The 288,358-nt window shown below is 39.6% G+C and overlaps 2 protein-coding genes and 1 pseudogene across 2 annotated transcripts; 2 read left to right on the top strand and 1 right to left on the bottom strand.

The window, feature by feature from the left end:
* Nucleotides 1-58,212: 58,212 nt before the first annotated feature.
* On the top strand, nt 58,213-260,578 carry EFHC2 (EF-hand domain containing 2). The gene is made up of 16 exons (XM_063660208.1): nt 58,213-58,235; nt 58,377-58,510; nt 89,410-89,598; nt 129,180-129,330; nt 140,706-140,929; nt 151,534-151,785; nt 153,072-153,185; nt 153,578-153,716; nt 159,769-159,937; nt 166,603-166,745; nt 169,400-169,596; nt 172,297-172,427; nt 229,501-229,698; nt 231,693-231,785; nt 244,072-244,177; nt 260,071-260,578. The coding sequence occupies exons 2-16, from the start codon at nt 58,469-58,471 to the stop codon at nt 260,170-260,172; spliced, it is 2,250 nt and encodes a 749-aa protein (XP_063516278.1). The 5' UTR covers nt 58,213-58,235; nt 58,377-58,468; the 3' UTR covers nt 260,173-260,578.
* Nucleotides 91,709-92,949, top strand: LOC129025345 (ribonucleoside-diphosphate reductase subunit M2-like; annotated as a pseudogene).
* On the bottom strand, nt 113,025-118,455 carry LOC129025344 (putative deoxyribonuclease TATDN2). The gene has a single exon (XM_054473116.1). It carries the CDS (start codon nt 117,882-117,884, stop codon nt 115,926-115,928), a length of 1,959 nt encoding a protein of 652 aa, XP_054329091.1. The 5' UTR covers nt 117,885-118,455; the 3' UTR covers nt 113,025-115,925.
* Nucleotides 260,579-288,358: the final 27,780 nt, after the last annotated feature.

The following is a 288,358-nucleotide window of genomic DNA, read 5'->3' as shown; positions in this document are numbered from 1 at the left end:
TGGATATTAATTTTGTAATGGTTCACAATTGTGAGAGCTGATTTAGGCACCACTTTTGTTTCTAATTACTGTGGTACTGCATATTCCTAAGAATAAAGAGTAAATTAGAAATAAGCAATAATATCATAGTGATTGTAAACCAAAAGAAACAGAACATGAGATGGTTCAATTCTATCACTTTATGTTAGCACTTGGAGTTTGTGTTTGTTTTTAAATTTAAAACGGTGAAGCAAAGTAGAAACTGTGGCATCTATTTTTTTTGTTTTTTAGGCTAGCCAAGTAAAGCAGTGGGAGTGGAAAAGGAACAAAGAAATCTATAACTGCTTGTGATCAATTAGTTGTAAACACTGCTGCATGCACACCAGCCTGTGATATTTGATATTTTTGATGGTGAGTGAAAATATTAGTTCATACATGAAATATATTCGTGTATTTAAATAACATTGTTGTCTCAGTTCAATTGGGGTGTTATAACAAAATACCATAGGCTGGGTAGCCTATAAATAAAAGAAATTTATTTCTCACCATTCCGGAAGCTGAGAGGTCCAGGATCAAGGCACCCACAGATTCAGTGTCTGATGAGGGCCCATTTTCTGACTCATGGATAGTGCCTTCTTACTGTGTCCTCACATGATGGAAGGGCAAACAAGCTTCCTCAGGTCTCTTTTACAAGGGCACTAATTCCATTCATGAAGGCTCTGCTTTCATGATCTACGCACTTCCCCGAGGCCCACCTCCTCATACCCTCACAATGGGGGTTAGGATTTCAACATACGGCTTTGTGGGACACAAACATTGAAACCATAGCAATTTTGAAATTTGAAATGTATTATTTTTAATTGTTAATTGCTCATTTTTAAGCTAAAAATCAAAACAATAATGATTACTACATTTTCTCATATAGAGATGGATGTGTTAAAAAAAGGATCTACTCTTGAGTGTCACATTCAGTAGGTGGGTTACTGGTTTGACCAGAGAACATTTCCTTACACATTACTCCTTCCCATCCATACATATCCTTTTTTATTTAAAAAAACATCATAAACAATACTGTGACCTCTACTGACAGAATTTAAAGTAGTTCAAATCATGGACTGTGTCCAAGTCCACACAGAAAAGTTCTTGTAATTGCCTCCTAAAGCAAAACGCCCACAGCTTCTGAGAACATGACTCGTGGTGAACTCACCCTGTCCATGGCAATTATGACAACATTCATTCCCACACAGAGAAGACTTAATCAGAGCCAAGGAATGTACCTCGGTGCCTGATAGAAAAAGTACCATCTCAGTGCAAATGTGTTTAAGTAATTAATTCCAGGCTAGAGAATGATGGTACTGAAACTAAGACACTTAGAAATAAATCAAGCCATTTGTAAATTCTGTAACTTGGAGGGCAAATGCCATTTTGTGAATGGGAAGTTTGACATTGGACACTCTAATTAAATGAGCTTGGATACTTTATAGGATAAATCTATGGGCCTAAAATCAAAGAGCATATAATGAAAACTTGCTATAACATGGTTACTTTATGTGATAGGCGTCACTCTTACCCCGTCCCTATATTAATATGGAGAAAGTTCTGCCGTATGCCTGACTGAATAAGCATATTCCCTCTAGAGCATATAGAGTGAAGTCCATATGCTTCCCCGGGGATGTTCCTTCTATTTCTGAACTGTTTCTTGGCTCTCAATAAATACACGCTTTATTTTGTTTGTGTATGTATTTGACCTTACTAGTTTTTTAAAAAAATTTTAGTTATCTTGCACTATCATTTATTGTAATATCATATGTCTATCTCGAGTGGCATTTCTTACAATCTCTAACTTACAGATCTTTATATAGATCCTTCTCCTTCAAAATTGTTGAAACCATAAAAAGCATCAGAATGTAAGTACTCATATCATACCACAAATCTTTATTTTTTTATTCTTATGCCGTTAGAATTCCAAACTATTTTAGATGGCAGTTCGGTATCTGAAATGATTAATCTACCCATTCTTTGCACATAGCTATTTGTATGAAACACATAGTCTTTAAACAGGCAAGTTATCAATAGGTGCAACATTTAAGTACATGAAAATCTCATTGCAAAACGACTCCCTACTTTGAATCTGTGATCTTACGGTCTTTTGGATGCTACTCTCCTCATCCAGAAAAAAATTGTTCATGTGCAAAAGGCCTTTGGGCATAACATGACATTTACAATGCATAGAGTGTGCATTTCATGTTTATTTCTCATGTATTTCCCTGGCTAAAGACTAATATGCAATCTACAACATCCAAATAAATGATTTAACGTATTTTATACAACACATGTTCAAGTAATTAATTTTCTCATGGAAATGTCATACCATTTAACTCATAGTTACGAGCCAAATATTTGTGCAGTAGTTGGTAATGAATATATGCATAATCACAGATTGCCCTATTTTCTTTGTGTTCAAATGTAATTTAAAGGGACAGAATTAGGGTGCAGCAGACTTCACATTATTTAATGCTTGATACATAGTAGGTTCTCAATAACTGCTTGTTGGATGAGTAAATACATGATTGAACTGTAAACAGATTTTTACCAAATCTTATGAATTTAGGTTTTTGGTTAGTTTTATTAGAGTTGTATTATTATATTATGAACACAATTAACTGTGTGTGATATGTTTTGAAAATACTTGGTTGCCAGAGAATGAGGGAAAAATAATTATGGATATATATAAGCAAAAAAAGATATAAAAACTTATTTATATGCATCAAGTAAGGAACATCTGTATCAGTCAAGTTATTTCCAGCAGCAAGTAGCAGAAATAAGGCTCAAACTGGTTTAAAAACAAGAAAATCCATTACAGTTGAGTATCCTTAATCTAAATATCTGAAATCCAAAATGCTCCAAAATGCATTGATATAATGCCACGAGTGGAAAATTCCACACATAAGTATTGAAAACAAACTTTGTTTTATACACAAATTTATTTAAAATAGCATATAAAATCACCTTCAGTCTATGTGTATAAGGTGTATATGAAAAACAAATGCATTTCATGTTGAGACTTGGATCCCATCCCTAAGATATCTCATTATGTATATGGAAATATTCCAAAATCTGAAAAAAATTCCAAATCCAAAATAGGTCTAGTCCCAAGCATTTCAGATACAGGATACTCAACCTGTGCCATGTCCAAAGGTAATGCAAGCCTTAGCGCACACTGTGTAGGCAAATAACAGCATCCACTCCAACAGTATCCTTCTTTAGAAGAGGAACTGAACTAGTCAATCAAGAAGTACAGGAATACCTTGGAGATATTGTGGATTTGGTTTCAGACCACCACAATTAAGCGAATATTACAGTAAAGCAAATCACACAAATTTTTTGGTTCCCCAGTGCATATAAAAGTCATGCTTACACTATACTGTAGTCTATTAAGTGTGCAATAGCATTATGCCCAAAACAAAAAATGAAAAATGTTTTATTGCTAATAAATAAATGAAATAATGAAAAAATGCTTTATTGCTAAAAAATGCTAACGATTATCTTAGCCTTCAGTGAGCTGTAATTTTCTTGCTGGTGGAGAGTCTTGCATCAATGCTGGTGGCTGCTGACTGATCAGGGTGCCGCTTGCAGAAGGTTGGGGTGGCTGTGGGAATTTCTTAAAATGAGAAAACAATAAAGTTTGCCACATTGATTGACTTTTCCTTTCACAGAAGATTTCTCTGTAGCATGCAAGGGTGTTTGATAGCATTTTATCCACAAAATGTCTTTCAAAATTGGAGTCAATCCACTCCAACCCTGTTGCTGCTTTATTGACTAAGTTTATATAACATTTGAAATCCTTTGTTGTCATTTCAACATTGTTCACAGCATCTTCACCAGGAGTAGATTCCATCTCAAAAAACCACTTTCTTTGCTCATCCATAAGAAGCAACTCCTCATCCATTCAAGTTTTATCCTAAGCTAGCAGCAACTCAGTCACATCTTTAGGCTCCACTTCTGATTCTAAGTCTTTTGCTATTTTTACCACATCTGCAGTTACTTCCTCCAAGTCATTGATGAGGGTTGTAATCAACTTCTTCCAAACTCCTGTTCATGTTGATATTTTGACCTTCTCTCATGAATCACGAATATTTTTAATGGCATCTAGAATGGTGAGCCCTTTGCAGAAGGGTTTCAATTTACTTTGTCCAGATTGATCAGGGGACTCACTCTCTATGGCAGCTATAGCATTACAAAATGTATTTCTTAAATAATAAGGCTTAAACTCAAAATTACTCCTTGATCCATGGGCTGCAGAATGGATGTTGTGTTAGCAGGCATGAAAACAGCATTAACCTCCTTGTACATCTCTATCAGAGCTCTTGGATGACCAGGTGTATTGTCAATGAGCAGTAATATTTGAATGAAATCTTTTTCTTTTCCTGAGCAGTAGGTCCCAACAGTGGGCTTAAAATATTTAGTAAACCATGCTATCAACAAATGTGCTGTCTTCCAGGCTTTGTTATTTCATTTATAGAGCATAGGCAGAGTAGATTTTGCATAGTTCTTAAAGGCTCTAGGATCTTTTGAATGGTAAGTGAGCATTGGCTTCAACTTGAAATCATCAGCTGCATTAGTCCCTATCAGGAGACTCAACCTGCCTTTTGAAGCTTTAAGCCAGTCATTGACTTCTCCTCTCTAGCTATGAAAGTCCTAGATGGCATCTTCTTCCAATAGAAGACTGTTTCATATAGATTGAAAATCTATTGTTTAGTGTAGCCCCCTTCATTAATGATCTTAGCTAGATCTTCTGGATAACTTGCTGCAGCTTCTCCATCAGCACTTGCTGCTTCACCTTGCACTTTTATGTTATGGAAACAGCTTCTTTCCTTAAACCTCATGAACCAACTGCTCTGCTAGCTTCCAACTTTTCTTCTGCAGCTTCCTTATCTTTCTCAGCCTTCATAGAATTGAAGAGAGTTAGGGCCTTGCTCTGAATTAGGCTTTGGCTTAATCCTAATCCAGAGCAAGGCCCCAGTTCTCTTCAATTCTATGAATGTTGTGGCTGGTTTAGTCTTCTATCCAGACCACTAAAACTTTCTCTACATCAGCAATAAGGCTGTTTTGCTTTCTTCTCTTTCGTGTGTTTACTGGAAAGGCACTTTTAATTTCCTTTAAGAACTCTTTTTTTGCATTTGCACCTGGCTAACTGGTACAAGAGGCCTAGCTTTTAACATATCTCAGCTTTCCGCATGCCTTCCCCACTAAGCTTAATCATTTCTAGCTTTGGATTTAAAGTGAGAAATGTGCAACTCTTCTTTTCACTTGAACACTTGAAGGCCATAGTAGGGTTATTAATTGGCCTAATTTCAATATTGTTGTGTCTTGGGAAATAGGGAGGACTGAGAAGAGAGAGAGAGAGAGACCAAGATGAGGGAATGAGCAGTCGGTGGAGCAGTCAGAACACAGAAACAACATTTATTAAGTTTGTCATGCTCTATGGGTGAAGTTCATGGTGCCTCAAAGCAATTACAATAGTAACATCCAAGATTGCTGATCACAGACTGCCATGACAGATAGAATAATGATGAAAAAGTTTGAAAGATTGTGAGAATTACCAAAATGTGACACAGAGACAGGAAGGGAGCACATGCTGTTGAAAAAAATGGCATTGATAGACTTGCTTGACACAGGGTTGCCACAAATCTTCAGTTTCTAAAAAACACAGTTGTCTGTGCAGCACAATAAAGTGAAATGCAATAAAACAACATATGGTGTATTCCTATATCTCCATAAAAATAAGGATGTATTCTCTCCTGAAGATACATTCATCAGTGAATTAAGGAAAAGACGACAGGGTGGGAGAATGTAGCCAGTCTGTCCCAAGTCATTATTATTTGTAAAAAATTCACTTTCCCAGCCAGGCATGGTGGCTCATGCCTGTAATCCCAGCACTTTGGGAGGCCGAGGTGGACAGATCACTTGAGGTCAGGAGTTTGAGACCAGCCTGGCCAACATGGTGAAACCCTTTCTCTACTAAAAATACAAAACTTAGCCCAGTGTGGTGGTGGGCACCTGTAGTCCCAGCTACTTGGGAGGTTGAGGCAGGAGAATGGCTTGAACCCAGGAAGCGGAGGTTGCAGTGAGCCAAGATTGTGCCACTGCACTCCAGCCTGAGCGATAGAGCAAGACTCTGTCTCAAAAAATAAAAATAAAAATAAAAAATTCACTTTCCCTTGGTTGATATTTATGAAAACTCCATTATGCTTTAGTTTAGTTTTTTTTTTTTTACCTGCTACCTAGTCTGTCTCTCTTTTTCCTTTCAAGAGTGATCTTCATATTCTTTATATCATTTCTTGAACAAAAAAAAAAGTCTAAGAATTACCAAGACTCTTAATCACTTCCTGCAGGTTTTGTAACTTCTTCAACTAAACTTGATCTGGAGGAAAAAAAAAAAAAGCCCTATCATCCCCATTCGTGCTTATTGAAAATGGGTTTATCAGGTGCATTCTGTAAGGATTTCTTCCCCCCACAGTTATTTAACATTTCCTGAAATTACTCAGATGAATGACTTGGATGGGAAACCCTGTACCTACAGCCTGGATATCATAATTGACCACATCCGGTTTAAGAGGCAAATAAGTGGTGGGTGGGCCCTCTAAAGGGCACACTTTCAGGGCTCTGGCCACTTGGACAAAGCGATAGAGATCAAATTAAAGTCTACTGAACCAAACAAAGGAATTTTGGAAAGCAAACCATGCAGGCTCCCAGGATCCATTCACTTTCTGTTCAGCCCACTACACATTTTTGGGTGACTATAATAGTCAAATAGGTACAGCTTGTGGTTTTTTTGAAAGAATTCTTGCCTTTTTGTTAAGGTCTTGCTTTAAATAAACATCATGACCAAACACTAAGGAAAGCAAAGTCCCATATATGAAAAGAAGAGAAATAATATTGTCTTCTTATTTTTTTAATGCCTCCATCTTTTTCCATGCATATACTGTATAAAATTTTTCTTATGAAAAATGCGGCCTTTGGCCAGATGCAGTGGCTCACGCCTGTAATCCCAGCACTTTGGGAGGCCAAGGCAGGTGGATCACCTGAGGTCAGGAGTTCAAGAGCAGCCTGGCTAACATGGTGAAACACCATCTCTACTAAAAATACAAAAATTAGCCAGGCGTGGTGGCACATGCCTGTAATCCCAGCTACTCAGGAGGCTGAGGAGGAGAATTGCTTGAACCTGGGAGGCAGAGGTTTCAGTGAGCCGAGATCATGCCATTGCTCTCCAGCCTGGGCAACAGAGCGAGACTCCGTTTCAAAAACAAGCAAACAAACAAACAAAAACAAAGAAAGAAAAATGGGGCCTTTTTTGTTGTTTTTGGCCAGGATTTGAGTTTCTATTATTGTTATTTTGTAGAAGCTTCCTATGGAAAATGGGGCCATTCTTAGGTAAAATTTTGTGTCCTGTCTTTCCCACACTTACGCATTTCTCCATGTTACTAATAGTATTCAGAAAAATGATTTTAAATAGTCATGTCATAAGCCATGCTATCTAAATACCACTATTAACTTAATTATCTCCTTTTAAATGTATTATTTTAAAAAATTTTAGAGCCAGGGTTGCGCTCTGTCACCTAGGCTTGAGTGCAGTGGCATGATCATAGCTCACTGCAGCCTGGAACTCCTGGGCTCAAGTGATCCTCCTGTCTCAGCCTCCTGAGTAGCTGGGACTACAGGCATGTGACACCATGCCTGGCTACATTTTAAACTTTTTGTAGAGATGGGGTCTCTTTTTGTTGCCCAGGCTGGTCTCCAACTCCTGGGCTTAAGTGATCCTCCCACCTCGGCCTCCCAAAGCACTGAGATTACAGGTATGAGCCAACGCACCTGGCCTTTTAAAATCCTTTACTTTTATTTTTAAACGGAGATATAATTTATGACTTGAAATGCAGAGATCTAAAACACACAGTTAAATGAGTTTTGACAAATGCAAACACACTCTAATCAAGATAAAGAATATTCCCATCACCCCCCAAAATGCCCTCGTGCCTCCTTTGATGGAATATTCCATCTCCTTGCAACCACTGTTCTGATTTCTATGAGCACAGATTTGTTTTGCCTGTTCTCGAACTCCATATAAGTAGAATGATACAGATATACCCTTTTATGTCTGGCTTCTTTTTCACTTAACACTTATTTTGCTTAGATTCACCCATGATGTTGTGTTTATTAGCAGTTCATTCTTTTTCACTGCTAGTAATACTCCATTGTATGGACATATCACAATTTGTTTCTTCACCACTTGATAGACGTTTGAGTTGTTTCCAATTTGAGTCTATTGTGTATAATACTACTCTAAACATTTTTTCTTTCAAATCAATTTTAAAGGAGGGTGAGAAACGGTAAAAATGATTGCTGCATTAGTGATGATTTTCTTTTGTAAGAGGAGCTACAGAGAAGCAGGGAATGCAGTTGAAACACTGGGGGTAGGGCAGATGGATGAAAAATGAAATCAAAGGGGCTTTTCAGAAAGCTAATCCAAGGGGAAAATTAATTTCCCCTTAGCAAGGATACGAAGAGGCAACAAACAAACAAACAAGCAAGCAAACAAACAATTAATGATGAAGAAATGAGAAAGGAAAAACCTACAAAAGTGAAATAAGTAAAAAAGAATTAGAATCATGATACTTCTGTTTTTAATCATGTTCTTCAAAAACTCTTGGAATGAAGACAAACAAACTTTTGAGCCTCTTCCATGGGGACTTCAGCCCTTCACATGTTCCTGATGCTCTAATGTTTCACATTAGTTTTTTCTATGGGCAACGTTCTTTCCTGTCCCTGCCAGAGTAGAAGAGTGTTCAAAGCAGCTTTGATCAGGGCAGCACACTCAAGGCACTCTGTAAGGGAAGCCAGGAGGCTTTTTAATTTAAAAATAAGTGCTGCTTTGTCTCCCATGTTTCCTTAATTGAGGCAGAAGCTGAATCTGGGACACAGCTTGGTGGGATATTGGCTATGACATGGTCACATGGAGCCTGGATTCTGAGCAAAAAGAGGCTGTGTGTGTGTGTGTGTGTGTGTGTGTGTGAGCAGTTACAGGGAAGTATTTTCAACTGTCAGGCCTGTCAGATTAAGATGTCTGAATGGGCTATGAGAGAGAAATAACTGAATCCACATTAACTGTACTCTTTGTAGAAATTTTGCAGCAGGATTTAAATGCCTTCAACCAGAGACAGAGGGAAGCAAGGAGAGGAAAAAGGGCCAAGGTGGCTACAATTGCTTTTATCTTAAAGAGACTCTGCAGGCCTGAGACTTGAAAAATTGTTTTTTTCCAGTGATGTTGCCAACATTTTAACCTAGAATATCCTTCTCTTAAAATCAGAGAAGAGGCACAACAATAATTACAGGAAATAGGAGGAAAGAAGAATGAGGAAATATACAAAGTATATGTGAAGACATTGCTGGTGAAATTGTATGGGGCCTTCTGGCATTCTACCTGCCTCCTCCACATGGGTTTGAAGTAAATTTGATAGTTAAAAGCATGAAAGGAGGGAAGAGAATGGTCTGCAGCAGCAGTCTACAGCTATTGAAAGGTGTTAACACGGAGGAAGATTTATTTAGTCTATAAATCCCAGAAGACACAACCATGCGAAATACAGTACAGTTTACAAAAATTCTGATTAAAAAAGAGGAAAAATGTTTTGATGTTAGAACTATCGGAATACAAAATAAAATAACATATACAGACACACTTGGAGGAGTAAAAGTGTTATGCAGATTCAAATCATCAGTATTATTCTTCCCTTAAGGGAGATGGTGGTAATTCCACCATTAAAATGCACCAGAGCAGTTATGTAGATAACCTATCCCATAGTGGCTGCTGATACCAAAATACAGGTCCCAAGTATCCTGGGGACCAGGGGAGATCACAGTGTATGTTGAGGTCCCTCAAGGGAAGAAAAAATACTCTCTCTGCTTTCCCAAATTCCCAGGAAATTTGGGAAAATTTGATGGGCTTTGCTGCTCCCTGATGTAAATGGCTGCTTCTGTTGAAAAATCTGAAGTGATTTATGTGATTGAGGCCATTGCTTGGTTTGAGGTGATGAGTTAGGTTAGACATTAACCCTTCAAGAAACTTGCTGAATTATCAGCTATTAAATGTTAGAGCATATTCCTCGCAGGAATCAGGCTGGAGTGGGGGATTTTTCCACTTTAGGTGTTTGAGAGAAATCAGAATGGTGCATACGAGTGTGAAAGAGAGTTCTCTCTGGGAGGCCCTCCCCCAACTTTTTTTTTTTTTCTCGAAGACAATGTCTCGCTCTGTCGCCCAGGCTGGAGTACAATGATGCAATCTTGGCTCACTGCATCCTCGACCTCCCAGGTTCAAGCGATTCTCATGCCTCAGCCTCCTGAGTAACTGGGATTACAGGTGTGCACCACCATGCCTGGCTAATTTTTGTATTTTTACTAGAGATGGGGTTTCGCCATGTTGGCCAGGCTGGGAGGCCACTTTCCTATAGAAAGTACAGTTTTCTGTTCCATTGCATAGCCTGGGGGTGGGAGTTGCAGGGATTTGCAGTAATAACAGTCTCATCTCTTTTTAAGTTCATCTTATATTCCGTGACCTTTACATCTGTTATCTTGTTTAATATTCACAACAACCCTATAAGGTAAGACTTTACAAGTGAGTAAACTGAGACTCACAGATAGTATATAATTTGACCAGGGTTACAGAATTAGGATATAGACAATTAGAGATTAGAATCCAGCCCTATCTGACTTCACAAAGCCGGTGCTTGCCTCATTTCACCATTAGTCTGTCAGGGGATAGTGGTAGCTCTCCTCCCTGCACTGTGCTTCAATGTCTGGGTTTTCATCTGGGTCCTTCCAGAAGCAATTCTTTTAAAAAAATAAAATAAAATAAATTTTGGCTGGACAGTGGCTCATGCTTGTAATCTCAGTTCTTTGAGAGGCCAAGGCAGGAGGTTTGCATGAGCCCAGGAATTTAAGAGCAGCCTGGGCAACATAGCAAAACTGTCTCTACAAAAATTTTTTAAAAATTAGCCGGGTTTGGTGGTGTGCACCTGTAGTCCCAGCTACTCAGGAGGCTGAGTCAGGGAGGTCAAGGCTGCAGTGAGTCGTGATTCTATCACTGCACACCAGCCTGGGTGACAGAGCAAGACCTTGTCTGAAAATAAATAAATAAATAAATAAATAGTATTGTGTATATTTAAGGCATACAACATGATGTTATAAGATATATATACATATACATATATACTAAAATGGTTACTGTAGTGGAACAAATTAACATATCCATCACCTCGAATTGTTACCCATGCTCCACCTCTCTATCCCCTACACCCACCCCACCCCATGGCAAGAGCAGCTATAATCTATCCATTTAGCAAAAATCTTAAGTAAAATACACTATTGTTAACTACAGTCTTCATGTTATGCATTGGATCTTTCAACTTGTTCATCCTTCCTACATATCTGCTACTTTGTATCCTTTGACTTATATCTCCCCATTCCCAGGCCTGGTAAACACTGTTTTATTCTCTCTCTACATATTTGACCTTTTACAAACTATTCCACATATAAGTGAGATCGTGCAATATTTTCCTTTTTTTCCCCTCCATTCTCTCATGTGAAATATTTTTCTTTCTGTGTCTGGCTTATCTCACTTAGCATAATGTCCTCCAGGTCCACTTGTGTTGTGGCAAATGGTGGGATCTCTTCTTTTTCTTGAGAGAGACAGGGTCTCTCTCACTCTGTTGCCCAGGCTGAAGTGCAGTGGTATGATCATGGCTCACTGCCGCTTTGACCTCCTGAGCTCAAGCGATGATCCTGCCTCAGCCTCCTGAGTAGCTGGGACTACAGGTGTGCTTCACCATGCCTGGATAATTTTTAAAATTTTCTTGTGGAGATGAGGATTCACTATGTTGCCCAGGCTGGTCTCAAACTCAGGAAGGCTCAAGCCTCCTCATTTAAGGCTGAATAACATTCTATTGTGGGTGTATATGTGTGTGTGTGTACATATATGTACACATATATGTACATATATGTACACACACACACACCCCACAGTTTATCCATCTGTACATTGATGGACAAGTAGGTTGTTTCCATATCTTGACTATTGTGAATAGTGCTGCAATGGACATGGAGTTGCAGATATCTTTATGAAGTGATGATTTCATTTCCTTTGGGCATATACACAGAAGAGGGATTATTGGGTCATATGATAGTTCAATTTTGTTGTTTTTTTGTTTGTTTGTTGCTGTTGTTTTTTTTTGAGACAGTTTCGTTCTTGTCTCCCAGGTTGGAGTGCAATGGCGCCATCTCAGCTCACCGCAACCTCCGCCTCCCGGGTTCAAGCAATTCTCCTGCCTTAGCCTCCCGAGTAGCTGGGATTACAGGCATGCACCGCCAAGCCCAGCTAATTTTGTATTTTTTTAGTAGAGATAGGGTTTGTTCATGTTGATCTGGCTGATCTCGAACTCCTGACCTCAGGAGATCTGCCTGCCTCGGCTTCCCAAAGTTCTGGAATTACAGGCGTGAGCCACCGCGCCTGGCGATAGTTCTATTTTTTTTTTTTTTTTTGGGACGGTGTCTTGCTCTGTCGCACAGGCTGGAGTGCAGTGGTGCGATCTCGGCTCACTGCAAGCTCTGCCTCTGGGGTTCAGGACATTCTCCTGCCTCAGCCTCCCGAGTAGGTGGGACTACAGGCGCCCGCCACCACGCCCAGCTAATTTTTTTGTATTTTTAGTAGAGACGGGGTTTCGCTATGTTAGCCAGGATGGTCTTGATCTCCTGACCTCGTGATCCGCCCGCCTCGGCCTCCCAAAGTGCTGGGATTACAGGTGCGAGCCACTGCGCCCGGCTGATAGTTGTAGTTTTAAGTTATTTAGGAACCTCCATACTGTTTTCCATAATGGCTGCACTAATCTACATTCTCACCAACAGTATACAAGAGTTCCCTTTTCTCCACACCTTTGCCAACACTTATCTCTTCGTTTTAATAATAGCCATCTTAACAGGTTTGATGGTGTATCTCACAACGGTTTTGATTTGCACGTCCCTGATAATTAATGATGTTGAGCACCGTTTCATGTACCTGTTAGCCATTTTTATGTCATCTTTGGAGAAATATCTATTCAAGTTCTTTGTCCGTTTTTAAATTGGGTTATGTGTTTTTGCTATTTAGTTGTATGAGTTCTTTATAAATCTTGGATATTAATCCCTTATCTGATATATGGTTTGCCCAGGGTGCTGGCTAACTTGGTATTTAGCCTTAACTGACTCACGTATCCCCAGCCCCCATATGAGAGTGGAAGGGAGTCCAGGTGCCATATTGCCAGGAGGGAAGACCACTGTGTTGTGCAGAGAGAGAACAATGGTGTTACTTTTCTTACCAGAGGAGTCTTTCTTAGACATATGATTGCCCAGAAACCCAGTGATGCTCACTATCTATAGGGAGATACAAAAACAAATTATATATGACAATTGCTGGAGAGGATGGGGGTATGAGAGAGGATATGCTGATTCTTCTAGATGCTGTGTTCCAGCTTCTTTGTATGTTACATAACATTCTCAAGGCTCTCCCAGGTCTCTTAGCAATTAACACGTATCATTAAAATCTTATCTACAATTATACTCCCCAACATAAATTGTAGTTTCAAGCTTTTCCTGGTCTTTCCTTCCCTAAGCACACAAGTAATTCAGAGGCCTGCAAAATAGACTAACCCCATAGGGGATTTGATATCCCAAATCACACTGAAATCTCGAATTTCACCCAAATTTACCAAGAAGGTGAAACTTTAAAATAAATCCCACTGAAGCTCAAACGTAGAGGTTGGTAAGCTGTTACTGTTAGTTTGTTCAATACTTTTAGTAACAGAAAAATTTCCCTGAAAGTAGCCAAAGAAGTAACTGGGCTCAACGACAGGATGAGAGGGCCTGCTCAAAGCCATCAGAGTTACATTTGAGACACAGACATAAGGATACTTCCAGAGAAAACAAACTGCTTCTATATTTATTGGGTTGTTTGAAAAAAGTAATCTGAGGATTCTAGTATTTGGACATGCAAATCCAAATGTAGTATTCTCTATGGATTACATCGTATGACTTCTCAAAAAGTGGAAGTTAAGTGTGCCACTTAAATAACTGATTTTCTTGCTAATAAAAATCCAAATTCCTAATCAAACAAGACACACTCGTTGAGTCAAATACTCTTTGGGACTAAGTTATTCAATTGTAAACTAGGCATCTTGATAATTTCTTAAAATTTTCTGGGAAATTTAGGAAAAGTATTCAGTAAGTCATTTCTTCAGGAAACAAAGTCAACTTTTGGTCTGAAAACTACATGAAGTTTACATAAGCAGAATGTAGTTGAGGCCCCAGAAGATCTCCGATCCATAAAAAATCATGGTTCTTTTTATATTATGTTCACTCTTATGTGTACACTTTTATATAACAAGGATCATACTTTTTGTATTGTCTTATAACTTGTTAGATTTACTAAAAAATATGTGGTAGATCTTTGAGTGTCAGTCATGATTAGTTGGCATCTTAACAGCTGCATAGTATTCCATTTGGATATATTTACATAACTGATCTTCTTCTGATAGATATTTAGGCCATGTTCAATTTTTCCCTATGATAAATAACATCTACCATAATTGAGGATTTACTATGTTCCAGGTACTATTCTAAACACTTCATATATAATAACTGCTTTAATCCTCATAGTAAGAATTATAAAGTAAATATATTACTAACCCATTACTGATGAAAAAACTGAGGTGAGAGAGGTAAGCAACTTGTCCAAGATTGTTCAGCTGGTAAGCAGCTACAGTATCAGTACTGATGATCAAACTCAACACCCTTTCCCAACCCTTTCTCCTTTATCCACCTCCACCATTACACTAGAAAAACACCTTCTTTGCAGCTGGGAGAAGTCAATGAGACATACAAAGAAGGCTGCTGGGAGCTTCTTGCAAAGACTTTGCATTTCTTGCAGTCTTGAACATGGAAGAGATAATTTAAGATGATGCAGCTATCTCACCATCTTGCAAGTATAAGGAAAAGGTCAAGGGAATTGCAGAGATGCTAGACCTGACATTGTCAAGCTTGAAACCAATGTCAGGAGCTGCCTGCTTTTAGACTTCATATAATGTGAGAAAAATGAACTCCTATTTAAACCATTGCTGATTTGCTTTTCTGTAACTTGCTCCTAAGGCATTCCTACCTGATACGTAGTCATCCCTCAGTATCGGGGAGATTCGTTCCAGGACCCCTTAGGGTAGCAAAACCTGTGATGCTCAAGTTCCTTATACAAAATGGCACATTTCATCTGCACACATCCTCCTATATACTTTAAATAATCTCTAAATTACCTACAATATTTAGTACAATGTAAAGATTATGTAAATAGCTGTTATGCTGTATTGGTTTTTTATTTGTATTATTTTTATCATTGTATTATTATTTCTTATCGCTCTCTTTTTTTTTTTTTTTTTTTTTTTGAGACAGAGTCTCACTCTGTCACCCAGGCTGGAGTGCAATGGCACAATCTTGGCTCACTGCAACCTCCTCTTGCCGGGTTCAAGGGATTATCCTGCCTCAGCCTCCTGAGTAGCTGAGATTACAGGTGTGTGCCACCACGCCTGGCTAATTTTTGTATTTTTAATAGAGACGGGGTTTCACCATGTTGATCAGGCTGGTCTTGAACTCCTGACCTCGTGATCCACCTGCTTCAGCCTCCCAAAGTACTGGGATTACAGGCGTGAGCTACAGTGCCCAGCCATCTCTATTTTTAAATATTTCCCGTCTGCAGAACCCATAGATAAGGAGGGCCAACTGTATTCTTGGAGTGGAGCAGGGACTTGGGTCAGGCGGTCTGCATCCAAAACCCATGTTCTTAATCTCTGCACTGTTGTACACACGTGTATATCTAAACAAGCTGGGACAAACATCTCTGTGCACACATACTGTTACAAGAAAGAGGTCCCAATCCAGACCCCAAAAGAGGGTTCTTAGATCTTGTGCAAGAAGGAATTGGGAGTGAGTTCATAGAGTAAAGTGAAAGTAAGTTTATTAAGAAAGTAAATAAATAGGGCCCGGCACGGTGGCTCACGCTTGTAATCCCAGCACTTTGGGAGGCCGAGGCGGGTGGATCACGAGGTCAGGAGATGGAGACCATCCTGGCTAAAACGGTGAAACCCCGTCTCTACTAAAAACACAAAAAATTAGCCTGGCCTGGTGGCACACGCCTGTAATCCCAGCTACTCGTGAGCTTGAGGCGGGAGAAGTGCTTGAGCCCAGGAGGCAGAGGTTGTAGTGAGCCGAGTTTAAGCCAATGCAATCCAGCCTGGGCTACAGAGTGAGACCCCGTCTCAAAAAAAAAAAAAAAAAAAAAAAAAAGAAAGTAAAGAAATAAAGAATGGCTACTCCATAGGCAGAGCTTTAGCATGGGCTGTTCACTGCTTATACTTATGTTACTTCTTAATTATATGCTAAACAAGAGGCAGATTATTCATGAGTTTTCCCAGAAAGGGGTGGGCAATTCCTGGAACTGAGGGATTCTCCCCACTTCCCCCAGCCTCTTAGAACATATACGGTAACTTCCTGAGGTTGCCATGGCATTTGTAAACTGTCATGGTGCCGGTAGGAGTGTCTTTTAGCATGCTAATGCATTATAATTAGCATATAAAGAGCAGTGAGGACAACTAGAGGTCACTTTCATCGCCATCTTGGTTTTGGCGGGTTTTAGCTGGTTTCTTTACCTTATGATGTTTTACCAGCAAGGTATTTGTGACCTGTATTGTGTGCCGACCTCCTATCTCATCCTGTGACTTAGAATGCCAAACCTCCTGGGAATGCAACCCAGTAGGTCTCAGCCTCATTTCACGTAGCCCCTATTCCAAGATGGAGTCACTGTGGTTCAAACGCCTCTGACAATACCTCTTCTCTTGCTGTTTTATTAAGAAACGCCTCTGACAATACCACTTCTCTTGCTGTTTTATTAAGGAAGAAAAGTTTCCAGGATTACCTATCAGACTCTCTGCTTGTGTCCAAACCAAACAACATAGATAAAGGATGGGGGAGATAAGTTTCAGCAGCAGCATGCGTGAGAACGATTGAAGTAATTTAGTATAAAGAACATTCCTTGGGTAATCTGTGCGATGCTGAAAATGCTAACTTGACCTGAGGTGTATGTAGAGAATTGTGATGTCTCCATGGAAATGTGGTGTTTAGCTCTGACAACACAAATGAAGACATTTTCTGACAACAATATGCTGAGTGAAAGAAGCCTTACAATAAAGAATGCTGTCTTATCACAGGTGCATTGAGAGGCAGATACCAAGACAACATTAAATGGGTAAAAATTTTATCAAGGAAAATGACCAAGAGAGAAATAGAGAGGGAGCTGGGAAAAGCTGGGAGAACTGAATCTTTCCAACTGCTTATAAAAGCTTTGACTAGGTCCTTGTGTAATCAAGAGAGCAGCCTGGGCTAGGCACGGTGGCTCACGCCTGTAATCCCAGAACTTTCGGAGGCCGAGGCGGGCGGATCACCTGACGTCGGGAGTTCGAGACCAGCCTGACCAACATGGAGAAACCCCATCTCTACTAAAAATACAAAATTAGCCAGCTGTGGTGGCCCATGCCTGTAATCCCAGCTACTCAGGAGGCTGAAGCAGAAGAATTGCTTGAACCTGGGAGGCAGAGGTTGCAGTGAGCCAAGATCACACCACTGCATTCCAGCCTGGGCAACAAGAGCGAAACTCCATCACACACACACACACACACACACAAAGGAGCAGCCCAGAAGATGGGCCACCAGGGATTTACCAACAGGGTAGGAGGGCACCTATTTCTTTGCCCTTGTTTTCCCCAGGAAGCAACATACGAATGGAGGAGGAAGTTTGGGTCTAAGGAAAGTAATAAAGTGTTATTATTACTATTTTGCATAATAACAGGAGGCTTGCAAATCAGTGCAATCAAGAATTAAGAAGGAAAAGATTTTTTGTAGAAATACCTTAAAACATTTAAAAGTAACGTGGTGGTGGAAGTGGTGGTGGTATGTGAAACAAAGAGAGGGAGAGAAAGATCCATTCACCAGCTGCCTGTTAGATAAACGAGATTGAGAAGACACTGTGCCGTGCTCTCTGATACCAGCCTGGGAACGCCCACATCTGCCCTGAGCGGCTGTGCAGGGCTTGGAGTCACTTTGGAGCAAATCATCCGGGAGAGAGGGGCTTCGTATATAGCCAACCCTTTCTTATCTACCAGGTGACTTACTGGGGTTAGACACAGCTTAGTACAGTTTTAATATAGATTCTCATTCTGAAAAGTAAGGATAATCTGTTATCTCCCTTTTAAATGCATCTAAATGCTTTAACTATAATGAAGGTTTACTTTAAGAAATTTGTAAATCTTCTTTCATGTGTAGTTTAAATCTACGTCTAAGGGACTCATCCACGGTGAAAACAGAAAGCAGCTATTGATCATCCTTCATACCATTGTGTTTCTTGTGCTTGGAAGCTTTTATTTTTTTATTTTTAAATCCCTACCTTTCATTTTTCTCCCTTCTTAGATAATTAATCCCAGTTTCTTAAGTTTAGTCCTTTCTTTTAAATCTTGGGCCTTTGAATTCTAGTAAAGTGTTTTGCCTCTTGAGGTTACACTTTCTTTTTCAGGGAAGTTACAGAAAGATTACATTGTTCACTTGAAAGTTGTTAAAAGGTTTAACAGTCTCTTTGCCTTTTACGTCCAATTTCTAGGTTCCTATCTTGTTGAGAACAGCTATACTGTTTTGTCAATTACCTTTTTTGTTTGTTTTTCCAAAAATAAATTTACATTCTCATTGAGTTTTCAGGAAAGTTGTTTGGAGTACGGGGCCAGGATGAAGACAAGGCAAGGAGGCCCTCCTCCTGACCCTGCTAGGGTGGTTTAAATATGGTTTTGACCAGAGGCCTGGAGATGAAATACATAACCCTCTGGGTTCTCTCTTGCTTCATAGATCATGGATCATCACTGACCTATGTTCATCCTATTCTGTTGAATCAGGCATGTTCAATAAACAACATTGACCCTGGGGAGAAAAGAATTGCTTCTTAAGGAATACAGGACCTGTAAATATTAAAGGAACGTTTTCTCTCACAGGGATTGTGGTCAACCAAACTCTCTCCAGTGGGAAGTGGATTAACTCAGAGCATCAATCTAATTAGAGAAGCCATAGCAATGGTCCTCAAGAGAGGAAGACCTGGAACAAAATCACCCAGGGAACTACACACATTGCTTCTCCCCTTCTCCCTACCCTCCAGGGTCTGATGGGGGTGAGCATGGCCCAGGGGAAATGGGCACCAGTGGTTTCGACCTGTTTCCCAGGCAACACAGAGACGCAGCTCTCCCTCACCCAACTGGGAATCACTGGGCAAGAGACATACCCACTGTTACTTATGAAAGTTTAAGAGACATACTCTTGATTTTACTTGTAGAAATTTATCATGCAGAAACACTTGTACATTCAATCAAAGATAAATGTGCAAGAATGGGAATTATAGCACTCTGTAATAGTAATGTTAGTAATAATAGTAATAACCTTGATGTACATTAGTAGTGGACTGGTTAAATTTATGGTTTAGTCATACTGTGGAATTCTGTGCCTTGGTTAGAAAAAATGAGGTCGGCCAGGCGCGGTGGCTCACGCCTGTAATCCTAGGACTTTGTGGGGCCTAGGTGGGCGGATCACTTGAGGTCAGGAGTTCAAGACCAGCCTGGCCAACGTGGTGAAACCCCTGTCTCTACTAAAAATACAAAAATTAGCCGGGCACGGTGGTGCACACCTGTGATCCCAGCTACTCAGGAGGCTGAGGCAGGAGAATTGCTTGAACCTGGGAGGTGGAGGGTGCAGTGAGCCGAGATCATGCCATTGCACTCCAGCCTGGGCAACAGAGAGAGACTCTGTCAAAAAAGAAAAGAAAAAATGAGGTCGATCTTTATGGTTCCAATTTTAGTATATGTGCTGCCAAAGCAAGCATGTGTTCGATCTTTATGCACTAACATGGAGTGATCACCAAGGTATACAGTTGGGTGGATAAAGTAAGTGGCAAAATGATATGTATAATGTGATATTTTTGTAAAACAAACAAGAACAACCAGATTCTTTGTATACATTTTTAAGTGTATAAAAAATTATGGCAAGAGATACACAAATTCCTAGCACTGGTTGCTTAGAAGATGAAAGTAGAATAGGGTGGAACTTTCGATTTTTAAAGTGGACTTTGGAATTTGAACTTTTTTTACAACTAAAATTTATTCATGAATTATTTTTGTCCAGTGAAAAAGTCAATTAAAAAAAAATTAGGCTGGGTTCAGTGGCTCATGCCTGTAATCCTAGTACTTCAAGAGGCCAAGGCAGAAGGATCATTTGAGCCCAGGAGTTCAAGACCAGCCTGGGCAACATAGCAAGATCCCATCTCTAAAAAAAAAAAAAATAGCTGGGCATGGTGGTGCATGCCTGGAGTCCCAGCTACTCGGGAGACTGAGGTAGGAGGATTGCCTAAGCCCAGGAGGTTGAGGCAGCGGTGAGCTGTGATTGTGTCCTACACTCCAGCCTGGGCAATACAGCAAGGCTCTGTTTCTAAAGAAAAAAAAAAAAAAGAAAAAAAAGAAAAAGGAAAAGAAAAGAAAAAATGCCCGAGAAGTTTCCTTTGCCTCACGTGGTCCTCAGTCTCCTCTCCGTTACCCTTATGAGCCTCAAGATGACCCTGAGAGGTAGCATTTTCCAGATTTTATCCAAGCCAATCATGATTTCTCTGTTTTGTTTGTTTGTGTGTGGCGGGGGAGTGGGGGAGGTTGAGAAAGATTCTCACTCTGCCACCCAGGCTGGAGTGTAGTGGTACAATCACGGCTCACTGCAGCCTCCATCTCCCAGATTCAAGTGATCCTCCCACCTCAGCCTCCTGAGTACTTGGGACTGTAGGTGCATGTCACTGTGCTTGGCTAATTTTTAAATTTTTTTATTATGTAGAGATAAGGTCTCACTATGTTGTCCAGGCTGGTCTTGAATTGGGCTCAAGTGAACTTCTTGCCTCAGGTGTCGAAGGTGCTGGGATTATCAGCATGACTGGGATTATCAGCATGAGCCACGGTGCCGGGCCTCTCTGTTTTGAATACAGCTTAAAATGTGGACTTAAATTACGAATAAGTAATTCTTAGTCACAACAGGTCAGGCCCTCATAATCCCCCAATGGGATTAGCCAGCGTCTTCCCAAATGGACTCAATGTCTTCCATTGCAACTCCCTTTAGTGTGTCCCAAGAGATATTTCTTCCTAACATAAACCTCAACACATCTCTTTCTTGCTTAAAATTCTTCCAGGATTAAACATTGCCTACAGGACAATATCAAAATTCACAAGCATAATTTCCAAGTCCCTACACAATCTGGCCTCTGACAATGTTTTCAGTTTTACCTCCTGCCACTTGCCCTACCCTTTGGCAAGCTAAGTTAGTGACAATTCCTTGAACATGCCATTTGTTTTCATTCTTTGGGTCACTGTACATGTGGAATACTGGGGTTTCTCTGATGAATTCCTACTTATCTTTCTAAACTGAATTCATGTATCTGAAACCTTTTCTGATCCACTTAAACTCTATCTCCTCTACTTACTCTATGTCCTGTATACCTGGTGCTTTAGATATTTGTGTTTTTTTAACCTGTTTTATTTTTATTTTGTTGTCGTTGTTGTTTTTGTTTTCTTTTCTTTTGAGACGGAGTCTCACTCTGTCACCCAGGCTGGAGTGCAATGGCGCGATCTTGGCTCACTGCAACCTCTGTCTCCTGGGTTCAAGCCATTCTCCTGCTTCAGCCTCCTGAGTAGCTGGGATTAGAGGCTCTCACAGCCACTCCCAGCTACTTTTTAAATATTTTTAGTAGAGACAGGGTTTCACCATGTTGGCCAGGCTGGTCTCGAACTCCTGACCTCAGGTGATCCACCCACCTCGGCCTCCCAAAGTGCTGGGATTACAGGCGTGAGCCACCGTGCCCAGCCTTTTTAACCTGTTTAATTGTCCCATTAGACTTTTAACTCCTTGAGCATGGTGACTTTGTTTTCTTTAATATTTGTATATCCAATACCCAGAAGGCATATGATAGACATTAAATAAATGTTTAGTCCACGAATAAATAAAAAATGAATACATAGTCAATTTAAATAAATTTGGGGAAGATAAGGATTTGAAGAAGAGCATGTGCAAGAGAGTCATTATTTGAAATAATCTCCTAGGAGTAAAAGTTGAAGGCCATTGATCTGCAAGATTTGGGTGCCAGATGACATAGAAGAATTCTCAGGAAGTAAGAGACTTATTTGAATAAAATGTGATTATCATTGATTTCAAATATTTCTTTGACTTGGAAGCTTTGACTTTGCTTTATATAGGATTGTATGTTACAGACACATCAACTACACAGCAAAGAAAAAAAGAGGTAAAAATCAGACTCATACGCAAACTCAGTACTAAAAATGTAGTTGCAATTCCACACACAACAGATGAGGTGTGGACTTAAAAAAAAAAGTGACTGAAGTGAAGAAGAAATGTTGCCCAGAGGTGGATTTTTATTTTTGTTCTTTTACTAAGTACCTGCATATAAAAATTGATATTAAAAGCAGCTGAAGCAAATTCTAATGGGTGGGGAATGATTTTAAAACAGAAACAGTGGGCCACCGCACTTTCTTGTAATTACTCATCTGGGTAAGGGCTTCAAAATGTATTAGCCATAAAGGAAAGACTTCAGACAGACATCTGCAACCCAAAATGCTTAGGCTGTTTCAATTATGATGACTATTTTAAGTAATCACTCACTCACTCTCTCTCTCTCTTTTTTTTTTTTTTTAGATAGAGTCTTGCTCTGTCACCCAGGCTAGAGTGTGGTGGCACGATCTCACTTCACTGCAACCTTCACCTCCCAGGATCAGTCGCTTCTCCTGCCTCAGCCTCCCAAGTAGCTGGGATTACAGGCACCCACCATCACACCTGGCTAATTTTTTCCTTTATATTTTTAGTAGAGATGGGGTTTCACCATGTTGGCCAGGCTGGTCTCGAACTCCTGACCTCAAATGATCCACCCACCTTGGCCTCCCAGTGCTGGGATTACACCGTTTCCGATCCTTCTTTCTCTCTCTCTCTCTCTCTCTCTCTCTCTCACACACACACACACACACACACACACCCCCTCAAGGCCCAAATATGTGTTGATTCATTTTACTAAAAGGCCTTTGCTTTAGATCTTAAGAGATGGGAATAATGACACAAGCCATGAGGAGAGGAAAAAAAGCACCCATGACATAAACTGTTACCTCAGTGCAGTAAAAAGTTAACATAGAGTCCTAACTGCTCATCCTTAGAAAGGCTTGCTCACAAGGTTGGCTCTTAGCTGGTATCCCAGAACTTGAATTTCAGGAGGGTTCCTACCATTTCTAGAATTGGTAAGAGTGGCTCACTGTGCCTAAACTTCATGCAAGCAATGCGGTTTATGCTGAACATCTATCTGCTTTCCTTCTGGGAGTCTGGAATTTGGGTACCTGCCAGGCAAGGGGTACTTCCATGAGCAGCCCCCCAGGAAAAGCCCTGGGTGCTGAATTTCTAATAAGCTTCTTTGGTAGACATTTCAGAACTCATTGCTGGGGAAATCAAATACATCCCTTGTGACTCCACTGGGTGAAGATTCTTGGAAGCTTGCTCCTGGTTTCCTCCAGAATTCACCCCCATGTGCCTTTTGCTTTTGCTGATTTTGCTTTGGGTCTTTTGGCTGTGATATATCCGAACCATGAGTATAACGGTATGCTGAGTCCTGTAAGTCCTCCTAGCAAATTACGGAAACTGGATAGTCTTTGGGGTCCCCCACTCCTCCAACACCAGTTTGGATGCTTTTACAACCTTACTTGAAAATTATTCTTATTTAATACTCTCATACCCTCTCCTAGCATATTTTCCTCTTGGATGTGCTGCAAATATCCAGTCACAGAAGAGCCAGCATTTAAAAACAAATCTCATTGTTACATACATAGTCCTACAAAACAAAATATAGCTAGAAGTTAAAATTTCCCCCCAAATAAGCCAGCCATTTCTGTCTAAACTTAAAAGTATTAGAATATTGTAAATGAGTTGATGAACAAATCCGTAGGCAATTGCCATCTTTTGGGAATATTCAGTTTCCCTGTCAAGTCACCTGCCAGACTTTCTAAAAAAGAGGAACGTCTGAGATTTCTTTTTTTCTCTTTCCCAGCTGGCAAATCTCTACTCAGCCATTGTGTTAGTCTGCTCTTGCGTAGGTATAAAGGAATACCTGAGCCTGGGTAATTTATAAAGAAAAGAGATTTATTTGGCTCACGGTTCTGCAGGCTGTAGAGGAAGCATGGTGCTGGCATCTGTTTCTGGTGCAGCCTCAGCAAGCTTACAATCATGGTGGAAGGCGATGGGAAGCCAGCATGTCATATGGTAAGGGTGAGAGCAAGAGAGAGGGGAAGGTGCCACACGCTTTTAAACAGCCCGATCTTGCATGAATTAACTGAGTTAGAAGTCATTCATTACTGCAAGGAGGCACCAAGCCATTCATGAGGGATCTGGCCACATGACCCCAACACCTCCCACTAGGCCCCACCTCCAACATTGGGGATCATATTTCAACATGAGACTTGGAGGGGACAAACATCCAAACCATATCAGCCTTCGAAATTTATTTCAGATGTCTCCTCCTCAGTGCAGTCTTCTTTTGTAAAAAAAAATTAACTTTTATTTTAGATACAGAGGGTACATATGCAGATTTGTCACATGGGAATAGTGTGTGATGCTGAGGCTTGGAGTATGGATCCCATCACCCAGGTAGTAAGCATAGTACCCAATAGATAGTTTTTCAACCCTTGCTGCCCCCTCCCTCCCCCCTCTGGTAGTTCCCAGTGTCTATTGTTCTCATCTTTAAGTCCATGTGTACCCAGGGTTTAGCTCCCACTTATAAGTGAGAACATTTGGTTTTTTGTTCTCACATTAATTCGCTTAGGAGTATGGTCTCCAACTGCATCCATGTTGCTGCAAAATACATGATTTCGTTCTTTTTTATGGCTGTGTGGGATTTTATGATGTATATGTACTACATTTTCATTATCCAATCTACAATTTATGGGCACTTGGGTTGATTCCATGTCTTTGCTATTGTGAATAGTGCAGCAGGAACATATGAGTACATGTATCTTTTTGGCAGAATAACTTATTTTCCTTTGAGTAGATACCCAGTAATGGGACTGCTGGGTCGAATGGTAGTTCTGTTTTAAGTTCTTTCAGAAATCTCCAGACTGCTTTCCACAGTGGCTGGACAAATTAGCATTCCCACCAACAGTGTATAAGCATTTGCTTTTCTCCACAACCTTGCCAGCATCTGCTGTTTTTTGACTTTTTAATAAAAAACATTTTGATTGGTGTGCAATAGTATCTCATTGTGGTTTTGATTTGCATTTATCTGATGATTAGTGATGTTGAGCATTTTTTTCATATGTTTGTTGCCTGCTGATATGTCTTATTTTGAGAAGTGTCTGTCCATGTCCTTCACCCATTTTTAATGGGGTTATTTGGGTGGTTTTTTTTTTGCATGTTGTTTGTTTAAGTTCCCTATAAATTCTGGAAAATGAAATACTTAGGAGTATAGCTAACCAAGGAGGTAAAAGATCTCTACAAGAAGAACTAAAAAACACTGCTGAAAGTAATCAGAGACGACACAAATAAATGAAAAAACATTCCATGCTCATGGATTGGAAGAATCCATATCATAAATATGGCCATACTGCCCAAAGAAATTTATAGATTCAATGCTATTCCTATCAAGCTACCAACGTTATTCTTCACAGAATTCGAAAAAAAAAAAACTATGATAAAATTCATATGGAACCAAAAAAGAGCCTGAATAGCCAAAGCAATCTTAAGTAAAAAGAACAAAGCAGGAGGCATCACACTATCCAACTTTAAGCCATAATATAAAGCCCAGTAACCCAAACAGCTTGGTACTGGTACAAAAACAGACACGTAGACCAATGGAACAGAATAGAAAACTCAGAAATAAAGCCACACACCTACACCATCTGATCTTTCACAAGGCTGACAAAAACAAGCAATGGGGAAAGTGTCCTCTATTCAATAAATGGTACTGGGATAACTGGATAGCCATATGTAGATTGAAGCTGGACTCCCACCTTTCACCATATACAGAAATTAATTCAAAATGGATAAATATTTAAATAAAAAACCTCAGATGATAAAAATCCTTGGCTGGGCACAGTGGCTCACACCTGTAATCCCACCACTTTGGGAAGCTGTGGCAGGTGAATCACTTGAGCCCAGGAGTTCGAGACCAGCCTGGGCAATATGGGAAAACCCCCTCTCTACAAAAAATACAAAAATTAGTAGGGTGTGGTGGCTTGTGCCTGTAGTCCCAGCTACTCAGGAGGCTGAAAGGATCACTTGAACCTGGGAGGTGGAGGTTGCAGCGAGCCAAGATCATGCCACTGCACTCCAGCCTGGGCAACTGAACAAGACCCTGTCTTGAAAAAAAAAAAAAGAAAAAGAAAAAAGGAAAAGCAAATAAAATCCTATAAGACAACCTAGCAAATACTCTTCTCAACATTGGCCTTGGCAAATAATTTTTGGCTAAGTCCCCAAAAGCAATTGCAACGAAAACAAAAATAGACAAGTGGGACCTAATTAAACCAAAGAGCTTCTGCACAGCAAAAGAAACTATCAGCAGAGTAAACAGACAACCTACAGAATGGGAGAAGATATTTGTAAACTCAGAGCGGCCTTGTAAACACCACCAGGCTAAGTGGGCCCTTCCTTTATCACTTTGCACGTTGTATTTTGTGCCCACCTCTTCTGTATACTGATCGTGTTACATTAAGATGGCTTCTCTCTCTCTCTCTCTCTCTTTCTCTCTCCAGAACTTTGAGGTTCAAGACTATATCTAACCATCCACCAATTCCCAAAGCATATCTAAGTAGGTGACACAAAGCAGGGACCCAGAGATTGTTGTTTACCATAGGGGAGGAAAAACTTCTTCCACCCTCTTAGTGTCTCTGGCTGGGTCTAAAAACTGCACTGACAAAGTGAAATTAACAGGAGAAAAATCACACAAATGTATTTGATGTAAGTTTTATGTGACATGGAGCCTTCATAAGGAAATAAAAACCCAAAGAAACTGTTAAACCTGAGCAGTCCTTTCTGTACCTGCTGTTTCTCAAATTCCTTCGGCTTAAAACATTCAATATGCCAAGATGCCATATTTTGGGGTTACTGTGTTCTGAACTCCATCATCGCATAATATTAAATGAATCATTAGGCATCTATTTAATTCACAGATCAAATATATTTGTGTTTGAGGGACACAAATCTTTTATGACTTGTGGTACTCTGAGATATAACTGAATGATCTTGAAAATTTTTTGAAAACTGTAGAGCATTATATTACTTTTGATTTTTAGTAATTATCATCATCATTGAGAGTTTGTATTATTATTATTACTGTATAAAAATACAAGTCCTGGAATTTTGAAAATCTGAAGTTGAGCGTTACTGTTCTAGCTGTTGCTGTGGAGCCAGACAATATCTCATTACACAATATTTCATCTTTTTAGAAACTGACCAAACATGATCACAGAGGAAGCAGCAAAGGCATAACAGTTGTACTACTTCAAGGCAAACCAGGTAACAAGAAAGTACTATGGGCCAGTGGCTCTGGTCTCTTAAAGATCAACAAGGACCTCCTACTTAGCAAATACAGTGGCCTTTTCACCTTCAACTCTCTGCAGTGTCTGAAGCTGTTGCCTTCCTGTTTCTTGAGAGACTCTCTTTCTTTGCTTTCTAGGACCCTGCACTCTATTATCCACCTTCCAGTTTTTCTGTCCCTTCTCTACTGTCTTCTATGGCTTTCCTTCCACCTCCCACCCCTTAAATGTGTTCATTCCATGATATTCTATCCATAGCCCTCTTTTCTTTCTATTCCCTCCCTTAGGAAAGAAGATAGTTAACAATTATTAAGCATTTACTATTTAATTTAATCCTCAGACTATGGTATAGGTATTATCTCCATTTAAAGATGAGGAAACTGAGGCCCAAAGAGGTTAGGTAAGCAGTCCAAGACCACATTACTCACGAGGATAGAGGCTGGGATTGAAACTCAGACAATCTGGTTTCAGAGTCCAGGCTCTTAACCACTCCATCACTCTTTCTAGGCAGCATCTATGAAGCAGGACCCTTTGGTTCAGTCTGGAAACCATTTGTAGTAGAATGCTGAGTCTGGAAGACCTGAGGATTGTCTGGTTTCTTGTGAATTCCTGAAAGGAATCTCGATCTCAAAATCAGTTTATTTAAAACAGAAGCCGCCATTTACTCTGAAGTTGTGAGACCAGGCAATTGAAAAATTCTTGGCAACACTGATCTCACACTTGTTTCCCTTATGACTCTCCTGTCTCTGTTATTAATGCTACTGTTCATGCTTTCATCAGACACCAAATCTGAGTTATCTTTGGGTCTTTCTCTTTCATTTTCCAAATCCAATCTGTCTAGTTTTGAACATTCATGTATATAATTTGTCTTCCATATTCACTTCAAATCTCCCTTGTTATTTCTCATCTGTTCTCATCTGTTTGTAATGAACTCCCAACCTGTCCACCTGCCTCATTTTACCTTCCTTTACCATTCTATAGAGTAGATCTCTACTGGCTGATAAATAATAGCCTCACTCCTTAGCCTCACTTATAAGCCACTTCTCAGTTTGGTGTCAAATCATCACATTCTCAGCCTTATCCTATCCCCAACTCCAACCCAACTGTTCCACCTGTCAATTCTTTTTTTGTTTTGTTTTGTTTTTGTTTTTGTGACAGAGTCTCACTCTGTTGCCCAGGCTGGAGGGCAGTGGTGCAACCTCAGCTCACTGCAACCTCCGCCTCCTGGGCTCAAGTGAGTCTCCCACCTCAGTAGCTGGGACTACAGGTGCACACTACCAAGTAGCTGGGACTACAGGCACACACCACCAAGTAGCTGAGACTACAGGCGTGCACCACCAAGCCCGGTTAATTTTTTGGATTTTTAGTAGAGATGGGGTTTCACCATGTTGGCCAGGCTGGTCTCAAACTCCCGACCTCAGGAGATCCATCCTCCTCGCCCTCCCAAAGTGCTGGGATTACTGGCATGAGCCACCATGCCCGGCCTCCTGTCAATTCTTGAATGAGTCTTGGGCTTTTCCTTATGTTTTTCCTTTTATCTGGAATGTTCTTTTCACCATGTCCACATATTGGAAGTCCACTCACTCTTTAAGGCCATTCTCTAATGCCAACCCCATTCATTAAGTCATCCATCCATCTATTCATCTATCCACCCTTCTTTCCTTCCTTCCTTTCCTTTCCTTCTTTCTTGTTTTCTTTTCTTTCTTTCTTTTCTTTTCTTTTCTTTCTTTCATCAAATATTTAATGTCAGACACTGCTCTAGGTTATCAGTGCAAGCATGTCCAAGGCTTAGCCTCGCTCTCCAGACATCCATAGTCCCACAGGGAAGAGAGATGGGTAATATAGAGCATGCTGTAATCAACACAGGCACATGGTGGCAAGGGAAGAGAGCAAGCAGATCAGCTAACTCTTCTGAAGGGGATACAGGAGGAAGGCATAATGATGGAGGCTTAACAGATAAGTTGTTTGAGCTCCATGACTGTATCAATTCAAAGTAACCTCTTAACCCTCCACTTACTTTCGGTAAGACATAGACATCACAACCATCATGCATTGCATAATACCAGGCACACTGTCATCTGTTGTGAAAAATATTTAAGGGAGGAATGAACACATTTCTACCAGATTGTAAGTTCCTGAAAAGCGGAGGTGGTGGTTCTCTTAGATTGCATTCTGTAAAGTGCCCACTAAGTAATCCTTCAATTAGGTACATCTGTTAAATTCCATTGATTGGAATTAACTTTTCAGTTGGGCACATCTGAATGCAGGGGAAAGCTTATTTCAGGATTTAAGAAATATTTGCATCACTTTAAAGGAGCTTATTAAATTCTAAAAAAAAATCCAATTTAAAAGCCTTTTTATTGAACCAAGAGTGAAAGTAATGAAAACCAATTTTGTGAAGTGAAAAAAACAGTGAGACTCTTAATAATAATTGTTTTTGAACTCCCTATTGCTTGACTCAATACATTTTGTCTCTAGGTAAAACTTTTCCATCCTCTTGGGAACTCCCTAGCCAATCCCAAAGTTACACAATAATTGAAGTTGTTAACTACTCTGCCAAGTGCAGATCATTTGCCTGGGAGTTTGAATCACTTTTAAAAGCTTGCTAATATTGCTTGTGGTGAAGAAACAGTTCATGGATGGTTCAGAAAATTCCTGCAGATTCACTTCAGGTTTTTTTCTCAAGTTAAATTAAACTATTATTAAATTTCATATGTTTTGTTAGACATAGCATGTCTAGTCCAACTGTATTCTTATGAAATTACTTTGGGGTGTCTGGATGTGTTATATTCTCTATATCCATCATTGGATCTGTTGACATTGGCTAATTCCACATGATGAGACTCTGGGGGATTTGTACTTTGATGTATTTCTTGATTTTTAAAAAATAAACAGCATTTCTCATTTTTATAAAATCAATTATGTCATTACTTGATTTAAAAAATTTTACTCTCTGTGTTTCAGATTCAATTCAGACAACAAAAGCCTATTGAGTTTCTACTATATGCTAAGATGCAACGTTGAACAGGATGGGGTCTATTCCTTCAAGGACATTTTAGCTCAGCTGGAGAGAAAAACATATTCATGGACAAAACATGTATGCTGGCAGTATGCACAGGGGACAATGGGAACAGAGGAGGAGGTCTCTTAGAAGAGAGAGCCCTGGCATGACAAGGAGGACAAATAGTAATTGACCAGGAGGCTGGGGGCAGGAAAGGCAGAGGTTCCAGCATGAGCGAAGGGTTAGAGGTAAGAATCAATGTGGTTTATGTGGCTCACTGCAAGCCTCACTAGGATTGCTGGTGAATAACGTGCTTTTTGAGACAAGGTCTCACTCTGCCACCCAAGCGATCTTCTCACCTCAGCCTCCTGAGTAGCTGGGACTACAGGTGCCCAGTTCATTTCTATACATTTTGTGGATAGATACAGTCAGTATGGGTACAGTGCTGGGTACAGTCAGTATGGAAAGATACTAGAGAGGTGTCCAAAGACCAGCTCAAGAAGGGCTTCCTCGCTACTCCAAGCCAGCCATGCCATGCTAGGGAGCTTAGCAGGAAATGAGGCACCATGGAAGGGTTGTGAAAAAGGAAGTGACGTGGTCAGATTTGCAATTTAGGTAAATCATTCAGGTGGTACCAGGTATGGATGCAAGGCAGGCAAGACTAGAAGCTGAGACCACTTGGGAGGTTTTTTGCTATGATTCTTAGGTTGAATTAAAGCAATGAAAGCAGGAGTAGAGAAATGAGTGGTGGGTTTGAAGCATATTTTAGTAGGTGGAATTACCAGGGCTTGGTGTTTGATTGCTGTGGAGGGTGAGAGGAGAGCCATAGGTTCATCCTCAGGTTTCTGGTTGTGTGTCTTTTGCTAAGATGAAAGACAGGAGATAAATTTCAGGGGAAAGAGTAATGAGCCCTGTTTTGGACTTTTTGGATTACAGGGGCCAATGGACCACCCAAGAGGGCCCATGCAGCAAGAATTTGGATGGAGTATTCTGTAGGGGAGGAAAAAATATTTTTTTCCTTCTACCCTCCTAGGTTCTCTGTTTGGGGCTCTATGAATTAGGTTGACAAAAGACAGATTAACAAGAGAAAAGCATACATATTAACTAAATACAAGTTTTATATGACATGAGAGTCTTCATAAGGAAGTGAAGAGCAAAGAAATCATTAAATCTGAGCATCTTTATACTGGTGTGATAAAGAGTGAAGAGTCATGAAAAAGTGTGATAAGATAGAGTGGTATAAGCTAAGGATAGTTAACTGGGGGAAATTTAGCAAGGCCTGTTCATTTGGATTCTTCTTGGTGTCCCATCTTCGGAGATAAGGATGCTTCTTTCTTCTGGATCTAGGGAGGGCACCTCTCACATGAGGGTCTTCAGACCTGCTTCAGGGGAAGGTCAGAGAGTCCTTTCTCTACCTGCTGTTTCTCAAATTCTTTCAGCTTAAAATATTCAATATACCAAGGTGCCACACGTTGGGGTAGCATGTTTTGAGCCCTGTTGATTCTAAAGCTTAGGGGACATTTCTGGGCTAGGGCATAGATTAGGAAGCACTTATGGTTAAGTGCATGAGGTCAAGTCGTATCAATCAGAGAGCATGTTAAGAAGTTATAGACTGAGGATGAGAATCAGGGAGATTGAGAGAGGAGCGTGAAGGAGACACAGAAATAACATTCAGGGGTCATGAAAAGAGGCCCCGGAGAGTGCAATGCTATTGAAGCTGGGGCACTAGGGACTTTCTAGGAGGAACTAGTGGACCCCAGTGTCAACTGCTTCAGGACAATCTAGAAGGTAAAGACAGTAAATGTCGGGGCCAGGCACAGTGGCTCATGCCTGTAATCCCAGCATTTTGGGAGGCCTAGGCAGGCGGATCGCCTGAGGTCAGGAGGTCAAGAACAGCCTGGCCTGCAAGGTGAAACCCTGTCTCTACTAAAAATACAAAATTTAGCCAGGAGTGGTGGCATGCACCTGTAATCCCAGCTACTTGGGAGGCTGAGGCAGGAGGATCGCTCAAACCTGGGAGGTGGAGGTTGCAGTGAGCCAATATCGTGGCACTGTACTCCAGCCTGGGTGGCAGAGTGAGACACTGTCTTAAAAAAAAAAAAAAACAGTAAAATGTCCATTGGGTTTGGCAATCAGGGGTTCATTTGTAACCTTTGTCAGAGAGGTTGCAGCAGGTGAAAAAAAATATTCTAACCTTGACCTGCGTGAGGGCAGGCCTATGGGTAATGGGAGATTTATTTCCCAACTTAAGCCAGTCCAAGTCAATTAAGCGTCTTTATACAGTCATGTGTTGCTTAACAACAGGGATAGGTTGTGAGAAATGCATCATTAGGGTGAGAGGATGCAGACATCATAGAGTGTCCTAACACAAACCTAGATGCTGTCGCCTACTACACACCTAGGCTATATTGTATAGCCTATTGCTCCTAGGCTACAAACCTGTGCAGCATGTGATTGTACTGAATACTGTAGACAACTGTCACACAATGGTAAGTATTTGTATTTCTAAACATAGAAAATACACAGTCAAAATATGGTATAAAAGATAAAAAAAGATACACTTGTAAAGGACACTTACCGTGAACGGAGCTTGCAGGGCCAGAAGTTGCTCCTGGTGAGTGAGCGAGTGGTGAGTGAATGTAAAGGCCTAGGACATTGCTGTACACAACTGTACACAACTGTACACTTTATATACACTGTCCACTTAGACAACACTAAGTTTATAAAGATATTTTTTCTTGGCTGGGCACAGTGGCTCACGCCTGTAATCCCGGCATTCTGAGAGGCCAAGGTGAAAGGATTTCTTGAGCCCAGGAGTTTGAGACCAGCCTGGGTAACATGGCGAAACCCATGTCTCCACAAAATGTACAGAAATGAGATGGGCGCCTGTAGTCCCAGCTACTTAGGAGGCTGAGGTAGGAAGATCGCTTGGGTGACAGAGCAAGACCTTGTCTCAAAAAAAAAAAAAAAATTTCTTTTTATTTCTTCAATAATAAATTAGCCTTAGCTTACTATAACTGTTTTACTTTATAAACTTTTTTTTTCATTTTTCTTGTTTTTGGGATGGATTTTCACCCTTGTTGCCCAGGCTGGAGTACAATGGCATGATCTCGGCTCACTGCAACCTCTGCCTCCCAGGTTCAAGTGATTCTCCTGCCTCAGCCTCCTGAGTAGCTGGGATTACAGGCATGCACCACCACGCCTGGCTAACTTTGTATTTTTACTAGAGACAGAGTTTCTCCATGTTGGTCAGGCTGGTCTCGAACTCCTGACCTTAGGTGATCCACCTGCCTTGGCCTCCCAAAGAGCTGGGATTACAGGCACGAGCCACCGCGCCCGGCCAACTTTTTCATTTTTTAAACTTTTTGACTCTTTTATAATAAAACTTAGCTTAGAACACAAACACATTGTATAGCTATACAAAAATATTTTTTCTTTACATCCTTATTCTATGAGGTTTTCTCTATTTAAAATTTTTATAAATGACTTTTTTCCTTTTTATACTTTTTTGTTAAAAATGGAGACATAGGCACACACACTAATGTGTGCTAATGCCTAGGCCTACACAGGGTCAGGCTCATCCATGTCACTGTCTTCCGCCTCCACTTCTTGTCCCACTGAAAGATCTTCAGGGTCAATAACACGCATGGAGCTGTTGACTCTTGTGATAACGATACCTTCTTCTGGATACCTCCTCAATTACTTGCCTGAGGCTGTTTTACAGCTAACTTTTTTTTTTTCCAATAAGTAGAAAGAGTACACTCTAACATAACAATAAAATCATTTTATGGTATAGTAAATCCGCAGACCAGTAACATAGTCATTTATTATCATTATCAAGTTTTAGGTACCGTACGTAATTGTATGTGCTAGATTTTCATACAACTGGCAGTGCAGTAGGTGTGTTTACAGCAGCATCGCCACGGGCATGTGAGTAATTCATTGTGCTATGGCATCACAGTGGCTAATGCATCACTAGGACAATAATAATTTTTCAGCTCTATTATAATCTTATGGGACCGCTGTCACATATGCAGTCTGGCATTGACTGAAATGTTGTTACGTAGTGCATGGCTGTATCGCCATTGCTGGTGAGGGGAGTGCATCTTAGGGTGCCATTCCACTCAGAGTGTAGCCCCTGTAGGATCCCAGCCTTGTCTGGGCCCCGGGCGTCTCTCTTGCTCCTGCAGCCTATAGACTTTAGTAGTGTCCTAGTTACTGAGGTTGAGAAACCAACCTGGGATAGAGCAGCTGACACCATCATTGCCTGCTCACTACTCTGATTCTCAGCATCCTCTACATATTTGGATCCTACGAGTTTCCTTACTTTCATCAGACTCAGCTATCTATTTAAAAGGAATTTATTGCTTTTTAAATCCAGGCTTTATACATGCCTCCTAGTGTTTAAAAGGATATCTATTGTATAATATTGCCAGAAATGAAAGCACAGTTCTTGTTCTGTACATTTATTAAATACATTGCATGTACATAGTTTTTCTTTAGCCCCACGTCTATCTTATTTTGTTGCTTTACCACCTTGCCTTGAGTTCTACCTTTATTAAGTTCTTCTAAAGCCTAAAATACTCTTGTGGGGATTTTTTTTCTATTCCTTGTTATGAGGTATTATTCATTCAATATGTTGCCAAGTTCAATTTTTTTTTTTTTTTTTTTGAGACAGAGTCTCACTATGTTACCCAGGCTGGAGTGCAGTGGTGTGATCTCAGCTCACTGCAGCCTCCACCTCCCAGGTTCAAGCGATTCTCCTCTCTCAGCCTCCCAAGTAGCTGGGACTACAGATGCACACCACCACGCCCAGCTAATTTTTGTATTTTTAGTAGAGACAGGGTTTCACCATGTTGGCCAGGCTGGTCTTGAACTCCTGACCTCAAGTGATCCGCCTACCTTGACCTCCCTAAGTGCTGGGATTACAGGCGTGAGCCACTGCACCTGGCCCAGGTTCAATTTTCTAATATTTTATTTAAGATTTTAGCATCTATATTATAAGTGAGATTGACTTGTAGTTTTTTTCTTATTCTTTTCTTCCTAACTTTTCTCTTTCCCTTTTCCACTCCCTCCCTTCCTTCCATTTTTTCTCTTTTTGTCTGGTACTCATGTTAGGATTTTGCTAGTTGGCATCACAGAGAGTTGGAAATGATAGATTTGTAAGTTCTTTAACAGTATAACAAGAGAGAACCTGTTCTTTAAAGAGCTAAGAGACATCTCTCACCAAACCTTCTGGACATGCTAACATTTTTGCATATTTTTGGTTACCTTTTACATTTCTTCAATAGTTATTGGTTTATTCAGGTTGTTCTCTTTTTATATTAAAATTATTACGTAGTCAAAGGATACAAAATTTCGGTTAGACAGGAGGAGTAAGTTCAAGAGATCTATTGTACAACATGGTGGCTATAGTTAATAACAAAGCACTGTATACTTGGAAATTGCTGAAATTGCTAAGAGAGTACCTTTGAAGTGTTCCTACCTCAAAGTATGTGAGGTAATGCATATGTTAATTAGCTTGATTTAGCCATTCCACAATGTATACATATTGCAGAACACCATCTTGTACACCATAGATATATACAATTTTATTTGTTGATTAAAGAGAAAAAATTAAAAACCCATTGAATTATACACTTTAAATGGCTGAATTCCCAGCACTTTCGGAGGCCGAGGCAGATGAATCACCTGAGCTTGGGAGTTTGAGACCAGCCTGGCCAACATGGTAAAACCCTGTCTCTACTAAAAATACAAAAAATTAGCCAGGCATGGTTGCAGGCACCTGTAATCCCAGCTACTCGGGAGGCTGAGGCAGGAGAATCGCTTGAACACAGGAGGCGGGGGTTGCAGTGAGCCGAGATTGCACCATTGCACTCCAGCCTGGGCAACAAGAGTGAAACTCCATCTCAAAAAATAAATAAATAAATAGGTAAATTGTTTAGTATGTGAATTATATATCTCAATAATGCTGTGACCAAAAATTACCATATAATAAAATTGACTGTTTTTTCTTTTGATGTACAGTTCTATGAATTTTAATACATGTAGATTTGCGTTACCCCGCAACAATCAGCATACAGAACAGTTGCAATGCCCCCTAAACTTCCTTGTGCTCCCTTTATAGTCACACACTGCCCTCACCTCTAACTTCTGGCAACCATAGATCTTTTCTCCATCACTGAAGTTTTGTCTTTTCAAGAATGTCATGTAAATGGGATCATACAGTGTGGAACCTTAAGTCGGGCTTCGTTTTCTTAGCAAATTGCCTTTTAGATTTATCCATGGTGTTGCATGTATTGAGAGTTCATTTTTATAGATGATTAATAGTTAATTTTATGGAGGTACCATAGTTTGTTTATCCGTTCAGTCATTGGAGGACATTTGTGTTGTTTCCAGTTTTTGGCAATTACAGTGAAAGCTGGTGTGAATATATGCTTACAGGTTTGAGTTCACACAGGTGTTTGAGCATATGTTCTCATTTCTCTAGGGTAAATGAAAGGAGTGGGATATCTGGATCACATGATAAGAGTATGTCTAACTTTATAAGAAACTACTAACTCAGTTTCCAGAGCTGCTATACTGTTTTCCATTCCCATCAGCAATATATGAGAGTTCCAGCCTCACCTGTTTTTGTTCACTTGCCTTGTCTTTAAGTTTCTCTGTAATGTTGATGGTGGCTTGTTTCTGTATGTGTTCGATAAATATTCATTGTGAGCTTTTGTGGCTGAAATCCATTTTTACTTATTTGGATTGTGATCTGTTGTACTTTCTGTAAATGATGATTGATATCGTTCAACCCCTCTGGAAAATCTTTAGTCAATACAACTTTGAAGGTTGCTTTTTCAATGTTCTAATTTTTTTTTTTTCTGGAACTCTATTAAGCACATGTTGGATCCTCTCATGCTTTTCTACCTGCGTCTTTTTTTTTTCATTCATAAATTCCAGTCCTTACCCTCTTTGTTTTGCATCCTGGGAAATTTCCTGTCTTCCAAGTCACCAATTCTCTCTTCAAATAAATCTAATTCTTTAAATTGTCCATTAATATTTTAGTTTTAGTGGTTACATTTGTCATTTCTAGAGGTCATATTTCAATTATTCCTCATCTTGTTTGATAATATATTGTCCTTTTCTCAAATTCTTATTTCTTTACTTTAAACATATTTTAAACATATTTATGTTACAGTCTTTATTTCTGATATGATTTTAACACCTGCTCTAATTTTTTGCTTTTTTACTCCTATGGTTCTCTCTCTCAGAAAAGAAAGAGGTAAGAGCATCTCTTCTTTGAAGGAAAATAGATCAAATAATGAGGGTACACTAAGAGCCCAGACCTCAATATATGCATGTAAGAAATCTATACTTGTACCACCTAAATCTACAAGTAATGAGTAAAATGATTCTTAATTTGGTAACTGGGAGGCAAGGAAGAGATCAGCTTACCAACCTGTTCTCTACAATTTTCTGTAATGGAGCTGCCAGTAAACATTGGTGAAATAGTTTTTCTAAATTGCATATTTCAAACTCTGTTATTTTTGTTTGTTTTTTTCTTTGTTTGTTTTTCAGATTATGCCAAAATTTGTAGATCACAGAAAATGGAAAATTATTATGAAAATTATATTCCATATAATATGCTTTGAATACTTCCTGCATGGAGAACTTTTATGAAAACCTCAACAAAAAACCACATTTTAAAATAATTTTAACACATATGTTTATATGCCTAGATATTACTCTCTCAGTCTCTGATCTTCCTGTTTCTAAAACAAAATTTAAAAACAAAGTGGAATTTATGGAGTGCATATTATGTGCATGCTACAACTCTAAGTGCTTTATGTATATTTTTCATGTAATCCTCATGACCATCCATTTTATAGATGAAAAACTAAAGCACAGAGAGGAAAGTGATTTTCCCAAGATTCCTCAGCTACTAAACAGCAGAGCTGGAATTTGAACACATGCCTTTCTTTCTTTAAGTCTTGTTCTTTCTAGGAAGTCATTTGACTTTGGTAAGAAATATTGATAATTAAGGGAGTTGCTTGCCGAGGCTTATTCTCCAGTTCGCTGCTTTGCCTCTTTTATAATCTCCCGTAAGAGAACTCATTTTCAGTTTTTTTTTTTTTTAATTATACTTTAAGTTTTAGGGTACATGTGCACAAAGTGCAGCTTAGTTACATATGTATACATGTGCCACGTTGCTGTGCTGCACCCATTAACTCGTCATTTACATTAGGTATATCTCCTAATGCTATCCCTGCCCCCTCCCCCCACCCCACAACAGGCCCCGGTGTGTGATGTTCCCCTTCCTGTGTCCAAGTGTTCTCATTGTTCAATTCCCACCTATGAGTGAGAACATGCGGTGTTTGGTTCTTTGTCCTTGCGATAGTTTGCTGAGAATGATGGGACATGGATGAAGCTGGAAACCATCATTTTCAGTTTTATAGTCATCTTGTAGCAGGACGAGTCGCAGACAAAACTCCTCAGACACCGGATTAAAGAAGGAAGAGGTTTTTTATTTGGCTGGGAGCGTCGGCAGACTCGTGTCTTAAGAGCCGAGCTCCCCGAAAAAGAAATTCCTAGCCCTTTTAAGGGCTTACAACTCTAAGGGGTCTACGTGAAAGAGTCATAATAGATCAAGTAAGTGTGAGGAACGTGACTGGGGGCTACATACATTGGCTAACAGAACAAAAAGTTTTACAGTGCTTTCTCATACAATGTCTGGAATTTACAGATAACACCAGTAGTTTTGGTCAGGGGTTAATATTATTATTATTTTAACCACCAGGGCCAGGTGGTGGCGCCAAGGTCTTCTAGCTATTTATCTTCTGTTTCTTTCCAACTTTTTGCTTTCTCCCTTTTCTCCTGTCTTATAAACTAGGGAAAAAGGGAGGTAGGGGAGAAACTGGGAAAGAGAACAGGAGAAGTGGTGGTCTCATACCATAATCTGTGTGTAGCTTACTCCCAAATATTCTATCTTCACTCCTAACATCTCCTTTAAACTCCCCTGAAATCTAATATCAAAGATGTGAAACTGGATGTTACCTAATGAGTATCAAGAGGCACAGTTGTGTAGTAGTAAGGTGCAAAGGCCTTGCATGTGGACTGCCAAAGTTTGAATCCTGCTTCTACTACTTGCCAGATGGGTAACTTGGGCAAATTGCTCAAATTCTGTGTCGAAATTTTCATTCATAAAAAGAGAATAAGATAAATTTGCTATTATATCTTAAACATATAATTTCTAAAACTAATCTCTTCAATCTCCCCCTAAAAGCACATCATCCCTCTTTCTAACCTCTCCCAACCATTAGATTTGGGTTCTTTCTTGTCTCATTAGCCCCTACAGCCCTTCTATGAAGTGTTTTGAATCTACCCCTTTCTTTCCAGTTCCTTGGCTACAGTACTTTACTTCTGTATGTATTAAGAACTTTTTTTTTTTTTTACTCTGTTTTCAGGCTTTTTCTAAGGCCTTTTCTCTTTTAATGCATTTTTGTTCATATAATACGCTTTGAATACTTCCTGCATGTCTCTGATTCTTTGCTATTTTTTTTTAATTCTTTCTTTTCTGATGATGAATTGTGAAAAATCCAACTGTTACAGAACAGAGAAAATGAAAGACTGCCAAACTTGCCCTTGGATATGACCACTATCAACAATTTGGTGCACATTTTATTTAATATTAAACAAAATCACTATTAAAATTTGGTGCATATTTTATTTAATATTATACATATCCATTGTTAACTTTTTGGTGCATATTTCCACTATTATCAATTTGCGCATACTCTATGTAATATTTTATGTAACCACTACTAACATTTTGGTACATACTTAATATTACACGTAGGGCTTTTCAATATTATCATTTAACCATATATGTTGTTGACATATTTCCATAGTAGTGATATAGACCTATCTCGTTATTTTTAAAAAATTGGTTTTATTCAACATGGTACATGTATACCTGTGTAACAAACCTGCACATTATGCACATGTACCCTAGAACTTAAAGTATAATAATAAAAAAAAATTGGTTTTATTTGGCTGGGTGCGGTGGCTCACGCCTGTAATACCAGCACTTTGGGAGGCCAAGGCAGGTGGATCCCCTGAGGTCAGGAGTTCGAGATCAGCCTGGCCAACATGGTGAAACCCCGTCTCTAACAAAAAGTAGCCGGGTGTGGTGACACATGCCTGTCGTCCCAGCTACTCGGGAGGCTGAGGCAGGAGAGTCACTTGAACCCAGGAGGCGGAGGTTGCAGTGAGCCGAGATCGTACCACTGGACTCCAGGCTGGGTGACAGAGCGAGACTTCATTGCAAAAAAAAAAAATTGGTTTTATTTAATGTTGATTGAACACAAAAGAATATTTATGAAATTTGTGTAAGTTATAAAGAATTTTTATACAATGATCACCCACATTCATACCACCCTGTTTAAGGAATAGAATATTATCATTACTTTTAAATTTCTATTCCCTTTCCCCTCAAATGTAACCTGTATCATTTATTTCTATTTATCATTGTCTTGCTTTTCTTTGTAGTTTGCATATATGTTTGTGTAACTAGACAATGTATCGTTTGCTTTTGCATGTTTTTGAGATTTATATAAGTGAATCATTCTGTATGTTGTCTTCTGCAACTTGACTTTTTTCCTCTCTACATCATGTTTCTTTTAGGATTGTGACTGTAATAACGTTGAAGAGAATTGATATCTTCATGATTTTGAGCCTTTCAACCCATAAATGTTATTTAGCCATTTATTTAGGTCTTCTTTAATACCTTTCAATATAGTTTATGATTTTCTCCCTAAATGTCTTGCCCATCTTTTGCTAGATTTATTCCTAGATCCACATCACTTTTTTATATTATTATTAATAGTCTTTTTAAAAATTAGTTTTCTAGCTGTTTGTTGTTGGTAGATATAAATGCAGTTGTTTTTTTGATGGACTGAAGCCTCTATTTAATGTCTAGAAAAAGGAAAACAACACATTTATTGCTTTTTGGATACATGACAACTTCCGTGAAATTCTATAAATTTGGTTGGGAAAGATGGACACAAACTTCAGGAGAGTGTTATTTAGAGAGGCAGAGGGAAAGGAATTAAGGAGAGGCACAAAGAGGGCATTAATGGTATTCATAATATTTTATTTCTTTTTGGAGTAAATATGGTAAAATATTAAGATTTGTTAAGGCTTCATAGCTGGTACATGAGTGATTGTTTTATTATTCTTTGCACTTTTTGGAAACAGATCATAATTTTAAAAATAAAATATGCAATGTTAGACATATGCTCAAGATAAATTACTTTTATGATGGATGACCTCAGAATCCATTTAATTCCATCAATTATTCTAAATTGGACATTGCAAAATGGGAGCAGTGTGCTGAATTCAAGCTCCAGATGTAATTTTTTTGTGCCCTATGATTAAACAAATGGATCAGTAAACACCAAAGATTTTACATTAGAATCTGGATTTCAGAATTCTCTTAAAACATTAGAAAATCTGACCATACTGTATTTCCATGTGGTAATAGTCAATTAGATATAAGTAAGTATTGGCTGTCTCTATGTGTTTATATCATATTATATTATATTATATTTATCATTTAAAGATTTCAAATATTTTCAAAGATAGAGAGAAGAGCATAATAATCCCCCAGATACCCATCATCGGAATACAGCAATTTTTGGTTCATGGTCAATTTTATCTATTTATTAATTTAAGAGGCAAGGTCTTGCTCTGTTGCCGAGGCAGGAGTACAGTGGCATTATCATAGCTCACTGTAATCTTGAACTCCTAGACTCAAGGGATCCTCCTGACTCAGCCTCCTGAGTAGCTAGGACTATAGGTGTGCACCACCAGCCTGGCTAATTTTTAAGTATTTGTAGAGACCAGGGGTCTTGCTGTGTTGCCCAGGCTGGTCTCAAACTCCTGGCCTCAAGTAATCATTCTGCCTCAGCCTCTAGGAGTGCTGGGATTATAGGCATGAGCCACCATACCCAGCCTGTTTTTTATTGTTAAAATTTTATTTTTTAATTGACAAAAAACTATATATATTTATCATGTACAACATGATGTTTTGAAATATGTATACACTGTGGAATGACTAAATTGAATGCTAATTAACATATCCATTACCTCACATATTTATCTTTTTTTGTAGTGAGAACACTTAACATCTACTCTCAGCAATTTTTAAGAATGCAATGTTATTATTATCTACTTTCTCAGCAATTTTTAAGAATACCATATGCTGTTATTAACTATACTCACCATGTTGCTCAATAGATCTCTTGAACTTATTCTTTTTATCTAATGGAAATTTTGTATCCTTTGGCCAACATGTCCCCAACCCTTCCTCTCTCTCTCTAGCCCCTGGTAACCACCATTCTACTCTCCGCTTTTGTCAGTTCAACATTTTTAGATTCTCTATATAAGTGAGATCATGTGGTATTTGTCTTTCTGTCCCTGGCTTATTTCACATAACATAATGTCCTTTAGGTTCATGCATGTTGATGCAAATGACAGGATTTTCTTCTCTTTAAAGGCAGAATAGTATTCCATTATATATATGTGTATATATATACACACACACCACATTTTCTTTATCTGTTCATCTGCTGATGGACACTTAGGTTGATTCAATATTGTGAATAATGCTACAATGAACTTGGGAGTGCAGTTATCTCTTCAACATACAAATTTCATTTCATTTGAATATATACCCAGCACTGGGATCATATGATAGTTCTATTTCTTTCTTTCTTTCTTTCTTTTTTTTTTTTTTGAGACGGAGTTTTGCTCTTGTTGCCCAGGCTGGAGTGCAATGGCATGATCTCTGCTCCCTGCAACTTCCACCTCCCAGGTTCAAATGATTCTCCTGCCTCAGCCTTCCGAGTAGCTGGGATTACAGGCACACGCCACCACGCCTGGCAAATTTTTGTATTTTAAGTAGAGATGCGGTTTCACCGTTTTGGTCAGGCTGGTCTCAAACTCCTGATCTTAGGTGATCCACCCGCCTCATCCTCCCAAAGTGCTGGGATTACAGGCATGAGCCACCGTGCCCGGCCTGATATTTCTATTTCTGAGGAACCTCCATGCTGCTTTCCATAATGGTTGTACTAATTTATATTCCCACTAATAGTACACAAGGGTTTTGTTTTCTCCACATCCTCACTAACATTTGTTATCATTCACTTTTTTGATAATAGCCATTCTAACATGTGTGAAGTGGTATTTCATTGTGGTTTTACTTTGCATTTTCCTGATGATTAGTGATGTTGAACATGTTTTCATATACCTGGCTACTTGTATGTCGTCTTTTGAGAAATATCTATTTAAATCTTTTGCCCATTTTAAAATAGGGTTACTTGGTTTTTTGCTATTGAGTTGTCTGAGTTCCTTATATATTTTGAATACTAACTCCTTATCAGATGGTTGGTTTGCAACTAACTCCCATTCTGTAGGTTCTCTCTTCCCCCAATTGTTTCCTTAGCTCTGCAGAAGACTCATGGCCAATTTTGTTATATCTGTTTTCTCTGTTCTCCTGAATTCTAGATTATTTCAAATTCTAGATTATTTCAAAGCAAATACCAGATACTTCATTTCATCCACAGTATTTTATTTTATTTTATTATTTTATTATTTGAGACAGAGTCTCACTCTGTCATCCAAGTTGGAGTGCAGTGGCATGATCTCAGCTCACTGCAGTCTTCGCCTTCTGGATTCAAGCAATTCTCCTGCCTCAGCCTCCTGAGTAGCTGGGATTACAGGCACGCACCACCATGCCCAGCTAATTTTTGTATCTTTAGTAGAGACAGGGTTTCACCATTTTGGCCAGGCTGGTCTCGAACTCCTGACCTCAGGTGATCCGCCTACCTTGGCCTCCCAAAGTGCTGGGATTACAGGCATGAGCCACCACGCCCGGCCACATCCATAGTATTTTAGTATTTATCTCTAAAAGATTAGTACTTTTAGAAACAATAACCACAATATTATTGTCACGCCTAAAATCGTTAACAGTAATTCCTTAATATAATCAACTATCAGTCAGTATTCAAATTCTCCCAATTTTCTAAACTTTATTTTACTGTTTGTTCAAATAGAAATTCAAATAAGGCTCTTACATTGCACCTGCTTAATATGTTTTTGAAATCTCTGGCATCCGGTAGTGAGATGTAGACCAGCAATGTCCAATAAAATTTTCTGTAATAATCAAAATATTCCTTATCTGTGCTGTCCAGTGCAGTGGTAGCTACTAGCCCTATGTACTATTGAGGCCTTGAAACATGACTAGTGCAACCAAAGGAATAGATTTTTAATTTTACTTAATTTTAATTAAGTAAAAATGTTGGCTTGGCACGGTGGCTCACGCCTGTGATCCCAACACTTTGGGAGGCCAAGGCGGGCAGATCACAAGGTCAGGAGATCAAGACCATCCTGGCCAACATGGTGAAACCCCATCTCTAATAAAAATACAAAAATTAGCTGGGCGTGGTGGAGCATGCCTGTAATCCCAGCTACTCAGGAGGCTGAGGCTGAAGAATCACCTAAACCAGGGAGGCGGAGGTTGCAGTGAGCCGAGATCGCACCACTGCACTCCAGCCTGGCGACAGAGAGAGACTCCGTCTCAAAAACAGACAGACAAACAAACAAACAACAACAAAAATGTTTACTGACAGCTTTATTGAGATAAAATTCACATGCCATAAAGGTCACCTTCTACAGTACACAATTCAGTGGATTTAGTACGTTCACAAAGTTGTACATTGTTCACCATCTACTCCAGAACATTTACATCACCCCTAAAATAAGCTCTTTAGCAGTCACTTCTCATTCTCCCCAGCCCCTGCCAACCACGAAATCTACTTTCTGTCTCTATGGATTTACCTGTTCTGAATATTTCATATAAAGCGGTCCTATCATATGGGCCTTTTACGTCTAACTTCTTTCACTTAGCATCATGTTTTTAAGATTCATCCACATTGTAGCATGTGTCAGTTAATTCATTTCATCTTATGGCTGGATAATGCTCTATTGTATGCCTATTCCTCGCTTTGCTTATCCATTCATCAACTGATTGACATTTGGGTTATTTCTACTTTTTGACTATTATGAGTAATGCTGCTATGAACATTCCTGTACTAATTGTTACGTGGACATATGCTTTCAATTCTCCTGAGTATGTAACTAGGGTTGGAGTTGCTGGGTCATATGTTAACTCAGTGTTTCATTTTTTTGAAGAACTGCCAAATGGTTTTCCAAAGTGGATGCAACACTTTACATTCCCACCAACAACATATGAAGGTTCCAATGTCTCTACATTTTTGCCAACACTTGTGATTTTCTTTTATTTATTTATTTATTTATTTTTGAGATGGAGTCTCACTCTGTCACCCAGGCTGGAGTGCAGTGGCACAATTTCAGCTCACTGCAATCTCCACCTCTCGGGCTCAAGCGATACTCCTGCCTCAACCTCCCGAGTAACTGGGATTACAGGCGCCCACCACCACACCCGGCTAATTTTTTGTATTTTTAGTAGAGACGGGGTTTCATCATGTCGGCCAGGCTGGTCTCGAACTCCTGACCTCAAGTGATCCACCAGCCTCAGCCTCCCAAAGTGCTGGGATTACAGGCATGAGCCACCCATCCCAGCGTGGTTTTCTATTTTTTAGAAAAATGATGGCCATTCTAGTGGGTGTAAAGTGGTATCTCATTGTGGTTTTGACTTACATTTCTCTAATTACTAATGATGCTGAGCATTTTTGCATGTGTTTACTGGTCATTTGTTTATCTTTGGAAAAATGGCTGCTCAAATCCTTTGTCCATTTTTAAATTGGGCTATTTATTGTTATTCTTTTTGTAGTTGTTCTTGAATTGTAAGAGTTTTCACATATAGATTCTAGATACAACTCAGTTGCTTATTAGATAGATGATTTGTAAACATTTTCTCCCATGTTCTGAGTTGCCCTTTTACTTTCTTGATGATTTCCTCTGAAGCACAAAAGTTTTAAATTTTGATGAAGTCTAATGTATCTGTTTTTCTTTTGCTGTTAGTGCTTTTGGTGTCATATATAAAAAATCATTGCCTAAACCAAGTTCAAAAAAAAATTTACTCCTCTGTTTTCTTTTAAGAGTTTTGTGGTTTTTGCTCTTACATTTAGGTCTCTGGTCCATTTCAACCTAATTATTGTATATAGTGAGATCTCCATGTCTTGGTGTATGGCAGGTGTACAATTCCCTTCTTTTGCATGTGGATATCCAGTTGTCCTCATATCATTTGTTGAAAAGACTGTGCTTTCCCCCATTGATTTGTCTTAGCACTCTTGTCAAAAATCAATTGACAGTAAATGTAAGAGTTTATTTCTGGACTTGCAATTCTATTCCTTTGATCTATATATGTGTCCTTACCAGGATCACATTGTCATCATTACTGTAGTTTTGTAGTAAATTTTGAAATCAGGAAGTGTGAGTCCTCTAACCTTATTATTTTTTAAGATGGTTTTTGCTTCTTTTTTTATTTTTCACTTTTTTTGAGACAGAGTTTCACTCTTATTGCCCGGGCTGGAGTGCAATGGCACGATCTCCTGACGTCAGGTGATCCACCCTCCTCGGCCTCCCAAAGTGCTGGGATTACAGGTGTGAGCCACCGCGCCCGGCCAGTTTCTGCTTCTTTTGATCCCTTGTATTACTACATAAATTTTAGGATTACCTTGTCCATTTCTGCAAAAATGGGCAGCTGAGATTTTGGTAGGGATTGCAATTAATGCGTAGGTCAATTTGGGGGCTATTGCCATCTTAACAATATTTAGTCTTCTTGGCTGGATGCTGTGGCTCACACCTGTAATCCCAGCACTTTGGGAGGCTGAGGCGGGTGGGTCACCTGAGGCCAGGAGTTTGAGACCAACCTGGGCAACAGAGCGAGACATCATCCCTATTAAAAATACAAAAATTAGCTGGATGTGGTGGTGCATGCCTGTAGTCCCAGCTACTTGGGAGGCCGAGGCATGAGAATCGCTTGGACCTGGGAGGTGGAGTTTGCAATGAGCTGAGATTGTGCCACTGCGCTCCAGCCTGGGCTACAGAGCAAGACTCTGTCTCAAACCCCCTCCCCTAAACCCCACAATATTTAGTCTTCCAGTCCATGGAAAAGATGTTTTTCCATTTATTTAGGTCTTCTTTAATTTCTTTCAATGATGTTTTCCAGTTTTTAGTTCGTCTTGTACTTCTTTTGTTAAATATATTCATCTGTATTTTATTCTTTTCGATGCTATTGTAATTGCAATAGTTTTCTTGTTTCATTTTTGAATTGTTTGTTAGTGCATAGACATACAATTGAGTTTTGAATATTGATGTATTCTACAACTTTACTAAATGTGTTATTTTCAATTGTTTTTGTGTGTGTAAATTCCTTAAGATTTTCTATATACAAGACTATGTCTTCTGTGAATAGAGATTACTTTTTCATTTCTGATCTGGATGCCTTTTATTTTGTTTTAGCTTAATTGCCTTGGCTAAAACCTCCAGCACAAGTTGAACTGAAGTGGTGAGAAGGAACATCTTACTCTTGTTCCTGGTCTTAGGGTATAAGCATGCAGTATTTCACTATTAAGTGTGGTGTTAGTTGTGAGTTTTCATAAACTGCTTTTATCAGATTGAGGAAATTCCTTCTATTCCTGGTTTGTTGAGTGTTTTTATTGAAAAATGACGTTGTGTTTTGTCTAGTACTTTTTCTGTGTCTATTGAGATAATCATATGGTTTTTGTCCTTTATTCTGTTAATATGGTACCTTACATTGATTGATTTTCAGATGTTAAACGGACTTTGCATTCTTGGAATAAATCCCACTTGGTCATGGTTTATAATCCTTTTTATAGGTTGCTGGATTTGGTTTGCCAGTATTTTTTTGAGGATTTCTGTGTCTCTATTCATAAAAGATGTTGGTCTATAGTTTTCTTTTCTTGTAATGTCTTTGTCTGGTTTTGGCGTCAGGGTAATACTGGCCTCATGGAATGAGTTAGGAAGTGTTCCCTTCTCTTCTATTTTCTAAAGAATTTGTAAAGGATTGGTGTTAATTCTTCTTTAAGTGCTCAGGATGAGGACTTGAAATGTGAATATAACCAAGGAAGCACAAAATAATGAAGAAGAGTGGTAGCTTTCAGGAGCCGAGAGGAATGGGGCAGTGATATTTCTGAAGATATCAAGAGAAGGGAGAATTGACAGACAAGTCTTCGCTGGAGGAGAAAAGGAAGTTTGTGCAGAAATACCGTCAGAGGCTCTCCTTCCTGCTGCCAAGGGCTCTTGCATCTTGTAGAAAAGCTCCAGATTACAAGATGACCTCATTCCGCAGAACAAATTCTCCAACTGGGCAAATATTTCCTTGCTCTTAGGCCAGTTTGAGCTTGCTCAGAAGTGTTAGTTCTGTTGGCCTCCCCTGCACTTTCTTCATCCATGGGTGTGTAACACAGATTCTTTGAACATCAAGAACAGTGCTTCCCAGTGCTGGTCTTGACATGTCCCAAGGTGTCTTCGGTTATTTCAGGGGGTGTCTTGTAATTCCCAGAATTAGTTTACTTTAAATTTATTTTAAAAAGAGCTATATACCATTTCAGATGTTCCTTTGTGGTAGACGTGTCAGGAGAGGCAGTATGGGAAGATATGTGTCACAAAAGGGAAACGAAGCAAGAAGTTACAACTTATAAAAGACTGAGAATCTCAGATCTCGGGTGTTTGGAAGTGTTCACTTTGTCCTAATCACTGATTTGTCCCAGTGTTTGGAAGAGGTTCTGGCACATCAGAGTAGAAGTTCAATAAATATTTGTTAAATGAGAAACTATGGAATCAATTATTCTAAAACTCTGTGTGTGTGTATGGGAGAGCAGACATTATGAGGCGAGTATCTAAATAGGTACAAAATGATAAAGATATCATTGTTCCCAAAGGAAGTGGCAAGTATGAACATGCAGGTAGTAGATGGATGTGTATGGTAGCCTTAGGTCCTAGACTTTTCCAACAGCCCTAATTTAAGATATTTTCCTTTATTACTCCTTAAGAAAATAATTCTTATCAGAACTGCTTTTTGCTTTGTAAAATATCCTCACTGTGAAAGGCAGAGGCCTTCTCGGTGTAGATTGTGGCTGTGATGGAGCAGTGGTCAGCGCATGTGAGCTGTGGCATATTAGAGAGAACACTCCACTTGGAATCAGAAGGTGCCAGTCCCACCTTGATGGGTTGCCACATAGGTGGGATCACCATAAACATTTATAAACACATAAGGAAACAATCCACCATGAGGGAGAGTCAGCCAACACAAGAAGCAGGGTAAGTGGCACCCCATGAACATAAGAGATCAGAATTGTTGGTTAAGGACTCTGCTAAGTATGTTTAAAATGATTAAAGAAATAAAATTAGCAAGGGAAATTATAAGAGTAAGACTCTATTTAAAAGAAAGAACATATAGATTTAAAAAGAACAAATGAGATTTAGAGAAATAAAATTAAATTTATTGAAATTAACATTTTAATGTATCAGCTATGTTCACTTTAAAAGGAATTTAATATTACTTGGTAAAATTGAAGATGTGCATACCCTATCTCTTAAAAATGTTGTAAGTACAAAGGCAAACACTAGAACAAAAATACAAGCCTTCCTAAATATTCAAAGATATTTATAAATTATAACAGCAAAGACAACAACAGCATGAAGAAAGAGAAACAGTAGATATACATGGTGATTACAATATAAAATAATATATTGAAGTTGAGACCACAAATATCAGTCTTATCAACAAATGTGAATGGGCTTAACTCGCTTACTAAAACAAAAATATCTTCAGTGTGGCTCATAAAGCAAGACCCAACTACATGTTGTGTATAGGAGATACATCTAAATCAAAATAATTCAGATGGGCTAAGAACAAAGGCATGGACAAAAAAGTACCAGGCAAAAGGAAATAACAAGTAAGTGGGGGCTGAGATCCTGATATCAAAGTAGAATTTAGGCCAACAAATAATTAAACGTGACCAAAAAAAAGTCAATTTCACAAGGTAGGTTTAACAGTTATGAAAATCTGAGCACCAAATAGCCATCTTTAAAATGCAGAAACTACAGCTGAAAGGAGATACAGATAGAAACACTCGGCTAGTAGGAGAGTATAATACACCACTCAGAGCAAAACAAATGGTAGAAATATAAGTAAGGATATAAAGTTAACAGCATAGTCAATAAAATAGATTTATTGATGTATACTGAACTTTAGAATCTAATAGTAGAGAATACACCTTCCCTCTCAACTGCATATGCGATAGTTACAAAAATTGATCAAATATTAGATCACAAATAAAGCGTCAATAAATTCTGCACAATAGAAATATTAAGGGCCGGGTGTGGTGGCTCACACCTGTAATCCCAGCACTTGGGAGGCTGAGGTGAGGGGATCACCTGAGGTCAGTAGTTTGAGATCAACCTGGCCAATATGGTGAAACCCCATCTCTACTAAAAATACAAAAAAATTTAGCTGGGCATGTTGGTGTGCGCCTGTAGTCCCAGCTACTCGGGGGGCTGAGGTGGGAGAATCGCTTGAACCCGGGAGGCGGAGCTTCCAGTCAGCCGAGATCTCGCCACTGCACTCCAGCCTGGGCGACAAAGCGAGACTCCATCTCAAAAAAAAAAAAAGAAAGAAAGAAGGAAAGAAAAGAAATATTAAAACAATTCTTATCAAAGTGCAATAAAACTAAGAACAAAATAAAAGCCTCCCCCCCAAATCTTTTCTAACTAGAAACTGTTAACATTTTCTATTAAACAACTCTTGGGTGAAAGGGAAAATACAAGCCAAAGTCACAGAATATCTAAAAAGCAAACAAATAAACAACAACAACAAAAAGCAAGTAATGACAACGCTACGTATCAGGATATTGGATACGTTTAGAGATGATATGAAAATTTATAGCTGTAAACACTTATATCAATAAAAAAAAGGATGAAAATGAGTGAATTATATTGTCAACCTTAAATAATGGTATTCAGGCTGGGTGCAGTGGCTTACACCTGTAATTCCAGCACTTTGGGAGGCTGAGGCGGGTGGATCACTTGAGTTCAGGAGTTCGAGACCAGCCTGGCCAATATGGTGAAACCCTGTCTCTGCTAAAAACACAAAAATTAGCTGGGCTTGTTGACAGGCGCCTGTAATCCCAGCTACTCAGGAGGCTGAGGCAGGAGAATTGCTTGAACCCGGAAGGTGGAGGTTACAGTGAGCAGAAATGGTGCCACTGCACTCTGGTCTGGGCGATAGAGCAAGACCCTGTCTCAAAAAAAAAAAAAAAAAAAAAAAGAGAGAGAGAGAAAGTTTCAGAAAATGTGATTAAGTGTAGAAGTTATCCAAGCACAAAACTTGAGGATGGCCACTGGGAAAGCACAGACTCCAAACGAATAGGGTCAGTGGTTTTAAAATGGAGAAGTTAAAGTTTAAATTACATAGGCAGAGACAGAGATGATCCAGCAGGATTACATTTTCCATGCAAGACCAGTGCACATGCGCCACAGTGATTTGATTGGTTACAGATTGTTACATTCCAACCAAGATTACTTTATTACTCTATGAGGAGGAGTAGTGACTTGAGTCAGGGGTTCTTATCTCTGGAGCTATTTGGTCTTAATTATTTACAGGAAAAAGAGAAAAAAAGGCAGAAGTTGCAGCTGCATGCCTTGTGACCCAGGTTGCATAGTTAGAATCCTCTCAAGGCTCAGGGTAATTTAAAGTTCCAACAGCTTTAAGTTTGAATTATTTAATCTTACAATATCAGCTTAAAAAGTGAGAAAAAGAATAACAAATGAGTCAAAAGAAAGCACAAGGAAGAAAACAATAAAAGTAAAAGCAGAAAAATAGTAAAGGTTAAGAATAGAAAACAGTGGGTCAAATTAATAAATAAAAATTCTGGTTCTTTGAAAAAAGTAAGAAAACATGTAAACCACTAGCTAAATTAATCAAACTACAAAGGGAGAAACACATTTATACAAAATAAGACAAAGAAGAAATAGGTCGGGTGCGGTGGCTCACTCCTGCAATCCCAACACTTTGGGAGGCTGAGGCAGGCGGATCATGAAGTCAAGAGATCGAGACCATCCTGGCCAACATGGTGAAACCCCGTCTCTACTAAAAATACAAAAATTATCTGGGCTTGGTGGTGGGCGCCTGTAGTCCCAGCTACTTGGGAGGCTGAGGCAGGAGAATTGCCTGAACCTTGGGGGTGGATGTTGCAGGGAGCCGAGATTGCGCCACTGCACTCCAGCCTGGCGACAGAGCAAGACTCTGTTTCAAGAAAAAAAAAAAAAAAGACATAATGTGGAATATGAATAGGCATGAACAAACCAAACTGTTTTGTAAATGAATAACATAAGCATTCTAAACAGGGAGGGGGGCAAAAGCCTAAGTAATTTTTGAGCCTAATATTTTGACTCTGTACATTAAGACCAAAGAAAAACACTGCAAGCAAATATTGAACTCTAGTTACTAGATTTGTCTCTTGTTTTACAAAGATATGAGTTAGGTGTTCTGAGGCTGCTTTCAGGGTCTTGTAGTATAGAGCAAGTAAGTAAATACAGTTGTCCCTTGGTGTACACGGGGGATTGGTTCCAGGACCCCCTAGTACACCAAAATCCTTGAACACTCAAGTGCCATGGTTGGCCTTGCAGAACCTATGTATACAAAAGTCAGCTCTCTGTATATGTGGGTTTTGCTTCTCACCAATATTTTATTTTTATTTTATTTTATTTTTACACGGCAAGGTTGCAATAGTCAGCACAGCAGAGAAAGGGCTGTCTGCCCCACGAATAATTTTAAAAGTCTGCGTATAAGTGGACCAATGCAGTTCAAACCTGTGTTGTTCAAGGGCCAACTATATTTTGAGGATAATGGGAATGAGATTTCTTACAGCTTGAGCAGAGCGTCACCAGTGCAGAAAGGGGAATACCAGCAGGGACTCTATTATGTTGATTGGAATTGGAGGTATTAGTATAAACTCATGACTTTTAATATATCTATTTCTCTGTATATCTATATCTTCATCTTTCTATCTGTAGACAGAAACTTGGCACACTTCACCTTAGCCCAGTGATCAAAGTGAACCTCATCATTGATGGTAAAATGCACATTATGTGCCTGTTCCTTTGTTGAAGTAGAAGGACACAACAGTCCTCCTGTGATGTTCTTGTCCAAAAGCCATAAACTGAATCTCCTCATGAGGAAACAACAGTCACACCTAAATTGAAGAACATTCTACCAAATATCTGGCCTATCCTTTTCTTTTTCTTTTTTTGTTTTTTTTTGAGACGGAGTCTCACTCTGCCGCCCAGGCTGGAGTGCAATGGCGTGATCTTGGCTCACTGCAACCTGTGCCTCCCAGGTTTAAGCGATTCTCCTGCCTCAGCCTCTTGAGTAGCTGGGATTAAAGGCACCTGCCACCATGCCCGGCTAATTTTTGTATTTTAGTAGAGATGGTGTTTCGCCATGTTGGCCAGGCTAGTCTCGAAGTCCTGGCCTCAAGTGATCCGCCCTCCTCGGCCTCCCGAAGTGCTGGGATTGCAGGCGTTGAGCCACTACGCCTAGCCATGGCCTATCCTTTTCAAAAATATCAAGGTCATAAGAGACGAAGAAAGATGGAAGAACTGTTCCCAATTAAAGGAGAATAAAGAGACATGACAACCAAGAGACGTGACAATCAAACGCCATGTGTGATGTTGCATCAGATTCTGGGTCAAAACAAATTATTTTTCTTTTTGCTAAAAAAGGACATTATAGGCCAGATGTGGTGGCTCATGCCTGTAATCCCAGCACTTTGGAAGGCCAAGGCAGGAAGATTGCTTGGAGCCAGTAGTTTGAGACCAGCCTGAGCAACATAGTGAGACCCTTGTCTCAACAAAGAAAAAAAAAATTAGCCGGGCATGGTGGTGTGTGCCTGTATTCCCAACTACTAGGGAGGCTGAGGTGGGAGGATCGCTTGAGCCCAAGAGGTAGAGACTGCGGTGAGCCATGATTGCACCTGGGTGATACAGCAAGACCCTGTCTCCAAAAAAAAAAGGACATTATTGGTACAATTGCAAAATTTGAACACGTATTTTAGATTAGAAAATAGTATTATAAGGCCGAGATGGGTGGATTGCTTGAAGTCAGGAGTTCGAGGCCAGGCTGGGCAACATAATGAGACCCCATGTCTACAAAAAATAAAACAAATTAAAATAGCTGGGCATGGTGGCACATGCCTATAGTCCCAACTACTTGGGAGGCTGAGGTGGGAGGATCACTTGAGCTCAGGAGGTGGAGGCTGCAGTGAGCCATGATCATGCCACTGCACTCTAGCCTGGGCAACATTGTGAGACCTTGTCTCAGAAAAAAGAAAACAGTATTGTATTAATATTAAATTTCTGATTTTGATTATTGTACTTCAGTTATATAAGAGACTGTCCTTATTCTTAGGAAATACACACTGAAGTATTTAGGAGTCAAGGGGCATGATATCTGCAACTTACTCTAAAATGTAAAAAACTATATATGGGGAGAATGACAAAATGAATGTGGTAAAATATAAAACAATTGGGGAATCTGAGGAAAGGATAAATGAGAGTTATTTGGACTGTTCTTGCAACTTTTTACTAGCTTGAAATTATTTCAATTTAAAAAGCAACAGGGAATTTTGAAAATGTTTGCAAGAACATGTAGGAGAATAACTGTTCTTTTGGAGTAGTATAAGATTTTTGAATTCACATACAAAACACCAAACAGGCCAGGTGCAGTGGCTCATGCCTGCAATCCCAGCACTTTGGGAGGCCAAGGTGGGCAGATCACTTGAGGCCAAGAGTTCGAGACCAGCCTGGCCAACAAGGTGAAACCCCGTCTCTACTAAAAATACAAAAATTAGCCAGGTGTGGTGGCGCATGCCTGTAATCCCAGCTACTCAGGAGGCTGAGGCAGGAGAATCACTTGAATCCAGGAGGTGGAGGTTGCTGTGAGCCTAGATCACATCATTGTACTCCAGTCTAGGTGACAGAGTGAGATTCCGTCTCAAAAAATAAAAAGTAAAATAAATCAAAAAAACCCACCAACCATAACTGAAAGAATGATATATTTGAGTAAAGTAAAATAACAAATTTATGTACAATAAAGAACTCTATATAAGTGAAGTTAAAAGACAAACGACAATGAGAAAATATTTGCTATGCCTTGGATTAGTATCCAGAATATCTCTATATCTATCTATCTATCTGTCTCTCTATCTAAAAAAAAAAACTACAAATGACCGAAGAGAAAAATCTGCAAAGCATATGAATAGCTGAGTCACAGGAGAAAGTAACAAGCATGGGAAAACATGACCAACTGCACTAGGAATTAGGGAGAAACAAATTAAAATAACAATAGTATACCATTCACACTTATTCAGATGATTATCCAAAATTATATAATTTGGTAATACCTATTGTTGAAAGGATGAACGGGGAAGGGGACTTTCTTAATTGGTTTATCTATCTGGAGATCATCTAGCAAGATCTAGTAAAGCTGAAGGCATGCACTCAGATACGTATGTAATTCCATCTTTCAGTATGTGCCCTAGATCATTGCCAAAGGAACAGGCAGAGTCGCTCACTGCAGCACTGTTGGTAACTAGTGGAAAATTGGAAACAATCTAATTGTCATCAATGGATGAGAGCAGATAGTTAAACAATTTGTGGTATAATCATACAATGCATTTTAAATTAATGAACACTACATGTGTCAATGTGTAGAAATCTCAATAACAGAATTTTATTATTATTATTATTTTCAAGACAGAGTCTTGCTGTGTTGCCCAGGCTGGAGTGCAGTGGAGCAATCTCAGCTTACTGCAACTTCAGCCTCCCTGGTTCAAACGATTCTCCTGCCTCAGCCTCCCAATAGAATATTAATATTCTACTAATATTTTTAGTAGAAACGGGGTTTCACTATGTTGGTCAGGCTGGTCTCGACCTCCTGACCTCTTGATCCGCCTTGCCTCAGGCTCCCAAAGTGCTGGGATTACAGGCATGAGCCACCGCGCCTGGCCTCAATAACAGAATCAGGCAAAAAAAGCAAGTAGCAGAAATTTAGAGTGTAAAATTTATAAACACAGAAACAATGGATATTGTTGATGAATAAAAAAGGAGATACAGTCCCTGCCCTGGAGGAATTTGGGGGCATTTAAAGAAATGTCAAGTAAACAGGTAATTACAATGTAGTAGGATGAAAGCCACGATCAGAATAGACACCAAATATAGATGGAGGTGGCAGGAAGAAGGTGAAAGAATATATTGAAGAAACGGCAATACCTTCTATGCCCCACTCCCACGCTGAATCAAGTCCTGAAAGACAAGAAGGGGTTACTTAGGTGAAAGATAGGAAGGAAGGATATTTCTAGACGATAGTGTTATTTGCAAAAGCCCCAAGAGGAGAAACCGCAGAGCCTGATTTAGAAACTGCCAGTGGTTTCTCAGAGCTGGAGTAGATGGAGGAGGGGGCAAAGAAAGGGATGGAGGGCATTGGTAGGTGCCCTCTGACAAAAGCTCCTTAGACCAGGCTATAAGGAGTTTCGCCACCTTCTGAAGGCGGCGGGAAGGCTAGATTATTGAAGCAGAAGAGTAACAGCTGCACCATGAATTATAAAAACGACGGCTCTGGAGGCAAGATCAGTTAGTCTTTTGTGTGTGTTTGTTTTTCTTTTTAAAGAAGAAAACCAGGCAAGAAACAATGGGATCGCAGCTGAAATAGACGAGGTGGTGACTGAGAGAGCATCGAGTCCAATCTTTAGGGCTTCAGGGAGGGATTAGACGTAGGTGTCGGGAGAGGAGGTTCCTGGCCCGGCTATCTTGGGGTGTACGATGGAGTGACAGGGGTTGCGATTTGTGACACCTGACTCCGCCCCTGGCCACCCCTGATTTGGCCTTACAAACGTTTAGTTCAAATACAAAAATGGGCCGGACACGGTGGCTCATACCTGTAGTCCCAGCACTTTGGGAGGCAGAGGCGGGAGGGCTGCTTGAGCCCAGGAGTTCGAGATCGGCCTGGGCAACATAGTGAGACCTTGTCTCAAAACAAAAACAAACAACAAATATAAAAATATCCAGAAGAAAAACTGAAGGCGGTGGTTACCATTACAACGCGTTTTCGTTAGGGGTATATGTGGCTTTAGATTCATCTTGAACGTTTTAACTACAAAATAAAAGCTGATGTCTATGCAACATAGGAAAATATCGACTTGTGTAATATCTCAGTGAGCACACGGGCGTCATATTATTTTCTGTACTTTGCTGTGTGTTTGAACCACATAGCAAAAAACTGTTGGCGACAAGAATTGGAAAAGCAAGAAAGTACAAGAAAGGCTTTGAGTTCTATAAGGGGGTTAAACCAGAAAGCGGCGGGGGCAGGGAACAGTCAATCTTTGTGTGTGCACACTGCGTGTGCAGAGAGAAGACTCCTCAGGAGACCAGGACCTGGCTGAGTGTGTGCGGGGATGAAGCGGGTGGAGGGGAACTGGGGCTGGGGAGGAGGTACGCGCCGCGGAGGTGTCCCCCGCCCCCCACGATCCTTCTCACCAACCCCCCTCCCCTCCTCCCTCCGTGACGCCGCTTCCCGTCTCCAGGCAACGTGGGGGCCAAACAACGCGGCCGACAAGCGGCCGCTGCCTGCCGGGCCGTCTCTTCTGGGACCCTCGATTTTCGGACACTGAGCGCCATGGCCCTGCCTCTGCTGCCGGGCAACAGCTTTAACCGCAACGTGAGTAGGAAGGGCGTCCGAGGTCACAGCTCCCGGCTGGAGTCTGGGGTCCAGGCAGGGTCGTGGCGTGGCCACCTCCGGGGACTCTCCTGGAGGCCCCAAGCTGCTGCCCTGGGTTGGTGGCAACTTGGACCAAACTTTATAGGCTGCTTCTCCCATCTCTCCAACTGCTTCTGAATGTTTTTCCTAATTTAGAAACATATATAGAGAGTCCTTATAGGTGGCAGGACCCTCAAAGGTAACGAATAGTAGTGACGATAACCATTACGGGTTTAATGTGTGCCAGGCGCTGTGCTTTAATCACCTTATGCGGCATCCAGTGTCCCAACAGCCCTTTGAATTAGGTAGTTTTTATTCCCAGTTACTATTGAGGAAACTGAGGCACAGAGCTACACAGTCTCAGTGGTGAAGCTGGGTTTCTTTCAAGCAACCTTGTCTCCACAGCCCAGAAGCCTAATCATTATTATCCCCAGTATCCTGTGTGAAAAAAAGATACCGTTTCAATTATCAAATCGAAGAAATCTGGCACTTATCAAGACGGGTGGGTGGCAGATAAGAATTCTATCAGCCTATAAAGTTTACTCCCAAACTTTATAGAGACAGGCACCCAAACTTGGAGGGATTTTTTTTTTCTCTATTTGTAATTGGGAGGGGTTCATTTCTTTCTTTCTTTCTTTCTTTTTTTTTTTTTTTTTTTGAGACGGAGTCTTGCTCTGTCGCCCAGGCTGGAGTGCAGTGGCCCGATCTCGGCTCACTGCAACCTCCACCTCCCAGGTTCAAGCGATTCTCCTGCCTCAGCCTCCCGAGTAGCTGGGATTACAGGCGCCTGCCACCACACCCGGCTAATTTTTGTATTTTTAGTAAAGATGGGGTTTCACCATGTTGGCCAGGCTGGCCTCGGACTCCTGACCTCAAGTGATGTGCCCGCCTCGGCCTCCCAAAGTGCTGGGATTACAGGCTGAGCCACTGCGCCTGTCCTGGAGGGGTTCATTTCAAAAGAAGATGAACGTACAGAACAAAGCAACACAACACAAAAAACCCTGAGCATGAAATAACTTTTGCTAATAAATAGCACCTCATTTAAACGACAGCAGGAAAATGATTCAGGCTTTTGTTTACACTGGTTACTACTCTTCACTTGGGTCAGCCATCTGTGTCTGCAGGAGAAGCTAATTCCCAATTAGATGGGAGGTAATTAGATGGAGCCACTCAGGGCAATTGTGTAAACCTTTGATAACTTTAGAAAGCAGGCAGCAGATTGAAGCATTTGGCTTTATGGTTTCCAAACAGTGTCTGTATCTAAGTTGTTGGCCCTAAAGTACCAGTTTTTTCTTTGTAGCTTCACGCCATTGAATTCTGACCCCTACACGTCTGGTCAGTCCAACTTTGAACACTGATTTGTGCATTTCTTGGTTGATGGGCAGAGGCTGGCCTTCCAGCATAGCATTGCCCTTTGGTAAGTTTAAGCCAGCCACGCAAACAAGAAAGGCCCCTGAGAGACGGGACATGAAAACAGATTCCAGAAGTAAAGAAGCATGCTGTGTAAAAGTAATTTTAATAAAAAATGAAAGTAAAGCCTACAGCTTTTTGCCCAGCAACACTCTGATTACCAGTGCCTGCCTCCTGCAGAAGTATCATAGCTCTCACGTGCAGTGATTAAGGATGGGAAGGAAAAACAGTGGATGGATGAAATATTTATAAATCTGCAAGGTTCTGCGTGTAGTTTTGCTTTTTAAAAATCTTTTAAGATCATGAAGTACAACACATATACAGAAAGATGCACAATGGATGATAACAAAATGAATATCAAGAAATTAAATATGGGGGCTGGGTGCAGTGGCTTACGCCTGTAATCCCAGCACTTTGGGAAGCCGAGGTGGGAGGATCCCTTGAGCCCAGGAATTCGAGACCAGCTTGGGCAATATAGTAAGACCTCGTCTCTACAAAAGATTGAAAAAATTAGCCAAGCGTGGTGGCACATGCTTGTAGTCCCAGCTACTCAGGAGGCTGAGGTGGGAGAATCACTTGAACCTGGGATGTCGAGGCTGCAGTGAGTCATGATTGCATCACTGCACTCCAGCCTGGGCAACAGAACCAGACCCTGTCTCAAAAAAAATAAATAAAATATGACCTGTTCTCCAAAAATACCACCCTTGACTGGGGTTGCCAGATTTAGCAAATAAAAATACACATCTCAAATACTTCATGGAACCTGTTTATGGGAAAGGATTATGTATTGTTTACCAAATTTAACTGAGCATCTTGTATTTTATGTGACAGCTCTACCTACAACCTTTCTGTTCATTACTCCTTCTCTACTCTCCAGATATAACCACTGTTCTGGCTCCTATCACTATAATTAGGTTTTGCTTGCCTTTGAACCTTTTATCAATGGAAATGTTTGGTGTTTATTCTTTTGTGACTGGCTTTTTTAGCTCAACAGTATGTTCGTTAGATTTGTCCATGTGGCTGTCTATAGAGGTAGTTTTGTACATTTTTATTACTCTTAGTATTGCATTGTATGATTTTCACATCATTTATATATACATTTTACTCTTGATAAATATTTGGCTTGTTTGGGGTTGTTAAGAATAGTTTTACTGTGACTATTTTTGTTCATGTCTTTTGGTAGGATTGCTAGATCATACAGTATTCATATGTTCAGCTTTAGTAGATGCTGTCAAAGTGATTATACTACTTAAATTCCCACCAGCATTTTATGTTCCTGTTGCTCCACATTCTTTCTAACACTTGGTATTGTTAGTCTTTTAAATTTTAGATATTTTGGTTGGTGGGTATAGCAACTCTTTGTAGTTATAATCTGTACTTCCTGATTCCTAATGAAATTGAGCATGTTTTACACATTTGTTGGTCATTTGTATGACCGTTTATTGGTCACTACTTTTTTTTTTAGACGGAGTCTTGCTCTGTTGCCCAGGCTGGAGTGCAGTGGTGCAATCTTGGCTCACTGCAACCTCCACCTCCCGGCTTCAAGCGATTCTCCTGCCTCAGCCTCCTGAGTAGCTGGAATTACAGGCATGCGCCATCATGCCTGGCTAATTTTTTTTTTTTAATTTTTAGTAGAGACGGGGTTTCACCATGTTGGCCAGGCTGGTCTTGAATTCCTGACCTCAGGTGATCCGCCCGCCTCAGCCTCCCAAAGTGCTGGGATTACAGGCGTGAACCACCGTGCCTGGCTTTATTTGTATGACCATTTATTGGTCACTACTTTTTTGCGTAGTACCTACTTATCTCTTGTCTAATGTTTACTGGGTTGTCTGCCTATTTCTTAGTGATTTGTAGAAGTTCTATATAAATTTTGGATATCTTCTTGTCTGTGATTGGCCTTTTCCCTCTCTTAATGATGTTTTTGATGAATAATTTTTGGAAAAGATGACTCTTTCTCCATGTCTCTGCAGAGCCACTTTGTCAAAACTCAAGCATCCATCTACGTGTGGGTCTATTTCTAGACTCATGAATATTTAAAACATGTATTTATTTTATGCCTGAGAACAATGGGAGTGTGTGCGCGCATATGTGTACGTGCGTGTGTACTAGAGAATGACAGTACCTTGGACTGTCATTCAACAAATCAGTATTTATTTATTGAGTATCCTAGTATGTGCCAAAATTAGGTGACTGCATTTAAAAAATTGTTACACTAGCCTTGGTACTAAATGTACTGTGTGTTGCCCACAAATTAATATTTTAAAAACTTGTACTTAGTTAAAAGATTGGATGTTCTCTGGCATAGAATGGTTAGAAAGTCAGTAAAGCCATATCTGGCCTTTTAATCTTCTCCTTCCCCCCATCCCCCGCTTGCTGAATTAAATTACCAAGTGAAAAACCTTGGCCTCCTGTAGATAGCATAATTACTTGGCTGTTTGGATTTAAAATTATAACACAGCTAACTTTTATTGCTTTTCCATAGAATTGAAAAGGAACTTATGTGCCCCTTACTTAGCTGCCAGTGGTCAGTCAAAAGCAATAGATTGATTTCTGTCCACAGCTAGGTGATATGCAACCTGTATTTCTCTCTCTGAAATACAAGAAGTATTGTGCCTTCTAAAATATGAACATTTGTACCTCTGATGACATTAAAATTATTTTGATATGAGTTGAAAACCTTAGGGAAACATCACAACTGAATTCTAGATACACTGTATCTTTTTTCCAACAATTTCCATGCTGAACTTGTATTGAGCAAGAGAATCTTGGGCATATTATCAAAATTGAAAATATTAAAATTAAAAGGGACATTTCCAGCCAAAGCCAAAAATCCTTTCTGCAGTATTTTGGACAGATGGTTGTGTGGCCCATCCTGATCCTGAGTGTCTCTAATGAATGATGAGGAGCTCACTCTTTCTGCTTCTTTTTTCTTTTGGAGATGGAGTCTTGCTCTGTCACCCAGGCTGGAGTGCAGTGGCGCCATCTCGGCTCACTGCAACCTCTGCCTCCCAGGTTCAATCGATTCTCCTGCCTCAGCCTCCTGAGTAGCTGGGATTACAGGTGTGTGCCACCACGCCTGGCTAATTTTTGTATTTTTAGTAGAATTGAGGTTTTACCATGTTGATCAGGCTGGTCTCGAACTCCTGACCTCAGGTGATCCACCCGCCTCAGCCTCCCAAAGTGCTGGGATTACAGGCGTGAGCCACAGCGCCTGGCCGCTCTTTCTGCTTTTAATGAAGCTACCTTGCCACCATCTTAGGAGGGTTTGCTGTAAATAGCCCATCATCTAATTTGTAGTGAAGCAAAGTCCTCCTTAAGAAGAAAGAAAACATATATGAATTTGCAGCAATAAAAAAAAAATAAGAATTTAATGAATCATGACCAGCTTTTTTTTTTTTTTTTTGGAAAAGGAAACAAGAAAGAAAAAGAAGAGAGTGGGGTAGAATAAAGAATTAGAGTGTATTATCCTTGAGAAGAGTTAAGTGTTTCACGGACTTTTTTGTCCTTCCTGTGTGTGCTTGTGTATGTATGTGACCTGGCCTGCACTAAAATATGCCTGTTACTGTGGTTGTGCAATCAGTGTTTGAAAAACACTCTCATTCGAGTCACCTCCATCTTTTTTTTTTTTTTTTTTTTTTTGCGATAGGGTCTTGCTCTTTCTCCCAGGCTGGGGTGCAGCGGCAGGATCACAGCTCACAGTTCACTGCACGCAGCCTCAACCTCCCGGGCTCAAGACATCCTCCCACGTCTGTTGCCACAGTAGCTAGGACTACAGGCATGCACCACCATACCCAGCTAATTTTTAAAATTATTATTTGTAGAGATGCGGTCTCACTATATTGTCCAGACTGGGCAATTCTTATTTAAATTTAGATCTTCAGCTTCTTTCAAGGTCAGATCTTGTCTCTCACCCTTCAAAGAGCCTTGTCAGCCTTTCTCAATATATGTTCTTAAATTTTTTGAGGTAAATTTCGTGTAACATGAAATTAACCACTAACTATTTAAAAGTATATAATTCAGTGGTACTTATTACATTCACACTGTTGTGCAACAACTAACACCTCTAACTAGTTTCAGAACATTTTCATCACCTCAAATCTCAATGTTTTCACCCTGGAGGAGTCTTTGAAATGATTTTGAGGTCTTAGAGAACTCCTGCGTAAAAACTATATCTATAGCCCATGGTACATTAGCACAATCTGTGATAATAAATATGTAATTACATAAAAAGATGTTCAACATTATAGCTATTAAGGAAATAAGAATTAAAATCAAGATGAGATACCACTGTATACCTATTAAAATGGCTAAAATCCAAAACACAATACCAATTGCTCACATAGATTTGAAATAACAGGAATTCTTACTCATTGCTGGTGGGAATGCGAAATGGTAATTTCTTATAAAGTTAAACACACACCTGCCATATGGCCAGTTCTGAATTGATGTGAAATAAATCAATTCCCATAAATAATTCTGGGTTAAACTTGAAATAAGCACATATCAATTTCATTTTCAACTGGAATGAGAATATTGTAGCTATAATAATCCAATAATAATTGTCTTTTTAAAGTAAAAAATGGTAGTTTTCTGTGGATCTCTTGATTTCAGCCAACTCATTTACCTACTCTTTCTCTTTCTCACAAAGGGTTATCAACCCTAAAGCAAGTGGGAATGTAGTAGAGGAAACTTCAGGTTGTTTTATGGTAAAATTTTCTACTTGATTTATTTTTCCTTTTTACCTTATCCAAGTAGGCCTAAAAGTTCTCTATAGTTTCCATCATAAAGGGTGCTATTGAGGAATGATATATGGTATATGGTATGAACAAGAGTAGTTTTCTCCCCTATTAAAAACTGAAAAGGACTTTTCACCAGCTTTTTTGAGGGAAAAAAAAACCCAAAACAGATAGTTAAACTTAGCTTACCTTTCTTTCCTTTTCATACATTCAAAAAACTTTTCAGTCAGCATAATATAAACATGTTAAATAATTCAAGTTATTTCTGTTTCTATCTAAGATGGAATTTACTTTTTCAAAAAGTAGGCTGATTTAATTTAAATAAAGGTTGTAAACTCATTGTAATTAATGCTGTTTTCCACATCAAAATGTATTGACAATGTTACGTAATAAAGCTACTAAAACTATATGACAAAGCATTATGAGTAAAAATATAACCTAAGATACAATTTTATACAAGACTTAAAAATTAAGTTCTTTTACTGACTGACATGATTGGGCTTAAATATAGACAGTTACAAAATTATAATCTTGATTTCTTTATAGACCTGTATGTACATAAGAGTCTTATTTTTTAAAAGCTGAAAATAAATAATAAAATTTACCTCTCCACTCTGAAATCTGTGTTTATATTTTGCCACATAAATAATTCCGGGTCAAACTTGAAATAAGCACACATCAATTTCATTTTCAACTGGAATGAGAAGATTTCTGGCCTTTCCGATACTTATTAAACAAGGAAAGCTTTGCTTGCATGTATAAGAAGTTGAAAATTTTAGCAAAATGGTCATTGCTTTCCTGTGAATGGCAGGATGCTTACTTTTATGTAAATTTTGAACTGGCCATATTGTACGTGTGTGTTTATCTTTATAAGAAATTACCATTTTGCATTCCCACCAGCAATGATTGAGAATTTCTGTTATTCCAAATCCTTGTAATTGGTATTGCCAGTGCTTTGGATTTTAGCCATTTTAATAGGTGTATAGTTGTATTTCCTCTTTTCTCTCTTTTTTTTTTTTTTGAGGCTGAGTCTCACTCTGTCGCCCAGGCTGGAGTGCAGTGGCGTGATCTTGGCTCACTGCATCCCTCTGCCTCCCAGTTCAAGCTATTCTTCTGCCTCAGCCTCCCGAATAGCTGAGATTACAGGTGTGTGCCACCACACGCAGCTAATTTTTGTATTTTTGGTACAGACAGGGTTTCACCATGTTAGCCAGGCTGGTCTTGAACTCCTGACCTCAGGCGATCCACCCACCTCGGACTCCCAAAGTGCTGGGATTACAGGCCTGAGCCACCGCACCCGGCCTGGTATCTCCTCTTGATTTTAATTTTTATTTCCCTAATGGCTATGATGTTGAACATCTTTTTATGTGCTTATTTGCCATCCGTATATCCCCTTTGGTGAAATATCTGTTCATGTCTTCTACTCATATTTAATTGGGGTGTTTCCTTACTTGAACTCCTGACCTCAAGTGATCTGCCCGATGAGTTTTGAAAGTCATTTTTAATATATTCTGGATACAAGTTGGATGCAAGTCTATTATTGAATGTATGGTCTGTAAATATTTTGTTCCAGTCTATGACTTGAATTTTCATTCTCTTAAGGCTAAAAAATATGTACATATATTTAAGGATAAGATATGAGTTCAAAAACTATTGTTTCCAATTCAAATTAAGGATTATAGGGTTTTTACTTCTTTGATTTTATATATTTACATGTAATCTTGCTTCATAAGTACATTAGCTGAATTACTTATCCCAACATAAAAATATACAACCATATAATAATTTTTAATTAATAATAATATTATTAACAATTTGAGTTTTGAAATTAGTTTAAGATTTCTTTATAGCTATTTCTGTTGTGAGGGTATATCCCACCAGGAATGTATAGTCAAATTACTGGGTTTTAGTTTCATTTAAATCATTGCTGTCGGTATGGTTAAGTCATCAACTCAGTATCCAGTTAGGTTCATTTGTTTCATTGTGCTTTTGATTCTGAACTTAAAAAAAAAAGCATTTGTATGGTCTCAAAGTCAAATTTGCAAAGTAAGTTACTTTCAGAAAGCTCTAGCTTTTATCTCTGTCTCTTCAATCTTATTCTCTCCCTCTCTCCATAATAACTTAAACAAAAAACACCTTTATTTAGTCTGGGGTTATCCTCTTTCTCTTCCTCCTTCTCTTCTTTCTTTCTTTTTTTAAAATTTTTAAAACAGCAAATTGTTAAATATATTCACATGTTCCCCTTTTATTCAATACATGGTAGCATAATCTACACAGTCTTTTGAACCTTCCTTTTTTCATTTTAACAGTATATCTTGGAGATCACTTGGTAGTGGTATATAGGGCTCTTCCTCATTTCTTTTTACAGTTACATAGTACTCCATTGTGTAGACTTACAATAGTTTATTCAACCCATCCCCTTTTGGTGTACAGTTACATTATTTCCAGTCTTTTGTTATTATCCAATAATGTTGCAATAAATAGCCAAACTGTGCTTCAAAAGACACTATCAAAAAAGTGAAAAAGCAGCCGACAGTGTGGGAGGAAATATTTATAAAGCATGTTATCTGATAAGGGACTAGATTCAGAATATGTAAAGAACTCCCAAAACTCAATAATAAAAAGACAAATAGGCCAGGTGCAGTGGCTCACGCCTGTAATCCCAGCACTTTGGGAGGCTGAGGCAGGTGGATCACCTGAGGTCAGGAGTTTGAGACCAGCCTGACTAACATGGAGAAACCCTGTCTCTACTAAAAATACAAAATTAGCCGGGCGTGGTGGCGCATGCCTGTAATCCCAGCTACTCGGGAGGCTGAGACAGGAGAATCACTTGAACCTGGGAAGCAGATGTTGCGGGGAGCCGAGATCGCGCCATTGCACTCTAGCCTGGGCAACAAGAGTGCAACTCCATTTCAAAAAGCAAAAACGAAACAAAACAAAAAGGCAAATAATCCAGTTTTGGTGGTGTGGGATTGCTGGGCAGACAAAACAATTGCTGTCTACTACGCTAGATCACAGGATAGTTTTGATATAAAGAATTCTGTCACTTTGTTCCCAGTAACTATTAAAATATCCTTGAAATTACATTATTTCAGATTGGGCTGCTTACTGAAGCTGCCATCCATACTTTGGAAATAACATATTCCATTGCTATTCCTAAATGTTCATTTGAATTTCAGGAATTAGAGTCTCTTTGCCTATGTAAGATTCAAACACCTAATTTTTGTCACCATGCATTCTGTACTGAACTTCATAGCTCTGTCACCTAGGGTACATTTGACTGTAAGTCACAGAATACCTGACTAACAGTGGTTTAAGCCAAATTAATTTTCTCATATCATGAGAACTTCAGAGGTGTAGCAGTTTCAGATTTAGGCAGTGACTGATGAATGCCATAAAGAACCCAGGCTCTTTTTATCTCTGCATTCTGCCATCTTCAGAATATTGGCTTTTCTTTCTTAGGCTTGTGACCTCATAGTTGCAAAATAGTTGCCTCAGTTCCAGTCATCACAACTACATGTAACCATGTTCAAGACAAGCAGGAAGGAGAGGGAGGGGAAACAGCTCTTCTTATATGAGAAAACAAAATGTTTTCCAGGAGCCTCCCAATAGATTCCCTCCTTCCCTCTTATTTGCTAAAATTGATGCACATGGCCATCCTTTGCTACAAGGAATGCTGGGAAATTATCTTGTTTTTTTTTCACCATCTACTTTTGGAGGTGGGAATGGGAAAAGAGGGTTCAATAGTGGCTGTTAATAATGGCCAACAAACTTTGTCACACCAGCCACAGACAATACCTGTGAATCTGGTATTGTCAGACTTAGTAGTATCCTTTTCATTACAATCTCTTTGTGTTTTTAAATTATACAAGTAACACATGAGTATATCAATATTGCGAAGGATACCAAGAATACTGTTCTTTCTAAACTATCTTCTTTTCCATAATGGGAAATAAGCCTAATACTCCAGTTAATCCAGCATGTTCACTCTTTGTCCTTTGGGTGTATTTTGGACTTTTCCACTAAATTATTAGTTTGTTTGTCCCTTTGCCTGATAGCAGCATCCTCGTGCCTCTTCCTCTTCCCATCTAGATCCTGACCTTCCCTCAAAACTTGGCTCTAATCCCCGCTCCTCATTAAAGCCTTCCCCGATCTTCTCAGCAAGAACCATCAGACAGATGGTTAACCTTGCATGATCATATTGCCCATTTACCGCCTTATTTCCTGTGTTGTGTTTTGTGTTCTTTATGTGTGATCGTGGCAGTCCTCAGCTGACTAAGAAACTGTGATTGGTGGCTCTTTGGGTTGCCCTTCATGTTCTCAGCGCCTTCTTTACTCAAACTGGGTCCTTAATAGGTGATTGTCCATTGCTGCCTCTACCTGCAGCAACCATGGTTAAAACATAGATGGAAATAAACACAGCTTGGGGGAATCTTCTCTGGAATTAGTTTCCTGCTTATGTCTTCCGCTGCTGCCGTGGAACAAAATAGTTCTTATTTTAGCAGTAGTGAATATAAAGGATGAAGAAAGTCATTCGCTTTTGTGGCTTAAATAGGAGATAAGCATCTCAGGATACATGGTTTATACACAGCAGCCAGGGCAATATGAAGATGTCCCTATCTAAATTGTGACTCAAAGCCTCTCTGTGGCCTCTTGCGCCATGCTGAGGGATCTTTTTCTCTCTCTTATTGGCATCCAGTTTGGGTTTTCCTGGAAGCAGCAGGTTTGTCTATGCATATTCATCAGTCAGGACTCCTAAGGAGACCATTCTCTCCTCAGTAGGATTCCAGCTATGCTAATGGTACATATGTAAAGGGATTTCTTAGGCCATTTCCTGGGGGAGTTTATTCTGTTTCTACAGTTGCAGAAAGGGCAGAGCCAACTTCTTGCAGAGGGAGGATTCCCTAAAGCAAAGGGTATTGAGGGGTGGGCATTTTTATTTCCCCATTACCCAGGACCCTGGGTGCTCAAATTCTACCTGGCAACTCCAGTGTGGCAAAGTGACCAGCTGAAGGCTAAACAAATTCTCTGCTTTCCTAATGGTATGTTTGACATCCCAAAGGAGGAAATGGTCAAAACCGCTAGATTTTTTTCGGGGTTGGGGGTGGGGGGAAGTTTAGGTCAATTGCATGGTTTAACTGTAATTTAACCTTTGCTTCTTCACATGAATTTGGTAATTGAAACATACTGTTCTGTTAAATTCAAGCACAGATGTTTGTTCAATCAGTTACAGGACTATTTCCATATCATTTCATTTAGAGTTTAGTCATTTGTTGCTCAGCTGTGTTCAGACCTAAACTTTATAAAAGGCACGTGAGTAGAGCCTCTCCTAGTGACCAAAGAAAGTGGACCTTCTCTTTCCTTTTTTTTTAAATTGAAGTTTTTATTGAGATAATTGTAAATTAACATGTAGATTCACTTAAGAAAGAGTACAGAGAGGTCCTATTTACCCCTCACCCCATTTGCCCCAATGGTAACATTTTTCTTTTCTTTTCTTTTTGTTTTTAAGATAGGGTCTTGCTCTGTCACCCAGGCTGGAGTGCAGTGGCATGATCATAGTTCACTACACCCTCGACCTCCCTGGATTAATTTATTCTCCCACCTCAGCCCCTTGAGTAGCCGGGACCGCAGGTGCACACCACCACACCTGGCTAATTTTTAAAAATTATTTTTTCTAGAGTTGGAGGGTCTTGCTATGTTGCCCAGGCTGGTCTCGAACTCTTGGACTCAAGTGATTTGTCTGCCTCAGCCCCCTGAAGTGTTGAGATTACGGGTGTGAGCTACTGCGTCCAGCTCATTTTTCAAAGCTATAGTATAATATCACAATCAGTATCTTGACATTGATATACTCCACTGATCTTATTCAGATTTCCCCAGCTTCACTTGTATTCATTTGTATGTTTGTGTGTGTGTATTTAGTCTAACCTACACATGTGGTGAAATGTATACATTTCTACCACAGTAAAGGTATAAAACAGTCTTATCACTACAGGAATTCCTCATGTTGTCCTTTTATAACCACACTTCGCTGCCTTCCACCAACTCCCCCAACCCTACCATTCCTAACCCCTGGCAACAACGAATCTGTTTTCCATTTCTAAAATTTTGCTATTTCAAAATGTTACATAAATAGAGTCACAAAGTATGTACCTTTTGGAATTTGTTTTTTCCACTTGGTATAAGTCCCTGGGGATTTATCCAGGTGGTTGCGTATATCAACTGTTCATTCATTTTTACTACTGAGTAGTTCATGTATGTATCACAATTTCTTTACATTTGCCTTTGGAAGGACATTGGGGCTGTTTCTAGTTTTTAGCTATTATGAATAAAGCTGCTGTGAACATGTATGTACAGGTTTTTGTGTGAGCATACATTTTCATTTCTCTAGGATAAGAGCCCAAGAGTGCAATTGCATGTTATGTCATACTTACATGTTTAATTTTATAAAAAGACTATCAAACTATTTTTGAGAGCAAATTACCGTTTTACATTTCCAACAACATATGAGTGATCTAGTTTCTTTGCACCCTGGTCAGCATTTGGTGTTGTCACTATTTTTATTTTAGCTGTCTGATAGGTGTGTAGTGATATCTCATCGTGGGTTTAATTGGCATTTCTCTGATGGTTAATTAATTGAATATCTTTTCATGTGCTTATTTGTCATCTGTATATCCAGCTAAGTGAAATGTCTGTTTGTGTCTTTGGCTCATTTCTAATTGGATTGTTTTTTACCAAGATTTATTTATTTATTTATTTATTTGGAGACAGAGTCTCACTGTGTTGCCCAGGCTGGAGTACAGTGGCATGATCTTGGCTCACTGCAACCTCTGCCTCCCAGGTTCAAGTGACTCTCGTGCCTCAGCCTCCCAAGTAGTTGGGATTACAGGCGTTTGCCACCGTGCCCAGCCTTGTTTTTTTTACTGTTAAGTTCTGAGAATTCTTTATGCATTCTGAATACTAGTCCTTTGAGATGTGGTTTGCACATATTTCCTCCCAGTTTGTGGCTTATCTTTTCATCTTGTTAACAGTATCTTTTGTAGAGCCAAAGTTTCTCATTTTGATAAGGTCTAATTTATCGGTTTTTTCTCTTATGAGTTGTGCTTTTGGTGTCAAGTCTAAGGACTCACTGCCTAGCCCTACATCATGAAGATTGTCTCCTGTGATGGTTTATTTTGAGATGGGGTTTTACTTTGTTGCCCAGGCTGGAGTGCAGTGGCACAATCTCGGCTCACTGCAGACTCAACCTCCCAGGTTCAAGCAATCCTCCTGCCTCAGCCCCCCCAGTAGCTGGGACAACAGGTGTGCACCACCGTACCAGGCTCATTTTTTTTTTTTTTAATTTTTTGTAGAGACAGGGTTTTACCGTGTTGCCCAGGCTTGTCTCAAACTCTTAAACTCAAGAGATTCACCTGCCTCGGCCTCCCACAGTGCTAAGATTACAGGTGTGAGCCACTGTGCCTGGACTCCTATGTTGTTGTTGTTTTTTTCTAAAGGACTTATAGTTTTACATTTTATATTTAATGTGATCTGCCGGGCATGGTGGCTCATGCCTCTAATCCCAGCACTTTGGGAGGCTGAGGTGGGAGGATTGCTTGAGGCCAGGAGTTCAGGACCAGCCTGGGCAACATAAGGGGTCTTTGACTCTACAAAAATAATAATACAAAAAAGCCCGGTGTGGTGGGGTACAGCTGTGGTCCCAACTACTTGGGAGGCTGAAGTGGGAGGATGGCTTGAGTCTGAGAGATGGAGGCTGCAGTAAGCTGTGGTCACACTACTGTACTCCATCCTGGGGGACAGTGTTTGACCCTGTCTCAAAAAAAAAAAAAAATTCTGTGATCCATTTTAAGTTAATTTTTATTTAAGGTGTGAGATTTAGGTCATGATGAACTTTTTTGGCCTTTAGATGCCCAACTGCTCAAGCACCATCTGTTGTAAAGGATATCCTTCCATTGAATTGCTTTTGAATCTTTTACAAAACCATTTGAGCATATTCCTGTGGGTTGTCTTTTGAGTTGTCTGTTCTGTTCCATTGGTCGCTGTATCTATCCGTCTGCCATTGCCACACAGTTTTTATTACTGTATCTGTATAGTAAACCTTAATATCAGGTTCAGTTCTTCCTCCCACTTTATTTCTCTTTGTCAAGATTATTTGTCTTTTTTTTTTGTTTTTCCTATTATATAAAGAAAATTACTCTTTAGATCAGTTAATAATCTTATTCTGCTAAAAAAAAATTAAAAGATAGCTTTTAGAGACTGCATGCGTTAGTTTGTAATGCTTTCTCCTGAAAGTAATGGAATACCTGACTAATAGAGGCTTAAACAAGCAGGGATTTATTTTTTTCATCAAGTAGGAAGCCTGGAGGTGTTACCAGCGGAGGCTGTTCAGGTTCTCGGCATCGTGAACAAAGAATTGGACAAAATGCACAAACAAAACAAGGAAAGAATTAAGCAACAAAAGCAGAGATTTATTAAAAATGAAAGTACACTCCACAGTCTGGGAGTGGGCGGAGCATAGGGGCTCAAGAGCCCCTTTACAGAATTTTCTGGGGTTTAAATACCCTCTAGAGGCTTCCCATTGGTTACTTGATGTAGACCCTATGTAAATGAAGTAGTGGCCCAGCAATCAGTTTGACTGGTTGCGGAAAGCAACCAGTCAGAGGCTGAAGTGAAGTTACAAAGGTTACACCCTATGCAAGCATCTGATTGGTTGTGGAAAGCAACCAATCAGAGGCTAAAGTGAAGTTACATAGTTACACTTCTATGCAAACTGTCTGCAATCAATCAGAGATACTTTTTGCTTTCTACAGCCAATCAGATACTTTCAATTTTCCATCTGCCATGAAGAAAAAGGTGGGGGTCACGGGGAGATTGCAAAGGGAGTAGCCTCCCTTGGGTCTTTTTGTTACTTAGGTGTGGAAAGTTGTGGTTTTCCTTTTGATTTAGTTCTAAGAAGTCAGCGTAAATTGGCCTTAGGTTCCCTGCCTCCAGACCCTATTCTCTTGCTTCAGAGGTAGGTGCCTGCTGGCACATGTTTAGAGGCTCAACATTGTCTCAGCCAGCATTTCTGCAATCTTGCTCATTATCCCAAGATGGCTGCTGCAGCTCCAGGGATCATATATACATTTCAAGGCAAGAAGAGGTGAATGAGGGGAACGTGACCTCTATCTGTCCCTTGGCTCAAGAGAGCAAAAATCCTTCATAGAATTTCAAAACAGACTCCTAAAAAGAGGCTGAGGAAACAAGTGCAGTGTGTAGCTTTTTCTGGAGTTTTTAAATGGAGACTTGCAAGGGAGAAGGAATTTGGGAATGGCTGCACGAATCAGCTACCATGAGCCAGTGGTTTCAATTTACTTCGGGTAAAATCTTTAGAATTCTCTTTATTGATTGGTGCCTTAAGTTGAATTATTTAGAGCAAAAATATCAGAGCCTTATGAGAAAGATTCTGCAGTTCTCCAGATCTTATTGATTTAAATTTTGTTTTTCACTCTACTGATTTAAATACATTATTAAATATATAAAATCAATCTTATTGTTATATTGAGTTGATGGCTAAGGATCATGAGCACAACACTTTTTCAAGTTAGTTTTAGAAAGAGAGGAAATTAGCTTAAAAATGTTTGAGGTTTTCCTTGACATGCCTTTTTAATTTGCACATTTGGGGTTAGTTTTTGAGTGATTTACCTTAATTAATAAGTAATGATGGCTTTCATGCTCTTATAGTCTTACACTCTCAGATCCCACTATACCCGAGGCAATTTTGTTATTGTCTCTGGGAGGTTCACAGTATCTGCTGAATGACTTTTTCTTCTCCATAAAAGTACAGAAAAAAAGAAAAGAATAAATGAATTTTTAAAATAAATATTAGATGAGGGAGGAAAAAAAATCCCACACTATTCACAGAATAGAAGCAAATTAGTCCAGAACCTGATCAGGCAGAAATATCTAAGAATAATAGTTTTAGATAATTCTGTATCAAATTTTCTATTAACCTAAAAAAAAGAAAAATAAGTTTTGTTAATGTTTATTGAAATATTAAATATTAACTGTCTCTCTTCAATTCCCAAATTTCCAGTAACTGCTGGTGACTGTAGAGGGATTTCTACAGCACTCTCTTTTAATACTTCCCCAGCTTTTAAGGGATTGAGTCTAGATTCAATTATTTGGTCTATTTCCTCCCTTCCGGGTCATGGTGGATGTTTTTGCTATTATATTTGCTAAAAGCAAAAGTAACAATTCAACCCTGATGACTTAAACAAGGAGACATCTATTACTTTTCTCAAAAAAGCACAAAGAATATGAGGCCTATTGCTTAAGGGCTCAGGTGTTGGGTTTGCATTCCTGGATTCACCACTTACACTAGTTGAGTGACCTTGGGCAAATTACTAAAACTCTGTCTCTCAGAATCCCCATCTAGGCCGGACACAGTGGCTCATGCCTGTAATCCTAGCACTTTGGGAGGCCGAGGTGGGCAGATTGCTTGAGCCCAGGAGTTTGAGACCAGCCTAGTCAACATGGTGAAACCCCATCTCTACAAAAAATACAAAAATTAGCCAGGTGTGGTGGCATGCGCCTGTAGTCCCAGCTACTCAGGAGGCTGAGGTGGGAGGATCGCTTGAGCCCAGGAGGTTGAGGCTGCAGTGAGCCATGATTGTGCCACTGCACTCCAGCCTGGGCTACAGAGGGAGACCCTGTCTCAAAAACTAAAAAAAAAAAAAAAAATTCAGACTACTCATGTATAAAATAGGGATGACGATAGAATATACTCAGAGATTTTTCTCTCTGAGGATTAAGAGCATTAAAAAAATTTGCATATCTCATTTATTAATGAGGTTAACTATATTTTAGTATGTTTATTGGCTATTTCCATTTCCTTTTTTTGCGAAGTGCCTTTTCAAATCCATTGCCCATTTTTCTTTTGGGTTTTCCTTTTTTTAGTGTACATATATATGAGATAAAGGGTGGTCTTTCCATATGTGTATACAATGTGTAACGAGCAAATCAGGCATATTTATCACCTCAAATATTTATCATTTCTTTGTGTTGAGAACATTCAAAATCCTTTCTTCTAGCTTTTTGAAAATATACAATAAATTATAGTTAAACATATTCATCCTACAGTGCTACAGAACACCAGAATTCATTTCATCTATCTACTGTAATTTTTTATCTGTTAACCAACCTCTCTCCACCTCCTCTCCTTCCGCTTTCCAGCCTTTAATACTCCCAATGATTAAGAGAATTTAATGTGGCCCGACATGGTGGCTCACGCCTGTAATCCCAGCACTTTGGGAGGCCGAGGTGAGCAGATCACTTGAGCCCAGGAGTTCAAGACTAGTCTGGGCAACATGGTGAAATCTCGTCTCTACAAAAAATACAGAAATTAGCAGGGTATGGTATTGTGCACCTGTAGTCCCAAGCTACTCAGAAGGCTGAGGTGGGAGGATAGCTTGAGCCCAGGAAGTCAAGGCCGCAGTGAGCTGTGATCACGCCACTGCACTCCAGCCTGGGTGACAGAGCAAGACCCTGTCTCAAAAAAAAAAAAAAAAAAAGTTTAATACTTCTGAAGTGCTTAGAACAGTGCTACAATTGTTAGCTATTGTGGCAATAGAAATGACATTTATATTTGCTTATCTAGCTCATGGTGGTCCTAGTAAGCTGTCCCATTCTTATCAAGCGCCTCACACTACCTGCCTTTGTCTTGTGGTTGTCAAGCATCTGGGCTTTTGAGTGTAGGCTAGAAAGAAACAAGAGACTGCTGTGCTGGAGTTCTGAAATAGAGGTTGCAAACAGATCAACAGCTCCTGATGTAGATGACTATAGCCAGCTTCTCAGTTTGGATTAACTTTACGGTTTCTGTAGCGGCCTTGATAACTAATTGATTAATCAACTTATGCATGTGATAAAATTGCCCTTCCAATTTTTAGCAATGAGGAAGGGGTGCTGATTTTAGCTTTTAATTTGATATGAAGCAGAGTCTGGATTTGGCTGCCACCTTTCCAACAGTGGTGGAATGGGAATCAGGGAGTTGAGATGCCAAGGAGCACTGATCTAGGATCTAGGAATAGTTATGTTCCTAACTTTATCGTTTGCTAAGACATTTGCTAATTTCCTTGAATTGAGACTGAGTACCAATTCACAGTCACTATGGCAAAGGCAGGTTGCCATGCCATCTTAAGAGGCTGTAATGGCAAATCTCAAGTTTGTGTAAGTGTCTGGGGGTGTGTGTGCATGGGGGCAAACATTTTAAACAAGTGCCCCATGGACTGTTACATCATATCAAACAAAGTCTCAACGTGTTAGTTTCTAAGGTATAGAATTCTGAATTGAAATTTCAAGCTAATACTCTGATAGTGCAAAAACGGAGTTTTGCATGCTATGTCAATTAGAATAACAATAGCAATTGGCATCGCTGAACTTAAAAAAAAAGTGTGTGTGTTTTGTTGTTTTGGGTTTGAATGTGTGAATTCACAACTCAGAAGCCAAGAGTTTTGGAGAGGTTTTAGTAGTAGTTCCTTTCATGCTAAAAGCATTATTTTAAATAATTACGTGTGGCTGATTTTATTTTATTTAGCAAGAGAATTGGAAATATTTAACAAGTATCTGGATAATACTATTTGGGTGGAGAATTTGCTCATAAATTTAGCAGCAACTTGGTTGAATGAACTGCATTCTGACTTTGATATATTTTGGTTTCTCCTCAATTTTTATAGCATTATTGGATTTTATGGGCCCCACATGCTTCCACACAACTCTGTTGGCCTTGGTGGATTTTAATGTTTAAAATTAAAAGGCCCCATCATATATTCTTAGTTATTGTTACTATTATAGCTGGACAAAGATATATTGGTAAGAGTTTGTAGCAATTTTGTGTGTGTGTGTGTGTGTGTGTGTGTGTGTGTGTGTGTATGCGGGGGGTTGAGGGGGGTGGGTGTGCAGTGGTTGCTGCCCCTCAAAGAAGCAAGCATGTAGCTATCCAATGGGTTCTTCTTACCCACTGCCCAGATAGAGCCGATTTCTCAAGACAGAGGAATTGCAATGGAGTTTTATACACTCAGAGCCAGCTAAATGGGAGACCAGAGTTTTATTACTCAAATCAGTCTCCCTGAAAATTTTGAGACTGAGGTTTTTAAAAGATAGTGTGGCAGGCAGGGGCCTAAGGAATGGGGAATGCTGATTGGTTGGTTCGGGGATGAAATCATAGGGAATTGAATCTGCCCTCTTGCACTGAGTCAGTTCCTGGATGGGGGCCACAGACCAGATGAGCCAGTTTACCTGTCTGAGTGGTGCCAGCTGATCCATCAGAATGCAGGGTCTGAAAATTATCTTAGGTTTTATAATAGTAATGTTATCTATGGGAGCAATTGGGGAGGTTAGAAATCTTGTGGTCTCAGGCTGCATGATTCCTAAGCCATAATTTCCAATCTTGTGGCTAATTTATTAGTTTTACAAAGGTGATCTGGTCCCCAAGAAAGGAGCAGGGGTTTGTTTTGGGGAGGAGCTGTTATCATCTTTGTTTCAAATTTAAACTATCAACTCCTCCCAAAGTTAGTTCGGCCTATGTCCAGGAATGAACAAGAGCAGCTTGGAGGTTAGAAGCAAGATGGAGTCAGTTAGGTCACATTTCTTTTACTGTCATAATTTTTGCAAAGGCAGTTTCAGGCATACCTCTTTTGCCCTTGTTTTTTTCCAGCCCCTTCTCTTTCTCTTGCAGCTGTGGTGGTGACTAGGAAAGGAAGGTTAGCCTTGTGGAGGGCTCTTGAATTTCAATCCACCTCTTCAGCCTCCTTTAGAAATACTAGCAGAAATGAGCCTTATACCCCGTAAGATGTTGTTTAAGTGTCTGATTTTGCTATTTAAGGCTCTCTGTGGATTGATTTCCACATTAACTCTTCAAAGTTCATGTCGCACTACTGTAGGAAATGCCCCTGTATCTAGCTGGGTCTAGTCCTGGTCCTTCAACATGTTTCAGTGTCTTTTACTCTGCCCAAATTCAGTGCATGGTTCAAGGTTCACTTTAAGACTCAAATTCTACATGATTTTTTTCTCTGGCATTGACTGCTCCATAGTATACTCTTTTGAATTCCTGTAACCCTAATCTATATACATAGGGTCGGCTGTTTGCTACAGGGGGTTGCCCAAAAAATAAATCTTAAAAATAGATGTTATGTTTAAGTTGAAGAACTATTGACTCATACCTATCAGGCCCTGTGTTAAATGTTGAATATTTCTTATTCAACATTTAACATGTGGCCCTGCTTCCATGGAACTAAGAGGAACAGTGTTAAAAGTGACATTTAACCCAGGAATGAAGATCAGATAATTTATGTATGTTCATGGAGCAAATATTATTATGGCCAATAATGTCATAAAAGTGGAGATAAATCTATAAATCTATTTGTGGAAAAGAACATATAAGCTCTTGGGTTGGTTAGTAAGGGAGTCATACTTGGTCCCTTTTTTTTTTTAGACGGAGTCTTGCTCTGTCACCCAGGCTGGAGTGCAGTGGTGCGATCTCGGCTTACTGCAACCTCCACCTCCCAGGTTCAAGTGATCCTCCTGCCTCAGCCTCGTGAGTAGCTGGGACTACAGGTGCGTGCCACCACACCTGGCTAATTTTTGTATTTTTAGCAGAGACAGGGTTTCACCATGTTGGCCAGGCTGGTCTCGAACTCCTGTACTTGGTCCCTTTTTATTGGAGCTGTGACTCATTTCTCTCTAAAAGCCAATCCCAAGTCCTTCCTCTTGAGAAAACGAAATAATAAATGCTAACAGGCAGGCACAGGCATAGATATTCTCTCACTTAGTCCTAACCACTGTCTCGTGAAGCAGGTATTATTATTCTCACTTTAGACATGGCAAGCCTCTGGAGAAGTAAAGTGACTGCTCCAGCATCACATGACCCATAGAGGCAAAGCTGGAAGGTGAATGCCAGGCTTCTGATGCCCGGTCTCCTGTCCTATCCTTTATGACCCTATTACTCCCTGGTGCTGCTCTCCATTCCAAATGTTTGATTATTACATTTAAGGGGGTCTAAGCCAGGTAACATGAACAGGGAAAGATCAGCTGACAATATCTGATTGTTTGAAAATAATCCACAGCTTATGTTCTATTCATTAGATAGATGCTCATTTAACACCTACTATGTGCCAGGCCCTGTAGTCCTTACTGTCAGAAAGTACAAAGCCTAGTATAAAATGCAAGTATATAAACAGGAAACTATAGTATAATATGCTGAGTACAGTGATGGCTGTACAGGAATTATGGGTATAGAATGAATGAATCAAGAATGAACCTTGTGAGATTGTCTGTACCACTGCTGCCCTTTCAAGGAGCACGTGTTATTATTTTTTAAAAAACATTTTCTTCTCTGTTCTGGGCACTTGGCCTGGCCCTGGTGATACAGCTGGGGGTGGGGGAGGGGAAAGGGTAAGTTCCTAAATAGTTAAAGACAGGGTAACCTTCCAGACTTTAATAGAAGATCTATGCAGGAACAGAATGTTCTGCCTCTGGCAGTCAGAGAAGACTTTAAGAGATGACATTTAGATGATCTTTTATTTATTTCTTGCATTTTTCTGAGCTTGGGTTATTTTAAGGAAATTATAAATACTAGAAACTCAAGAGTTTTGGTTTGCAATACCTTACCTAGAGCTGTTCAAAGAGCCATATGGTTCACAAGCTATTTCTGTCCCCATGATTCTGCTGAAACCATTCTCGTCAAGGTCACCAGCCACCTCCATGTTGCCAAATCAGGGGGTCAAGTCTCAAGCCTCGTCTTCATTTGACTTATTAGTAGCATTTAACACAGTTAGTCATGTGTTCCTTCAAATGCTTTCTTTATGTAGTTTCCATGATACTAAACTCTCCTGGTGTTCTTCCCATCTTACCAGCTGCCCCTTTTTAGTCTTGTTTGCTGATTCTACCCCATCTCCCTGATCACGTAACATTGGGATATTTTAAAGCTCAGTCTTGGACTTCTTTTCTGCACTATCATCATTCATTCCAGCACTGTAGCCTTAAATACCATCCATCAACTGATGTATATCAAATTTTTATATCCAGCCTCGACTTTTTGCTTGAACTTCAGACTCCCATATCCACCTGCTAGTCTACATTTCTACTTGCTTGTCTGAGTGGTATCTTGAATGTAACATGTCCAAAATAGAATTCTGGACTCCTGTGCCTGCCTCCTACCTCCAGAATTCTCATTTAACTTCTCTCCCACCATTCTACATCCCAGCACCTAAAACTCCATTCTTCTCGTTGTTCAGGCCAAAATACTTGGGGTTGTTAACAACTCGTCTCTTTTTCCACACCCTACATCTAATCTATTGGTAAATCCTTTTTGTTCTAACTTCAAGATACATACAGAACTTGATCACTTCCACTGTCTCTACTTCTATTACCCTGGTCTAGGCCACTATCATTTCTTGCCTGGACTATTGCAGTATCCCCAGTTCTTTGTATTGTGGCCAGAGCGATCCTTTCTATGCCCGGCTCAAAACAAAATCCAGTGTTCCTTAAACCTCTAAGGCACTGGCCCCTGTTTATATTCTTAACCTCATGTCTCAAGTTAGAGGACTCTAGACCTTTCAAACACCAGAATAATGTGGTGTCCTGCAAGGTAAGGCCTAACAGGGGAGGTTGTATGATAATCCAGAGTGCAGGAGTGAATGGAGGGGAGAAGGGACTCTCGGTGACTGCAGACTACTGTTTCGTGAAACATGAAGATAGAGGATGGGAGGGAGTCAAGATGGTAATGAAAGCAAGACTAAGGGCGCTGAAGGAGGCTTTTCTTCCTCTAAGAGATGAAAGACTTGAGTGTCTTTATGAGTTCATTGAAAGGAGGCCGTGGAAGGGAGAGGCTAATGCTGTTGATCACAGACTTACCAGGGACACAAGTAAGCCAGTACTGCAAGGAGAGACAGTTAGGACCCACGTGAATATGGAAATCATAAATTGACTGCAGTCACTTTTGTTTGCTTAGTTGCATGGCTTTATCCTACCACTTCACTCTGTCTTCTGGCCACAGCCTTCTAATTGTCTTCAGTCTACTACCAGCCCTTTTGTTATGCCTGCCAGTTAATCCCAGGGCCTTCTCCCTTGTTCTGCTCCAGGCTCCTGAACACTGTGGATGTGACACAGGTCCTGAGGGTCACATTGCTTCCTGGATCACTATTCTCTGTCTCTTAATTCCTGCCCTCCTCCCAGGTGCTTTAAACTTATCTACTCCAGGCCAGTTGTGGTGGCTCACGCCTGTAATCACAGCACTTTGGGAGGCCAGGGTGGGTGGATCACCTGAGGCTGGGAGTTCAAGACCAGCCTGGCCAACATGGTGAAACACTGTCTCTACTAAAAATACAAAAATTAGCCGGTTGTGGTGGTATGCACCTGTAATCCCAGCTACTTGGGAGGCTGAGGCAGGAGAATTGCTTGAACCCAGGAGGCAGAGGTTGCAGTGAGCCGAGATTGCACCACTGCACTCCAGCCTGGGCGACAGAGTGAGACTCCGTCTCATAAAAATAAATAAATAAATAAATAAAAACTTATCTACTCCTGTGACATTTGTTTGATAGGGTCAGAGGCTGTGAAACTTTAGAAGCATACATGCTATCTTTGGAATTTAAAAAATGTATCTACATGCCAACCGATCCATTATTTACTTAATATCTCTCTGTGAATTGAATCACTTTTGGAAAACTAAAACATATTTAAAAGGGAAACTTTATATCCTTATCATAAATGAAAACCACATCATTTGATCTAAGTGGAAGGTCCTGGTAAGAAAAAAAGAAATGAAAACAAAACAGTGTTTTTAGATTTGATGCCTACAAAAAGTTAGGAGCCTGAGGCCTGCTTTCTTTTTTATAGGCAAGTATTTGGGAGGTATAGTCAGTACTACCAAATTGAGACTTACACTTGCCTTAATCGAAAGGAAGAGGATAGAGGAAGATGAACATTCTTGCGTGCCCTCTGAAATCGTCTCCATTACCAACAAGGGTGGCATCCCTGGAAAGAGTGAGGCCCGGGTGTTTGTGTGCAGAGACAGTTAGTGCAAGGGTTGGCATGCTGTGGCTTGCTTAATCAGTTTCAGTTGAAGATTGGTTGAAGATCTTCATGTTAAGATACGGCAGTGGCCTCTTTAAAAGTCTTTTGTGCCCGGCGCAGTGGCTTATGCCTATAATCCCAGCACTTTGGGAGGCTGAGGCAGGCGGATTACTTGAGCCTGGGAGTTTGAGACCAGCCTGGCCAACGTGGTGAAACCCCGTCTCTACTGAAAATACAAAAAGAGCCAGGTGTAGTGGTGGGCACCTGTAATCCCAGCTACTCAGGAGGCTGAGGCAGGAGAATCGCTTGAACCTGGGAGGCGGAGGTTGCAGTGAGCTGAGATCACGTCACTGTACTCCAGCCTGGGCGACAAGAGTGAGACTCCGTCTCAAAAAAAAAAAAAAAAAAAAAAAGTCTTTTGCCTTCAGACCTTCCCCTTCCAACCCACCCTGCCCACTCTTAGTGGATCTGTCTTCAGACGTGCTGCCTCATATTGTCCCTGTGTCCCTCGGGAAACTTTAATGGCTTGTTGCCTGTTTGATCCAGAGCACAATGTTCAATTTGGCAACCAGTGAATCTACCACTCAAGTCTTATGGGCTTCCTGTATCTGCAGCAATATGTTAGATGGTGAGGGGACATAGAAAAAGGAAGAAATACACACCATGGTCCCAGAGTTTAAAAAATGTGTCATCTAGTTGAGGAGACAAATCAAACACGAGTATGTACACATATTATGGTGCATGTACACGACGAAGGGCTGGTGGTCAGGGAAGGCCTCATGAATCTGCCCATCCCTGGGCTTGGTCATCATATAGCTCATTTGTGGTATGTGAATCTCATGCTGGCTGGGATTTTCTTTTTTATTGTGGTAAAATAGACAAAGTATAAAAGTTACCATTTTAACCATTTAAATTATACAATTCAGTGGCATTTTGTACATTCACAATGCTGTGCAGCTGTCCCCACTATTTCAAGAAAATTTTCATAACTTCAAAGGAAACCTGTACCCAGTAAGCAGTCACTCCCCATTCTTTCTTCCTCCCAGTCCCTGGCAACCACTAATCTGCCTTCTGTCTCTATGAATTTGCCTATTTTGTATATTTCATGTAAATGGAATCATATAATATGTGGCCCTTTGTATGTGGCTTTTTTCTCTTAGCATAATGTTTTCAAGGTTCATCCACGTGGTAGCACGTTATCAATGCTTTGTTCCCTTTGACAGCAGAATAACATACCATTGTATGGATATATCACATTTGTTTAACCATTCATCAGCTGATAGACATTTGGGTTGTTTCCACCTTTTGGCTGTTGTAAATAATGCTGCTATGAACATTTATGTGTAAGTTTCTTTCTGTGGTTGTATGTTTTCAATTCTCCTGAGAATATACTGAGGAATGCAACTGCTGGATCATATGATGATTCTATGTTTAACTTAATGAGGAACTGCCAAACTGTTTTCCACAGCAGCCATACTAGTGTACATCCTCACCAGCAAGGCGTGACAGTTCCGATGTCTCCACATCCTCACCAACATTTATTTTTCATTTTTAAAAAATTATAGCCACCCTAGTGAATGTGAAGCGTTATCACATTATATGTATGTATATATGTATGTATGTATTTATTTTTGAGACAGGGTCTCTGTCGCTTAGGCTGGAGTGCAGTGGTGCGATCATAGCTTCATAGCTCACTACAGCCTCAGCCTCATGAGTGCAAGCGCTCCTTTCACCTCAGCCTCCCGAGTAGCTGGGACTATACGCATGCACCGCCACACCTGGCTAATTTTTGTATTTTATGTAGAGACAAGGTCTCACCATGTTGCTCAGGCTGGTCTCAAACTCCTGGACTCAAATGATCTGCCTGCCTAAGCCTCCCAAAGTATTGAGATTACAGGTGTGAGCCACTGTGCCTGGCTTCATTGTACTTTTGATTTACCTTTCCCTAATTACTAATGGCATTGGACGTATTTTCATGTGCTTGTTGGCCATTTGTATATCTTCTTTGGAGAAATGTCTATTCAAGTCCTTTTGTTACAGGCTGAAAGAATGAGGGTCGTGGTCAACTCAGTATACCACTGGAGGCTATATGAGTAAACAGCAAACTTTCTCATAAATGCAGAATGTTGGCAAACTGACAAACTGCGTCTGCCACCCAGAAGGAATGCTGAGGGCAGTTATGCCCCAAGTGCAGTGTTTCTTGTGATTAGGTACATCTGAAGCCTGTTAGTAATAATATGAACCTGTGATCAATTAAGGAGCTGACCAATCATTACCTCCTCCTCCCTGCTCATTCTACCCAATAAATATGAAGGGCTGTGGCAGCTCAGGGGGCTGCCTTTGCTCACTAGAAGCAGGGAGCTCTCTTCTTCCCTGGACCCTTCCTTTAAAACAGTTTCTTTTGTCTTAAGTTTTCATTTCTATGTTCGTGCCCCTTCGTTCAGTCTCATAATGACGGTCTCAAGTAGTAACAACAGTAACTCTTGTAATGACGGTCTCAAGTACTAACAGTAGTGACTGTTGTAATGATGGTCTTAAGTAGTAATAGTAGTAACTGTCGTGGTGACAGTCTCAAGTAGTAACTGTGGCAGTCTACCACATCCTTTGCCCCTTTTTAAATTCAATTGTTTGTGTTTTTGCTGAGTTGTAAGAATCTTTATATATTCTATATAATAGACCCTTATATGATTTCCAAATATTTTCTGTCATTCTCTGGGTTTCTCTGTTTTTTAGAAATGACATCTCACTCTGTTGCCCAGGGTGGTCTCGAACCCCTGGGCTCCAGTGATTCTCCCAGCTTAGCCTCTTAAAGTGTTGCTGGGATACAGACTTGAGCCACCTCACCCAAACTTCATTCTATGGGTTTTTTCACTCTCTTGATAGTATCCTTTGACACACAGTTCTAATTTTGATGAAGTCCAATTTATTTTTCCTTTTGTTGCTTGTGCTTTTGGTGCCACATGTATGAAACCCATTGCCAAATCCAGAGCCATAGTGACTGGCTTCTATTCTAGGGTTGGGAGCTGTGGCTTGCTCAAGGCCATGTCCCCAAAGTCTCTCACAACTTAGCACCCAATGGATGCTCACCAGATGTTTGTAGAAGGGATGACTATGTAGTGGGATGTGAGCTGACCCTTGGTGGGGAGAGGGGTTTGTGTAGAGGTATAGCCTGACCAGGGACATGACTTTGAATAGACATTAAGGTACCTTATAAGCTGTAAGATATGGTCTGACCAAAGAGGAGGGCACACATGAACAAACTGTGGAATTCTGGGGGACAGGTAGCTGAGTGAGGCCTTCAGTGGTGGCAAGGGCTTTTTCCATGTGATTATGGAAACCTAGATCCATGGAGGAAACTTGTGAGTAGCGGAGAAAGCTCCTCAGGGGAAGGAAGGCTGGCTGTGACTTCATCTTTATACCATACTCTCTAGGATAGGGCCTGGCCGGTATTAGGCCTTAGTAAATATTCCAGTGGCCTGATGAGGGAGACTTTTAAGATATTTACATGAGAGGCTTTTCATGATATAGTCCTCCTTATATATTCTACTCTAGCTCACCCTCCTTCCAAACTTGACCTTGACTTTCTTTTTCACTAGATTCGCCCCTCTCCTAGGTGCTGTCAGCTCAGCTGCGGTACATCACTCATAACCCTGCTTGGAACATCCTTGCCTCTCCTCTCCTATCTAATTCATCTCATTCCTCCAGGCCCAAGACAGTATCCAGTTATCCACAGAACCTCAACACTGCTACTCCAGCACATCAGTGTATGGCTCTAGTCAGCCATACACTTAGCCATACACTTACCAGAGCTTAGGGTCACATGATCTTAGGTTCAGATGCAGGCTCCACTAGTTACTGTGTAAGCTTGGGTGGGCCAGTCTCCCTCTCTCTGCCTTGGTTTCCTCATTGGAAAAATGGCAGTAATAACACTGCTAAAACAGTTCTGTGATAGTGAAATGAGATAATAAATGAGATATAAAACCCTTAGTAAAGCATCCAGCTCATAGTAAGCGGTCAAAAATGGTAGCTGTACTGTTTTCTAGTTGTTTGCTGTATTTGGCTGTTCTCGTGTGGCTATAAAGAAATACGTGAGGCTGGGTAATTTATTTAAAAAAAAGGCTTAATTGGCTCATGGTTCTGCAGGCTGTACAAGAAGTGTGGTGTTGGCATCTGCTTCTGATGAGGGCCTCAGAAACCTTCCAACATGGTGGAAGGCAAAGGGAGAGCCAGTGTATCACATGGTGAGAGTGGGAGAAACAGAGAAGGGGGAGGTCCCAGACTCTTTTAAACAAGCAGATCTCATGTGAACTAACTGAGCGACAACTCATTTATCACTAAGGGGATGGTGTGAAACCATTCATGAGAGATCTGCCCCCACGATCCAATCACCTCCCACCAGGCCCCACCTCCAACACTGAGAATCACATTTCAACATGAGATTTGGAGAGGACAAACATCCAAACGGTATCATTTTATATATCTAAATCTTGCTTCCTCCGCAAGATTGTGGGTTTTTTTCTTCAGGGCAGGGGCTGAGTCTTATGCTTATTTTAACTCGTATATTTGGCACAAAGTTAGGACTATAGTAAATACTTAAGAAACATTTGTTGGTTCGAGGTGACTTTGTGATTACTCGGAGTTACTTGCTTTAGGAGACAGTATATCATTATTAAATTCTATATTATTCCACGATTCATTTTCTGAAACCCAACTTTTGCTTTGTTTTATGGGGATCTGGGACTGACTTGTGGTAATCTGATTGTATGTGTGAGCAAGTGTGTGTGTGTGTATGTGTGAGAGAGAGAGACGGAGACAGAGAGAGAGACAGAGTGGAGGGAATGGTGGAGGTAGTGACAATTGATTCCCTAAGGGGCAGAGCCAGCTACAGCTCACCATCCTAACCATTGCATCTAGCTTTCCTCTCCCAGCCCTAGAGCTGGGCTGTTATCTGCCCGGGGCAGCTGTTATGGCCCTGACTCCCCTGGGGAGGGCTGCTCAGGCCTTCCTCATTCTTCCAGGCTGCCTTTACCACAAAAGGAAATGAGGTATTTTTGACCTTATCAGACTTCTCTGCCAAGGCATCATGTTTTGCAAGAGGCTATTGCCCTGGCTATATACAGTCCTGGGCAGTGTGCTAACATTAAAGAAGCAAATGCAGGATAATGGTTACCTCTGGATAAGGGAGGCAGGGCTATGAGCTCCGAGATAAAGCTTCAGTTATCTCTGAGGTGTTTATTTTTTATGCAGGGCTGTGGGGCATATGAGTGTTCATTTATTATCATGAACATTATATAATCTTGAATTTGCTGCTTATCATTTCTATGCATGTATTATCCATAAATATTACCGTATTTTTTGAGTATTTTTCCAGCTTTATATATGTGTTGTGAAATTTTATTGTACTTCAGCTACCTATATTTTTTGCCTGACAGTTTTTGAGATTTGTCTATTTTGTTTGTTTGTTTGTTTGTTTGTTTTGAGATAGAGTTTTGCTCTTGTTGCCCAGGCTGGAGTGCAATGGCATGATTTCGGCTCACTGCAACCTCCGCCTCCCAAGTTCAAACGATTCTCCTGCCTCAGCCTCTCAAGTAGCTGGGATTACAGGTGCCCACCACCATGCCCAGCTAATTTTTTATATTTTTAGTAGAGATGGGGTTTCACCATGTTGGCCAGGCTGGTCTCGAACTCTTGACCTCAGGTGATCCTCCCGCCTCAGCCTCCCAAAGTGCTGGGATTACAGGTGTGAGCCACTGTGCCTGGCCTAGATTTGTCTATATTGATACGTGTAATATTAGACTCTGTATTAATATTCCATGTTATAAAGAGATGTATCTTTTCTGCTATTGGGTAGACATTTCAGTGGTTTCCTATTTTTCACTTTTGCAAACAATGCTATAACAAATAGTCTGATATGCAGTTCCTTGTGCCTAAGACAAGATACTTCTGTAGGAGTGGATTGGCTAGGCCATAGGACATATATGCCTCTCTCTTTGCTCGTATTGCCACATCGCTCCTCAGAGTGATTGTCCTACTTTACCTTCCCACTAGCAGTGCACAAATGTTGATGTTGGCCATGTCCTTGCCAACCCTTGGTAGTTGTATCTGTGCTTTCTCCTCTCTCTCCACATCACCAGAAAAGGTGGGAGTTAAGGTTTTGCAATTAAAGGAGAATGTCAGCTCTGAAGAATCTCCTGTTACATTTACTTTAATGAGGAAAAGATTTTGTTCTCTGTTTTGGTGAAAATAATGTTTAGACTTCTGTGGAAAACAGTTACATACACTTTTTATTCTGAAGCAGAGCAGTTTTTTTTCTTTTCTTTTTTTTTTTGTTTTGCTGTTTGCATTCTTGGCAAACAAGTAGGAAAGACCAGTTAGCAAGCTAATGTTCTAAATATTTACTTGGAGTAATAGTCATTTTTTAATGTTTTACATAGCATGGAACATTAAGTTTATGTTTACTGCTTTTCAATGTTTTGAATTGATTAAAATGAATTAAATTTAAGAATGTGGCACAACTTTATGGATAAAGATTGATCATAATTATTTGCCACTTTATTTGCATTTTGTGAGGGAAAAATACATGGTAAGAAAATGTGTTGACATTTTACAAACAGGTTAGAAAAGTCATAAAGAGTTCTGGCTATTTTATGTTGTCTCTTATGTTCACAGGTGGGAAAGGAGAAGTTTCACAAATCCCAACATTGGGGCTTTTGCAACAATGTTATGATGTTGGTGAGTGATGAAAAGCCTGGAATAGGTGGAGAACCACTTCTGGGGCAAAAGATAAAGCCTAAATGTAGCATATATCCTAAAGGAGATGGAAGTGATGTACCATCATGGGTAGCCTTTGATAAACAGGTAAGTCACATGACACTGGGAGGAATGCAGTCTTAGCATTTTACAGATGCTAAATAATTTAGTTTTGAGAAAGTAGGAGTCTTCAGTGTAAATGTTAAGGCTAGTTCTTTTTCTTTTTGCCTTTTCTACTTATTATTGCCTTTATTTTTAGTGTTTTATTTTTAGTGTTTCTCCCTTTGTCTTTATTTGTTTAAATTGACAAACATAATTGTATATATTTATGGTGTACAACATGATGTTTTGAAATATGTATATACTATGGAATGGCTAAATTGAGCTAATTAACATATGCATTACCTCATGTGCTTCTCTTTTTTTGTGATGAAAACACTATTGTCTTACAATTTTCAAGTGTACAATACGTTGTTATTAGCTATAGTCATTGTGTTATACAATAGATCTCTTAAACGTATTCCTCCTAAGTGAAATTTTGCTTCTTTTGACTAAGGTTAGTTCTTCTGAAAAGATAAATTCAAGAACAAAAGTATCCTAAACAAAGAAAAATTATTCTTGCTCTGCTCTTTTTTATCAAGCACATTGGTTGCAGAATGCCAAATGTTTATCTTTCTTGGCTAATGCTTATTAACCTTTCTCTCATCTCCTTCACTGGACAGGATAATCTGTCTTATAGACACTAAGAGTCTGGTCAGATTGTCACTTTTGCTTTTGAGTTGCCATTGACTAAATAATTGTGTTTGAGTCTGAATGTGGCTTTAAATAGGAATAGAAAAATGCCTTCTCTTCTTTTCTCCATACTAATTAGTAATAAACCATAGTAATGATTCCCCATCCCTAAGGGCTAAAATGTGATATGGCAAGAAGAATAGTGAAAGGAAGTGATGCCATTATTAGACAAGAGTTGGAATTCTTTAATGTATATGTCTATACACATACACACACATATACATATGGACATATTGGCAGTTAGAAAAGGGAATGTATTTGAATATTTTTTAAAAAGGCTAAGATCAAAGGAAAGAAAAGGCGACCAGCTATATGGATATGCTGTGTTTATCAGATAGCCCTGTATCACAGCCCAGTGTTCTGTTCTCCAGAAAGAACTAGTTATTAGATTATTTTAGATCCTGTAATTGAAAGATAGTTCAGGACTAGATAAAGAATTGAAACCATAGCATGCTAAGTTTACCAGGTGGTTTTTAGCAGCTTTTAACATGGATTGGTTGGCAGTACTTTGATTCTAATTAAAATGTCCTCAAATTGACACATCCCCATGTCATCTGTGATAGGGTAGATCATCTGTGATAGGGTAAATCAATTAGAGTGCACATTTTTTTTTGAAGCCTAGTTCTGACACTTATAGTGATCTAACAGATCACAGGGAGGCTTCCTTCCTGGGAAACCATTTCTCCTTTCAACATGGGCCAATATTCTTTTCTTGGATTATTTTCAGTACCTGGCTCCGTGCTGGACCCAGAGCTCAAAAACAATTCTGGGCTGACTGACTTGGGTGGATTATGCATAGTTTTCTGTTACTCTCAATCTTATAGGATGTTTACTTTGCATGGGCCAAAGAAAAGATTCTATTTTTACCTCATGTAAAAAAGAGGGTATCGACAATATTTTAAACTAATCCACTACTGAATAAGTATCGTAGGCCACAATGTATTAATATCAAACTATTCTCTTGCATTTCAAGTCGAAAAGTCATTTCATGTTTTTCTCAATATTTAATATGTGCCTTTCAAGCCTATTTTGCAGGCCTTTAATTACTTATGTAGAATATTTCATGAATCTGGAATAATTTTAGCTTCAGACTACTTGAGAAAATGAAGAGCTTGCTCATTTCAGGTCTAACTAAATGCAACATAATTCTTTCAGTTATTTTGTTGGTCAGCTTCTATTAAATATTCATTGAGCTTTAAATGAGACACTAAGACTGAAATATTTACGTGCTCTGATGAGACTGTGAACTACAGACTAGATCCTGGTTAATACCCGAAGCAAATTATAAAGCGCTTTCTACATTAGCGGTTCAACAAAAACAAGTCAACACCTGTTAATCATTTGTCTTAAAAATGAGACATTTTCGGTGCACCCCGTCCCAGCCGCCCGGTCCCGGCCCCTCACTCTCCTTTGCCGCGCCGCCACCATGTTCTCCGTCCGCATCCCACTCCTGCACATCACGGACCCGCAGCGGCTGCAGCTCTCGCCGCTGAAGGGGCTCAGCCTGGTCGACAAGGAGAACAGGCCGCCGGCCCTGAGCGGGACCCGGGTTCTGGCCAGCAAGACTGCAAGGAGGATCTTCCAGGAGCCCGCGAGCCGAAAACTAAAGCAGCTGCCCCCGGCGTGGAGGATGAGCCGCTGCTGAGAGGAAACCCCTGTCGCTTTGTCATCTTCCCCATCGAGTACCATGATATCTGGCAGATGTATAAGAAGGCGGAGGCTTCCTTCTGGACCACCGAAGAGGTGGACCTGTCCAAGGACATTCGGCACTGGGAATCCCTGAAGCCCGAGGAGAGAGATTTTATATCCCATGTTCTGGTTTTCTTTGCAGCAAGTGATGGCATAGTAAATGAAAATTTGGTGGAGCGATTTAGTCAAATAGTTCAGATTACAGAAGCCCGCTGTTTCTATGGCTTCCAAATTGCCATGGAAAACATACATTCTGAAATGTATAGTCTCCTTATTGACACTTACATCAAAGATCCCAAAGAAAGGGAATTTATCTTCAATGCCATTGAAACGATGCCTTGTGTCAAGAAGAAGGCAGATTGGGCCTTGCGCTGGATTGGGGACAAAGAGGCTACCTATGGTGAACGTGTTGTAGCCTTCGCTGCAGTAGAAGGCGTCTTCTTTTCCGGTTCTTTTGCATCGATATTCTGGCTCAAGAAACGAGGACCGATGCCTGGCCTCACGTTTTCCAATGAACTTATTAGCAGAGATGAGGGTTTACACTGTGATTTTGCTTGCTTGATGTTCAAACACCTGGTACACAAAACATCGGAGGAGAGAGTGAGAGAAATAATTATCAATGCTGTTCAGATAGAACAGGAATTCCTCACCGAGGCCTTGCCTGTGAAGCTCATTGGGATGAATTGCGCTCTAATGAAGCAATACATTGAGTTTGTGGCAGACAGACTTATGCTGGAACTGGGTTTTAGCAAGGTTTTCGGAGTAGAGAGCCCATTTGACTTTATGGAGAATATTTCACTGAAAGACTAACTTCTTTGAGAGGAGAGTAGGCGAGTATCAGAGGATGGGAGTGGTGTCAAGTCCAACAGAGAATTCTTTTACCTTAGATGCTGACTTCTAAATGAACTGAAGATGTGCCCTTATTTTGCTGATTTTTTTTCCATCTCATAAAAAAAATCAGCTGAAGTGTTATCAACTAGCCACACCATGAATTGTCCATAATGTTCATTAACAGCATTTTTAAAACTGTGTAGCTACCTCACAACCAGTCCTGTTTATTTATAATGCTGGTAGTATCACCTTTTGCCAGCAGGCCTGGCTGGCTGTGACTTACTATAGCAGTGACAATGGCAGTCTTGGCTTTAAAGTGAGGGGTGACCCTCTAGTGAGCTTGGCACAGCAGGATTAAACAGTCATTTAACCAGCACAGGGAGTTGAAAGTTGAAAGATGCAGCCTCACTGCTTCAACGCAGATTTTAATGTTTACTTAAATATAAAACTGGCACTTTACAAACAAATAAATATTGTTTGTACTCACAAGGCGATAATAGCTTGATTTATTTGGTTTCTACACCAAATACAAAGCATTCTCCTGACCACTAATGGGAGCCAATTCACAATTCACTAAGTGACTAAAGTAAGTTAAACTTGTGTAGACTAAGCATGTAATTTCTAAGTTTTATTTTAGTGAGTTAAAATACTCGTTAACCAATTTTAAAGTCAGTCCTGTGTTTAGATAGATATTAGTCTGTTGGTGCCAGATAGAAGACAGGTTGTGTTTTTATCCTGTGGCTTGGGTAGTGTCCTGGGATTCTCTGCCCCCCTCTGAGTAGGGTGTTGGGGGATAAAGGAATCTCTCAGGGCAAGGAGCTTCTTAAGTTAAATCACTAGAAATTTAGGCATGATCTGGGCCTTCATATGTGTGAGAAGCCGTTCCATTTTATTTCTCACTGTATTTTCCCCAACTTCTAGTTGATAAGAAAAAACCGTTGAAGAGTTTTTTTTCTTTTTGTCTTTTAATACAGGAATATGTCTCTTTTTATTGAGGTCTTTTTTATGTGCTACGATTAAATTAAATGAGATAATGCTTTAAAAGCACTTATATGTGGGAGTATTGTAAAATTTCAAGTCATCCTTAAACAAAATGACCCACCTAAGATCTTGCTCCTGTTAAGTGGTGAAATCAACTAGAGGTGGTTCCTACAAGTTGTTGTTTATTCTAGTTTTGTTTGTGTGTAAGTAGGTTGTGTGAGTTAATTCATTTATATTTACTATGTCTTTTAAATCAGAAATTTTTTATTATGTATGTCCTTTTAGATTTTACCTGTAGTTCATACTTTAAAATAATCACCCAGTGTCTTATTCTAGCATTGTCTAAATCTGAGTATTATCTAGGGGAATCTTAAACTTCAGTAGGAAACCATGAGTTATTAATACAGTTTCCATTCAAATATTAATTTCAGAACGAAACAGAATTTTTTTTTTTTTTTTTTTTTTTTTAATGAGACGAAGTCTCGCTCTGTCGCCCAGTCTGGAGTGCAGTGGTGTGATTTTGGCTCACTGCAACCTCTGCCTCTTGGGTGCAAGCAATTCTCCTGTCTCAGCCTCCCGAGTAGCTGGGACTGCAGATATGTGCCACCACACCTGGCTAATTTTTGTATTTTTAGTAGAGACGGAGTTTCACCATATTGGTCAGGCTGGTCTCGAACTCCTGACCTCAGGTGATCCACCCACCTCACCCTCCCAAAGTGCTGGGATTACAGGCATGATAAACAAATATTCTTAATACGGCTACTTTGAATTAATCTGCCTTTATGTTTGAGAGAAGAAAGCTGAGTCATTGCATGAAAGATGATGAGAGATAAATATTGATCTTTTGGCCCCATTTGTTAATTGTATTCGCTATTTGAACATTGTCCTGTTCTGTTGTTAGTTTCTTTCATCATTTGTGGTATAGTCAATTTTTAAATCTCTGTAATATGATACATTTTCCTATCTTTTAAGTTATTGTTACCTAAAGTTAATCCAGATTATATGGTCCTTATACTTCTACAACATTAAAATGAAGAAAGGCAAAAAAAAAAAAAAAAAGACGTTTTCAACTTGTTGCCAGTTTTTCCAGTAGCTTTTAATCCTAGCAATATATCTAGCATTATACTCTCAAATAATACAAAGTAAAAATAAAGACAGTTCTTTGGAAAGTGTATTAAAATTAATATTTGTAGTAGATGCTCTTTGTGCCCACCCAGATCCATGCTGGGGTGGTGCTCCCCCACCCCCAGCTGTGACAAATAGTTTGACAAACAGCTCACACCTGTAACCCTCTCTGGAGACTTGCTCTTGGCTGATGGGAGTTGCATCTCTCGGAGACACCTGAGAGGTTACACAGGCCCCTTTTCCCCAAGAGGGGGCAGCTAATAACTGACTGATTTATCAAGGGTAAAAAAAGGTCGGCTTCGTTGCCTGAAGGGGGGATAATTCTTTGCTATGATTCAGGCTCCATAGCCCCTCGTGCATCAGACCAAGGCTACACTTGACCTGAGAATGCATCCTTGCTTGCGCGGTTCATTTCCCTTTCCTTTGCTGCTTCCCTCACTCCCTTACAGGTTTCTCCCAAGAGTCTGCCCTTAATAAATCACATGCACTAAAATCTCTGTTTCAGGCTCTGCCTCTATGGAACCCAACCTAAGACAACATTCCAGGTTTTAATCCATAATTCTGAAAGCAACCACCAAAATGCCTTGCTCAAGTAGACTATCACATTACAAGCAGAGAAAATGCCTTTTGCAATCACGAAAAGGAGCCAGTCTTTGTTATCCCGCATGGCCCCTGCGGCAGACACTTCTAGCTGTTTTATCCTTTATGCATTCTACACTTCCTTCTTATAGGCAGAACAGTTTTATGCAGGCTGGAATTGTGCCCACTTAAATGTGTTACCTCCCCAGGCTTCTTGCAGCTAGGGCTGGCCGCATGACTCACTTTTGGCCGATGATATATGCGTTAAGGTTTATTGGGTGGGGCTCCTGGGAAAGTTACTATTTTTCTAATGAAAACAGGCTCAGCAGGTATGATTTTCCTGCCCTTTGCCCTCCTTTTGTTTTTCCTGTCTGGAACTAGTGTTACCGAACCAAACTGGGTCCATTTACCTGCATGCAAGGGAAAGCCAAACGCCAAAGCACCAGGTTTTTGCAGCAAGAAAGGTTTATTGAGTTGATTGGCAAGGAGACAGGAGGAAACACTCAAATCTGTCTCCTGGAGCGGGGGGGCTGGGTCGGGTTTTATAAGCATAGTGTAATGAGGTGTGATCTGATTGCATCTTGCAATGAGGTGATGCTGGGAGGCATAATCTGATTGGATCCTGCTATGGGGTGACACCAGAGCGTGATCTCTTTGGTTCCTGGATCCTGCCATATGGGGTCCACTTCTTAATTCAGTCCCTGTTCCTTGGTCCAAACTTAGATTTCACCTGTGCACACTTGGTTCAACTGGGCATGCTCGGGTTGTATGACCTTCAACCCTGGGGTCCACGGCAACTGAAAAACAACTCACGATTTTGTTATATAAAAGTTGAACTAGATTAGTCTGGTGCGGTTACACTAGGACATAATTCCTAGGGCACAGCAGCTATCTTGTGAGCATGACAGAGACAAAAGAAACCTAGGGCCTTGTTGGCATCATGGAGCCACTGTTTAAGGCCCAGGCTGCCTCTCTTTGGACTTGTAGTTGTGTGAGAAAAATCAGGCCATATTTCAGAGATTCTCAACCTAGCAAGGTATTTGGAAATATGTGGAGGTGTTTTGGGTTGTCACAATGATCAGGAGCAGGGCCAGACTAGGGTAAAGCAAATGAGGCACTTGCCTTCGGTGCAACATTTAAGGGGTGCCCCCAAACTCAGCAATTAAGCTAGATAATATTTTATTATTATCTAATTATTATTATCTATTATTAAGCTAGTATAATATTTTACAAAATCAAATGAATGCCAGAAATTCATAATGAACAAAATGCCAACATTTTAAATAAAGACAAGATCAGTAACTGTGCCGTGGAAGTTATATTGGAGCCTAAGGCAAAAGGAAAAATCAGTAATACTGATCCAATCTTTATTAAAAATTTGGCATTTTGATATTTTGTTTCTCCTGGATATTTTGCATTAATTTTGTTTTATTTTATTATTTTTTTTGAGGTGGAATCTCGCTCTGTTGCCCAGGCTGGAATGCAGTGGCACGATCTTGGCTCACTGCAACCTCCGCCTCACAGGTTCAAAGTGATTCTCCTGTCTCAGCCTCCTGAGTAGCTGGGACTACAGGCACCCACCACCACACCCGGCTAATTTTTGTAATTTTAGTAGAGACGGGGTTTTGCCATGTTGACCAGGCTGGCCTCGAACTCCTGACCTCAGGTAATCCACCCCTGCCCCCACCCAGCCTCCCAAAGTGCTGGGATTACAGGCATGAGCCACCACGCCTGGCTTGCATTAATTTTGATGTTTTAAATCACCTCACCCTAGGGCCAGCCCTGACCAGGAGGTGCTGCTACCATTGAGTATCCAGGGGCCAAGTGTATATTTTATATCCTGCAGTGTGGGGAAGGCAACCCTACATTGGTGAAAAATTGTTCTACCTCAAATGCCAATACTGTTTCCACTGAGAAACACAGTGTGTGTACTACTTGCTTAAAACCTGTAGCATTGGGAGAATTTCTAAAAACAGGCAAAAGAATTTTGCTTAATACTGCACCCACCCTTCAAAGACTTAGTTATTTCATTGAATTCATTTAAATAAAAGCAGACTATGATGGGACCAAGACAAAAACAAGACTACTCCATAATCATAACTGTCTGAACACAGAACACGAACACTGTCCAAGTCACAAAATGCATCACTCACGCCAGTTATTTCCAGTCATCATCCCAGTACCTCCATGAGTAAGAAGCAAATATAGATGGTTGTCCTCATCATATAAATGAAGAATCATTCTCAAGGAGAAATGGAGCAGGAACCAGAGTCTGAGACTGGGTGTTGGAGGCACTGATTCTGGTTCTGGTCCCGCCATTAACTATATGTGTGATTGTGGCTTAGTCACTTTACCTCTCTGAGCCTCAGTTTCCTTAACTATAATGCAAGACTTGGCTAGCTGATCTGTAAGGCCCTTTTACCTCTGGCAATTTATGTCTAAAACTTGACTGAAGTCAAATTCAGCTTGTTTATCCTAGAACTGAGCCCAGACCCTGGATCTAATGGCCTAGGACTCTCTAATTACATCAGGCACCCACTACTTCATTATTGATTGAAATTTGGCATTTAGCAGTTTATGCTACGCTATGGTGGCTGTATAAGATCTATAGTTAGCTGCTTTTATAAAACGTTGGAATATTTAGAAATATACAAATGACTGAATTTTTATATGACTTTTGTCTGGATGTTAAGCCCCATTTACATAGACTCTACAATTTTGCTCTCATTTTTCATTTGTCAACGGCTCCTAGTTAGCCTAATTTGTTTGCTGTTTCACAAATGACTCAATTATAGTAAGTGGCAAGATAAAAGTTGATCTTATGGGATATGCATACATTTAAAAATATTATTTCTTTTTTTTCCATCTATTGTAAACATAATGATTATAATCAAAACTACTGACCGCACAATTGAATTTCAATCACTTACATTAATTGACATCGAGCTTGTAATGAGCTGATTATTTATATAGCACTGTGTGACTCTATGATTTGAACAATATAAAAATAAATTTTTAAAATATAATTTGGTCCCTTGGGTCATCTTGTTTTTTTTTTGTTTTTTTTTTTTTTAGATTAAACAAGTTAGTTTATTATTCATTTGCAGCAAGGGAAAAAAACATACCCTAAGCAACTGTGGGATGTCTAATGAAGCAGGTGTTAGAAAAGGCTTATTATAGGATTTGGGCTTGTGTTAAGTAATTGTGGGGAGTAATTAAGGAAGCAGGGCTTTGCTCTGGATTGGGTGCTATCAGGAAGTAGGGGTACATCTACAACTGGGTATCTTAATAAATCTCAGAGAGAGAACAGACTAGAGTGAGTCTATACCTATAATTGGGAGAGAAGCAGCTGTCACTTCTGTGAGCCAGGAGAGGGGGATGTTTGACATTTCATGGCTGGACAAGGTTCATTTTCTGTGTTTAGATGTGACTATGGAGTAGTCTTGGTTTTGTCTTGATCCATCACGGTCACAGAGTGGCCTTGTCTGATGTTGGTGGTCTCTGAAATTATTCTTGTTTAGCAGGAGAACACCAAGGCCTAGCTGTGGATGCCAGGCCAGCTTGTAGCAGCACCAAGACCAGCTGATAGTATAGGCCGGCTCCTGGATGTCAGGGGCTACTTTTCTCTTTCTTACCCAGTACTAGCTAGAATTTTTAATTTTCCTGCAGGAGGATTAAAGAATGATCAGGTACTTTACAATTTCACTTGGTTAACAAAGAACAATACGTAAATACAGATTCTTAAAGTTTTGCCTAAAGCCAGTTAGGAATGTTATAAAATATAATCAGAATATATAAAAATAAAATACAATTAAGCTTTTAAAAAAACTGGAAAATGCATTAGATATACCTTTAAACCATACCCGAAATTTCAAATGGAAATCTTTCCATAGGTTTATATAATTTTCAGATTATCTGACTCTTGCTATTACCATGTCATAAAAGACACCATCATGTATAATTATAAGACAATGTAATTGCAATACATTGCCATTTTAATCCCATGTTTTACATCACAAGTACACAGATCTGCAGCTATTTAGTTTTAGAGAAGAAATAAAAAATCTTGCCTGAAATCAACCATGTCATACCCCAAATTCTCAACTATGCATTCTACATTTGTCACTAAGAATAAAACACTTAGTCTTTAAATTTATATTAAAGTGATAAAGCTTCCAATTTCATTGTATTATGTGGGTTTCTTTAATCTTCTTTTGAAATTCAAAAGGCACTTAATAAAAATAATCCCCAAGTCTGGAATAAATGTTTTTGGAATAAAAAGAATGAGAATCATAAATGAGCCTTTTACTAAAGAAGAGAGTTCTTCCTTCCCTCTTTTCTAAAACCTAGAATTTAGCTATTTGACAACATTTTAAGGCCCTTCCCTCAGGCCAAAACTTTTTATCAGTAACTAGGCCTGTGGCTTATTCTGATTAGTCCAAAGTTAAAATTGTCTTTTTGAACTTAAACTTTTGTAGATACCACTACATCCCCATTAGAATGGCTATAATTTTAAGACTCTTACCACTAAGTGTTGGTGATCAGGTAGAGAAACTAGAACCTTCATACATTCCTGGTAGGAATGTAAAATGGTGCTGCCATTTTGAAAGACAGTTTGACAGTTTCTTAGTTAAACATATACTTGCTGCATGACCCAGTAATTCCACTTCTATGTACCCATCTAAAAGAAATTAAAACATGTTCACACAAAAACTTGTGGGTGAATGTTTATAGCATCATTATTCGTAGTAGTCAAAAAACAGGGAACAACCCAAATGTCCCTTAAGTAATAATGGATAAACAAAATATGGTATATTTACATAATGAAAACTATTCAACAATAAAGAAACCTAATGATATATATGTTACAACATGGGTGAACCTCAAAAACATTACACTAAGTAAAAGAAGCCAGACACAGAAGACTTCCTATTATATGATTCCATATATATGAAATCCTAGAAAAGGCAAATACATAGGAAAAAGCAGATCAGCAGTTGACTGGGGCTGATGGTGGGAGAGGGGACTTTTGTGGAGGGGGGCGTGATAGAAATGTTTTAAACTGGATCGTGGTGATGATTACACAGCTTTGTAAATTTACAAAAAGCCATTGAACTGTATGCTTAAAAGTAGTAAATTTTATGGTATATAAATTACAGCTTAAAATATTAGTTAGTTTGGGTTGCCATTGTAACTGCCCAACTGGTTCACCATGCCTGCTGCCTAGACAGAGCCCATTTATCAAGATAGGGGAATTGTAATAGAGAAAGAGTTATTCACACAAAGCTGGCTGTTTGGGAGACCAGAGTTTTAATATTACTCAAATCAGTCTCCCACAAAACTCAGGAATTGGGTTTTTTAAGTATAATTTGGTCGGGGTGGTGGGGGTGAGTGGGTTGGAAAGTGGGGAGTGCTGATTGGTCAGGTTGGAAATCATAGGGAGTTGAAGCTGTCCTCTTGTACTGAGTTGTTCCTGGGTGGGGGCCACAAGACCAGATGAGCCATTTTGTCAATCTGGGTGGTGCCAGCTGATCCATTGAGTACAGGGTCTGCAAAATATCTCAAGCACTGATGTTAGGTTTTCTTTTTTTTTTCTTTTTTTTTTTTTTTTTTTGAGATAGAGTCTCGCTCTATCGCCCATGCTGGAGTGCAGTGGCGCAATCTTGGCTCACTGCAACCTCCATCTCCTGAGTTCAAGTGATTCTCCTGCCTCAGCCTCCCAAGTAGCTGGGACTACAGGCGCGTACCACCACACCCAGCTAATTTTGTGTATTTTTAGTATAGATGGGGTTTCACTGTGCTGGCCAGGATGGTCTTGATCTCCTGACTTCATGATCTGCCCTCCTTGGCCTCCCAAAGTGCTGGTGTTACAAGTATGAGCCACTGCACCTGGTGATGTTAGGTTTTATAATAGTGATCTTATTCATCCCCAGGAGCAATTTGGGGAGGTTTAGAATCTTGCAGCCTCCAGCTATATGACTCCTAAACCATAATCTCTAATCTTGTGGCTAATTCATTAGTTCTGCAAAGGCAGTCTAGTCCCTAGGCAGGAAGGGGGTTGTTTTGGGAAAGGGCTAGTATGTGTTTGTTTCAAAGTTTAACTGTACACTAAGTTCCTCCTGAAGTTAGTTTGACCTATGCCTCAGAATGAACAAGGACAGCTTGGAGGTTAGAAGCAAGATGGAGTTGGTTAGATCAGATCTCTTTCACTGTAATAATTTTCTCAATTATGATTTTTGTAAAGACGATTTCACCATAACAAAATACTACAGACTGGGTGGCTTAAACAGAAATTTTTTTTCTCACAGTTCTGGAGGCTGGAAGTCCAAGGTCAAGGTGCTGGCAGGGTTGGTTTCTCCTGAGGCCTCTCTCCTTGTCTTACAGATGATTACCCTCTTGCTGCCTCATGCTCTGTGCACACTAATTATAGTTATTTTGAACATAAAATCCTTGTCATTTGTAAGATTTTAGTTCACAAATTAGGAAGAAACTGATAGTCACTATTTGACTTGTTGACTTAAATTTTAGGCTGATTTATATTTTGTTCTCAACTTTTAATCTATAAAAGTCATGGTTATTTATGTATTTTTCCCCCTCTGAATTCAAACCAGCTGTAGGTTTATTTGAAATATTAAAAAAAAAATTCTTTACCTTCCTTTATTTTGTATTTGCAGGACTCTGCCCTATGGTAAACTCACTTTTTGTAACACTGATGGTGGGTGATAGCACAAATGCCATAGACCATATAATCTAGCTGTATTCTTAAAAATTTTTTTTTTGAAGTAATTTTGGACTCACAAAAAGTCACAAAAATAGTACAGAGAATTCCTGAATACCCTTTTCACAGCTTTCCCCGATGATAACATCTTATATAACCATTTGATATACCTTATCAAAACCAGGATTTTACCTTCTGCAACATGGTAAAACAAGAACAAAAATGCAGGAAATCAGCATTGGCATTGTGAACCCCAAAGTATCTGAGATGGGTCTCAATCAGTTTAGAAAGTTTATTTTGCCAAGGTTAAGGATGTGCCTGTGACAGCCTGAGGAGGTCCTGATGACATGTGCCCAAGGTGGTCGGGGTACAGCTTACTTTCATACATTTTAGTGAGACATAATACATCAATCAATATATGTAAGATGTACATTGGTTTGATCTGGAAAGGCGGGCCAACACAAAGCCGGGGAGACGCTTCCAAGTCACAGGCAGATTCAAAGATTTTCTGATTGGCAATTGGTTGAAGGAGTTATTATCAATATAAAGGAATGTCTGGGTTATGATAAGGGCTTGTGGAGACCAACGTTTTATCATGCAGATGAAGCCTCCAGGAAGCAGCCTTCAGACAGAATAGATTGTAAATGTTTCTTATCAGACTTTAGATCTGTGTTGATGATAATGCTTGTCAACTTTTCCTGAATTCCTAAAGGGAGGAGGGTATAATAAGGAATGTCTGGTTCCCCCTTCCCATCATGGCCTGAAACTAGTTTTTCAGGCTAACTTTGGAATGTCCTTGGCCTAGAGGAGGGATCTGTTCAGATGGCTGGGGGGCTTAGAATTTTATTTTTGGTTTACAGTATAATACTATTAACTAAACCGCAAACCTTATTTGGATTTCACCAGTTTTTACATGCACTCACTTTTTCCCCCTAAGTTTAACAGTCCTATGGAATCTTATCCCATATATAGATTCATGTAACCACCACCTTGTTCAGGATACAGAATAACTGTGTTCTTTAGGATTTTGCTGTTTGAGTCCTCATTTATTGAGGTAAACTTCATTTTAATTCTTAAAATCAACTTTATTGGGGTATAATTTATATATAATAAAATGAGCCTTTTTTTTTTTTTTTTTTTTTTTTTTTGAGACAGAGTCTCACTCTGTTGCCCAGGCTGGAGTGCAATGGCGTGGTCTCTGCTCACTGCAACCTCTGCCTCCTGGGTTCATGCGATTCTCCTGCCTCAGCCTCCCAAGTAGCTGGGATTACAAATGCCCGCCACCACGCCTGGCTAATTTTTGTATTTTTAGTAGAGACGGGGTTTCACCATGTTGGCCAGGCTGGTCTCGAACTGCTGACCTCGTGATCTGCCTGCCTCAGCCTCCCAAAGCATTGGGATTACAGGCATGAGCCACCACGCCCGGCCAAAATGAGCCTATTTTAAGTATACAATTCCATTTGTTGTGACAAATGTATGCATCTGTGTAACCACCACCCCAGACACCATCTAGGACGTCTCTGTTCCCTCAGGAGGTTCCCTTATTCCCCCAATTCGTTTAGCCCTTTCCCATTGTTCTGACTTCTATCACCATAGCTTAGTCTTTCATTTTCTTGGATTTCAGATAAACGGAATCCTATGGTGCATCTGCCCTGGAGTCTAGCTTACTGTTTGAGATTTAAGATTTGAGGCACAGCTTTGACAATGTGTATATAAACAAAGCGTAGCAAATTCATGTAATAATATACTATAACAGATTTCTGGGCATTTTACAGTCCTTTTTAGTCCTCTGGTTTGATATCCCTTTACTTTAAAATATTCTGGTTCCATTTTTTCAAATTACTCTTCTAACCTCCTTCAGAGGTTTTAAAATACTTTAAGATGTTAATAACACCACATTATTCAAAGATATGAAGAAATGCTTATCTCCATTCTTTTTTCAATGTTGTCCCATTTCCTTTTCTTTTATTCCATCTCTCTCAACCTTCTTGTCCCTTCCCTTCTGGTGTTTTTTGTTTTTTTTTTAATTTCATTTAATTTTATTTTATTTTTTACCTTTTTTCTGTTTTCTCTTTTATTGGACTTCTATCTCTTCATCCTCATTCTCTTTACTTTCATCCATTTTTATTCATCTTCTATTGTGAGTGCCCTATTTAACTTTCTTCCTTTCCTTACTTTGTCTTCTCCTGTTTCTGGCCTTGCAGTTGCTGACTTCTCTTAGGAGAGTATGCTGACTTCTCTTCTTAGGAGAGTATCATCATTGTTGTCATCATCATCATCATCGGTTTTTTTTTTTTTTTTTTTTTTTTTGAGATGGAGTCTCGCTCTGTCACCCAGGCTGGAGTGCAGTGGCACAATCTCAGCTCACTGCAACCTCCACCTCTCGGTTTCAAATGATTCTTCTGCCTCAGCCTCCTGGGTAGCTGGGATTACAGGCGCACGCCACCACACCCAGCTAATTTTTATATTTTTTTTAGTATAGATGGGGTTTCACCATGTTGGTCAGGCTGGTCTGGAACTCCTGACTTCGTGATCCGCCTGCCTCAGCCTCCCAAAGTGTTAGGATTACAGGCGTGAGCCACCGTGCCCAGCCCATCATTGATATTATTACTAGGGCCTTTCCCCTTCCCCTTTCCCCTAGGGCTGAACCCAGGGTATATATGTCTCTCCAAATGGAGTGTTGTCTGAAATTAACTCTGTGTGCAGTGTCTAGGGTGTTCTTTGTAAACATGGCCTGCCTGCAATACCTCTTTAATGAGAGGCTTTTTGGTATAGTAGAAAGAACAAGGCTTTTCAGTTAGACTGAGGTTTAGAACCTGGATTTACCATCTATTACCTATTTCATCCTGGCCATGTTTTTAACCTCTCTTAGCCTGAGTTCCCTCATCTGTCAAGTGGGAATAACAAAACCCACCTTAGAGCTGCCGTGAATATCAAATGGGTAATGCATGTCAAATGCCCAGGTCATAGTAGTCACGAAGAATTATTTCCTTATATGGGGTGGGGAGAGCAGTTTTCCTAGGGGAAGTGAAGCATAAGCTGGGACTATCCCAATGCTCATTTGTGCTACAGGATTCTTGCATTTTTCTTTGGGAAAAATTCTGGGATTTTCTAGAAGAATAAGTTTGGAGATGCTACCAATGAGCCCAGTGAGTTCTAAAAAGCAGCTATTAAACTATCATTGTATTGCTCTTTCCAATTGTTCTGTGCACCATTTATGTTGAAATTAGGGTAGTTCATAAAATCATATATTGTTTAAACAAAAGATTTTGTCATGTCTCTTCTATTTTAGCAAATTTACTTAATGGTCTTTTAGGAGGAAAGGTGATAAATAACTACCTTTTAAATTATTTTATTTTTTCATTCTGAACTAATAGCAGTCAGTAATAGGCTGCTACAATTGTATTTACATGCCTATTATTCATAACTGTACTCATAGATTTTATACCATGATCCTCTAGGTTCTAGAAATTTCATGCAGGTCCTTTTATGTTTAGTTGAAATTGTACTTCCTTTGCAATCTACCATGTTCCCCCCCTTTTTTGGCTTAAAATATGAAATATGTTTTGCATGCATTTTATTATTTCTCTTTGATTCTACTTGTTGATATTTTTCATTCAGAATTTCAAAGCATTTATTTTTGCATTTATATTTACATATCAAAAATATTATATTTTAATAGTTTTACATATTAAAACTATTTTCAATTCTGGTCTACTTGGCTTTTACAGTCAGCTTTATGAATTGAAGCTTTGGTTCTTACGGGTAGGTAATGGAGATAATATTATTATGTGTTCCCAGCTTTCTCCTTTTCCACATACCTTGCCTGCTAAACAAAAATTTGTCTTTGCTCACTCCACTTTTCTCCACCTCCATCCTCTAAGGATTCTTCTGACTTTTTCAGTTGTTCTTATGCTTTGTGGGATATAGGAAAGGAAGAAAGGGATAGGAGGGAGAGAGAGTATGAGTGGGAGAGCACCGATGGTGATGAAATGTGAAACTTGTGAGAATTGAAAAAGAGAGAAAAGGCTTTTTTGGGGGAGAAGTGTGGATGTGCAGCATAAATTGGATCACCTTTAGATTTTCCTTGGAGGTCTAAGTGAAGATGAAACAGGATTTTCAATTGCTATTAGTTGTTGGGCCTTTTCTTTGAATATACTACCATGCTGAGACTAAGCCACACTGGCTTATTATTTGAGTTACTTCTAAATGTTAACTTACTAAATTATATATTTTTGTGTATGCTTACACAAATAAGAGAACTGCCATTACTCACCCCTCTCCCAACACCCATCAGTTGACCTAAGTCCTCTCGTCTCCCTCTGAAATCTCCCTTTCATCAGTCTCCTTCTTTCCATGGCCACTGCTGCCATCCTAGTTCATCTTTCACCTGGAGAGTAGCCTCCATTGAAGGCATCCCTGCCTTCAATATAATTCCCTTTCTCAACTGCCCACTCTGCTACAGAGTTAACTTTCTAAAATGTTTAGACTCCTTTGACCTCCTATGCATGGCTTAGGGACCACCTATATTTTGGCTCTTATACCTTTGTAGTCTCATCTCCTTTGCTCCCCCATCACCACTCAACCCTTAGCCACACAAAATGACTTGCAGTACCCCACATACCGAACACTCCTATGCTCCCATAACTTTGCACATGCTGTTCCCCTTTGCAGAGAATGCCCTTCCCCTCTTGTCCACTTACTCCGTCTTTCAGCCCATTGAAGACCCATTTCAGATGTTACCTCCACCATGATGCCTTCTGCTTAATACTTTCAGGTGACTGGCAATTCCCTCTCCTTTTGGAGCATTTTCATAAACCCTTATTACTCTTCTCTGTGTCCTCCACTGAGCAGGAGTGAGTGGAGATTTTGTGGCAGTTCAGGGCATAGTGGTTAAGCTTGTGGCCTCTGAGGCTAGGCAACTTGTGTTACCAGCTGTCTCATTTTCTTACTTTGAGACTGTGGGTAGATTACTTAACCTCCCAAATCTTGAATTCTATAAAATGAGAATCACAGTATTACCTACTTTATTGGTGTTTTGTGAGGAGTAAATGAGATAAGAGTATAAAAGTACTTAATACAATGCCTGACCCCTTATAAGTACTTAATCAGTGTTGGCTATTTTATTTAGCTTTGAATTCTCAGAGCTTTAGCACAACGCCTGACACATGGAAGACAACTTGGCAATATATACGGAACTGCAATATTATTAAGTCTTTCCTAATGGCTTTTAGCTTTTATCTCCAATGCATTATCATTATTTGGAGGTACCATACTCTGTTTTGCAGTTATTTGCATATAGTCTTATTCCCCTTACTTGACTGTGTACTCTTTGTAGTTGGAGAGATTGTCTTATTGAGTGTTGTATCCACAGCACAGAGCTTTGAACTTAGCAGGTATTCTGTGGCTGGTTTGGTTTGTATTATTTTCCATTAGTAAGGGAGCCTTTCAGTATGAAGTACCCATTTTGTGACCTTGGTTGTTGATGCACTTGTGGGAAATAAATAACATACTTTGGGATCATTAAAATCATCCAATGTACTGGGAGGTCCAATTTATTGGGTAATTACTAGAATTACAGAACAAATTCTTTGGATTGGAGGAGAACATAAAGGGCATCATATCCAAGCATCTTTCTTCTGACTCTTTTGCATGGAATCCAGCTTTTAGAAAATACGTAATATTGCAAAATGATGGCATGAAGGAGTGTTTTTGCCTTGGTTATCATATTATTCCTGCTAATTTTACACACACACAGACACACACACACACACACACGTTGAGTATACCAAATCTGAAAACTTTTTGAGTGCTGACATGATGCCACAAGTGGAAAATTCCATACCTGCCCTCATGTGATAGGTCACAGTCAAAACACAAGTGCACAACACAGTTTATTCAGCATCCCAAGGGAAGAAAAAGCCCTTCCAACCCCCTTCACCTACAGTATAGATTCTTTGCACATGCCCAGATTCCCCCAAACAAGCATGCCTACAAAGTGTAATAAAATGGCACATGTGCAGGCTGGATATGCCAACAGCACATTCCCCACAATTCCCCGTGTAGGACCAAGACCTTCGTGTATTTTGTGGTGTAAAGATATTGTTGAAAATGTCAAATAGGTCTGAAGATAGCCCTGTGGGTAAGAGGAAGGGTTTATGTGTATCGATAGCATAGAAAGTCAAGCTGTGGGAGAAACTGGACAGCAGTGTAACTGTGAAGCATCTTACAGGAGAGTATGGTGTTGGAGTGACCACTATATGTGACCTGAAGAAACAGAATGATAAACAGTTGAAGTTCTATACAAAAGTGATGTATAGAGGTTAATGAAAAATAGAAAAACACTGCATAAAGCTAAAAACGAAGGTCTCAAACATGTATTGAAAGAGTGAGTCCATCAGTGTCACAGTGAACATGTGCCATTTAATGGTATGCTGATTATGAAACAAGCAAACAAATGGCAAAAATTTTGCCATTGCTTTCAATGGCAAAAACTGTAATTATTTTTGCACCAACCTATAATAGCTGAAATGGTTCTAAATCAAGGTGATGATGAAGATGACATTGCTAGCTGTAAAAAAAAGTGCCTACAGATGATGTGGTGAAATTGTGATGGGATTATTGGATGACTAGAGCCATATGCATTCATAACAGAACAAGAAATCATGTCAGTTGATAAAATCAGGGGCACTTATACGACAAAAACCTCTATTAATGAGGCTGATAACTCTGGAGGAAACATTTAAGAAAGCCATCCAGCAGAATGCCTCCTCATCTCTAGAGGACCTACTTCCTGGTCCCTCAACTGCTTCTGATGTTTCTTCTCACCTAAAAAAATAGAGTGTATGAATTAGCTGGGCATGGTGGCACGTGTCTGTAATCCCAGCTACTCAGGAGACTGAGGCAGGGGAATTGCTTGAACCTGGGAGGTGGAGGTTGCAGTGAGCTGAGATCGCACCACTGCTGCACTCCAGCCTGGGCGACAGAGCGAGACTGTGTCTCAAAAAAAAAAAAAAAAAAAAAAAGGAAAGGAAATACTCGAGACTAGGTAATTTATAAAGAGGTTTAGTTGGTTCATAGTTCTGCAGGCTGTACAGGAAGCATGGCACATCTGCTTCTAAGGAGGCCTCAGGAAGCTTCCAATCATGGTAGAAGGCAAACGGGGAGTGAGGCACTTCACATGGCTGGAGCAGGAAGAAAAGAAAGAGTGGGGAGGTGCCACACACCTTTAAACAACCAGATCTCATGAGAACTCACTATAGTGAGGACAGTACCAAGGGGGAAATCCACCCCCTTGATCCAATCACCTCCCATCAGGACCTACCTCCAACACTGGGAATTACAATTTGACATGAAATTTGGGTGGGTACACAGATCCAAACCATATCACATGTGAATAAGTGTAAGAAAATTATTTCTTATCCAAAGCATATAAATTCAGTCAGGAATGATGATTATGCCAAATAACCACAGATTGTCCATATGAGTGGCTGAGATAGTGACACCTTTGCTTTCTGATGGTTCAATGTACACAACTTTGTTTCATGTGCAAAATCATTAAAAATAGTACATAAAATTATCTTTAGGCTATAAGGTATGTATGAAACATAAATGAATTTCTTATTTAGACTTGTGTCCCATCCCCAGGATATCTCATTATGTATATGCAAATATTCCAAAATCTGAAAAACATCTGAAACACTCTGGTCTCAAGAATTTCCGATATGGGGTACTGAACCTACATATGTACATACATATGTGTTTCTGTGTGTGTGTGTGTGTGTATATGATAAAGGAAAAATATTATAAAAGATAAAGGAACAATCGTATATGTATATATATACACACACAAAAACACACATATATATAATCTTTTATATGGTAGGTGTTTTTCTTTTGTATTTTTCATATTGAATGTCAGTTTTCTTGGTTCAGTTTATAAAACTCCATGATTAGCAATGTGATTTCTGCGGGATAGGGTGACCCCCTTTCTTCTAGTCCTAGTATCATTTTTCCAGGAAGTCTGATTTTAAACAGTGGTTTGGAATCTCTTCTCTTAGTAATATCAAGTGTTTTTTAATTGCTTGCGCAATAGACTCCATAAGGATGTGAAGACTATTTTAGATATGGTTTTGACAGTATTTTCAAGCTTCCAGCTTTGCATCCTACACTGATTTATATATTATTCAGTATTTTTATACATTCATTTTCTCTCCAAAGCTCTGTTATATATACATAATTTTCTTAATTCTTTAAATAGTGCTGTGGTTATCACTGTGGTTAGCAAGTGTTGATTTTCTAATTTTTGCTGAAAGGTTAATCAGTGAACAAAGAGCTTAAGTGGTTTGTACCAGTGATGTAGTTAATTAGTGATAAAGCTACATGAACATTCTAGCATTCTAGCCACTTCCCTTTCCATTTTTATGCATCATAAAATCATGTCTTATGCAGACAAGTAAAACTAAATTTCATGAATGCTTACATTGCCCATACAGGTGCATTTTATCTTAAACCATAGATTTAGTCATTAAAACTTGCGTATCAATTATAAATAGGTTTATGATATTTTTGTAATACAAAAAAATTCTTTGGAAGTCATCCCTCTGTAATTTATCTTTTTTGTTATTCATTTATGCAACTTACCTTTATTGACCATCTCTTATGTTCAACATGCTAAATGAGATTCAGGTTTGTATAACTTGAATTTTCTTAAAATAAGATACGCCTATATAAACACAGTATCCATAGGAACATAAATTTATCAAAAAATGAAGTGAGAGGAAAAAAATAAGAATTTGGAGTGAGATTATAACTTGAGCATTGGTATTTAGATGTACCCCCACCTCCACAATCCCAATTGAAATCACTGCAAAATTTTAAAATGTGGAGAAACTAAATTCGTGCTGGAGGCCAGGGAGGTGTTCCATCTTCATGTTGCAAACTTTGAAGAGTTTCCACCTGATATAGTGCAGATGGGATCATACTGAAGGAATATACCCAAACGAACTTGCAATTTCACTTCCCGAGAAAGTGACAAGAATCGAGTTGGGGGTTAGGACAACCTGTAGGGGTTTCCACCTGGTTTACTTTCACAACTATTGATGGCTTAAGAGTGTCACTAGGAGGCCCAGAAATATAGTCACACTGAAGTCAAAGCAGGCCCTGCATTCGGGCTTCTCTCTGATGGAACAGGCAATGGCATACAAAGGACTGGCCACTCTTCCTGGAGTGGAGGTTGGGTCAATTCATAAAATGTTTACATGGAAAATTAGAAGTTTTTCCTGCTGGGGACTACCCATGGTTCCAGCTCCCTTCCTACTTCTCTTGACCACTCTATATGAATTTATATTAACCAGAGAGGAGGTATCTAAGAACATTAGGATAGATGGTGAAGGGAGTGAAAGAAAACCCACCCACCCACCCTATTTTGTGGAAAACACCAGCCTAGATAGACTGCTCTTTGTTCAGGAATGAACAAAGAAACTTAAAGTTTCTGAAAAGATTCTACAACATAAATGGAAAACATAGTATTCAAGAGGCAGAGGAAGAAAAATACTTATTTTATAAGTATGTTTTCTACAGAAAAAAATAAGTATTTTTGATAACAATGTGCTTTGTGTAAGGAAGTATATAATACAAAGTGAGAAGTAAAAGCAAATTAAAAATATTATTGAATGAGACTGTAGGCAAAAAGTCAAAGGGAGATTGCTGAAGAAGGATGAAATGTGAGGAATCTAAAAATGCACTGTATGTAGTAAAGAAAAGTATTAAAACTGGGGAGAAGGGAATGAGTGATGGAAAAGGTAAACTTGAGAAATTCTCCTGAAATGCAATGGAAAAAGATAACAGAGCAATGAGATGATGGCAGGCTGGACAGAGGATTGAGCTCTAACATGCAGACAGTTGTTCCTAAAGAATTAAAGGCTAGATTAAAAGCTCTCTGGTTAATATAAATTCATTAACCAAATTGATTAAGCATACCATAAGAAAACAATACAAACAAAAGCAACTTTCTGGATTATAGAAAGACGTAGACCGGGCCGGGTGCAGAGGCTCAAACCTGTAATCCCAGCACTTTGGGAGGCCGAGGCGGGTGGATCACGAGGTCAGGAGTTCGAGACCAGCCTGGCCAACATGGTGAAACCCCATCTCTACTAAAAATACAAAAAATTAGCTGGGTGTAGTGGTGGGTGCCTGTAATCCCAGCTATTCGGGAGGCTGAGGCAGGAGAATCGCTTGAACCTGGAAGGTGGAGGTTGCAGTGAGCCGAGATTGCACCATTGCACTCCAGCCCTGGTGACAGAGTGAGACTCCATCTCAAAAAAAAAAAAAAAAAAAAAAAGAAAGATGTAGACCGGCAGATAGAATACTTATTCTGTACCAGAGAAAATAAAAAAAAGAGATCAATAATTAAATCATTAGATCTACCCTGACAAATTTTCAAGGATAAAGCAAGGAAATTACCAAACCCTCAAAGGCAAAGTTGACACTGGAATTCTCAGCAATACTAAATGCCAGAAGACAATGAAGCAATGTCTATAACTTTTAGGGGAAAATGTGACTCAGAAAATCTAGACTCAGCCAAGGTGTTATCATTAGTAAAAGCAGCAGTAAGATCTCAGTTATATAATTTATCACAAATATGCTATCCACATACTTTTCCTGAAAAAGTTGCTTAATTGCTAGTCAATTAAGAGATAAAGCAAATTAAACAGTTCAACCATGGGGAGGTCATGAAATAAAATGATTAGTGGTGAGTAGTAGAAAGAAACATACATAATAGGTTGTGAAATATAAATAAAATTCAAAACATAAACATTTTGAGTATTTATTGAAAGATAAAAGAATAACAATCATAAAATGAGCCCCAAATCCAAGATAGGGATAGAAAAAAAATATGAATTATTTAGAAGAGTATGCAATTTAACAGGCTATATGGTCACAACTATGTCAAGGAAAGACATCAACAACAGTGGGGTTCTAGGTAATAGAAATGCCATATACTTTTTCCTGCTACTATTTCCATATTTTTGTAATACGTTTGTATTTTTATAGTGTGTAAACTTTATCAAAATATATCTATGTATACAGCAGGATTATAATTACAGACACATTTGTGGTATCGACTTTGTTCTTGCTCTCCAAATTAAAAATAAACTAAGCATTTAGCTTAAGACATTAAAAAATATAGAATAAAACAGACATCAGAGAACAAAAAGAAAAATAAATTTCAAAGCACAATTTTATGTATCAGTAAACAATAGTTTTGAAAAAGCACATGCCGTCTGAGTATTTAAAACAAACAGAATTAAACCTAAACAGAAAATACAGAAAACAATGTATTTAAATCATAAACTCAGAGGAAGTAAAATGTATAGCTATGCTAACTATGAAGTGAATAGTATTAATTAGCAAAATTGACTTAAGTACAATGCTGGAATTGGCCAATATATGGAAATATTAGAGAAAACTGCCAAAGAACTACTCCAAATGTTAGTGATTGTCTCTAAGTGGGTAGCATTATGGGCTATTTTACTCCCTCTTTGTGTGTTTTTTTTTTAAATTTTTACTTTTTACTTTTTTCCCCACTACAAGCTACTTTAATTCTTTGAACAATTTTTCCATGCGGGTAAACTGTTACCATATTTTCCTATTAAGAAATATTTTCAATAGATTTTTTTTCTACAGTAAATTTTACTGAAAACATTTGGTCCATTAATTTTTGTCTATATAAATGCTGTCCGTCATGGCTTTTGACAATCTGAGTTTTTTTTGATGATCACATTTCTACCAAAATCAATTTTCCTGAGTCAAATTTTATATATCCAGATTTTGCCAATATTTGACTCTTCTATTGATTTTTAAAAAATCAGTTTTACCATGTGCATTTTTCCTTCTGTTGCTTTTATTTTGTTTGGGTTTCTAAAAAATCACATTTATTTTTTTGCTTGTCTCAAAAATTTTTAATAAGCAGGTATGAATTTTGAAGTTAGATATGAATAAAAACCAACTGAAAAAGCAAATCCCTCTGTCTCCCAAGACAAAGTGGGCAGTTTGTTTCTTTTGAGCTTTAAAGGTAGAAATAGCTGCCTTTCTAAAATTTAAGTGAAGCGAAATGTTGACATGCCCTGAAAGGACTGCCAAGGTTCAGGGAACCTGTTAATGGGCCTTGAGAGGCTCTGTGACTCTGGACTAATGGCCCAGGGACCACTAAGAGTAAATTGAATTTCTAGATTACTGGCTACTTTCACAGCTCTCTGTTGCCTCCAGGATGGGAGAGTAGACACACCAAATGCCAGACAAATAAATGCTAAATAATAATTATTCGAGGTTCAATGGAATATCTATCACTTAAGTAGCAAACGATTTACAAAGTGTCCCAAATTTTGCACATTTGCATTGCAAGATTTTACTAGTAACATGAGTAGGTGAACTGTTCTTTACCTCACTCATGGAATAAATGAAGATTGTGCTTTTTGATTTAGGCCACTCTTGATATACTACACTCAGAACTACATTGCTCACTCCCCTTCCTAAAGAAATAAAGGTGAATTACAACAAGGTTCTCTCCTGCATGTTAGAAACACTGAAGAGTATAATACTTGCATTTGCCACACACAAATGCAGGGAGAGAGGAGCAGGTTGGAAAAGTAGTTTTCCCATCTAAAATTAAAAAAAATTTTTTTGATAGAAAAATTTTTTTTGAAAGGAAAACTCATTGTGTGTATATCTTGCTTACCTTGTTGAGTGTATACTTACATTTTTTATTTAAAAAATTTTTTTTTAGAAACGGGGTTTCACTATGTTGCCTAGGCTAGTTTCAGACTCCTGGGCTCAAGTGATCCACTCACTTCGGCCTCCCAAAGTGCTGGGATTACAGGCGTGAGCCACTGCACCCGGCCTATTTTTCATTAAAAAACTTTTTTTTTTTTTTTTTTTTTTAAGAGATGGGAGTTTCACTCTGTTGCCAGGCTGGAGTGCAGTGGTGTGACTATAGCTCACTGCAGCCTGAGACTCCTGGATTCAAGTGATCCTCCCACCTCAGCCTCCCAAGTAGCTGGAATTACAGGCGTGTGCCACCACACCCAGCTGTTGTTTTGTTGTTTTTATTTTATTTTTTTTTGTAGAGACGAGGTTTCACTATGTTGCCCAGGCTGGTCTTGAATTCCTGGGCTCAAGTGATCCGCTCGCCTCGGCCTCCCAAAGTGCTGGAATGACAGGCGTGAGCCACCATGCCCGACCGATTTTTAAATTTTTTTAAATAGAATTCCTATAATATACAAATATAATACACAAATCACCTACCTCACTTTTAAAATTCTACATTTTTTTAAAGACAAGTAGGAGGGTGACTTTATTCACCAAGCGATCAAAAGCAGGTTGCAGAGGACAGGGATTTAGATTGGGAAACTCTGTATTCTATCAAGCTGTCTTTACTGGCTACCTTAAGGCATTTTTGCTAGGAAGAAAAACCTTAATAACATCAAGGGCAGTTTACCTTAACCCTCCTCCCATCCCATTGTACCCCACCCTACCAGCCAGAAACAGAAGTCTTATGAAAAGGTTTTGAGGAAAATATCCTGTCCTAGTTTACTCCATTCCAACGAATTCTTCAAACACATCCTTGACCCGGGACATACGCAGAGTTCAAATCTAGTCTGTATGTTGTTAGGCTACCGGTCTCCTTTCTCGGGAAGACTCCTGACTGTGCCTTTTCTGTTTAAAGATGGTAGAGGCGACGGGTGTTCTCCCGCAAGACGGTCAAGGTGTGGGAGAGCGACACACCTTTGATTCTGGCAATCTCTCGCACAGTATGCAGGGCCAGGCCTGGGTGGGCATGCTGGCAATGGCTTTTGGAGACCCAGCGAGGGAGGAAAAAGGGAGCGTCGGTTTCTACAATAATTCTCTCTAGCGGGATCTTTTTCACAGTTTCTCGGGCTTGCCCAGCAGAAGAGTAAGTCAGAATTGCCGTGAAGCCCACATACAGGTTGGGAAAGTGGTTCAACAGGGGCTCGATGACTGAGTAACTGCCAGTGAAGCAATGCCGGTGTAGCTTGTGGTCAGAGGGCACATATTTTTTCAAGATGCGCAGTAGGTCTTCATCGGCTTCTCGACAGTGGATCATCATGGGCTTCTTTAGAGAGACGGCCAGCCGCAGCTGTCTCTTAAATACTTTCTGCTGCTCTGGGACATGCGTGGTGCACTTATTGGAGTAATCCAAGCCCATTTCTCCAAACGCCACAGCCTTGGGGTGTCGTAAGGCTTTTAAAATACTTCTTTCTTGATAGTTGTTATAATAATGGGCAAAATGAGGGCGACAGCCAAAGGCCCCCCAAACCAGATCATCTTTCAACTGATCCTCCCACAGGTCATCACTTAGGTTTTGAGGATTGCAGAAGCAAGAAATGCAGCCCTGAAATTCCTTGGGGAAGGTGTTGCTATAAATTTTTCTGAATTTGGTAAAGGTGCCTTTGAAAGGCAGCCTGGAATATAGCAAGTCCAAGTGACAGTGGGTATCAATGAAACCCTGTTGCTTTGGCTGCCAGAAGGTCCTTGGCGGAAAGCTAGATGCACGTCCTCCAAAAGGACATCGTAATATCTCCTCTTGATATACTCTCTCCTCCTTCGCCTCTGCTTCCACATTTCTGGAGTAGTAAAATAAGGAAGAATTCTTGGATGTGCCTTCCTCTGTCATCTTCAGATCTCTGGATGTGTTTTCAGAGCTCACTGGAAAATTGGTGGAATAATCACTCAGGAAGCTCTGGTGGCTGCTCCTCTCACCCTGGAAGATGTTGTTGTTGCTTCTGCTGCTGCTGCTACAGCTGCTTTTCCCAGCCTGCAATGTGTTACTGCTGCTGCCCAAGGAGGGATAGCAAGAAGACTTGGTACTGCTGAACCAAGAGCTGGTGTAGTCATGCCAAGGACTATAATGAGGTGGAAAAGTGGTATAGTCAGTGGCGTAGTATGGAGGCTCTGACACTACAGGAAGACACAGTGAGAATGGCTTCTCTTCAGAGAATTTGACTGTGGTTCCACCTAGATCAGACCACTCACTCCCTGAAGAGGGGCACTCAATTGCCATCTTTTCTTTGCGCTTTTGAATTACTGAATGGGAGTTATAGTTATCCGGAAGATTTAAAGGTGGAGAGCTTTTTTCACAAATGACTCCACTTTGGTTGCTAAGTTGCTTTTGGATTATTACATGGGGGTTATAGTCATCCAGAAAATTTAAAGGCAGAAAGCATTTTTCACAAATGACTCTATTCCGTTTTTTAGGTCGCCCCTCACTGAATTTCTTAGGAGGATTAACAGTCACCCTCTTGTCACAGGAGCTGCTCATCTCTGGGGCTGACTCTTTCTCTTTTTGAGGAGCAAAGATAGTGGCATTCCTGGCTGGTCTTTCTCCACAGTAGGGACACTCTCCGAGGTTTGATTGTGAACTAATGACAGCCCCTTCTTTTCCTTTTGGAATGTCATCTCCCAGGATCTCCTGGAGAACCCTCAGAGACAATGAAGAGCCACTATCTTGAGGTCCACCCTTCCTGTTCTGGAACTTGTTTGGTTCCTCAGTTTCATTTTGACCCTCACTTCCAGCTGTAAATTGAGGGTTCGTGAAATTATAGGAGCTACGTTTGGAATTAATTTTAAGGCTGTAGATGCCCTCCTCCAGAGAAGCCATTTCTTTCAGAAAGGGGCTGGCAGAGTGTATTGGGGATCACAAGGACGAAAGGAACTCCAAATGCTCCAAATTAGGCAGTCTTTGGAGCCGGCCCTAATCACGCCAGTGGCTGAAAAATGGGAGGAGAAGGAGGAGAAAGAATTTCTGTGGCAGGATGAACCTTGAGAAAAACACGGTGTGCAGGCCACAAAGTAGCCTTTAGGCCTTTCAGTCCTTTGGGGCCTCTCTCCCCTTCCAAACCACCTTACTGAGCTCCCCGGGGCACCTGTGTTTGCCGCAAACCACGTTACTGAGCTCTGCGGGGCACCTGTGTTTGCTGGGGGAGCCTACCTAAGTGCCGCTCCGGTGGTACTTTTCTGCGTGCGGACGGGCCCCAGAGCTGGAGGGCCCTCACGCCACTCCGGCGCCTCAGGAACGTTTCCTCCTTTTTTCAACTGTCTATCACAGTTCTCGGTGTTGTACAGATGCCAAAGCCCCTCCACAATTATTTCAAAGTGCTCTGGAGAAGTCCTAAGGATCCAGGCCCGGTATGGCGTCCAAGCCCCGAACGTAGTCCTAAGACTGCCCCAAATGGTCTGATTTTGCGCTGTGCAACTTCCCGGATGTTAAAAAAAAAAAAAAAAAAAAAAAAGGTACTTCCGTGGAGTCAAAGTGCTTCCGGGGCGTCAAAGTGCTTCCGATCGGCCGTGCGCCGTGGCTCACGCCTGTAATCCCAGCACTTTGGGAGGCGGAGGCGGGCGGATCACGAGGTCAGGAGATCGAGACCATCCTGGCTAACACGGTGAAACCCCGTCTCTACTAAAAATACAAAAAATTAGCTGGGTGTGGTGGCAGGCGCCTGTAGTCCCAGCTACTCAGGAGGCTGAGCCAGGAGAATGGCGTGAACCTGGGAGGCAGAGCTTGCAGTGAGCTGAGATCGTACCACTGCACTCCAGCCTGGGCGACAGACCCAGACTCCGTCTCAAAAACAAACAAAGTGCTTCCGATCAAAACTCTTACTTTTGGTTTGGAATACAAGGCCCTTTGGAGATGTCAGAGTCCATGAAATGACTACAAGACACTTTAGGGATCACACACAGGGTGGCCATGGGTGGGCTACTGGCCTAGAGGCCCTGATCCCCAACGGCCAGCTGGAGGACAGGGCAGAACACACTGTAGAAGCCGAGTCGGGAAGCCTGCCCAGCCCCCATCACCTCGCCTACCGGCCTGGGTCAGGCCAGCAGCCCGCTCCATCTAAGGGCAACACTCACCTCCCCACGGCCATACAGCCCCTCCTTTACCACGCCTCTTCTCACTGCCCAGCCACGTGTCTTCCCGAGCTGCAGCCATTACATGCTTTTTGTTCCTCCCCTCCACCCTCGGTTTTTTTATCAAAAGTGTAGTCATGGTTTTTAGAGCATAGCTTAATAACATAGTTTTAAAAAACGTAGTTATGACTGTGGTATATAACAATTTTCAGTCTTGTGGTGTTTTTTTTGTTTTTGTTTTCTTTGTCCTCCTCCCCCCCGCCCCCCCCCCCACCCCCCCGAGGGAGTCTCACTCTGTCGCCCAGGCTGGAGTGCAGTAGTGCGATCTCGGCTCACTGCAACCTCCACCTCCTGGGTTCAAGCGATTCTCCTGCCTCTGCCTCCCAAGTAGCTGCGACTACAGGCTCGTGCCACCACGCCAGGCTAAATTTTGTATTTTTTTTTTTTTTTAGTAGAGACGGGGTTTCACCATGTTGGCCAGGCTGGTCTCCAACTCCTAATCTCAGGTGATCCACCTGCCTCGGCCTCCCAAAGTGCTGGGATTACAGGTGTGAGCCACTGCGCCCGGCCCAATCCTGTGTTTTATTCACTTAACATTACTGTATAGCCTCAGTATTTTTCTTATTGCCTCATGTTTTTCAAAAATATCATGCTGGTGCCTTTATAATACTCCATGGAGAACGTAGATGTGCCGTAATTCACCGAGCCCTTCCCTTTTTGTTAACTTTTCAGGTCCCCTTATTCTACCTTTTTTTTTCTATGATAAAAAGCTGCAAAGAACATCTTTGCACATGTAAGTTTCTTCTGTATTTTGGGTTGTTTCTTTGGACTACGTGCGGGGAAATGGAGTTCCTGAGAGGAGGTAGGAATTTTAAATTGGTTCCTCATAGCATTACGTTGCCGCAGAAAATTGTACTAACTTAAAATCTCATCCGTATAGGAGAAACACACACATAAACCCGATGCCTCGTTGTTATTTTAATTTGCACTTAATCTGACAGTTTCTTAGAGTGAACTTCTTTTTATTTGTTGACCCTCTCATGAATTTTGTTTATGCTGTTTTCCCATTTCTCTTTTAGGGTCTTTAAAAAATTAAACATTTTTATAAAATTAAAGTTTAGCCATATTTTCTAAAATTTTTTGTTAGCATGTTTTTGTTTATATTTTAGTATATCAGAGTTATAACTTATGTAGTTAAATCTTAATTTTTAAAAATGTTTTCTTTCTCTTTTTCTCCCAAGCCTGCAATGTCATTCCTCCTTCTGAGGCTTGACACATATTTATTTTTTTGGAAGGTGAAAGGAATTGATTTATTATATTTAAGCCAATACTTCATCTGATATTTGGGTTGGATTTTACAGGGGGCTATATACTGATGCTTTTCCAAGTTGGTACTTTTTTTGCTTATTGTTATGTGACTCCTCTTTCATTATGCGTTAAATTCCTGTTAACAGAGTCTATTTCCAGGGCATCTATTCTTTTACACCTACTATGTCTCTTGTTACTGTGGTATTGCACTACTTTAATAAATGAACTATTATATTAAGGTATAAAGTCTGGGAGAGCTAGATTTCCTTCATTATACTTAAATTTTACAACTATCTTTAATAGGCTGAACTGTTTATCAGGTAGACTTAAAAAATTAATTCTAGGCCAGACCCGGTGGCTCACGCCTGTAATCCCAGCTCTTTGGGAGGCCGAGGTGGGCGGATCACCTGAGGTCAGGAGTTTGAGACCAGCCTGGCCAACATGGTGAAACTCTGTCTCTACTAAAAATACAAAAATTAGCCAGGCGTGGAGGTGTGCACCTGTAGTCTCAGCTACTCAGGAGGCTGAGGCAGGAGAATCACTTGAACCCAGGAGGGAGAGGTTTCAGTGAGTCCAGATCGCACCACTGCACTCCAGCCTGGGTGACAGAGTGAGACTTCATCTCAAAAAAAAATAATAATTCTAAGTCCCTCCAAAATGACATTGAAATACCCACTTGAAAAGTTATTTTAGTCTGCTTATCCAGAATATACTTCGCCTATCCTTTTAGTCAAGCTCTTCTATTAATATATATTCTAGTAAATATTTTTAGAGTTTTATCTGGGTCACAGAGTTTTTATTAAAACCATTTTTAAGTATTTTGTAATTTTTTATTATGAACATACTTTCCCCCCACTATATGGTCTAGCTGGTTATTGCTAACACATAACAATATTTTAAATTCAGGTATGGTTGTACTGAAATCTTTGTTAGTTTTTCAGCCTTTGCCTAGGTCATTATTTTATCTACCCATAATGATAATTTTTGTCTCTTTCTTGCTAATATTTTTACTTCATATCTTTCTACATTGTCCAGAGCTTTTAAAAACAATATTAAATAATGATGCTAGTAGGGGCATTATTGTTCTGTTCCTGATTTTGGTAGGCACATAGTTTAATTAAGTATTATGTTAGATATTTAGGCTGTTGTTTTAAAGCAGATCTTTTTGTAATCTTGTTAAGGAACTACCCTTGCATTTAAAAATATATGTGGTAGGAAATGGTGTGAGATCATTATATATTTGCTCATATTTCCTAATTGGGAAACATGTTGGCATCTGTGAGTAAAATGTTGTTTTTTTGTGTGTGTAGGTGGCTTGTAAGTGTTACAGACTATTGAATTCTGTTTGCTTGTATTTTACTTAGGATCTTCTATAAATCATAAGTAGTGAAATTGTTCTGTAGCAGTAGTTCTCAACCTTGGCTTGCAGTTTGTAATCACTTGGGGAGCTTTAAAAATTACTGATGCCTAGGCCCACCCTGAGAGAATCTGATTTCTGTGTGTGTGTGTGTGTGTGTGTGTGTGTGTGTGTGTGTATGGGGGATGGTGGATGTCTGTGGCGGGGGTCGGAGGGCTGGTGGTGGGGACAGTGTGGCCAATGCATCAGGATTTTTAAAAGCTCTATAGGTGATTCTAATGTGTAGCCAGGGTGAGAACTATTGTTTTACAGTTACTTTTTTTTCATGGTACGTCTATTAGGCATAGGAATTCACCTTTGTAGCTTTCCATCATTTTTGGTATCCTGGAGAGTTATATAATTTGGTAATTTTCTTTTCTTTGAAAGTTGGAACAAATTCATTAGTAAATCATCCTGGTTGGAGACTTTATTGGGGCAATTCTTTGGTAATTTTTTTCACTTCTTACTTGGTTATTAGCTTATTCATTGTGTTTTTGATAAGTCACGGTTCTTACAGAATATCACTTATTTAATTGCAATTTTAAAATTCATTTTCATATGTTTGCATGATTATTATAAGATAATTTATCTTATGGTTTATATCTTATAATTGCATCTCTGTCGTGCACTGTATCATTTCTCATTTTATTTATATTTTTCTTGATGAGCTTTCTAAAATCTTATCTATTTTATTTATTTTAAAAGTCCTTGGATTTATTTATTGTAGTTGTTTTTCTTCTTTCAAATTTATATATCCTTACTATCTTTTTTGCTTCCTGTTTTTCTTATGACAAATTTTTGCTTTTTCAAAACCTTTTGTTTATTGTTTTGAGGAGTCTCATTCTTTCACCCAGGCTGGAGTGCAGTGGCACGATCATGGCTCACTGCAACCTCTGCCTCCTGTGTTCAAGCGATTCTCCTGCCTCAGCCTCCCGAGTAGCTGGGATTACAGGCATGCACCACCAGGCCCAGCTAATTTTTTTGTATTTTTAGTAGAGACGGGGTTTCACCATGTTGGCCAGGCTGGTCTTGAACTCCTGACCTCAGGTGATCTGCCCGCCTTGGCCTTCCAAAGTGCTGGGATTACAGGCGTGAGCCACTGCGCCCGGCCTTAAAAGCTTTTGTTTGAATCATTGCTCACTGGTTCTAAACTCTGGCTATGTTTCAGAATTACCTGGGGAGAGTAGGAAAGAAAAAGAAGGATCTTGTACTTGCCTATCTCAAAGTTCATGGCTGAGACCTCTATAACAAAAGACAGATTAACAAGAGAAAAGCACACAAATTTATTTAATGAAAGCTTCAGGAGACATGGAGCCTTCAGAAATGATCCAAAGAAACAGGAAAAACTGTATTTTTATGGACAGTCATGTAGAACTATGACTGGAGGACAAAAGGATATGATCTAATGGTAATAAACTGGGGGAAACTTATAATAGCAAGACTTGTTTGTTCAGATTTTTATTCTTCATCCTTATGTGACACTCCTTTCCTCTGGGTATAGGGCAGGACATCTGGGTATAGGGCAGTCACATGCAAGTAGGAAGGGAGAAGGTCAGAGAATGACCTTCCTAGGTGTTATGACCTGCCTCCGGGGAGAATGATGGAAGAAGGTCAGAGAGACCTTCCTGCTTCTGCCTTTTTCTCAAATGCCGAGGTGCCATATGCCTTGGCATATTTGCCGAGGTAGCATGTCCTGAACCCCATCAGTAGCTTTTAAAAAATAGTAATAGTCCCCTCCCCAAGGTTCTGATTTAATTTACTTAGGCAAGGGTCTGGGTTTTTTGTTTGTTTGTTTGTTTGTTTTTCACGGAATGTCACTCTGTCGTTGCTCTGGCTGGAGTGCAGTGGCGTAATCTCGGCTCACTGCAACCTCCACCTCCCAGGCTCAAGTGATTCTCCTGCCTCAGCCTCCTGAGTAGCTGGGATTACAGGTGTCCACCACCGTGCCCGGCTATTTTTTGTATTTTTAGTAGAGATTGGGTTTTGCCATGTTGGCCAGGCTGGTCTCGAACTCCTGACCTGAGGTTATCCACTCACCTTGGCCTCCCAAACTGTTGGGATTACAGGCGTGAGCCATTGCGCCCGGCCAGATCTGGTCTTTCAAAATTTTTTTAAAGTTCCTAATGCATAGCCAAGGCTGAGAAACACTGTTAGCAATTTATTCTCTCTCTCAGACTCTAAATTCTTTTATGTAATAATTTTAATCCATTAATTTACCCCAGATTGCAAATTTGCCTATCTCCTACAGGTTTGTGTGGCCTTATATTTTATTATATACTTTTATATAAATTTTATTACATACATGTATATAAATTTTATTTGTATACTTTTTATATTTTTAAATTTATTTTTGGTACAATTATGAGGAGTGACAATTTTTGTTTATAGGTACATTATACACTTCTAGTTATATTACTTTGTGATCAGTGAATATAACTTGTATAATTTTTGTTTTTAAAATTTATTAAAATTTTTGTGAATTAGCATATAAGTTTCAGATATATTTCTGTAAATATATATATTGTCATGTATAAAGGAGCCATCCTCTATATGCAACACAAAATGTATTATCGTTTATTTCCTTGATTATGGGACTTCATAATCATGAGAGAAACCATTGATTTAATAACAGCTTTTTCAGGAAGAATAAACAACACTGTATTAAATGTACACAAATTTTTCTTGTCTACTAACATATAGAGCATGCATTTATCCTTACCATTATATCCCTTTTATAGTACTTCACAATTTAAGTCTGAGCCTTTTTCATAAAACAGAGCTTAAACATATTAAACTTGGACATGTGATGTTGACCTCTTTATAAAATGTTGAGGTTATTGAACGTTGCCGATGTTTTGTCTTTCTTTCCTGACAGCTTCTCTAGAAATTCAGCTGTAAGATTTTTTTTTTTTTTTTTTTTTTTGAGACGGAGTCTCGCTCTGTCGCCCAGGCTGGAGTGCCCTGGCGCAATCTCCGCTCACTGCAAGCTCCGCCTCCCAGGTTCATGCCATTCTCCTGCCTCACCCTCCCAAGTAGCTGGGACTACAGGCACCCGCCACCACACCCAGCTAATTTTTTGTATTTTTAGTAGAGACGGGGTTTCACCGTGTTAGCCAAGATGGTCTCGATCTCCTGACCTCGTGATCCGCCCGCTTCCGCCTCCCAAAGTGCTGGGATTACAGGTGTGAGCCACCATGCCCAGCCTCAGCTGTAAGTTTTTGACACTTAGATGTTTGATTCCTGAAGTGGTAGTCTTTCTGACTCACATATTGGCCACATCAGCCTCCCCATCTTTAAAAATTATATGATTTATTCTAAGAGATTAGGCTTTTGCCTTTGCCTTACAGTTGCATGGTCTAGCCTGCAATGGACAACCTTCTCCACGCAATTATTTTTTGTGTCATACTGCATCAGACAATAATCATTTTCAAACATTTTAAGTGAAAATTAGGAATCTAATGTTACAATCCGGCTGTTTGGGATATGCAATGTTAAGCAAATGACTCAACTGTCATGAAGATAGGATAGATTCTTCTCTACAAAGCTAAATTTGCACCATATATCAAGTTAGAACTACTTGCCCATCAAAATGCATTCTTGACTGCTTTGAGGTTCTTTTGGCTTTAATTGTAAGAAGATCCTGAATTCAGAAACATTAACATTTAAAATTTTTCCTTTGTAATGAGGAAATCATATACCTGTTATTTAAAGCTAATTGATTTCAGATTTCAGGGGGTTTTTCTTTCTTTTTTTTTTCTTTTCTGTTTTTCTGTCACCCAAGCTGGAATGCAGTGGCATGATCATAGCCCAGTGCAGCCTTAAATTCCTGGGCTAAAGCAATCCTCCTGCCTCAGCTTCCTGAGCAGCTTGTACTATGAGGCACGCACCACCATACCTGACTAGTTAAATAAAGAAAAATTGTTGGAGAGACGGGGACCCATGTGTCGCCCAGGCTGGTCTAGTACTCTTGGCCTAAAGTGTTTCAATCCTCCTGATGTAGCCTCCTAACGTGTTGGGATTACAGACATGATCCACTGTGCCCGGTCTAAGGTTTTATATCCTCTAGGCTAAGATTAAAATTCCAAATGCCTTGAGGATCAGGTAGGTAACCTCATATAATATCACAGGGCCTGCAGAGGCCTGTGGAGGACTGAAGATCACATGCCCCCACCAAATAATATTTATATTCTGTTTTCAAGAAAATTGCAGCCAATTACATCCTCTAGGACCTTATTTTTCTTTTTTCTTTTTTTTTTTTTTTTTTTGTTGAGATGGCGTCTCACTCTATCACCCAGGCTGGAGTGCAGTGGCACCATCTTGGCTCACTGCAACCTCCACCTCCCGGGTTCAAGCAATTCTCCTGCCTTAGCCTCTTGAGTAGCTGGGATTACAAGCATGTGCCACCACGCACGGCTAATTTTTGTATTTTTAGTAGAGACGGGGTTTCTCCATATTGGTCAGGCTGGTCTCGAACCCCTGACCTCAAGTGATCCGCCTGCGTCGGCCTCCCAAAGTGCTGGGATTACAGGCGTGAGCCATCGTGCCCGGCCTAGGACCTTATTTATCTAGTTTCTGCTTGACATCATAAATGATGATAACACCTTACATCATAATTATGTTACTATAAATTTTCATTTTTAAGTTTTTATTTTAGGTTCTGTTTTCTGGATTCTCTGATACATCAAGTTCCGTTGCAATTAGATCATTTATTTTTGTGAGATCACTTTTTAATCTATTTGGTGTCTCTCCTCTTACATTCTACTTTGCCACCTTTTATAATTTCCTCTTCCTCTTCCTTTTTTATCTTTCCATCTCTACCTCATTCTGACTTGCTCTGTATCTTTCATGCTGGAGTTTGACAGCCCTGTATTCTCATGGGAGCAGAATATGAAATATCAGTCTGTCCCTCATCTAGACATATTGAAGCCCAACCTAAGATAATGTGTTTCCTTTTCTCTTTATTTCAATTTAAGCATCCTTCTCTTTTAATGCATCATTTGATTGATAAATATTTAATGATTACATACATGACAGTTGACCTATGCCAGTTGTCAATTGACCTATGCCAGTGTAGTCATTCACAAATTCATACTGGCAGCATTCAGTATATAGAGATGGGTGACAGCCAAGAATATTCTCTCTACACTTTCCTACTTGATTACAAAGAAAAAAAAAATCTCAGATTAAATATTACATACACTGAAAGTTTGATGAAGCCCCAGCTCTTTCTCCTTTTAGGTGTTCCAACATCTTTTTTTCCTCCTCATTTTTTAAAAAAAATAACTTTTGAGACACAGAGTCTCATTCTCTCACCCAGGCTAGAGTGCAGTGGCGAGGTCATAACTCACTGCAGCCTCGATCTCCTGGGCTCAAGCAATCCTCCCACCTCAGCCTCCCTAGTAGCTGAGACTACAAGTACACGTAACCATGCCCGACTAATTTTTGAATTTTTTTTGTAAAAACGGGGTCTCATTATGTTGCCCAGGCTGGTCTCGAACTCCTGGGCTCAAGTGATCTTCCTGCCACAGGCCTGAGCCACTGTAGCCAGCTCCCTCCCCCTACTTTCTAAAAGTTGAAATATAATTCACATAACAAAAACTCACCATTTTAAAGTGTCCAACACGACTTGGTGTGTAATATCTTTTTTAACTGAGGTAAAATTCACGTAACATAAAATTAACCATTAGCCATTTTAAAGTGTGCAATTCAGTGACATTTAACATATCCACAAGGCTGTGCAACCATCACATCTATCTAGTTCCAAGACTTTTTTGTCACCCCAGAAGGAAACTCTATACTTGTCCAACAGCATCTTATCCGAAATGTTCACTCAATACAAATGTGACAACATTCTAGCAATGGGGTTTAGCTAACCTAATTGGAGTCAGGCCAGACAAATTCTTTAAGAAAGCAGCTGAACATAGGACTATTTGGGAATGAAGCCAAAGGTGCCATTTTGAAGGGAGTAGATCTCTGGACTCACCAGACTCTTATAACCCGTTCCTGTAAGGACAGTGCCTGGTTAGTATTTGTAACTGATATGTGCATTTTGAATATAATCATTTCACCAAAATTTATTCTAACATCATTTATGGCAATTGACAAAGCTTTTTGTGTTGATCAAAGAAAAAGCTACTGAGGCATTCTGTTAGCCACTTCTGAAGTGTGGGCTTCTGATAAAAATATGCTAAACACTCCTGGAGTATATATTCTTACTTAGGTTAACTGACCACCACCCCTAGAGGGTAGATTGCATCTAACAGGCTCACTCATATATATCATATTGTCCACATTGAATAGCCCTGGAGTTACATCATATGCACAGTTAAGTTTTGCAACTTCAATTATAAAAATTGATCAAAAGTGAGAGACAAAGAGAATATTTAAATGGAGCTCTCACAGAGCTTGAGTCGCAGGTCAAGCTTGAAATGGTAGCCTGAATCTACTTTTCCCACAGTTGTCCTCAATTACCTTGTCGTGCTCAGTGTGTGAGCAGGATGCCATATTAAGAATGTTTCCAATGGCTAAAGATATATATTATTCATACAACATGGCACCTAAGCATAAAGAAATGATTTTAACTGGTCTTCAACTGAAGAAGCAGGCAGTCATCTGCTTCAATATGGGAGAAAAATGGGCTGTGTTTTACTTACTGAGAGGCACAGTTTTCTAAAGTAGTTAAGGAATTTTCAAAGATATTTTTGACTATCTCTGAATTTTACCATAACTGCTTTAGAATCCACCTGTCTTTCCCTTCCTTATTCCCTACCGCCCCCATACAAGATGAGTCTGAGTCTAGCATTGGGCTAGGCTCCTTGAGGTTCCCAAAGTGTAAGGTGGGGTCTCCAGGGCATTGGATGAATTTCAGATATGCCTGCTTGAATTGCCTGAAGGCAAGCAATCATCAGGACTAACAGTCAGGATAATTTTATGCCAGAACCAAGGCAGCTTTGTGTTATTGTTAATGGGAAAAAAATGACAAAACTTATTCATCTTGTGAGAAAGAATATTTTGTCTCTATAACGTATACATTTAGAATCCCACTGTGAAATCCCAAAGGCAGACTCTAGTTCAGTTTATGGTAGAGCTGAACAATGGATGTATTAACTTGAATATCATTTCCTTGTTTTAACCAGATGGTGATAAAAGTATTAAATAATCTTTATGTATTGTATCTTAGATTGTATATCCATTCGCATAGCTGATGTGTAGAATGTCTTCTTGGAAAAATTCTCTCTACTTTTTTCTTTATATTAACAAAAAGTATACAGGCAGCTGCTTTGTTGATTTTAAGTTTGCTGAATTTTCTTTTCATTTCTTAGTTTCTAATTATGATTCCAACAGGTATTATCTTTTGATGCCTATTTGGAAGAGGAAGTATTTGATAAAAGCCAAACCAACTACAGAATAAGATACTATAAAATCTACTTCTACCCTGAAGATGACACAATTCAAGTAAATGAACCAGAGGTGAAAAATAGTGGATTGCTTCAAGGTATCTATTTAAAGCAGAGTTATGGTTCCTTCACTTCTGACTCCTGCCTTTATATACTGCCTGCCTTTAGCTTTTCAAAAGACTGCATGCTACTGTTTAGGCTGTCTAACCTGCTGGCAGTGGTGAATATAAACATGCCATTAGCGTGTAGTTATTGATTGTGACTTACCAGCTTTCTACCCTCCGCATGTCAACATTGGCTGGGTCTCTCACTCCTCCGTGGCATACTTGTATCCTTTCAGGTGCTGCTCTGTTATGAGTAAACTCTCCTGTGCCTTTGACTTCTTCCTCAAACCCTTTGGTCGCCTTGCCGTGAGCAGATCACTTCCTTCACAACACCATTAGGGGAGAAGAGAAAGCTGTTCTCTACTGCAGCTTCCAGATTGGCATTCTCTTCTTTCTTGAATTTACTGTCATTTGTTTCAACCACCCCCTCCTCATCCTCAAACCTGTTAACTACAGACTTCGATGGTACCTCACCAGAGAGTCATTGTTCCTTCACCCCGTGTATGCCAGTCATCTTTGTCCATACTCCTCTCAGCCACAGATAAGAGTTAACTCTGTGATGTGGCCACCAGAGAAGCTAATCCTAGGTTGCATTAAGTATGGCAGAGATCAATGGAGATGACTGATTTCTTCTGTTTGTGCTGTGGGTCCTTCTCTTGGGATGCTGCTGAGTTCTGGATGACTTCAGGGGACAGCAACTATGACGGTGAAAGAACTGAACATTTGTCATGTGCAAGACAGAATAGTGAAAAGGGATATTTGTCTGTAATGGGGAGACTCAAGTGTGCTTGATAAATGTCCTCAGGAATCTAAAGGGCTGTCATGTGGAGAAGGGGTGACCTTATTCTCTGTATCTTCATGGATGGGACCTAGGGGTCAGAGTTCAGGTCAGTAAGAGGAAGAACTTTCTGGCAGAGAGCTGCTAGAAGTTGTAGGGAATGGACCTGGGTAGGGTTGGGGTTAGGGCTCTGGTGTAGGGGCGGAGGAAAGTCACAGATTTGTTTGTTCCCTCGTGTAGATAGATGGCCCTGGGGACAGGTCAGGGGTGGTTTTTCACTGACAGCCTGCTAGAAGTATGAGAGGATTTGAGTGTTTGTTTGGTCGCTGGTGTAAATGACCTTTCAGGGTACTCAGTTCCTTGAGGAGCTGATTCTTGGGTGTGTTGTTGTTTCTTTGCCTTTTAGAGTATTGCCACCTCCAGTATCTCAGTCTCTGAAATTGCCTTCTCTAACTACAATATCTACTCCTTTTACTTTCCCTGCTTGCTCATAACTACCATCCCTGTTCTTCATTCTCCTAGAAAAACATATCCTGAATATGTCCGTGTCTTTCCATCCCCTTCACTACCATCCTCACCTAAGCTACCCTCATCTGTTGACTAGAGGAATGGAATAACTGCCTAACGTGGTCTCCCTGTTTCCATTCTTGCTCCTCCTACAGTCTGTTCTCTATGCGGCAGGGAGAGTGTTGTGTGGGATGTTACCTGGATACAGTGGTGGCCTTTGAGAATTGTACATTCAGGCTCTCCCAGAGGCCACAAAACAGAAGGCTCATGGATCACATTAAAATGCATGAATCACATGTTACATTAAAGTAATTTAAAACACACGATGAGAAGCAAGAGAGAAAGAGATAGGGTAGGTTCACACACTTGGGACAGGGTACAAGTAGGCAGAAGGACCATACTGCCTGAATCCTGGGGTCAGCAATGGTTCTGTCTCTGTTTCGCTAACCTTCCCTGCTACTAGTATGGTTTGGAGACCAGAATTGAGGTTCAAGCAAGGAGAACCACAGACAGAAGGGGCCTCGGGCTGAGGGCACACACTTGCTCTGTTGGAGAGATGCAGGGAGAAGTGTGCCTGGCCATGGCTGTAGCTTGTCAATAAGCCTGCTGGATAGTCTTGGGTTTTGTTTGTGTTTCTTGGGCAGAGGTCACATGGGGCCAGAATGGGTGTCACCGATGAATGAGTGGCCAAATTGAGGCCTCATAAATATTGGGTGCTCATGAATATTTAGTGTCCTTACATATTTAGCATATCATGAATATTTAGAGTCCAGGTGCCTCATGTATATTTACGACCTACTGAAAATCAGCTATCTTTTGGTTTTTCCATCCCTTTCTTTCTATGTTTAACATGCCCATGCTCTACTTAGTCTACATACCTATTGTTATTTAACACATCTCATGATTTCTGCCTATGCTGAACAAATTTTGCTTACTAATCACTAATCTAGGCCTGAGGGCTCTGTATTGATATACCACAATGAGTTCAAGGGGGAGAAGCAGGGATTTGAAGGCCATGGGCTCTGAGAATAAGGTTGTCATGCAACCTCATTAAGCGTGCAAAGGACTTCCTTCGATGCTCATGAGATTGAGGTTTTTCTTAGAGCATGGCTTCATTGTGTCTGGTGGTTGGAATAATGAATTTGGAGCCAGCCAGCATTGCCAAGAAGTGTTTGTTGGATGCCTATTCTGTGTCAGGCACTGTGCTATGTTTTGGGAAAATGGACAAAAGGACTGAGTCCCATCATAGCCCTATCTCATGGAGTAATAATAGGCCACCAGATTGGAAAGGAAAGGGAGCAAGGCCACCAGTCCAAGAGTTTTGCAATTGTTCAGGCTAGAAATGCTGAGTGTCCAAACCAGGACAATGATGGTAGGAATAGAAAATTGGGGAAGGATTTGAGAGACATTTGGTTGGCAGAGTTGATATGCATTGGCCAGTGATTAAATACAGAGAGTGAGGAGGGGGAATATCTAATGAAAAAGTGCCTACCTTATCATTATCTCATTTAATCTCCTGATGACCATCTAAAGTAGTTATTGTCACTGTCAGCTTTTACAGAAAAGGAAACAGGCTTAGGGAGGTAATTTGCTCTGTCTGTTTTGCATTGCTCTAAAGGAATACCTGGGGCTGGGTAATTTATAAAGAAAAGAGGATTATGTGGCTCACAGTTCTGCAGACTGTACAAGAAGCATGGCACCAGCTTCTGCATCTGGTGAGGCCTCAGGAAGCTTTTACTCATGGTGGAAGGTGAAAGGAGAGCAGGCGTGTCACATGGCAAGACGGGGAGCAAGAGAGAAAGGAGGGGATGCCAGACTCTTGTTAACAATCAGATTTTATGGTAACCAACAGAAAGAACTCACTCATTACTGCGAGGACAACACAAAGACATTCATGCGGGATCCACCCCCATGACCCAAACACCTCCCGGCAGGCCCCATCTCCAACACTGGGGATCACATTTCAGCATGAGATTTGGAGGGGACAAATATCCAAACTATATCGGCCTCAGAGGTCTCTGTGGTTGAGTCATGATACCTTTATAAAGCCCAGGAGCGCAGAGCAAGAAACAGGATTGGGGTTTGAATCTGGGGTGTGTTTCAGGGCATGAGGCCTTTGAAGGGGTGTTAGACATCTGTGTGGTGATGTCCTTCCAGGCAGGTAGAAACTTAGGATGTGTTTTCAGGAAAAAAGTCAAGACTAGAAATGGAGATTGGGAATCAGAGGTGCCCAGATCATGACCAGGCTATTCTACCATGTTAGAGGAGAGCCACTGGTGAGGTGATGGAAAGATAAAGGGAATTCAATTTAGTGTCTCTGCTTGGTTTTACTAGTGGTAGGAAAAGAGGAAGATTAGTATGAGGAGGTAATATGAACTGTCCTCATTGTTCTTTGTGTTCCAACTGATACACTGCCCACTCCCTGACCATTTTATTTGGTGAATTTGGCCTAATGGTAAATCTTTCAGGAAATATGGAAATACCATAACATTTTAAAAACAGGTTTTCACAAATTTTAAGGTTAAAAGTATGACATTTTATTTTACAAAGGGACAAGAGGTTTTAGATTCTTTAGGGTCATTTAAAACATATAAGGTAGTTTTTAAAGATTGGCGAGAATGCATTAGAAAATGGTTGAAGATTATTTAAGAACAAAGAATTTACAATTTATAATTTCTGTGGACATCTATTTTACTTATGTGTATTTGATTGTGTAATAGTATTGCTGTAGCAAAAAGAAAAAATTTCTTACAGGTTTTCCCCGAAACATTTTGTTCTGATATTCCCTCACTAAGCTCTGCTTATTTTCTGATTACTTTCCCACCATGACACCAAACTTGCACAAATGATAGACTGGAGGTCACAGGACACCCCAGGCCTGGATTAGTGACTTGCATTATTGTTTTCATTATTACCTTTAAAGTGAAAGCTCATAATCCTATAGCTCACTGGCCCCTGTCCAGTTCATCTTAGTTTTATTAAACTATCCAAGAAGAAATATGAAATGTAGCTTCTTTTAGAATCTTGGAAAGGCTTTTATTAAGACTTTTCAATTCTTTCAGACTCTTGATTTCAAATCTCACATAGGCAGATTCCAAAGGCAAGCTGAAGATAGTCATAATGATGTACTTGAAAATCATTCTTGTGTAAGGAGGGAGGAATGCTATCATAAAGTCTCAGAAAAAAAAGACCTGAGTAAAAGACAATTTTAAAGTCTCTGGAAATTTTCCAAATTTTTGATTGGCTCACTGTGGTCAGGACATTTCCCTGTGTGAAGACACAGCTCAAGAGTTGTGTATAGAATACACAGTAATCACGCTGCGTAATGACATTGAATTTGTCAGCAGAGTAGAGAAATTTGGAAGGCTGTAGCAAATCCTGTAGAAAGCAAACACGAATAACCACTCTGTCACCAAGCTTCGTTTAGAGAGAAACCAGTCTCTCTTGAAATATTTAATATGATAATTCTTGTTAAGGAAGGTCTATTTGGACTGCAGATAGTTTGAAAAATCATTTAAATGCCTTCTTCAAGCTTTTCTAAATTAAGTGATTGGAAAAAAGAAAACACACTTAATGAGCCAGCGGTTCAGATGTCAGTGGGACAGGGTAGGTAGTGTTTCTTTCAGTTGTGACTTGAGTGGCCTGGGCTTGCTTTCCATGCATCTGGGCCCTGGGAAGAGGCAAATGGTCAAGATTAGGTGCTGTGCAGTGATGGCGTTCCTGTCACTTCCATAGGATTTTGATATTTTCTAGATGAACTTGGAGGACAGATGCACTTGTTTCTTGTGTGACCATTCTGAAATTAGTGCAACTGGAGGAATTATAACCCTCCCCTGCTCCCTTTTGGTTGCCTCTATTATCATGTAATTTTTTAGGGTGGGGGGGAGTTTGGAATCAGCCAGAAACAAAAGAGGCATCCATTAGCATGGTACCAAAATAGGCATTCTTGCAGCTTCTAATCAGAACAACATATTTTTAATATTCACAAGTTCTTGTTGGCAAGGAGATTTGTGTGTGTTATGAGTCAAGAAAGCCAGTGTTGCACTTCAAGGCTTGCTTTCATTTCTTGCCAGGACATCACTCTCTTTTCGGTTAGATGTGTTATATTTATAGAATGTGTTGCTTTTCTGCTGGAATGTAGTTAAAACAACATTATATCAAGCCAGGAATGTCAGAGGTTAATCCAGTAGTTTTACCTCGAATTGTCTAACAGAATAATTGTCAGTTAAATACACCAAGTCCAGACTAATCTGTGCTAAAGAAAGGATAATGATTAGAAATGTGCCGTGATTTTCTGGTATGGTCTATACCAGTTGTTCTCAGTTGAAAGTGATCCTCAGAATCTCCTAGCCCACCCCAGAATTTTTTCTTCTGTAGACATGGGGTCAAGAACTGGCTTCCCTGTGATTCTTAGTGCATCTTAGTTGAGAACACTGATTTCCACTAATGACTTGTTTTGGCCCCTTAATAAGGTAGTATTTCTTATATATATATTTTTTAATACTCTAAGATAATCTACTTGATCAGGCAAATGTAATCACAGAAAATAGAATTCAGTCATTCATATGCCATTCACTCTTATTGGGCATGTACTATATGTAGGTATTATATCCCATAAAGTGGTGGAGGGGTGGTGGGAAGGTTGCCAGATGAAGTATAAAATACTCAGTTATATTTGAATTTCAGGTAAGCAATGAAGTTTTTAGTATAATTATGTCCCAAATATTGCATAGGACATAGTTATGCTAAAGAATTTGGCTGGGCATGGTGGCTTACACCTGTAATCCCAGCACTTTGGGAGGCAGAGGCGGGCTGATAACTTGAGGCCGGGAGTTTGAGACCAGCCTGACCAACATAGCAAAACCTCGTCTCGACTAAAAATATAAAAATTAGCTGGGTGTGGTGGCACATGCCTATAATCCTAGCTACTCAGGAGGCTAAGACAGGAGAATTGCTTGAACCTGGGAGACGGAGGTTGCGGTGAGCCGAGATCACACCACTGCACTCCAGCCTGGGTGAAAAAAAATTAAAAAAATTAAAAAAAAATTCTTCGTTGTTTATCTGGAATTCAAATTTAACTGAGCAGCCTATATTTTAATTTGCTAAATCTGGTCACCCTAGAGGGTGGACACTGGGGAGGGAACCAGGTACTTGAGGGATTAGAGGAGGAAAAGCCAATATCCACTAGAGAAGCTGGCATTTGAATGGTACCTCAAAAGTTTCTCTAGATAAAGATGGAAGAGAAAGGCAGAATAGTCAGAAGGAGCAACATGAGATAAAGTGGTAGGACAATAAATTGGGTAGTATTTGGGAGCAGATCGTAGATTGAATAGGGAAAACAGGGCAAGAAGGTGGTCATGCAAGAGGACATTAAAGCATCTGTTATTTTGGTGCTTATTCAATGGCTAAGGGGGAGATGCATAGGGCTACTGTTTCTTATTGTGAGCAGAAATGTGGAATTTTTAACTTATTCTTTTGCTGCAAGGTGAGTGCCAGGTTATGTATATAAAAATAATTATTCTTGTGAAACCAAAACTCTAAAGGTGACATTTTAGAAAAATAAAAGTAAAAGTATACAAGTCATTTTAGTAGAGGAATATAGTAAGCACAAGAGGAAGAAAAGACACTCTGTTATGTGTGATTGTGGTTGAGCCTCTTAGTATTTTTAGGGCACAAACTTATAGATGTGATGACAAGTGGCAATTGCAGTTATATCTTCATTTACCTAAGAAATATCTGCCTTTAGACTTGGATGTACTCTAGGCCTGCAGCATCACTAAAATGAAATTAACATACTTAAATTAAAATAGAGGTGACCCAGGTGCAGTGGCTCACGCCTGTAATCCCAGCACTTTGTGAGGCTGAGGCAAAAGGATTGCTTGAGGCCAGGAGTTCAAGACCAGCCTGGGCAACAAAGCAAGACTGTCTCTACAAAAAATAAAAAGTTAGCCAGGCATGGTGGCGCATGCCCGTAATCTCAGCTACACGGGAGGTTGAGGTAGGGAGGATCGCTTGAGCCTGGGAGGTTGAGGCTGCATTGATCCATGATCATGCCACTGCACTGTAGCCTAGGCAACGATGTGAGACCCTGTCTCAAAAATAAATAAATAAATAAAAAATAAAATAGAGGTGAGAGTTTGGAGTCTTAATTCTGGAAGGTGAATTCCAGAAAAGTAAATTTAGTGGTATGAGCAAAGATCTAAGGCAAGTCCCAACTGAATAACATGGAAGCACATGAAACATAAATGGATATATGGTCACTTTGATCTAAACCACCGGGAAATGTTAGAAAGTTAAAGCTTGAAGAGTATAGCCAGATAGCAGGGCTTTTACTAAGGAAGAGAAATGTAAAACATGAAGATGAGGAAAAGCTGGACATGTGTCCCAGTAGTCTTTATTGGGCAGTTAAGATAAACACCTGAAAATTTAAAGGGCAAATATGGTGCTTTAGTTGTTTTTCTGTTTCGTAACAATATCTTTATTTATCTACCTTGATGATTTCACCTGCTCTTCAATGTGGGCCAAGGACATGGTATCCTGCCCATTTCTTTGATATCCCAAAACAAATTCCTGCTGATGGAGTTTCTGCCATTTATCGTGGAAGACTAAAAACATACAAATTCTGATAATTAGAAATTTTAATTCTCAAAGGACACAGTCGAGAAATCCTATGAATATGTTATTGAAAGCTCTCATGTGCAACTGTACATTTCAAATGGCCCACCTTGGTTTTCTGATTCGTATGGAATTGTGACGTTAGATTTTTGGTTATCAAAACTTAACTGTTAGTGTTAGACCTGCCTTTTCTTTCTAACTCATGGGTGTTCAGGATTCTTTTTTGTCACCAAGAAGAACTTCCCTGGCCTTTTCTGAGAAGCATCTAGTGAGAGAAGTGTAGAGGCTAAGAGAAGGAAGAGTTGGGGGGCTTGAGATCTGCAGGCTCCTGGGAGAGGCAAGTCAGCTGGTGGGGCAGGCCCTGCAGGGTGCATTGCCATAGCAGTGGGTGGGCATCTCTGGAAATTTCCCCTTAGAGGAGAGAGGCTGTTCTTTTGAAAGAGCAGCTTCATCTCTCTTTTCTTTTCATGGTGGCTGGTAGTTCTTTTCTCCATTTCCATCCTGTTATGCCTATGGCTCTTCCTCCTCAAGTAATATGTAGCTGCAGTACAGTGAGATACAGCTCAGTGCAAACTATGGAAAGTAATGGTATTTAGTTAGAGTCTGAAAGCCCAACTTCAAGATCTTTTACTGCCATTTGTTAGGGCATGACCTTGGGCATGGCATTTAACCTCTCTGAGCTTTGGTTTTCTCATCCTTAAACTGAATGTTCATATTTCATGTATTATCTGCCTTATAGAATTATTGAGGATTAAATGAGAAAATGTAAGTGAAAGTTTATCCTAGGGCTATGCTGATGATTGTGATTAGTATTATTTAAAAGCCCAGTGGGTGGGCCAGTTTTTCCCACCTAGAAAAATGTAGGACTCCTATTCAAAGTCTTATGGAGCAAAAATCATCACTAACTTGCTTATTTGAATTTCTATAATGAAGTAAAAATGCAAGATAGATGGAATTTTTGAAGAAGCTCCTGACTGTTGAATAATTCTTATATATTTTAAAAACTGTCACAATATAAGTATTTTTAAAGTAGTATATAATGGTTCCTGAAAATACCTGAAATGCCCATCCTTTTATACATGTTTAAGTATGCAATTTGTTCTAAATGTCTAATCTTGAATGATTAAATAATTTGCATACTGTTTTCAGTGCTATGAATTAAAGGCTAATTGAAGTATAATTTTTTTGCAGTAAAATTATATCATCTTTTATGTAGTACATTTAAAAATATTCTAGGCCAGTTCTAATTTTATAGTTTTATTATTTTAATTTAATGCGCCAAGTAATTAAAAATTGCTGCAAAGAAAAGAAGCTGAAAATGATTTTAGGTAATTTCCCCTCAACAGAGTGAAAAGATGATAAGTAGAATAATGGAAGAGAGCCCAACACAGTTCCTGGCACATAAAGATATTCATTAAATATTCCTTAATGAATAAGCAATGACTAATTTCTAAGTGTCTCTAGACTTTGAGAAAAGGCATCATTTTCAGTGCTGTATAAAATACAAAGAAGATAGGCTGACATCTTTATATTAAAATACCTCCATGCAGAGTTCCCACAAGCCAATTTTTATTGAATCATTAGATCCGCAGTTTGTTCTGCTTTCCTTTTCTCTTTGTTCTTGGAGTAGATTCTCAGGCCTAAGTCAGTTACAGATATTGAGAGACAATTCTCCATGGGTATCATGCATTTCTGTATCTCTTGCAAGCAGAGGCACTGACTTCTCTTTGTTCTGGACTGTCTCTTCAAGGATGTTTATATAGCAAGTAGCTGTGGAAGACAAAAATAGTCTCTCCCTCTGGAGCAAAGTATAGGTTTGCTTATAGCCTTGGAAGATAGAGGCTTAGTGTCTCCTTCCAGAATAAAGTCTAATAAAGATAGTAGCTCCCTTGGAGATAAAGAGCAGGGATGCTTATTGCTAATTATAGAAGATTTGGGTTCCCTAAGCTAAGGGTTACTCTCCTGTAATGTAACCCACTGCATGTACAAATGTTACCTGGCCCTTACTATGTCATCCTGTGGGAACTGGGGCTTAGGAAACTGGAAAAAGAAATGCTGATATTCAGGCTATTCTTACTGCTGTTGGTTAATAAACTGCCTTTTGTCTCTGACCAAGGCACCTCCTGTCTTCTACCAGCATCCATGAAACTATGGAAGGCTAACTTGTCATCTTGCAAGTAGGATAAAATCTCAAACCCTAAACAATTCTTTTTTTTTCTTTTTCTTTTCTTTTCTTTTTTTTTTTTTTTTTTTGAGACAGGGCCTCGCTCTGTTGCCCAAGCTAGAGTACAGTGGTGTGATCATGGCTCACTTTAGCCTCAACCTCCTGGACTCAAGCAATCCTCCCACCTTTCAGCCTCCCGAGTAGCTGGGACCACATGTGGGCACCACCATACCCAGCTAATTTTTTTTTAATTAATTTTTTTTTTCTTTTGTAGAGACAGGATTTTGCCATGTTGCCCAGGCTGGTCTCGAACTCTTGGGCTCAAGCAGTCTGCCTGCCTCGGCCTCCAAAAGTGGTGGGATTACAGGCGTGAGCCACCGTGCCTGGCCCCTAAACAGTCCTTAACAACAGATTGCAGCAATATTTGGGTAACTTGGCTGGTATGGTGTGGTATAGTTGGTACACTCATGTAGGCAAGGAACCCTTTTACCTCCAGTGGCTGACCACTCTTTTGGATATACGTGGGGACCCTGGGAACATATTCTCAAGAGGAGAAATGAATGGGCATCAGGGTTGGAAGTAGAAGATGGGATGAGATCTAGAGCTTTTGGCCCAGAGCACTGTCTAGAACTATGAAGCCTCTGATAACCCTTACTTGAGGTAGTGCTTGGGTGGAGGTGGACAGAGGCTGTAGAGGAAGGAGGAGGAAAAATAGGTTGATAGAGGAAAGAAGATTCCATGAAACTTCACAGCAGCCAAAAGTCATTCATCCTTATTGAAACTTCTAAGTCAGTGTTGGCACCTATCATTCCAAAGCTTACTAGCTTTTTTTTTTTTTTTTTTTTTTTTGAGCCATGAGTACACATTTTAGTGAGTACTCTGCATTGGTGCCTTAATGCCTGTTGAGTGTGCTCACATTGAGTGCTTGCTGGTGGCTGAATGTGAGCAGGCTTGTTCTAGGAAAAGACATGATGGCAGCGTCTGGTATTTTTCGTCATTCTGCTTATGTCCCCTGTCCTTCATCTCCCATCCTCACCCCAGTCTTTATGGTTTATTAAAATACTTCCCAACCACCACTTAGGCAACTCTAACCACATGCAAGGCTGGCCACAGAGCTCTGAACCTCAGAAGTCTCAGCTCCTTCTGACTCCCTCAGAGTTGGAATGTGCTAATGCTACTTCCTAGAACAAGTCCTTTGCCCAGTTTTCTGTTGCGGGAAAGTATTCAGGGTTGTTAGTGAATGTGCTGTATCTTCTTACTTGTTAGCCACTTGATAAAACAGTTGTATTTTCTTTCATGCCATAGGGACTTCTATCCGGCGTCATCGGATTACTCTTCCGCCTCCTGATGAGGATCAGTTTTATACTGTGTATCATTTTAATGTCGGCACAGAGGTTGTCTTCTATGGCCGGACATTCAAGATTTATGACTGTGATGCATTCACAAGAAACTTTTTGAGGAAAATAGGGGTCAAAGTGAATCCCCCAGTACAATGTCCAGAAGATCCTTACATGAAGATTCGGAGAGAGGTAAGGAATTGACGTTCGTTGAGTTCTTGTCTTCAAAATAAAAATCCCTTTGGAAAGTCAGTAAAGGATGTTTGTACTCCTGATGCAGATGTGAAAGAGCTTTTAGAGCCATAGTTATTCCAGTTGTTTTGTTCTTCTTTGGGCTAGAGGGAAGGCTGAGTGTTAGCCACAGAACAAGAATGACTTCCTCACTGCCTCACCCCAATTCTCTCTGTAGAGACTCTCTCTTTCAGGCAGTAGGAGTCTTCAGTGAACTGCACAGGTGAGACAGTTTCTAGGCACCCACAATTGACTTTGTGGTCACTGATGGTATATGAGTTGTATCCACATTTCCTTGGCTTGTGTTTTTACATTTTAGTTGCCTAACTCTGGCTAGAAAGATCTTTGCTTCTATACTAGTGATTTAGTGAACCAAGCCTTGGGTACACATTTTTTCTTCCTCCTAGGAAATTCCAGGTCCTCTTAGGGTGGCACTGGATGCCAAGATGCTCTGGAAGAATAAGGAGGGCCATGATTCTGGTATACCCCCTTTAGGAAAGGATGTTTATGTACAAGGTCTGACCCCAGCTAGTGTAAGGGAGTAAAGACTCAATATTTTTAGTATTATTTTTGTCTTCCTATTTTTTAAACAGTCCCTGGGTCCAAATTTTGTTTTCCAGAAGAATTTGAACACTCAAAGGGGTGGAAGGTGACAACACCCAGCTAATCTCCTTGCTGGGACTGGATCGCAGATGTCTTGACTCTTACCCTGATTTCCATCATTGTCACTTGTTTCCTTTTTCCTTTTCTATTGAAGTGTGATTACACACAGTAAAATACACAGAAATTAAGTGTACAGTTGGATGAGTCTTAACAAATACATGTACCCCTATAACCTACCCCCAGATTGAGATGTAGAGCATTTCTCTTCCCCCAGAAATTCCCCTCATGTGTTTTTTGAATCAATCCCGCTCCCCACCACAGACAACTGCTGTTCTCATTTCTATCCCCATAGATGAGTTTTGTCTGATTTTTATTGTTTTAAAACTTATAATTCATTTCCTTGCAGAGAGGTAACAAAATTTAGAACGAAATTCTCTTTTGATTCTGTTTTGATCTCTTTTTAAAAGCCACTTGTAGGATCATTCATCTATTCCTGCCTCCCAGCCCCAGCAGAATTATTCTTTAATGTTGTTGTAGGCATACAGCCCTCTGGAGAAATATATATATTGTTGATCCTGGAATATCTAAGGTGAAATGCCTGTATATTGATGTACAAAGGGATTTTTTTTGGTTTGGATTCATTTTTATTTTTTCCAAATGCCCTGGATGAAAGAGTCTAGATAAATAGAAAGAATTTAGAACCAGCAGAGAGAACTTGAAGGAAATGGATCCAAATGAATTGCCACCCTTTGCATATGGCTGCACTCATTCACTAACAGTTGTTGTTATGTGATAGTGATTGTGAATAATGATGGATTATATGAAAATGCACAGAGCACTGTGGGATTTCATAGGTTTATGAAGAAAAATATATATATATATTTAAAATTATACTTTAAGTTCTGGGATACATGTGCAGAATTTGCGGGTTTTGTTGCATAGGTATATACGTGCCATGGTGGTTTTCTGCACCCATCAACCCATCATCTACTTTAGGTATTTCTCCTAATGCTGTCCCTCCCCTAACACCCCACCCCCTGACAGGCCCTGGTGTGTGATGTTCCCCTCCCTGTGTCCATGTGTTCTCATTGTTCAACTCCCATTTATGAGTGAGAACATGCAGTGTTTTGTTTTCTGTTCCTGTGTTAGTTTGCTGAGAATGCTGGTTTCCAACTTCATCCATGTCCCTGCAAAGGACATGAACTCATCCTTTTTAATGACTGCATAGTATCCCATAATGTATATGTGCCACATTTTCTTTATCCAGTCTATCATTGATGAGCATTTGCGTTGGTTCCAAGTCTTTGCTGTTGTGAATAGTGCTGCAATAAACATACGTGTGCATGTGTCTTTATAGTAGGATGATTTATAATCCTTTGGGTATATACCCAGTAATGGGATTGCTGGGTCAAATGGTATTTCTGGTTCTAGATCCTTAAGGAATTGCCACATTGTCTTCCACAATGGTTGAACTAATTTACATTCCCACCAACATTGTAAAAGCATTCCTATTTCTCCACATCCTCTCCAGCATCTGTTGTTTCCTGACTTTTTAATGATTGCCATTCTTTTTTTTTTTTTGAAATGGAGTCTCACTGTGTTGACCAGGCTGTAGTGCAGCGGGCGTGATCTTGGCTCACTGCAAACTCCGCCTCCCAGGTTCAAGCAATTCTCTGCCTCAGCCTCCTGAGTAGCTGGGATTACAGGGGCCTGCCACCACACCTGGCTAATTTTTTTTTTTTTAATATTTTTAGTAGAGACAGGGTTTCACCATCTTGGCCAGGTTGGTATTGAACTCCTGACCTCGTGATCCACCTGCCTCAGCCTCCCAGTGATCACCATTCTAACTGGCGTGAGATGGTATCTCATTGTGGTTTTGATTTGCATTTCTCTAATGACCAGTGATGATGAGCTTTTTTTCATACATTTCTTGGCTGCATAAATGTCTTGTTTTGAGAAATGTCTGTTCATATCCTTTGTCCACTTTTTGATTTTTTTTTTTTTTTGTAAATTTGTTTAAGTTCCTTGTAGATTCTGGATATTAGCCCTTTGTCAGTTGGATAGATTGCAAAAATTTTCTTCTGTTCTGTAGGTTGCCTGTTCACTCTGATGATAGTTTCTTTTGCTGTGCAGAAGCTCGTTAGTTTAATTAGATCCCATTTGTCAATTTTGGCTTTTGTTGCCATTGCTTTTGGTGTTTTAGTCATGAGGTCGTTGCCCATGCCTATGTCCTGAATGGTATTGCCTAGGTTTTCTTTAGAGTTTTTATGATTTTAGGTCTTATGTTTAAGTCTTTAATCCATCTTGAATTAATTTTTGTATAAGGTGTAAGGAAGGGGTCCAGTTTCAGTTTTCTGCATATGGCTAGCCAGTTTTCCCAACACCATTTATTAAATAGGGAATCCTTTCCTCATTGCTTGTTTTTGTCAGGTTTGTCAAAGATCAGATGGTTGTAGATGTGTGGTGTTATTTTTGAGGCCTCTCTTCTGTTCCATTGGTCTATATCTCTGTTTTGGTACCAGTACCATGCTGTTTTGGTTACTGTGAACTTGTAGTATAGTTTGAAGTCAGGTAGTGTGATGCCTCCAGCTTTGTTCTTTTTGCTTAGGATTGTCTTGGCTATATGAGCTCTTTTTTGGTTCCATATGAAATTTAAAGTAGTTTTTTCTAATTCTGTGAAGAAAGTCAATGGTAGCTTGATGGAGATGGCATTGAATCTATAAATTACTTTGGGCAGTATGGCCATTTTTATGATATGGATTCTTCTATCTATAAGCATAGAATGTTTTTCCATTTGTTTGTGTCCTCCCTTATTTCCTTAAGCAGTGGTTTGTAGTTCTTGAAGAGATCCTTCACATCCCTTATAAGTTGTATTCCTAGGTATTTTATTCTCTTTGTAGCAATTGTGAATGGGAGTTCACTCATGATTTGGCTCTCTGTCTGTTATTGGGGTATAGGAATGCTTGTGATTTTTGCACATTGATTTTGTATCCTGAGACTTTGCTGAAGTTGCTTATCAGCTTAAGGAGATTTTGGGCTGAGACGATGGGGTTTTCTAAATATACAATCATGTCATCTGCAAACAGAGACAATTTGACTTCCCCTCTTCCTATTTGAATACGCTTTATTTCTTTCTCTTGCCTGATTGCCCTGGCCAGAACTTCCAATAATATGTTGAATAGGAGTGGTGAGAGAGGGCATCCTTGTCTCGTGCCAGTTTTCAAAGGGAATGCTTCCAGCTTTTGCCCATTCAGTATGATATTGGCTGTAGGTTTGTCATAAATAGCTCTTATTATTTTGAGATATGTTCCATCAATACCTAGTTTATGGAGAGTTTTTAGCATGAAGGGTGTTGAATTTTATTGAGGGCCTTTTCTGCATCTATTGAGATAATCATATGGTTTCTGTCATTGGTTCTGTTTATGTGATTGATTACATTTATTGATTTGCATATGTTGAACCAGCCTTGCATCCCAGGGATGCAGCTGACTTGATCTTGGTGGATAAGCTTTTTGATGTGCTGCTGGATTCGGTTTGCCAGTATTTTATTCAGGATTTTCGCATCAATCTTCATCAGGGATATTGGCCTGAAATTTCCTTTTGTTGTTGTTGTTGTTGTTGTTGTTGTTGTTGTGTCTCTGCCAGGTTTTGGTATCAGAATGATACTGGCCTCATAAAATGAGTTAGGGAGGAGTGCCTCTTTTTCTATTGTTTGGAATAGTTTCAGAAGGAATGGTACCAGCTCCTCTTTGTACCTCTGGTAGAATTTGGCTGTGAATCCATCTGGTCCTGGGCTATTTTTGGTTGGTAGGCTATTAATTACTGCCTCAATTTCAGAACTTGTCATTGGTCTATTCAGGGATTTGACTTCTTCCTGGGTTAGTCTTGGGAGGGTGTATGTGTCCAGGAATTTATCTATTTCTTCTAGATGTTCTAGTTTATCTGCGTAGAGGTGTTTATACTATTCTCTGATGGTAGTTTGTATTTCTGTGGGATCAGTGGTGATATCCTGTTTATCGTTTTTTATTGTGTCCATTTGATTCTTCTCACTTTTTTTCTTTATTAGTCTGGCTAGCAGTCTATCTATTTTGTTGATATTTTCAAAAAACCACCTCCTGGATTCACTGATGTTTTGAAGGGTTTTTTACGTCTCTATCTCCTTCAGTTCCACTCTGATCTTAGTTACTTTTTGCCTTCTGCTAGCTTTTGAATTTGCTATTGCTTCTCTAGTTCTTTTAATTGTGATGTTAGTGTGTTGATTTTAGATCTTTCTCACTTTCTTCTGTGGGCATTTAGTGCTTATAAATTTGCGTCTAAACACTGCTTTAGTTGTGTCCCAGAGATTCTGGTATGTTGTGTCTTTGTTGTCATTTGTTTCAAAGAACTTATTTATTTCTGCCTTAATTTTGTTATTTACCCCGTAGTCATTCAGGAGCAGGTTGTTCAGTTTCCATGCAGTTGTGCGGTTTTGAGTGAGTTTCTTAATCCTGAGTTCTAAGTTGATTGCTCTGTGGTCTGAGAGACTGTTTGTTATGATTTCCGTTCTTTTGCATTTGCTGAGGAGTGTTTTACTTCCCATTATGTGGTCAACTTTAGAATAAATGTGATGTGGTGCTGAGAAGAATGTATACTCTGTTGATTTGGGGTGGAGAGTTCTGTAGATGTCTATTAGGTCCGCTTGGTCCAGAGCTGAGTTCAAGTCCTGAATATCCTTGTTAATTTTCTGTCTCGTTGATCTGTCTAATATTGACAGTGGGGTGTTAAAGTCTTTCATTATTGTTGTGTGGGAGTCTAAATCTCTCTGTAGGTCTCTAAGGACTTGCTTTATGAATCTGGGTGCTCCTATATTGGGTGCATATATATTTAGGATAGTGGGCTCTTCTTGTTGCATTGATCTCTTTACCATTATGAAATGCCCTTCTTTGTCTTTTTTGATCTTTGTTGGTTTAAAGTCTGTTTTATCAGAGACTAGGATAGAAACCCCTGCTTTTTTTCGCTTTCCATTTGCTTGGTAAATCTTCCTCCCTCCCTTTATTTTGAGCCTATGTGTGTCTTTGCATGTGAGATGGGTCTCCTGAATACAGCACACCGATGTGTCTTGACTTTTTATCCAATTTGCCAGTCTATGTCTTTTAATTGGGACATTTAGCCTATTTACATTTAAGGTTAATATTGTTATGTGTGAATTTGATCCTGTCATTATGATGCTAGCTGGTTATTTTGCCCATTAATTGTTGCAGTTTCTTCATAGTGTCAATGGTCTTTACAATTTGGTATGTTTTTGCAGCGGCTGGTACTGGTTTTTCCTTTCCCCATTTAGTGCTTCCTTCAGGAGCTCTTGTAAGGCAGGCCTGGTGGTGACAAAATCTTTCAGCATTTGCTTATCTGTAAAGGATTTTATTTCCCCCTTGCTTATGAAGCTTAGTTTGGCTGGATATGAAATTCTGGATTGAAAATTCTTTTCTTTAAGGATGTTGAATATTGACCCCCACTCTCTTGTGGCTTGTAGGGTTTCTGCAGAGAGGTCTGCTGTTAGTCTGATGGCCTTCCCTTTGTGGGTAACCCGACCTTTCTCTCTGGCTACCCTTGACACTTTTTCCTTCATTTCAACCTTGGTGAATCTGACAATTATGTGTCTTCGGGTTGCTCTTCTTGAGGAGTATCTTTGTGGTGTCCTCTGTATTTCCTAAATTTGAATGTTGGCCTGTCTTGCTAGGTTGGGGAAGTTCTCCTGGATAATATCCTGAAGTGTGTTTTCCAACTTGGTTCCATTCTCCCTATCACTTTCAGGTACACCAATCAAACGTACGTTTGGTCTTTTCACATAGTCCCGTATTTCCTGGGGGCTTTGTTTGTTCCTTTTCATTCTTTCTTCTCTAATCTTGTCTTCACGCTTTATTTCATTAAGTTGATCTTCCATCTCTGATATCCTTTCTTCCGCTTAATCGATTCAGCTATTGATACTTGTGTATGCTTCACAAAGTTCTCGTGCTGTGTTTTTCAGCTCCATCAGGTCATTTATGTTCTTCTCTAAACTGGTTATTCTAGTTAGCAATTGCTCTAACCTTTTTTCAAGGTTCTTAGCTTCCTTGCATTGGGTTAGAACATGCTCCTTTAGCTCAGAGGAGTTTGTTATTACCCACCTTCTGAAGCCTACTTCTGTCAATTCATCAAACTCATTCTCCGTCCAGTTTTGTTCTCTTGCTGGCGAGGAGTTGTGATCCTTTGGAGGAGAAGAGATGTTCTGGTTTTTGGAATTTTCAGCCTTTTTGTGCTCATTTTTCCTCATCTTTGTGGATTTATCTACCTTTGGTCTTTGATATTGGTGACCTTCGGATGGAGTTTTCGTTTGGACATCCTTTTTGTTGATGTTGATGCTATTCCTTTCTGTTTGTTAGTTTTCCTTCCAATAGTGAGGCTTCTCTGCTGCAGGTCTGCTGGAGTTTGCTAGAGGTCCAATCCAGACCTTGTTTGCCTGGGTATCACCAGTGGAGGCTGCAGAACAGCAAAGATTGCTGCCTGTTTCTTCCTCTGGAAGCTTCGTCCCAGAGGGGCACCCTCCAGATGCCAGCCGGAGGTCTCCTTTAAGAGGTGTCTGTCAACCCCTGCTGGGAGGTGTCTCCTAGCAGGAGGCACAGGGGTCAGGGACCCACCTGAGGAGGCAATTTGTCCTTTAGCAGAGCGCGAGCACTGTGCTAGGAGGCCTGCTGCTCTCTTTAGAGCTGGCAGGAGGAAGGTTTAAGTCTGCTGAAGCTGTGCCCACAGCCACCCCTTCCCCCATGTGCTGTGTCCCAGGAAGATGGGAGTTTTATCTATAAGCCTGTGACTGGGGCTGCTGCCTTTCTTTCAGAGATGCCTTACCCAGAGAGGAGGAATCTAGAGAGGTAGTCTGGCTACAAAATCATTGCTGAGCTGTGGTGGACTCCACCCAGTTACAACTTCCTGGCGGCTTTGTTTACACTGTGAGGGGAAAACCGCATACACAAGCCTCAGTAATGGGGGACGCCCCTCCCCCCACCAAGCTCCAGAGTCCCAGATCGACTTCAGACTGCTGTGCTGGCAGCGAGAATTTCAAGCCATTGGTCTTAGCTTGCTGGGGGGAGTCCACTGAGCTAGACCACTTGGCTCCCTGGCTTCCACCTCCTTTCCAGGGGAGTGAGCAGTTCTGTCTCACTGGTGTTCCAGGTGCCACTGGGGTATGAAAAAAAAAAAACTCCTGCAGCTAGCTTGGTATCTGCCCAAACAGCTGCCCAGTTTTGTGCTTGAAACCTAGGGCCCTGGTGGTGTAGACACCCAAGGGAATCTCCTGGTCTGAGGGTTGCAAAGACCATGGGAAAAGCATAGTATCTGGGCCAGAGCACACTGTTCCTCACGGCACGGTCCCTCACGGCTTCCCTTGGCTAGGGGAGGGAGTTCCCTGACCCCTTGCGCTTCCCGGGTGAGGCGATGCCCCACCCTGCTTCAGCTCGCCCTCCGTGGGCTGCACCTACTGTCTAAGCAGTCCCAATGAGATGAGCCGGATACCTCAGTTGGAAATGCAGAAATCACCCTCCTTCTGCATTGATCTCGCTGGGAGCTGCAGACCAGAGCTGTTCCTATTCGGCCATCTTGCCAGCCACCCCCAGAAAAAGATCTTTTGTGCCAGGAATTGAGAATAAATACCAAGAACAGCTAAGAAATGTTTTAAATAATTTCCTTTCAGAGTGGGAACATCATTTTAGCATTTATTCCCTCAGGGAGAAAATTCTTCAATAAATATAGAAATCTTTGGGAAATTAGGAGTTTAATAAGAAGCTTCTATATTGACTTTCATACATTTACTTCTGCTGCAGTGTTTGCTCTCTTTGAACTGTAAAGTTAAAATTAAACAATTTAACTTAGACTGAAAAGAATCCCAATGGTATATTATCAATAATGCTTTTCTTAGAGGCCTCATAATGCCAAAGAAACATTTTTCAATCGATTGAAATAGTGGTCCCATAATTTCATTTAAATATCAGGGATAATACTGAAGAGTCTTGGGAAGCCATCATGTCTCCCCGCTGTCTTGGGTTAAGACTGCACCTAGACTGCCCTCGACAGATAGAAATTTCAAGAATTTTCAAAAAGATTGTATAACTTGATTTGGGATAACATCTCCCTTGTCAGTGTGCACTTCCTTATATAACAGTCCTATTTGGTTACATCAGATGAAATGGGGGCAGTTTAACTCCACGACAGGGCTGCGAAAGTGCAAATAGAGGGAAGAGCTGCATCAAGAAGACTATGGAACTAGTGGTTCCTGGGACAGAGGATGGCCGAGGCAGAGGCTCTGCAGACCTTAAGACCTTCTCCATTTGCTGTGCTCCTGTTTCTCCGGGGCATTCTTATCCTTGATACCTAAAGCTTTTTGAGCTAAAATAAAACAGTGAATATATTTCTTCCCTTTTACCTTCACAAAAATCTTTGAATGAGTAAGAATTATGTACACATATGAATTTCCTAGTGAAAAGACAAATTATGTTTTTGGTTGAGATATAATTAACATAGAGTCAAACATATAAATCTTAAGTGTATAGGTCAACAAGTTTGTAAAATGTGTGCAATTGCGTAACCAACACAAAAATCGAGATGTAGAATATTTTTACCACCTCAGAAAGTTCCTTTCTCCCCCTTTCTGGTCAAATTCCCTACCCAGAGGCAATTACTGTTCTGATTTCTGTCACCATAGATTAGTTTTGTCTGTTCTTCAATAAGAATTTTAAATCTTTTTGAAAAGTCAGTTTTAAAAAATATTAAATAAGTATAGTTTTTTTCTTTAATCTTTTTTTTTTTTTTTTTTTTTTTTTGACAGAGTATTGCTCTGTCACCCAGGCTGGAGTGCAGTGACACAATCTCGGCTCACTGCAACCTCTGCCTCCCAGGTTCAAGGGATCTTCTTGCCTCAGCCTCCTGAGTAGCTGGGATTACTGGCACCTGCCACCGGACCTGGCTAAACTTTTTTGTATTTTTGGTAGAGACGGCCAGGCTGGTCTCAAACTCCTGGCCTCAAGTGATCGACCCACTGTGTTCTCTCAAGGTGCTGAGATTACAGGTGTGAGCCACCCCGCCTGGCCAGAAGTATAGTTTAGTGTATTAATGTTTAATATGAAAAATTTCCTCATACTTGTTTGTCTCTATTCTTTTTTTTTTTTTTTTTTTGAGATGGAGTCTCACTCTGTCGCCCGGGCTGGAGTGCAGTGGCGCTATCTCTGCTCACTGCAAGCTCCACCTCCCAGGTTCACGCCATTCTCCTGCCTCAGCCTCCCGAGTAGCTGGGACTACAGGCGCCTGCCACCACGCCCGGCTAATTTTTTGTATTTTTATTAGAGACGGGGTTTCACTGTGTTAGCCAGGATGGTCGCAATCTCCTGACCTCGTGATCCACCCGCCTCGGCCTCCCAAAGTGCTGGGATTACAGGCGTGAGCCACCGTGCCCGGCCAATTCTTAAGGTTAAAACTGGTTATAGATGCATATGTATCTATGTCATAGTTGAAATTAAAAACAAAATCACAGAATAATCTGTAGAAAAATATATGTTTTTTTTTTTTTTTTTCGAAATGGAGTCTCACTCTGTTGACCAGGCTATAGTGCAGTGGTGTGAACATGGCTCATTGCAGCCTTGACCTCCTGGGGTCAAGCAATTCTCCCATCTCAGCCTCCCAAGTAGCTAGGACTACAGGCGTGTGACACCATACCTGGCTAATTTTTTTTTTTTTTTTTTTTTTAAGAGTTGTGTTTTTGCCATGTTGCCCAGGCTGGTCTTGAACTCCTGAACTCAAGCAGTCTTCCCGCCTTGGCCTCCCAAAATGCTGGGATTACAGGCATCAGCCACCGTGCCTGACCAAAAATATATCTTTATATATTTGTCACTTGATTGTGTGTATCTTAGATGTGATTATGCAAACCCTGCAACTATTATTGACATTTTCTCCATTTGCAGGTTGTAGAACACGTAGAGCCCCTACGTCCCTACGAATCCCTCGACACCCTGAAACAGTTCCTCCAGTATCATGGCAAGATTTTGTGTTTCTTCTGCCTGTGGGATGACTCAGTCTCGATGTTTGGAGACCGTAGAGAACTCATCCTGCATTACTTCTTGTGTGATGATACTATTGAAATCAAAGAATTGCTTCCACACAACTCAGGCCGAGATGCTCTAAAAATGTTCCTCCGGAGGAGTAAGCTACCCAAGGTGAGCAGTGGACATAACCACTTTCTGAATTTGCTTGTGGGTCAAGAGACAAGTCACTGTTTGGAATGTTGTGTGTTATGACTATATGATGATAGTAACCATGCACTAGTGCAGGTATTTAGAAAACTTTCATTTTGTGCTCTCTATTAATATACATCTATGAAAGTAATACAGAGAATATGATCAATTAGAGTTGGAACATTGAAGTTAAGGCAAGTAAAGGAAAAAAGTCAAATGTAAGAGAAAGCACCTATTCATCATTGAGTTCACATCCAGTTTTATGAAACTAAATGACTCCTTAGTAAAAGAATTGCTTGTGGCTTTGGACAGGGCACTGCAGACTACAGAAGAGAGCCCATGGTTTGGTCTGGGTTGTGAATACAAACACACACTTATACACGTGCACCTACATGTGCATGTACATATGCACTCACAAACATACACATGCAAGTTTACAAACCAAAGTGCCTTTTCTGAATGTAGCAACTAGTCACCAACTAGCCACTAGCTAGTGGCAGTGATGACTTTTGCATTTTATTTAATATTAAAAAGAGTTGTCAGATTGATTTCTACAAATATTTATGGCCATTTGAGAGCTCATGTAATTTGGGTGGGTGCAGCAGAAACAGCCCAGACCTGGATTAGAGTTGTGAGTCTGCCCCTTAATAGCTGTGTTACCTTGGGCAAATCACTTTAACCTCTTTGAGCTTATTTCCCCGTCTTTAAAATGTCATAACATAGTAAAAAAAAAAAACCAAAAAAACACCATCTAAGGACCTGTAAACACCTGTAAGGACACTTAAAAACATAAAGGCTTTTTCAAAAGCTCTGTGTTATATATTTTCTTTCTTATTTGGATAAAGTGTCTTCTTAGTGCACATGAAAAGGTTACCATAATGCTAATTTCCAAGGCAAATAACTGCTGGCCATTCAGTCCTCACTGGAAGGCTTTTCCAGATTCTATGAGCCCACTGCTGGAAGCCCTACTGCGTTTGCTTGGAGGCAGGAGAGGCACAATTTGTCCCAGAGGGAGCCCTGGGATACGCATAGCAGGCAACCAGGAGGTGCCAGAAAAACCTGTTTTTAGAATGGCTTTGAAAAATAGGCTAAATATAAAATAATAATGACATACCTGACATTTACAGTGTGCCAACATCAGTTAATTCATTTTATTCATTCATTCAACAAATATTCATTGAGTGCCACCTCTATGCCAGCCCTGGGGTTATAGTAAGAAAGGGAATGGATTAAATCCTACCACATCTTGTTTTGATTTTGTCTTCCAGAATTGCCCACCTAGAGTCTATCAACCAGGCCAGATAACAGATCGAGCAGTTCTCAATTCATATGGTGACTTTATGAAGAACCAAGCGGATAGCTACCTGTTCGACAGATATAAGGGAAGGAACCTCATATTTTATTACCTGTTTCTAGTGTGACTTCTTTGGAACCTGAACAGTGGGGCGAGTTACGTACTCTTCTCTTGTGAGATTGTGAATGAAATCGATGAATACATAAATGTATGCATTGTACTGCTATTTATCAGTAATAAACATGCTGAAATGTCTATATAAATACATACAATGCATTGCAGTTTGTAAGTCTAATACTACAGTGCTAAAATAATACTTTAGAATATTAACATCAACTGGTTGCTTTTTTATTTGATTTTTAAAATTTAGTTATTAAAGATTGAAGTTTTATTGTTAATTTCCTTTTTTTCTCTGGGAAGGGGTTCCTGGTTCTTTGGAGGGTCCATGGTGCCAATGCTACGTTCCTTTGTCTTTTTTAGCTAGGAAAAGTAGACCAAGAGTTTTACAAAGATAGTGACCTGTCCCTAGGAGTCACCATCAATGTGTGGGGAAGAAAAGTGCTCCTTTATGACTGTGATGAATTTACAAAGTCTTATTATAAGTCTAAATATGGAATTGGTAAGTGATACATATGTCAATTAAAAATATTTTTTAAATTAAATTGTTTGTTCCCTAATTAAGATTTTACTTTGGAGTTTCAAATGCTAGGCTCATAATAGCTACCATTTATTGTGCATTTGCTATCTTCCAGCCGTTTGTTGTCTTACATATTCCAAACAATTCTCTATGGATAGGCTCATTATCCCCATTTTAGGGGTGAAAAAAACCGAGGCTTAAAGGGAGCTCATTTGTCCAAGGTTATGCAGTGAGCAAAGAGTGAGCCAAGATTCGAACTTGTCTGCCTGATGCCAGGGGGGTAAATGTTTTGGTTTAGCAATCGAAATGGAAATCTGAATGCTTTTCTTTTCACTTAATTCTTCTTACCACACTGGATATACCTAATTGAGTTATTGAGGGAATTCTCTTCTGCTAGTTTGCTCTACCTTACCTGGTGAGGCTCAGCCAGGTTTTAAGCTTCTCTCTTCTCAGATATTAACTCCATTCCGATAAGGTTCAGAATGAAAATGAGCGATTGATTAAGCACCTACTGTATGTAGGTCACTGTAGTAGACTTAGGAGATAGAGTTGTGTAAGAGGTTTCTAGGCTGGAAGGGGAACTGAGACCTGCAGCGTGTGACACTGTGTTATGAGTGTCTTGGAAGCTGGCGGAGGATGTGACGTGAAACCTAAAGCATAAACCCTCATTTGTTAAACTCCCCTCTACCTGAGGCTCCAGGTACCTGCTGCTGCTAGGAATTGATGGGACTTGCTGACCTCCCAGTTTGGGACTGGAGTTGGGATAGTGGGTACTTAGTCCTGTACTTCTTTCTGAACCTTGGAGTATTCATATGAATACACTTCCCCGAGGGGCGAGATGGAAGCCAAGTGCAACCGCAGCTTCTTAAAAGACAAGGTGCTTTGTCGCTAGAATGAGATGAAGCCATGTTATGTGTCTTGTTGTCCGCATTGTGTAGTATTCCTGGCCTTCTGGGAATCTTTATACTGTGAGAGAAGGCACATCAAGTACACAAGGGGGTTAGAGTGAAAAGGCTTTCAGTTTTACTCTTAGGTTCATTAGGGGAATTTGTTGCACTGCATCTGCATGCCAGATTAGTCAAAATGTATGGGCCCTACTGGGGCCAAATTGGTGGCCTCTTTTTATTTTATTTTCTAAAATTAGTCCCCTTCAGTGGACACAGTTGGGCATATTTGCCTTGGGGACTGTGGACAAGAAGCAGCCAGGAATGTGCAGGTGGCAGCTGCTATAGAGAAGCTGCTGGTGGCCCCTAGACTATGGGAAAAGAATTTGGCCTTTAATAAATGTAGATAGATGCCTGTTTGGAATCCGTAAGTCTTTAGTGTAGAATGAAAATTTAAATGTATATATCAAGATGAGTCACCAAAAACCGTAACTTACACCTGATGGTTACCTTAATATAAAGGATGTGGTAAGTGTTCCAAAGCATTATATGATTCCTTAAACATGAAGTCTAACTTTTGGTTGATGTTTGTCTGTCAGCTTGGCGAGAATATGAAAGTTGCATTTGGGAAAATGAATGTCCTACTGGTGGGACTTAGTATGTTGTTAGGGTCTTAACGGCTTCTCTAGAAAATTTTTCGAGGCAGTGTGAATTCCCTGGTGTGCTCCAAATCAAGCCATCCTGGGTAAATGTATCAGCTTCAAATGTCCTGTGGTCCATTTCAGTCGAGTCCTTGTGCTTAATTTCTTTCTGTTCACTTCTTTTGTTCACTCTGTGGACTAATTGTATTATGTATTATTCCACTCTGTGGACTAATTGTATTATGTCTCCTGTGTAATGACACCCCAACGTATTTTGGGGGAGAAAAAAAAGTAGTCTGTGCCTTTAAAGCTAATATAACATGAGTATTATGCATTTAAACAGAGAACTATGCAAAAGCAAAATTATGATGCATTTCATAGTCACACTGACTTTTTATATTTCTCATAACATATGTTAAAATATCCCATTTAACAGACAGTATTATTACACAACATTTCTTGAGTTACAACAGTGTACTTAATGTAAGTAAAGACTAGAAATTATATCTATGATGAGGTAGAGGGGAGAATGAATCAGTATTCTCTGATAATCTTTGCATTTGCTTTTCCTGATTTTTTGGTAAGGTTAAATTAATATCCTTAATGTTACTTAGATACAGTTATTTCTGCCATTTTAATTTTATTTATAGTTCATCTGGTCTCAGCAATTTTTTAAATTGACCAAATTACGTGCGTTATGTTTTGGTATCCTTAAAACCCAAATCAGGACAAAGTCCCATCAATCACTGTGGTTCTGTCAATAATTGTGGTCACATTTCCTCCCTTGTCAATAATTGTGTTCAGTAGAAAACCTGGCTATCTCCACTGTGCAGCACGCAGGAAGGATCTGATAAGCACCAGCAACACAGCTAGGGGCCTCTCTAGCAGGAAGTCGGGGGAGATTTCTAACGCGGTATGCCACCTTGGTGCTTTAGTACCTTCTCCTGTGTAATGACACCCCAACATATTTTGGGGGAGAAAAAAATGGCAGACAAAGAGAAGGAGTTGGCCACAGTCCCAAGAAAGGTACACGGATAACCTTTCTATTTATGTAGAAGTGGAGGGCTTGCTAGAATTCCAAGAGACACTTGAGCTCCTGTGTAAAACTCAATCTCTTAAGATGATTCCTTCATACATTTAAGGATTCTAAGGAGAAGGTGATTCCATAGATTTCTGCTCTTTAATAGTGCAGTGTGACCCCCTCCATCAGGCAGTTTGGCCATCCTGCTGGCCCTGGCTTGCCTGCCGGGCTGTAGCACGTCACTCCCTCATTATTTTATGTGAATGAACACGGTCCGGCAGATGGAGGTCTGTTGATCTTTCCTATAGCATGAAGGTTGAAAAAGGCTCTAGGGGTTCCAGCAGGTGTTTCTTTCACTAAAAGGACAGGGATTAAATGTAAACTGTTCTTACGTAGAAATTTCTGCTTTAGGTTATTATTTGTCTATCAGTGGACTTTCTTATTTTTTCTTAGTGGCTGGGACAATGAAACTAATAACAAGATTGTTCATTCTCATTGCTTTTGAACACTTATTGGGCTATGCTTAGATTGAACAAAAATCTTAAAGTACCTTTAATTTTGTGGAGTCATTTCTGGCCATCTCTGAATTTTTAGGAACAGCAGGACATTTAAGATGAGTGTTTAATGATTATTTGAGTGAATTGGACACTTAAAATTGCACCAATAGGATAGAATTGGCTTCTGGTCTCATCACATGGCCCTGATGGACCTAACAATTTTGTTTCTTTTGCTTCCCCTATAAAATGAAGATGGTTGAGATGGGAGGATTCTTAAAGTTTTTATAGCTCTAACATGATGTGATTCATGAATTTAGGTTTCATTGAAATCATTTGACGTGGGTATTGAATACAAGCACAAGTGGATTTACCTTGAAGCTAATGAAGCATGATCTTTAGAGGTCTTCCTTTCCAGGGGTCCCAATTCAAGGCCCTGGCCTAATTTTGTCTTAGTAATTTGACATTCTTTGTCTAGAAGAGCTTCGCCCAAATTATTTAAGCTTCCAGCCTCCCAAAACCTGTATTCATCTTTAGGCTACTAGAACATAAGCAGTGAACTTTGAGGTAACTGAAGGCTTTTCCCAATAGTCTTTCCCACTGAGATGGTGAACAGAAAATCACCACGAAGAAGCATTAAGACTCCTTTGTAATATGTATCATCTGTCTGCCGATTTGTTGGAATCTAGTCAACCATGGATGGGCATTCGATATATATGTATGTTTTGACAAGTCACTTGGAATTAGAGGAATCAGATAATTAAAAGACATATCTGTCTCAGGATCTAGCAGAATGCCAACTTGAGACATTGGGGAAGATGCTTTGTACAAAGATGTGTACTTTTTCATTTATTCAATGAATATTTTTGAACACCTAAAACACGAAGGAACATGATGGAAAACCAAAGTGAGGAAACTTGTCATTCAGCTGTGAGTCCAGAGCTTTGTGAATGTATGCAAATTACCCAGCTAAATGGGATTTAAAGTTGGATCTTGAGCCAGAGTTTCCAAAAAGATGTATGTGGTGGTATAAAAGTCAGGCATGATGGAGTGGAAAAGTTCTCAGCGTTTATACACTAGATGGCACTGTGGGTGCAGAGGAAAGCTCTAAATTGGTTCTTTTGTTACTTAAATCTGTTGCAAAAATTATATGGTTGAGAAAACAACAGTGTGTTATAAGCCCTGTAATTCTTGGGGGAAGTGTAGAATGCAGTCCTAATTACTTTGAGATTCAATATGTGTCCTCTTTTGGTTAGACTGCTTAGATTGGTATGTAGAGTTGTATGTATATGTCTCCTGTTGTAAGAAACTGCTCAGGCCCAGATTTTTAAATAATCACGTAGAGCTCTCCTGCCATGGCTATGATGTTCTTCCTGAAATGAAAGACCAAACAGTGGTGCGTTAGATGTAATGGTTAGCAATGATAGAGTCTACCGCAATTCTGCCCAGTTCCAAGATTTGAACTCTCCTCTTTATTTCCAAGACTTTTCTTTAATCACCATAATAATAGCAATAGTTGAAGCTCACAAGTCACTTCTGTACTGGCAGACTGGCTCCCCCCTTTCACTGAGTCACCTTTATAAACATGTCTGCTGTAAGCAGTCTCTGCTAGGATGTAACAATACTCTTTGGGGATTGTTTTTGGGGAAATTTCACACAAAGACTGCTAGGAAGTCTAAGGAAATATGAAAGCTGAAAATGTTTTCAACAAGAGTTAGAAATGGCCTCAAGCCCTTAGCCTTTTGATCATCAGTTAAAAAACAAAACAAAAACCAAACAACCACCTTAATATTAAGAGTTAGGTTGTCTTGGATGAAAAATTGATACCCATTTTCTCTTCTGGAGGTGTGCACTAAAATTTGTACTCTTCTTCTATGGGAACTTTGACAGTGGAAAAGGAAATATTTACTTATGTAGAACTCCTTTCATTCATGATTGAAAACACCTATGTCATACTGTAGCTTGGGGAAGAAGTAGAAAATAGATTCTGTGGGAGTTTGTTTTGTTTTGTTTTGTTTCAGGAAAGATCTGGCATCTTTTTTTGCCATTTATGTTGGGGACAAACACAGTGACTTGGATAGATCAGGTCAATATGTTCCTTGCTCTGGAGAGCACGGTTGATTCTGAGATTGTACAGCCTCGCAAGTGAGTACCTGAAAGCTCCTAGGCTATTACAAATATGTTACCAGCTCTCTTTCCACCTCTCTTTCCTCACAGATGATAAGTATATAAATAAAATCAACACTATTTACCACGTAGCACTCCCTTGGAGAGAGTAGGCAGTTGGCTATTTTAAAAGTTTTTTCTCTTTCTGTTTTGTTTGTTCGCTTCATTGCATTTGAGTGCAATTGTAGTCTTTTCTTGGGCTTAACAAAAGCTACCTGGGGCCGTGGCTGGTGAGAAGAAAGTTTTGTTTTGGTGTTTGTTTTTGAACTACATAGGGAAGTAGTATGACCTGGAGTTGCTTTGGAGGCAATGGAGGATACTCAAATAGAGGGTGCAGTAGGAGGAGCGGGTGGATGGGGAAGGATAAAGGTGAATAGTCAGGAGTAAGTCCTATTTGGAAAAGAATTTTATTAGTGAGTGTTGACTGAGATAGGAGAGGGCTAAATTACAAGTTAAAATGTGGAATGAGTGGCATAAAGTTTCAAGTTTGAATTTTCATATTATTGGAAAAATCAGAGGAGAACAAAAAATATTCAGAAATGGGAATGTGATGACAAAATATAAACGTTTACTTATTTGACATAGATTCTTTTTTTTTTTTTTTTTTTTTACTTTTGAACCAGTGGTGATTATTAAGTGAGTTCCATGGTTTTTGTAAACATGATTGAAAAGTACTCTCACAGGATTTTGCTGTGTTTTGTTTGAAAGAGTTTAAAATAGTCTACAAAGATCTCCATGTTCATCTTGAAAACATAACAAACGTTTCAAAACAGCCATAATCAGGGCAAAAAAAATATTGATGTTTTGTTTGCCTTTGTTTTGTTCTAGAGAACTTTACCTCAGTTTCATGCAAGCCTCCTTCTCCTCCTCCAAAAATAGAAAGGAAATTTCCACCTTACAACGGTTTTGGTTCTGAAGAGGATTCTCTCCGTAACTGCATAAACCTCAAGCCCACACCTCATCAGAGGAACTTCAAGAAGTTTATGGAAAAAGACAGGTGCTTGAGGGAACCATGATTTTAGTCTGATCTTTCCCAAATGTGTTTGGGGTTTATAACATAGTTCTCATGACGAAACAGATGTCACGCAGCTCATCTAATCGCAAGTCCAGGGAGACATTATTATAGGCTTTTAATGAGGTTGATTAACATGCACGTATTAACAGGTTCTTACTTGAGTGCTTATTTTAATAAGTATCATCTGGAGGCCCTAAAGTAATATTATCTCCAATCTATGTTGCCTTTCCATATCTATCTATATATCTGTCTCCGAAAATAGGAAAGATGTAGAGTAGGAGTTAGCAAGCTCTTTCTTAAAGGGTCAGATAGGAAATATTTTTGGCTTTGTGGGCCATACGGTGTCTGTCACAACCACTCAGATCTGCCTTTGTAGCGTGAAAGCACCACAGACAGAATGTAAATGATTGTGTGACTGTGTTCCAATAAGACTTTTTTTATGGACACTGACATTCAAGTTTCATATAATTTTTACATATCACAAAATATTACTCTTATTTTGATTTTGCCAACCGTTTCAAAATGTAAAAACCATTCTTATCTCAAAAGTCATATAAAAACAGGTGGCCTGGTAGATTTGGCTCACTGACTGTGGTTTACCAACCCCTGCTATAGAGATTTCAAGGATTTATATGTGTTTTTAAAAATGTTATTTGGTGATTAATGTTGTTTTCACTTGAGAGGTTGGTGGAGTTCAGTAACCATAGATTTCTCACTTGGCTGAATATAATTTTAAATGATGGACTTTCAGAAGTATTCCTAATAGACATGGAGAAAAACCTGCCTGTAAATCATGCATACAGAATGTAGACACTGCCCTCGGCTACTTTTTGCTTCTGCAGAGAGAGCAGGCCCTGGAGAAAGAAGTCAGGGGAAAAGTGGTGGGGAAACATTGTAGATGCTTGAATAGGATGTGGGCTAAGGGTTACAGTCCTGTGTGAGGGAAATAATGGATCAGGAGATCCTGGGGAGAAAAAGTGATAAAGGGAACGTGGTAAGTCTAGGAGAAGGAGAAGAAAAAGACATCCTGAATTTCATAAAATTGATTGGGGTCAGGTGCTGTTGTAGCACATTTGAAGGAGAGAGAACAGTAGTAGTGTTGTATCTATAAAAGTGGTAAAAATCGATTAAGAATTATATAGAATGTCTTAAAGTCTGCCTTTGCTATGACATGATGTCCTTTGTCTTTCTAGAAATAATCTTTTACTTTTAAGGATTTTAGGGTTCTATTTTTAAATTTTAGATTTGATGCTTCTCAGGAATGGTCCCTGTACTTTTTAGAAATGCTAATTACTGTGCCTCCCCTCCCCACCCCCCAGCCTGACTGAGATAGAAGCTCTGGGGAAGGGGCCCAACATTCTGAATTTTCTCGTCTTCCAGTGGATTCTGAGACACACCAGTGTTTGAGAACCACTGATTTTTATCACATAAGAGGGTTGCCAGCTTATACTCTGTCCTCCCTTATCGAGAACAGTGTTTAGGTGAGGTTCCAGGGTAGGACTTTTGATGGCTAACTGCTGTTTTTAAGGACAACCACCCGAAGGAGGTGGGCAGGAAGAATGTCCCTATTGTAAAAGGAGAGGGAATTTTTCTTATAAGTAAACAAGATGAAATATTATCCAGGGTGTTGCTTCTGGAACCCAGGGGAAAACCGTTCTTTGTGAGTAGTTGACTTAGTCCCTCTTTCTGTCTACACTGGGTAAACTTGCCCACAGAACACTGACTGTAGATGGTACTCCATGTTCTTGTCATGTCGTCATGGCTGGAGAATGGTAGTATAGGCACAAATGTCTCTCATTTTGTTCTTTCTGTCCACTGCTCAATCTGTGCCAGGAATATACTTTCCTCAAGCTCTTCTCACACAGGGACCATGTTTCCATAGTAACTAGCACATTCAGCTGGAGACTTATACATGAGTTTGAATAACCCAAGGTTTTAAAACTGTAAGAACCTAAGGAAGATGATTTCACAAAGCATACAAAGAATAGTTTTTTAAAATACAAGTAAACTGTGAATTGAGACATGGAATTGTACATGACACATTGATTATATATATATTGCTATTAAAAATGTACTTGGTGCTCTTGTTACGAGGTTAATGCTGATCTATGAGTCATTGGAGGGAATAGTTTCAGATTAAAGCATATGAGCTTTTGATGGATATAAAGATCTTCTTTATTATCTGGGTAGATATCACTGCAGTAGCCTGCTGGGCAGATTGTCTAGTCTGAGGAGGGAGAACCAGGATAATATCTTTCTTGCTGCACCAGGCTGAATTAGTTACTCTGTTCTTTGTGTGCCCACAGTACTCTGTTGATTATATCTCTAATAATAATATTACTACTATTACTGATTACTCATAATAAGCCATTAGTGGTTACTATGTGCTATGTTACAATACTTAATCTAATTTAATCATCAAATCCTTGGAAAGTAGATAATGTTGTTGTACCTACTTTTTACATGAGAAAACTGAGGTTCAGAGAGGCCATGCAACTTCCTCAAGGTCACACAGCTAATTTTTAGCTGAACTAGGAACTGAACCCAGGGAAATCTGACTTCTGGAATTTACCTGTCTTTCGAAAGAACCTATACATATAACAGTGCATCTTAATGACTTGTTTATGTAATTTGTGGGCTCCTCTTAGACCAAGAGCTCCTTGAGGGCAGGGGCCAGCTTTATTGCTTCCATAAGAGTTAGTGCTGGCTATATATTTGGGGATCAATAGTTTGTCTAAGAAGAGAAGGAATGAATGAAGAAGTGAGCAAGTAGAATAAATGTTCACTCATCCAGTTCTTAATCATGGATAGAAGAGACAGATGACTTCTCACCAGGAGGGTTATTATACCAGACTTGTGCCAGTCATAACCATACAGCATCTAAAAATTCATGGTTTAATCTTCATCTCTGTCTTGTTACAGATATTGTCCATCTGCTGTCCCCACCAGTCATTTTTTTCCTTCTTTTAAAAATGTTTCCCCATTAATAAAAATAAGCCTTCATGTGTCTTCCAACCATAAGACTCTATAGCTCTAGATATATTTGAGGTTTTTAGTAGGTGTATAGCCCGGGATGAGCCATTCATTATCTTAGTGAACAACTAGTTCTTGAATCCCTGCTGTGTGCCAAGCAGTGTTCTGGGTGTTTGTGATACATCAGTGAACAAAATAGACACTAAGGCCTGCCATCGTGGAACTTATATTCTAGTTCTGGGAGGTGGACCATCAATTAATACATAAGTAAATTATGAAGTATTTACAAGATGTTAAGTACTATGAAAAAAATAAGGTATTGAGTTGCTGTGGAAAGAATAAAGGCAGATTGGGAGTATGGGGCTGAGGAACATTCCTGGTTGCAATTTTAAATAGTGTGGTCTTGACGGACTTTACTGAGGAGAGGAAATGTGCTCTAGGCAAAAGGAACAGTCGGTGTAAAGGCCCTGAGCAAAAAGTGTGCCTGGGATGTGCAAGGAGCATCCGGGAGGCCGACATGGGTGGAGTAGATGAGTAAAGAGCAGAGCACACAGAGAGGAGATGAGAGTGTATGGGGGACTGGGTACACAGGGCTCTACAGACTGTTTAAGGATGCTTTTGACTTTGAGTGATAAGGGGGCTATTAGAAAATTTGAGCAGAGAAGTGACTTGAGCTGATTTTCTTCTTAAAAGAATCATTCCAGTGTAGTGTTGAGAGCAGACTATAGATGGCAATGGTGGAAATTAAGACTGGGTAAGAAGCTACTGCAGTAGTCCAAGAGAAAAGTTTTGGTGGCTCAGATCTGGGTGAGCACAGTGGAAGTGATGAAATTAATTAGTGGATCTTGGAATTATTTTGAGGGTAGGGCCAGTGGGATTCCCTGACAAACTGGATATGAAGTATGAAAGAAGTGAGGAGTTAAGATGACTCTCAAAATTTGGGCTTGAGCAACTGGAAGGGTGGAGTTGACATCCACTGAGCTGAGAAAGACTGGAGATAGGGTAGGTTTAGGGACAAGAGTAGAAGTTCAGTTTTAGAACCAGTTAAGTTTGGGATGTCTGTTAGATATCAAGTGGCAATAGCAAGTAGGCAGTTGGATACATGTGTGAGTATAGGGTTCAGAAGACAGGTGAATGTGGATGCCATCAGCATGTAGATGGTATTTAAAGCCATGATACCAAATTGTATTAAAGCCTTGAGATTGGATGAGATCACCAAGGGAGTGAATATACCTAGAGCAGAGCATGACCAAGGAATAAACTCTGGAACATCCCCAATTAGGAGCTTGGGGAAAAAAGGAGGAACCAACAAAGGAGACTAAAAAGGAGCAAACAAGGAGGTAGGAGCAAAACCAAGAGAATGCTGGATCCCGGAAGCCAGTGAAGCAAGAGTAACACCGAAGGAGTGATCATTTGTGCCAATTGCTGCTGATTGGTTAAGTTAGATAGGCACAAAAAATTAAGCATTGGAATTGGCATTGTGGAGATCATTGTTGACCTCTACAAGAGCAGTTTAGGTAGAGCAAACCTAATGGAAATGGATTCAAGAGAAAATGGGAGAAGAATTTGAGGTAATGATTTTAGATAACTCTGGGCTGTATGTAGAAAAAGTTAAGACATGGCTTCTGGACCTAGGAACTTATAATTTGTTTGGGGACAACGGGAATAAACACATTTTTAAAACAACCATCCAAGAGTACAAGTCTATATAGAGCTAAATTGGGTGTGACCTTACAATTGATGCAGGAGGTATAAGTAGGGGTCAACTGGAGTATTGTGATAAAAAAGAATATTCTGGGAAGTTCGAGAAGTAGTTATTAGGGAAATATCTGAAAACATTTGCAGTGCTTCTCAAAGTATGCCCAGGGGACCGCCTTATCAGAATCTTCTGGGGTGCTTATTAATAATGCAGGTTTCTGGAGATGTTAGCTAACTACTGAATCCCCCCGTATCTCTGGGGTTTGGACTCTGGATTCTGTATATTTAACAAGCTCCCCAGGTGACTTTTATATACAATAAACTTTGTGAACTGCTAGTCTAAAAATTTTATTGAGTAGATTATATTCTCAATTGATGAGATCTCCAGAACACTAGATTTAGGTGAAAAAAAAAGGCATATTGAACATGTGAAAAACCCACACTTAACATATACACTTATAAATTATAAGAAGTTAAATTTACAGTAATATTCCTTTTCCTGAAGTTAGACCTTCCTCAGTTGTTTCAGTGATATTTCGAGTATCTGAAATGTTATGGCTTTTTTGTGTGAGAGGGGCTACCAAATCTATTTGTTACGTATAAATCCAATTATGTACCAGAGAAGATGGTTGACAAGGCATAGCTTCCCCCCACACTATATGAGGTCTGTCTGAAGCCTGGAAACTGGGTACAGAGAAAACAGCCATGCAGACCTGGCTGCTTTGCTCAGGCTGTTCTGGGGTGAGCCTTCCAAACTGCTGCACACCGTCTCACATGGGGCCTCAAGCCTAGGAATCTTGGTGCCATCCTTTTTCAGCCCGGATTCTTGTACAGCCTGAGAAAGGAGCAGAGGAAAGCACTTTTTGCCTCTGCAAATCAGAAATACTTGGTTTATTTTTTAAATCACCGTGAACACAAGGAAAGAATGATTTTCAGCATAGGAGACCCTGCAAGGGAAGACTTCTCTGCTTAGAGTTGTGACAGAGGACATGGTTTATTCTCCTGTGTACCTCCCTGGGGTAATGATTTTAGTTATCAAAGACCTCTCCAAGGGTTTACTGTTTCTTACAAAGTCCACCTTTCACTAGCTGATATCCGCAGACATGCTTCTGCTGACAGATCATAAATCAATTTCTTCAGTGACCAGGCAATCAACTTTGGTAACTTTTAATTCTATAATTTGATCCTATCTTTAGTCTACTAGACTATTCTATTTATGCATAGAATTCTGAGTGCACATTCCAATCAATACAGATCTCATAACAATTTTCCATGAACATTTATTGAATACTTACAATGTAAAAAGTATTATATTAGTAATGGTTAATAAGTCTTTGTCCTTGGTAAACAGACTTGTAATGGCTTACAATACAAGCGATAAGCACTATTAAAAAAAAAAAAAAGGTGGGTCTATCATATTTGTTATAGCATTTGAAAAGGAAAAGTTAATTTTTCCCTTGAAGGAAGCTGGGGGGATGCTGGGGAGCTGGAGGAGTGAGTCTGAGAGGGGAGGATGTGGGCTGGAAGACAGAAAAGTAAAGGGCATGAGACAGTGAGTGGTGAATGGGGGGAGGTAGCCCCAGATACTGGCAGAGCCCAGGATTGCCCAGGCAGTAGGGCTAGGTGCTTGCTTTTCTTTCCAGCATGATTATTGTGATTGGTGACTAGCCTTGTCATTAGAGAACAGCCTGTTAGTGCAGCTGGTTTGAGCAGTGTGTTTATGACGTTTGTTTTGGATTCATTTTCCCAATGTGTTACCCAGGACATGTAAAGAATCAGAGATATCTTAATATACTGAGAAAATTCCTCTGCATTTAGATTTAGAACCTTAATTAGAAGATGGTTGAACTCTTTCACTTTGGACAGTTTATGCCTACTATATTAAAGCCATATTATATCTTTTGCAGACTTTTAAAAACATAATATGTGGAAGATTACCGGTATAATGCTATAACTCTCATTTCTCTTCCATTTAGCTATGGCTCCAAAAGCAATATACTCCGTTTTTTTGCAAAACTCGTCACAGACAAATGTGTTGACTTGGACAGGATGTTTGTTATTTCATATTATCTCAGTGATGACACCATTTCAGTGTTTGAACCTATAGAGAGGAATTCAGGTAAGAGATATACTCTTCACAGTATTTTCTTGAGAACATTTTAAGTGTCTCTTCATGTTGAAAATTAGGGAACATGATCTGATTTTGTAGCTTAGATTATCTACAATAGAGGCTTTATAAAAAAACCCCGAACAATAGGGTTCTTTTTACAGATCTCTTAAATGGGAACCTAAACATTTAAAATGATAGAAGTAGAACAGTTTTGGTTGGCTTAGGGCTGGGGGACCTGGAGTTACCTCCTTTTTGCCACTATCCCCACTTCCGCTGTGGCCTCTGAGGCACCTCTATGGAACCCAACGGCTTCAAAATCATGGTCTGAGTACCACTAGTTTTACTTGTAGCCAGCAAGCCAAGAGGAAGTCTGTATTCTTGGTAGTCCTACTTAAAAAATTTTTGTTTGGCTGTAAGACAAGAATCCCAGATACACAAATTCAGTCGTCAGGGTCCATCTTTATCTGGTCCTTCTGTCGAGGTCGTTGCCAAGGTTCCGGCACTCAGGCCCACAGAATGCCTCTCTGCAATATGCTGGTACCACCGTCATTGCTGGGGAGAGCCATTGACTTACCCAATCATGGCACTGTAGGATCCTGTTCTTTGTCCCAACATGTTTAGAACTTTTATCAGTGCTGAAGACACGCATTTGGGACGAATAATCAGTGATGTGCTGGTTAACTGGCTCTTTGAAAAGATTTTAAAAGCCCTGATTTGTACTGTTTGCCAGTTTCCATGGTGTGAATACCCCAACCATGGCCAATTTCAAGCAGCCAAGAGTTTAAAAACAGCTTGCAAAATCTCTGAAAATTCAACTGTCAGCTCCTATGAGCTGGTAGGAGCTACTTAGCACACCAATGAGTAATGAATAACTTGTATAACTAAGGCTCCAGAGCGATTTGAATAATGGATCAAATCTTAAAATATGAAATTGCATAGGGATGAATATAAGTCGTGCTCTTACAGGTCAAAAATCAACTCTATACACTTAGAATGGGGAAGATGTGGCCAAACAAGTTGCAGCATGTATGAAATAGAAAGGAATGATGGTAGTCAACAACAAGCTTACTAGTAATCATAGTGGCCATGATTGAGAACTTACTATTATCCTTACAAGGACTTTATGAGGTTAGGTTTTGTGTTAGTCCGGCTCCTCCAAGAAGCAAATGCCAAGACAGGATTAAATGTGCAAGAGATTTAATAGGGGGAACGCTGGTGAGGGAAAATGTGGAAGGAGCCAGAAGAGGCTGGGAGAGCTGTCAGACTGTAGTGCAGTTCTGATGCCTGTGAAGCACAGAGGGAAGGAAGAAAGAGGGAGTCTTAGACTGCAGTGAAATTGTAAGAAAATTTCGACAAGGTTGACAGGGAGTCCTTGAGGCAAAGTTGCTAGTTGGAGGAGTCCTTGAGGCAAAGTTGCTAGTTGGAGGAGTCCTTGTTTTGTAGGAGTGAGCCTGTCTTACTATCCCTGCCTTGCTCACTCATCTGTTGGCAGCAGCCTGTGGGAAGAGTGACCTCAACACACACCTTAAGATTGATTTAAGAACACAGCAGCTGGGGCCTTCCATCAGTTATGTTCCCCACTATAGGCGACCTGAGAAGTACATTTTCAGGGCCTCCACACATCTGATTCCCATTTTACCAATAAGAATTCAGAGAGATTAAATAACGCCTAAAGATCACCCAGCAAGCGAGCAAATGACAGAGCTCGGAAGCCTGTGTCTTTTTACCACCTATCATTTCTGAATGTGATAGGAGGAGTGGGATGAAGTGACCAAAAAGCTTATCTGGTCTCAGGCTATATTTATAGGTCTGTAGATTTCAGTTCAGTATCAGAAGATGCTGGAGTTCCCTGTTCAGCTCTACTGGCTACTTTCCAAGAGGTCAAAACAAATAATGTCTAGAAGAGAACAGATGAAATGATGACAGTTCTGGAAAGTAAGAAATATGAGGCATTACTACAAGAAGCAAAGGAATTTTACCTGTAGGAAAAAAAGACTTAAGGGGACTCCCATAGTTATCTTTAAACACTTAAGTAATCTCCTTTACAGAAGTAGGGCATTTGCTACCTAATCTGCATGTCAGATTAAGTATAAGACATCATCTGGGACAAATAGGTGGAAATAAGCACAAGTGAGGAATTTTCTAACTGGTACTGTTCAAACATGCTCTAAAGATGAGTGCCTTCCTGATGTTCCACACTCCCAGTATGCTGCTGGGCATATATAGGAGGTCCTTGCCAAGTGTTTATTGGACTGGGAAGGGAGTAGACAGAGAGAAGAAAAGGCTAGAATTACACACCATTTTTTCTCTGTTTTTTCTTTTTTTTGTTTGTTTTTTTGAGATGGAATCTTGCTATGCTGCTCAGGCTGGTCTTGTACTGCTGGTCTCAAGTGATCCTCGTGCCTCAGCCTCTTGCGTTGCTGGGACTGCAGGCACATGCCACCATGCCTGGCTTTGCTTTTTGTCTTGAACATCCTCACTTAGGAAGTCTTATTTCTTCACTCACTGCCTCGTTCTTCCCTTAAGTCCAAAAATAACAGGCAATATGAGTTCACAGGTAACTTATATGGTGGTCTGTGCTTGAAGATAAAGTAACTCTGAAGGCAAGTCAGATGGTTCTTTTAAGAATAAAGGCTGCTCATGAACTTTTCTGTTTTTTATAGGAATTGCTGGTGGGATGTTCTTGAAAAGAAGTCGCGTTAAGAAGCCTGGACAAGAAGTCTTTAAAAGTGAACTATCTGAATATATCAAGGCCGAGGAGCTGTACATTGGAGTCACAGTGAATGTGAATGGTTACCTATTTCGTTTGCTCAATGCTGATGAGTATACCTTAAACTACATGGAGCAGAATACAGATAAGGTGAATTTACTTTGTATAATTCTTGACTTGCCTCTCAGCCCTCCGCAGTCTGTGTTTTTCTTTCTCTAGGGCCTTTTCTTCTTCATCTTGCCACCAGTTGTACATTGTGCATTCACACATGTGGGCATGAATAATGGATTCGTGTGACTTGGCCACATGTCCCATCACAGAGGCCAGGTTCTTGTCTACTCTGTTTACATGCTGGGTTCTCTTCTGCCCAGCATCACGGATTCCAGGCACAGGCAGGAGGCAGGGCCAGGGCTGAATCAAGTTTCCTGGGTTTTCTGCTGATGCTAACAATGTTTTCAGAAAGAAATTCAACAACTATAGGAAAGGAAGAAAAATCTGGTGCCACACACTGTGCTGTCCCAGTTAATTGGCACAGGCCAACAGAGAAGGCCAAGACCCGAACAAACAGAAACCTCAAGGGAACTGAATAGTTGCTGGGTTTGCAACTTCCCATAACAGTAGCCACCTGAGGCCTAAATAAGGATTTAAGGATAAACTGGCAACAGTGAGCTCAGAGTTTTTTTTTTTTTGAAATAAGATGGCAGATGGGTACTGTTATTGCAAGTGCCATTATGGCAATGCTGTTCAGTAAAAATAACATTGATAAAATCTTGATTTTAAATGTGGACTAGTTCAGTGTACAAACATGTTTATTTGGGAGTCATTGCCTAATATGGAAAAATCTATCTGGAAAATTTTATTTTAAAAGTTTACCTATAAGTGATAATATTTATGTGCCATTTATATACATACAGTGCCAATTTTGTCTCATTTATATATAAAATGGCTGGGGTTAAGTTGCTAAGATCGATGTCTCTGTGTACATCACATCATTCATATCAGTTTGGATCCTCTGAGAAGCAGACGCCAAGACAGAATGAGAAGTGTGAGAGATGTTGTGGTGGAAATTTCTGAGAAGGATAAAGGGGGAGGGGGCAGGAGTGGACAGGGGGGACCTTCAGACCGAGAGGCAGGTTGAACCCCTGTGGAAGGAGAGGAAAAGGAAGGAGGGGTGGGTAGGGAGAGTCTCAGCTGACAGCACAGCTCTGAGAAAGTCTCAACCAGGCTGATGGGGAGCCCCAGAGCACAGACTGCCCATCAGAGAGGTCCCCTGTCAGGCAGGAATGGCCTGGTTCTAGTCCCCCTGCTGTGCTGTGTCATTGGGTGGGAACAGCCTGGGGAGAGCATGGCCCCAGCAGTGACATTGCCTGTGAACTCTGTGTGAATCTGGAAGGTATGGCAGCTGGAGTCTGTCAGCCAACAATGCTCTTCTCCACAGGGTCTCTCTTGATAGGAGGCCTGAGAAGCGCCCTCCATGGCTGCCATGCCATCTCTCCATTTGTAGTCTTAGGGATTCAGGTTATCATAAAACCTTGAACCAGTAGCTATTCGAAAACACTGACTCTAGACGAGAAACTCAGTAATTGGGGGTTTAGATTTCTGGAGACCAGCAGGCCTGGCTTGGGAACCTGACTCCACATTAATAGCTGAGGGACCTTAGATATGTATTTTTCCTGAGCTTCAGTTTCTTCATCTTTGGAATGGGAGGAACAACAGTGCCTATTTGATAGAATTGCTATGAAGATTAGATGTGATCATGTGTATGAAGCACTGAGCTAACCATGAGGCCCATGGTAAGCTCAATCAGTGTTGCTATTGTAAATTAGAGTTCTATTTCTAATCAGAGGGTGAGGCTATACCTTAATATAAAATATATATAGCATAAATATAAGATATAAAGGTTTTTTTTTTTTCCTTTGAGGACAATAAAAGCAGAGTAGGACATTATCTGGAATCAGCATCCCAAGTGAAAACTGCATTATTTTAGAACTGCCCTTAACAAAGACATTCTAAGCAGAGAAAGATTGCTATACTATTTAATATCAGCCTGAGGAATCTTTTCAAAAGAGCTAATAGATCCTGTTATGGAAATAGATGAAAGGAAATGCAAAAAAGTGGGAGGAGTAGGGGTCTGCGATAGGTGCCAAACCACCTGGATCATTTTCTGGTGGGAGAGAGGGATCTTTAGACTAAATTGCCATGAATATTTTTATTTTAAAATTTAATCTTCTCATTTTTGGTCTCTTAGCTATAATTATTTACGACCTTATGTTTCACTGGATGCGAGAAGTATTCTTACCAAGTCAAAAAGCTAGTCACAGGATAAGAGACAGGAACAGTGGACAGCCCAGAGAATGACTGTGCGAGGGTTAGGGTGCCTGCGTGGATCTTTGATACCCAGCCTTGCTCTCATCAGTGCGTTGCCTAATGGACAGCAGTTCCAGGGGGACCCCATTCTAAAGATCCAGAGAAAATGGAAGGCTACTTATCCAGTTTTGAATCCCCATTTTCTCCATTAGGATCTCCCAACATATTGGGCCAATATCCAAGGGTTATAGGGAGGAGGCTGAGATGGAAGCAGGGGTTGTTTTCTGATCTCTGTGGCCTGGTGTTCCTTAAGCTCATTTCCCTCAGAGCTGGGGCCTATGCTGATGTCAGCTGTTGTCCAGAAGCTTTAATTGAGGAGATACAAAGCTAGTCATGCCTTCTCGGTGTTGGTTTCTTTGCAAAGACAAACCTGCTAACTTCATGTTCACAGTGTGAAATCCCTTTGCTGGCCATCAGCAAGATTGGGCTCCTGAACTGTTAGGAATATTTAAATATGTTTTTCCTTTCATTTCCCCCTTACAGTATCCTTTCAGTAACCTCAAACTTGCCCTACAAAAGCTGAAGCAAGAAGAAGGAAAATCCAGAGAGCTCAAGCAAGTATTTAAAGCTGCTGACCCTAAGCACACAAAGATGGTGGATTATAATACATTCAGGTAAGCCATATTCTGCTAACAGTCATCTGTTTTCCCCTCAAGGTCGTCCAAAGAACAGAAAGAACTATTTCTTCCCTAATCAGTTAACTATTTTTTATTAGGAATTGGCATTTCTTTGAGTTTGTATTATTTTGTGGTCAAGTTTTGGCCACTAATACTCTAGTAAATGTTATGAATTTGCATATAAAAGGAGTTTGTACATGGGAACAGAGGGACAAGAGCATAGAAAGTCAGCTGGTCACATTGTCTTATGAATCAGGAGGTTGAAGGATCAGCAGAATGCCAAGAATGGTGCATCTGAGTGAGAAAGACAGAAAAAAGCACCGCTAAGAGCACCTCCTCCCTACCAAAATCTGGGGGACAAAGGAGGGACATCTCCAGGAATGTGATGAAGTTGGAAAATAGTAAAAACTTCACCGATTATCAGAGCAAAGGTGATATGTATGCATCTGTGTATACATGTGCTTACACACATATGTGTATTCTGAAAGACATGAAAATATAGGAATCGAGGGAAAAATATATGACAGTAGTTGGAAATATTATAACAAATCATGATTAAGATTTTCTCTAAGGTGAAGCTGAATTCTGGGACTATCCAGTGGCTGACCGAGGCAAATTTCCAAACAGCGGAAACACAGGGAAATTCAAATTCAAGGTCTAGTACAATTGTGAGACTTCTTAGGCTGAAAACAAAGTGAATGGAGCATTTAGGAGAATAAATTAAATCACGGATGGAGGACAAAGGGGACTTTCTATTTAGGCTGAGAATTCTGGCTCCTGACAACGATAGTGGCTGAAAGCTATATAGTAAACTCCGCTTGATGCAGTCAAGATGTGGGCTGAGAAATGAGGAAGTGAGCCCAGGAGAGGGTAGCAGGGAGGTCTTTCCAACTTTGTGTCTGCAGTCGCCTATTGCATCACTACCTGGTGGCCTGGAGCCCACCATTAGGCCCAGGGTGTCCCAAGAGCTGATTTGTTGTTTAACAAAGCTCTTTTGTGTCTCCAAAATGTTCTTTGGAGAGAAGCAGTCAGAGGACATATTTTTATTGTTTAGAATTCCCAACCTTCTGGGATCAATAAGAATTTATAGTTCTTTGTTATTGTTCATAGTCACATACACATGTTCATAGTGTTTTGGAAAATAAATGGAGACGGTAAAGAGCAGAGACAATTACACAGGCCATGGCTAATGGAAGGCAGTGGAGGAGAAAGCAAGAAATGTCCATCAGAAATGAGGGAGTGGTTTCGTTTTATTATTTGTGTCCTTTTACAAAAGCATCCATTTTTCCAACACTCGCAAAGTCTATTGGAAACACTTTAGTGAGTTTATAGGGCTTTTTTGGGAAGCACTTAGGCCAGGCAGGCGATCCAAGGAGGAAAAGTTGCTTTGCAGATGGAGGCCTGACCCTAATTGTGGGTGGGATAAAGGGCCACTATGCTGTGATTGGAGGGGTGGCCTCAAGGAGCTGCATGCTCTAAAAGAAGGACCTCCCCGTCCCAGAAATTCCTTAAAATGAAACTCAGATCAGGTTTCGCCTGGCTTGAAAAAATCCTTCAGTGGCTTGCCATTGTCCTCACAATAAGATCCAAACATTTGACTGCAGCCAGCAAGGCCTTGAGTGATGTGAGTCTGTTTGTATTTCCAGTGTGATCACCTCTTTTTCTGCAGCCCTGTCTTTTGGCCTGACTGACTGTCTTTCGGTTTCTCAAACACATCAAGCTCTTTCCTGTCTCTGAGTCTATGCACACCAAGTTCCCTGTGCCTGAAATGCAGTCACCACCATCCTCTGCATGGTACACTCTAGGACTCATCTCAAATGCCAACTCCCAGAGGGGCTTTCATTCAGAGGGGCTTTCTAGATCCTATCTGGAGTAGATCACCTGCTGTTATTCTTAGCCACTTGTTTATATTTTTCACAGCACTTAGCACAACTTGCAGTTATTTTATTTAGAGATCTGTTTACTTGGGGGTGGGGTGTCTATGTGTATGTGCTGTGTGTGTCTTCTCCTATTCGAATGTGAGTTTTCTGAGGGCAGGGAACTCAATGGTCTTGTTCCCTGCAGCATCCCCTACTGCTGGGCTCAATACATATAGTTACTAAATGAAATAATGAACCACTAGAGTTGTTCCTGGGGGTTCTAGTTTGGAGGTGATGGCATGGCCTTCAAATGAGAGCGTAGACCAAGAGTCTAGATGTCTCGATCCATATGACATGCTTGGTGCCGGGTGCTGAGCCCTCTGTGCTTGGGGCTGCTCATTTGTGCTCAGCCCACAAATGGTCCCTGCACCTTGTCTTCAGCCCCATCTTACGCTTTTCAAACTCTTTCCTGAGCAAAGAAAAAGGAACTACATAGCCCGTGTCTATCACATCATACCCTAATTCAATTCTTTGCTCAGTGCTTTTACTAGCTAATATTTTCCTTTCATTATGTATGGGTATGTGTGTGTGTGTTTGTGTGTGTGTGTGTGTATTCTGACTCTCCTCATCAGAATATAACCTCTTTGAGGGCAGGGACCTTCTCTTTCTTGTTTTCTGCTTTAGCCTTATGACTTATTTCAGTGTCTGGCAAACAATAGGGTGTTAATAAATACTAGTTGAATGGGTACATTTTTTTTTTGTTTAGTGTTTAATATGCCTCAGATGAAATCCACTGAGGTAATTCTCTGCTTTTGTGTCTTTTGTGTTCTACCTTTTCTCTTTTCTCCTTCCTTCCTTCCTTCCTTCTTCTTCTTCTTCTTTTAATTATACTTTAAGTTCTGGGGTACATGTGCAGAACGTGCAGGTTTGTTATATAGGTATACACGTGCCATGGTGGTTTGCTGCACCCATCAACCCATCATCTACATTAGGTATTTCTCCTGATGCTATCCCTCCCCTGGGTCCCGACCCCCCGACAGGCCCCGGTGTATGATGTTCCCCTCCCTGTGTACATGTGTTCTGAATGTGTACATTTTATCTAGCCCTCACTGCTTTGGCTCTGACCTGTAGGCTGATTATGTCCATGCTAGTTCTTCAAGCTCAGACCTTTCTCCTGAACTATAAACCTGGAAACATGAATACCTCTGGGACATTTCCCCCTTGCGTGTCTCATAGGCATCCCAAAAATAACTTTCCCTAACTTGACCTCATTTTCTTCTTTCATAAAGTAGCAGCTAGGAGACTATATCCTGATAAAGGCCATCATGGGCATCCCCAAGAGCCCAGACCAGGTGTTGGCTTTGTGTCTCCCCTCTCTCCTCTGTCGACCTCTCCCACTCACCCTTTGGAATTATACATCTTGAACTACCTCTGGGAACTTTCTCTTCTTTCCATCTCCAGCTTCACGGTTGTAGTTCAGCTTTTCATCACTGTTTACTTGGACCCTCTGGAGAGCAGTGTAACTGATCTCTTTTTCTTAACTCTCATCCTCCAAAGTTTTGCCAGAGTGACCTTCCTAAACTCTGATCGGATCATTCCTCTGCTCTTAACCCTGCATCAGTGTGTCACGTGAGTTTGCCTACCTTTCTCTCCGTATTTCCATCTCACTAGAAGAATACTTTTGTAGAAGCCACCATGTATTGAGCACTTACTGGGGGCTAAGCATCGTGCTAAATGCTTTACACCTACTCTTCACTGGTAGCCTCCTGTCAAGTTGTTACTTGTTTGCTTCCCTGCCTCCACATCAGCTCCTGCCAAGTGCAATAGATGTTTGCTGAATAATTTAATGAACGATCCTATTTCTCAAGGAACATTCAGTCTAAAGCTTGCAGCAATCAAGTAAATAATTGATTTCCTTGCACAAGGGAAGGGCCATCTGGCTCTTACTTAGGGAAGTAAGGAGAAGCTAGGCCTGATTCTCACTAGCCAAGTAACTTGGGCAACTCACTTCACCCACCTGTATCTCACTCTTTTGTTCATATATTGGTCTCTGAGGTCCCTTTTAGGCTCTGACAACTGGAATCTCTGAAAATGTAAGTTTATCATATTCTTGTAAAATGTTCTCTTTTCAAATTTGTACATTGAGATAGTAGAGAAGAGCAGAGGCAAGCAAAGGCAGGATTGCAGCATAGGCCTATGGGCTTGGCATCTGTGGCCCTGACTCTCTTCTGCTTAGATACCTGGCACTCTCAGCATACACCTGGGGCTTCAGGGCCCAGACCTGCTGCTCTGGGCAGTGGTCCAAGCCCCCAGCATTGCCCTTCTTCTCAGAGATGTGCATCTCCTCTCAGAAAAACTTTGAGGGTAGGAGCTGATAAACTACCTCTGTATAAGGTACCATGGTCAATAATGGATTAACGTGTGGACCTCCCAGAGATATTTGTCTCAGAATAGACCTGATGGAATGCAGGGACAGGCAGCCATCAGGAAACAGAAGTAGGGAATGTTTTTGGTTTTTTTTTTTTTTTTTAATTTTTTTATTTGGGTAGGGAACATTTCTCTTTTGCCTTGTGGGAATTCACCACTTCTGCTTCTGTTTCATTGATCCTCTGTAGAATCTTTTTGGCATGGTCTATCAGATTCGCCTATGAGAGCTGCTGATCATTATCCAAGAGAGTGCAGATAACCTTTCTTAGAGCCTTGGGATAGATACCTGGTGGCAGTGGTGGGCAGATTTCAGCAGGGAGCAGGGCAGGGACTAAGCTTGGCAGGGCTAGTATTTCATGCAGTTGGGAACATAGGCAGGGTGGGGCTTCCCAGTGAGGGCCCTGGACTCTGAACCAGAGGCAGCAGCAGCAGCAGCAGCACTGAGAGCCCAATGCCAAGGAAGATGTGGTCAGTCCATCTCTCTGGCCACCTCCCTGAGCCTTGATCTACCCATCAGAGATGACACCTGGCCCCATGTAGCCTGTGTGTATTTTGGTTAGCTGAGTGCTTGTCTCTTCTCTCCACCTGGGGAAGCTCTCAGAGGGCAGGGCCCATGCCTAGTTCACTCTTGTGTCTTTCCCCGATACCTCCAGAACCCAGTGCATCAGACCTCAATGAACATAGTGAATTATTACAGATTTTTCTTCAGGTCCCCATTATCAATTGCAGAGTCAGTAGCTCTCCTGTGAACATCCATGTAATAAATTCCTTCTAAGATTTAGAACCTCAAGGAAATTTTCTCTCTTGTAAAACTAAAATTCTTCCTGAAAGAGGTAATATAATAGAAATAGTTCTTATCACTGGTTTTGGAGTTGGCAAACCCAGATCTAGCTCTTGGCTCTCTTGTTTACCAGCTTAGTGGCCTTGGGGATGCTGAATAATTTTTTCATCTGTAAAATGGGGATAGTAATACATAGGACACAGCTGTTGTGATGAATACATTTGATACTGATATTAAAATTCTTATTGTAGCTGACTAGTTCATGGTGGATACTCAGAAAGTGAAAATGCTTTATCCCAATAGTTGTAAACTGGTGTCACCAACGACAGTAATAGGAAGGTACATCTTGTTTCCAGTATTTCAATAAGCTTTATATTTACTCATGGTGGGGGTCATTCAAAACATTCTTTCATAAATGAGGTTGAAAGAGAAACTCTAAAAACTTGTAGGCCTTGAAGATGGAAAATAATAAACATCATTGTTGGTGGACCAAGGCTGGGAAACATTAATATAATCCACCCTATTGCTGTCCTTTACTTCACGGAAGCAGATTGTAAATTTAGTGCTTAGAACATGGTAATGATCTCATCCTGATTTATCTAGGACAATTATCTCTCCCTTTATATGGTTTTGCCCTATTTTTATTTGGACTACTCTGTGTACATTGCTATTGGTGTTTTTTATTGTAAGCAATCTAGCATCTTTTAAGGAAGCCACTAGTCTATGAATCTATATGAACAAAAGCAAAAACAAAGACAAATAAAATCCCAAAGCACTCAAACATAGGTTCTTATGAACCAAATAGATTCTTGGACAGTATTCATAGCCTGTCTTCAAAATGGAAATTTCCATATATGTTTTTGAAAACAGCATTTTGAACTTTCCTAAAAGCATTAAATATAAATAATGTGATGTTGTAGAAAGAATGCTAGCCTGGGAATCAAAAAGATGGAGATCTTTGATTTGATTCTGTCACTGTCTGGTGGTGGTGTTTGTATTGGTGAGGGCTTAGTTTTAAAAAGGAATATCCTCTCTGGCTAGTTAAGCAAAAAAAAGGAATTTATTAAAAGGAGCCTGGGTGGTTCACAGTGTCTTTGGAAGGGCTGGAGAAACAAGCTCAAGGCTGAACTATAGGAACAGTGCCCAAAACAGGGCTGTAGATCTTGTCTGATGAGAAAATGACCTCTGTTACCACCACCCATGACTCATTGCTGCACTTGCATTGCTGCCAAAGACTTGATTTTACCACATCCATAACTACCACTATTTCTGGCAATTGTCCTTTACCACCCCTGAAGGCTGGGCTCCTTTGACACCAAACGTGGCCCACCCGGAGCTGCTTTTCTTCTGTTAATCCCTTCTGAGGCACAGTCTTAAGTAAGCTTCCCTGATTGGTAGAGAGCCTGGGTCACCTGCATGTTTCTAACTGCAAGGAAGTCTGGGAAATTCAGCTCTGACCTCTATGTTGGGGTGGTAGGAAACTTATGTGGGAATTTCCCCAAATATAGAAAGGCTATTTAAAAGATAGCCTTTGTAGAAAGTTTCAGTTAGACAGGATGAATAAATTCTGGAGATCTAGAGATCTATTGTACATCATGGTGACTATAGTGAATAATGATGTATTATATACTTGGATTGCTAAGAGAGTAGCTCTTAAATGTTCTCACCACAAAAAAAAAAGAGCATGTGAGGTGATAGATATGTGAGTTAGCTTGAGTTAATTACTTCTAAATGTATACGTGTATCAAAACATTACATTATGTGCTGTAAATATATACAATTTTATTTGTCAATTATACTTTAATAAAGCTGGGGGGAAATTAAATAAATAAAAGGTACCCTTTCCATTTGCCATGAATATTGTAGGGATAGTAAATCCAAACCAACATGAGCCAAACAGGGAACACGAATATATGTTGACAACAGGGACTAAAGTCTTTGTTTGTAACCAAACCAAGCAAAGCACCTACCTAGTTTTAGTACTTTGAAAATATTGTTTTGACTCGCTAAGTAGCTAAACAAGAGACAAAGCCCTCCCCTACGCTTGGCTACTTTTGCAATCTCTGATGAACTTTTCTGAGTTTCCGTTGCCTTAAATGAAGGTATTGGATTAAAAACAGGTTTATAGGTTGAAAGCTGGCAGTTATATTTTGTATGGCTTTTGTTTAATGTTTTTAAAATTGGGAGTTTAAACCTAAGAATATATATATCTAGTGCCTCTTGGAAAATAGAAATTGGACCCACATTTCTCTATGGCAACAATCTTTTGGGGGTGAATGGCACTTGCCCTCCTTAGATGGAGCCTGTTCTCTGCATTTTTTCTCAGTTTCTACAAGTCCTTATTGTCTCACACTAAGGCACTTTCTCCTATTTATCTTACATACCTACCCCAGTAGGTACTAGACTAGGTAATTCTTATATTAGATCATGTAAGGCACTTCCCAGACATAAAATTCCATTATTTTGTTACTCTAGGTATTGTGGAAATAGGCATTTAGGAATCACTGTATAAATAGTTCAAAATAGAACTGAAGACTAATTTTTTAAAATTAGAATCCAAATATGATTGTATACTTGGAAAATCCAAAGGAATCAATTTTAAAATGGTTGGAACTATTGAGAGTATTCAGGAAAGTAGCTAAATATAAGAAAGCTATATATAGAATAATAGCTTTACTTTATATCAGCAATAACTAGTTAAGTGTTCTGAAAAGGGGAATACTATTTGCTGTAGCAACAAAAATGAAATATCTGGGAATAAATTGGACAAGAAGCATAAGACTAAAATGAATGCAATTTTTAAACTTGATATCTCAGAATGGGAAGACAATATTGTGAAAATTCTAATTTTCCAAATTTATAGATTTGAAGCAATTCCAATCAGAATTGCACAGTAGGTTTTTGCTCTTGCTGTTGTTAGATTTGGTTTTGTTTAGCAGAGTTAAGGGAGATAAATAGACTGATTGATTATGAAGGTTTATCAAGAAGAATAGGGGATTGAGAATATCCAATAAAATGTTGAAAAGAATATTAAAATGTAGATACTAGAAAGGTATATGATTTACATACATTTGAAAACATTTTCTAGCAGAGAAACAAAAATATCAGTGAAATACAGTGTAGAGTCCATAAAAGACCCATTTTTATGAACTTTCATATAAGTATGGAGAACATTTCAAATCAGTAGAGAAAGAATGGATTATTAATAAAGATTGTGGTGACAGTCAACTAGAAAATGCCTTTATACGCTTATTTTGTGGTGGAGCACAGTTTCCAAAAGCCATAAAGGAAAGATTATATTGACTACAGAAGAATTTTATATCTCTCTATGGCAAAAGATATCACAAACTTAAAAGACAAAGGACAGACTAAGAGAAAATATTTATAACCAGTGTAAGAGCCAGGGGATTAACATTAAGTACTTAAGAACTCCTGTAAAATCAACAGACAAAAATGGATCAAAGACAGGAATAGTTCACAGAAGAAATACAAATAGTCTTTAAACCTATGAAAAGATGCCCAATAATGACACAAACTGAAACAATGATGAAATATTATTTCCACTTACTATATTGGCAACATTTAAAAAGAATAATATAACTGACTCCAGGTGAACATATGTGGTAACAGGTACTCTCATTTTCCACTGATAGGAGTTTAAATTGGTTCAGCATTTTGGAGGGCAATTGGCAGAATGTGTCTAATGTTTAGACTCTTACCTGGTAGTTGCACTTGTAGAAATTTTTTATTTGAAAAAATTTGGACAGGTGGATTGATAAATATATGTGTATGTGCATGCACAATATTTATTGCAGCAAATTTTGTAATAGTAAACGTTTGGAAAAATAAAATGCCCAATAGGGAAATAGTTGGATATATTCTATTGCATTAATTTCAGACAATATTTTTTAGCCATTAGAAAGAGGTAGACCACATATGCATACCAGAAAAAATGTTTGATGTATCAGTTAGGATTGTCTAAGTAATGCTGCAGTAACAACAACCCCTGAACCTCAGGGAATTAAATCAACCAGGGTTTATTGTTTGCTGACTTTATGTATCCATTGTGGTTGTCAGGGGAATTTTGTTCATAGTAGCCACTCAGAGACTGAGGCTGACAGAATAGCCGCTACCTTGAATGTTAGCAGTCACATTGCCATAAAGGAAAGAGAATTTTGGAGGGTCAAGTACAACAAATTCTTACTTGGCAAGAAATACATATCATTTACACTCTCAATTTATTGGCTAGCACTAGTCACAGGACCCCACTCGTGCTCAGAAGGAGGAGGGAAACCAGATCTTGGTGAATAGCTATGAGTGGCTACCACATATGTGTTGTGCTGTTTTGTAGATAAAGCAAAATCCAGAAGTATGTTAATATCCTACTTATGCCAAAAATGTAAAAGTTGTGTGTGCATGTATATTTATATAAATATTTCAAGGAATGTATATCCTTTGAAGAAATGCTAGCTGGCTACACACCAAGCTATTAGTGGAGTATGCTTCATTCCTTGATTTTTAATTTTTTTTTACAATGAGCAATTATTTTTTAAAACTTCAATTTAAATAAAATAAAACCCAAACAAAATGAAAAAGCCTGGGAAAAGAGCTTATGGAACATTTTTTCAGAAAGAACATTTTTTATTTCTTGCTTCAGTTTCCAGAAACAGCTAATGGCAGATGCTGGCAGAATGTTCTGAGCAAAAGTCAAGAGGCTTGGAATCATAGAGGAGCGCACAGGTTGTTGTAGTTGATACTCTACCTACTCTGATTATTGACTACAGTCAAATAATTGTAATATGCTTACTTAAAATTCTTATTTTAGGGGCCACAATATTTTATGTTTATGCAATTACAAAGTTTCAGAGGTTTAAAGTTAAGTTTTGAGATGAAATAGTTTTTATAATTTTCAAATTCCTATCAAATTAGCATGTTTTACCCATTCATTTTCTCCAACGTTTTATGAAAATTTTAAAACATCCGGAAAATTTGGCAAGATTAAACAGTGGACACCCCATATATCCACCACTGTACCATTAACCTCTTACTTTATTTGCTTTATCACACATCTCTCCATTTATACATTCTTATATCCATCTATTAACCCATCTTAATTTTGGTGCATTTCAAAGAAAATCATAGACATCAGTTACCTCCCTCTAAATATTTTAGCATGCTTACTATTTATTTATAGTTTTTCTTTTGATGTAAAATTTATGTTCAATAAAATGCACAAACTTTGTACATTTGCTGGGTTTTGACAAATGTACGCTTGTGCAACCCAGATCCCTACTAACACATAGAACATTACCATCACTCCAGAAAGTTCCCTCATGCTCCATCCTAGTCAATTCCTGTGCACATCTGCCATTCAGGAGGTAACTACTGTTCTGATATATATATTTTTCACTTTAGGTGCTTTTTTTTAAAACTATAGGTGGTTTTTCTCTGTTCTAGAATTTCATATGAACGGAATTATACAGTGTGTACTCTTTTGTGACTTCTTTCGTTCAGTATGATTTTGAGATTCATTCGTATTATAGAGTGTATCACTAATTCCTTTATATTACTGAGTAGCATTCCATTGTATGAATATACCACCATTTGTTGATTCATTCCCCTGCCAAAGGATACCTGGGTTGTTTTCGATTTGGGGCTAATATGAATAAACCTGGTCTGAATATTCCTGGCACAAATATTTTTGTAAACATGTGTTTTTATTTCTCTTGGTTATACCTAGGAATGGAATTGCTGGGTCATACATAAAGTAAGTGTGTGTTTAGTTTTTTGAGAAACTGCCAGACCTTTTACCAAAGTGGTTGTATCACTTTACATTTCCAAGTCCACATTGTCAATCTTTTATGGTTGTTGCTTCCTGTGATCTGTTTAAGATGCCTTCGGCTGGCTCGAAGTCGCCTAGGATAGTCTCCTATGTTTCCCTCTAATAGCTTTATGGTTTTAGTTTTCACTTTTAAGTCTATGACTTATCTCAAATTAAATTTTGTATATGGTGTGAAGTAGGGATCAAGGTTCATCTTAAATTCTTAAAACGCTTATTTGAAATTCTTATATTATGGGCCAGCATATTTTATATTAAAGTAAAGAAAAAATAATTCTAGAGCTTTAGAATATAATTTTGAAATGGAAGAGTTTTCATAATTTTCAAATTCTTATTTAATTACTGATGTCTTACCCATACTTTTTTTTTTCTTACTCTATGGTATAGTTTTGACTGTTAAAATATCAAAATCTCCTTTGCAAAGGAAGCTAAAATACTGACCTTTTATGTTTTCTCAAATCTTATAGTTTTCAATAGTTTCCTTATGTGATACATTCATATTTCTTGAAAATTGAAGTATTCTCACTAAAATAATATCTCAGTTAACTGAGGAATGCTGGATACCAATGATCTTATTAACTGAAAGAAACTGTCTACCACACATATAGTGGTTTATATTTTCCAAAGATTGCTTCAACAGTATCTCCTACCCAACATGCTCCCCTATAATGTGAACTTGACCCTTCTTCTGAGAGATAGGGCTATGTCATTTCCCCTTGAATCTTTTTTAATTTACAATTTCTTATTTTTGTGGGCACATAGTAGGTGTATATATTTATGGGATACCTGAAATGTTTTGATACAGGCATGCAATGCGTAATAATCACATCATGGAAAATGGGGCATCCCTTTAAGCATTTAACCTTTGTGTTATAAACAATCTAATGACACTCTAAGTTATTTTAAAGTATGCAGTTAAATTGTTATTGACTATAGTCACCCTGCTCTGCTATCAAATACTATCATTCATTCTATTTTTTTTGTACCCATTAACCATCCCCACCTGCTGCCCTCCCCTCTCCCCCACTACCCTTTCTAGCCTCTGATAAGCATCCTTCTGCTCTCTGTCTCCATGGGTTTGATTGTTTTGACTTGTAGATCTCACAAATAAGTGAGAACATGCGATGTTTGTCTTTTGTGCCTGGCTTATTTCACTTAACATAATGAGCAAATCTCATTCTTTTTTTTTGACTGAATAGTACTCCATTGTGTATGAGTACCACGTTTTCCTTATTTACTTACCTATTGGTGGACACTTAGGTTGCTTCCAAATCTTGGCTATTGTGAACAGAGCTGCAATAAACATGAAAGTGCAGATATCTCTTCGATATACTGATTTCTTTTCTTTTGGATATATACCCAGCAGTGAGATTGCTGGATCATATGGTAGCTCTGTTTTTAGTTTTTTGAGAAACCTCCAAACTGTTCTCCACAGTCGTTATACTAATTTATATTCCCACCAACAGTGTACAAGGGTTTTCTTTTCTCCACATCCTCTCCAGCATTTGTTATTGCCTGTCTCTTGGGATATGAGCCATTTTAACTGGGATGAGATGATATCTCATTGTACTTTTGATTTGCATTTATCTGATGATCAGTGATGTTGAGCATCTTTTCATATGCCTGTTTGCCATTTGTATGTCTTCTTTTGAGAAACGTGTATTCAAATTTTTTGCCCATTTATAAATCATATTATTAGATTTTTTCCCTATAGAGTTATTTGAGCTTCTTATATATTCTGGCTATTAATCCCTTGTCAGATGGGTAGTTTGTAGATATTTTCTCCCATTCTGTGGCTTGTCTCTTCACTTTGTTGATTGTTTCCTTTGTTGTGCAGAAGCTTTTTAACTTGATGTGATCCTATTTGCCCATTTTTGCTGTAGTTGCCTGTGCTTGTGGGGTATTACCCAAGAAATCTTTGCCCAGACTGATGTCCTGGAGAGTTTCCCAGTGTTTTCTTGTAGTAGTTTCATGGTTTGAGGTCTTAGATTTAAGTCTTTAATACATTTTGATTTTATTTTTGATTTGATATGGTGAGAGATAGGGGTCTCTTTTCATTCTTTTGTATATGGATATCCAGTTTTCCCAGCACCATTTGTTGATGAGACTGTCTTTTCCCCAGTGTATGATCTTGGCACCTCCCTTGAATCTCGAGTGGGCTTGTGACTCACATGTAACCAATAAATATGACAGAAGTAATGCTGCGTGGCTTCCAAGGCCAAGTTAGAAAAGATGCGGGTTGTGCATTGTCTGCTATGACACTTCCCTTTGGAGCCTGAGCTACTGCGTGTGTAAGAGGTCCTGCCACCTTGAGGCTACTATGCTATGAAGAAGCCCAGGCTACACGGAGAAACCAACCACATGTGGGTGGTAATTTGATTGAGAGCCCCAGCTGATATCTCAGCTAATGGCCCTTGTCATGCATAATTCAAGCCTCTAGTTATAGAATCTTCCAAGTTAAAGCTCCAGACATTCTTCTGTGCTCTGTCTGAATTGATCACTCTCAGAAACCATGAAAATAGCAAAATGGGTGTTATTAGCTGTTAATTTTTAGGGTAGTTTGTTAAAAAGCAATATTAACTGGAACAGCATGCATCAATGCATTCCAGGGAAATGAAATACTGAAACTGTACTGCATTCACGCGGAGTATTTAATTTTTGGTTATTTGGAGAACAATTTGATATCCTTTAGTGCCTCAAAGTCATGGCTTTCCAGTTTTTTAAATGCAGGGGTAGAGAAATCTCATGCCACATCTTGGAAGAATCTCTTGTTCAAAGACCTTCTCTTGTCATGCATATAATTAAAATGCAGAAATATGTGTGTGTGTGTGGATATATATAGATACATACACACACACTTGTGTGTGTGTGTGCACGTCAAGATTCTTTGTACTTGTGTCTTCCATCTGCAAGAAAAGTAGGGAATCTCTTCCTTTCACCTGAATTCAGCCAGGTGAGGTGGAGGCTTTTGTGAGTTTAGATGTGTTTTTCATCCAAAGAAGATGTGGTCTCCTTTTCTAAGACCACATTTGATTTTTAAAATTTTAATTTAAATTATATTCATATACAATAAGATTTACTTTTTTTGGTGTACAATTCTGGTTGTGATGCATTCCTAGAGTTGTGTAACTGCCACCACAATAAAGATACAAAACAATTCTATCACGCTGCCTTCCCCTTTCCAACACCCACCACCCCCCCAATGGAAGTATGCTTTCTCTTGAGTAAACACATAGGAGTTGAATGTCTTGATCATATGGTAGGTGTATGTTTAAACTTTGTAAGGAACTATCATTTTTTTGTTTTGTTTTAGAGGTTTTCTACATCTTTCATTAGATTTTTCCCTAGATATTTGATATTTTTGGTGCTATTGAGTGGCATAATTTTTAGTGATTGCTCTAGAGTTTGCAATATGCATTTACAACTAATCCGAACTGTATCAGTCATTTCTCACAGTGCTATGAATAACTACCCGAGACTGGGTCATTTATGAAGAAAAGAGGTTTAATTGACTTACAGTTTTGCAGGCTATACAGGAAACATGACTGGGAGGCCTTACGAAATTTACAGTCATGGCGGAAGGTGAAGGGGAAGCAAGAACCCTCTTCACAGGGTGGCAGGAAAGAGAGAGAGAGCAAGCGGGGAAGTGCCACATGCTTTTAGACCATCACATCTCTTGAGAACTCACTATCACGAGAACAGCATGAGGGAAATCTGCCCGCATGATGTAATTACCTCCCACCAGTTCCCTCTCCCAACACTGGGGATTATAATTCAACATAAGATTTGGGTGGGGACACAGAACCAAACCATATCATAAGTTCAGTTTCAGATAAGACTATACTAGCTTTACCAGTAGGCAAGTACTCCTTCCCCCTTCTCTTGTATCATTGCTGTCATTCATTTCACTTACATATAAGCATACATAAGTATAAAACCATGCATAATCAAATACATTGTTGCTATTATTTGAACAAACTTTTATGATAGATCACTTAAGAATAAGATAAATAAAAGCTTTTACTTACCTTCACTTACTCCTTCTCTGATGCACTATCTTTCCTTATGTAGATCTAAGATTTTTACCTAGGTAATTCCTTTCTCTTCGAAGAGCTTCTTTTAACATTTCTTGCAAGGCAGGTCTACTGGCAACAAACTCCCTCCATGTTTGCTGAGAAAGTCTTTACTTCTCCTTCACTTTCGAAGGAAAAATTTCATAGGATACAGAATTTTAGATTGGTGGTCTTTTTCTCTCAACACTTTAAATATTTCAGTGTACTCTCTTCTTGCTTGCATGGTGTCTGAGAAGTCAGATGTAATTCTTACCTTTGCTCCTCTATGGGTAAGATTTTTTTCCCTGTAGCTTCTTTCAAGATATTTTCTTTAACTTTCATTTCCTACAGTTTGAATGTGAAATGCCTAGGTGCAGTATTTTTGTTTTGGTTTGTTTTATTTTTGGCATTTATCGTGTCTGTTGTTCTCTGAGTTTCCTGGATCTGTGATTTAGTGTCTGACATTAATTTAGGGAACTTCTCAATCATTACTTATTCAAATATTTCTGCTGTTCTTTTCTCTCTTTCTTCTCCTTCTAGTATTCCCATTACCTGTTTGTTACACTTTTTGTAGTTGTCCCACAGTTCTTGGATGTTCTGTTCCATTTTTTTTTTTTTCAGTCTTTTCTCTCTTTGCATTTTGGTTTTGGAAGTTTCTATTGACATATCCTCAAGGTCTGAGATTCTCATCCATGTCCAGTTTACTACCCCATTGAAAGTATTCTTCATTTCCGTTATAGTTGTAAACCAAAAATAAAATTCAAAGCCCCCCACCTCATCTGGATGGACCCCTCCTCTCAGCAAGGGTATCCCTGAGGGACTAACTTGAGGGACTAGTTCAGGCCATGATGAGGGGCAGGGGTCAGACATACCTCATTATACCCTCTTCCCTTTTGGAATTACTGATAGAACATACTCTTTAAGTCTGATGAGAAACGTGTACAGTCTATTCTCTCTGAAGCCTGCTACCTGGAGCCTTCATCTGCATGATAAAACTTTGGTCTCCACAATACCCTATCATTGTAACCCAGACATTTCTTTCTGTTGATTCAAGATCTTGAGATAATAACATCACTCTTTGAACTAATTGCCAATCAGAAAATTTTAAAATCTACCTATAACCTAGAAGCCCTCGCCCTTTGAGTTGTCCTGCCTTTTCAGACCAAACAAGTATATCTTACATGTATTTGATTGATGTCTTATGTCTCCTTAAAGTATATATAACTAGGCTGTGCCTCTACCATCTTGGGCATATGTTCTTAGGATCTCCCGAGGGCTGTGTCACGGGCCACTGGTCACTCATATTTGGCTCAGATAAATCTCTTCAAATATTACAGAGTTTGACGCTTTTTATTGACATAGTGTTGTTGATTGCTAGCATTTCTTTTTGAGTTTTTCTTAGAATGTCCATCTCTCTGCTTACATTATTCATCTATTCTTGCATATTGTCTAATTTTTCCATTGTAACTCATAGCATATTAATTACGGTTGTTTGTTTTAAATTCCTGGTCTGATAATTCCAACTTCTCTGCCATATCTGAGTCTGATTCTGATGCTTTGTATTTTCAAACTTTTTTTTTTTTTGCCTTTTAGCATACCTTGTAATATTTTGTTGGAAGCCAGACATGATGTACTGGGTAAAAGGAATGGTGGGCCAGGCACAGTGGCTCACGCCTGTAATCTCAGCACTTTGGGAAGCCATGGTGGGCGGATCCCTCGAGGTTAGGAGTTTGAGGCCAGCCTGGCCAACATGGTGAAACGCTGTCTCTACTAAAAATAAAAAAAAAATCAGCCTGGCATGGTGGCTTATGCCTGTAATCCCAGCTACTCGGGAGGCTGAGGCGGGAGAATCACTGGAACCCAGGAGGCAGAGGTTGCAGTGAGCCTAGATCACACCACTGCACTCCAGCCTGGGTGATAGAGTGAGACTCTGTCTCAAAAAAAAAATTTAAAAAATAAATAAAAGGAACTGTGGCAAGTAGGCCTTTAGTGATGTGATGGTAAGGTGTGGGGGCAGGGAAATATTCTCTAGTCCTCTGATTAGGTCTCAGTCTTTTAGTGAGCCTGTGCCCCTGGACTGTGAAGTACCCTCAGTTCCTCCCCTCCCCTTCCCCTACTCTAGATGGGACCAGATGTCTGGAGGGGACTGGAGTCAGGTATTTCCCTTCCCCCATGTGGATGGCTAGAGCAGGCTGCAGTTGAGTATTACCCTTACCCCAGGTTGTTAGGCTCTGATAAAACCCCAGTAGGTCAGGCTCATGGTCACTTTGCTACTCTCCCTGCCAGAAGTCTGAGGACATATTTTTTGATAGTCACTGTGAGAACCTGATGGAGATCGTGGAGGTAAAATTCACATAAGTGCAGGCTCTCCGCCCCACCTCCCTCATCCACTTTGACTGGGACGTCTACAGTTTTAAAAGGCATTAAGGTTTTTTTGTTCTTTTTTAGAAGTGGGGTCTTGTTACATTGCCCAGGCTGGATTCAAACTCCTGGGCTTAAGCAGTCCTCCCACCTCAGCCTCTCAAGTAGCTGGCATTACTGTGTCCGGAGACCTCAAGAGTTTTTATCCCTCAGGCATATCCACATTGAGCCTCCAGCATTCCAATTACAGTCCAGAGTTTTCTACCTCGGTACTGGTTCCCACAGAGGTTTCTGCTCCAGTAAATTGTGATTCACTGTATGTTCCTGCTTGTCTGTCTAATTTTGGGGACAGTGATTTGCCCTGTGACTTCACTTCTCTGACAGGTCTAAGAAGAGTTCTTGATTTTTCAGTTTGTTCTTTTTTTTTTTTTGAGAAGGAGTCTTGCTCTGTCGCCCAGGCTGGAGTGGTGTGATCTCGGCTCACTGCAAGCTCCACCTCCCAGGTTCACGCCATTCTCCTACCTCAGCCTCCTGAGTAGCTGGGACTGCAGGTGCCCGCCACCACACCCAGCTAATTTTTTGTATTTTTTTGTATGTTTAGTAGAGACAGGGTTTCACCATGTTAGCCAGGATGGTCTCGATCTCCTGACCTCATGATCTGCCCTCCTCGGCCTCCCAAAGTGCTGGGATTACAGGCTTGAGTGACCACGCCCAGCCAATCATTTTTTTATTTTTTATTTTTTACTTTTTACTTCCCAAACTGTTTTTTGTTTGTTTGTTTGAGATGGAGTCTCACTCTGTCGCCCAGGCTGGAGTGCAATGGTGCGATCTCAGCTCATTGCAACCTCCGCCTCCCGGGTTCAAGTGATTGTTCTGTCTCAGCCTCCCAAGTAGATGGAACTACAGGTGCACACCACCACGCCTGGCTAATTTTTGTATTTTTAGTAAAGCAGGGTTTCACTATATTGGTCAGGCTGGTCTCGAACTCCTGACCTCAGGTTATCCACCCACCTCAGCCTCCCAAAGTGCTGAGATTACAGGTGTGAGCCACTGCCCTGGCCTCCAAACTGTTTTTTAAAGTAGTTGTATATTTTTCTTTTTTACCAGGAGTCTTGGAGAGTTCTAGTACCTTTACGTGCTTATCACCCTTGATATGGTCTGTCTTTTAAATTTTAGCTATCCTAATAGCTGTGTGGTAGTATCTCATTGTGATTTTGATTTGCATTTCCCTAATGATTAATAATGTTGAGCATCTTTTCTTCACTTATTTGCCATCCATATATCCGGTGAACTACCTATTCAAGCCTTTTGTCCATTTTTAGTTTCTCTTATTCCTGAATTTTGAGAGTTTTAAAAATATATGCTGAATACCAGACCTTTATCAGATATATGATTGCCAAATATTTTCTATTTCTCTGTGGATTTTATTCTTTTAAAAGTGTCTTTCAAAGAGCAAAAGTTTTAAATTCTGATTAAGTCCTATTTACCAGTTTTTGCTTCTATGGATTATGTGTTGGTATTGTATCTAAGAAGTCTTGGCCTAATCCAAGGCCACGCAGGTTTCTTTTCTACTGTATTTTCCTCTAGAAGCATTATCATTTCAGATTTTATATTTAGGGCTATGATCCACTTTGAGTTAATTTTTGTATGGGTGTGAAGTATTTGTTAAAAAGTTTTGCTCGTTTGCATATGGATATGCAATTTTTTTTTAGCATCATTTGTTGAAAAGACTATCCTTTCTCCACTGAATTGCCTTGTTGAAAATCAGTTGTCCATGTAGGAATGGGCCTATTTCTGGACTCCATTCTGTCCAATTGACGTATTTGTCCATTTTGATACCAATACTGCATTTTCTTGATTACTGTAGCTTTGTAAGTCTTGAAATCTGATAGTGTTAGTCCTCCAACTTTGTTCTTCTTTTTCAAAGTTATTTTGGCTCTATACTGGATCTTTGTATTTTCTTTTGAACTTTGGTATCAGCTTGTCAATTTCTATAACAAGCCCTGTTGGGATTTTGATTGAGATTGCATTGACTCTACAGATAAATTTGGAGACAATATTGAGCCTTTTGACTAATGAACATGGTATGTCTCTCCATTTATTTTGGATTTCCTTTATCTCAGAAATGCTTTATAGCAGTGGTCCTCAACCTTTTTGGCACCAGGGGCCAGTTTCATGAAAGACAATTTTTCCACAGACCCAGGTGTCAGGGCTGGGAGATGGTTTCAGGATGATTCAAGCACGTTACATTCATTGCGCAGTTTATTTCTATTATTATTACATTATAATATATAATGAAATAATTAATGTAGAATCAGTAGGATCCCTAAGCTTGTTTTCCTGCAGCTAGAGGGTCCCGTCTGGGAGTGATGGGAGTCAGTAACAAATCATCAGGCGTTGGATTCTCGTAAGTAGCGTGCAGCCTAGATCCCTCGCATGCACAGTTCACAAAAAGGTTTGCACTCCTATGATAATCTAATGCTGCTGCTCATCTGATAGGTGGCAGAGCTCCGGCAGTAATGCGATCAATGGGGAGTGACTGTAAATACAGATGAAGATTCACTTGCTCTCTTGCCCACCCACTGCTCATCTCCTGCTGTGCAGCCCAGTTCCTAACAGGCCACGGACTGGTACCAGTCCGTGGCCTGGGGGTTGGGGACCCCTACTTTATAGTTTTTAGGGTATAGTTCTTGCACATCTCGTGTCAAGCTTGTCACTAAATATTTTATTTTTGATATTTTCATAAATATGTTTTAAAATTTAATTTCTTATTGTATATTGCTAATATATAGAAATAAGATTGATATGTGTATATTGATCTGATATTCTGCGACATTGCTAAACTCATTTATTAGTTCTGGTAGTTTTCCTTTTTATTCTATCAGTTTTTCTATGCTGATGGTCCTGTCGTCTGTGAATAAAGACATTTTTACTTCTTTATTTTCAATCTGGATTCCTTTGATTTCTTTTTGCTTGCTTTATTGCACTGGCTAAAAGTGCCAATATGGTGTGTTTTGTCACATGAAAGCTTTAAATTTTTAATTATACTTGAATTTGTCTGTCTTTTCCTTTATGGGTTTGTGAATTTTGCATTCTGTTTAAGAAATTATGTATGCCCCACATATATAAAGATATTCTTCTCCGTTTTCTTCTAAAAGTTACAACATTTGCCTTCCACATTTGGGTCTTAAATTAATCTAAGATTAATTTTTGTGTCTAGGTTAACACACGCGCACACACACACACACACACACACACGCACACAGATTGCCAGTCAACCCAGTATCATGCATTGTCTGTCCTTTCCCCAGTGGTTTGTACTGATACATCTGACATATGTCATGGACCCATATCCATATGAATTGGTTTCTAAGCCCTCCAATTTCATTAAATTTGTTTGCTTGTCTATTCTTAAATCAGTATTATCTGTTTTCATTTATTACTATAGCATCATGATATGTCACGATGAAATATAAGCAGGGTAAGTTCTAATTTTTCTTCAGACTTGTCCTATTTGCAGAATTTTAATTTTCCATATGAACTTTATGACCACTTTTTCTAGCTCTATAAAAAGTTGATTGTATTTTGATTGGAATTGTGTTGAATTTATACATTAATTTGAGGACAGAAATTTTTCAAAAAAATTTTAGATTCAGGAGGTACATGTGCAGGTTTGTTACATGTGTATTTTGCATAATGCTGGGATCTGGGCTTCTATTGACCTTGTCACCCAAATAGTGAACATAGTACTCAATAGGTAGCTTTTCAACCCTTGCCTTCCTCCCTTTTTCCCCCTTTTTGGAGTCCTCAGTGTCTATAATTTCTATCTTTATGTATGTGTGTATGTTTTGTTTAGCTCCCACTTACAAGTGACAATATGTGGTATTTGATTTTCTGTTTCTGCATCAATTCACTTAAGATAATGGCCTCTAGCTGCATCCATGTTGCTGCAAAGGACATGATTTCACTCTTTTATTTATGGCTGCAGAGTAGTCCATGGTGTATATATACCACATTTTCTTGCACCGATATGTTTATAAAAGTGGTATTCACAATAACAACCTCATAGAATCAACCTAGGTGCCCATCAACAGTGGACTGGATAAAGAAAATAGATTTCTTTTCCTTTGGGTAGAGACCCAATAATGGGATTGCTGGCTTAAATGGTAGTTCTATTTTTAGTTATTTGAGAAATCTCCAAACTGCTTTCCACAGAAGCTGAACTAATTTACATTCCCACCAACAGTGTATAAGCATTCCCTTTTCTCTGCATCCTTGCCAGCATCTGTTATTTTTTGACTTTTTAATAGCCATTCTGACTGGCGTGAGATGATATCTTATTTGATTTTAATTTGCATTCCTCTGACGATTAGTGATGCTGAGCATTTTTTCATGTTTGTTGGCTGCTTTTATGTCTGTCTTCTTTTGAGAAGTGTCTGTTCATGTTCTTTGCCCACTTTTGAATGTTTTTTGTTGTTGTTGTTATTGTTGATTTAAGTTTAGATTCTGTATATTAGTCCTTTAATCAGGTTCATAGTTTGCAAGTATTATCTCCCATTCTGTAGGTTGTCTGTTTACTCCATTGACAGTTTCTTTTGCTGTGCAGAAGCTCTTTAGTTTGATTAAGTCCCATTTGTCAATTTTTGGTTTTGTTACATTTGCTTTTGAGGTCTTCAATATAAATTCTTTGCCTAGGCAAATGTCCAGAAGAATTTTTCCTAGGTTTTCATAGTTTTAGGTCTTACATTTAAGTCTTTCTTTTTTTTTTTTTTTTTTTTTTTTTTTTTAGAGACGGAGTCTCACTCTGTCACCCAGGCTGGAATGTAGTGGCATGATCTCAGCTCACCGCAACCTCTGCCTCTCGGGCTCAAGCAGTTCTCCTACCTCAGCCTCCTGAGTAGCTGGGATTAAAGGCACATGCCACCACGCCCAGCTAACTTTTCTATTTTTGTAGAGACAGAGTTTCACCATGTGGGCCAGGCTGGTTTTGAACTCCTGGCCTCAGGTGATCCGCCCACCTCTGCCTCCCAGAGTGCTGGGATTATAGGAGTGAGCCACCACGCCCAGCCACATTTAAGTCTTTAATCCATTTTTAGTTCATTTTTGTATATAATGAGAGTTAGGGATCCAATTCATGTCTAGCCAGTTTTCCCAGCACCATTTATTGAAGAGGGTGTCCTTTCTCTATTGTTTATTTTTGTCAACTTTGTCAAAGATCAGTTGGTTGTGGGTGTGTGGCTTTATTTCTGAGTTCTCTATTCTGTTCCATTGATCTATTAATACGTGCCTATTTTTGTACAAGTACCATGCTGTTTTGGTTATTATAGCCTTGTAGTATTGTTTGAAGTTGGGTAATGTGATGGCTCTGGCTTTTTTATTTTTGCTTAGGTTTACTTTGGCTATTGAGGCTCTTTTTTTGTTCCATATGAATTTTAGAAATGTGTTTTTTCTAATTCTGTGAAAAAATGACATTGGTAATTTGATAGGAATTGCATTGAATCTGTAGATTGCTTTGGGCAGTATGGATATTTTAATGATGTTGATTCTTACAATCCGTGAGCATGGGATGTTTTTCCATTTGCTTGTGTCATCTATGATTTCTTTCAGCAGTGTTTCATAGTTCTACTTGTAGGGGTCTCTCACCCTTTGATTAGGTGTGTTCCTGGGTATTTTATTTTTTGTGTCTATTGTAAATGGGATTTCATTCTTCATTGGTTCTCAGCTTGAATGTTATTGGTGTATAGAAATGCTACTAATATTTGTGCATTGATTTTGTACCCTGAAACTTTACTGAAGACATTTTTCATGTCTAGGAGTCTATTGGAGGAACCTTTGGAGTTTTTTAGGTGTAGAATCACATTATTGGCAAACAGAGATGATTTGACTGCCTTTTTCCCTATTTGGATGCCTTTTATTTCTTTCTCTTGCTTGATTGCTCTGGCTAGGACTTCCAGTACTATATTGAATAGAAGTGGAGAGAGGGGACATACTTGTCTTGTTGCAGTTATTAGGGGAAATGCTGCCAACTTTTGTCTTCCTGATGTAAGCCTTTAGCACTATAAACTTTCCTCTGAACACTGCTTTTACTGTATCCCACAGGTTTTGGTATGTTGGTCTCTGTTTTCATTTGTTTCAAATAATTTTTTGCTTTAATTTCATTGTTTACCTAAAAGTCATTCAGGAGCAAGTTGTTTAGTTTCCATGTATTTGTGTGGTTTTGTGAGTTCCTCTTGGTACTGGTTTCTAATTTTATTCCACTGTGGTCCAAAAAGATGCTTAGTAGAATTTTGATATTTTTGAATTTATTGAGACTTATGACTGAGCACCTGGTCAATCTTAGAGAATATTCCGTGTGCAGATGAGAAGGATGTATATTCTGTGGTTATTGGGTGGAGTATTCTGTAGATGTCTATGAGGTCCATTTGGTCAGAAGTCCAACTGAAGTGCAGGGTTTCCTTGTTAGTTTTCTGCCTCAGTGATCTGTCTAGTCCTGTCAATGGGATGTTGAAGTCCTCCACTATTATTGTATGGCCGTCTATGTCTTTTCTTAGGTCTAGTAGTAATTGTTTTATAAATCTGGGTGCTCTGATGTTGAGTGCATATATATTTAGGATAGTTAAATCTTCTTGTTGAATTGAACGCCTCATCATTATATAGTGCCCTTCTTTGTCCTTTTTTAATGTTGTTGGTTTAAAGTCTGTTTTATCTGATACAAAAATAGCTACCTCTGCTCTATTTTGTTTTCCATTTGCATGATAGATCTTTCTCCATCCCTTTACTTTGGGCCTATTAATGTCATTACATGTGAAATGGGCCTCTTGAAAACAGGAGAAGGTTGGGTCTTGTATTTTTTTTTTTTTTAATCTAATTTGCCATTTTATGTCTTCTATATGGAGCATTAAGGCCATTTATATTCAAGATTAATATTGATATGTGAGGTTTTGTTCCTATTGTAGTGTTGTTAGCAAGTTGCTTTGTAGTATCAATTGTGTAGTTGCTTTATAAGGTCTCTCGGCTTTGTACTTATGTGTGCTTTTGTGGTAGCAAGTATTGTTCTTTCATTTCCATGTTTAGAACTCCTTTAAATATTTCTTGTAGACTGGTCTGGTGGTGATTAATTCCCTTAGCATTTGCTTGTCTGGTAAAGACTCACCTTCGTTTATGAAGCTTAGTTTGGTGGGACATGAAATTCTTGGCTCGGATTTATTTTCTTTAAGAAGGCTAAAAATAGGTCTCCAATCTAGGAGGTCTACTGTTAGTCTGATGGGAGTCCCTTTATAGGTAATTTGGCCCTTTTCTCTAGCTGCTTTTAAAATTTTTCCTTATGTTTTGACCTCAGATTGTCTGATGACTATTTGCCATGGGAGTGGTTGTCTTGTATAGTATCCTGCAGAAGTTCTCTGAGTTTCTTGTATCTGCATGTTGACCTCTCTAGTGAGATTGGGGACATTTTTCTGAATTATAGCCTCAAATGTTTTCCAAATTGCTTGCTTTTTCTCCTTCTCTCTTTCGAATGCCAGTTAAGTCATAGGTTGGGTCACTTTACATAATCCCATATTTCTCAAAGGTTTTATTCATTTTTAAAATTATTTTTCCTTATTTTTGTGTGACTGGGTTAACTTGGAAGACCAGTCTTTGACCTCTGAAATTCTTTCTTCTACTTGATCTAGTCTATTGTCAAGGCTTCAAACTATATTTTGAAATTCCTGTAGTGAACTTTTCAATTCCAAAAGTTCTGTTTGGTTCTTTCTTAATATATCTATTTCGTCTGTCATTTCCTGGATCATTTTTCTGTTTTATTTGTGCTGGATTTCAACTTTCTCTTGGATATTGTTGAGTTTCCTTGCAATCCATATTTTGAATTCTTTATGTCATTTCAGACATTTCAATCTGGTTAGGATCCATTGCTAGGGAGCTAGTGTGATCCTTTGCAGGTGAGAAAACACTCTGGTTTTCTGTACTGCCAGAGTTCTTGTGCTGATTCCTTCTCATCTGAGGCTGTTGCTACTTTTTTTTTTTTTTTGGATTTGCTACCATTTCAGAGGGCTTTCTAAAAATTTGTTATTCTTTTTTCCCTTGAGGGTATGACTGTGGTGTATGTTGTGTGTGATTGATTGGCTTCATTTCTGGGTGCTTTCAGGGGGCCAAGGCTCTGTACAGGTTCCTTGGTTGCGGATAGGTTCTGTGCTATGGCTTTGTCAGATGCTGCTTATTGTAGCAATGCATTTTTGTTTGGTGGCGCAGTTCAGGCTGCAGTACAGTAGATGGTGCTTAAGAGTAGCAGCCAGTAGATAGGTTGGTGTCCAGGTGGACGCACCTGTCCTGATGGTGGGGGCAGGAAGAGATGATGATGGGGTGTGCTAAAGTCTTGGGGGACCAGGCTTGGTGGCTCACACCTGTAATCCCATATTTTAGGAGGCCAAGGCAGGAGAATTACTTGAGGCCGGGAGTTCAAAGCCAGCCTGGTTAACATAGTGAGACTGAATCTCTACGAAAGAAAAATTTAAAAATTAGCTGAGTGTGGTAGTGTGCACCTGTAGTTCCAGATACTGGGGAGGCTGAGGTGGGAGGATTGCTTCAACCCAGGAGTTCAAGACTGCAGTGAACCATGACCATGTGACTGCATTCCAGTCTGGGCAACAGATCGAGTCTCTGTCTCAAATAAAAAAATGAAGTCTCAGAGGCGGGTTTGGGGAGTGCACCAGCTTCTTGTCTTAGACCAGCAGGAATCCATCTATTTTCTTATCATGTCCCTCTCACAGGGCTCACGACCTGTTTGTAAAGGTTTTGTCCTTTGGTTCTATGCCACTGTGTGGCTGTGGGCCATGAATCCACTTTTCTGATGGCTACCATTAGAGTGGGGGTCAGGGCAGAGCCTCTTCCCACAGTCCAGGGAGGGTAACTCCGAGGTCTGTTCTTCATTGCTAGGGCACTGCCATTCTGTTTAGGGAGGGGGAGTTGGGCCTTACACTTTGTGCAAGCACAAGCAGAGACGGGCTTGCTTTCAGTGGGGGTGGAGCTGTGGGAAAAGTGTGACAAGCACTTTCTTTCAGTGTGAGCTGACTTTCAGCAGGGGTAGAGCTGCTAGAAAAGCATGAAAAGTGCTTTCTTTCAGTGCGCTCTGACTTTCATTGGAGGTAGAGCTTCCAGAAAAGTGTGAAAATTGCTTTCTTTCAGTGCACATTCACTTTCAGGTGGAGTGGAGCCACCGGAAAAGTGTGAGCAGTGCTTTCTTTCAGTGCATGCTCATGGGGCCCTGGTGGGGAGATCTGCTGCTGCATCTCCAACAGTTACTGGGAGGGGGGTGAGAGATGACCCATCTCTCCATATCTGTTCCCAGGCATCAGTAATATCCCCTTCAGCAGTTGGTACCACACCCATCATTCCTTTGTCCCAAAGAATGCTTTGGTGGGCTGTGCTCCCTTCTCCCTTAGGGGCAGCCCACAATGAAATTAGATCTCCAGGGGACCTACTGGTCCCCTGTGCTTGCCAAAATTATAGTGGGTTCTGGGGTATGTTTGTGGGTTGTCTGGTGGTGCAGTGGCTCAAATGCAGAGAATCCCTGGGCACAGCAGTGGCACCACACGTGCACAGCTGGTGTGGTACCCTCCATCTCAGTTTCAGTCTGAGAGTTGTGTGGCATGGCTGCACAAGCTGGTCACCTGATTTTGGGGACATAATTTCTGTCACTTTGAAATAGAAACTTCTCATCCATAAATATAATGTATCTTGTTTTATAATACTTCATAGTTTTGTTGTTATTGTAGCTGGTATATTTACTTTAAAATTACATTTTCTAGTTGATGGTATTTATGAATGTTATTGTGTTTGTTTGTTTGTTTTTGATGGAATCTTGCTCTGTTGCCCAGGCTGGAGTGCAATGGGGCGATCTCCGCTCACTACAGCCTCCGCCACCCGGGTTCAAACAATTCTCTGCCTTAGCCTCCCGAGTAGCTGGAATTACAGGTGTCCACCACCACGCCCGGCTAATTTTTGTATTTTTAGTAGGTACGGGTTTCACCATCTTGCCAGGCTGGTCTTGGACTCCTGACCTTGTGATCTACCCGATTATGTTTTGTATATTGATCTCATTTTATTTTTTGAATTCTCAGAGTCTGTAGATTCTTTTGGATTTTAATTTTGGACCATATTATATAAACTACAAATAATGACAGATTTGCTTCATCCTTTCTAATCCTTATGATTTTTTTTTTCTATTTTTATTATATTGGCTAGGGCCTACAATGCAACATGTGAGTAGTAATAGCAGATCTCCTTGTCTTTTTCCTTACCTTACAAAAGATATTTTTACTAAGTACTTAGCTTATTATGAGTTTTTGGTAGATGCAGATATTTTCTTTAGGATTTTCACATCTTTATTCATAAAGGAGATAGGTCTATACTTTTTCTTTCTCATACCACCTTTGTCCATATCAAATGTGTGTTTTATAATTGCTTCATAAGATGAGTTTCAGAACATTCACTGTTTCTTAAAGCAGCTTGTAAAACGTAGGTATTGTCAGTTTTTTTAAGGTTTTGTGTAAGTTGTCTGTAAAACCATATGGCCCTTCCTTTTTTCAGTGGGTAGATTTTTAATGATTCACTTCCTCTAATACATTTTATTCCAGATTTCTATTTCTTCTTGAGTTGGTTTTGAAAATTATGTAGCTTCTAGAAACTTTTCCATTTCACCTAATTTTAAATTTTTTATCACCTTTTTAGTCCTGTTACTGTTGATTTGTACCTTTTTAAAAAATCAATTTTATTAGAGTTTTTTAGATTTTTTTTAAACAACCAAATTTTAACTTATTAACCCTCTTTTTAAACTTTGTTTTCTATTTCATTAATTCATCAATTTGTATTCTTATTTTTATCATGTTGTTCTTTGTACTTTCTCTGTGTTTATTTTCTAACTTCTTGACTTGGATATCTGTTTCACTGATTTTCAGTGTTTCTGTTCTAAGAAATGCACTTAAGGCTTTAATTTGCCTTCTGGGTATTACTTTAGCTGTGGTGTATTTAGTGTTTATTATCCTCCATATATAAATATTTTCTAGTATTATTTCTTTTTTGACCAATTAGTTATTTAAAAGTTTGTTTTGACATTTCCATATGTGTATGAAGTTACTCTCATTTAGTTCTTAATTTCTCTTTTTATTACATTTAGTTAGAGAACATTGTCTGCATCTTCTTGATTCTTTGATATTTAATGAGACTTGCTTCATAACCCTGGGAATTAAGTCTTAATTTCTGAAATGCATGTATTTTTCTCTTACTTTTGAAGTTTAAACGGGTACATAATTCTAGATTTAACTATTTTCCTTTGATCTTTTGAAGATACTCTATTGTCTTCTGCCTCCATTGTTGGTACGTCTCTTGTTAATATAATTGTTCCTTTGTAGTCATAAGCCTTTATTCCCTCTGGCTGTCTTTCTTTGTTTTTGGTGTTCTGCAATTTTATTACAATGCATCTTGGGACTATTTATAATTCTTCAGTTTGAGAATTATTCTGAGCCATTATCTCTTCAAATAACTTCTCTTGTTCATTTTGCCTGTTTTCCTTCTCAAACTCTCAACCTGTTCTTGTTATCTCTTAATATCCTGTCAAACTCCTCTTTTTTCTCCATGTCTTTTGATCTTTCATTCTTTTCATTTATTTTTCATTCTGTGCTGCTACATTTCTGGAATTTTCCTTAAATCTCCCATCTAGTTCATTGATTCAGTGACTCTGCCTTCTTATTCTTTAAGTACTATTTAATTGTTGTGTTTCATGTTTCCGTTCTTTTCCGTAGCATCTTGTTCTTTTCTTATGGCTTCTCTGTGTTTTATCTCTTTGATAATTTTAAACATAATAATTTCATGGTTCATTACTGATTTTTGTTCTATTGTCCCAAATTCATGGAATGCCAATTTTTCTGTTATATCTGTTGACTTAGGGTGGATTGTTTCCTTTTGTTTTCTGAGCTCATCTTAAATTGGACTTTCTTCCTCACTTCATTGTTCCTTTGTTGCTTGGGTTGACCATTTAGAGTAGTTTTTAAAAAATCTTTTATTTTGAACTAATTGTAGACTTACAGAAAATTTACCACACTAGAGTTCCCATATTTCCCTCACCCAGCTTTTTCTATGTTAACATCTTACCACAGTATAATTATTAAACCCAAACAATTAACAATGGGACAATTCTACAGACTAAAAACTTCATTTGAATTTTACCACTTTTTCACTAATGTCATTTTTCTGTCCCAGGATCCTATCCAGGATCCCACATTGCATTTAGTAGTTGTTTCTTGTTAGTCTTCTGTGGTCTGTAACAGTTCCTCAATCTTTCTTTGTCTTTTATGACCTTGATACTTTTTAAGAATAGTGGTCAGTCATTTTGTAGAATGTTGTTCAATTTGGAGTTGTCTGATGTTTTCTCATAGTTGGACTGAGATTATACACTTTTGGAAAGAATACCACAGAAATGATGTTGTCTCCTTCTTAGAACATCATATCAAGTGGTTCATGATGTCAGTATGTCTTACTACTGGTGATGTTGGCCTTGATCACTTGATTCAGGTAATGTCTGCCAGCTTTCTCCACTGGAAAGTTACTATCTTTCCTTTTGCATTTAATAAATACCTTGAAAGAGATACTTTGAGACTATGCAAACCGTACTTTTTCTCAAACTCACCTGCTAATTTTATCATCTGGCAATAGAACTCTTTGAGTAATTTTGATTTTACCTTTCCAGGCTAGCTTATAAACTGGTCTAATTTCATGTTAATTTTGATGTTAATTAATTTCCTTGGAACATGGGTTAGTCAATTTTTTTTTGTTATAAAGGAATACCTGAGGCTGGGTAATGTATAAAGAAAAAATGTTAATTTTGGATTATGGATCTTCAGACTGTACACGAAGTGTGGTGCTAGCATCTGCCTCTGGTGAGAGCTCAGGAAGCTTACAATCAGGGCAGAAAGCAAAGCGGGGAGCTGGCATATTACATGGTAAGAGGGAGCAAGAGAGAGAGTAAGGAGGTGTCAAGTTCTTTTAAACAAACAGATCTCATGTGAACTCAGAGCGAGAGCTCACTCATCACTGAGGGGATGGCGCTGAGCCATTCATGAGGGATCTGCCTCCATGATCCAAATACCTCCCACCAGGCCCCACCTCCAACACTGGGGATTGCCTTTCAATGTGAGATTTGGAGGGGACAAACATGTGAACTGTATCAGAGCTTTATATAGTAAGTGGGCAAAATAAATTTATACTCCAAATTCTTATTAGGTGGAATATTGGCTTTGATTTCTATCAGATAACTTATTTTTTTTATACCTAGAGACTCAGCAGAGAAAAGCCTCATTGTCATCTCTCTTGTCCAATGGGTACAATTTATTAATTCTTTCACTTCACTTGCAGCCTTTTACAGTTCTAGCTTTATGCATAGGTTTAATGTGTAGGAGTTCCCAATTGCTACTCTCCTGGACTGGAGGTCTTGTCTTTTGTGCCCCGGTGAGCGTTAAAAATCTAAGCTCTTACCTGCTAAAGGGTTTGATCCCACTTCCTCCCCACCCCAACTACCTCTCATCCTGCTGCCACCTATTAGCTTGTTCACCTTCCTCTCTGGCTGTCAGCTACCTCTTCGCGTTGGTACCTGGGGACATTTCTCTCTGTTTTCGCAAGCTCAGCCAGGAGTGTGAGTTTTAATTGCTGCCTAGTCTACCATTTTGCCATGCACAATCTCTCTCCCATGCCATAAGACTCTCTAAAATTACACTGGGGAAAATACTGACTAGGCACATTATTATTAGGGAATGTCACATTATTATTAATACCTATACTAAACTGGATTTGGCTGTGATCGTATAGGCCTAGTTAAAATCAGTTCCACTATTTAAAAATCTTAATCACGCTTAGGCTTCTCTCTTTCTATTTTTGAAGCACATCCATTCTTATAACCTTGAATTTTATGGGACGCTAGAAAAAATTATTGGCATTTTAGAATAAATAAATCATATAATGTTGTGCCAAAACAGATAGAGTGTTTCTTATGTTTCTAAAGAGTGGAAGAAGGACCAACTCTTTTTCTGGGGTTTTATATATACATATATATTTATATTGTGTTTATTTTATTTCTTTTTCCATGATTATATTCTTGTGGAAATGAGGAAATCATTAACAGTGAAACTACTGTTTCATCCAAAATACAATGTTCTAATGGTCTGTTTTCTAAATGAAGCTTCTATGAATAAAAGCAAGGCCGCTATATAGCCATTTAGTTGCTAACAAATGACCCGGTTAGTGCCACCCATGATTTCTTCTTTAATTAGATTGCAAATTTTGTGTTTAAAAATGGGAGCAGTAAGTAGATGCTAATTTGTAGTTCCTCAGAGGGCGAATTATGATGTAAAAATTAGGATATAAAATGAGAGGATACTGCAGGGCAGGAGGGTAATGGCACTTGGGCCACCATAGGGCAGGCCCTGCCAGGCTGCTTTTCATTCAAGTAAATTTTGCAACTCAAAGTACTGGGTATGGAAGGCGTGCCAATAGTACAGTGTTTAATCATGTAAGTTTATTCTTTCTTCATTCAATAAACATATATTGTGCATGTGCTCTGTATCGGGTCCCATGGTGGATGATAGAGGCTCAGAGATGAATGAACTGCCTTTTGGGAGTGCCAGCCTCATCTGTGGCCTTGGACTGCTGGTTCTGTGCTGCCAATCTGGGTCACTCTCTTCCCACACCATTTTGGAGGGGTCTCTCCTTTGCTGTCCAGTTTCTTCTGCCTGCTCCTGAAGACATGAACTAAATTATATTTCTTCTCTTAAGATGTTCCTTACCACCGCAGCTCAGAGTAATCCTTGCCTCTTTGAACTCATTTTATTTATGGCTGGTGCTACCCAGCATATCTTTTTATTCCCACATGCATGTTAGTTGGAGAATAGATGGATGGATGAATGAATGAATGAATGAATGAACGAACGAACAAAGGTGGTGCCTTTTGTTTGGATTCAATTTTCACTCACTTAATAGGATCACATTGACAGGGCATTCCTAGACTTATTTTGACCTTTCTTGAAGGATGATTCATTCTACCACTTACTAATAATTATCATAAAAGCTAACATTTATATGCTTGCTGCTTACCATGTGACAAATGTTGCACTAAATGCTTTCTACATATTAACTTATTTACTCCTCACAGCAGTCCTACAAAGTGGGCACTATTATTATTCCCATTTTGCAGATGAGGAAACTAAGAAGCAGAGAGGTTAAGGAATGTACCCAGAATTACATATTAAGTTGCAGAGCTGGGATTTGCATCAGGCAGTCTAGCAATTTCATCATGAGTTAAGATTTAGAATCAAACTAGCTAAGGTTGACAATTCATTCTGCCTCTCTAATGCTTCAGGTTCATCATCTGTGAAATGAGAATCATTCAATAGCTTACTGGGGGCATTAGATGAATTAACATATGCTAAACACTAAGCCAGCAAATATCCATGACATTAGTTCCATCCATTTCTTCTTACCACTGGCCACATGGAACTTACACTCTGGGTCTAGAAAGCACGTATGTGCCCCTGGATGGCTCAGCAGCTGTCTCCACCAACTTTGAGATCTTGGCTCTGATTAAAATCTTTTTCCTTGACTCTGCCTTTTCTGGAAGACTGTCTTTTGGAATGGGGGCAGTTGGGGTAGGATTAAAAAACACTTTCTGAGTAAATACCCCTTCAGTTCTTCTTCTCACGATTGTATGTATTTTTATATTTATCTATTTTGCCTTGTTTCAGAAATGGATTTAAGGTAAGCTAGAAAGATGTAGACAGATCTGTAGAATAAAATGAATATGCAAATGCTAAAAATAAAAGAAAAAATATAAGTAAGAAAGAACAGGGGAGCCAGGAGTGGGGCTGGCATACAGAGTATATTTACAGGCTCTGAAGTTAGAGGCATTTACTAGCAGTCAGCCACAGGCCTGGCTCTGAGCTTCCTAGAAGTCAGTGCAAAATAGGAGACCATGATCCGTTCATGGTGTTCATAAAGTAACTATAAGCTGGGTGTGGTGGCTCATGCCTGTAGTCTCAGCACTGTGGCAGGCCAAGGCTGGTGGACAACTTGAGCCCAGGAATTTCCGACCAACCTGGGCAACATGGTGAAACCCCATCTCTACTAGAAATATAAAAATTAGCTAGACATGGTGGTGCACACCTGTGGTCCCTGCTACTGGGGAGGCTGAGGTGGGAGGATCACCTGAACCTGGGGAGGTTGAGGCTGCAGGGAGCTGTGATCACACCACTATACTCTTAAGTTGGACAACAGAGTGAGACCTTGTCTCAAAAAACAAGCAAACAAACAAAAAACAAAACCCAAAACACAAAAAACATAAAGCAACAATAAGCCAGTTGCTTAGGAAAAGGGATCCTAATGCAGAGTGCAAGAAAGACATTCTCCACTGGCCACTCACAGAAAGGACTCTCTGGTAGGTGAGTGGTGGTCTCAGTAGCATGCCCCAGGATACCCAGGGATGAGGTCCAGGTGGCTGTTTCTGACAGTATTCCCTAGAAGAAAATAATATCATTCCATCAGAATACTGTTCAGTCAAATTGATGTACTGTTCAGTCAAATTGATGTACTCAAATTAATTCTGCCAGAGACATCATGTGCCATAGCCCAGGTGTCCAACTTTCTGAGGTCCAGCTTAACACTGGGGTTTGAAGCTGCCTCATAGCACTGGGGTGTGAAGGAGAAGAAAGTGCAAGAAGGCAGGACTTAGGAGAGTACATCAATCATCAATTGCCAGAATTTTGATATGTAATAAATGACCTGAAAATCTGTCACACACAAAAAAAAAACCACACAAAAAAACAAAACAACAACAACAAAAAAACCACACACACACACATTTATTTAGCTTACAGGTCCATGGGTTGGCTGAGGGTTCGTTGATCTGAGCTGGGCCCAGCTGGGATGGCTCTGTTCCATATGTCTGTCATTCTCCTTCAAGGAGCAGCGGGCTAACCCAAGTATGTCGTTCTCATGGCGATGGCAGAAGTGCAGTCGGAGTGGGAAACAAGAAGACCTCTTGAGGCCTAGGCGCAGAAGTGGCACACTTTGACTTCCACGTCATTCTCTTGGCCAAAACAAGTCCTGTGGCTGACCCCATTGTCAAAGAGCAGGAAAATTGTGCCCCTTTAGAGAGTGCGACAGCAGAGCGACACAGGAAAGGGTGTAGATAGTGAGAGGGAAGTACTGAAGGCAATGATGCAGTATCCCACAGAGGGAATGGAAATGACTTTGAGAAAAGCTCACTGCCCCTTGAGGCACAGAGGCCCCTGCACCGGTTGTATCTGCTGCCACCATGCAGGTTTAATTCCCCGCTGCAGGAGGCTTGGGCATGAAGTGGCTCTGGTTGTGGCTAGTTACCATTGCGACAAATGAGCTCAGTACAAATTGGACCCTGCAAGTGACCATTCTGTAACCTGGGTAGAACTTTGTGCCAGCGCCTGCTAGAGTTGCACACTCCCTCCCTAAGCTGGAATATGGCTGGGCCCCTGAAGTGGCAGGGAAGTTAGGGTTATAACTGACAACCAGCTTCGCCATTTTGTTTGATCTTAATTAATTCGTGCTCATTTTCCCTTATATTTTATAAGTAGAAATGTGAAACACTTACTAGGTGAGCATATTTACTTTATTTTTTGATTTAGAGCCACCTAAGTTTTAGAGATGAAGCTATCAGCATATGGATTTCTTCCATTACTTTGAAAACTGCTATATTTAGTACTGATGTTCTGTGGTTACATGCTGGGATCCATTACATAGAATTTAAGCACAGAGTGTTTAAAACAAGGAGCCAAGAACAAGTTCTCATTACATTATCTGGATTGAAAATGATTTCTTACTGACATTGCAAAGTTTCAAAGTTCCAGCCACTGTCAAAATGTAGCCGGGTAACTTGCCTAGATCGTGTCTATGACTTCTAATTCAGATAAGTGATTTGATTCTCAGCCCAGTACTACGCTTTCCCAAGCTCAGAATTCTTCATAGAAGACCCAAAACAAATAAAAAAATAGGCCACAACAATAAAATGTAAGAAATTCTCCTACTTCGTATTCTGGGAAGGAAGTAAATCATTTTATTCATTGATGGACTTATATTTCTGCCTTTTTGATTTATTTCCTGGCATGAGAGACCTAGTTGCCTTAATGACAATTTGTCAATTGAGCACAAGCCCAAAAGTCTACCCTGGGGCTTCCATGTGAGTCAGTGGTCCCAGGGAAGAGCCACTGCTAAGGATTGTGCTGGTTGTGAACTACACAACTCTGGAACACTGCATGGAGAGCCTCTCTTGGAATTCCTTTGTCAGTGGTTGGGGTATTGGCACAAGGCTCCCAGCTTTTACTCTGCCCCTCATCCTCTTCTTTTCCTACCAAACACCTATCCCAAATTTGGCTTCTTGGTCTCTAAATCAAAAGCTGGTCTTTCTCCTCCCTCCCACCCTCCTTCCCTTAATAAATGTGCCCTCTTTTCGTAGTGATTTGGCACATTTATTTAGGATGGATACAACTAGGTCCCTCCTTTCCTTGACCACTCTCCCTCTGTCTACACACACGGACACATACACATGCATGCCATCTATAACAGAGCCTGTGGAATTTGTGAACCGTAGCCACACACCAATGCCCAGGACTGTGCTAGAGACCTCTTTGTAAAGTTGTGTGAGCAGAGAAAAACTAAACCACGCAGTACAGGAGAATCCATACAGATTCTGAAAAGTTAGTTTTATTGTATGAAAAGTTAGTTTTTGTTTGTTTGTTGTAAGAAACTAGTTACGTTATTGTAAATCAAAAGTATCTGAGAAATGTCTCAATCAATTTAGAAAGTTTATTTTGCCAGGGTTAGGGACATGCCCATGACAGAGCCTGAGGAGGTCCCGAGACGTGTGCCCAAGGTAGATCAGGGCACAGCTTGGTTTATGTATTTTAGGAGGACTTCAGACTTCAATAAATACATGTAAGATGTACATTGGTTTGGTCCAGGAAGGTGGGACAATTTGAAGGGGTTGGGGGTGGGACAGGCTTTCGGGTCATAGGTAGATTTAAAGATGTTCTGATTGGCAGTGGGTTGAAAGAGTTATTACCAATAGAAAGGATTGTCTGTGTCATTATAAGGGGTTGTGAAGACCAAGGTTTTACTATTCAGATGAAGCCTCCAGGTAGCAGGCTTCAGAGAAAATAGATTGTACATGTTTCTAATGAGACTTAAAAAGTCTGTTCTATCAACAATTCCAAAAGGGAGGAGGGTATAATGAAGCATGTCTGGCTCCCACTTCCCATCATGGCCTGAACTAGTTTTTCAGGTTAACTTTGGAATGCCCTTGGTTGAGAGGAGGGGTCCATTCAGATGGTTGGGGGGCCTTAGAATTTTCATTATGGTCACAACAAAATATGTCAGAGTCTCAGCAGGAGCAGGCCATTTTGAGAAGCAAGCAGAGAAGAATAAAGAAAGATGTGTTAGAACTTACAAAGCACATTTTCTAAATTAAAAATTAAATTAGAGGCACTAATAGAAAACTGGACACTGCAGAAACTTGGTAATAAACCAGAGAACTATCTTTAGAAATACCAAGAGAGCAAAATTAGAGAGGGATTGAAACAATGACAAAGAAGAGAGCAGAAACGAAGGTAGAGAGAGAACTAAATAAATGCAGCTAAAGTGATAATCAAAGATCATTTAAAAAAATCATTTTCTAAGCTAAATAAAGTATTTGTAAATTGAGAGAATTCACTCTGATCCATGTAAAATATACGAAAAGAGATCATTAAATATACCTTGGTAAAAATGTGAAAGGTGACATAAAAGACTCTTATAAGCATCAAAGCAAACTTATCCAAAACAACGCTTAAAAATACCACCATCACCAGCAGAACCAATGCCCTAAAACCCAAAAAGATATGACCTCAGGCAATACACAGAGGCAGTGGTTAAATCTTCAGTGCTTTGAGGGTAAACAAGTTGTTTTTTATGCATGGAACAATAGAAATGTTTTTTAAACCTTTAAGAAAACAAAAAATATCTAGTTTCTTTAGTAAATTGCTCAAAGTAATATATTACCTTAATAACTTAATCCAGAACATAATGAAAAAATCAAAATTAAGAACTCAGGAGGACGTCTTATCTTTAAAAATTGGAGCAGCATTGGACATTAAAACAGGTTTTATACACACACACACAGACACACACACACACACACATATGTGAATTCAAAGCGAAAACATTGTTTCAAAGAGGTGAATGACATGATTAGAAAAATTAAAAAGGTGGATGAAATGGGTTATGCCACAGATAAAATAACCAAAACTCAGAAAGAGAGAATAAGGAGACTAAGGGCAAAATTCCTCATATTTTATCTGAATGTGAAATCATATTTCATCCATTTCTTTGATAATTAGGTATATGTAGGTTTAAGATATTTTAGGGCAATTTCAGGTTAATCAAGAACAAGATTCTAAATGGAATTGCAGAACCTAAGAGCAAACCAAATATGGTAAATCCCTAATGCTGTCAATAGGTTCTCAGAAACTGACTTTAGGTGAATGACATATAATGAAACCAATTTTCCCTTAGGCTAATTGAGATAAACGAAAGTTAAGTTCCTATAGCATATTTCTGTTCACAAAAAAATCACCAAACTTCTAAATAAAGGCCCAAACATTTATAATATCAAGCATTGAAATAAATGTGAGTTATACATACACATAAGAAAGATGAACAGACTGGGTGCAGTGACTCATGCCTGTAATCCCAGCATGTTGGGAGGCCGAAGCAGGTGGATCACCTAAGGTCAGGAGTTCGAGACCAGCCTGGCCAACATGGTGAAACCCCATCTCTACTAAAAATACAAAAAATTAGCCGGGTGTGGTGGCGGGCGCCTCTAATCCCAGCTACTCAGGAGACTGAGGCAGGAGAATCGCTTAAACCCCCCGGGAGGCGGAGGTTGCAGTGAGCTGAGATCACACCATTGCACTCCAGCCTGGGCAACAAGAGTAAAACTGTCTCAAAAAAAAAAAAATTAATAAAAACAAGACAATGATTTACCCAATTTTGGTGAATCAGTGAGTGGCAGTGGCCATGGTAGTGATGGGTTAAATCAGGGAATAAATGTTTGCAGAGTGAACACTGTAAGGAGCATCTTTTCCCATCTTGCAGTTCAGAACCAAAAAATCACAAGTAGAGAAGGCTTGCTGAGCGCTTTTGTCCCATGTCCTTTATTGTGATAGACTTGATGAGTTTTTATTTTATCCTAATTTGTATTCAGTTGTTCATTCATTTTCCAACGTGCTTATTCCAGTTCAAGGTCATGGGTGGCTGGAGCCTGTCCCAGCAGCTCAGGGTACAAGGTGGGAACCAGCCCTGGACAGGACACCATCCCATCGCAGGGTGCACTCACACATCCACACTCAGTCACACTGGGACCATATAGACATGCCAGCTCACCTCATGTGCACAGCTTTGGGATGTGAGAAGAAACCAGAGAAAACCCACGCAGACATGGGGAGAAAGTACAAACTTCATGCAGACAGTGGCTCCAGCCTGGAGCCATTTTTTTTCCCCATCAACATTATCATAAAATGATGTTGAACGAGGTGGTGTTATTCAAGAACCTGCTATATTTAGGATGTATTGCAAAAGACAAGAAGCTATCAATATAAGGTAATAGTAACAATACGTGAAAAACTGAAAACACAAAATAAGATGACAGGAGGAAAAAAAATCAAGAGAAATCTTCACCATAAATGTGAACTCCTTGACTGCCCTTGAACCATCATGACACATTCCACCTGCTCCAGATTGGCATATGGTCACCTCTCTTTTACTTTCTCATTTAATTCCCATTTGCCATATTATCTGGAATTCCTCTTGGAGATTTGTCAGTATATTCTTGAGACCTCTTCTCTTTTCCTTTGCCCTTCGTTGTCCAGGAACCCCAGGGATGCTTATTTTGTCTGGGGAGGGCCAGACCACTGCCAAACACTGCTGCTGTGGCTTCTTGTTGTCACCAGGCTGCTGTGGAAGACAGGTTCTGCCAGGCTGGTGGACACTACCAGGATGACTTTACTGGGCAGAAGGTCATGGGCTGGGTTTTGCTGTTGTTTTAAGTTGAGAGAGACATGAACATTCTATATGCTGAAAGGAAAGGACCAATAAGGTCCAAAAGGAAAGGGCCAATAGAAATCAAAGGCACAGATGACAAGCTGGACAACTAATGGATCAGTGAGTAGCTGAGGATGAAGAAGCAGTTAAGGAGGGAATCAAGGCCTAGTTGTACCTGTTTCCACTCTCCACAATGGATATTTCAGACTTTCTCACTCTTAAGCGCCTAACTTCACCATTGTCCTCCAATTTATAACAGAAAACCTCATCGCTAGGTTAATAGAACATATAGAGATCCTGAGATGTAAACCACACCCATGCCCTCACATCCACAACTTGGCATTCCTTTTTCATCTTGGTAGAAAAGGTGTCCCTCCTGCTGTCCAAAGCTGGCTTCCATGATGGCCTTGTCTCCCTGACACTCAACAAAAGGCTTAGAGTCCATCTGAGGTCCAGCACATTCAATTCTAGTTTGTGCCTCTGAGCTGCAACCTCAGCCCATTCTCTTCATCCCAGATGCACTCCCGTGCCTACCTCTGCATTGCTTCCTGAGTGGTGGGGCTTTTAACTCTCTGCTCATATTGCTGTCTTGCTCAACACCCTTCAAGAGATTCCATTCACCAAAAGAAGAAAACCTGGGTATCCTAACATGGCGCACACATGCATCTCTCATGATTGGGCCCCGCCTGCCAGCTCTCTAATTTATCTCTTGCTTTGTTTTCACTATATTCTAATCATTCTATGAATCCTGAACATCGTGGTTCAATTCTTGGCTCCACCACTTACTGTTAATAGTACTGTGCCCTTGGGCAATCTGTTAAAGCTCTCTGGGCCTTAGTTCCTCATCAGTAAAATGGGAACCAAGTTCCTACTGAAAGGATTGCCATGAGGGTTAAATGAGTCTATGTGTGTGAAGCAGATCAATGTTTGACATACACTGAGCTCTTGATAATGTCTGTGCCTGTTATTAACACTTTGTACAGCTTCTCAGATGTATTATACCATCTTCTTGCCCTCTTTTTTTTTTTTTTTTTTTTTTTTTGAGATAGAGTCTTGCTTCGTTGTCGCCCAGGCTGGAGTGCAGTGGCACAATCTTGGCTTACTGCAACCTCCACCTCCCGGGTTCAAGCAATTCTCCTGCCTCAGCCTCCCAAGTATCTGGGACTACAGGTGTACACCATCATGCCCGGCTAATTTTTTTGTATTTTTAGTAGAGATGGGGTTTCACCATGTTGGCCAGGCTAGTCTCAAACTCCTGACCTCAAGTGATCCACCCGCCTCAGCATCCCAAAGTGCTGGGATTACAGGTGTGATCCACTGCACCTGGCTCTTCTTGCCCTCTTTGAATCTTTGAGGATATGATTCTTTCTCCCATTCCTCTCAGCCTCCTTCCATTACTCAGCTCCCACTTCTCTGGTTGGCAGATTGCCTTTCGTCTTCAAGATCTGCTCTGCTACCACCTCTGCTGTGAAGCTTTCCTGGATTTCTCCCTATACGTATACACATGTCAGACTGGATGAGGGGTACTTTCTCGGAGCTTTTGGACATATCTTTATTGTAGCACTTTTTCTACTTCATTGACTTGGCTTTCCCTCTAGTCTGTGATTAATTCTAGGATATAGATATTGAGGGTTGGGGGTCAAATCTGGTCCATTTCTCTATTATTCTCCATCATTTGACATAAAGTTAATATTCAATCAGTGTTTATTGAATGAATGAATGAATGGATTCATGAACAAGGGATGTGTGCAGACAGAACACAATAGAAGAAATATTTCTTAACAAATAAGGGGAAGAAATGTTGAAGTTTATTAGTAATCAAATTATTATTGATTAAAATGAGACATGATTTTTACTTGTTGAATTAGGAAACACTTTTTATGGCCAGGCATGGTGGTTCATGCCTATAATCCCAGCTTTGGGGAGGCTGAGGCAGGCAGATGGCTTGAGCCCAGGAGTTTGAAACCAGCCTGGGCAAAACAAAAAGCCAACCCCGAGCATGAGCGACACAGAAGATGGGTGATTTCTGCATTTCCATCTGAGGTACCGTGTTCATCTCACTAGGGAGTGCCAGACAGTGGGTGCAGGTCAGCGGGTGAGCGCACCGTGCGCCAGCCGAAGCAGGGGCGAGGCATTGCCTCACTCGGGAAGCGCAAGGGGTCAGGGAGTTCCCTTTCCAGGGGTGACAGACGGCACCTGGAAAATCGGGCCACTCCCACCCGAATACTGTGCTTTTCCGAGGGTCTTAGGAAACGGTACACCAGGAGATTATAGCCCGCAACTGGCTCAGAGGGTCCTATGCCCACGGAGTCTCGCTGATTGCTAGCACAGCAGTCTGAGATCAAACAGCAAGGCGGCAGCGAGGCTGGGGGAGGGGTGTCCGCCATTGCCCAGGCTCGCTTAGGTAAACAAAGCAGCCAGGAAGCTTGAACTGGGTGGAGCCCACCACAGCTCAAGGAGGGCTGCCCACCTCTGTAGGCTCCACCTCTGGGGGCAGGGCACAGACAAACAAAAAGACAGCAGTAACCTCTGCAGACTTATATGTCCCTGTCTGACAGCTTTGAGGAGAGCAGTGGTTCTCCCAGCACGCAGCTGGAGATCTGTGAACGGGCAGACTGCCTCCTCAAGTGGGTCCCTGACCCCTGACCCCCGAGCAGCCTAATTGGGAGGCACCCCCCAGCAGGGGCAGACTGACACCTCACACGGCCGGCCAGGTACTCCAACACACCTGCAGCTGAGGGTCCTGTCTGTTAGAAGGAAAACTAACAGAAAGGACATCCACACCAAAAACCCATCAGTACCTCACCATCATCAAAGACCAAAAGTAGATAAAACCACAAAGATGGGGAAAAAACAGAGCAGAAAAACTGGAAACTCTAAAAAGCAGAGTGCCTCTCCTCCTCCAAAGGAACGCAGTTCCTCACCAGCAACGGAGCAAAGCTGGACAGAGAATGACTTTGACGAGCTGAGAGAAGAAGGCTTCAGACGATCAAATTACTCTGAGCTACGGGAGGATATTCAAACCAAAGGCAAAGAAGTTGAAAACTTTGAAAAAAATTTAGAAGAATGTATGACTAGAATAATCAATACAGAGAAGTGCTTAAAGGAGCTGATGGAGCTGAAAACCAAGGCTCGAGAACTACGTGAAGAATGCAGAAGCCTCAGGAGCCAATGTGATCAAATGGAAGAAAGGGTATCAGCCATGGAAGATGAAATGAATGAAATGAAGCAAGAAGGGAAGTTTAGAGAAAAAAGAATAAAAAGAAACGAGCAAAGCCTCCAAGAAATGTGGGACTATGTGAAAAGACCAAATCTACGTCTGATTGGTGTATGTGAAAGTGACGGGGAGAATGGAACCAAGTTGGAAAACACTCTGCAGGATATTATCCAGGAGAACTTCCCCAATCTAGCAAGGCAGGCCAACATTCAGATTCAGGAAATACAGAGAACACCACAAAGATACTCCTCGAGAAGAGCAACTCCAAGACACATAATTGTCAGATTCACCAAAGTTGAAATGAAGGAAAAAATGTTAAGGGCAGCCAGAGAGAAAGGTCGGGTTGCCCTCAAAGGGAAGCCCATCAGACTAACAGCAGATCTCTCGGCAGAAACCCTACAAGCCAGAAGAGAGTGGGGGCCAATATTCAACATTCTTAAAGAAAATAATTTTCAACCCAGAATTTCATATCCAGCCAAACTAAGCTTCATAAGTGAAGGAGAAATAAAATACTTTACAGACAAGCAAATGCTGAGAGATTTTGTCAGCACCAGACCTGCCCTAAAAGAGCTCCTGAAGGAAGCGCTAAACATGGAAAGGCACAACCGGTACCAGCCACTGCAAAATCATGCCAAAATGTAAAGACCATTGAGACTAGGAAGAGACTGCATCAACTAACGAGCAAAATAACCAGCTAACATCATAATGACAGGATCAAATTCACACATAACAATATTAACTTTAAATGTAAATGGACTAAATGCTCCAATTAAAAGACACAGACTGGCAAATTGGATAAAGACTCAAGACCCATCAGTGTGCTGTATTCAGGAAACCCATCTCACGTGCAGAGACACACATAGGCTCAAAATAAAAGGATGGAGGAAGATCTACCAAGCAAATGGAAACCAAAAAAAGGCAGGGATTGCAATCCTAGTCTCTCATAAAACAGACTTTAAACCAACAAAGATCAAAAGAGACAAAGAAGGCCATTACATAATGGTAAAGGGATTAATTCAACAAGAAGAGCTAACTATCCTAAATATATATGCACCCAATACAGGAGCACCCAGATTCATAAAGCAAGTCCTGAGTGACCTACAAAGAGACTTAGACTCCCACACATTAATAATGGGAGACTTTAACACCCCACTGTCAACATTAGACAGATCAACGAGACAGAAAGTCAATAAGGATACCCAGGAATTGAACTCAGCTCTGCACCAAGCAGACCTAATAGACATCTACAGAACTCTCCACCCCAAATCAACAGAATATACATTTTTTTCAGCACCACACTACACCTATTCCAAAATTGACCACATAGTTGGAAGTAAAGTTCTCCTCAGTAAATGTAAAAGAACAGAAATTATAACAAACTATCTCTCAGATCACAGTGCAATCAAGCTAGAACTCAGGATTAAGAATCTCACTCAAAACCGCTCAACTACATGGAAACTGAACAACCTGCTCCTGAATGACTGCTGGGTACATAACGAAATGAAGGCACAAATAAAGATGTTCTTTGAAACCAACGAGAACCAAGACACAACATACCAGAATCTCTGGGATGCATTCAAAGCGGTGTGTAGAGGGAAATTTATAGCACTAAATGCTCATAAGAGAAAGCAGGAAAGATCCAAAATTGACACCCTAACATCACAATTAAAAGAACTAGAAAAGCAAGAGCAAACACATTCAAAAGCTAGCAGAAGGCAAGAAATAACTAAAATCAGAGCAGAACTGAAGGAAATAGAGACACAAAAAAACCCTTCAAAAAATTAATGAATCCAGGAGCTGGTTTTTTGAAAGGATCAACAAAATCGATAGACTGCTAGCAAGATTAATAAAGAAAAAAAGAGAGAAGAATCAAATAGATGCAATAAAAATGATAAAGGGGCTATCACCACCGATCCCACAGAAATACAAACTACCATCAGAGAATACTACAAACACCTCTACGCAAATAAACTAGAAAATCTAGAAGAAATGGATAAATTCCTCAACACATACACCCTCCCAAGACTAAACCAGGAAGAAGTTAAATCTCTGAATAGACCAATAACAGGAGCTGAAATTGTGGCAATAATCAATAGCTTACCAACCAAAAAAAGTCCAGGACCAGATGGGTTCACAGCCGAATTCTACCAGAGGTACAAGGAGGAACTGGTACCATTCCTTCTGAAACTATTCCAATCAATAGAAAAAGAGGGAATCCTCCCTAACTCATTTTATGAGGCCAGCATCATCCTGATACCAAAGCCGGGCAGAGACACAACCAAAAAAGAGAATTTTAGACCAATATCCTTGATGAACATTGATGCAAAAATCCTCAATAAAATACTGGCAAACCGAATCCAGCAGCACATCAAAAAGCTTATCCACCATGATCAAGTGGGCTTCATCCCTGGGATGCAAGGCTGGTTCAATATACGCAAATCAATAAATGTAATCCAGCATATAAACAGAACCAAAGACAAAAACCACATGATTATCTCAATAGACGCAGAAAAGGCCTTTGACAAAATTCAACAACCCTTCATGCTAAAAACTCTCAATAAATTAGGTATTGATGGGACGTATCTCAAAATAATAAGAGCTATCTATGACAAACCCACAGCCAATATCATACTGAATGGGCAAAAACTGGAAGCATTCCCTTTGAAAACTGGCACAAGACAGGGATGCCCTCTCTCACCACTTCTATTCAACATAGTGTTGGAAGTTCTGGCCAGGGCAATTAGGCAGGAGAAGGAAATCAAGGGTATTCAATTAGGAAAAGAGGAAGTCAAATTGTCCCTGTTTGCAGACGACATGATTGTATATCTAGAAAACCCCATTGTCTCAGCCCAAAATCTCCTTAAGCTGATAAGCAACTTCAGCAAAGTCTCAGGACACAAAATCAATGTGCAAAAATCACAAGCATTCTTATACACCAATAACAGACAAACGGAGAGCCAAATCATGAGTGAACTCCCATTCACAATTGCTTCAAAGAGAATAAAATACCTAGGAATCCAACTTACAAGGGATGTGAAGGACCTCTTCAAGGAGAACTACAAACCACTGCTCAAGGAAATAAAAGAGCATACAAACAAATGGAAGAACATTCCATGCTCATGGGTAGGAAGAATCAATATCGTGAAAATGGCCATACTGCCCAAGGTAATTTATAGATTCAATGCCATCCCCATCAAGCTACCAATGACTTTCTTCACAGAATTGGAAAAAACTACTTTAAAGTCATATGGAACCAAAAAAGAGCCCGCATCGCCAAGTCAATCCTAAGCCAAAAGAACAAAGCTGGAGGCATCACACTACCTGACTTCAAACTATACTACAAGGCTACAGTAACCAAAACAGCATGGTACTGGTACCAAATCACAGATATAGATCAATGGAACAGAACAGAGCCGTCAGAAATAACGCCACATATCTACAACTATCTGATCTTTGACAAACCTGAGAGAAACAAGAAATGGGGAAAGGATTCCCTATTTAATAAATGGTGCTGGGAAAACTGGCTAGCCATATGGAGAAAGCTGAAACTGGATCCCTTCCTTACACCTTATACGAAAATCAATTCAAGATGGATTAAAGACTTAAACGTTAGACCTAAAACCATAAAAACCCTAGAAGAAAACCTAGGCATTACCATTCAGGACATAGGCATGGGCCAGGACTTCATGTCTAAAACACCAAAAGCAATGGCAACAAAAGCCAAAATTGACAAATGGGATCTAATTAAACTCAAGAGCTTCTGCACAGCAAAAGAAACTACCATCAGAGTGAACAGGCAACCTACAAAATGGGAGAAAATTTTCGCAACCTACTCATCTGACAAAGGGCTAATATCCAGAATCTACAATGAACTCCAACAAATTTACAAGAAAAAAGCAAACAACCCCATCAAAAAGTGGGCGAAGGACATGAACAGACACTTCTCAAAAGAAGACATTTATGCAGCCAAAAAACATAAAAAAATGCTCACCATCACTGGCCATCAGAGAAATGCAAATCAAAACCACAATGAGATACCATCTCACACCAGTTAGAATGGCAATCATTAAAAAGTCAGGAAACAACAGGTGCTGGAGAGGATGTGGAGAAATAGGAACACTTTTACACTGTTGGTGGGACTGGAAACTAGTTCAACCCTTGTGGAAGTCAGTGTGGCGATTCCTCAGGGATCTAGAACTAGAAATTCCATTTGACCCAGCCATCCCATTACTGGGTATATACCCAAAGGACTATAAATCATGCTGCTATAAAGACACATGCACACGTATGTTTATTGCGGCATTATTCACAATAGCAAAGACTTGGAACCAACCCAAATGTCCAACAATGATAGACTGGATTAAGAAAATGTGGCACATATACACCATGGAATACTATGCAGCCATAAAAAATGTTGAGTTCATGTCCTTTGTAGGGACATGGATGAAATTGGAAATCATCATTCTCGGTAAACTATCATAAGAACAAAAAACCAAACACCGCATATTCTCACTCATAGGTGGGAATTGAACAATGAGAACACATGGACACAGGAAGGGGAACATCACACTTTGGGTACTGCTGTGGGGTGGAGGGAGGGGGGAGGGATAGCATTGGGAGACATACCTAATGCTAGATGACGAGTTGGTGGGTGCAGCGCACCAGCATGGCACATGTATACATATGTAACTAAGCTGCACATTGCGCATATGTACCATAAAACCTAAAGTATAATAATAAAAAAAAATTAAATTAAATTAAAAAAAAAAAAAAGCCAACCCCGTCTCTACCAAAAAAAAAAAAAAAGAAAAAAAAATTGCTGGGCGTAGTGGCACATACCTCACATACCTGCAGTCCCCAGATACTGGGGAGGCTGAGGTGGGAGGATCACTTGATCCCAGGAGGCACAGGTTGCAGTGAGCTGAGATTGCACCACTCCACTCCAGCGTGGGTGACAGAGCGAGACCCTGTTAAAGAAAGAAAAAAAAAAAAAAACACTTTTTTTTTCTTTTACTTCTGTCTCCATGTTTGACAGGAAACACTTTTTGAAAGGATATTCCATTGCTGTCGGCTCTTACTCAATTCTGATGGAAGGGTAAAAGCAGCTTAGTACTATGTGTCAAGACCTTTTTAAGTGTTACTTTCTTTTAAATTTTTATTTTACTTTTCATTTTTGAGACACTTTCTCACTTTGTCACCTAGGCTGGAGTGCAGTGGTACCATCATAGCTCACTGAAGCCTCAAACTCCTGGACTCAAGTGATTCTCCTGCCTCTCATCCTCCCAAGTAGCTGGGACTGCAGGCACACACCACAATGTCGAGCTAATTTTTAAAAATGTCTGTAGAGACGGGGTCTTGCTATGTTGCCTAAGCTAGTCAAATGTTCCTTTGTTTTGCCTCACTAATTGTACTTCTGGAACACCATCCGAAGAGAATAATTGTAAATACAGACAAATGTTTATGCATATAGATGCTCATTATGGCATTATTTATATAAAAATTTGGAAAAAAAATCATGAATATCTAGTAACAGAAGTATGGTTTAGCATTTTGGTTTCAGAATAGTCTGTAATAACATGGAAATGTATTAGTTAAGTGAAAAAGATGAAAATATGTTCACACCTATTAAGAAAAAGACAAATGCCCATGCATAGTAAAGAGACTGCAGAGGAGTGTACCAGGATGTTTACTTGGTTATATTTGGGTGGCAGGGGTGTGTATGGTTTTTCTTTTCTTTTTTTTCCTTGCTTTTGCATATTATCCAAAATCTCTATAATTGGAAATGTATTACTTTTATAATGGAGTAAAGCCTATATATACACACACATTTTGTTTTCCTTTGAGACATGGTCTTGCTCTGTCACCCAGGCTTGCATATAGCAGAACGATCATAGCTCACTACAACTTTGACCTCCTTGGCTCAAATGATCCTCCTACCTCAGCCTCCCGAGTAGCTGGGATTACAGGCATGTGCTACCATGCCTGGTTAATTTTTTAATGTTTTGGTAGAGATGGAGTCTCATTAGGTTTCCCAGGCTGGCCTTGAACTCTTGGCTTCAAGTCACCCTCCCACCTTGGCCTCCCAAGTTGCTAGAATTACAGGCAAGAAACTCTGTGCCTGGCCCAAATTTTATGTTTTAAAGTGTGTGTTCAAAAAGATTTAAGAATCTGATTATATTACTGATAATTATTTGATGTGAGTAAGTCTTGAATTACTAAATTGATTACAAGCACCAGTACGGCACAGACTGTGTTTTGTATTCAACCGCTGTGTGATCAGTAAGTACCTGTGGGTTTATCTGGAGGCACCCTTCATCACGTAAGGCCCCCCGATTGTCACAGAGCTCACCATGGTCTTGTAGGCCTCTAAACCATCGGGAACCAAGTGAGAGACATTTAAAAACAAAAAGCCAAACAGGTGGGATTTGCTTGGAGACAAATAATCCCTGAACATAAAGTGGGTGTTAATGCAAAGGCAGTGGTAGAAAACGAAGAACTGTGCTTGTAAATGAAATGAATATTCACTCCTTCTGCCTACCTTGCAAGTTAAGCACCAGTATTGAGACTTCATTTGCTGTTACCAGTTACCAAAAATGTTGACACAATTTAAAAAACAAAACTAAAAAACCCACTGTTGCTTTAGCTTGTTTAAATGCATATTGTACCAATTCATGGAAGAATTATAGATGAACATTTTAAAGGATTTCTAAAATTATACTTCTATGAAGAATAGACTGTTAATGGTATACAGCAATTACTCTTAACTGCATGAAAATATCTCATTTTGTTTGGCTACACTTAAACAGGCCTGAAGTCTAGTGCACCAAGACATACTGAATTTAAAACTAAATAAATTAAAATTACCATGTACATTCCACTACATGTCAAAACAGGAAAAACCATAGTATTATAGTTGATATGAAATGAAGATTAGAACAGTAATACAGAGAAAACATGAAGCTGCTTATATTTATTTGGAATAAGACAACAGGGTCAATGATTTTCACTGCAGATGTACTTATTTTTGAGAAAATATATCAAAAAATCAATTTACAAGGCAGATGAATTTGGCTGTTATTATTTATAGTATGTAAATATTATTTAGTTTCAAAAGGATTTCTTTAAACCAGGCACAGTGGCTCACACCTGTAACCCCAGCACTTTGGGAGGCCAAAGTGAGAGGATCACTTGAGCCTAGGAGACCAACCTGGGCAACATAGCAAGACCCCATCTCTACAAGAAAGTTTAAAAATTAGCCAAGCATGGTAGTGCATACCTGTGGAGCTAGCTACTTGGGAGGCTAAGGTGGGAGGATCGCTTGAGCCCAGGAGTTCGTGGTTGCAGTGAGCCATGATCACACCACTGCACTCCAGCCTGGGTGCAGAGTGAGACCCTGCCTCTTAAAAAAAAAAAAAAGGATTTATTATTTATTTCAGGGTTCAGTGTGCTTGCTTGTCGTTAAGAACTTGACAGAGGAATTTAAAGCTAAGATGTTAGATGCCACTGCCAATTTAAAATGACCAAGATAAAGATAGCATATCTTTATATGTAATAGAGAGTGAAAGAGGGCATCTAATTCAATTTCTAAAAATTAAGTATTTATGGAGCATTTCAGATCTATTCATTGTATAAAAGAAGGCACACCTGGAGTTTATTTCTTTAGCACTTTAGACTTACTCCTGAATATGACTGTTTAAAACAAGCATGCCATTTTCATTTTATATCCTGCAGATAGATTCTAAGGTTTCAGAGTCATCAAAAGCATTTCACATTTCTCCAAGATAAACTTACTTAAAAGAAGTAGTGCTTTCAGTTTAATACAACTTGAAATTATCTCCATTGTGAGATGGTGAGAATAGTAAAAAATTGCTATTATTTATTGTGCATTCATAGTTCAAGGTACTATGCTGAATGCTTTTTATATCTTGCTAACTTAATCCTCATTTTTCGTTTATTCATCAGACTGTTTGTTATAGAGAGCTTACTATATGCCGGGGCTATTTAAGGTGTCACAGATTCAACAATGAACAAAATAGACAAAAACCACTACTCTCTGTGGATCTTACACTCCAGTGGAGGTGGGAGGGAGATAAAGACTATCTTCAAAATAAGTAATTATATACTGTTAGAGTGTGATGAATGACACTGAGGAAAAGAAAGCAGGAAAAGGGTTAAGAAGTGCCAGAGTTGTAGAGGAAGGGGTCACATTTTTTTTTTTTTTTTGAGATAGAATTTTGCTCTTATTGCCCAGGCTGGAGTGCAATGGCGCAATCTCAGCTCACTGCAACGTCTGCCTTCCAGGTTCAAGCGATTCTTCTGCCTCAGTCTCCCAAGTAGCTGGGACTACAGGCGTGCGCCACCACGCCCAGCTAATTTTTGTATTTTTAGTAGAGACGGGGTTTTGCCATGTTGGCCAGGCTGATCTCGAACCCCTAACCTCAGGTGATCTGCCCGCCTCAGCCTCCCAAAGTGCTGGGATTACAAGTGTGAGCCACCACGCCCGGCCAGAGGTCACACTTTTAAGAAGGTTGGCCAGAGAAGGCCTCACAGAGAAGCTGACATCTAACAAGATAAGATGCCCTACAGGAGGTGAAGCAACAGCCTATGTGACTGTCTTGGGGAAGAACATTCCATTCTGGGTAGAGAGAACAGCAAGTACAAAGGCTCTGAAGTAGAAATGTGCCTGGCTTGTTTTAGGCAGGTGTAGAGGGAAAGATGGGAAGGGTTGTAGAGGATGAATTCCTAGCGACAGCAGAGGAGGGGCCAGATCATGTCAGGCCTTGTAAGCCATCATGAGGCTTTTGAGTTCTACCTTGAGAGAGATGGCAAGCACTCACAGGGTTTTGAATAGGCAAAGAACATGATCTGACTTCTGTTTTAACATATCATCCTGGCTTCTATAGGAAAATAAAATGCTGTTTCACAAGTGGTCTTGTCCTATTTCACAGATAAGGAACTCAGGTTCAGAGAAGTTGAGTAGTTTACCACAGTTCCCATTTACTGGTGAATTAGTGGGACTAGAATTTTAATACAGGTCAATGTAATTTGAAAGCTCGCACTTTTTCCACACTGCTTCCCAGTTGAAAACAAGCTTGTGACCTCAGCTGGAGTAGTTTTCTGATAGTCTATAGTGACCCCTTTTTTCTCCTTTTCTGTGGAATTCCTTGGTCTGTCTCGTGAGGCCACCATGTTGCATAACTCCGGAAGAAACCACTTATACCACAAGTCTATAACTGCTCTCTGGAGGTGGGCAGTATGAAGCCGAAGTGAAGTGGTCATCTATAGTGGCCTTGTTCTCCAGTGAAGTTGAAGAGCTTTGTACGTGGCATTAAACTCTAGTTAGGCCTGTAGCAAAACCTGTTTGGTCAGACATTTGTATCGGACTCTCTGTGATGTATTTTCCCATCTCTCCTTCCTCTGACACATATTCTACCAGCTATCTCTACCACCCTCTACTGTCTGGCAATACTCTAGCCGCAGATTCAACAATGAACAAAACCACAGTATGACATGCTGGAATATAAGTGACAATACGGCAAGGGTTTCTGTTTTGTATGGGCAGCTTAGGCCCACAAGTGTAAGAGAAAGCCTGAGGGAGGGTAGGATATGAGCAGGTGTGCACAGCTTCTGATTACAGGAAGCAAAACACATTTTATTTGATGAATATCAAATTGAAAGTAATGAGAAAGGGTGCTACCTAATTGTCGCCAAAACTGCTGCTTGGCTTAATTTAGGCTCAACTAGATTTTGTTGTATGCCTTAGGGTCTGAAGGCTTAGGCTCTTGAGCCCTTGTTTATGCTAAAACTAATTTTTTTTTTAGTTTATTTGAAAGACATTGCTTAGACTTTAATGATTCAACAAGTAAGAAAATACCCTGAGATTCAGAGCTTTAAAAGGAAGTTTTGATTCACCATTTTACTGGATGACTTTAATGGAATTATGTCTTATAAAGCTGTTTAGCGTTTCATGTTTCAAAATTCTGCGTAGAATTCTCAATACCCTAGAGCATCTTGGCATTTTTTTTGAGTCTTATGACTTTAGTTACAAAAGTCAAGAGAAAATCATGGCAGCATCCCTTATAAGATTTGCTAAATAATACTGTGATAGTATTATACTGTGTAAAATATTAGTGCCAGGAATGTAGTGCCAATGTTGGCTAAAGGCAAAGGTAACTTGCTATCTAAATCTTCAAGATTAGTACTAATAATCACAGGACACAAGATCAATACAATCACAACTGCCTTTTAAAATACATTTTTATTTCCCTGAAGTGATTGGTCAAGAAGTACTGAGATCAGATTTTGCTATCAGATGTTATTTCAAGTTCAGTATGACATTTTAGGTGAGGAAGGGCTATGCTTGATGGAAGTTGTACCTATGTTTTTGTGGCTGCTGCTAAACAAAAATAGAGTGTGCAGAAAGCAGTTTGGCAGTGCCACAACAGGTTAAACAGACCTACCTGTGACCGAGGAGTTTCACTCCTTGGTATATATACCCCAAAGAATTGAAAACAGGTGTTTACACAAAAACTTGTACACAGATGTTCATAGCAGCACTATTCACAACAGCCAAAGGTGGAAACAACCCACATGTCCATGTATGTATGAGTGGATAAACAAAGTATGGCACATTCATATAATGAACAATAGTATGATAATACAATGAATAAGAATTCAGTTGTGAAAAAAGATGAAGTCCTGATACATACTACAACATGGATGAACCTTGAAAATGTTCTGAGGGAACCCAATCACAAAAGAATACATATTACATAATTCCATTTATATAAAATATCCAGAATCTGGCAAATCTGTAGAGATAGCAGATTCTGGGTAGGGAGGAGGGTTAGGAAAGAGGGAGGAAAGAGGCGTGGTTGCTCAATGGGTATGAGGTTTCTTTGGGGTGATGGAAATGTTTCAGAACTAGATAGAGGTGGTCGTTGTACAACATTGTGAATATACTAAATGTCACAAATGGCAAATTTTATGCTATGTGTATTTTACCACAATGAAAAATGGAATGTGTGACTTTTGATTTTTAATTCTTTGTGAATCCTACTAAAGTTTAACAGGGCGAGGGGGAGTCCTGAAAAACACACATGTGGCAAATGCGGGGCAGTGGCGACAGCCATCTGAGGTCTGCAAGGTGAGGCTTGTACATCCTGATCGAGATCCCTGGTGCAGGAACCTGCCTCATGTGGGCGCAGCAGCCACACAGGCAGCCGCTCCAGGAGCCCCTGATGCCCTGCAGGGCTGTCAGCAGTTTCAAATATAGCACAGCTTCTTTGAAACTTTCATGTAAAGTCATGTAAAACTGGAATACTGAGCTGTTTAAAACCCAAGCATACAGAAACCCAGCAGATATAAATTTTAACTGCAGTGAAGCCAGGATAATTTCAGTTTATCCAATGAAAAGGAAAATAAACTTTTATGTTCTGGTGGTGCTATAATAAGTTTAGTGAAAGGTGTATGGAAAGTTTCTAGTTATTGCTCCACATGTTCTTTTTCCTTGTCCTTGGGAGCATGCCACTTTCTCTTCTTCACGCCATATTCTACTCTCAAAAGGAAATGCTTTCGAATGTTTTTTTTTTTTCATTTAGACAATGAAAATAATATTTGATTATTACAAAAATTCAGAAAAAAATGGAAATACTTTTTTTTAAAAGACATCTCAGCCATTCAGGATAATACTATTGATGTTTTGGCATGCATCCTTCTGGTCTTATTTCTATGACCATATGTGCACCTGTATCTTGATTTTTCACTGGGATCATACTACATTTATCAACATAGCGTGGACATCTATCATACCAATAAATATCAATCAATACCATACTTTTCTTTTTTTAGAGATGGGGTCTTTGTCTGTCACTCATGCTGGAGTGCAGTGGTATGATCATAGCCCACTGCAGCCTCAAACTCCTAAACTTCAAGTGATCCTCCTGCCTCAGCTTCCCAAGTAGCTGGGATTATAGGTGCATGCCACCATGCCCAGCTATTTTTTTTTTTTTTTTTTTTTTTTTTTTTTGGTAGAGATGGGTTCTCACTATGTTGCCCTCGCTGGAGTACAGTGGCATGGTCATAGTTCACTGCAGCCTCAAACTGCTGGGCCGAAGCAATCCTACCTCAGCCTCCCAGACATCATAACTTTTTTTTTTAACTTTTAGGTTTATTCTTCTATAATCTTCTTTTTTATTTTTATTTATTTATTTGAGACAGAGTCTCACTCTGTCACCCAGGCTGGAGTGCAGTGGCATGATCTCAGCTACCGCAACCTCTGCCTCTTGGGTTCAAGTGATTCTCGTGCCTCAGCCTCCTGAGCACCCAGGATTACAGGTGTGTGCCACCATGCCCAGCTAATTTTTGTATTTTTAGTAGAGATGGGGTTTCACCATGTGCCAGGCTGATTTCGAACTCCTGACCTCAGGCGATCTGCCCGTCTTGGCCTCCCTAAGTGCCGGGATTACGAGCGTGAGCCACCGCGCCTGGCCCCAAACATAATGCTTTTAATGATGGTGTAGTGTTCCATTTTACACACATGGCATGACTGTTTCTTGATCAGCGTTGTAGAGGAGCCAGGGGCTTTCCTTGGAGTGGCTGTTTTGTGGTTACTTAGCCCTCTGTCAGAGATGGTTGGTGACTCAGGTTTTCTGAAATTATTTTCTCTGACTTTTTAAATAATGGTTAGTGATAGCCCTCAAAGCAGAGATGATAGACAGTAAAGGCAATAGAGGTCCATAAAAAATCAGCTTAAACCCCACTGCCTTTAGGCACGTTTCCTGACTGAGCCCCACTCCATCACTTCTCTCCGCCTTCTGTGTCCCAACAGAAGAGGGATAGAGTAGTAGGCAAGAGCATGAGCTTTAGAGCCAGACTACATGGGTTCACATTCTGGCTTTTGTGACATTAGGCAGGTTATTTAACATTTCTGTGCCTCAGTTCACATCTGTACAGTGGGGATAATAGTAGCACCACCTCCTAGGCTAGATGCCAGAAGTCCCTGCTAGCACAGGACCTGGCACACAGTACTCAACAAATAGCAGAGGTTATTGCTATTACTCAGTTTATTTAAGTGGCCCTACCAGTTTGTGGCTTTGAAAGATCATCTATATGCTTGGACAGTGCAAATAGATAACAGACTCTGAAAAGTTCATATGCCAGAGAGCCTTTTACAGTGTTTTCCATATAGCGAGCCTCCTGCCAATATTACTAATTGATTGTCTGGCCTGACTTGCTGAAATTCTGGGATCATCTTGGTTGGATTTTGCATTCATTTCCCATTAAAAATACAAAAGCAAAACCAAATTTAAACAAAACAAAACAAAACAACCCAGGAAACTTAAGAAGTAGATGTAGATTCAATGAATTTCCTTTAGATAGGTCAACATCAATGCTGTGGGCTTTCCTAGACTCTATGGAAATTCTTGACTAGGAGAATCTAGAATTATTAAATGATAATGTCCAGAAATACCTAAAAGAACTGAAAGCATTTATTCTGAAAGACCTCTTTCTAGCAGAAGGCCAAATAAAATTTTCTATTCCCTTGTTTATTCAGGATTCTTGGGAACTGAATTATTTCCAGTAAATAAATTTTCTAGACAGTGGAAGCTTATTCCTGTAACCACCATAACATTTTGCATTTTAATCATTTTGATATAATTCTGTCTGATGTGTGCTGCATAGTTTATGGCTTTCATACAGAGTTACATTGAAAACAATTCAGCCAATTTGTTAGGCCTTGAGTCTTCTTCATTGATATGTTGTTGTTTAGTTGTTTTTTTTTTTTAGCTCTGCCTAATAATCTCAGTATCATTTACCTTCTAAAGATGCAGACAGCTGTATGCTTACATAGGTCTTTTAACTTTTCATTATTTTTCTCTTATTTTTTTTTCTCGCTGCCAGGGTGTGTCCATTTTTACTTTTTATTACAGAAATGTGCATGATTGCTTTCCCCGTCCCAAAACACCTTTCTAATTTATTAACTTACAAATTTTATGTCCCGGGAAACCAGAAACCCAAGCCTGTTACTATTTTGTGTAAGGAAGATTAATAGGCATTGAATAAAGTCATGTACTTAGTGATAGGTTTTTTGACCATTCAAAGCCTTTAAAAATTTACTTCCTGGTTGCAGGCTATTATTTGGTAGGTGTTTGACTCTGGGCAAAATGCCATTTTATTTATAAGCTACAGTGCCTATGATTTTCCATTCTGGCATTGGTGCCTTCCTGTTGCTCCCAAATTAAGTAGAGAAATTAAGTTAAAAAAAATCACCTGACCTCTGTACAGTTGGTGAAAGTTTTGTAAAATGGGATTTGGATCTTTTAAATAGAAGGAGATGTAAAATACTGTATTCTTAGATATCAGTTTATAAATGTTCTTCCATTTTTATTACAGAGCCATATTGATGTCTTTGACTGTTGGAAACCTTGCAGAGCAAGAATTTGTAACCATTGCACGTCACTACCGTGCGCCTGAGGGCACATGTTCAGATATGGATTTCTTAATCGCACTGGCCCACGACAAGTTCAAGAAAAATATGTTTGAGAATTTCGACACTTTCATTTATTCCTGTGTGTATGAAGATCGAGAAAAGTAAGCTTTTGTTTTATTGATTCTAATCATTTACATTTCTGTGAACCTGAGTAATGAAGGAATTTGTTTTATCAAAAAGTGCAAAAAGAAAATAGACATGTGTCATCATACTCATACTCTACTATTTAGCACAAACACCTTAAATCATTTTTGGAGAAGTATTTGGGTACAGATATTTCCCAGTGATGGTGAGCTTGTGTGTGTGTGTGTGTGTGTGTGTGTGTGTGTGTATGTGTGTGATATGGCATCTGGCTCTGTCGCCCAGGCTAGAGTGCAGTGGCGCAACCTCGGCTCACTGCAGCCTCCACCTCCCAGGTTCAAGAGATTCTCCTGCCTCAGCCTCCTGAGTAGTTGGGACTACAGGCTCGCACTGCCACGCCCAGCTAATTTTTTTTTTTTTTTTTTTTTTTTGGTATTTTTAGTAGAGACAGGGTTTCACCATGTTGGCCAGGCTAGTCTTGTTGATGGAATAGGGGAGGCCCTGTATCTTTGAAAGAATAGGCTTCTCCCTTGCATGTTCTTTTCATTTGTTTCTAGAAGCTTTCAACTGAAGTATAGTAAATCAAAATGTTAGGAGGGTTAATTCTGAGATGTCGTCTTTTTACATTATTTTAGTACTGATGGGGATTTATAAATGTAACTTTTATAATAAACAGAAAATGGAATTTTCAAGCAAACATTCTGTAGAATTTCTTTGAAATTATTTCTTCTTGAAAATAATGAAGTTCAGCATAAGCTATTTCTTATACATTGATTGTGTGCATCTTGAGCTTCATTAAGTCATTGTTATATACAACTGGATGCAAACAACTTAATGTGTTTTTTTGCATTCATCTTACAGACCTGATACAGTGGGGAGAAATATAAATTTACTGATTTCATCTGGAATTAGAAAAATCTTAGTTCTCGCTCTAGCTTCTAATCCGTATTGCTGCACACCACTGCCATCTCTCTTCCTTGTGACCTCTTGCCTCATCCCCAAACTTGAAGTCTGAACCCAAGTGGCCAACTGCATTCCCTGAATATCTGTGTAGGTCCCATAGTTTGTCTTAGAAATCAACATGTTTTTTATTAATCCATAATGCATCCTCTTTGAGTTTTTATAAAGATGGTATTTTTCCTTGACTCTTTAAGCTTCCCCAAGCTTCCTAGAAGATGTGTGGCCTGAGTTTTGCATGGCCCTGGCCCTGCCTTCCACCCTGGGGGTGCCCCCTTCCCCAGAGTGAGAAGTGTGGCCCTCCTTCATTCAAAGAACACTTCTTAGGAACAATGGGGCTGCTTGACCAGATAGCCTGAGGTTCTTCCAGATCCAACAAGCTTTGATTCTAGATATAAACATTCTCATTGCAAAGAAAAGAGCCAACTTTCTTTCCTGTTGGTTCTAATTTTGCCTGATGCCTGGAAAAGTGTTGGCTGAATGAGAACATTGGACAAGCATTTCTTTGCCCCCAGAAGACTGGAGAAAATGACTGTTGGGCTGCTCTAGAGAAAACTGCTAGCATCTGAAAAAATTGAAGTGAATATTGAGGTCCCAGCTGGGGCTTCCAGGTTATAAGGTTTGGGTCCAAGGAAAAGAACAGAAAAACACCCTCAAGTCATATCATACTTGTGTTGGAGGCTCTAGATGCCTGTCAAATTAAGAGATGTTTTCAAATATCAGAACCATTTTTGACTAGTGGTCAAGAATGCAGATCAATTACTTAGAGCAACACTTGTGGCTGCAGCCTTAATAGGCTGTACTGTCACCAACCAAGAATCTGCATCTTGAAGGAAAAGCCTTTGTAAGGATGGAATCTGGTGGCCTCTGAAATAGAAAATGTTGATGAAATGAAATGTGACTGTTCTTCCTTATTGTGAATTCCAATACCAATTTTCATACTTCCATGTGTACATTCTCAGGAAACATCACAAATGTATTTTCTTTCCTATAGTATGTAATTGTTACTAAAGGTATACAAGGTATATAAAAGCTCATTTACTTTGTTTTAATGCAGAAAAAATGTATTACCCACCAAAGACATTAAAAGGCTGTGCAAATCCTCCAGATTACCTTTGAGTGATGATCTTCTAGAATCCTTATTGTCAAGGTAAGTTAGAGTTCCACTCTTGACAGGGATTGTCCTGCATAGTTTTATTTGGGGGACCATTCCTGGTTTTACATCTCCCTTTAATTACCCTTGATTTACCCTTAACTGTTTTGATTATATTATTGGTGACCTACCTCCATTTAAGTGTTACAGAAGGAAAAGTTTGTCTTGATTTTGAATGTTAGAGAGCCTATTACAAATTATTATTTTATCTTTTTAACATGAATACACACTTATATATCCACAGATTCCTGGGACAAAATGAAATACACAACTTTGTTGGTTAAGAGGACATTAGATGTAAAATTCAGGGCAGGTTTTTCAAAGCAGCAGTTCCTGATAGCTACAGACATGCAGTAAGAGAACCTAGGGTTATTAGCATGGGGCTGTGTCCTGATAGAGCACCAGATGTAAAACATAGAGTTTATGATGCTATAAAATGAGAGCATGGGAACTGCTTTCTAAAACACATCAATTCTCCTGTTGAACATGACTTTTGATTTCCTGGCATGTCCCTCTCAGCCACCTAGACTCTGGCCATCTCTTATGCTTCCTATAGCATCACTCACTCTGGCTCCTCCTCTGACTTATATATCTTGATAATTCTGACATTTTTGGCTGTGTTCTAGGCATTGTGATCATTGTTTTGGATACATTCTCTCATTTACTTTTTGAGAACAGCTTGGTGAGGTCGAAACTGTTATCCTTCTTATCTCATACATAAGGATGCTGAGGTTTAGAGAGATGAGGTATTTTGCCCAAAGTCACATAGTGTAGAAGAAGAGCTGTGACTTGAATCCTGAACTTTCCAAATGCACATCCTCTGCTTCTAATCATTTTGAGTTACTGTCTACAAATAGCCAGTAGATTAGGATGTCTTGACAGTTCTACCTCCTCCTTACTGCCTGCGTCTACTATCTCCTCTCCATTTCCACTATCATCATTCTTGTTCTGACCCACATTGCTTCTTAAATACTGCAGTGCCACCACATTGGTCTTTCATCCACCAGTCTCTAAATGTTTAAATCCATCTTTACATATAGCAGCTAAGTACCTTCTAAGAGCAAACATATATGTCATCATATTGCACTTTTACTCACAAACCTTCTGTGGTGTCTCTTTGCTCTCTAAGGAAGGACCAGCTCTTTAACTTTGAATTAAGCTCCTTCTCCATAGTGGGGCTTAGGGTTGACAGCTGGAGCATTGTTCTCAAATAGGGTCTGAAGTAGGGAGTCCTTGTTTGAGACAAAAGGAGAAACCAAAGGAACAGATAAAGCCAAATTCTATGTCAGGGAACTAGGGTCCAAGGTATCAAGAGGGAAACCCAGAAGAGGGCAAATCTAGTTGGATGTGTATGTGCATTGAATCAACCTGGAATAATTTTCTAGATTATCAGCTCTATTTGTTTTGTTTTGTTTTGATTTTGTTTTTGTTTAACTCTATTTGCTTTTATTTGCTAGCAGCCATGTGAGGGATCCTGCCGTAAAGGAACTGAGATGAAGTAGGCAGGCCTTGGACTCAGAGTTCTTCACAGTTATCATCCCCCACCCCCAAAACTCCCCTTCCTGTTCCCAGTAGTCCAGCCACATGGGCCGTTTAGCATATTACACATATACCTCCTGCCTTCCCCCTCCCCCCTTTTTTTTGGCCTTTTCTCTTGCTAGTTCTTCAACAGGCAATAGCTCTTAATGGTTTTCACTTGCTGAAAGCTTGCTCTTCCTTCAAGACCCATTTCAAGTGGCACCATATCCATGAAGCTCCGTTGCATTCGTTTGGCTGATAATCAGAGTGATTATCTCCTCCTAAGAATTCTCACAGCACTATTTATGTGTCTCTTTATCCCTTACCTTGGAATGAAGAGTTGTGACTTGAACTTCGATTCATTCAGATGCAGACACTGCTTCTGTTTGATGTACCACCTATAAATAACCAATGGGTTGTCACATCCTGACAATTTTACCCCCCTCCTCCACTCCCATCTCTTAAATTCTTTGAGTCCACTTGTTAGCTGTGTGATCTTGTGCAAGGGTTTTGACCTACCTGAACCTCAGATTCCTTATCTCTTGAATGAGGTAACACTACCTATTTCCTAGTGGTTCAGAGGATTAATTGAGATAACATACATAAAGTATCCAGCACAATACCTGGTGCAAAGAATTGATTGAGGACTAGGAGATAAATTTAAGTCAGGGACCATAGACCACACACTCAGACTTAGAAATGAACTGGAAGAAACCTGTGTCTTTCTATGTAGAGGAAGCCATGTTTTTCAACAATTGGATCTGAATGCCTTTCACACATTAAGCTGTCTTCTAGTCAGGAAGCTGTGGATGTTTATTAGATTATCTTTTGATGGCCTTGAGGATGAGTTGTCTTGGAAAGTCCAGTAATGTGGGAGCCTGGCCTCTGGAGGACCTACATGTTTCTTATCCAGTGCTGAGGCCACCAAGTCATCATCCTCTCATTCTCTCAGCAGACTGTTTTGTCTTTGCCTTTATGATTTGACATTAAATGCAAAAAGATTGTTTCAGAACTTGCTTCGAAGTCATCTCAGTCTCTGAACACATCTGTCTCCAAGCCCAGCTTAGCTTTGAGGAGGTCATCCCGCTCAGCTGCTAAGCAGACCATGTTCAGTCTAACTTTGCCTCTAATTGTGCAGTGACCCTTCTCCACACTCAGGGGAAACTTCAGACTAATCAGATTAGAAAATGTCTCATTCCCATTCCCCTCTCCCTCCAATATGCCCTGCCATGATTTGGGTCACATGCTTAGTGTTTTGCATCATCTCTGCAGATTCCTTTCAAAGACTGCCCTAATTCCTAATGGGCCCATCAGCCTGCAGCTTACATTTATATTCTGCATTCTTATTGTTCCCCACAGACTCCACAGGGCTTTACAGAGCCCTGACCAGAGTCTCTTTCTGCACAGCCCTCCTTATGGCACGCTAAGCCAGAGCCCCCTCTGACGTCTACAGTCTCCCGTGGGAGGCAGGCATGGAGCTTGTTGATTTTGTTCAATGCATGCTTTTGCCCAGGAATAGTTTTACCTGCCTTGGGATGGAGCTGGGCAGCTGTTGAGCAGCCGTGTAACCCTGCTGTGTAAATTCAGATCAGGAGATGAAAAACAATATGGCTAAAGGGTTGGATGCTTTCTTTCACCCAGTAATTGTTACCCATGTATTTCTCCTAACCCTGTATTTTGGTACCAGGATTTTCCTTCTACTCCATTCCCATTTTTCTTATAATTCAGCTTGATATTTTCCTTATTATGTTAGCATAACTCAAACTGGAATCAGGACTTCAAAACCTTTTTGTATCTGGTTACCTCAGCCCCTGTCAGTTTGTGCTGTGGGAGCTGGTATAAGGTCACCTTACTTACCAAGCAAATTCATTTCATTAATGCACAGAGCATCAGACTTAAATGTTCTATATAGTGGTAGCGATTATCCGTTAATAATAGGAGTGACACTTTGTATTGATGTAGTGCTAAGGGCCTTAGAATATTTTGTAAATTTTTGAGCATGTTAAAAGGTACATTTTAATTGACAGTAGGCATTATTTCTCATTTCATAAGTATAAACTCTGAGAGTCTCTCACTGAAAGACTGTGCTCCAGGCCAAGATGAGCTTCTAATGGAAGTACAACTACAACTGCCTAAGATAACTCTAAACCTTTGCCTCTATCTGAGCTCCTGAGGGTAGGGACTAGATCTCGTTCATTTTTGCAGCCTCAAATACTTGTCCTGTGCTAACGCACTGGACATGAGGGAGAAAAACATGGGCTTGGTGTCCACCAGAGCTGCTCCTGCCTCTGCAGGTCAACTCTACTGTTTCCTGGCCCTGCGATTCTTGGGCATTTACTCAACCCCTCTGAGCCTTCATTTGGATATTAATATTCCTCTGTAATAATAAGCAAAAAATTCTGATTGTTAGACCATAAGAGATAGAGAGAATTCTGAAGCCATTCCATTCTGAAGTATTCTTTGTGGGACTGGGAAGGAAAGAGGCAGCCTTCTCCCCTAATTGTGGCCTTCTAAATCTAGACTTGGAATAACTAGAGATTCAAGTGCAACTCTTTCCCCAGCAGCTCGGTCCTGAGCTAGACTTTTATAGTTGGCTTTGGGTTCCATGGAATGCCTTAGAACTGGCCTCCCAAGAGAGCTGGTGCCTCATCCAGAAATATCAGTTAAAATGGAAAAAGTTAACAGGGCTTTAAAATCATCTCATTATAGTCTACCCAGCCCTGCCCCCTGCCCCGCTCCCAGAGGCAGGGTTAGTGCTCCTGTGATTTCACCCAACAATACCTGGCAGTGAGACTGAAGGGCAAGGGCTGAGCCATGTGGTAGCTATTGTGGCAGAGTGTTTGGTGTACTGATGAAGTTTTCACAGAGAAGCCCCTTCTCTCTGTCTCTCCGTCTCTCCCTTTTTCCTCCTTTGTGTGCTCTCTCCTCTCACTCTCTCTGTCTCTTTGTCAGACCCATCCACCCACCCAGATGCTTTCTACCTTTTCAAATATAAGAGGATTTCTAGTTGAAAAGATTTTTCTTTTAAATCCCAAACCATATGGACAAACAGAATATCGACTCTATGTACATACAGTCCTTACCTGGCAGCTGTGTCCCACCTCACCAGAGATCTGTGCTGGAGTCAGAATTGGAATTTAGAGGCATGACTATTTAGAGATAACCAGAGTTACTTGTTGGCAGCTTGACGCAGGGGCCCAGAGCTCCATCTCTTCTCAAGTGTCTGGCCTTGACGACTTTTACCAGGTGTTTCAAGATGCACCCCTGGGTTTGTTGGGTAATGGACTGAAACCAAATACAACTGAGTCAAAAATGGATCTTCACCGTCTTCTCTCCCTTCCAGACCATTCCCCTAAATGATGAGGTGACCTTTGCAATAGAGGAGAAGAAGGCTCCTCTTCAGCAAATTACAGCTGCCACTGAGCCTTTTACCTCTACCAAGGGTGGAAATAGAGCAGCTCAGGATTATTCCCCGTAGCAAGGAGATGGATGGCTTCTTGGCTTCTGTGGTTTTCAAGCCATTTTTCATTTTGGGGAGGGGGAGTATGAACATCAGTCAAACGTCACATCAGACTCAGTTCTAAGAACTCCCACCTAGCAAGACATCAGGAAGCATGTTCGAGGGGTCGTATTATCTAGAAAGGAACCAGAGGAATTGCCTTCCCTCCCCCTTTTTCCACAAACATGTCTCTGAGTTTGTGTAGTAGAGAAAATGGTGGATTCGCAAGTATCAAAGGGAAAGAAGAATTTATGGAGGTTTTAGGAAAACACTTTCGCACTGTGAGCTAGGACTTGAAAGTAAGAAGGCTGACTTTTTAACAAGCGTAGAAACACTTAAAAGCCAGAATTAGTGCTGCCCTTTAGGGCAGTAACCTTGGAAGGCTGCACACTGATTCCAACAATGTGGCCATAGAAAGTTCTTCTTTGGAATTGCCTTCAAAGCCTTTTGAAAAGAATTTCCTCCAGAGTGGCAAATCTTTGTCCTTTAACCATGGATCAGAGTTTTAACAAGAGCCAATGTCATTTGGAGAGGAGTGAAGCAGGGGACTCAGGTGGAGAATTGGGACCACTTTTTTTTTTTTTATGGAAAGCACAGCATGGCCATGAAATAAGGAGATTTATCTTCCATACGATTCATAGGCTTTTCCAGATTATTTTGAAAGGATGGCTAGGATTTGGTAAATGATGCTTCTAGCCATGAGACAGAGGGAGGCCTCCGTGATGGGGGACTTGGGGAGATAACCTTCAGGGGTAACTCTAGTCACTGACTGATTGATTTGTTCTCACTCCTGTAATATTCAGACCTTTCTCTGTCTCTGAACTGCTTCCCCTGCCTCCTCTTCCTCCTCTGACCTATACTATTGTTAGGACTGGAGATCTTCCTTATGTCCTGATTCTCTCCTTACAACCTCATCTAACAAGCATGGTGTATATTAGAGTGCATGTTATAATAACAAATGATGGCATGAAAAATCACCCTATGTCAGTGGCCCAGGAGGCTACGGGCAGAATTTTGGAGCAGGGAGGAAAACTGAGAGACTCATTCCTCCTGAATATACTCCCGACTAGTAGCACTTCTTTCTTTCCACATCTGACTTTTACATGTTTACTACCTGGAAAATCATGTCTCAGAGTCTCTCATCTGCTTTTTACACTCCTTAAAATTTTCTTCAAATCAAACTGACATATGCTGATAGTCAAAAATTATCAAATCATTCTAAAAAGCTTATTTCAACAACAGCAGTCTCTGGCCACATTCTTCTCCACCCCCCAGACCCATTCACAAGAAGAAGCCACTTTCAGCACTTCTAGCTGCTTCTGCTATTTAAAATAGCATGTACATATTGAGTGCACTGCACATGATATCATAATTGATCATTTGCAGATACTGTCTGCTAACTTCCTGTTATAGTGACTGAAAATTTAGCTTAATATTGATTTACATTGCTATTTATTCTTTTTGGAATGCTCTTAGGATCTTCTCTTTATTCCTAGTATTCTGGAAGTTCATGATGAGAGAGAGAGACAGAGAGTATGTGTGTGTGTGTGTGTGTGTATGTGTAGCTATATATGGATTCGTTGTGCTTAACACCCTATAGGCTCTTCTAGTTTGGAGTCACTGTCCTTTGGTTCTGAGAAATTTTCTATTAATGATTTAATAATTTCTTCTCTATTATGAGAACTCCTATTGCTAAGATTTTAAGGCCAGCTGTGGTGGCTCACACCTGTAATCCCAGCACTTTGGGAGGCTGAGGCAGGAGACTTGAGCTCAGGAGTTCTCGGCCAGCCTGGCAACATAGTGAGACCCTGTCTCTACAAAAAATAAAAATAAAAAATTAGCCAGGCATGGTGGTACGCACCTGTAGGCGCAGTTACCCAGTAGGCTGAAGCTGGAGGATCACTTGAGCCTGGGAGATTGAGGCTACAGTAAGCTATAATCGCGCCACTGCACTCCAGCCTGGGCAACAGAGCAAGACCCTGTATGAAAAATAAATAAATAAGTAATAAATAGAAAGATTTTAGAGCTCTCGAATTTGGATATTTTCTCTTCCAGATTTTGTTTTTCATTAGGATGCATTTACTAAGGGATTTCCTTAAGTTTATATTCCAGCCCTTCTACTGCATCTTTTACTATCATATTAAAAAATTTAATTCCAAGAGCACGTTTTTCATCCAGATATTTCTTTCTTGTAGTCTTCTGTTCTTTTTTCAGGAATGTAATACATCCTCATATCTCACATCTTTCCCTCTGTTCCCTGAATTGCTTTTGGTTCCTTTTTTTTTTTTTTTTTTTCTATTGCTGTTTTGGCTTCTGTCTTTAATGTTGGATGCTTTGGTCAGGGGAAGGGGTTTGTTGATTAGTGGATTTCACTACCCAGTCAACTCCTGAGCCTTCATTTTATTAGAGAATCCCCAGAAGCTGGAATCTGGAGATTTCTCTGGAACCATTCAGAGTATGGAGAGAAGAATCCTGTCTTCTCCTGCAAAGATAGGAGGGAGGTTGTGATGGGGAAAGGGAGAGTTTAAGCATGGCCACTGGTATTCTAGGAGTAGAAAAGGGGAAAGAAGGCACCTGACCGCCCCTCATCCTCTGCACTCCATTTTGCCTCCTCTCCCCAAACTGGAGTTTCTTTGATTGAATTTCTCTGGAGAACAAGCCTCTGGTCTCTACAGGGAGGAGCACAGTATGGAGGAAGATACTTGGCTGTTCAGTTGCTCTTGCTTTCTTCAGGCTTTCTTTTTTTTTTTCTTTTGAGATGGAGTCTCGCTCTGTCGCCCAGGCGGGAGTGTAGTGGCACAGTCTCTGCTCGCTGCAAGCTCCGCCTCCCGGGTTCATGCCATTCTCCTGCCTCAGCCTCCCGAGTAGCTGGGACTACAGGCGCCCGCCACCACGCCCAGCTAATTTTTTGTATTTTTAGTAGGGACGGGGTTTCACTGTGTTAGCCAGGATGGTCTCGATCTCCTGACCTCATGATCTGCCCGCCTCCGCCTCCCAAAGTGCTGAGATTACAGGCCTGAGCCACCATGCCCGGCCCCCACTTTCTTCAGGCTTTCAAACAATCCGTGTTTTCAGTGCCACACCATATTCCTGCCTTTATTGGCACCTGGAGTCTGCAGTCACTCAGTCTCCCAGGAATTTTGTGGGCCAAATCAACTGGACTCTGAGTGCCCTCTCCCCACTGACAGGGACATTTAGGGTTCAGCTTCTCTTCCTCAGCTCTGCCAAGTTAGTTACCAATCCTCTGTTTACTTTTCATCTTGAAAAGAGTTTGACGTCTCTTCTCTACCATGGTCTTTTTTCCAATTCTCTTTGTCATTGTGGGTTATAACCTATTTTTATTGTTTTTTGGTCATTTTGGTAGGATTTGGGGGAAAAGGGAGACAAATACTTGTGATTGATTCATCGTGATTTACTGCAACCCTATCTACTTCCCAAGAGCAAAGAATTCTTCCAAGAAACATGAGCTAGTTTTATTCCTTTTAATTGAAATATCCTTTGTTCTTTTCTCCCTTGTGCCTCTTGGGGGGATTCCCACACACACTGAGATCCTCTAAGACAGAACTGAAAAGAAAAACTTGGAGTATTTTACCACATTACCACAACTCTTCCTTTAGGCCTGGCTCTGGGATTTTGGAAAGATGAACTCGTTTAAGCATTTTTTCTCAAAAAACTTTTAGACATTATTTCTGAGCTATGTATACTTTTATTCAGTGGACCTTCCTGAATATCATTTGATTCCTAAATATTCTTCTTAATTGTCCCCCTAAATGGATAAATGGTTCAATGTTTTGAGTCTGACATATGAACTGGGCAGGAAGGAAGACTGGGTGTTATGAGGTAACAGGTAAATATCAGAGTTAGTGGTAACAACATCTAATGATAGGACTTCCTGTGGTGACTTCCAGAAATTTTCCAGTAAGTTCCAGTGCCATCATCTAGGGCAAATGCAAATTCAGGCATAGGGACTCAGATAAGAGGAACTTCAGGAGGACTTTCTAAGGAAGCAACATTTGAAATGGGACTTTCCAGACAAAGGGACCAGAAGTGCAAATGCCTTGCATTTCTGCCAGCAATCTTGGCGTGATCAAGGAACCAGAAGAAGGCTAGTATACCTGAAACATTGTAAACAGAGAGTTTTCAAGTGAGGAGATGTAATCAGAGAGGCCATCAGCAGCCAGATTAAGTTGGGTCTTATAAACCCTCATAAGGAGTTTAGCTTGTGTTCTAAGTGGATTGGGAAGCCACTGGAGGATTGCAAACAAGAAAGTGAATGATCTGATCTGTGTTTTAGAAAGAGCACTGTGGTGGAGGATGGTCTGCTGCTAGGTAAGAGTAGAAGTAGCAAGACCAAGACAGGAAGTTATTGCTATAATCCAGATGAGAGACAATAGTGGCTTGGAATTAGGGAGTGGTAAAAGAGATGGAGAGAAATAGATAGACTTGTTATATGCTACAGTGGTAGAACCCACAGGACTGCTTAGTGGATTGTATATGAGGAGTGAAGTCTGATGTGATCCTAGATTTATTTGGTAGTCTTTGACTGGTTCCCAGACTACCAGGATACTATACCTCTGAAACCCCTAGGATTGAGTAAGTGCCTCTTATAATTGATGTAATGGGAATTTACTGACAAATTCTGTACTTTAAGAGCAGATAGAGAAACTTATTTTATTGATGATCTCCTCAAGTCTCCCAATTTTATGGCTTTAAATACCTTCTATATGGCTAATGACTCCCATATTTATATCTTCAAATGGACTACTTCCTTGAGCTTCAGACTCATAGCCCCACTTGCTCACTTTCCATCCAAATGTGGCATATCCAAAACTGAGCTCATGATCTTTCCAACCGGCAGTCCCTGCAGTCTTTCTCATCTCAGTTAGGGCAGCTCCATTGCTCCAGTTATTCAAGCAAAGGCATTGGAGTCATCCTGAATACTCTCTCTTTTTCCCTCTCTCTCTTACATAATATATATAGTCTTTTAGGAATCCTACATTCAAAATATATTCGGAATTGGCCACTCCTCATTGCCTTCCAGTGCCACCGCCCTCATCTAAACTGCCGTTGTCTCTCATCTGGATCCCTGCAAGGGACTTCTAACTGTCCTTGCCACTTCTGCCTTGCCCTCTGTGTTCTACTCTGAATATATCAGTCAGAGTGATCTTTTAAAAATATCATAAGTCCCTTCTTAGTCTGTTCAGATTGCTATAACAATACCATAAACTAGGTGGCTTATAAACAACAGAAATTCATTGCTCAGAGTTCTCATGGCTGGGATGTCCAAGACCAAGATGACAACAGATTTGGGTCTGATGAGGGCCCACTTCCTGGCTCACAGATGATGCCTTCTCTCTGAATCCTTACAGGATTACATGGCAGAAGGGGCAAGAGTGCTCTCTGGGGTCTCTTTAATTAATATAAGGACACTAATGTCATCATGAGGGCAGAGCCCTCACTATCTAATCACCTTTCCTAAAGCCCCAACTCCTAATATCATCACATTGATGAGGCCTCAATATATGAATTTTGAGGGGACACAAACATTCAGAACATTGAAGGTCTCATAACCTTTCTGTAGAATATGCTCTAGTGGCTCTTAGTTTTCCTCAGCATAAAAGCCAAAGGTCCTACATGATCTCATTCTTTGACGTTAGCTCCTACTCGGGATATTAGGAAATACTTTCTTTCAAGGCTCTGTGCTAAAAAAAAAGTTTATTATGAGACATCTTTAATTGAGTTTTCATTCTTCCCCCAAAACATACACAAATAAAAGAAATAATGGTCCTACGTTTTGGCTATAAATATTTCCATAAACAGAGTATGTCCTTTAAAGGAGTTGAAATGACTAGTGAGCCATAATTTAAAGGGTAAACAGTGAGTAGGGGGCAGCATATTGGAATTGTATCTTAGAATCCTTGGCCAAAGAAAATGTACACAAAAGAATTACAGAATTCCCCTTTCCCCTCTTCTGGTCACTTTGTTTATTCCATTTTGTTTAGATTGATGAGGCTATGTGACTTCAGCTTGTAACATTTAATTTATTGCTGCTAATTTTTATTAGTTTATAAATATAAGCTATTAATTTTTTAGTACTTTGAGAAGAAAAGAGAAAAATCTTTGGACTGATTAGGAGTATATTTTAAGGGTAGGAGCCTGGAACAGGGTGCCTGGAACAATGTCTAGTGACCACTTTGTATTTTCCTTCAAAAACTGGTGTTACATGATAATTAACCTTAAAAACTGGCAGAATGTGATCAAATTTAGGATAGGTGGCATTGAGGCATTACACTAAGAAGTATTTTGTGTTTAGGTCATTGTAGCAATTGTGTTGAAATTACTGTATCTTCATGGCCAAATTTCTATTATGGTTAAGGAAGAATTTTGGCTAATATCCATAATTAGGAAATAGTGGTCAAAGAGATTCATTATTTTTGACCTATATTTTTATGGTACAGAATAATCATTTGTTAATTTTTGTTCAAAATGAAAGTGGGCTGAAGTTTTTCTGATTATAAACTTAAAACAATTCAGATGATACACAAAAGTCTAAAGAAAAATCAAAAATCAGAATCTCTCTTCCCAGAGATATCTATTCTTAATATGTAAGTCTATTGCTACCATATTTTTTCTGTTTTTTAATATAAATATAAGCCTAAAGTGGGATCATAACTCTACATACTGTTTTACAGCCTCCTTTCTACTTAACAGTGTATCGAGAACATATTTATATGATAGCAAATTTGGATCTAAATAACCCCTTTTAATGGCTACATAATAAATGATAAAGATGCCTTTTATTTTTTCAAAAAATATACTGGTAGACAAATGAATCTAGCTTGCCTTAAAGATTTAAAAGGTATGCAATTTAAGGAATATAAGGACATTCTATTTGCTGACATGTAATATCAACCATTAAACTAAAAGGACCTTTAAATCTTTTTAACAAAATGTCACTATAGTCTTCATTACTGAATGAGCAAATTTGCTTCTGTGGCAACTACAACAAGTATTTATTGAACACCTACTAAGTGCCAGCACTGATCTTGTTGTTGGGGATATTTTGATGAATTAGATAGGCAAGATCCCTGCTCAAAGAATTTACATTCTGGAGGGTCAGAAGCAATAAGAAATTGTAAGAAATGAGAAAAATATCAGATATTGAAGCATATATGGTATTATGTTTTCATGATAAAATTGAAACTGACATTTTGGTCTTGAATTCTGCAGATTGAGTCAAATTATATATTATAATTATATTTTCAGGTTTGAAGACAGTGAAAAACAAATAGATTATAAGTCATTTTTCTCTGCCCTGAACTGGAGAAAGAATCCAGTGCCTGAATTGCAACCAGCATCATACCTTAAAGAGGTAAAATGAATACCTATTTTAAAAACCATCAGTGGTTACTTCCCTTGCATGTTTAATATCCTTTATCTTTAAATTATTTTTCATTATAAAATATTAACATCAGTGCTTTTGGAAAGAGTGCTTATGTGTTTCTGGGCATTTGTGTTAAAGACTAATTTACTTTCCATGCTGAGCAAACATCTGCTCTGTAAAAGCATGACTTTTCTTATGCAGCCGAATTTTTTTTAACTTCGGTCGCATCCAATTATATGGAAAATAGGATAATAGGTTACAGTTATAAATAGATATAAACACTGTTATCAAGGGATTCTGGTAACATCATCATAAGCCACAAGAGCAAATCTCAAATGGTGCCTATGGCAAGAGTCCCTAGGGTATCCGTGGCTGTGCACACAGGTTTGCCATGGGTGAAACAATAGAGAATGGGGATGCACATTTCACAGTGAAGCCAAATTTAAAATCAAAATTCTGTAGAAAAATGCTTGGTTAGGGAAAACAAAGTTCACGTGATCAGATGGTGCTCTCAACATTGTGGAATTGTCTGAATTCTCTAAGATCTCTTTGGACCAATTGTCTTTAAGAAGTGGGTGGGTGGGTGGTGGTTTGTTTGTATTTTAACATGCTCCAGAAATTGATTTTCTTGGGAAAGTCCCTTGATAAAGCAAATGTCATGCGGTTGATACTCCCAGAAAGGAGGCATTTATTTCTCCTGGTCTCTGCTGACCAGCTCATTCTGGCTGGAGCTGGTCTAGTGCCCCTGGGAGTTCCCTCAGGCATGCAGCTACTCCAAGGGCAGTCATAGAACTTCCAGATGGTTGGGGGAAAGTAGTAGCCTTTGGAGTCAAACAGAGCTGGGTTTGAATTTTGGCCCTGCCACCTACTTAGCTGAATGATTTTGGGTTACTTATCTTGTTGATTTATGAATGTAATCCCCAGATAAATCAGGATTAAGTATCGACTCTCTTCAGGTTCTCTGCTCTAGGCTGGGGTCCAGAGACAAAAGTTGTCACTGCTACCTTTGAGGGGCCCACTACTGATGGGGGAATTGGTACGCTCATGATTTAGAGTGTGGCATGATACAGCCTGCATGGGATTCTGTGGGATGAGGTGGTAGCTGCTTCTAAACAGACTGGGGGGGAACAGGAAGTATTTTCAGGGGAGGTGACATTTGAAATTTCAATGGTGAGTAGTAAGAGTTAGCAAGGTAGGAAAGTGACATGGTCTGGAAAAGGCATTTCCAACAGAATTCTCTGGACATGGGACAGCATGGCACTTGTACAGAACCAGGAGGAATTGGTGTGGCCAGAGCAAAGGCACATGGGGAAGAGGTGAAAAGGATGAAGCTGGAGATACCTGTAAGGGTGACATTTGAATATTGTCCTGCGAGGTCTGGAGACCACTGACTAACTTCAAGGAAGACAGCAACATGATTAAGAGTGCCCTTTACAGGGAACTTGCTTTGGCTGGATGGTGGGTAGACTGGAGATAGAGTCTCACTCTGTCGCCCAGGCTGGAGTGCAGTGATACAATCTCAGCTCACCACAACCTCCACCTCCCGGGTTCAAGCGATTCTCCTGCCTCAGCCTCCCGAATAGCTGGGATTACAGGTGTGTGCCACCACATCCGGCTAATTTTTGTATTGTTAGTAGAGACAAGGTTTCACCATGTTAGCCGGGCTGGTCTCGAACTCCCGGCCTCAAGTGATCTGCCTTCCTTGGCCTCCCAAAGTGCTGGGATTACAGACGTGAGCCACCACGCCTGGCCTTGGAGGCTCTTGTCCTGTCGTCCCCATACATAACAGCAAACACTTAAAGCATTTACTGTGTGCCAACTACTGTTCTAAGATCTCAAAATCACCTAGCTTATTTAATCCTCTTAGCAATCATAGGTGCATTTATTATTCCCAGTTTAGAGATGAGGAAGTTAGAGAAACAGCAATGTAAGGCAGAGTCAGAATTTTAACTCAGGTCTCTTGCTGCAAAGAATAAAAAAGAAAACTGTCCTTTAAATGTAATTATTTTTGAAGACATTGGATTGGATTAACCCAAATCTGAAACACTATCACAAAAACAAATCAATACTGTCATTTGCCCTGATAACCCTTTCATTCTTATCCATGTGAATATTTAATTTTTACATACAAATAGAAACATGGTAGATGGGATTTATATTCTTCTACCTTTTCGTTGAATGTTCTAGAAGTCTATATTGACTGTGTCCCTGTGTCCCTTTAGGACTGCTCTCCAGAGCCCTCTACCGTGCTCTGACCCTGCCCAGGCCAGTCCTTGGCAGCTGACCTTTGTAGGCCACATCAGTGGGTCCCCTAGGCCTCCAGTTGGGTTGACCGGTGGGATGCACCAGCAGGAGAGTAGAGGGTGAAAGGAGAGAGAAATGTTCTTGCTTCCTGCCAGTCACAGCAGATTGACGGCCTCCTCCTTCCAAAGTCCACAGCACTTGTCTAGAGGCTCTTTGCATGTGGCTGGTCACTCCAGGCTCTGGTAACCACCCTCATGTGCCCCTTCAGCCTCAGGTGGTAGTAATGGCTCCCTGCTGTTATAAACCCGGGGGACTAGCCCCTATTGGTTTTCCTAAACACTTCCCACAACTTTGTAACTAGTCACTTTATTAAACTCTTCTCGATTTCCACAGTTTGTAGATGTCCGCCATTTCCTATGAGCCCCTGAATAATATACAGGACATACCTATTTTTGCTATAAGCCTTTGTCATTGTTTTCCTTACTTTCTACTTCTCTCTTTCCTCTTCCATTCCACTCAATCCACCACCCAAATGTTTACCTCTGTGTTGGGGGTCTTATCATTTCATCATGTATTGTACGAAAATAAGATCATACCACATGCATTTATCTGGAGTGTGCTTTTCTTTCTTAATCATGGAAAATTTCCCTAGTTTAATATGTATAGATCTAAGCCATTCTTAATCGCTGTAGTATGAATATATAATAATTTATTAATCTCTTTTTTTTTTGAGACGAAGTCTCACTCTGTTGCCCAAGCTGGTGTGCAGTGGTGTGATCTCGGCTCACTGCAACCTCCATCTCCCAGGTTCAAGTGATTCTCCTGCCTCAGCTTCCTGAGTAGCTGGGACTATAGGCACACACCACCATGCCTGGCTAATTTTTTTGTATTTTTAATAGAGACAGGTTTTCACCATGTTGGCCACGCTGGTCTTGAACTCCTTACTTTGTGATCCGCCCGCCTCGGCCTCCCAAAGTGCTGGGATTACAGGCATGAGCCACCGCGCCTGGCCCTATTAATCTGCTCTTTATTGACAGGCATTGAGGTTGTTTTTACATATTTTGCCTCTGAAAACATATTTTGCTACTTTAATTTTTATTTTCCTGATGACTATTGAGTTTGAATGAGATCCAGTCATCTTTTTGTACTACAACCTACAGTAAGAAAGATACTTTTTTCATAACAACACAGCATGCACATATATAATGGAACAAAAGTTTCACGGATTAATACTGTTCTAACTACATGTGGTGCAGTATGATACATTCTTTTCTTTTTTAATTTCTCTCTTCCTTTCTTTTCTTTTCCTTTCCTTTTTCTCATTCCCTACCACCTCTTTTTCTCCTCTCTTTTGAATGTTGTTCGTGACCCATTAAATTGATTTCATGACCCACAAAAGATCACCATCCACACTAGAAGAGAAGTCACTGCATGAGAAGGTCAAAGATCCACTCTGCCTTTAATCACCCCTCCCCAGTTGCATCACTTCAACTCTGTCAACTGGGACAGGTATCGAGCTGTGGACCTCAGATGCTTTTGAGAGGCAATATGGAACAGAAGGTCTCCAATCACAGGGACCCTAGTTCAAATCCTTAGCTCTACGATCAACTAACTGGGTGACTTTTTACAAAGTACTCAACCTTTCAGGTTTTCCCATCTCAAAAATGGTGATAAGAATAGTTCTTCCATTAGGGTTGTGAGGATTAAGGAAGTCAATATACACAAGTCACTTACCACAATACCTCTCCCATAGTAAGGGCTTAAGTGTTAGATGCTATTATTTTTTTGTAAAATGGAGATGTCTTACTTTCCTCAAGTCAGGGTGCTGGGCAGTCCCTGCCAAGGTTAAGATGGGAGATTCTATTCTTTAATGGCAAGGGAATGGTTCTAGGCCGGGAATGTCACTTCAGAAACAGCTGTGCTTCAGCACTAGGTTCTTCTAATTGCGATTCATTTACGGTGAGAACTTTACTCATAGGGCCTCATCATTTCTGCTGATAAAGCCTAGAAATATTTCATTCTGCAGGAGGCATTCAGAAAGGACTATTCTTTTTCAGCCAATTAAAAAGGAAAGAAAATAGATATAAAATGGTACCTGATCAGTTTCACCAATAATGAGAACTTAACTAGATTCCAAAGAGTTCGAAGCACTCTGGTACTGATAAGCTTGTTATTATTTCATAAAGAAGACATAAAATACCTTGGGAATGTTACCAGTGAGTCTATAATCTCATGTGAAAATATTTAGCATGAAGGGGTTGAGCACAATGTTGAATAGTTTATACAGTAGAATACAGGAGCAAAAAGTGTAATATCTACTGACCCATGTAAGTGTGCTCAAATGTTATTAATAATGTTGAATAATGCCCTGAAACACTGCTGGGTCAGAGTTTGTCACAGGTGGGGTTCTCCAGGAAGCAGATGGAGTCTAATGTGCAGGATGTTTATTTGGGAGTGTCCTTGGGATCAACTCCCGTAGAAGGTGGGGGAAAAAAAGAAGGGTGGGCAGAGGGAGAAGTCGAACTGCAATGGAAGCCCAAAGATAGCCTTGGCCAACCCATAGGCAGCTCTGGAGTTAGCATGTCTGTTTAGCGTTGTCCTGAGTTGGGCCAGAATGGCCTGGCCTTTGTCCTGGTGGGTTGGTTCAAGAAGAGATATGACTTTGTGCAGCGTGGCTCTTTGCAGCCAAGACATGTTTGTAGCTCAGGAAATCCAGGAAGGGGACTCCCAGCAGCTGGGCCACCAAATCCCTCCTCAAGGGGATTCTGGATAGTACATCACAGCTTGGCAACCAACTACTCTTGAAGCCCCTGTTGACTGTTCTTGGTATCAACTGAGAGCCTGGCAGTGTGACAGCCTCCTCCCCAGCTGGTTCCCTGGTTATTTCCTGATCTTCTATTCATGGTAGGGAACTGAGAGGAGAGTGGTTATGCCATAAGAGGCCATGGTGGAGTCAGACCAGATGTGTAGGTCCCGGGGGTGCAACTGGGCAGAGAAAACCTCCCAGTTATGACTTTGGGGATTGCCAACGTTTGGGGAGTCTTCCATAGCCAGCCAGTCACATGTAGGGCTTCAGGGTAAGATCCATCAGGTTGTGAAGGCACCCCAGCCCTGAGTGTAAGGTGATGAGACCAGAGGTCTTTTGAGAAGAAGGAATGGCAGGCTGAGCTCCCGTGTGGAAGCAAAGCTTAGATGGAGTCCCCAGGGTTGGGAAGCTGCACCCTTCCTCCAGTATGTGAGCCGGACAGGCTGGCTCGGGTTAAAGTTTCAGAGGTGTTATGAAGAGCTCTGTAGAAGTTACCAGGACAGGCCACCACCTGGAACCTGGATATTTTTACTCCTGGGCTGCATATTGTCATCAGCAGGATCTCATTTCTGGACTGGGAATCTTCCTGAGAAATAAAAAAAAAACTTATTGGCTGATGAAAGCTGAGTAGGCTTCAGTACTAGATTCAACTCTAATTCTGTCTGCATCAGCATGAATGGATAGGATGGATGTTATGGGTGGAAATTTGGGACACCTTCCCAGTCTAGTGTGACTAACCATCATGGGGTGAGAAGGGAGAGGCCAGAAACCAGGAACAAGACCACAGGCTTCAGCCAACCACAGGCTGAGTAGGAGTGTGGTCTGGTCCACAAGACTTGAGATTGGAAGGGAGTTCTAGCAGGGCATCCCTCCAAAACAGTGAGCATAGTGGTGGGGAATCTTGAAGTTAACACCATTCGGCAATCAGGGGGAGCCACTCAGCAGGCTCAGACCAAGCTTTTTTCACCCTGCCAAGGGGACAGAGCTGGCTAAGTCCCTATACCCGTGAGGTTACAGCTGGAAATACACAGCATACTCAAAGGGATCCTGGAGATGGATTTGATAAAGGGACTGTTGACGGGGTGGGTAGGGTTAAGAGAACCAAGCGGTGGCGTGGCGGGGCGGGGAGTGGGGGTGGAGCACTCAGGGACTGGCAATAAGGGGAGAAGCAGGGAGGGACTGGGGGACTGGTGTTATTGGAGCCCAGCAGAGGAGCTGGAACTATAGCAGCAGGTAGAGTAGTGTAGCCACTATAGCCACTCCCAAACCATGGCCTGGCAGGGAAGGAACAGGGTGAAGGGAAGTGAAATCCATACTCTGACCTCTTGCTTCTCCTGTTTTCTGATCTCCTGATGCTGCTTCAGATTGGCTGAACCCACCCAGAAGCCAGAGAGCAAGGAAGCTTGAGGAGTGATGCAATCCACAGAGTCAGTCTCCCAGGGCAGAAAGCAGAGTGAAAAGGGCAAAGAATGGATCTTGAGGGGCAAATGGAGACTGACCCAGCACAATCTGTTTGTTACCAGAATAAAGCCTTGAGCTCAGAACAAGCCCCACAGCCAGGATAAAAGCCAGGTCTACACTAACTGCTTCAGGGGCTTGGTCTGCTGGATTTGAGGACCAGTTTCCTGGACTCAGAGGTGGCTCCCCTACATGTGCTAGTTAGGTGGCCTCAGCTAGTAAGAATAGGGGTCAACAACAAACAAGGAGAATTTAAAGAGTACTATAGTATAGCTAGTCTAGCTTTGATTAGTCCTACTGTCCTTTGGTGACAGGTTTTTCCTACATGGTTGGATGTAAGCTATCATCCATCATGACTGTTGGCTATGGCCTGTAGCCAATGGCCTGTAGCCTGGATTCTCATTGGACTCCCTTGGTTATCCCTCTGCCTGGCCCCTCAGCAGCCCATGGTGAGCCATGGGGCTGTAATTTAACTCTCACTCCATTATGTGACTATCTATGGTCTCAGCATGTTGCCCTGGCACTGTCATGGCCTGGAGACCCCATTTCCATTCTATTGTGTTTGCTCACAGATGGTAGCTGTAAAACTGGCAGACTAGGTCCCACTGTTTAGAGCCTGTCTGGTTAATCTCAGAAGTCACGTTTTAAAAAATAACACTAAATCGGTTCTCATATAAACTTTATAACTTACACTGTGTGACTGGCATCTTATCTTTTGACATTTCTGAGAAAAATTGGATGTGGCTTCATTTTATGAACATCGTAACTGCAGAAGCATTAGCAGTCAGCTCTAAAGCGCTCTCTTTCACAATAGGATGATATAGGGCCTTGTCATCAGGAAGTAGGGGGCAGTTGGGTACACCTTGGGAAACATCTTTGGACACCCGCCTTGTTGAGACTCTCCTTTTGGTATTTAGAGCATGGAATAACCTGTGACATTTTGTTGTCCCAACAATCTTGCAAGAATAAGTATTATCCCCAATTTATAGACAGGAAGCTGAGGCTCAGAGATATTCCTAATGGTAAGGATTATATAGTCAGGGGCTGGTGCCAATTTTTTAAATAAGTAAAGTTATTTCTAATATTTGTGGTTGAATATAACAGTCAAAATAAAAGGTTGTTAACCATTCCTCTTAGACTTAAAAAATAACTGGCAAACACATACTGGTGACCTAACACAGAGCAATAACCTAGTAGGAAATGATACTCCTGGAATCCACTTTCATCTACAGCATCGGGTTATGTCGACTTGAATTGTACACATAAGCCTATCATTGAAGCTCAAAAATCCACATCTCCCTGAAAACTTTACTTGCCCTGCATTGCACTTCTAAGGAAAGGTTTTGTTTAGAAACTACACCTGTCTTTTAGCTACAACTCACACGTAGATGACAACTCTGTTGAAGCTTTGTCTAGGGAAAGGGGAGACAATCATGAAATATTGGCATTGCTGTAAAGTCAGAAATGTATAGAAATCTAAGCTAATCTTCTGGTTTTATATATGAGCTTTTCCTTATGTTATCAGAACACTCTTGATTATCTCAAGAAATATTTGCAAAATCCTCTTCCCCAAGTTTATTTCAATTTGATTTGCTTAAAATTTAATTGCTTTTATGATTTCGTCAAACTAGATTATTTCCAAAGCCATGTTAACTTTATTCGAAGGGAGAAAATCTGAGAAAACCACAATTTTAATACTGTACACACCACTGGCCTTTTCCATAAATGTATAGATATTTCTCATAGAAACATCCTTTTCCTAGTGAGTAGAGGGGAGTAACATGGTGAAATCACTAACATGACTCTATCTGCCTTGCATTTGGGAGGAATAAAAATAACCTTGTTTCAGTGAAGCATGGAATTTAATTGGCTCCCGATCTTTTCCCCTCATGCATCTGGTGGCCAGTATTACAGCAGAAAATTTTAAACTAGAAGGAGACATAATCCAATTAAATTTCCGTTTAAAAATGTCAAAGCAAATAAATCTAGGGCCCATTAGCTCACACACAGCTTTGCTATTCTCACTGGGCAGCTGCTGTTTACGGGGTTTTCATCCAGTGCCATCTTTGCTTCCCATTTCAAGGGTGTGTGATTTTACAGATCAGCAGCTACATTTTTTCACCACTGATGAACAAGTAATTTATTGCCAACTGGTTTGACATCTTAAGTGCCTCGAGTGACAGCCAGCTTGGAAGATGTCATAGGGCCTTCTTGGAGACAATGATTCCCAGACATTTTAGAATCATGATCTTTGTATCATTGAATTTCACTCTGCATTTCATAGTTCTTCCTTCTTCCAGAAAACACTATGTGGCATGTATTGTTTATGCTCCAGATTACATCAAGTTTTCTTCTGAGATTTGGGGGCTGTCTTTTGAGTTATCTGGAAGTGACTTGGAGACTCTGGATCCATCCAGTTTGCCAGGAAGTTGCTTTGTTGCAAGCTGTGCTGTGGCTTTCTTAAACATATTCTTTATTTTGATAAATGCAAAATTGCATACAATCTACATCTGACTTCCTCTAGAAGCAGACTTGGAGACAAAGATTTAACTGTAAATCATTTTGTGGGGAGGAGTGAAAACACTAGTAAGGGAGTGGGAGAGTGAGAAAGGAAAGGGAAGGAGCTACTAAAAGCATATTAGCAAACCAGTTACAAATGTAGATGATGTAGACGATTAAGGGTTTTGTTTTGTTTTGGGACAGGGTCTCACTCTGTCACCCAGGGTGGAGTGTAGTGGCGCGATCATGGCTCACTGCAGCCTTGAACCCCTGGCCTCAAGCAGTCCTCCTACCTCAGCCTCCCAAGCAGCTGGGACTACAGGCCCACACCACCACACCCCGCTATTTTTTTTTCTTTTGTAGAGACAGGGTCTCACTATGTTGACCAGGCTGGTTCAGAAGTCCTGGCTTCAAGTGATTTCCCACCTCAGCCACCCCAAATGGTGGAATTGCAGGTGTGAGTCCCCACACCTGACCTAATGATTAGAGCTTAATGCAACTGGGAAGCACTGACACTTCAGAGTCATCCCACCCAAAGTGCAAGGGAGCTGCGATATTCATCCATCAACTCCCATCAGTCACTGTTTGAGGGCTGCTCTTGAAGTGGAGGAAAGGAAATAATTCCCTGGCACTTGTGGCTTGCCACAGGGACAGCCAAAGCAAGCCTCAGAGGCCAAAGAGAAGCCCAAGGGCAAAGGAACGCAGGTGCTGGCAGTTGGAAGTCAGGTTGGTGTGCTCCAGAGTGGAAAGAATGAGGGGATAGGAAGGGGTGCTGGCAGAGCCCGCTGCACGTAGACAGTTAAGATCCCAAATTCCAAACCTGCACTGCCAGGGGAATCTGTTTTACAGAGACACAAGTAAGCTTGTTCTCACCTGGAATGGGTGGGATCAACTTCTGTGGATGACTTCTTCTGTTGTAAAAGTACCACGCAGTTATTCCCACTTAAAATTGATATGCATTGCTGGGAAAGTCATATGATATGAGTTTTCTTTGCATTGCATAGCGTAGGGTTAATAAAAAGTCAATGAAAACAGTATTTTAACTCACTGCCCAGATTTTAATAAAGATTCTATAATATTTGGAACATTTGCAGATTTATTAGGAAGTACAATTAGGCAGTGGTAATATGTGGATTTCTTATGTTGCCAAAAATGTCTTCATTTTACCAAGGGGCTGGCCATGAGATTCCTTAAGTAAATCCAATTGTAGACAAAATTATGAAGAAAGTGTCTTTCCCTCTGCTTAATTGATGCCCCTCACCCCATCCCCTGAGCCTTGGAAACCTCCCCTGTTTCCTAACCTTCCTTTGGTCCCAAATTCGATTCCATTAGTCAATTTTAAGCCAATAGGTGTAATAATCTCCCTGAAATTGGGGGTTGGCAATAGATGGACCCACAGCACTGTTAATGTGCTTGTGGCATTTATGAAGTATTTGGACAGAAAGTCACTCCCACCTGGAACCTAAGGAAGAGTGACAAAAGGAAAAATAAACAAGGGAAGTGGTATTGATTCGAAAGAAAGAGCACAATGGGGCCGGCATAGTTAGGAGAGCTTTGTGAGAGCCATGGGGTTTAAAGTGGTCAGGATTTAAAGAAATGGACTACTGTTATCTTTTCATCTTAAATTATCCTTAATTCCAAATCTCATGGATATTTACTTGAGTTTCATTGTGCCCAAGTTGCTAACAAATTTGATCTCATCTCCAGATTCTTGAGTTGTCATGATTGCATTGTAAGTTCTATTATTTTCTCTTTATTGTCAGCATTTAAATCACAATTCCTTGCTTGAAAAATACAAAAACAAAACCACTTTTGCTAACTCATAAGCTATGAGGCAGAATCTTCTAGTCCTGACCTGTTTCATAAGAGGATCCAGTCCCCGAATAATTTCATCATATTTATATGAGTTACATAATGCATTATTTCTGTGTTGAAAACTTTTATTTAAAAGACCTATTAGAGGATGGTGATTTTTGAAGGCATATATTTGTACTATTTCTCTACAATGGGATTAAATTTACAAACATCACTTAAGAGCAAATATTGCTGTAAGTTTTGTAATGAAATTTTTGAGGACATGTTAAATAGTAGAGTTGAATGACTATTGATCTTAGCCTTCATTGATTAAAATATATTGTTTAGTGTGTGTGTGTGTGTGTGTGTGTGTGTAATGGTTTACTACTTGTTGGTGTAAGTAGTAAGTAGTAAAGTAGCAACTTTGTTTTACCAAGTTCCATGTGTTATGAGTTGCACAAAACACCCCTTAGGAATGGGTTTAGCCATCGGCCGTCTGAATGGTGATTTCCCTCTTCATACTGCCAGTTGGTGGTTTGGGCTCAACTTCTGAGAGGCAGCATCCTTGAGAGAGAAGAGTAGTGTCACTTCAAGAACTGCTTTGTTTTCTACTTAACTTTTCTTGTTGGAAGTGTGAGGACCAAATGTAGCTATGTAGGATGAAAGCCAGCTGCTTCTGAATAGATCCTTGTCAGCTCTGGAGGGTAGCCCCGCAGATGAGCATAGTTCCGCAGCTCCACTGCCCAGGTTATTATAATCCAGGCTTCTCCACTGACTGGAGGTTTGACTTGAGACAATCTATTTAATCCTTCTGTGTCTCAGTTTCTTTTTCTGTAAATAGATTATCATCATAATACTTATCTCTTAAAGGGTTTCCGTGATGATTAAATAACTTAATACATGTAAAACACTTAAAAGAGTATCAGCCATGTAGTAAATATCCAATAAATTTATTGTTATTCCTATTACTACTAGGTAATTACAAGATTCCTATCTGTAACCCTGCACAAATCTGCAACTAGTTTATCATCATCATAAATCATCTTTTTTTTTTTTGGCAAAAGATATTTATTTTTTTTTAAAATTTATTATTATTATACTTTAGGTTTTAGGGTACATGTGCGCAATGTGCAGGTTAGTTACATATGTATACATGTGCCATGCTGGTGCACTGCACCCACTAACTCGTCATCTAGCATTAGGTATATCTCCCAATGCCATCCCTCCCCCTCCCCCCACCGCACAACAGTCCCCAGAGTGTGATGATCCCCTTCCTGTGTCCATGTGTTCTCATTGTTCAATTCCCACCTATGAGTGAGAATATGCGGTGTTTGGTTTTTTGTCCTTGCGATAGTTTACTGAAAATGATGATTTCCAGTTTCATCCATGTCCCTACAAAGGACATGAACTCATCATTTTTTATGGCTGCATAGTATTCCATGGTGTATATGTGCCACATTTTCTTAATCCAGTCTATCATTGTTGGACATTTGGGTTGGTTCCAAGTCTTTGCTATTGTGAATAGTGCCGCAATAAACATACGTGTGCATTTGTCTTTATAGCAGCATGATTTATAGTCCTTTGGGTATATACCCGGGAATGGGATGGCTGGGTCAAATGGTATTTCTAGTTCTAGATCCCTGAGGAATCGCCACACTGACTTCCACAAGGGTTGAACTAGTTTCCAGTCCCACCAACAGTGTAAAAGTGTTCCTATTTCTCCACATCCTCTCCAGCACCTGTTGTTTCCTGACTTTTTAATGATTGCCATTCTAACTGGTGTGAGATGGTATCTCATTGTGGTTTTGATTTGCATTTCTCTGATGGCCAGTGATGGTGAGCATTTTTTCATGTGTTTTTTGGCTGCATAAATGTCTTCTTTTGAGAAGTGTCTGTTCATGTCCTTTGCCCACTTTAAGGTTTGACACCTGAATTAGAGATGCTGGTACTTGGTTCTCTTCTGATTCTATGACATTGTTGTCAATTGTCAGTTTTACATATCACTCCTATTCCAGTGACTTCTATATCTTTGCACAGTTCTGGATTCTAGCTCTGTGCTATATAGAACTGTATTTACAGATGTTTACCAGAATCTTCACCTTGATGTCCCATGGACACCTGGAAGAAAAAATGCCCACAATTGAACTTAGAATTTCCCTCTGAGCCTTGTTTTCCTACTAAAAAATGTTTTTAAACTTTTCCTGCTTTCCTTATAACACTGGATTGAATATTGTCCCCTCCAAAACTCATGTCTACCCTAAACCTCAGAATGTGACCTTATTTGGAAATAATCTTTGCAGATATAATTAATTAAAATGAAGTTATGCTGGATTAGAGTGGACCCTAAATGCAGTGATTGGTGACTTTATAAGAAAGCCGCATGAAGACATATTGGTATACACAGAGAACACCATGTGAAGTTGGAGGCAGACGTTGGAGTGGTATGCTTACAAGCCAAGGAATGACTGCCAGCCACCACCAGAAGCCAGGAGAGAGGCATGGAATAAATTCTCCCTTAGAGCCTCCAGAAAGATCCAACGCTGCCAACACCTTGGTTTTGGACTTCTGGCCTTCTGAACTGTGAAAGAATAAGTTTCTGTTGCTTTAAGCCACTTACTTTGTGGTACTTTGTTACGGCAGCCCCAGGAAACTGATAACAGACACTGTCAACTATTACTAAATTTAGAATTCTTAGAACCATCCTTACCTGTATTAGTTTCCTAGTGATGCCCTCACGAAGTACCACAGACTGAGTTGCTTAAAACAATAGAAATTTATTCTTCCACAGTTCTGGAGGCTAGCAGTCCAAAATCTAGGTGTCAGCAGGGCCATGCTTTCTCTGAAACCTGTGTGGGACTCCTTCCCTGCCTCTTCCTAGACTCTGATGGTTTGCTGGCAATCTTTGGCGTTCCTTGGTTTGCAGCTGCAAAACTCTAATCTCTGCCTCTATGGTCACCTGGTGTTCCCCCTGTGTGTCTCTGTCTTTACCTGGCTGTCTTTTTATAGGGAGGCCAGTCATATTGGATTAGGGGCCCACCCCACTCCAGTATGATCTCATTTTGCTCATCTTAATTTACCTAATTACATCTGCAAAAACCCTATTTCCAAACAAGGTCACATTCTGAGGTACTAGGGATTAAGACTTCACATACCTCTTTTGCATGAGGACACAACTCAACCCATAGCACTACACCTTTCTTTTGTCACCATTTCAAGTTGAACCCCTTCTAGCTATTTCATGTTCTCCTGCAGCAGCATCTCTCAGAGGTAGCTCCTGTCCTCCATGCCTGCTTCAGCCACCCTGGTTATGGCACAGTCGTTTTTCTGCGGTATTATAGTACTCACCTCCAGATTGATTTTCTTACTTCATGTCATTCTCTGTACATCCAGCAAGTTAGCTAATCAGTTTCTAATCAGATTTCTGTCATTTCCCTGGCCAAGACCTACCAGTGACTTCCCCTAACCACAGCCTCAAGTATAAACTAACACAGCAGGCCAGAAGTTTGGCCCCAGCTTCTCCTTCTAACCATCTCCCTTGCCACTTTGCACCATGTGCCACAAACCACACTGGGCTACTCACCCTTTCTTGAAAATAGATTTTAGATCTCTGGGCCTTTGCTTACGCTGGTCCCTATGCCTGGAACACCCTTCACAACCCTAAACCCTCTGCTGAACTGTTTTTCATCCCGTTAAGGTGCAACTGAAACACCACTTATTCAGCTTGCTTCCAAAATTCCATCACATCAAATTATTGAGCCTTTACCTATGTTTCTGTGACACCTTGTGATTCTGGATACTAATGTAACACTAGTAAAGATATAGAACCTCTTATATACAACAATTAACCTTGACAGTCATATTTTAACCTTGACAGTAGAAATATAAGCAACCATATGTATGGACTTTGCCTCCTGTTGATGTTAATTAACCATTGAAGCATATGCAAAAGGTTTGTGTGTGTGTATATACACATATTTACGTATTATATAAAATGTGCATCTGTGTGGGTATATGTGTACACACACACACACAAATAAAGTGGCTTATCTGCAAAATCATACTGTGAGTGATCCAGTGTTCTTTTCATTGTTTACTGAAGAAACAGTAACCAAGCAACCAGTATAGATACCAGTTTGTATTTTAAAAATTGGGTTCTTTAGGCAGCAGTTCACGTCTGTAATTCCAGCACTTTGGGAGGCTGAGGTGGACGAATAACTTGAAGCCGGGAGTTTGAGAACAGACCAGTCCGGCCTATATGGTGAAACCCGTCTCTCCTAAATATACAAAAATTAGCCGGGCGTGGTGGCATGTGCCTGTAATCCCAGCTACTCGGGAGGCTGAGGCACGAGAATCACTTGAACCCGGGAGTTGGAGGTTGCAGTGAGCAGAGATTGTGCCAGTGTACTCCAGCCTGGGCAACAAAGTGAGACCCTGTCTTTCAAAAAATAAAATAAAATAAAAATAAAAATTGGGTTCTTAAGAAAGTATAGGAGGATCTATCAGTGTATTCATGCTGCATAAGAACTCCTTAAATTTCAGTGGTTCACAACAAGACACATTTCTTTTTCTTGTCTGTGGGCATGTAGGTCAGTGAAGCATGGCTGGATTCAGCTAAGCTTGGCTCTTAGTCTGCAAGTCCAGCCTGGTCTGATCCACCTTGGTCATTCTAAGAACAGCAGCATCCTGGGCCATGTTCTTTTCATGGTGATGGCAGAGGCACAGAAGGCCAAGCCAAATGATGCCAGCACGCTAGAGCCTATGTCCATGATATGTCTGCTAATAGTACATAGGTCAAAGCCAGTCGTGTGGCCAACCCCATATCAAAGGAACGGGAAAATATACCCTTCTTACTCCACGGGAGGTTCTACAGAGTCATATGACAAAGAGTGTGGGCACATAATTCTTATACAGGGAGGGAATGAAGAATCAAGAACAAGTATCCAGTCAACCGCAAAGTCCTTATGAACCTAAACTAGATGGTAGAAATTTTCACTTTGCAAATAAACTGTTTGGTGTTGAATTTTCAAAACTGTACTTTGAAATGTGGTTCTAATCATATCCGTTTTTGGTTTTTTTCTAGAGATGTGAAGATGTTTGGCTTGGTATGCCATCACCTATTCCTGCGAAATACATTGACTACTGGACCTTTTTGAAGGACGTGTTTGGCTTAGAGGAGGAATAACCATGCCAGTTTTGGTCAATTCTCTATGATTTACTTCTCTCATTTTGCCACATTTACTTTAGTAGATATAATTTCATTAAAAACAAAAAAGAAACAAGGTTTATATTAAATGAAAATCCATAAACCACAATTAATCCTATTTTGTCATGTTAGTTTTACAGAACATCATGTTATATTGCCGACGTACTGTTACTATTTAAAATGCCATCTTAAAACATGTTGAATATTTTTATTATATGTATGATTTATTAATACCAAAAAATCTTCTGATAATTTTCATCCAACATAATTTGATTCATTACTATATGTACAGAAAATGACTTTTGAAGGTTATACATGACAATACAAAATCAAATTATATCACAGCAATAAGTTGTGATTCTATTAAACATTTTTGAAACCTTTTTGACATGTTTATTACTTACATAATTAAGTTTTGTAACAACCCACCTCATCAAAATAATTCTTAAACCTCTATAGAGTAAATATGTTTATCTTTTGAACTTAGTAAAGCTATGGGAAGAAAAAGAACCTCCCTCCAACACACACACACACACACACACACACACACGCACGTGCACACACACTGGAAACATATGCAGTATTTATATTCGTAATGCCCTTTTTTCTATCTAAAGTCAGCTTGTTAGCTTAGGAATATATGCATGTGTATATAATTATAGTTTGACCAAAACTTTATTATGTCTAAAATATTTACAAATGTGAAAGCTGAAGATTTTGAGATTTTTGTTTTTTTTTGGTTTGTTTTACACACACATCCCACGCGCCCCACCCTAGAGGTTTAAATATTCAGAAACTACATTTTTCCCCTGCATTTTTCTAGTTCTATTTTTATTTTTCTTCAGCAGAACTCTTGTCATGTAGTGTACATTTGATTAAAACCCATAGCCATGTACCTCTGGGAATTCAGTGTAAGAAGTCTATCCCAGTCTATCCCATTGTTCAGTGTTGGGCGCTATGTATCATAAATACATTTGCCTGGTGTTCTGGGAGACAATGGAGGTCTCTCAAGAAGGAGCTGCACCATTTACCTTTCAGGGACTACTCTGAGAAAAAGAAGAGCTGATGACATCTCAAGGGACCCTTCGGACTCATTATTCTTTCACTCCACATTTGCAGCAGTGTCTTGCTGGCTTCTTGGCACTCAAATGCACCAATTTACTCTCCACAACAATGGCCCTTTCATTTTTAAAAAATTGGAGTTAATCAATAAACAATTTCTATATATAAGCCTAGGATAATTCCACATGTGCTGTTGTTAGAATAGACGCTCCCCCCGACCCTTTCAGGACTTAACACTAAACTAGTATACTCAATTTATATACTAAAACTATCTACCATAAATCCTAAATTTGACTACTTGATTTTTGTCCCAGGTTTTTTTTAAGGCAACTGACAGTGCCAAGCCATTTTGTCACTTTAAGATTTTTCATTCCCCAGAGAGCAGGCTTTTAGAAGGATGACACTTTCCTGGAACTTTTCAAGCTGACACATTCGTCACTTACCTATTCAACTCTTCAGTCAGTTGTCTTTCCTTCAAGAGTTTAAATATGTAGATAATTTAGCCCTTGTAGAGGCTCATAATGTAGTTCATTTGAGAAGTGGGGGGAGAAAAAGGAAGGAAGCAAACCAATGACAATGCTCCTGAGTTGTGGGGTGACAACTGCTTATTCTATTGCATAGATGTGTGTTACTGCCCTGGTTGTTTCTGGTTCAAGCCCACAATTAGCAATGAAATGGCCATTATAGGATTCATGCCGATAAACATGATACATTGCAGCCATACAGACACTTTAAATAATTATTCTTTTTATAACTAAGCCACATACTGAACAAGATTTATAATTTAGAGATAATATCCCCATTAGTAAAGTTTATGACCCAATAAACAGCTCCCACTAGTTAATAAATGCCAAAGCCATAAAAACAAAGACTATTAATGTAATAGAATTTCTGTTCCTCCCTCTTTTGCTGGTGGTCTCAAGACACTGAAGAGAAATGCTATCTTAGGAAAAACATTTATTCTCGTTATGTAAATATCAGTGAATTGTCTTACAATCCATCTGGAAGTCTCCCAGCCCCCCTTGGTCCCAGGTGGTCCTGAAATGCTGATGCATTCTGCTTAGGTTTCAAGCAGTAGATAACTCTGGTTTTCAGCACAAATAAATCCCGAGGCTAAAATTTTGAGGGGAGGAGGACTGGAATTTCTGCCTCTTCTCTTCCCTCTGCAAAAGAGAAATCCCAACTATTGTCATTGTTCCAGGGTAATAATTTGAAAGAAGTTTCACAACCTTTCCATATACTTATATTTTCAGCTGCTAACATGATCTCATTTTGATGAAAAAGCAAGTGCCGCCTTTGGATGTCTGGGTGAGTTGAAGGTTAATATAGGCAAACCTTTTGTCCTAAGAACTAATTGTTATTTAGTATTCTTGGAACTGTGGGAATGATTGATAAAGCCATTTGAAAACCCAAATCAAATCATGTCTTTTCATACAAAACTGATTAAAAGCTGTTGAAGTTCACATTAAGTGGTTTGCTGAGGCACTGTTGTGAGGTATGATGTCGCCAGCAGAGGATTAATTTGCAGTACTTATTTGCCTTTTAGTACCTTTTTTACCTAACCACTTGAAAAGTAATGTGGGTAAGTCTGTTGGTTTACTTTAGCTTAAGTTTACTAAAATGGTTAAAATTTTAGACAACAGAGGGGAGATTTGTAACTTTCAAGCATTATAATAGTTTAAACATTTTGCCTTCTTTATTTCCTGTATTGCCTTTGATTCAATTACTGACAAATATACTATTCTTGTTATTTTTTTTTTTTTTAAACACTAGAGTATTTGAAGTTTGATTATTTGGAGTCATAGAGCTTCCAGGCTTTACGGACCCCTCAGTCATGAGTTTAGAATATTTAAATTGCCCTTCCTTCTTTCAAATAGGGAATTATTGATGAGTAAAATGAAATCTCAAATCAATACAAAACACAAAACTCTTGCCTTTCCAACTTGAATTTATCTCGAGTTGGGGTTGCTTCCTAGCCTTTTCTATTTATTTCTTCTTTCTCCTTTCCCTTCCACCACACATTATGATTTTGCTATAAGTTTAGTAGTTGGAGTCATAACGAAATAGGGCCTTCCACAAGATATTTATGACATTGAATAATGCAGAATCCATTATAATAAAGTGTCATGCTCTCAATTACATGTACATTCATTTTAGTTATGAGTATAGATCCCTGAATTTTGAATACCCTTAAAAAATTGTCTGTAAATGACCTTTCAGACAAACAGCTTCCCAGTGATGGTAGAAACATATACACGAGTGATGTGTCTCTGCTCTAATGTTGGTTTGGGCAAAGTCTGAATTGCTTCAAGTTGAAGGCAGGTTAAGACCTTTTCAAAAATGAGTGTTTTCAAGTTGACTGAGCATCTTCAGAGACACTGTGCTTTTCAATTCCCAAGAGAATGTAATGTGTAAAAATGGAAAGCCCACTGAGGCAAGATCAATGAGGCTATTTAGAAAATAATAAACCTGGAGCGATAATGGAGCAAACATTCATTATTACAAAGGGTAGGGCTGACTGTGCAATTAGTTTAAGAGAATTTTGTAACTCACCTCCTCCGCTTATTCTACCAGGTTATACATATTGGTTTAAATATACATTTTCATTCAAGGTTAATTAAGTTCCCTAAAACTAAGAGTTCTGAGTCATCTATGTCAACAGAGTGGCTAGAATATGCATCTTCTTTGTCATTTGTTCCTGGTCCCCAGTAAAATTCCTTGCAAGGGGACTTTCAAGCCCATTATGTGTCTGGTGTGTGGTACACACAGGAGCCCAGGGGTCAGCACTGCTGCTCAGAAGCAACTTGGTAAAAGCTAAAAAAATGTGGCCGATGAAAAACTCCGCAGCGGCTCTGCAAGCAGAGAATTAATGACTCGCTGGAATCAGTAGGAGCCTTTACTTCTAAATACTCATTAGTTAAAGCAGTGAGGCCTGATGTTATGCAAGTTAGAGAGGGAAAGGGGGGACTGCCCCTCCCCATTGTCTATTTTGAACAGAATATGCACATTTAACTCAAAGTGCTGAATGATTCAAATACATCAAACCAACTATTCATCAGTCTCCTAGCTTCCTGAGCACCACTTTGCATCTGTGTAAAGCCAACAATAGAGGAAATGCTTGTTATGACCCCACTATAATATTAAAATCCAGAGGAGCTGATAGCTTGGTGAAAACATAAAAATGCATTCTCCTTTAGAAATACTTCCACCAAAGTCATCTTTGTGTTTCTTTTTTCCTACTTTGCCTATACAACAAGAACCTCTGACTGAAATAGGAACTTGATAACATTACTTTTGCCTGCTTTTTTCTCCTGTGCTACCACTGTTCATTATTGCTGTGAGGCCACCCGTTGAATAAAGAACAGGAGCTGAACGGCCATTTCAGGCGCCTGCGAATACCCCCAGTTTTAACTATGACTGGAGCTAGGAGAGTGAGAAGGGAAGTGGCAAAAGATGACCATTTTAGAGGGGAGTCGGGACAAAAATAGGGACCACCTTGTGTGTGTGACTCATGTTGAAGAGTTTGCACTTCATCCCAAGGGAATGAGAAGTTTCTGAAATATTTTAATCTGGGGAATGGAAAGATCATGTCTGTATTTAAAAATCTCTGGCTGCTTTGTGTGTGTGAACTCTAAGAGTGAGTTTGGCGGCAAGAAGACTGATTAGGAGACTGTTGCCAGAGAAGTGATGGGTAGTTTGGATTAATGTAATGTTGGTGAGAAGTGGAGGGATTCACGATGCATTTGGGATGTTGGAGATGAGGGAGAAGAAATCAAAATTATGACTGGGTCATTTTCACAGCTGGAGAGATGGTGTTGCCTTTCATTGTGCCGGGATAGATGAGAGAAAAATCAAGTGAAGGGAGAATATCAAAAATTCTGCCTTGGGCATGCTGAATTAGGGTGCTTGCGGAACTGATAAGTGGCCATGTTAAGGCAGCTGGATTAACAGGTCTGAATCTCAGCAGAATGGCCTGGGCTGGAGATGCATCTTTGGGAATCATCAGAGTATTGATGGTAATTGTGAGTTCGGATAAGATTACCCAGGGGAGGCATGTTGTCTGAGAGCCATAGTGCCTGGCATATTACTAACAGTAATAACTTTCTAAAAGCCAGCTTTATTGACTTAACAGTGAACTGCACATATTTAAGTATACAATTTGATGAGTTGGTATATGTATATACCCATGATACATCACCCCAATCAAGATAATAAATTGTTAAACTAAATTTGGCCTGAGGCTGCCTTCCTCCTTTGAGTCCTAACTTAATGAACTGTAAACAACTGAAAGCCTGACTTAGGAGTGTCAGAGACATTTGAACCAGAGCGACTCCATCTTGAATAGGGGCTGGGCAAAATAAGGCCAAAACCTATTGGGCTGCATTCCCAGGAGGTTAGGCATTCTTAGTCACAGGATGAGATAGGAGGTCAGCAGAAGAAACAGGTCACAGAGACCTTGCTGATAAAACAGGATGTGGTAAAGAAGCTGGCCAAAATCCACCAAAACCAAGATGGTGATGAAAGTGACCTCTGGTTTCCAGCTTCATCCATGTCCCATCCTGCTCAGCAAACTATCGCAAGGACAAAAAACCAAACACTGCATGTTCTCACTCATAGGTGGGAATTGAACCATGAGAACACTTGGACACAGGAAGGGGAACATCACACACTGGGGCCTGTCGTGGGGTGGGGGGAGGGGGGAGGGGGGAGGGATAGCATTAGGAGATACACCTAATGTAAATGACGAGTTAATGGGTGCAGCACACCAACATGGCACATATGTACATATGTAACAAACCTGCACGTTGTGCACATGTACCCTAGAACTTAAAGTATAATAAAAAAAGAAAGTGACCTCTGGTCATCAGCACTGCTCATTATATGCCAATTATAATGCATTAGCATGCTAGAAGACACTCCCACCGGTGCCAGGACAGTTTACAAATGCCATGGTGAGATGGTTTGGTTCTGTGTCCTCACCCAAGTCTCACCTTGAATTGTAATCCCTATAATCCCCACGTGTCGAGGACAGGACCAGGTGGAGATAATTGGATCATGAGAGACAGTTTCCCCCATGCTGTTCTCATGGTAGTGAATCAGTTCTCAAGAGATCTGCCATTTCCCCTGCTTGCACTCACTCCGTCCTGCCACCATGTGAAGAAGGTGCCTGCCTCTCCTTTGCCTTACACCATGATTGTAAGTTTCCTAAGGCCTCCCCAGCAATGGGGAACTGTGAGTCAATTAAACCTCTTCCCTTTATATATTACCGAGTCTCAGGTATTTGTTCATAGCAGCGTAAAAATGGACTAATAAACATGTCAACATCCGAAAGTTACCCTATATGGTCTAAAAAGGGGAGGGACCCCCAGTTCTGGGAAATCTCCGTTCCTTTCCCAGAAAACTCATGAATAATCCACCCCTTGTTTAGCATATAATCAAGAAATAACTCTAAGTATACTCAGTCGAGCAGCCCATGCCACTGCTCTGCCAATAAAATAGCCATTCTTTTATTCTTTACTTTCTTAATAAACTTGCTTTCACTTTATGGGCTCATCCCAAATTCTTCCTTGCATGAAGTCCAAGAACCCTCTCTTGGCATCTGGATTGGGACCCCTTTCCAGTAACAAAACTTTAAAGGAGATTTGAAGTCCTCAGAGGCAAGGTCTCTCTGACCCTCTCCTGCCCTCCTCTCTCTATCCCCAGTTTTCTCCTAGAAAAGTGTCATAGAAACCAGAATTCCTCTTCCCCACTGCAGGTCATAGAACCTAGAAAGGTCATTCTCTGACCTTCCCCCTTTTCCCTTGGAGACCCTCATGTGACAAGTGTCCTGTCCTATACCCAGAGGAAAGAAATGCTACACAAAGAGGCCAAAAAGCATATGAATGAACAGGCCTTACTGAGCTTCCCCCTTCAGTCCATTACCATTAGATTATACCCTTTTGTCCAATCACATTTCCACACAGCTGTCCATTCTTCATCAAACCTAAGCATAAAAATAGACAGTTTGTCCTGGGGGGTTTTTGGGTCTGAAGGCTCCCATGTCACATAGAACCTTGATTAAATAAATTTGTAATGCTTTTCTCTTGTTAACCTGTCTTTTGTTATAGGAGTGTTGCCCATGACTCTTACGGTGAGGAAAGGTAGTACACATTTCTACCCCTACACTTGTTATGGTTAATCTTTCAAATTTTAGCCATTCTAATAGCTGTGTAGTAGTACAGTCAATTGTTCATCTCCATGGGTTCCACATATGTTGATTCAACCAACTGTAGGTGGAAAACATTTTTTAAAAATTGCATTTGTACTGACATGCACAGACGTTTTTGCCTTGTCATTTTCTAAACAATGCAGTATAACAACTATTTACATGGTGCTTACATTGTATTAGGTATTATAAGTAATCTAGAGATGATTTAAGGTATATGGGAGGAAGTGTATAGATTATATGTAAACACCTATGCCACTTTGTATATCAGGGACTTGAGCATCCACAAATTTGGGTATCTGCAGGAGGTCCTGGAGCCAATCCTCCACAGATATCAAGGAAAGACTGTAGCTCATTGTGATTGTTTATATTCTTCTTATTGAGTTTTGAGAGTTCCTTATATGTTCTGAACACAGGCTTTTTATCTGATGTGTGATTTCCAAATATTTTATCTCGGACTATAGTTGTCTTTACATTTTCTTCTTTTTTTTTATATGAATGTTAGATCTTTTGTTATAGTACCACAGGTTCCTGATTTGTTTTGTTTTGTTTTTGTTTTTTCCAGTCTGTTTTATCTCTGCCCTTTTTTTTTATTGTACTTTAAGTTTTAGGGTACATGTGCACAATGTGCAGATTTGTTACATGTGTATACATGTGCCATGTTGGTGTGCTGCACCCATTAACTCTTCATTTAACATTAAGTATATCTCCTAATGCTATCCCTCCCCTCTTCCCCCACCCCACAACAGGCCCCGGTGTGTGATGTTCCCCTTCCTGTGTCTATGTGTTCTCATTGTTCAATTCCCACCTATGAGTGAGAACATGCGGTGTTTGGTTTTCTGTCCGTGCGATAGTTTGCTGAGAATGATGGTTTCCAGCTTCATCCATGTCCTTAAAAAGGACATGAACTCATCATTTTTTATGGCTGCATAGTATTCCATGGAGTATATGTGCCACATTTTCTTAATCCAGTCTTATCATTGTTGGACATTTGGGTTGGTTCCAAGTCTTTGCTATTGTGAATAGTGCCGCAATAAACATACGTGTGCATGTGTCTTTATAGCAGCATGATTTATAGTCCTTTGGGTATATACCCGGGAATGGGATGGCTGGGTCAAATGGTATTTCTAGTTCTAGATCCCTGAGGAGTCACCACACTGACTTCCACAAGGGTTGAACTAGTTTCCAGTCCCACCAACAGTGTAAAAGTGTTCCTATTTCTCCACATCCTCTCCAGCACCTGTTGTTTCCTGACTTTTTAATGATTGCCATTCTAACTGGTGTGAGATGGTATCTCATTGTGGTTTTGATTTGCATTTCTCTGATGGCCAGTGATGATGAGCATTTTTTCATGTGTCTTTTGGCTGCATAAATGTCTTCTTTTGAGAAGTGTCTGTTCATATCCTTCAAGGACTTCATGTCTAAAACACCAAAAGCAATGGCAACAAAAGCCAGAATTGACAAATGGGATCTAATTAAACTAAAGAGCTTCTGCACAGCAAAAGAAACTACCATCAGAGTGAACAGGCAACCTACAGAATGGGAGAAAATTTTACAATCTACTCATCTGACAAAGGGCTAATATCCAGAATCTACAATGAACTCAAACAAATTTACAAGAAAAAAACAACCCCATCAAAAAGTGGGCGAAGGATATGAGCAGACACTTCTCGAAAGTCTTTACATTTTCTTAACAGGGTCTTTTGGAAGGCAAAAGTTTTAATTCTGATGAAGTCTATTTTATTAATTTATTCTTTCATGGATTATGTTGTTGGTGTTATACTTAATAAATCTTTGTATAAACCAAGTTCACGGAGGTTTTTTTCTGTGTTTCCTTCTAGAAGTTTTGTAGTTTTAGGTTTTTCATTTAAGTTTATAATCCATTTCAAGTTCATTTTTGTATACAATACAACGTATGGCTCCAAGTTTATTTTATTTTTTTTTTGTATATGGATATCCAATTGTTATAGCATCATTTGTTGAAAAGATTAACATGCCTCCAGGGAATTGACCGTTACAGAAAATCAGTTGTCAATTATGTGTGGTTCTATTTCTGGATTTTCTATTCTGTTCTACTGATTTATGTGCTGATCTTTACATTAATGTGACACTGTCTTGTTTACTATAGCTTTTTAATAAGCCTTGAAATCAGTAGCATTAATTCTCCAACTTTGTTCTTTGCATAGTAGTTTTGGCTAGTCTAGATCTTTTACAATGTCTTATGTATCAGCTTGTCAATCCTAAAATCATGCTAGGGATTTTTATTGGGATTGTACTGAATCTACAGACCAATTTGAAGAGAATTGTTATCTTAATAATATTGAGTCTTCTGGCCCATGAACACAGTATATCACTCTGTTTATTTAAGGCTTCTTTATCTCAGCAATGTTTTGTAGTTTCCAGTGAGCAGGTATTGCACATATTTGACAGATTCCTTGCTAAGTATTTCAAATTTGTTAATGCCAATGTAAATGGTAATTTTTGAAAATTTTAATTTTTGATTGTTGCTAGAAGATAAAATATATTTTTAATTTCTTTGATTTTTATACATTGATCTTGTATCCTTCAACCTTAATAAACTCATTTATTAGTCTTGCAGCTTTTTTTTAGACATCATCAGATTTTTCACATGGACAATACAAATAGACAATCATAGATGATCAGATTTTTCATATAGATGATATTAGTCCATGAATAAAGTTTTACTTCTTCATTTCAAATATGGATGCCTTTTATTTCCTTTTCTTGTCTTATTGCACTGGCTAGAACTTCCAGTACAACACTGAATAGAGATGATGAGGGTGGACATCCCTTTCTTGTCACTGAACTTAGAAGGAAAGCATTCAGTGTTTCAACATTAAGTATAATGTTAGCTGTAGGATGTTAGTAGACATCCTTTATCAGGCTTAGCAAGCTCCTTTCTATTTCTATTTTGCTGAGAGATTTTATCAGGAATGGATTTTGGATTTTGTTAAACATTTTGCTGCATCTATTAAGATAATCATATTTTTCTTTTTAAATATAGTAATTAATATAGTAAATGACTAATTTTTAAATTTTTTTATTAAGATAAAATTCATATAAAATTAACCATTTTAAATTGTAATATGGTGGCATTTAGTACATTCACAATGTTGTGCTACCACCACCTCTAGTTCCAAAATATTTTTATCACCACAAAAGAAAACCCCATACCCATGAAGCAGTCACTCTCTATACCTCTTGCCCTCAGCCCCCTGGCAACCAGTAATCTCCTTTCTGTCTTTATGAGTTTACTTACTCTAAATATTTCATATAAATGGAATCATACAGTATGTGACCTTTGTATCTGGCTTCTTTCGCTTAGCATAATGTTTTTGGTCGTCCATGTTGTAGCATGTATTGCTACTTCATTTCTTTTTGTGGCTGAACAATATTTTATTGTATGGATATACCACAATTTGTATATCCATTCATGCATCAGTGGACATTTGGGTTCTTTTCACCTTTTGGCTTTTATGAATAGTGCTGCTATATAAACGTGTGCACATATATTTTGTTTGAGTACTAGTTTTCAGTTCTTCTGAGTATATACCTAGGAGTAGAGGTCTAGGGTCATATAGTCATTCTCCATTTAACTTTTTGAGGAACTGCCAAATTGTTTTCCATAGTGACTGAACTATTTCATATTCCCACCTTAAAGGTATGAGGGTTCCAGTGTCTTCACATCTTCAACAACACATTATTTTCCATTTTTTAAAATAGCTATCCTGCTGCATGTGAACTGGTAGCTCGTTTGATTTGTATTTCCCTAAAGACTAACGATGTTAAGCATCTCTTCTGTGTTTTTTGGCCATTTGTAAATTTTCTTTAGAGAAATGACTACTTGAATCCTTTGTCCACTTTTTAATTGAAAATGACATTGAATTTTGAATATTAAAATTTTGAAACCAACTGTGCATTACTGGAATAAACCCTATTAGGTCACGATGTGTTATCCTTCTTATAAATTGCAGGATTCAATTTGCTGAAATTTTGTTTAAACTTTTTCTCCTATGAAAATCTATGAAGGACATTAATCCATAGTTTTCTTTTCTTGTCATGTCTTTGTCTGGTTTTGGTTTTGTGATAATGTTGGCCTCATAGAATAAGTTGGGAAATATTCCTTCCTTTTCAATTTTATGGAAGAGTTTGTATAGAATTGGTATTATTTCTTCCTTAAACATTTAGTAGAATTTACTAGTGAAGCAATCTGGTAGACAGTTGCTCCTGGGGAGGGGATTTATGACAATTGAGTTCTTTTGGGAGGCACTGCTTTTAGGCAGAGAAAGTTTTTCAGGAACTCAAATGCCTTCAGCTCAAAATAATTTTTATGCCACAGTGGCTTATTCTGGACCCTTTCATTGTAACTCTTCAATTTGTTATTATATTGGTTGTTTCAGGGTTTGCAGTATATGCCTTTAACTTAGCACTATCTACCTTCCAATGATGTATGGTATAGTATAGTAATCTTAAAATAGTATACATCCATTTCTCCCCTGTTAAATTTTGTGCTATTATTACCTTACTTTTCATATGTTTTAAGCCCCACACTGCATTGCTATTTTTATTTAATAGTCAATTATCTTTTAAAGAGATTTAAATAGCAAGAAAAAACTAATATAGTTATCTATGTAGTTACCATTTCTTGTGCTTTTTAATCCTTTGTGCAGATCCATATTTCTATCTGGTATCATTTCTCTTGTGCCTAAAATACTTCATTTAACATTTCTTGTAGTATGGGTCAGTTGGTGATGAATTATTTTGCTTTCTTTTTAAATGTCTTAAAATGTCTTTATTTTGCTTTCGTTTTAGAAAGATATTTTCACAGGGTATAAACGCCCAAGTTGAAAGTTTCTTCTTTCTATATTTTAAGTACATTGCTCCCCTTATTTCTGGCTTACATTGTTTCACATGAGAAATCTGTCAACTTTATTTTTGTCCCTCTGTATGTAATATATGTTTTCTCTTTGGCTAATTTCAACATTTTCTATTTATCACTAGTTTTAAACAATTTGTTTATGATGAGCCTTGGGCTAGTTTTCTTGTGCTTGGGATTTGTTGAGCTTCTTGGTTCCTTAGATTTATAGTTTTCATAAAATTAGGAAAATGTTTGGCCATGTTTTCTTCAAGTGCCTTTTTTTTTTTTTTGAGACGGAGTTTTGCTCTTGTTGCCCGGCTGGAGTGCAATGGCACGGTCTCAGCTCACTGCAACCTCTGCCTCCTGGGTTCAAGTGATTCTCCTGCCTTAGCCTCCCAAGTAGCTGGGATTACAGGTGCCTGCCACCACGCCCGGCTAATTTTTATATTTTTAGTAGAGACGGGGTTTCACCATGTTGACCAGGCTGGTCTTGAACTCCTGACCTCAGGTGATCCACTTGCCTCAGCCTCCCCAAGTGCTGGGATTACAGGCATCAGCCACTGCACCTGGCCCAAGTGCTTTTTCAGTTACCACTCCTCTCTTTTCCATTGGTGACTCCTATTACATATATATTAGGCTGCTTAAAGCTGTCCCGTGGTCACTGATGCTTTGTTCACCCTTTTCTCATGTGTGTGTGTGTGTGTGTGTGTGTGTGTGTGTGTGTGTGGTTCATATTGGATAGTGTCTTTTGCTTAGTCTTCAAGTTCATTAATAATTTTTTCTGTAACATCTAATCTGCCATTAATCCCACCGACTATATTTTTCATCTTGTACTGTACATGGTGTTAGATTTAGGTCTTTTTATATCTTTAATGTCCCTACTTAACATGCTCAGTTTTTCCTCTAGCTTCATGTATATATGGAATAAAGTTATAATAATGGTTCAAATATCCTTATCTACTAATTTTATCATCTAAGCAATTTCCGTGTCTGTTTTGAGTGATTTTTCTCCCCATTATGGATAATATCTTCCTGCTTTTTGCATGCTTGCTAATTTTTTTTTAGATGCCGAAATTTAGACTTTTATTTTGTGGTGTGCTGAATACATTTGCATTCTCTTAAACAGTTGTGAGCTTTGTTCTAGGGTATGGTTAAGTTACTTGGAAACAATTTCCTTCTTTAAGGTCATGCTTTTAAGCTTTGTTAGGCAAGACAAGAGCAGCCTTTAGTTAAGGGCTAATTTTTTCCCAATACTGAGGCAAACCCTTCTTAGCACTCTACCCAATTCTTCATCATTAGTAAAATTTTTGACTCTGACTGATGGGAACAAGAATGTGGTAGGCAGAATTCTAAGATGCCTGCCAGTGACCCATACCTTTATATAATCCCTTCCCATTTGAATATGGTTGTGAATCATGAATATGATAGGATAGTCACTACCATAATTAAGTTATGTGGCACAATTGATTTGAGAAAGACTGGGCCAGGCACAGTGGCTCATACCTGTAATCCTAGCCACTTGACATTGGGAGGCCAAGTCAGGCGGATCACTTGAGGCCAGGAATTCGAGACCTGGGAGACAGAGTGAGACTCCATCTCAAAAACAAAAAACAAAACAAAAAAACAGTAGTTATATAATTTTTAGTTGGTAGTGTTCTAGTTCTAGTGCCAGTTCTAGTGGCAATTTAATTGGTAGTGTTCTAAACATTTTTCTCTTTGGCTTCATATGCATGATAATTCTACTTCTTGCTAGTTTCCACAGTGTTTAGCATGATGCCTTATATATAGTAAGCACTCAATAAATGCTTGATTTGATATTTTAAATTTGATTTTTTAAAACCATTTATTTTCAGTGAATTTTTAGAATTACTGTGGGTACTATATCACATTAGTTTTCAAAAGTATCATTGCATAACTACATCCAAACTAGATTAATATATGCATATATACATGTCAGTATTCTATGTTGTCATATTATGCTGGCTTCCCCTAAGAGCAGATCCTAAGATTAAGTCTTGTTGGCAGGTAGTTTATTTAGAGGTGTGATTCCAGGAAGCAGTTGTGCACAAGAAGCAGAGTGGAACAGGGAAGGAGGAAAAGAGCCAATCCAAGCAAAAATAGAGTTGGCCACCACTATAGAAGATTGGTGCTCACTCCACCTGGGATCTCTTGTAAAGTGTTAAGAAATAAGTCTCAGAAGTGTCTGCTCAACAGTCAAAGGAAGAAATCAGTTATCTATTGGCCCCTGTTCCCCATTGGTCAAGAGCAGCTCCATGTGTGTTGAACTCCCTCACACTTTCTGGTTGTCTATGTCTAATACAGAGGAGGTTCCTAGTGATGGACCCAAGCCCCAGGAAAGGAAGTGAGAAGTGTATGGAACCAGCCAAGGAGAGGCACTGTCCAATTCCACCCATGTGAAGCCAGTCAAAGTGTGAATGGAACTGGGTGCTGCAGCAATGCCTGGAGTAAAGGGAGAGGCTAAGAGGATTTTGGAATGGTATAGAGGAGTTGTCCAACATACATAATGTTCTGTAAGTTATTTAACAATTTAATCCACTCCTGGTTTCTAATAGTCTTTTAAATTGATATCCACACGATTTCGAGTATCCTCAAGCTGCAGAAGGACTTCCAAGGAAGTGATGAGAATAAGCCACTGAGGGGAATGTACCCAAATTATCAATAATATTCTTGAAATAATGATTTTTAAAAGTATTACTGTTCATTAGAGTTCTGCTTCAAGCCAAGATATAGTATGGGGGACCAGATTTATCCTCTTGCCTGAAACAACTAAAAAACTGTTCAAGATATATGAAACAATTATTTTCAAGATACTGGACTTCAGGCAATGAAGGAGAGTGATCCATGAGAAAGAGGAAAGTGGTGAACCTCACTTTTGCCCTAGATTACTGCCTAGAGAGAGTTTCTTGCCAATGTTGAGGGAAGAGGTAAACCAAGTAGAATATAGCAGACCCCATGACTACAGGAGATGGGGCCAAGAGTCTAAGAGTACCCAGGGAGCTAGAGTTCACAGGACAGATTATTTGAGAGGAGAGAACTGCACAGAGATAGAACTTCAAAGATCTGTAGGGGGATCCTCACATATTTAGCTGAGTACTGAGCAGTGCGTGCGTGCAAGGAAACTACCCAAGACTGGGGAAAGAAGCACCTGAAAGGATTAGAAGAAATAATACTTGGTACACAAAGATAGTAATAATGCCTATTCTCAACAAACTGTCTGCAATGTCTTATAATTCATGAACTATCGTCCCCAGAACGTTCTTGCCTCAGTAATGAGGAATAATTAACCCTAGATGAAACATGGTGTTATCCCACCTAACAAATTTCAAAAGCAAGACCTAAAAGGATCAAACTGTTTCCAAGTAATTTAGCCATGTCCTAGAAAAAAAGCTGAAGAATATCTATGGGAATACATAAATATCCAGCACTTAAAAAGGTAAAATTCACAAGGTATGGCATCCAGCAAAAAAATTACCAGGCATGGATAGGAAAGGAAACTTCAACTCACAATGAGGAAAAAAATCAATAGGAACTTATCTAGACCTGACATAGATGTTATAATTAGCCGACAAGGACAATCAAACAGCTATTATAACTATCTTCCATATGATCAAAAAGTTAATGAGAGATATGGAAGATAAGAAAAGACTGGACTTCTGATAAAAACTACAGTGTGTGAGGTGAGATGAAAAATACCATAAATGTGATTCATGGGAGATTAGACTTTGCAGAAGAAAAGATTAGCAATAGAAATCCCAAAATGAAGCTCTAAGAGTAAGAAGATTGTAAAAAAAAAAAAAAAAAAAAAAAAAAAATGAGCACAACAGTCAACTGTGGGACAACTTAAGACATTCTAATGTGTGATTATAGTAGCAGAGGCAGAAGAAAGACAGGGAAATAATGACCTAAAGTTTTTCAAATTTCATAAAAACTAGAAACATATGAATCTAAGAATATTAAAAAACAAGCACAAGAAATATTAAGAAAAATCAGACCAAGGAACATCATAAACTGCTCAAAACTAGATAGAGATTGAAAATCTTAAAAGCAGCCACAGAAAAATTATATGTTATGGACAGAGGAACAAAAATAAAGATTTCAGCAGATTTTTCTTCAGAAACAATGCAAGCAAAAAGAGTGGACCAGCTGGGCGCAGTGGCTCACGCCTGTAATCCCAGCACTTTGGGAGGCTGAGACGGGTGGATCATGAGGTCAGGAGATCGAGACCATCCTGGCTAACATGGTGAAACCCCATCTCTACTAAAAATACAGAAAATTATGAGAGCGTGGTGGCAGGCGCCTGTAGTCCCAGCTACTCAGGAGGCTGAGGCAGGAGAATGGCGTTAACCTGGGAGGCAGAGCTTGCAGTGAGCCGAGATTGCGCCACTGCACTCCAGCCTGGGCAACAGAGCGAGACTCCATCTCAAAAAAAAAAAAAAAAAACAAAAAAAACAACAGATAGTGGACCAATATCTTTAAAGTACTGGAAAAGTAAAACTGACAATGTAGAATTCTATGCCCAGTAAAAATATCTTTCAAAAATGAAGGCAGAACAGGTACTCAAATATTTATGCACAAATGTTCTTAGCAGAAAACAACCCAAATGTACATTTATAGATGGATGAGCAAATTATGGCATATATATACTGTGGAATATTATTTAGTCAAAAAAGGATTGAGGTATGGATACATGCTACAACATGGAGAAACCTCAAAAATATGCTAACTAAAAGAAACCAGATACAAAAGGTCACGTATTGTATGGCTTTATTGATATGAAATATCCAGAATAGGTTAAGTTCATCAAGACAGAAAGCAGAGTGAGCTGGAGCAAGGAAGGACTGGGGAGTGACTGCTTAATCAAGACAGGGTTTTCTTTGGGGACAATGAAAAGGTTTTGAAACTAGACACAGGTGGTGGTTGTACAACATGGTGAATGTACTAAATGCCACTTAATTTTACACTGTAAAATGGTTAATTTCATGCAATGCGAATTTCACCTCAATAAAATGTCAGTTGACTATGAACTGGAAGGCTCAATATAATAAAGATGTAAATTCTCCCAAATTGAAATACAAATATAATCCAATTCCCACTAAAAGTTCAGCAACACTTTTTGTAGATATAGACAAGATTATTTTAAAATTTATATGGAAAAAGAATGGAACTAGAAAAGCTAAAATGATTTTGAAGAAGGTCAAAGTGGAGGAGTCCTTCTATCTGATTTAAATATTTTTATTATATAGCTACAATCATCAAGACTGTTTGGCATTGGTAGGAGCATAGAAACATAAATCATTGGAAGTGGATAGAGAACCCAGAAATAGACTCACACAAATATCATCAACTGATTTTTGACAAAAATACTAAAGCAGTTTCACCAAGTGGTGCTGAAGTAACTGAACATTTATAGGCAAAAAGAAAGAAAAGCCTTGACCTAAGCTTCATGCTTTGTACAAATATCACCTCAAAAAGGATCATGGACTTAAGGGTAAAATGTAAACACGTAAAAGGTTTAGAAAAAAACCCAGGAGAAAATACTCGGGATAAAGGGTAGGTGAAGAGTTCTTAGACTTAACATCAAAAGTGTGATCCATAGAAGAAAAAAATATATAAATTGGACTTTTAAAATTAAACATTTGCTCTGCAAAAGACCCTATTAAGAGGATGAAGAGACAAGCTACAGACTCAGGGAAAATCTTTGCAAACCATATATGCAACAAAGGATGAGTATCTAGAATATGTAAATAAATCTCAAAACTCAATCCATTACAAAAGACACGAACCAACATTTCACCGAAGAGGACATACAGATGAAAAGCACATGAAAAGACATTCAACATCATTTAACCATTGGGGTAATACAAAGTTACAATGCGATATCACTACACATCTATCAGAATGTTTAAAAAAAATGAAAACAGCAGCAACATAAAATACTGGATCGCTCATACATTGATAGTGGGAATATTAAATGGTACAGCCACTCTGTAAAACAGCTTAATAGTTTCTTTAAACATGTAACTACCATACGACCCAGCAATTTCACTCCTGGGTACAAAACCTATATATGAATGGTTATAGTAGCTTTATTTACACTAACCCAAACAGCCTAACTGTCCTTCAAAGGGTAAATGGTTAACTGCAGCACCTCCATACTGTGGAATACTACTCAGCAATAAAAAGGAATGAATTGTTGATACAATGTAACAACTTGGATGAGTCTACAGAGAATTACCATGTGAAAAAAGCCAATCCCCAAAGATTACATACTATATTATTCCATTTATACAGAATTCCTGACAAAATTATAGAAATGAGGAACAGATCAGTGGTTGCCAGAGTTTAAAGGGGTAGTGTAGAGGTTGGGAGGAGAGGAAATGGGTGTAGATACAAAAGGGCAAGTGATGAATCCTTGTGATAATGAAAATGCTCCGTCTCTTCACTATCAATGTCAGTATTCTGTTGTGATACAGTACTATAGTTTTTCAAGACGTTACCGATGGGGGACCTGGGTAAGGGCTACATGAGATTTCTCCGTATTATTTCTTACAACTGCATGTTAATCTACTATTATATAAAAATAAAAGGTTATTTAAAAAAATTTAAAGAAAGGCAAAAATAAAGACTTTTTCAGATATAGAAAAAATGAAAGCGTTTATCATGAGCAGTTCTCTCCAAATTGATCTATAGATTCATTGTAATCCCAATCACAATGAGAGTAAGCATTTTTGTAGAAATTGACATACTGATTTTAAAATTCAGATGAAATGCAAAGGCAAAAGGAAAATGGCTTCACTCGGGAATTGCACCAAACATTTCATAAAGAAATAATACTGGTTCTACATAAACTCTTCTAAAAAACTGAAGAGAATGGAATACTTCCCAATTCATTCTATCAGTTGAATGTTATTCTGATACAAAAACCAGAAAATGATATTTAAAGGAAAAGAAACTACAGATCAATATTCCTTGTGAACATAGATGCAAACTTTTTTTTTTTTTTTTAGATAGAGTTTTGCTCTGTCTCCTAGGTTGGAGTGCAGTGGCACGATCTCGGTTCATTTTAAACTCTACCTCCTGGGTTCAAGCCATTCTCCTGCCTCAGGCTCCCAAGTAGCTGGGATTACAGGCATGTGCCACCACACCCAGCTAATTTTTGTATTTTTAGAAGAGATGGGGTTTCGCCATGTTGGCCAGGCTGGTCTCGAGCTCCTGACCTCAGGTGATCCGCCCACCTTGGCCTCCCAAAATGTTGGGATTACAGGCATGAGCCACCACACCCGACCCAAACTTTCTCTTCTAAAAAATTATTTTTCTAATAATTTATTTTGAAGTCTTTTTAAATGTACAGAAACATTGCAAGGACAGTACAAAGAACTCCCGTATCCCCTTCACCCAGATTCTTGCGCATTTTATCACATTTGATTCATCACCCTCTTTTTATATATACCTGTTCGTCTTTTTCTATTTTTTTTAAGATTTTAAACAACAGTTTTGTTTGATGCTTCATTTTCAGACATTTTAATATCAGTCATTACATTGACATTCCACGAGCAAAATTTTTCCAGAACAACAGTATGGAATAGTTCTGAATTATGGTATTGCACAGGTAGAAAAAAATGTCCATATACCTTTTTAAAAATTTACTTCTTACTCCACCCTAAATGTCTTCTCAAAGAAGGAAGTCTCAAGCTGACTTAATTTATTTTTAGGAAGTTTTTTATAGGCCACCTTAACCAAACTCCTTCAAATAGCTGAGGAAATACAATCGCTGGGAAGCCAAAGGGCTCACCTTCACATGATTCAAAATTTCTTAACATAATTTTAGAAAAATAAATCCAATAATCTATAAAAATGATAATACATCATGACCAAGCAGACTTTAGCTTAGAGCAAAGTTGGTTTAACATTCAAACAATCAATGTTAGTAGCAGATTTTTAAAAATTACATGATTATTTCAATAGATTTCATAAAAGAATTTGACAAAATCCAAAATTCCCGATTAAAAACTCCCAGCAAAGTAGAAGGGAACTTCCTCAACATGATAAAAAGCACCTACAAAAAACCCTACAGCTAACATCACACTTAAATGTGAGAGACTGAATGCTTTCCTTCTAAGATCAGGAAAATATGATGTACACTTTCACCACTTCTGCTCAGCATTGTACTGGAGGGTATGCAGATGGCAAATAAGCACATAAAAAGTTGCTCAATATGAATAGTTTAAGGAAATGCGAACCAAAACCATAATAAGTAACAATACATACCTAATAGAACATCTCAAATTACATCATCGCAATTGTTGGTGGGGATGTGGAGCAACTGGCATGCTGCTGTTGGGAATGTAAACTAGTACGACCACCTTGGAAAACAAGTTGGTAGTTTCTTAAAACGTTCAACATACACCCTCCTAGCTATTCTACTCCTAGGTATTTACCCAAGAGAAATGAAAGCACATTTCCACACAAAGTCTTACATACAAATGTCATAACAGCTTTATTTATAACAGTTAAAAACTGGAAACAACCCAAATTTCCAGGTAAATGAATAAATAGCAATATATCCAAAAAATGCACTATTGATACATGTCATGAATATGGATGAATCGCAAAGTAAAAGTGGTTAGTGAAAAACTGGAAATAAAAGCATACATACTATGTGATTTCATTTACGTAAGTTTCCAAAGAATGCAAACTTGTCTATACTGACAGAAAGTGGATTAGTATTGTCCACTGTGTATCAGTTATACTTCAGTAAAGCTGTAAAAGAAACCTGTACAATTTATGGAATATGAATAAAGTTGTATTTAAAGATAAACTCATAGCTTAAATTTCTAAAGTATTATATAAAGCACGTGTATAAACAAATTAGATAAAACGCTATCAAAAGCTGGAGGAAGAAAAACATGAATTTAAAATCAGAAATAGGCTGGGCGCAGTGGCTCACGCCTGTAATCCCAGCACTTTGGGAGGCCTAGGCGGGTGGATCACCTGAGGTCAGGAGTTCGAGACCAGCCTGGCCAAAGTGGTGAAATCCCATCTCTACTAAAAATACAAAAAATTAGCCACGCGTGGCAGTGGGCGCCTGTAATCCCAGCTACTCAGGAGGCTGAGGCAGAAGAATCGCTTGAACCTGGGAAGCGGAGGTTGCACAGTGAGCCAAGATTGGCTATTGCACTCCAGCCTGGGTGACAAGAGTAAAACTCTGTCTCAAAAAGAAAAAAAAAAAAAAAAAAAGAAACAGCAATCAGTAGAATTTTGTAATAAAATTCAGGAATCAGCTCTAGAAAAATAATATGTAAATATTATTACATATAATGAAATGGAGAATCATACATGTAATAGGGGATATAGACAGCATTATAAAATTATAGGGAATATTATGTACAAATATATGCTAAGAAATTAGAAAAATATTTTTTAAAAAGAAAACTAAGGAGATTAAGTAACTTGCCTATTATCGCTCAGCTAGTAAAGTGGTGAATCTTGGATTCAGGTTTATACAGTCTAGCTCTAGAGTCTGTACCCTTAACTACCACACTAAAAATAGAAAACTAGTTATTTTTGTAAAACTCACATAACATTTATTTCATAACACATTAAAAATAGTGTGAAAAGGAAAATGATATTCAATGTCACTTATACATGCAAATATCTTAAAGTATCATTAAATCAGATCCAACAGTATATTAAAAGGATAATTCACTGTAACCAAATAGGCTACGTCACAGCAGTAAAAAATTGTTAAATATTTAGAATCAGTTAATGTATTACATCTTAAGGCATGTGATCTTCACTCACATTAAATGCCAACAATACATTAGATAAACTCCACTCATTTCTTATGAAAGTGCTTCAAAAGTTAGCAATGTGTGAATACTTTCTTAGCAAGATAGGGAAGATTTATTTCAAAGTAATAGCTAACATCATTCTTAACAGTGAAAAATGATATTCATGTTAAATCTTAGGCAAGGATAGCCAGTGTCACTATTATTATTTGTTATTATTTATGGAAATATATAAGCAAAGATTATAAGGTACATAACAGAAATGAGAAGTAGTACTATCAGATAGGATAAGCTTATTGGATAGGATAATTCTTATTTTCGGATGAAAGGATAGTCTATAGAGAGAAACCAAGAGAATAATTTTTAAAGATCGTCTTATAATTAAACAATTCAGAAAAGTTATGCATATAAGTTGTATATATATAGATATATGTATATAGAAATATATATAGAAATCAGCTTTCTGGTAAATCAGCAATAACTAGAAAACATAATGAAAGAAATCACTTTCATAATAATACACTCTCTTAGAAGACCCAGAAATAACCTTAGATTAACAAAGCTATTTGAAGAACACTACAAAATTAAAACAGCTAATATATCCATATGTTCGATAAGGCAAAGGAAAACATGAATATGATAAGGAGCAAGGAAGATATTAAAAAGGCCAAAAAACACACTGGATGGGATTAGCAGCAGATTAGACACTGCAGAAGAAAAGATTAATGAACATGAAACACAGAAAAATGTGATGAACTTGATCAAAATTTACAATTTTGTCCAAAAGTAATGATTAAGAAAATTAGGCAAGTCACAGACTGGGAGAAAGCATTTGTAAATCACATATCTAACAAAGACATATCCAAAATATATGAAGAATTTTTAAAACTCAACATTAAGATAACAACCCAATTTAAAAACTAGGCCAAGGACTTGAAGAGATAACTTCACTAAAGAAGCTATTTGGATGGTAAATAAACACATGAAAAGGAGTTCAACATCATTTGCTATTAAGGAAATGCAAATTAAAGCCACAAGTGCCGTCATTACATATCCTGTTAGAATGGCTAAAATAAAGTTTAAAAAAATATCAAGAGCTGGCTAGGATGCAGAGCAACTGGTGGAAATGCAAAAATGTTATAGTCACTTTGGAGAACAGTTTGGGAGTTTCTTATAAAATTAAACATACCATATGAAGCAGTGATCCCATGCCTAGGTATATGCCCAAGAGAAATGAAAACATATGTTCACACAAAGACTTGTACTGAAATATTCACAGCAGCTTTGTTAATGGTATCCCCAAATTGGCAAGAATCAAAGTGTCAATCAACTGGTGAATGGATACACACACTGATACATCCATACAATTGATTACTAACTAATAAAAGGAACAAATTATTGATATATGCAATCACATGGATGTATCTCAAATGCCCTATGTTAAGTGAAGGAATACAGACAAGTCAGTATAATCTACTCATATGACGTTCTAGAAAAGCCAAGACTATAGTGACAGCAGATCAGTAGATGCCAGGGGTGTGGGCAGGGGATTGATTGCAAAGAGGCACATGGGAGCCCTTAGGGATGTTGCAGATATTCTTAATCATAGTTGAAGTGGTAGTTTCATGACTGTATGTTTGCCAATACTCATCTAATTTTACATTTAAAATCGGTGAATTTTATTATATCTAAGTTATACCTCAGTTAAACTGATTTTTTTTGTGTGTGTGTGAGACAGAGTTTTGCTCTTGTTGCCCAGGCTGGAGTGTAATGGCGTGATCTCGGCTCTCTGCAACCTCCGCCTCCCGGGTTCAAGCAATTCTCATGCCTCAGCCTCCCTAGTAGCTGGGACTATAGGCATGCACCACCACGCCTGGCTAATTTTTGTATTATTAGCAGAGATGGGGTTTCTCCATGTTGGTCAGGCTGGTCTTGAACTCCTGACCTCAGGTGATCTGCCTGCCTCGGCCTCCCAAATTGTTGGGATTACAGGCATGAGCCACCTCGCCTGGCCTTATGCTGATTTTTTAAAAACAATCAATGAGTCTCCTGATGTGATGCCCTGACAAATACAAAACATCACCTGTGTAGTTTTTCTAATAATAATAATATTTCATGAGGATCTGTTCTTGAATAAATTATCAGACTAACCAAATTGTGAGACATTCTGCAAGACAACTGGCCTGAAACATTACAAACTGTCAGTATCATGAAAGGCAAAAAAGAAGACTAAAGGGCTAAAATGACTAAATATAATGTGTGATCCCGGATTGGATTCTATATAAGGAAAATTAAAGTGATAAAGGACATAGTTCAGGAAAATCAAGGAAATTTGAGTATGGACTCTGTTAGATAATAATGTTGTATAAAAGCTGTTTTCCAGGTATTTTATTCATATAAGAATCCCCTTGTTTTGCAGAGATACATGGTGAAGATTTTCAGGTGAAATGTCAAAATGACTGCATCTATTAAGTGGTTCAGGAAAACAAAACAAAGATAGAAGATAGATAAATAGATGATAGATAAAAAAGAGTTAAAGGGAATATGCCAAAATATTAATAATTGGCAAAGGATATGTAGGTATTGTGCTATTCTTTTAATTTTCTGTAATTTTGAAATTTTTTAAAATGAAACATTGGGAAATAGGTATTAAAATAGTCTTGATTTAAGACTTTAAGATAGTTTATTGCTTGTGTTAAGTGAAGATTTTAAAAATGATGCATATTCAGTCATATTGCTCTCACTAGAAATATTAATGTTTACAGAGCAAAAGTGTTTTGTACCATTAACAAATAAAATTAAAATTTTTAATGTAAAAAAATTCAGTGAGGCAGGGTGCGGTGGCTCATGCCTGTAATACTGGCACTTTGGGAGGCCAAGGCAGGAGGACCCTTGAGCCCAGGAGTTCGAGGCTGCAGTGAGCTATGATTGTGTCACTGCACTCCAGCCTGAGTGACAAAGAGATTGTACCTCTAACAACAATAATAAAAACAATTCAGTGGGAGAAAACACTCATTATTCAAGACACTGAACAGAAAAACAGTTATTCAGAAAATAAAACTATATAACCAATCTGAATGTTAATTATAAAAGTTCACTGTCAAAATTCAAGCCATCAAAATTGAACATTTGGGCCGGGCTCAGTGGCTCATGCCTGTAATCCCAGCACTTTGAGAGGTGGAGACGGGCAGATGGCTTGAGCCCAGGAGTTTGAGACCAGCCCGGCCAACATGGCGAAACCCCGTCTGTACAAAACAGTACAAAAATTAGCCAGGCATGGTGGTGCATGCCTGTAGTTCCAGCTACTCAGGAGGCTGAGGTGACAGGATCACCTGAGCCCGGGGATGTCGAGGCTGCTGTGAGCCGTGATCAGGCCATTGCACTCGCAACAGAGTGAGACCCTTTCTCAAAAAAAAAAAAAAAAAAAATTTGTTGACTAAGTGTAGTCTAATAGGGAACTTTCCAAGTGTAAAAGAAATTGAAAGCAACAGAAAAAGATGAACAGATTTGATAATGAAATTAAAATTTTAGAACCTCAAAAACATAAAATTAGACAGCAAATATTTTAAATATGACAAATGATGGATCATCACATTTATTTGTAATATATAAAAAGTATGTTATACACATTTGATAAGGAATATTCTATGACTAATGAAAAATAAGTAAAGAACACAGTCACAAAACAGAAAAATGGTCGACAAACCTAAAATTGCGTTTGATGTTGAATGTAAATCAAGTAAAGGAAATACTATAATAAGATTCTATTTCCATGAAATCAATGTCATAAACGTTAAAAAGTAGTAATTTATTGCTGAGGAAAATGAGGAATCTGTACCTTCTCTTATTTCTGGTGGGAATGTAAATTGGTACAACCTTTATAAACAGCAATTCAGGAGCATCTATTTAAAACCTTAACATATCCATCCTCTAGAAGACAACCTAAGGAAATAGTCAGAGATGCTGACCAAGATTTATGCACTAAGTTAACATTTGTAATACTATGTAAAATAGTGAAGATATGGAAATAACGGAAATGTCCTACAATTAGGGGCTGGTAAAATCCATTTCAATACATATAAGGAAGCAATATGATGCAGCCGTTAAGAAGATGTGTATGAAGCGTTTTTTTAAATGATATTAGGACTTACTTAAGATACAAATATGAATGACAGGAGGACTTAAGATACAAATACGAAGGGAAAAATATCAGAGTTCAAAATTCTATATCAAGAAAATGTCAATTATTTAAAAACATGTGCTTAGAAAAGGGCTTATAGGGCTTATAGGAAATAGTCCAAAATGTTTACAGTAGTTATCTCTGGGTAATAGGATTTTTACTGATTTTCATTTTCCCTTTACACTTCTATAAGTTTTCTTCAGTATACCTATATTGGTAACACTGACAACATTATTAATATGAAAGAGGCGTGGTCTCAGTTGGGGAAGAAAAGCCCTGTACTGAAATCTTGATGCTGAATTGGCCCTGGGATCATCTTGTTCACCTTGTCCCACTCAGGATTCCTTTCTGTGGTACCTCTGGGCATGGTAAGTGCACAGGTATTTTGAGGTAACACATTTACAATAGATACGATTTTGATTATTTGGAAGTTCTTCCCTATTGAGCTGAAATTAAAGTCTTCTTAATGTAACGTAACTTCCTCTCACTGCTCTTGGACCAGCTAAGTGTGCACGTATTCCTCATCTTCAAATATCTGAAGACCACCTAGGTCCCCACCTCAACTATTCTTCCTGTGTCACAGTTTTCAGATCCGTCAAGATCACGGTTGCCTTAGCTATGCTACTCAAAGTGTGCTCTGTAGACCAGCAGCATCAACGCCACCTGGAAGCTTGTAGGAATTTAGAATGTTAGACTCCATCTCAGACCTCCTACATGTAATCGGCATTTCAATAAGATCCTCAGATGGTTTGTCACACATTAGAGTTCAAGAAGCAATCGCCGTGAGAAGGACGCATTCTCATTTGCCAGCATTTCATTTAATGAGTGCTCTCCAGACTAAAGAATATCCCAATATTCCTATTTTATTTTATTTTATTTTATTTTATTTTATTTTAATTTTGAGACAGGATCTTGCTCTGTCACCTAGACTGGAGTGCAGGCATGGGATCATTGCTCATTGCTCACTGCAGCCTTCACCTCTCGGGCTCAAGCGATCCTCCCACCTGAACTTCTTGAGTAGCTAGTTCCACAGGTGTGTGCCACCACCCCTCGCTAAATTTTTTGGTTTTTTTCTAGAGAAGGGATCTCACTACGTTGCCCAGGCTTGTCTCAAACTCCTGGACTCAAGCAATCCTCCCACCTTGGCCTTCCAACGTGCTGGGATTACAGGTGTGAGCCACCGCACCTGGCTCCTATATTCTTGTAGTATATAAAGCAATTGTTATAGCTTCTGATCTCTCCATTCATCATGGAAACTAATATTTATGGAGCGTGTTGCTTTATACAAGCCACTGTTGTCAGGCACTATTAAGTGGACGACAAGTGTGAAAAATTAAATTGCTACAAAGGTCTAAGAGTTTCAGTCCCCAGTGGAAGAGTTGTCATAAGATGTAAGTGATAAATTGGCAAAAGGATTATATAGACCATGACCGCTATTGAGGCTCAGAGGAGAAAGAGATCATCTGAGAACAGGGTGGTTACAGAGGAGTAGGCTTGTATCTGGGCTTGTAAGGATTAAATGCTCATGGTAGGGGCAAAACTGTAGCCAGCTTGTCCTTGGATATGGTCATGGTGGATTTGAAAGGCAATGTGGTCTGGGACAGGAGTTCTCAAACTTTAATGAGCATCAGCATCACTGGGAGGGCTTGTTAAAACACAAATCCACAAATTGCTGAGTTACTGATATTTGAGTTTCTCATCCAGTAGGTCTGGTGTGAGGCCTGAGGAAGTACATTTCTAACAAATTCCCAGGTGATGCTGAGGCTGCTGGTCTAGGGATCACACTTGGAGAAGCATTGATTTCAAGGAAATAGCATGAGTCAGCCAGTTTTGATTCTATCACTTATTAATTTAGGTAGCAAGGATTTTTTTTTTTCTTTTTGAGGTTTCTCTTTGAGAAATGGAGAATTATAATAGCCATCTTACAACTTTTTGAGACAAGTAAAAGAAATAAAAGTCTATAAAAGCCTCCCACTATATACTGCCTGGTACATTGCTGTTGCTCCGTAGTTTAACTTAGATTTCATTCC

This window comes from Pongo pygmaeus, chromosome X (genome assembly GCF_028885625.2).
Source record: "Pongo pygmaeus isolate AG05252 chromosome X, NHGRI_mPonPyg2-v2.0_pri, whole genome shotgun sequence".
NCBI lineage: Eukaryota > Metazoa > Chordata > Mammalia > Primates > Hominidae > Pongo > Pongo pygmaeus.
This window is presented reverse-complemented; position numbering and strand designations above follow the sequence as displayed.

Bases quoted from the DNA above. Each gene is read 5' to 3' on its own strand.
- EFHC2 (XM_063660208.1), top strand. From the start codon at position 58,469: ATGGCCCTGCCTCTGCTGCCGGGCAACAGCTTTAACCGCAAC. The intron at 153,186-153,577 runs GGAAGGAACCTC...TGTCTTTTTTAG, and splicing joins ACCTGTTCGACAGATATAAG to CTAGGAAAAGTAGACCAAGA. The intron at 229,699-231,692 runs GTAAGCTTTTGT...GTTTTAATGCAG, and splicing joins GTGTATGAAGATCGAGAAAA to AAAAAATGTATTACCCACCA.
- LOC129025344 (XM_054473116.1), bottom strand. From the start codon at position 117,884: ATGGCTTCTCTGGAGGAGGGCATCTACAGCCTTAAAATTAATTCCAAA.